This window comes from Sarcophilus harrisii, chromosome 2 (genome assembly GCF_902635505.1).
Source record: "Sarcophilus harrisii chromosome 2, mSarHar1.11, whole genome shotgun sequence".
Taxonomy (NCBI): domain Eukaryota; kingdom Metazoa; phylum Chordata; class Mammalia; order Dasyuromorphia; family Dasyuridae; genus Sarcophilus; species Sarcophilus harrisii.
In genome coordinates, this window is record NC_045427.1 from 48,664,090 (window position 1) to 48,930,651 (window position 266,562).

At 36.0% G+C, this 266,562-nt stretch overlaps 1 protein-coding gene and 1 pseudogene across 10 annotated transcripts; one reads left to right on the top strand and one right to left on the bottom strand.

The window, feature by feature from the left end:
- Nucleotides 1–7,260: 7,260 nt before the first annotated feature.
- On the bottom strand, nucleotides 7,261–239,680 carry BANP (BTG3 associated nuclear protein). Of its 10 annotated transcripts, none has more exons than XM_023495098.2 (13): nucleotides 239,273–239,676; nucleotides 210,731–210,891; nucleotides 203,064–203,158; nucleotides 199,135–199,334; nucleotides 182,225–182,347; nucleotides 180,071–180,246; nucleotides 151,297–151,536; nucleotides 129,118–129,285; nucleotides 106,642–106,772; nucleotides 103,925–103,996; nucleotides 101,542–101,583; nucleotides 18,513–18,656; nucleotides 7,261–8,020 (listed from the first exon to the last, which is right to left on the bottom strand). In XM_023495098.2, exons 2-13 carry the CDS (start codon nucleotides 210,807–210,809, stop codon nucleotides 7,949–7,951), a joined length of 1,542 nt encoding a protein of 513 aa, XP_023350866.1. In that variant the 5' UTR covers nucleotides 210,810–210,891; nucleotides 239,273–239,676; the 3' UTR covers nucleotides 7,261–7,948. The 10 variants fall into 10 exon arrangements, with proteins under 10 accessions (XP_023350866.1, XP_023350868.1, XP_012395819.1 ...); XM_023495100.2 differs by having other exon boundaries at nucleotides 103,925–103,987; nucleotides 239,273–239,674; XM_012540365.3 differs by having other exon boundaries at nucleotides 101,545–101,583; nucleotides 239,273–239,673.
- On the top strand, nucleotides 166,589–166,936 carry LOC105749115 (annotated as a pseudogene).
- Nucleotides 239,681–266,562: the final 26,882 nt, after the last annotated feature.

The window sequence follows — 266,562 nt, forward strand, 5'->3', positions numbered from 1 at the left end:
AAAGGAAAAGGGAAGGGAAAGGGAAGGAGGAAGGGCAAGGGAAGGGAACAGAAAAAGGAAAAGAAGAAAAAGAGAAGGAAGAAAGGAAGGAGGCAGCAAGAAGGAGGAAGCTAGATGGCACAGGAAACAGAGCACCAGCCCTGTAGTGAGGAGAAGATAATTAGGAATGCTATGAGGCTCAAGTGAGATAATGGAAAAATCCTAGAGCACTATATAAATGCTATTTACTGTTACTATTGTTATTGGCCTTCAGTCCCTAGGTCTCCACTCTGATGACAACACTCCCAGAGCCTTTTATAGCACCCCTACTGAGTTTAAGCAATGCATTTTATAGAGCAATAGAGATATGCTAGGATGCATATGCATATATGCTTTTAAATAGAATTTGCATTGTTAATACTTGATTAATTCTAAACAATCAAAAAACAATAAACTAAGCCCAGTTGTATAACCAGTGGCCAATTTCTGAAATATAAATACTCACACTAGAAATTTTAACCATGGCCATGAGCTGGTAAAAGCTGACTCCAGCACACCCATCTTCTATTTATGTAGAGAGCATTTTGTAAATGATAATTATTATTTTTTCCACTAATTATATCTAATACTGTTTACACTTGCTTGACACTTTCATCTTCTCATCTCTTTCTCTCTCCTTCACCCATGGCATGGTTTCCCCTATGGCTCCTTGATGCTGCTGTGATGATTCACACCTGAGTCACTCTATTCCATGAGACTAACTTTCCCATTTTGGAACTCATAACATGCTTTTACATTTTTCAGAAGCGTTTTCCATTTCCAAATCAAATAAGCATTTGTTCAGTACCTATTATATACCCAGCATTGTGTTAATCACTAGGAGTACAAATGAGAAAAAAAAAATTGGTTCCACCTTTCAAGGACACAATCACATTCTCCCCAATAGTAATCATAGCTAGCATTTATATAGCATTTTAAATTTTGCAAATTGCTTTATAAATATTATCTCATTTGAGCCTCATGAGCATAAAGGTGGGTAGCTATTGGTGTCTTCTTTATTAATCTTTTTTTTTTTTTTTTTAAGTAGGGACAATCTATGGTTTCTCCTACACTATTTCTTTTCTTTCAGTATCTTCCCCTTTCTGAGACAGTTGAATGACCACTAGCTCCCAGGGTTTTGTTATCTGAGCATAGATTCTCTGACCACATGTAGTCTCTTATCTAGCCCCACTTCATGTTTTTCAATAAGATTATCTTCTATGTAGCACAACTGAAAATGATATCTTACAGTCAAAATTTGGTAGCCCAATTGTCATTTCAGATGAAAATAGATAATTACAAAAAATACTGCAATTGTTTTCCTTCTGCCAAGATGAATGGTCTTGGGATGATAAGGCAAGGGAATGTCACATCAAACTTTCTGCAGATTTTATTTATTTTGTTTTATGAAGTGATATGGCTCATATTTCCCACCATCTTCTTTGGTACTATTTTTACATATAAGTTTGTATTCTAAAGCACACTTGCTGTTGGCTATTGTGTCTTTCCACTTGAAAAAGTCAAATATTTTCTGGCCAAGTTGGTTTCTAGGCAACCTCAGGCTCTTCACTGTAACAACTGCTTTACATCATTTCAGACCATGCTTGAAGACTTCCAATGATGGGGAACCCACCACCTCCCAAAGCAATCCACTCCACTTTCACAAAGATGTAATTGTGAAGAATTTTTTTCAAGGCTAAATTGACTGCATTGTAACTTTTATCCATTTCTCTAGAGTCAAGAATAAATTTCATTCCATTTCCACATGACAGTACCTCAAATACTTGAACACAATTATTATCCTCCCCCACCCAACACTCAGATTTTTCAACCAACAGACTCAGATTCCTACTTGCCATTCTCTGGCTCCTCTTCAGGCCAATGTCTTTGTTAAATTATGTTTCCTAGAACTGTACATACCTAATAACTATCTGGCCAGACTAGGGTCCTACAGAACTTTTACTATCTGAATGCTCAGACTCTTAAAACAGTCAGAGATCTTAGTTTCTTTGATTGCCCTAACACACTAACTCATATTGAGATTACATATCGCTAAGCCAGACCCATTTCAGGAAAATTGTTGCCTCATCATGCTCCCTTCTAGCTCCTTTTCCCACCTTTGTATTCATTTTTTTTTAACTTAAAACTAAGACCTTGACACTTATTCTTTACATTTTATCAGAATAAATCTGACCTAATGTCCTACCTTGTAAATATATCTTTGGATATTTGTCTTAGTAGGCAAGGAGGGAGTTAGCTAGATTCCCAGTCTTGTGTCATCTGAAAATATGATTTTAAAAATTGAATGAGACATGTCCAAGCATCCCTGAGGCACCCATTAGAGAGCTCTTTCCAAACTGTCATTGAACCATTAATGATTTGGCTCTAGATATTCAATTAATTCCAAATTCACTTAATCATCCTATCATCAAGCTTATAAATCTCCATTCCCCACCCCTCTAAAATAGTATGGAAGATTTAATCAAATGCTTTATTAAAATTTAGTTAACTAAATCTTCAGCATTCCCTTGATTCATGTCAAAAACCCTGTCCAAAAAGGAAGGGGGTATGACCTTTTCCTTTCCTAAAGACTTAATAATTATTTCTTTAAATAATATGTTCTGAAATTTTCCAGGAATTAAAGACCAGATCATTGGCCTAGGGTTGCCAGGCTCCATCCCCCATCCCTTTTTAAAAAATAAGCATGGTTTTTGCCCATCTGTAGTCTCATGGTACCACTTCCATTTTCTTTTGACAAGGATCAATGACAAGCTCATCACTGATCTATCAAGCTTGAGAATCAACCTTATATGAGCTATGCTTTTCCCCCTTACCCCAATTCTTTGTGGTCCAAAGATCATTTTCCTTGTCAAAAAAAGCAAAAGCAAAGTAAGTATTGAATAAATCTTTCTTCTCCCCACTCAGTAAAGCTGTCTTCTTCCTTCTGTGATCATTCTCTTTCCTCCAATTTAACTAAAAATTGAAACCATTCCATTGTCCTTAGCTTCCTTTGACAGCTTCAGCTCATCCTTAGCTTTAACCCCATTTACACCATTCTAGCAGTTTCATTGTCACTTTGCTCTCACAGAAATCTTTTTTTCCATTTCATCAGATGTAAATTGACTGGGAGAGTTCCCTATATGTCTATATCCACTTCTTGAGACAACTGCCCCTTTCCACTTCATAATAATGTCTCTGCGTCTCAAGATTTTTATTCTTGAGGTAATTTATTGATCTTCATCCAAATGCTCTTAACATGCTTCCCAAAACTTGCTTCCAAATTTTCTCAATTGTATCTTCTTAATCTAGACTGTCATCCATCCCTAATTTCCCTTTAACCTATCACCTTGTTTTGACTATCCTTCCAACTTCATAACCCTCAGGTATGGGATACATTCTATTAGGTCCTCAGTAATAATTATGATGATAAATCACCCCATCATGTAAGGATTTCTGCTCTCGTTCCTCATTTCTAATTTAGCTAAACTTTGCCATGTCCAGATATGTGTTGCCATAGATTCTATTATTGCTACTTTCTTGAATTGGTTCTCTTGAGACTTTGGGGCATCTTTACTGCTATTCATAGTTATATTTTATGGTATCCAGCATCTATATATATATATTATATATATATAATATATATATAGATAGATATAGATAGATATAGATATATATATATATATATAGTTTTCTTCTTCCTGCCTTCTTTTCAGGTTAAAGCCTTTTTCATTAGATTAGAATGTTTCCTGCAAATACATTAGCAGCTTTTGTTAGGTGAAATGAAACTGTTCTTTTAAGTGCCTGATATTCCTGTAGTCCAATTCAAGGTCCAGAAATCCAAATTCTATCCTCAATTATCTTCTTAACCATTTCTTCATTCACGGAATCTATTTTTCATCTCTGGGTCATTTGCCTCCAAGAAATAATTCTAATAAAACCCCCAAGGTTTTCAGCTTCTTAACCAAATTTTCATTATTTAGGTGCCCTCAGGAAATATCATTTATGCCTATATGAATCACCAAAAAAGAGTATTTTTATCGGCAATTCTTGGGAGGTTCCCTATCACATCTTCCATATATACCCCAAGAAGATAGGTAACTTCTCTTTTGTTATTGGGTTTGCCAAGAGCTAACAAAAGATGATCAACCACCACGGCTTTTCTCTCCATCTTCTGATCCTTCCCAGAAGATCTCCCTCTTCTCACCACCAGTGGATAGAACTGCATTAAAATTCCTTAGAAAACAAGGAATTGGTTCCTCCTCAGAATATCCTGCCTTTCAGGAAGAGGATCTGGTTTGTTTCTTAGAAACAATAGACCTTCTTATTCCCTTTTTCCTCCATGTGACATTCTTTCACTTTTCAACTTTCTGACTTAGATCAAGCATTTCCTCCACTCAAATACTTTCTCTTCTTGATTTATTATCATTGTTTTTATGGTAGGATTTACATACCAAAGCTCCACATGGTGATGAAGTACCCTTCACCATGCTATCCCATTTTTAAGCAGTTGACATCCAAATCTGTTATTCAAACCTTTTTTGAGGAGAATGACACTTCTAACTACCTTACAATTTCACTTGAATGATCTCCTGGCAATTCAACCTTACCATGTACCAAAACAAGTTTATTATAGTATCCCCTAAATCTCCTTCTTCTGGCCACTATCTTCTGTCAATAGCACCTAGATTTCCATATTGATCCGGGCAGAGATAGAGATGGAGATGAAGGTAGATGACAGAGGTAGAAAACTAGCAAAAAACAAAACAAAACAAAACAAAACAAAACAAAAAAACACATTCTCTAGAAGTTTGAATTGTTTTTCTGCCCAATTCTCATAGAATCCTTGAGTTGGAAAAGACCAAAGAAGTCATTGTTAGTCTTAATCAGCTCATGCTGGGTGAAAGGCAGTGACCTAAAATGACCACCTCAGTTTGCCAATCCATAACTTGACAAGGAGATGAAAAGTGATTCCAGGACATTCCTCCTGTCAGATAAAGCTCTTACTTTAAATCTAGCCCACATTTATTCTATATTCTCTTCCTAGTCCAAACACTGCAACGTAGTCTATCCCAAATAGGATGCTTATACGTTGAGTAGTCTTATGATTCTCAGCCAACAGATGCAGATGAGGGCTTCCAGAGGGTAATGGATGGTGACAGCCACCTTGTGGCACTTAATGGCATTACCTCCTGCTTACCTGACCTTCCTGCGTTACCTATTTTAGCTGGTAAACTTTAAAAAAAAAAAGTTGGTGATTTCTTTGTAAGTTGTAAAAAACCACATACCAAACAGAATGTGTTTTATATATTAGAGCCATCAAAAGTTTTTTTTTTTTTTTTTTACTTTGAGATTTCACTTCCCCTTTTGAGATCAAAGACATTAAGGAATTAAGAAAGTTTGGGAGATCTAATTCAACCCCATCAGTTTACAGATGAGGAAACTAAGGTTCAACCAGAGATAAAATGATTTGTCCATGATCACATGACTACATTGTAGTCCTAAGGTTGGAATCTAGGCGTTTTAACTCGAAATCTAAGACTCTTTCCTACACACACACAGACAAAATGGGTGGGTGGATGGATGGATGGATGGATAAGACAGATAGACAGAAACAGACAGACATATAGATAGAAAAGAGACAATCAGGAAATGGGCTGATGTAGCTTGAACTAGCCTAAATAATGCTAACCCAGTTGCTTGGCCGTTTTCCCTACTTGACTGGACTGGCATTAGACACTAGAATTGAGGAGGAAGGCATGTTTTTGTTTTGTTTTCTGAGGGACAAGAGAAAATAAAGTATCAATTTCCCAGCAAGCAAATATCTTGTAACATAAGTTCATCAATCACACATTTAGAGCTGGAAAAAAATGTGAAATCATCTAGCCCATCCCTGAATATTTACAGATAAGTCAGAGAGATTAATAATTTTCCCAAAGTTACACAGCTGGTAAATGTCCAATGTGGGATCTTTCTTACTCCAAGCTCAGTGCTTTATACTCATTGTACCATGCTGAGCCTAATAATTTATATTAGGTTAGTTTTATGTAATTCATAGTATAGTTGCCATGATGCTGTGCAGAGTTGGGATGAGAGGATGTAGTTTTGCAAACAGAATTTGTTCCAACATTTTGCATTCAGTTTCTTTATGGGTAACATGGGGAGGCAGGCTGGTGGAGGACCGGGTGGGGAACCAGAAACTGGGCATAAAATCTGTAGCATTTGGATAGGAAATATCCAGTTGCAAGGATGAGTCCTTTAAACCCAATACTGCCACTGAAATTGTGTGACCTGGGTTGTTACTTCATTTCAGAAACCGAGGAAAACTCTATAAATCACTATATTTCCATCTCCCAAAACTCACTCCTGAACATATTTTAAGGGCTGAAGCAGCAGACAGGGACATGGGTCAGAATTGATCTTACAGGATCTCCTGATCCTACAATGCCATTTCCAGAATAAGAATTTAGATTTTGTTTTTGTTTTTGCTGAGGCAATTGGGGTTAAGTGACTTGCCCAGGGTCACACAGCCAGGAAGTGCTAAGTGTCTGAGGCCAGATTTGAACTCAGGTCCTCCTGACTTCAGGGCTGGTGCTAAGAATTTAGATTTTGAAGGAAGCTTCCCCTTTTCCAGCCCAAATGCAGGTGTCCCTGAGGTGACTCCACAGAGTACACGGTGTGATCCAGGAGATTCACTCTGTGGTCTAACTGCTCTAGTCCCTAGAGCTCCGTGCTACTTCCTTTGCTGCTCAAGTTCTCAGAGCAACAGATAATTAAGGCTTTAGGAGATAAGCAAAAATGACCAAAAGAAATTTAGGGAAGACACCCCTGTCCCCATCACAACGTATCTTCCAGAATGGGATACAAGTGCCCTGGGACAGTATTATTTACCCATATTGAAGCGACCTTAACCTTGAACACCAGTGACAAGCAGCCAGTAGTGCTGGTCCACTTATATATGCTTCCCCAAAGCAAATGAAAGACTCAGCTTTACAGGAGTTCTTGAGAAATGCAGTTATAGAGTTGTGTCCATTTCTAGAACCAATATATGAGAAACTGTCCAAAACAGTCGTGCCATTTCCTCCAAGATGAAGCGAACAAATATTGGAGAGTATCAGCAAGAGGCACTAGAATATCATTTCCTAAGCAATGGTTGGGATTATAAGCCTATGGGCTTCAATCCAGGAGTAATGCCAAGTTTTACTGAAATCGAACTCCCCTAATGTTCAATAGCATTAAAGCTACTGTGCTCATAAATACACATTTATTTCATTAGAAATGCATAATTACAGTTCAATAGCATTTTCTCCTAGAAAAGTAGTTTAAGCAACAATTCCATCAAAATTGTTAGTAGTCTTTTTTTTCAAATACCTATTTTCATTACACTGAACAGAAAAACACTTAGCCAAAGGCCTTGGATACTTACACTCATTTTTTTTCCAATTTTTTTTCTTTTTGTTATAAACACCATAGCAAATTAAAAAAAGCCATTTAAACAATGAAAAATATTTTAGTTCTTGATTTTTCTATATGTAGTAAAGTATCTGCTCCGTGCTTGCATCCATCTTTCTCTAGACTCCCAACAGTATATGACTCAGAAGAATGGGAAGTGCTGCTGGTGGGGGGATGTTAATTTATTTTTGAACTTTTGATTTCGCAGGAGAATTTTTTTTGTCCTTGGAGGAGGATTTCACTGTCTGTAAGTGCACTCTAACAGAATATATATATATATATATATGTGTGTATATATATATTGACCTCCCATGCATTAAACCATGAGGACAACATGGTTTCAGAACAATGATCATGTACAGGGGATCGACAACCAGAAAGGCTGGTGATCATTTCCCCCTTAGGTCTCTAGATGGAAGCCACAGCCAATCAGCACAGCCAGGACAACCGGATCCACAGCACCTGGGTCCTCATTTCTGGCTCACTGGATCTGGATGGCACCATGTTCAATCTGCATTTCTGGCTGGATGGTGGATTGAAGGGCGTCCGTGCTCTAGAACAAATTTTTAGAAAGGACATCTATCAGGATACAACCACAAAAGTAACTAAAGAAATAGAACTAAATCACCCTCAGACCCCTTTGTCCCCAATACAGTAAGAACTCAAAGGGCTTGGAGACTGCAGCTTGTACAACTACTTTTATTTGTTAGGGTCTCTGACAATCTATTTATTTAGTTCTCTCTCTTTTTGCACTATGTTTTCATGCAAAGTTAACACCACTACATTAACAGAATGCTTGGGCAAGACATTGATCCTCTGTCTGCCTCAGCTTCCTCAATTGTAAAAAAGGTAGAATAATAATACTTACCTCTCAGGGCTCTTATAAATGAGATAATATTTGTAAAATACTTAGCACACTGCCTGGCAAACAGCAAGAATTAGGTAAATGCTTATTCTCTTCCATCTTTCCTGATCCTGTCCTATCTAGATGACATAATCCATTTTGTCAATTACTTTCTTAAAAATACCTCATGCCCATTTCCATCCAATATTCTTATTTACCTGACAAATACATTTAGACTTTTAAAATCAATATATGGTAACTATAGAAACACAAATATAACTTTAAAAAAACTTAAGCCTGTGGGGTGCCTTGGCAAGGGACTCCAAAGATAAAGAGAAATTCTTGAAATACACATAGTGATTTTCAAGAAATGAGACAGGTTTTCTTGAATAAAAATAAGAATAAAAGCTAACATTTAGATGGAACTTGGAAGATTTGTGAAGCATTTTGTACAGATATTATCTCATTTGAAGGACAGAGGACTATAGACTCAATGCCAGTAGAGACCCAATTCAATTCCTTCCATTTCTAGATTGGGAAGGATAGTAAGAGAGAAGGGGGGGGGGGGGGGCGAAAGAGAGAGAGAAAGAGACAGAGACAGAGAGAGAGAGAGAAGGAGAGAGAGAGATAGCCCCTGTCCTCCAGGAATCTACATTCTTAGCACAGCCAGAGGGAGAGGAGCCTACTTCCCCAACATTACAGAAGGACTGCTGAACATGATGCTCTTAATAGTGATGGAGAAGAGAGAGCACACATGCCAAAGGAGCCTGAAACCTACAGGGAAACCAGGGTGCTGCAGTGAGGAGCAAAGGGTGGGGGGAGAAACCTCCTGCTATAAGTGACCTGAACATAGGAGACAGGTCAGAAAGAGGCTGGAGCCAAGGACACACTGTCCCAAATAAGACCACCGATAGTAATGTTACCACTGCTATCATTAAAAGTAACATGTTTTATCATTGTCATAATAGCTAATGTTTACGTCATACTATAAGGTTTGTGAAATACATAATAATGTTACCTCTTTTCATCCCTACAAGGAAGCAGATACTCTTTATTATCCCTGACATGACTTGTTGAGGTCACACAGCTTGGAAGTGTCTGAGGCAAGACTAGAACTCAGGTCTTCCGTGTCTGTGGTCTACCCTCCCTAGCTTGTTCCTAGGCTTTAAAACTAGAAGGATGATCACAGCTTGTTTTTAAAAATAAGATCACCTGAGACGCACAGGAAAGAAGGGATCTGTGTCATCCATGGAAGGTAGGCTAGGAACAACCAGGATTTGAGCTGAACTCTCTGATGTCAAAGCCCTTTCCCCAGCAGACAGTCTAAAAGGGCATATTTCCCATGCTCATGTGTGAGATGGGAGCGGGGACTAGTTAAATTATAATGACCCTCAGAAGATAAGTAGGAATTTTCGGGCACCCACAGCACCCAGGACTGAACATTTATAACTAAAATAAGTTTAAAATTTCAAAATGACATAGGCTTCTTCTGACATGTTAAAAAAAAAATCCTCAAAAGAATATTTGGAATAAGAAACATTTAAAGAAGTTAAGTAAAACAATTTCAACATCTGTTTTTGAAGATGTCTGTGCTCCTCCTTGAGTGTGAGAAAAATATGCCCCCGATAACGATGATGGGCCAATGGAATTGAAGATGGCTGGCCTCCCAATGACTTCACAAGTATCAGTTTCATTTCATTTTTGTAAACAAAATAACCAAGTCATCATGCAGACTTTGGATGGAGCTATCCTATTAAGAGTACAAACTATCAAATTAAATAACTGTTTGAATGTAGAAGGGACTGTGTGAACCCTTATGTTCCTGGGTGTGAAAATCATATAGTAAAAATACAAAAAGAAAATATTTTTTCCTACTGAAATTGCAAGTTTAGCTTTTTGATCTACTAAGTGAATTGCACTAAATTGACAAAGCCTATGTAAAACCCACTGGCCATGTGAAATCATACCAAACACAGATTCTCGTAACGTATCTTAGCAGAAGGAATACTTTAATGCATGTTGTAAGGCTGAAATAAATGTCAAAGTCTGGAGTCAGAAAGACCCAAGTTCAAATCATCCCAGACACGTACTAGCATGGCTGCCTTAATAGAACCTACCTCTCGGGACTGTTGTGAGATTAAATGAAGGAATACTTGTAAAATGCTTTATAAACTTGAAAACACCATGTAAATCATTGTCACCATCACCATCATTGTCAATTTTATCTCCAAAGGAAATTGTATAATATAATTGTATAATCCCTTCCTGTTTCTTTTGTGCCCCACTGCAACGTCTCTTGTTTGCTTCAATTTCTTTGTAAAATGGGATTCATGAAAGCACCTACCTCGTAGAGGTGTTCTGAGAATCAACTGAGATGTTTACAAACTGCTTAGTACAATGCCTGGCTCATAGCAGATACTTAATAAATTCTTATTCCACTTTCATTCCTTCCCTTTCCCCTGATGCACCTCTTATGCTGTAATAGATGCACACTAAATATTTGTTGTTGTTGAGAAAAGTGTTCTAGATGTTTCAAATGAGAGCATTTTACACTCTCAATGACTGAATTAAGGCAAAGAGGATGTGCAGCTTCCTAAAAGTAAACAGAGGGAAGCTAAATGGTGCAGTATAAAGGCTGTCAGACAGGAGTCCTGAAGATTCATCTTCCTAAGTTCAAATCTAGCCTATACATATACTAGCTGTGTGATCCTAGGCAAGTCACTTAACCTCATTTGCCTCAGTTTGCTCATTTGTAAAATGAGCTAAAGAAGGAAATGGCAAGCCACTCCAGTATCTCTGCCAAGAAAATGTGGTCATAAGACAGACGACTAAAAAATGACCAAAAAGATAAAAAAAACTTTAAAATATTTATAGGAAATTTCTTCCAAATTCTGATTATCAGCAAATGATATTGATAATTACTAATTAAATACTTGCTATTTATTTATTAATTGCTAAATAATTATAAAATAGTGACTGATACTACTAAAGAGGCTATTATAAATGCCTATTCTCTTCAAATAACAACTGAGCACTGGAAAGGAAAAGCAGCTTGAAAAAATAATAAATGTACTAGCTCTGGAGTGGGGGGTAATCTGTGTTCAAATCCCACTACTCTCCGTTATCTATGTGACTCTGAGCAAATCATTTCCCTTTTTTTCCCAGTTTTTCCATCTGTAAATGAAGGAGGTGATTTAAAAGATCTCTAAGGTTCCTTCCAAGCTCTAAAGCCTATGAAATTCCACGAACATTTGTATGCAGTCCTCTATAGTCAGACACATGAATTTAATATTAAATCCTAATATGTAGTAATTAAATATAAGATTTAGAGTCAAGAGTGACTTCTCAGGGAGTTTCCCTTACCTATCTCCCTAATTAAAAAGACTATTGAATTTCAAACTTTGGTCTAAATATAAGATTGACAGAAAAAGAGCTGAGCATATTCAGGAAATTAGCAAAGTCAAAAGATCAGAAGAATCTAGATGGCAGAGATAATGGGAAGACACACTAAGTGTACTGTCCTCTGTCAATCATAATAATACTCTGGAAAGCAATTTGGAATTATGCAAAAAAAAAAAAAATTCCACTGGTAGGTATATATACCCCGTCAAGGAAGTCAATGATAAGAAGAAATTTCCCACATATGCCAAAATATGAAGAACAACCCTTTCTGTAGTAGCAAAGAACTGGATAATAAATTAGACATCCTTCAATTAGGGAATGGCAAAATAAGTGTGTTGTACAGGATGGGATGGGATTATTTAACTAAGAAATGATAAATTCAGAGAACACGAAAGGACTTGATATAAAATGGACCAAGAAATGATGACAACAATGTATATACGAAAGAAAAACTACAAAACAATCAAAAGTGAATGTTGTAAAATTAAAAAGAATAAAGATAGCCCAAAAAAAGAGATAAAAGAAGATGCTCCATCCACTCTCTCTGGGGGGAGGTATATAAGTGCATAACACCACAGATTTTCAGACTTCTTTGAAGTACTGATTGAAATAGCTGGGTTTCCCTCCTCCCCCCCCCCCCACCCTTTTCCTCTTTTTCTTTTTTTAAAAAATATCATTTGGGGGCAGCTAAGTAGCCCAGTAGATAGAGCAACAGCCCTGAAGCCAGAAGGACCCGAGTTCAAATCTGCTCTCAGACACTTAACACTTCCTAGCTGTGTGACCCTGGACAAGTCACTTAACCCCAATTGCCTCAGCAAAAAAATAAAATTAAATTAAAATTTTAAAAAATATATCATTTGTTATATTTGCTCTGTGGGAAAGGACAGGAAGAAAAGAAATTCTAGTGATGTAAAAGAGCAAATCAAAAATATTAAAGTATATATTTTAAATGTGTGTATACACACACAAATACATACATGCATATATACATATGTATATCATATATGTATGTATATATATATATATATATATATATATATATATATATCATTTGATACATATCAAAATTAAGATCCTAGATCACAGAATGTAAAACTGGAAGGATCCTTAAAGATTAGTTGTCAGGCCCTTCAATTTATAGCTGCAGAAAAATGACTTAGATAGACAAGGCACCCGGCTTGGTGTCCTACAGAAACTTTTGACCTCAGCCCTCCTTCTCTCAGTCTAGCAGTTTCTCTATTACATCAATCTACCTCTTCTCCTTGGGGGAGACGAGAGCTACTTTATAAGGACTACATGTCTTCTTTTTCATACATAGATTCCTCTCCTTAACTTTGTATTAAAGAAAAACATTTTCAGCTTTATGATGGTTTTTTTTTTCACCATTTAGTTTATTCTTCTACCATGTTTCACATTCCTTTCCAGTTTATCTTGAGTGTGGTATAAATCTTTGCGGTAAACCACACTATTAAAACTTAACACAATGCAAAGTGTCACAAGTGTCTTTAGCTATTGTTGCCAGTCATGTGGGGAACAGATGCATGTGCTTAGAAATGGGATAAATTACCCACTCTGTAGCATATGAGATAAGTAGAGGTTAAAACAAACAAACAAAACACACCCAAACCTCACTGATATCCAAAGATTCTCTTAAATTCACCACTAATATGGGGAGGAGGGGTGTTTTTTCAGAGTTCCAAGGCAAAATGAGAGTTGGCATTGAAATGAATGCTTCACTAAGACCGGGCCCATGTTTTGCTGAATATACAAGAAGTTACCAAACAAACTGTGTGTACTTAATTATTATCTAATACTCTATAAAATATTCATGAATTTGGTGGAACATTTAAAAATAAAATTCTTAAACTTTAAAACACCACAAAAATTACAAATGAATATATTGTTAAAGTGACCTAGAACAAATGTCAATAAATGTTATTTTAAATCCTCAACAATTAAAGACAGAATTTTATTTTTTGTCAATAACGTGATCCTGAATAAGTGTGTGTCACGTGTGCCAAGAAGCAAACATGTAAAAAGCTCCCATATCCAAAAAAATCAGAAAAAAAGCAGAGAGAAACATTAAATCTATAGAAAAGATGAGCAGATGAAGGGAAGTATCTGAGTTAATTAGAACAAGGAAACACACAATCCTGAAAAGAGTTCTGGGTTTTCTATCTAGGCACTACTACTTACTACTTTTGTGATTGTATCCCTGGTTCTGTTTCCTAACCTTTGACATGAAAGGGTTGGACTAGAAGATTTTTATGGTCCATTCCGGCTCCAAAAATTCTATGATTGGATCATATATCAATTTGAGGTAGTGCCTTCAATGGCAGGAGCTAGGATTGTGGGTAGCAGTGAAGGAAGGAAAGGAAGAGGGATGGAGGGATGGTGAGAGGGAGGAAAAAAGGGAAGGAAGCAGAAGGAATTAAGTGCTTAGTATCTGACAGGCACTATCAGAGCCAGGAACATGCTTAAATTAGTTTCGGGGTGGATAGGGAATTAGACTGAAGTCAACAACTCATCTGATCATGCAAAAGTACTTGGGAACTGAAGATCAGCCTTAAACAACAAAAGACAGGAAACAGGTGGGTAAAGAGAAACTACAGCATACACAAGAACTGGGGTCAGGATTGACAAAGAATCACACTAGCAAGGAAAATAAAAAGTAGAAAACAAAGTACACAATGAAAAGGAGAGTAAACAGCAGGGGAGAATAATGAAGCAAAAACAGATTTGAAGACTTGGCACCAAGGACAATTTGAGTCTAAGAAAACTTTTTATTTTATTTAGAAAGCTTCTATTGTACTTTTTTATTTTTTTGGGGGGGGGGAGGGAGAGATGGGGATGAGGAGTGGGAAAATGAAACTGGATCTCCCTGTCTTACCGAGGCTGGAAGTAGAACAGTCACTCGGGCTCAGTACCAGAGCTGAATGTCATTTAAGCTCTGACCAGCTCCACTTCTGACGCTGGCCAGTTGGGCTGTCTTCCAGGGGCTGACCCTATTGATATAGGACTGAGTGTGAACAGCCCGTGGACTCTAGTCCTACTGTCACTCAGAACTCTTGCACTCAGGTGATCTGGTAGCCTCAGCTTCCCTCCCTACCCATCTCTAGCTGGATAGAAGTGAGTACCAACATGCCCAGCTTTTTATATGTTTTTGAATAAAAAAAGGAGTTGAAATTAAGACTTGGATAGTTTAGGGGCTGCAACTGGAAGTGCAGATAAGTGGGTGTCTAGTTAGAGCAAAAATGTGGGAAAAGAAATAGCAAAATATTATTAGATTTGATGGGAATACAGGACACTGTCACAAATAAACTTGAACAAAATTGTTAAACAGTCTCTTCCAAGCTGTAATTCTGTTATGTTATGAATCATAAGGCAAAAACTAATCAATGTCTAAAATGCCTACCTATCTGCACATAGGCTGGACCTATTACCCAGAGGTGCTGAAGGTCATGGATATGGGCAAAATGTTTTAATTTTCTAAAAATGGCAAAAAAGAGTCAGGGAAGTCAAAGACTGCTGAGGGAGTTTGCCACTGATCCTCAGAAAAATCCTAGGACAGGACAGGCAAATGGGGATTAAAGTGATAAATGGCCTTTGAGGTCTCTTCCAACTTTAGGAAGAACGATCGATGACTCTATGATTAAATGGATAATTTGTGAACACTTGGGGAATCAGTGATTACTAGGAGTCATACCAAACTAACCTCATTTCCTTTTCTTTGCAAGTTTTCCAGATGACTACATTAGACAAATGCTATCGAGACATACATCTGGAATTCAGCAAGGTATCAATGAAGATTCTCCCATGATATTCCCTGCGGGCAATGTGGAGAAGTGCAGGCTTATGGTACGGACAATTGGATGAAGTAGACTCACAATGCTCAAATCAAGATAATGAGTGAATGAACAAAAACATATTTATTAAGCACTTACTATGTGACAGGCACTGTACTAAGCATTGGAAATACAAATACAAAAGGCAATAGTCCCTACCCTCAAGGAGCGTACATTCTAGAAGGGGAAGACCACACATACAAGAAAGGAACAGTGAATGGAGCCATAGAACAATCATAGGATTGACAGAAGCTTTGCAGGCATGGTAATGTGGGTTTATTTTATTACCAGAGTGAGAGATAGAAAGGGGATAGGTGTGGGGAAGGCAGCACTTGCATGGCCACAGCATGAAAGAAAAGCAGAGGGGTCTGGGTCAGGCTAGAGATGGTGATGTGCTACAATCAGAAGCCCGGCCCCCAGGGCGGAAGCTGACATGCTGGGCTGGAGGTGAAGGCTGAAGCGCAGGACCATGGTGGGAAGATGGCCGTTGAGCAGCAGCGAGGGGGTCTGAGTCGGGCTAGAGATGGTGAGGTCTCACCAACCAGAAACCCAAGGACCCGTGACAGGAGCTGAAGCACTGGGCTGAAGGTGAAGACTGGAGCATAACTGATCCTCAGAAAAATTCTAGAATGAATTATTAAATGGATAATCTGTGAGCACTCACTCAGGGAAGCAGGCATGAGTTCACTAACTCATGCCAGAATAACCTTATTTGATTTTATAACTAGATGAGTGTGTTAGGCTAATGCACCGAGACATAGGTCTGGATGACTGCAAGGTGGCCTCTGCAGGCAAGATGGGGAAATGCAGATGGGAGGGTGAGATGTCAGCCGGGATGGCCATCTCAGCGGATTGGTAAACATGTATTATGTATTAAGTACTGACTCTACCTCAGGCACTGGGCTAGGCACAGGAGGGAGGGGGCCCATAAAGCAGGAGGAAGGAGCTCCCTGTCTGATGGGAGAGGACAAATAAAACGAGATACAATATGTGTGTGTGTGTGTGTGTGTGTGTGTGAGAGAGAGAGAGAGAGAGAGAGACACCAGAGGTTAGTTTAGGGAGAATCCCCTGGGCAGCTGAATGAGGATGGAATGATTGCTGGAATCCAGGGGAGCAGCAATGTGGGCCCACAACATGTAAAAAAGTGAACAGATAACAGAGATGTTGTGAAGATCAAAACACCATGCTTTGGCAATGTCATGCAGGCAGGCAGAAGAAATGCAAGTGAGGAGCTGAGAATGACATAGGGTTATGACATGGTGGAGCACCGGAGAAGGATGGGAAAGTAGGACAGGAAGAGGAACTGAAAGAATTGGGCGGGGAGGAAGTGCAGAGAAATAATTGTGTCAGTTTTGACACGCTGAGTTTGATACATCTACAGAATATACAATCTGAGATGTCCAAACAATATCATCGACCCTGTTCTGTTCAACTTTTTTTTCAATGACTTGGACTAATGATATAAAGTATTTATCAAATTTGTGAATCACATGAAAGGGATAGCTGCCACATTAGATGATATTTCATCCTTACTAACTGGATTAGATGAAATGGTCATCCATCACTGTCAAGTCCCACACTCACATTTAAAAACATCAACTATTCCACCAATCGAGGATGGAAGAAGTAGGGTTACATAGAAGCCATGAGAAAATGAACTGGGCTTTTAGTTCATCATACGCTCAATCATTCCAGTGTGACATGACACACTAAGAAAGCCAAGTTGATCTTTGGCCATATCAGCAGAAGTAAAGCATCCAGACAAAGGGAAGCAATTGTTTTGTTCCAGTCAAATCAACAAAAATTTCCTCCACATTATATTAGCCTTTGTACTGGTGAAACCATCTTGAAATATAATGTTCCCTTCTGGAGGTCATGTTTTTAAACCAATTAGGACGTTTGTTGAAAAAGTTGTATGGGATGATACTGACAAAACAACGTCAGAGTGAATACCATGTGAAAGAACTGGAAATATTGAGCCTGAAGAAGAGAACACCTGGTAAATGGGGTAATAGTTACTGTCTTCAAATATTAGAAGTGCTGTGATGCACAAGAAAGGCTAAGGTTTATCTTGGATGGCTTAAGTAGACTGAACTTGGGCCAGTGACAGAAGCTCATCAATCTTTGGAAAAACTCAGCGACAATTAAAAGTCTCCCCCAGATGAAATGGATCTGCTCAAGAGATGGTGAGTTTACTGTCACTAAAGATATCAAGCTGAAGTTGGCTGAGTACTTGTTGGAAATGTCATAGAAAGGACTCATGCACAGGATAAAGTGGGCTAGATGAGCTCTCGGGTCACCTCCAAACTGGAAATTCTATTTATTTGGGTCAGGAGGACAACAAGAAGGTAATTTCCCACCATCTGAAGCAGTACCGTTTGACTGTTAGTCAAGTTAGAAAGTATAGTCAAGTTGAGGGGACAATCCCAGCAAAAGAGGCCTCACCCAGGGTCTCAACTGAGGCAAGAAAAAAACCAAAGTCAATGACACGAGGACTTAGCTAGTGTTGGAAGATGGAATAAAATTTTCATCAAGGGGAGACTAAAGGGAGAAAGAATCTGAGACCCAAGGTCAAAAGATATGAAATAAGGATGAGGAGACAGAATATCCTGGACTGGACCAGCGAGGACTAGTTAGAGAGGAAGACACAAGACAGTGGAACCACGTAAACCACATGTGACAGATAGACTGGAAGTTGGCTGGGACCTGCGGGGGAGCAGGCTCCTTGGAGCCAGCAGGGTCTGACAATGTTAAGGACTCAAACCAAAACAAAAATCTTAATGTGATAGATTTGATGTGATTTGCCTTTTGATTTTTGCAAAATCAGAATTTGGTTAAATACAAAGGACTTGCAGATTTCATTATGAAGTCTCTGGAAACCCATCAACCCTGCCATGATACATCCCTCCACCTCCTTTATAATGTACCCACTTCCAATAGGGGAGAAGACATACTTGATTCGTGGCTGAGTGGTCAGTCACTGGGGCCAGTTGGACATACTGGACCTGGATATCACTTCCCTGGAGAGGTGACCCATCGACTCCTGCAGTGGCCGGATCAGCAGAGGCTAGTGCTATCAACTGGGCACCTTGTAACACCTGCAAAACAACCCAGAGAACAAATTGTAAATAAATATACAAGCAACACCTGCAGGTAGAACTGAGATATGAAAGGGAAGACTATTAATGATATTAAATAATAAATATTTAGGCAAAAAGATTTCATTTTAATTCCAAATAAACACCTAGAGTCCAGTTATATTTTACTTAATGGTAGCTCAATAGAACTGAACACTCTTCAGTCATTAGGTATAGCACAAAACCTCTAAAGAAATGGTCCTATCCCTGCAATTATTCTTCTCCTCCCTGGTAGCATGCCAACCACGGTGCTCTCATCAGCCTCATTTGTCATTCGCTGTTTCTTTCTGGAATGAGGTCTGAACTCATCTGAATCGTCACTAAAAGAGTTAATATTCAGCACACCTGGAACCATTTATTTTTCTTACTGTCCCATTACACAACAGAATACTGCATTCCAAAAACAGCACTACTAAGCAAAAGAATCAAATGATCCCAAGGGATGATGCTAAATACTTCTGGGTTCAAGTGCATTTCTTAAATTATTTTTAAATGACATTTGGCTGGTACATATTTTTTAAAAAAATAAAAGACACACACACACACACACACACACACACACACACAAACTGTTCACTATATAACCTCTCCTGTACCAGACATACACACAAACTCCCATTACTGTTGAAGGTATTAAATCCACCATATTGTGCAGGAAAAGGATAAACTACATTTAAAGCTTTATGGGAAAAACACAAGGCCAGGACTTCCAAAAAAGAGGAGCAGTAAGTCAAAGAATGTTCATGGAAAGCTCACAATACAGATGATGTAGTACTGTGTGGCTATGTGCATTGTAATATAAAAGAGCCAAGCTGGTTTTATTTCCCCAAAGCCTTCAAACTACACTGTCAATGATGCATGAAACATACATGTGGTGAATTCATAACATTAAGTAAAGAATTTGTATATATTATTTTTCTTTTGAAACTTTTTCCAAATGGCAAGGTCATATTTGAAATCTTTGAGAAAGGGATAGGGGAATAAGTTTAGGTGTCTATTGAGACTTCATTAAGAGGTAGCCACTAGGGTTATTAGTGGCTTTCTGGTAAGGAAACCTGCAGCATCCTGGTGCTGACAGTCTACCCCATTATTTAGAGGGGAAAGAAAAAAAAAAAAGGAATGAAAAGAAAGTAGGTTGGATTTCAAGAAACTCACAGTCTAGTTGGTGAGGAAAGACAAAAAAATAGGGAGAGATATACGGACTAGAAGGCTAAAAGATCATTAGTGAAAATTACACTAGAAATATCATAACTAAATCAAATGACCAGTAGATGCCATGAATTCAAAGGAAGGAGGGAGCAATTCATTGCTTAAGAGCCCTTTGGAAAGGTCTGGTGAAGGAGGGGGTAGGAGGAATTGTATAATAAATAGATCTAAAATCTAGAGGAAAATGTATTACTCGCTTGGAGAAATGTGGCTAGGTGAGTACTGGGTATTATAGAAATGTGTCCTTGAACACACATAGTTTGTGCTGCTGTCCTGATTTAAATAAATGTTCAACTTTGGATCAGTAGAAATTTCATTGTTCTCAGAACTTAATGGAAAAATAGGCAAATGTCTCTACCCAGCATGGATTCCATCTGTTATAATACAAAACACTGTATGTGGAAAGTTATTCCTCCTCCAAAAGCAGGAGCTGGAAGTATCTGAATTTCCATGAGTTTTCCTCTGCTCTTTTTCTATGGCCAGTTCTTAAAAATTCTCATTAAAAAACTCCCTGGTAGACTCTACTCCAGTCACCAAAGGAATGCTTGGGTTGAAGAGTCTTTCTAGGAGCATGCAATGCCACAGGGAGGTCCTCAGGGCACGAGCAAAATACAATGATAGGGAACACAAAGCAGAGTTCTGAGATGGCTAAAGATGTTCACAGGTCGACTAATGCAGAGCAAAGGAAGACAAAACATATCACAAACAAAGCTACAAAAGAGCTGAGGTGGGTGTGCCTGAGCAAATTAGGTGAAGAAAGAGCTGGGGGGTGGGGTGGAGGAAACAGTAGGGGGAGGAGAAGGGTTTCTTGTTTGCCCTTCATTCCCAAAGAGCACCATGCCATCGGGAGGTGAGTCAATATCACACAAGTGAATTGGATTTCAGGGACAGAGGGCTGTGCAAAGTTACTGCTAGCCTCACTTTCCCCTCCAGAGCCATTTGGGTCTAGTGGCCAAATACAGATCAGAATGAATGGAGATGGCCCTGAATAAAGGAGGAGGAGGAGAAGAAGGAGGAGGGGAAGAGGAGGGAAAGAGGGAAGGAAGGAAGGGCCCACTTATCAGAGCGAGGGGTAGCCAAGAGAAAAATTCAAATTTCAATGGGTTGTAGGTGGTCAAAGAAAAAGAAGGAATTAGGAGGAGAGAGAAGGGCTGTCATCAGAGCATTTTATCTTTAAATGACATGCATAATCATATCCAAATTGGCATTAACTTAAAATTTTTTTCCTGAGTTTGGTATGTTTGGGGAGCTTTCCCCCCCCTATTCAGAAGGATTCAACTGACAGCTAATTTCACTGAAGCTTACTTGGATGAAAGAAAAAGGTGGACTACACCCAAATTATGGTCCATATGCCCCACCCATGTCCTTCAAAACAGGAATCCCAATTCACATTGGCTCATACTCACACATACTGATCTAGTACACAAGTTCACAATTATACATCCTATGCTGGCTTGTATGATTCCTGAGAAAGCTGCCACCAGAAAAAGAGGAGGAAATTTTCCAGTTTCAACTTTTTTTTTTCCCCTTCTCTCAAGTATGTGAACACTGTAACTGGTTTGGAAATTATGTGTTTCATCCTCTGCATGGCCATTTACTGTTCTGATTGCACCAACTTAAGGAGGTCAGTCAGCTGCCCTGGATGGGTTTACCATTAAAAATATATTTGAAAATCTATCTGAAAAGAAGATGAAATCCAGTGCAAGCTAACACAAGCATAAATCTCTCTACAATTACTGAAATGAGCTAAATTACAGTGGGTGCATTATTATAATCTAAGGTGTAGTCTCTGGAACCAATCTGAAAGTCCAGGGCATTTGGACTTGGATATAAATAGCCAGTCAGGATTACAAAAAATTTTGGTATAACCCAGAATTAAATTTAACCACTAGGAAAGACCAGAGAGGCCCATATCACACTAGGGCCCAACAGGACAGATTTTCAACCTCATTTCCTTAAATCAAATGAAAGAAACAGCAATCAGATAGCATCATGGGGATGGGGAAGAAAGAAAGTCTTCCCTTCATTCTCTCCTCACTCACAAATCCCTCTTGCTCTAGAACAAAGCTTCTTAAATTGTTGATTTCAACCCTATATGGGATTATATAAAATTTCTCAGGCAAAAAGGAATCACAAGAGAAAAAAGTTTAAGAAACCCTGTCGTAGAATACCCAATACTTCAAAACAAACATTTCTTACTTTATTTGAAGAATCTCTTTTAAGCCAAGTTTGGACGTAGGCCCTTTTAAAAATTATTCCTAGGTACATTTCATACACTGTCATTAAAAAGAAAATGTACATACAAATATACTTAAAAATGAACAAGCAGACAAACACTGTCAGATACTTAAATGAAAACCTTGTTTAAAATCAAATAATTTTTTGTTTTTAAAAATGCCCTTTCTTTTTGGCTATACACATTCCAACCAGTTATTTCTATGACAAAGAAGAGAAGTATTCTACAAGCAGCCTGACTGACAACAAGTGTGCTCTGCAGTCTTAACAGAAGGAACGTGGGGATATGGAATCAGAAGACTGGCCTTGGTTCCAGCTCAGATTCTTAAATGGAGAGATAGAGCATAATGTTAGTGGGCTCAGATTACTCATGTGTCAGATGGTAATAACAACCTCCACCCTACCTAACACTCATTACTTTGATGGGATTGATATATCCACAAACATTTATTAAGTGTCTAGTATATGCCTGACAATGGAGATACAAAAGACAATGCAACAATTCCTTTTCTCAAGGAGCTCAAGAGCTCTAAAAGCAGACAACTTGCAAATTTATAAGCATATGCAGAAAAAATACAGAGAATAAAGACAGCAAAAGAGTTAGTTGGGATAGGTCATACTATATTGAAAAAAACATTGTGCAAAGTTAAAAATGCTATACAAACATAATGGATTAAGTTGTACCACTGCCAGTAATTTTTTCAATAAATAAGGATCTTTTCGCGCCCTTTCTAATTATTATAAAAGGCAGAAAGATAGAAATCTCACATAAGAATAAAATGGTCTTGGTTTTCTAAATTTAAAATTCACGGAAATTTGATTGAGACATAATTAATAATAACAAATTCCTATGTGATATATGTTCCTAGTGATGACCAGTGTGTTCCACTGGTATCATCTTGTTTTGGAGAAACTGCTATGTTACCATTATTATGCTTTGAAACTACCTAATATTGAAGTTCTGAAAATTATTCTTCAACGAGGAAGATGTGGCTCAATTCCACCTTCTTGTAGATAAATGTATGGAAATCCAGCAGTAAAAGCTAGACTCTTTAAAAAGAAAAACCTGCCAAACTTTTTTTTTTTTTAACAGAAACTACCAATAACAGTTACTTTCTTCTTTAGCAAGTAATGTTGCAGAACTATATTAATTCAAGGAAATGGCTTAAATTTGGTCTTAGTCTTGTTTGATAAATAGATCTGTTTTAGAACTATGATGTCCAAGACACTTTTCAATCTACAAAAAAGATGCAAACACCAAGAAACAAATGATAATCTTTGTCCCAGAAGGCCAAAGTACATACAGGACACACACAAAGTGGGGCCTAATAGAGTAGATTCTCCTACTGGAATTCACTAATAATAACATTTATTCTTGATGCCAGCTTGGCAACCACCTGTAAGAAACATAAGATCTCCACTTGGAATGAATGTGCTTTTATAAGAAATTTGTTATAAGAATAGCAGAGGAGACAGGTTGGGTGGAAAGTGTACTCAAAATAATGGCAAATGCTCCTATTACTCAGGCATGCCTCTCACTGACCTCAACCCAAATTTTTCCATTGAGAATAGATGTGTGGTTGAAAAATCTTATCTGAAGGATTTATACCTTTTTAAATTTTTGCTCAGCACATTCATATGCTACTATTAAAAAGAAAATAGCACCCGAGGTACTTAAAATGGACAAGGAGGCAAACACTGTCAGATATTCAAATGAGTGCCTTATTAAAAACCAAATAATTGTTGGGGTTTTTTTAAACATCTACGTGGACAGTGAGTCAGTGATTGTAAAGATAAAATTTATTCAGTCACAAAGCTAGTATGTATATGTCCGAGGCAGAATTCAAACCCAATTCCTCCTTATTCTCTGAAGCCAGTTCTCTAACCAAAACTTCAAGGAGGAAAATTAAAATCTTTTTCAAGGAGAATACTCACTTTTTCATTTTCCCTTCCCCACTCTCTACCAACTGTCACTATCCCCTTTTACCAATGCACAACAACATCTCTACTTTTCAGTGTGACAAGGGATACTGAGAGGTATACAATCCAAGCAGAGGCCTTATAGCCTGTTTTAATGAAAAAGTCTTCATTAGAACCCGGGTGTCTTGATTTCCAGTTTAGTACTCTTTCCAATTCAATTTGACAAATACTGATTAAATGATGTGCTGTGTGAGAAGCACTACATCCTACATCTTCTCTGACTCAAGTCAACAAGTATTTATTAGACACCTACCATGTGCCTAGCACTATGCTAAATACTAGAGATACAAAAAAATACCAAGGAAAAAAAATCCCTATTCTCAAGGAGTTCACAGTTTAATGAGGGGAAGACAACCTACATATAATTATGTCACAGACAAGACAAATTAGAGATAATCACACAGCATAAAGAAGAGAAGGTAGGAGTTTAGCTAAGTTTTGAAGGAAGCCAGGGAAGCCAAGAGGTGAAAATGTGAAAGTTGAGAATTCCAGGCATGGGGCACAGTCAATGCAAATGCCTAGAGTCAGGAAATGGAATGTCTTGTGCCAACAACAGCAGCAGCACCATGTCCTATTTCTAGGCCTAACCATTTGCTTTGGAAACAGGTATGTCATAGTGTCTGTCTCTCAGCATATGGGAATATTGGTTATTCTCAGATAGTTTCCATTGTCCTTTCAATCCATTGTTCTCCAGTTCTTCTTCAGTGTTCTTCCTGAGATGCAATTAACTAGAAATGTCCAGTTCACAATGAAATTATGATGTTATTTCAGAAACCACAAGAAAAATGCACAGAACTTGTGTATCTAATGCTTGCTAGATTTCATTGTAGAAATATTTAGTGAAGAATCATTAAAAACTGATACAGAATTTAACGTCATGGAATACTACCACCAACGCTTTGTTATCCACAATGATGGAAGGGACAAGAGCATGAACAATTGAAGCAATGCAATGCAGTGATGGCAGGTTTTTCATTTCATTGAAAAGGACTGGCGGAGGCAGGTCCAAGGAGGCGGGTCCAGGATGGCAGGGCCAAGATGGCGGGGCCAAGGCAGGAACTCGTCTAGCTTCTTCCCCAAACTGCTCCAAATTCCTTTAAATAATGACTCTAAACAAATTTTAGCACATCAGAATATCCCAAAAGATAGTCGAACATTTTTCAGATAAAGGCAACTTAGAAGCTCAGCAGAAAGTTTGGGACAACAATCTGGGGAGTCTAGCATGCAGCCCCAGTGCAGAGCATGCTGGCGCACTCAGAGCCTGACCCAGTCCAGACCCAACCTCTGAATCAGCAGCAGTGCTAGAGGCTTCTGGACCTCTTAACTGGGGCCACTAGGGAGGACCCAGAAGGTCAGCAGAGAGCATCTGTGGCAACAGAATGCATTTGGTTGTTCAGTCCCAGTGCAGACCAACTCAGCAGAGCTCTAGCCCTGGCTCTAGCCCTGGCCAGCACACTAGATCTCAAAAATCTTAAAAAAAAAAAAAAAAAAAAAAAAAAAAAAATTGTAACTGGGGAAAAACATTAAATAAATAAAATGTAAAAATTTAGAAAAAAAAGAAAAGATCTGGGAATTAGGGTTCTCAAAATTTGAGTTAACTAGATTTTGGTTTCACTTGATTTCATTCCTTCTTCTCTTAAACTATTTCTGTAAGCCCTGTAGAATTTTTTATATAATTTATACATACACACACACACACACACACACACACACACACACACACACACAACCTAATTATATAATTTCCTACAGAAAACAGGAAATTAAAGGATGATATCTAAAAAAGAAAACTCACCAGGTAGAGGCTAACTGATCCCTCATTTTGCCCCAATCCCAACTCCCCAAAACGAAGTCCACAAAAGAAACACAAAACAAGTCCTTAAATGTCTAAAGTATTGTCCTGACTCTGAATAGGTTAACCAACTGAAGAACTGAACTGTACTAGGTACATAAGACAAGTCCATTTCTATAGCTGTCCATTTGGTAGAGGCTTGAACAACAAAGATCAATTTACTTATTGAGTTTTCTTGTAGTTCTTTGCCATATAGAAACTAAAAAACAGCAGTTGTAAATAGTGATAGGATTAGAGCTTTGATTCAGGTAAGGATTAATATCCTGCAGAGAAGGAGCATGTTTTTGCCCTTTGGAAATGATTGGGATAACACACCCACTATGGTTTGGCGATTTATTCATCCCTGTGTCCTCCAACCCAAGGGCCATTCTTAATCCCATTCCCTTCCAGGATGGTACTGTTATTCTACAGAAGCCTTGAGGGTTTTTAAGCAGTATGAACAGGTTCTACAGCAATGCACAAGATGGTAAATGAGATTTAGCTGCATCCTTAGTAATTCACCCACATCAACGAGGAAATAATGTCTTAAAAAAAGAGAAATTTAACCTGTTGAGTAAAACACATCAAATGACTTAAGAGATAAACATCTTTGACCAAATTGTTGATTGATAAGATTGAAATATCAATGAATCAATGAGCACTTATAACTTAAGCTACTTTGTGCCAAGCATGGGATCAGACACACAAATACAAAAGTGAGGCTTGAATCTTACTCCTCAAGGAGCTGACATTCTTCTGGGCAGGACAGGAGATGTTAATAAATAAGGAAATATTGGACACATACAAAATGAATATAAAAGGGAGGCTGGTAAGGGAATGGTAATAGAAACTAATAACTGAGAATGAGGTGAAAGAGGAGGCTATTTAACTGTACATAATAGGAAACTTCAAGGAATAGTTGAGGAAGAGGAACATCCAGGCATTGGGGCCCACCTAACAGATATAAGATGAAATTCCCTGCATTTATCTGGAATTTGGAATGTAAAAAGAAAAAAAAAAAAAAAGAGTAAGGTGTAAGGAGCCTGGAAAGGCAGACTAGAGCTACAGTAGCAAATATTTTGATATATCGACATTTGTATTTTATTCTAGACACAATGGGGACCTTCTTGAGCAAGGAAGAGACAGAGTCAGACTTGCATTTTAGGAATATCAATTTGGCAGCTGGGCAGTGGACAAATATGGAAAAGGAGAGACTGGGTTCAGGGTCACTAATTAGGAGGTTACTGCTGAAAGGTGACAAGAATGCTTTATAAAAGAGCACAACCAAATAATAATAAAAATTAAAGAGAATCAAACAAGACTATTGTATATACTCTTTAGGATAAGGATCCTGTCTGATTTATTTTCAAATCTCCCTCAGAACCTAATGTAATATACTGTAGAAAACAAATAATTAAAGCTAATATTATTTGGTATTTTAAAATACCAAATCATTTTTACTATAAAGCAGAAACAAGTACATTCTAAAATATATTTAAAATAGCTTTAGAATATCTTAAATTTTGTTTGTTGCTCAAACTAGAAAATAAAAAATCTACATTAATTGATAGAAACAGAAAATTCCAAGATTTTATATCTTTATTAGTAATTTTACTCAGGGTAATTTTCACTTTTGTCTCTGGTTGTTCCCAGGATTTCTGGGGCAGGGAAAGAAGGGAGACGAGGAAACCTACAGCTAGCTAATGCCATTAGAATGAATACCCTGACACATGGCACCTTACTTGAAAGGCTTCAGAAATCGGCTTTAGCTACATTAAGAAACATCAAGTTGGGCATAAGGCGATGAATTTTTAAAATTTTAAAATTTTCGTTTTATTTTTAATTCATGAAATAAACAAGGATTTTTGTAGCATAGTAGGATAATACTAAATGATGGCACATAAAATTGCAAATCTATTATGTACAATTTTAAAATATAAAATATAAATTTATGATGTACATTTTTTTTTCTATTCTTCCAATACTACCCTAGAGATGGTTACCACTCTTGAAGAATAGTCAAATTGGAGAGGGAGAGTACCCACACTGATAAAATCAGAGATCCAGTATCAAACTAAATATTTAGTTAAAAGCAAGAGTAGGAGCTCCTTGTTTTCTGGCCTTCTCAAATAAGATATTTGGGAAGTGCTTAGCATAGTGCCCGGCACATAGTAGGCATTCAATAAATGCTTATTCCCTTTCCCTCCTACAGTCCTCTTCTACTGCAGCTACTCCTCTTGCAATGCAGTAAATTAATTCAGACAGCAAACATATTTGAGGAGAATCACAAAAATAATCTTCTTTTTCTCTAGACATAAATATTACTTTTAGAGCGGTTAGGCTAACCCAAACCATACTTGTGTTTGTTCAATTATAGGTCTCAGAGAAGACATATGACATGCTGATTTTGAAAATTGCTGATAGATACATAAGATCATCATAAAAGAATTTGAGGAAGGTCTTTCATATAGTCACATGCTTAGTTTGGTTTTCTGATACTATTTGGGGTTATGCATCATAAAACTGGGCTGAAAGACAATATCCTAATTCTTAAGCCATAGACTTAAAATAATTATAATAATATTAATAATGATATAGTACTCTCTAAAGTTAGACAGCATCTTTTCTCAAAACTGCCTAAAGCATTTTTATAAATTCATGTTCATAACATCTTGGTAAATTAGAAAAGGAAATTTGGAGATTTGGAAGGAGAAATGGAAACAGAGTGAGGTTATGTGACCAGCCCATGTCACATGGTGGATTCATGGAACCTAAACCAATTCTATTAACTCTCTGTTTACTTGTCCCACGCAGAAGAAAAATGCTGTCAAGATTTTTAAGATACAGCAAATACTCTAAAGTGACCCTACATCCTGCACTGGAAAACAGACCAGTGCCATAAAGAACATAGCTCTTCAACATACAGCATCAATTAAAGCAATGTGTTCCCACTAAGATGGACTCTAATTTCCTTGCACCCTCAATATTATTTGATTCTTTTCAGACTTACTCAGTTAAGCATATACTGAATGCCTATATTTTGTTGTTGTTTTAGTTGTTCAATTGTTTCAGTCATGCTCAACCCTTCATGACCCTATTTGGGTTTTTCTTGCCAAGGGTACCGTAGTGGTTTGCCTGATCCAGTGAATTTATTTTGTCAGACTACACACCAGACCAATGCTGGAGATACAAATAAAAAAAAATTAAAATCTCTGCCCTTCAAAGAGCTTATAGTCTTGAGAGGTGAGGAATGGCACCCAGTCACCATCAAGTAAATACAGTATAAAACAACAAAAATATATTTCCTGGAATTTTCATTAGAAGAATTATTAAAGTGTTATCTTTTTAAATGGAGTAAATACATAACAAACCAACCTTTAGAAATAGTCTAAACTGGGTGGAGGGAAAGAGGGGAATTGGGAAAGTTGCATGCTACTAGAAATAATCTACCTCCTCTTCTTTTCTTATCATCCAATATAAACAGTTTGAGTCTTTAGTCCTTACTTTGCACCCATATCGTAGGACAGGTTAGGAAGCCTTAATAAAATTTCCTCTTGTATCTTCCAAAACCATTTGCGTGTACATATCCAAATTCTTCTATACTACTCACATCACATCCTTAGTTGACTTCTTCTGACCACATGAACAGAATTTTCTAGATAATATACTCATAAAAAAACAACACAAGTTCAAGGCCTTCACTACAAGAGTTGTCCATGAAAGAAGTTGCTTTCAATTTGCTTTTTGTTCAAGTCATCTGTAAAGGCCATGGTGAAATTGATACTGGATTCGTGCTATCATATCTTACTTATAAATCTGGTTTTCTTTGTTAATGTTTAATAGACTTAATATATTTTCCTACAATAAAAAAAAAAAAAAAAGCAACAACAACAACAAGAAATCTAGCTCTACCCAAGTATTCAGGTTATTGTCCTTTATGGTACAGCCACTAGTTCTTCTGTGTTCCCTAATTGTGGATTGAAGATAGTCTTCTCAACTGTTCTGAGTTTAGCTTCAGAGATTTTTGTTTTAATCTCCATTTTGTGTCTATGAGACATATTAGAAGTCTATTATGTCTAAAAGAAGTGCTGAATTGGTAATTTGGGGCCATTTGGGGCTACCTAGGTTTACCCAGTCAGGATCCCCAACAGATACATTACAAGATAGTGATACAATTAGCTTCCCAGGCTCATCTACTCCATTGGACTCCCTTAATCCTAAACCTCCTCACTGCAGACATAAACCATTGGAAAGTTTCCATTTCCCTGTTTCTAGAAGAGAGAGTCTCAGACCCAGAAGCAACTAGAAAATTACTTAAGATATTCTGACCCTGACTGTCTGGGTCTCTCTTCTCTTATCTGCCTTTCTGTTTCTTTCCTTCTCTTTCTCCCTCTCACATGCCCCTCCCCTTACTTCCTAAATAATAGTGACAAACCCCACCAACAGTGTTAGCAAAGTAACACCATTCACTATTTAGGAATAAGATGAGGAGAAGAGAATGGGAAAGATGCCCAGTGCTAGTGAAAGAAAGAAATTCCCTTATTTTAAAACTTATTTGTCTTTTTTTTTTTTTTTTAAGGCAATTTAGATCTGAAAACAAGAGAACAGCTATCGGTTCCAATGACTCAGAAAGTTCTGTTCAATCACGAGACAGATGTTTTAAGACCATCTGTCTATCAAGATGAAGGGAATATGCTTTTTTTTTTTTTTTTTTTTTTTTTTACAATAGAGGCAAAAGTATATAAACCCACTCAAAATAACATGTTTAGTTTCTTTGAAGTGAAGTAAATGGGACCAACAAATCTGTTCCCTGGAACAAGAGACTAAGATTTATTTTTCCAAATGAATGCATTACTTCTAGTCTCCTGATAGAACAATATTCAAAAGAGGAGTGAAGAAGACTGGATACAGGAAGAAAGCTTTGTTTTACAGTTCAGAGTACAGCATAATTATTAGGATGCCTATGCTACTGATTAAGAAACATCGAACACTTTGCCCAGGATTACAAACAGGAATGTTTTTAACCTAAATCTTTGGACTCCTCATTTTCCCCTATAAATATTCCCTTTTATTTACCTTCCCACCCTTTCACTCACATTGTCTGACAACCTTGGAGTCATTTTCAACTACTTATTTTTTCTTTCAAACACATCCATATCTAATCATTTGCCAAATTCTGCTGCTTCTCATGTCTGCAATGGCTCTTCTCTCCTTTGATACTGCCAGGACCCTGGTGCAAGACCATTAAACTACAATAGTCATCCAGTTACCCTCAGGTCTCTTCTCATTCTAGGATTCTCCTCCACTTGGTTATCAATACTCTTCCTAAAGGACAGGTTTGATCATGGTACCTCCCTATTCAATAAGGTCTAGCTGCTCCCCATTACCTCTGGGATCAAATATAAAATTCTCTTTCACTTTTAAAGCCCTTCCATCATAAGCCTTTCCAGTCCTTGTACATCTTCTACATACTCTGAGATCCAGTGACACAGACCTTGTTATTCACAAAACAACACATTTTCTCTGGCTGTCTTCCTCATCTCTTCCTTCAAGTCTCCACTAAAATGCCATCTTCTTCAAGACATCCTTCCTGATACCCTTTTATATTATGACTTTCTCTCTTTAGTTCTCTCTAATTGATCCTGCATCTATCTTGTCTGAACCCAATTATGTCCTCCATTAGATTGTGAGCTCCTTATTTTTCTTTGTATCCCCAGCACTTATCAAAATATCTAGAACCCAGCAAGTACTTAATAAAGACCTTTTGGTGCAATGCCTTGAAAGCTACCTCTCTATAAATTAGTAAGGAGAACAACTTACCAGAGATTGATTAGAGTTTAAGGCCAAAGGATCAACAAGAATTGGGATGCTAAAATAATGGTAACTCTTACTGATAAGTGACCACAGTTTAAAGTATATGAAATACTACATATACATTGAAATGAGACTATTAGGTCAAAGGAGAGACTGTAAACATAAAAATTTGGGATCAAGATATCAACAAAACTTATGAAACCTGGAACAGGGAAGTCAGGGTTAGAGCTAGAAAAGAAACTGGTATAAGACAGCAGTTACAGCCAGAACTGACCACTCATCCCCAGGGAAGACCCACAAGGGCAGCCAAGCAGCAGGTTTACAGGGCTTTTAGATTTATTCTACAAGCTGTCAAATAAATGCTGGCTCTCATGGGATTACTTCAGAGCTCTCTGGCTCATTCTATGTATGACTGGGAGAATGAGGATGCCAAAGGCCCCAGCACACTTCTTTAAATCAATGAAGTCAAGGCATTCGGTCTTACCTTTCCCTTCAAGAAAATGCCTATAAAGTTTGGGGTTTGTCATAGTATGTATCTACCCTATTACTGTAACTACACTAAATTCTAAATTATGATATGTCTAAAAGGGAGAAATATTTTTTTCTCTATGTAGCTATCAACTAATTCATCTTCTCAAATGAACCCCATTTGGGAAGGCTGAGGTGGCTATGCTAATGAATCTTTCATAAGAAGACTACTGATAATTAAATCTAACTTCCCTAAAGATGAGTAAATGGAGAATAAATATGGGAGTAAACATAGCTCTAATTAAATACAATTAGGGGTGAAACATAAAATCACTTTAACAACATTTCAGCAATTTTTAAAAGCAGAAGCGTGCAGTACAAATTGAGTAACACTGAAACAATCTGAAGTTGCTTTTGAATCATTTGAAAAACCTTAACATGTTTGGTGGTTTGGGTCACTCATAGAGATACCATTATTAGCTAGACTATATGATCAGCTGTAATTCTTTTTTCTGTCCTCAAGGAGCTGCCAATCAAATTGGGAAGGAATACCAAAAGAAAGACAAATTAGAATAAATTATATTATGTATTTAATGTGAATATGCAGGAATTCAAATTACATCATATTTCCCAGCAGAAGGCAGTCCCTAGTACTTCTAAAACTTCTTAGAACTATGTCAGAATTCTATTTATCTCAAGTGGCTCAGACAGCTGCGAATCCCAGAAGCTATATTACCATTCAGTTCATATTTCCCCACCTTGTCTGCAAGGATATCACAAGATAGTCTGTCTGATGCCAGGCAGAAATAAAAATGGACTGTGTCTGATAGTCTCCTGATTTAGCAGATAATAGTTTCTTCCAGACACATAGAAACCTGCACAGCAACCAGCAGAAGGGGGCAGAAGGAGGGAAGGGAAGAAGACAAATGGGTTCAGAAAACAGAATCCTGATAGAGGAAGATGCACCTAGATAGAGAAATCTGCATGGTCATTCTTACTGAACAACACCTGAGAGGAGGCTAAGGAGGGTAGGGAAAATCCCCAAAGTTGATTCAATTTAGGAAGTAACAGGAAGAGCCAGGGCAAACAGGAGGGAGGTAAGCTATGATGCAGCCCTATCACATGCAGGAGATTGATCTCAGGTAGGAAACAACTTAGGCAAACCCAGGAGGACATAGTGCTAACACTATGTTCTCTACCATGAGTGTAGAGAACATTCTTAGTGGGATCTACTAAGGACAGGGACATGTTGGGATGGGACTTGGGAAGAAGAATCTTCCCAAGCCTAGTGAAGAAGCTGCCCAGCCCTAGGCATGAATGGGCTAAAAAGACCCAGGGGTTACACAACTGGGTACTACGAGAACCCAGGCTTCCTGACATTCACCACAGTGCTCTTTTCCCTACAACATCAATGAATTTCACAACTTGACTTTTATGGAAATGTTTTGCATAACTTCATATGTGGTTTCTTAATTGTGGGTCGGGATAAGGGAAAGAACCTAGAACTCAAAAAATGTTTAAAAAAAAAAAAAACAAATGTTTAAAAAAATGCTTTGAATGTAACTGGGGGAAAATATTAAATAAACCAAATTTTAAAAAAATCAATGAATTGACCAATCATTGAAATACTGATTGATTAAGCATTCATGGACCCAGCCCTTTAAATACCACAAAGAATGAACTTATCTTTATTCCCAAGATGCTTACATTCCAAAAGCTTCCCCTTAAGATGTGTGATCTTAATTTTATCTGCCTTTACCAAATACACTGTCCAACTTGAGCTCCATCTTCAGGAGAAAATACTATTTTAAGGTCACAAGTTAGCCACCTTTGGGACTCAATTCACCAAGGCCTACTCTGTGCCTGGGCATAGTGCTAGTCTCCGGGGATATGCAGACAAAAATAGCAATGAAACTAGAGAAGCACATTAAGTTCTGGGAGAATCTGACAGACAACCTTCATTCCACATACAGGTCTCTAAACCGTTAGACCAAACTGCTTTGGAAAATCCAAACCAAATCCATTTCTCCCATGATGAAGACAAAAATGAGAAGAATGTTTTCGAAGGACATTATAATTATCTATTATTTATTTGTAGAAATAAAGGTCATGCCTATCATCTGCTTTTGCTTCCAGCACACATTTAACCTAGACATAGTCCATAATTTCTATTTTCAGGTTTCTTCAATGTTTCCAGACTATAACAAATAGAGAAACTCAGGAAATATAAACCACAGAAGTGTGGTTAATGACAGAAATCTAATGAAAAATGCCAATTTGGGGCTATTATGGTTGGCGTGGGTAGGATAAACCATGAGCTATTATTGCATTTAAACCATATGCCCCTTTATAAGAATGGCAAGATGGTGGAAAACTCCTAAAAGAAACTGAATGGGTGTACTTCTTGTGTGCTACTGATTATAACCAAAGATACTGCCCACCTTTCAATGTACTTCAAATGCTTCTGATGTTGCTTCTCCTTAACCACCACGTCTTATCACTTTTGGAGTCTCAAGGCATGCCTGGTTTACCAGCTGTGCATCATTTAAAAGAAAGTAAAGATAACAAAGATCTAGACAGGGTGCCAAACTGAAACCCAAGCTGCCAAGCAAAAAAGACAAGATCCAACTACAAGCACTCAAGATGTGTTCATGGAATCCCACTGTAGTGGTTTGCAAATGGGGAAAAGAGAGATCTGGTGTTCTGGGGGGGGGGGGGGGGGGGGGGGGGGGGGGGGGGGGGGGGGGGGGAGAGAAGAGAACAACTCTTCCTTTAATTACTTAGAAATCCTCTTAAATCATATTATCATATTCTCCCTCAAAAGAAGAGAAGCTTGCTGGAAAATTCCTGAAATGGATATTTTCCCCCTCTCAACTTCCATCTCTCCTTCCAAAACTACTGTTGCTGGCCTGCTGTATCAGGTAGACAGAAGTAGAAAGATAATTATGTGACAATTGAGAAGGCTGATGTAAGCTGATCATGTCCAAGAGAATTGAGAGTTGTTTGGCTGTGAATACACTCGACACAAATGAAACATAAACCTGTCAACTCTTCATAGCAAAAAATTATGAAATAATCTTTAGAAAATGGTATTTGTGACAATGAATACATTCACTTTTTTCATCAGAGTGCTGGATATAGTTTTTCTCTTTATCAAAGAGAAGGAAGGTACTTCAGAGATGGTCAGTGAACACTGGACCCTCATCTTATATATGAGACAAGAGAGTGGTCCTAGGCATTCTATCTAGCTCAGGACCTTTGACTCCAAATCTAGTACTGACCCACTATTTAAAGAATCTTACTTTGCCTATCTTTTGTATTTAAATCACATAAATCTCCCCCTGTTTTCTCCTCATCTCACCCAGGGGGCCATTCATATAAAGAATTTCTATGAATTCACTTTTAAGTGGAAATATAAGACAAAATAAAGACACCCCCCCAAAAAGATGCCTTTTATTAAGGAGTTGTTCAACTTTGTACATGAGAAAAGTGAACTAACAGAGCTGAGATATGGAAGTCTCAACACTTTAACAGCTTTTTAGTTATTGCCATTGGAAATACCTCACATAATAATGGGGTTAACAGGAAGCACAACCATTTTCAGTACCACATAGGTAACCTGGATAATGATAACTAGATGGTGCAATGGATAGAGCTCCAGGCCTGAAAGCAAGAAGAGTTATATTCATTGAGTTCAAATCTAGCCTTGGATACTTCCTAGATGTGTGATCCTGGGCAATTCATGTAACACTGTTTGCCTCAGTTCCTCATTTGTAAAAATGAGCAGGAGAGGGAATAGCCAAATTCTCTGGGGTCTTTGCTAAGAAAATCCCAGATGGGGTCACAGTCTTGGGTATGACTGAAACAACTGAACAATAATAAATCTTGATGCCTATTGAAACAGTCCAAACCAGTGCTGTCTATATAGAATGTGAGACCTTTTAACCCTGATACTAGAAACTTACCAAGGAAAGGGGGAAAAAAGAATCATTTCCTATACTACCAAGGTCAAAGCAAGGCTCATGGATGTTATTTCTATAAATACTTATTCAGACATTTCATTAAAATAGTAAGTGGGGTTTGGTTAAGAAAATCATGCATACAACTCTGACAATAGCAAGGGCACCCCTGGAGAGTTCATTCCCAGGAGTTCCTTTAGTGGGGCACTTCAGAAGGCTTGATTAAAGACAATGAAAATAATATCAACAGGTAAAAATCATACAGGATTCCCTCCTTCAATTCTTTGGTGGATGTGTACTCTCCACAAAGGTGTAAAATATTGCATACAGTTTTTGATTTTTTTCCAATGTATTGATCAGTCTTGCAGAATTTTTTCTTTTTTTCTTAAAATTATTATAATTTGTCATTTGGGATAATTCCCTTGGATGGGGAAGGATTGAAGAAGGGGAGATTTCAACAATATAAAAATAAGGTATCCAAAAAAGTTAAGAAGAATGATTAAATTTGCTTGATTAACAAATATACATTAATCATAAGAAAACTTCCACATAAGCCCACCAACCTGGGAATGAGCCCACCAAACTGAGAACGAGGGGAGAGAGTTACTAGTTTCTACAGGGCATATAAAATGGGAATGTAGCAGTCTGCTTACAGTAATGCAGAAAAAAAATAATTTTAAATTCTGTCTTCAAACTTAAAGGGGGGAAAAGGGCACAAATATTTAAAGGATGGAGCTAATGTGTTAAAATTAATTTCCCTGTGCTGGTCTTTGGATCCAGCTAATATTCAATGGGGGTCACACAAACACCCACCCAAACAGAAAATGTAAGTAAGGAACAGTGTAGAAAAGGATCACTTATTGCCCTTGATGTAAATCTGGGGCCACCGGCAATGATGATACCTGACCTTAACTCTGTATTGTTTGTCACCATGGCTTCCCTTTAAACTAGCCAAAGATATGCCCCATTCCAATTTAAGCAATTCAGATCTTCATTCTGTCAGGATGGGAATGGACATAGAACATGCTTTATTTACAAGGAGTAAGTTCTAACCTTTTCAAAATTTAATTTAAGACACACAAAAATCTAAACAATTTTGTTACCGTTGTCAACAACATTCAAACATTTGAAATGTGTTTTTTTTTCCCCCAAACTGATATACTCCAAAGTTGTATTGTGTAATTTATGTATCACTGACTTGAATGGGGCTGCAGTTTTAAGCTGTTATCATCTTATTACAAAGATTGTTACTTTTTTCACATTTGTATAGTATAAAATTAATTGTTGCATTTTTTAGAGGTCAAGGAATTCTAGCTCTATTGTTTTTCTTAACTTTAACCCTTCAAAAAATTGAATGATCCCCTCTTTAGCACATTCATTATGTTTGAATGTGTAAAGATGTTGATGGAATTTAAGAGCTCCTGCAATGTCCACCCAAATAGTGTGGGAATCATCTACAACCATTTATAATTGAACAATGTAATTCTATAAGGACCCACCCAAACAAACACAAGACTAAAAACAATAGATTGAAGAAGTTAATGATAAATGGTTTCTTTTTAAAAAACTTGACACTACCTATTCATGACATTTATATCTACATCTGCTAATTTTATATGAATCTACATTAATCATAAAAATGATTTTCTTGTTGCTTTCCAAAAATCATTCTTACACATGAATGTATGTGGCATCTGGTTTCATCTCTGGTCTTTTATGAGGAAAGGAGGATAAGCTGAATCATGCAAAATATCTTCTTTCCAGAGAGGAACAAAGCCTATTAGGCAAACCTAGGCAGAGGTAATATACCCTAAATAAAATATTGTTTGGCCAGAACTACACACCTTACCATAGCATAGAAAAATTCATAGTTTACATGCTGAAAATGAGCTACATAAATGCACAAGGCTACTTGGATGTTCACAGTCACTTAATATTCAGAGTTACCAGTATTTGCTCTGGGATCTTTAACTGAAATGCTTCTCACACTAGCATCTTGACATTCTTGTTCCTACCATCACCTCTGGCTAATTGGCTGATGTTGGCTGAATGAATCTCTTCTTTGTATAAAATAGATAGGTAGTTCTTCTAAATTGGAAACAATTTTAAAATATGGTCTTTTTAAAAATTGGTGACATGAGAAAATTAAGTGGCTTTTTTTGGTTGGGGGGGTGGTGGTGGTTTGCAATGGAAAAACACTGGAAACTTCTCCAATAAACAAAGAGGGTAAAGCAAGAATGCTAATGCTCCCCCTACTATTTAACATAGTTATGGAAATGCTAGGGATGCAAATAAAAGAGAAATTAATCAAAATACTAGTTAAGGAGAAAAAGCCTATTTGGAGATAACATGATTATTTACTTAGAAAATCAAATGTTACACAGAGAAATCTCCTTCAAAATAACTACAAAAATTATCTCGGAGTCAGTCTACACAGCTGAGATTTATATAATTCTAATTACATATGAAGATTCTGAGGAACATGGGAAAACTCATATGAACTGGTATCAAGTAAATCAAGCAGAACAAGAATAATATACAGAAATATCACAAAATGCAATTAAAAAATAAAATTGAATGGTAATTATAATGACCAATGTTAATGTAGTAAAGCAATAAGGAAAGCACTTTCCTCCTTTCAGTGGAGGGGTGGGGTACCACAGGTTATTTCCATCCATCTAGGTTGCATACACTGTCAGACAGCTGCTGTGACAATTGGTTTTGTTTCACTGTTTTTTTCATTTATCACAAGGAAAAGTTCACTCTGTGGGTGTCTGCTAAGTCATGACTATGATATAAACACAAAAGGCTTTTTATAATATATATATATATATATATATATATATCATGTACACATAATATATATAATAAAAAAAGGTTTTATAATAAAGACAATAATGCTCCCTTAAGCAATGAAAATCACAGAATCTCAGGGTAGGAAGGACACTCAGGCGTATCTACCCCCGCCCCCAATCAAAAATTAGCTTGTTAACAAGCGAATTTAGAGCTGGAAGGGGGCTGAGATAAGGGCCCTGGTTTGACTCTTTAATCTATTGTTTTATCTCCCACTTTAAGGATGAGAAAACTGTAGATGTGCATCAGGAACAGTCAAGTTTGAATCCTGCCTTAGATACATATTAGCTGTATCACTTAACTTCAGTTTTCTTATCTATAAATTACAGAAAAATAACAGTACTCACCTCAAAGGATTGTCATGAGGAACAAATTAGATAATATAAAGCACTGTGCAAACATTATAGTACTACATATATAAATGCTATATTTATTGATGTTTGTGGTGGTGGTGGTTATTACTTAGGGTCTACAATAAGTGGCCATTACATCTTTTCTGGAAGGCCTTCAGTGAGAGAGTAACTACTAATAACAACCTGAGGCAAGCCCATTATACAACTCTATTGAAAGTTTTTTTCTCCCTCTTGCAATCTTCATAACAGGCTTTTGTGAAGAAAAATGCAAGAAGATTGTGAAAAAGTTCTAGAGAGACAGATGTAATATGAAGCATATAGCATCCAAAAATATTTAATGGATTTTTCTGTACTTGGTGTTCTCTAGAATCTATCTCCAGGAAAAATTAATATATGTTTAATGAGGAGCATTTCTTCCTTAAAGTTTCAGGGAAGAAATATGGCCACAAAATTATACATAATTTATGTTTTAAATATTTTTATCATATCACAGAAACTTAATCTTTAGAATACAAACACAAAAATTTCTAAAGATGCCACTAACGAATTAACTATTATAAAAGCTTTCTTGACATGGCTTCAGGTGAGTGTGATTCAAGGTGCAAGCATCCCCTCAGATGAATATTCATTCTTCTAGATTGTTCTCTCCCTTTTCTTTGGCAGTCCAGGACTAGCTCAGCTGCCATCTCTCCAGAAAGATTTCCTGACCACTTCAGCCACAAGGAATCCTTTTGGTCTCTCAAACTCTCTCACACACTAGATTTGAAAGTTAGAGCAGTGAATTTGAATCTATGCTCTGTTGCTTAATAACTGGATAACCCTGGGCAGGTAGGAGATGCAGTGATCTGAATTCAAATTCACCTCAAATACTTAATATCTGCATGACTCTAGGCAAATCACTTCACCCTGTTTGCCTTTGTTTCCTCATCTGTAAAATAAGCTGGATAGGGAAACGGCCAGTTGCTCCACTATCTTTGGTAAGAGAACTCCAAATGGAGTCATGAAGAATTGGACACGACTAAACAAAAAAAGCACATGGGTAAATCAAGTTATCTTAATGGGTCTTGGTTTCTCCACTGGAAAAATGGAGGCAATAAATGCCATTTGCGAGGAAAATCTTTGGAAATCTTATGGCACCACAGAAAAATGAGTTACTATTACACCATTCATAAATCAATAAATTATGTTTTTTGTTTTGTTTTGGTGGCCACTCTTTTATTGCTATTTAATATCTCAGCTGATCAAGGTTTATTCTCAGCCAGTTCATAAGCTCTGAGAACAGACATCATACCCAGTGTTTCCTTGTGTAATATCTTGAGGGAAGAAAAAAGCTTTCAAATGAGTATTGTGTTGTTTTAGTTTGATGAATGAAGGGTGTAAGAGTGTGTTTCCAGTACTGGGTAATTCTATCTGATGTAGAGATATGGAAAATGGTTTATGGGGCACATAAGCTGGGCCTAAAGCTTTCTTTGCAGAGAGCTGCTGGCATTCAGCCATTTAGATTCCTGAATACAGAGTTTAGCTACTGCTTACTCTAGAAAAACATGTCGAAGGAAACACTTACAAACAAGGATTAGGGAAAGAAAAATCATCACTAAAAGACAGACTTACACTACTGCTCAACTGCTAGTCCATGTCAAGGAGCATTTATTAAACACCTAGCTAAGTTTACTCTGTGCTGAAAACTGGGGATACAAAGACAGACAAAAATTTGGCTTTGTGATTTAAGCTCAAGTATTGAAGGAAGCCAGAGAGGCCATAAGGCAGAGGTGAGGAAAGAGAATAAATAGATGGAAGGGAGTCAAGTCCAGGAAGCCTGGAAAGGTAGAAAAGAGCCAGGTTGGGAGAGGCTTGCCAGACTGATAAAATGGTACATTTGAATCATCTGTTCTGCGATGAATTGGAAGGAGTGATTCAAAGAGAGCTGACAGTTCTGCTCATCTTACTTTTCTTCTTCCCTAAGGGAGGGAGGATGGGAGTTCTCATTATAATTCTTTTAACTGAAGCCTAATAGCTAATCCTGGATGGAACTCAAGAATTTTTGTAGTGCTTTGAAATCTCAAATCAAAAAGCAAAGTATTATACTGCAGTTATATGTTTTCCACCTTTTTTTGTTTAAGACAATATATTAAGGGAATTTAAGGTCAAATACTGCAACTCTTTTTTTTTCCTTTTAATGAAACTTATGAAATAATGGAATTTATTCTGAGAAAGTTCTGCTTGTACTCTGTTTTTCTGGACAAAATCCATTACCCCATACAAATGGACAACTTCTTAACCTAAGATTGCTCATTTTTTCCCTCCTCAGATTGGCAATGAAGTGGTTTTCACATGATCTGTGTCACTGATTAAATCTTATGAATTACATTGTAAGAAGCATCAGAATCTGATTTTGCAGAACTACAATAGTGAACAACTTACTAACTAGACTGATAAAAGAAAATGAAAATATAAAACCTTTTTCAATTAGAAGCCTAGTGTAAAAGTAATGACTTTTTAATTTTTTCCACAGTGGCTGAGTTTAGATAAATGTTTCAGAAATAATTTAAGCATGTAAGGCTTATAAGTGGAAGAAAAATTCCTTTAGTAAAATAATCATTATTCCTATCTCTTCTTACATAGTCAAACTTTACATGCAGAAACCTTTCATACCAATCACAAAGCAAGGACTTGTAAAATATGACCCATTCAGGGGGGAAAAAAAGAGGAACTGCTCAGGGAGAAGTCAATTAGTAGTAGACTCAAGATTTTACTGAGGTTCTTAGATTACAAATCCAATACACTTTCTACCATATAACTATGTTTATATAAGGACTATTCAACAACAAAGAACGATCAAGATTCAATTCGATCGGATACTATAGTAAGTGCACAATTTACATCTTAACAGATCTTTACCAAGACAAGCTTTCATATCATCTTTAATAGTTCAAGTGTGGTCCTGGCTTCAGCTGGGATGATAGCTTTCCCAAGGGCTCCACTCCCACTGAGTCACATTTCAGAGCTGAGGGGGCCTGTGCCACATAGAGGTCAGCTAATCAAACACTCTTCCAAAAAAAAATTGTTGCAGTTCAAATTCAGCACATATAAATGGCTGGACATGACTACACACTTTGCTTTCTGAACTCGTTTAGAACACAGATTTTCTATTTATGCCACTGTGCCACAGTTCTCTTTTATCATCTTGATTCAGTTTCCATTAATTATCCTACCTCCGTTTCCCTGAGTTGTTCTGCCTCAATTGTTCTGCTCAATCCTGCAACACCATGCCTCCCTCCTAATCATGATGATACAGATAAGAAGAAAGACCTATCTTAGGCATCATCAGAATGTTGGGTGCCTCTCCCCATTCTGTAATCCCAATTATCAGATGTCCCCCATGCCTCCCCTCACACTGTCAGAAGCAAACTGTTAGTCCCGTGTTCCTGCTCTCAGCACCCTGATTTTGCACCTTCCTCGGTCTACCCCCTGTAAATGTCATTGAGAACTCTCATTGTTTGCTGGATTCTTGGAGAAGATACTCTCATTCAGCCCTGGGACCAAACTATGGATCCATTTGGTCCCAGTAAATCTCTCCCTTTCAAATAAAATATTAAATATTCTCTAATCTCTATCTTGCCTCAGTTTCTCTGGCATTACAATGCATTGTGTGACCTAGGAAAAGACACTTAGTTTCTTCACCTTAAAAAGAAGTAGAATGAATAACATTATCTCTAAAGGTCCTTTCAACTCTAAATTCTGTGATTCTGGTCTTTAGCCCTTTTCTGTCCACTATGGCAATCCTCCATGATTGGGATGGTGGGAAGTGGGGCAGCAGAAGGGATACTGGAACAGGTGTCATAAAGTAAGAACTCTAGTGTATAGAGTACCAGTCCTGGAGTCAGGTGAGACTCATATTCCTGAATTCAAATCTGGCCTCAGACACTTTCTAGCTGTGTGACTCTGGGCTAGTCATTTAACTCTGTTTGCCTCAGTTTCTCATCTGTAAAATGAACTGAAGAAACAAATGGCAAACCCCTCCAATATCTTAGCCAGGAAAACCACAATTGGGTTTCAAAGAATCAGAGATGACTGAAATTACTAAACACCAAAAACAACAGAATCATAAACTCTGTCTGGTTTCTGTGACTTTCTGCCTGAGTCACCTGGTTAGTGCTCTTTCTGAACTTCAATTTTCTCTTGTATAACCTGAAAGATAGAGGCAGTGTGGCTAGAAAGCCATTCTGAGGAACAAGAAGATCTGGATTAAAATCCTGCCCTTGATATGTGCTGGCTGTAAGGCCTAGGGCATGTTACCAAACTATCAGTGCTCTAAATGAAAAAAGATACTTGACTAGACCAGAGCCAGATTAAAATGTGGCTGGGAAATATTTAACAAAATGAATAAAAAATATAATAAGACACAGATAACATCAAGAATGTTTGTGTATTGAACAGCAGCCTCGGTTTCTATTTGTCAAGTCTGGTGACACTGCTCTAAACAATTCCCCAAGCCCAGAAGCACAGTCCCGCTGCAGCTCACTTATGACTGAGCAGAGAAGGTGACAATGACCTGAATCAATAGATGGTATTTCCTTCTCCAGAGTTCCCCTAGATCAATAATCACAGATCCAGTCAAAAAAGGAGGAGGAAAGAACAGCGCAACTAGAATAACTCCCAAAAGTTCCTTCTGGTACTAAATTCTGTGAGATTTAAGTCCAAATGAAGTCATAGTTCAGAATTTACCTCAACAAAAGGTTTAGATCACAGAGTTGAGGAAAAAGAAAAGAGAGAAGTTTCTACATTTCAAGAAAATCAAGTTGATAATTCTTGGATACTTCTTTCTTGGGGCTAAAGAAAACATGTCTTTGGTTAAACTTCAGTGTTACTTATTCATTCTTAAGAAATCATAGAAAGTCAGCTTAAACTGTGAATCATATTGTTGGAAAAAGAATTATTATAACTACCTGTAATATCTTCTTCTCCAAAACTTGGAAAAGAATGCTTCACTGAATTCTGTGTTAGCAGAACTGCGTCTTCATTTCCACTACACCTGGAGTTCTTAGCCACTTTTTTTATTTAACCACAGTTCATTTATAACCCCCAGAGTTAAGCCGCCGGACAAGGGAGTGACCCAGACTCCTTGTACTGCTCTCTGGCTGAAAGAGGTTACTCCCTGAATCATAAAGGGTGAGTCACTGCCAAAGTTGGCTGATGAGAAGGTCTCTGCTGAGGCACACCGTGACCATAAAAACACCATCACTAATACTCTCAAATCAGTTTGATTTCTTTCCATTTTTATATTTTAATTTGATGATTTCCTGCCAACCCCATAAATGAAAATATAGAGAATTATCTGGTTCAGAGGTCTCAATCTTCAGTCAAATCATTTCCTACTGTAGACATTACTAGAAGGTCTGGATTGATCCCAGAGATTTATTTATATTTTTGCTTAGAGAAACCACTGGAGACTAAACAGGTTCTATAGTTCTTAAGATTATGCTCTGTATTTCTTTAGCATACAAGACGACCTAAGGAAGAAACTGAACTAACATGAGTGCTAAAATTCTATGGCTGAAGTCCTTCATTTAAAAGGAAAAATGAATACTTGACATTTATCAGGACTCATCAATAGGATTCAGTATCCTTTTTGGGAAAACTCTATAGTTCTACAACATTAAACTGAATGTTGAATGTTCACTAAGTCATACTATTTTCAAAACTTTGGATTGATTGCATATGACTTAATTTTTTATTATCTCTGGACCATTACTTATTCATCCCTTTTTTAGATATTTCCTCATCCCATCTTTCTTCCTTCTATTCCATCCCTCAATTCACTTCAAACATAAAATACCTACCATGCTCAAAAAAAAACCCAAACCAAAACAAAGCAAAGAAAACAAAATTCTGCACTCTTTCCCTTGCACATTTCCTTCCTTCTTCTAGATCTGACTCATCATTTCTTGGATGAAGGTGTTTTAGAGAACTCAAAAAAAAAAAAAAAAAATGAAAGAAGAAGTTGGTTTCTATTGCTTTCTCATAGTAATATTGTCCTGGGCTCCAGGAAAGGAGAACCAAAACTCATCTTTCTTGCTGCTGATCCTAATGAAGGCACATGAAATCCTTCCATGGATTGAAGAAACTAGATTCTATAGCCTCTTACGAAGAAGAGGAAACATTGTGAGCGTAACTATTGAATTCTATGCTGTTTTATGCCATTATATGGCAGTATCAGGAGTTGGTTACTTTCCTAAGGTCACTTTTCTCATTAGGAAGTGCTTGACAGTGTGTGTGCTCTCTGCTCTCATATGGAAGACTTGGATTCTAATCCAGATCTGCTCATTCATTATGTTACCACAGACACAGCCTCGGGTTCTTATACAAGGAATTTGGACTAGATGATTTGAAAAGTCCCTTCTCATTCTAAACATAAAATATATGTAGAGCCAGTATTTCCCTCACAGAAAACAACAATGAGGCAGACAGAGGAATGTATTCTAATTTAAATGAAAGAAACACAGATGCTAAAAGATAGCCAATTCTAATGCATACTCTTTATGATACCTGAGAACTACAGGGAAAAAAAATTGTCTACTTTGGTCTGGGTACTTCTCTACTTGAACAGGAGTCTTCCTCCTTCTAGCACTCACACTGCCCAATGCTAAGGATGCAGAAGTAGGAATCAAATAGCCCCTCCCTTCCCTGAGAAGCTTATAGTCTACCGTGGAAGCCAGCATGTGTCTATATAAGTAGATTCAAAGCAAATACAAGGTAATTTAAGGAGGTACCAGAGGTTAGGGAAACTCAAGAAAGATCTCACATAGAATAGGAAACTTTTGATTTGGGATTATAGTTCCTGCCACAGATCCATTCTTTGAGGTAAGAATGATGGCTGTCATTTACTTGGGGTTTCACATACTGAAACAAGCCTTACTGCCACCAACAGGGCTTGAAGCAGCTACAATGAGTCTTAAATTGCACTATGAGAGGAGGTGAAATGAGAAAGTACATGAGAAGCAAAACCATTTGGTCTCTACTCCTATATGTTCTCCTTCCAGTAGGTGGATATCACCTAACCACTCTGAAGGAGGCATGGCTATGAATTCTCTGATGTTGTGCTAATGAACTTTTAACTGATTTATTTTTAAATCCCTTTTTACTGGATATTATTCATTGATGATAACTATCTATAGGTGCCCAAGAGCTTTAGAAGTTAAAAAGATTAGAAAAGTCAAACTTTCCTAAGAGCATTTGCTAGTCTCATCTTAAAACTCAAATTTTACCTTTCTCATCAGTGACAGAATCTAAAGAAAATTTCATAATGTTTTTCCTCAGGTTCCCAACCTTTCTGCTATTTTTCATATCTTTAATGATCATGAAGCTATAGGCAAACCCCAAAGTAATACAGGGAGCATGAGAGAAGATGCCCAGGAGGGCTGTCTGTGTTCCCTGCTCTGAGGGAGCCCAAGTCCATCAAGTCACCATGTGAACTTGGACAAACTCTAGAAACTTCCTCAAATTCTTCTTCTGTTAAACAAGGTATCTGAATGACAATGGCTTCCCTTCTCAATTTGTACCCATCCTCTTTCTGTGTGACTAAACTATACTTTACTCATAGGAACAACAGCACAAACAAGAACACTCTGATTTAAATGATGAAAGAAACAAGAGTACTGAAAGATAACTAACTGCAAGCATTGTTGTTCAGTCATTCAGTTGTGACCAACTCTTTGTGACCTTGTGGACACCATGGTGTGCCCATGACGTTTTCTTAGCAAAGAGTCAGGAGTGGTTTGCCATTTCCTTTTTCAGTAACTATAATGGATACTCTGTTTTAAATCTAAGAACTATAGGGAGAATAAAAGAATTCTAACTACTTGTGAAAATGAAGGGCTCTTTTTTTCTAGGTACTTCCTCTCTTTTTTTAACTTCTAATGCTCCAATGATGTGAAATAATCATTCAAATACATATAGAAAGTTTTGATATAATTTTAGCTAACCTTGACAAAAATCATAATATACAATTTCAGAATACGTTAACATTTACGAAACCTCCCATTTTTCCAACAATCTAGTGAGGAAGAAAGTACAAAATTCACTCTTCCCATTTTCCAGATCAAGAAAGTGAATTCTTTTAACTGGAACATTTCAGAGCCAAAAGTCAAACCACTATCTCTAATTCTAAGTTAAGCACTTCCTCTATTCCGCAGTTTCTGCTTTAGCTCAAGTATAACTTGAGAACACAAGATCACAAGGTGTTTGCTAAAAAGCATAATTAAAAGAAAAATTTAAAATGTTTTAAAACAAAAACTTTCCTCCCTCCCTTCCTTCCCTTCTTTTGGAAAACCAAACAGGCCTGGATCTGGAACAACTTCCAGAAGCAGAGGAGGAAGGAGACAAGATCTACTACACCACCATCATGAGCTTCTTTCACTTAAGTTGGTTATTATTTATCATTCTCATTTCCTGGATTCAGGTAAAATTCTTATATTTATCTTTTCTTTCTCTCAGAGTGAAAGTTCTTTGGAAGCTAATTTAAACTTAGATAAAAGCAAGTATCTAACAGGCTATAAAAATGATAATGCTTTTTAAAACATATAAATGTGTGTGTGTATGTGTGTGTGTGTTTTCAAGTCCCAGAGAGGTACAATTTGCTCCAGACCTCACAGTGCCATGTTGTTGTTCCAAAAACACTAAGGAGGAGAGATTTGAAGTGCCTTGAATACAACAGAACTCTAGGTCCAAAGCAATCCCAGGATATCATTGATAAATAAAATTAATTTGCTTGAAACCAGAAGTTAAGAGCAGCAAAAGTGAGCTGAAGCATGAACCTTTCAGACAGCCCCAAAGCAATTCCAAAAGAAAAGCAATCATGGAGAAACCTGACACTGCTTTTTCCTTGCAGCTGGGAAATAAGCACTGTCAGATCCAAGTGTCTTAGAGTACATTCTCTGTTATAGAATGAATGGCCAGATCTCCTGAGTTTTGGTATGGGTTATCAAAGGTTTGGGGATGTTCTAAAAAGTCATATTCTCATCTCCTCTTCTGCAATAATCTTTAAATATTATCCAAACTAACTTTTAATTTCTGAAATCTATTGGAGCAGCACAGTCAGCTCCTGGGTCCCTTCCCGAAAGTCAAGAGTATCCCCTCCTCACCCCCACCCTGTGCTTCCAGCTACAACCAGCCTGAAAATGAACTTGAACAAGGATTTCCCAAATAGCCCTGTATTGAGCTACTAGCTGAAGGAATGCACTGGCCAAAGTTCCCTTCCTTCTAAAGTGATATCCAGAGAGTGTTTGTAGGGCTCTTAAATTTTCCAATCATCATTTGGGTTTTTTAAAAATGCACTTTTGAATGAGCTTCAATTTCTTTCAGGAGAAGGGCTAATGACATAGGGTATGATTTGCAGCAGCCTTCCATGAGAATCCTGGACCTGAAAGCACGATATTTCAACTGCACACATCTGGTTTCCCCCAGTATACTGCCAATTTTGAATTTCAGTTTAAAGCCTAGCTGGGATAATGCAAAACTGGTGAAGAACCTCAAAGAAATACATGAAGCGTATAAACACAGTTCGGGGGGGAGGGAGGGGAGGAGAAGCATCAGAATGTGGGCCAGGAAACCTTTGGTCTACTCCTGCCTCAGCACTTGGGAGCAATATGACCTTGGGATAAGCACCATGATGCAACTGGAGCTTGCTGATCTCTAATCTTGCTTTCTCCTCCAATGGTTGTAACTAAATCTAAGTTTGTTTCACTTAATAAGGATATATGAGCTCCTGTATCAACAGGATGATGATGATGATGATGATGATGGCAATTATGCAGCACTTTAAAGTCTGAAAAGAGCTTTGCATGTTCTTTCATTTGATCCCCATTATAACCTAGTGAGACAGGTGTTAATCTCCATTTTACAAATAAAAAACTGAAGCTGCAAGAGATCAAAAGACTTGCCCAAGGTCATGTACAATCATGTCTCTGAGTCTAGTCACTACAACATCCAACTCTTTAAAATTGGATGTTTAAGACAATGCATCATTCATAAGGAAGAAAAGATTTGAGCTGTCTTCACATATATGGCGCTCCCCATACAGCAGAGCTAGACTTCCAGTGCCAGTACCCACAAGACCGACATGGAAGTAAAGGATGAAATTTGGGGAGAGAAATTTAGATTCAGCCTCAAGAAAGTGACTGTTCAGAAACTTGGGCTTCTTGGGAGGTTACAGTGGGAAATAGCAGCAGGGAATGGCATCCCCTTCCTTGGAGGTCTCAAAACAGAAACTATGTGGCTCCCTAGAATCTCATCAGGCGTGGATCAGACTGTATGTATCCCTTCTGGAGCTGAGAGACTGTGTTCACAAATTGACAAAACATTCATGACATTAACTCAAAAAAAAAAAAAAAAAATGAATGCTAATAGGAGCCACTAAGAACCACCTTGAACCAATCTCAACTTGAAAAGTAGCCTGCTTATACAAGCAAATAATAAGATTTTAAAGTCAGGGACCAAACTCAAGTGTTTTTTTTTCCCCCAATAAAAGAAATAACTTATCAGAGATTAAGAGCCTTGTCTATTCTAGTTCTATTCACCAAGACAGAAGGAAGCTTCCAGTGTGCCAACCTAAAATCATTTTCACATAATAGCTTTTGAAGGTCAAGAAACAAATTATCATTCTTAGGGATTCAAGGAGATGAAGTTTATGGAAAATAATGGAAAGAACTCTCCTTGAATTCTGTAAGAGGAAGCTGCAGACTCCTTTCAAAAACAAAGATTCCTATAGTTTTGTATGTGTGTGTTTGTGCGTGCATATACATATATATGTACTATATATATATATATATATATATATATATACATTTATACATACCACATATAAAAATATTTATATTTAAAATATATCTCCACATCTATATAAACTAGTATATATCTAAATCTAGATCTAGTAGAGAGATTGATCTCGTATATCTATTACACACACACATACACACACACACACACACACACACACACACACACACACACGATCGACTTTTTTGTGAAGAAATATTTCCCCAATAGAATGCAAATTCCTTCAGGATAAGGACTGTCTCTCTTTGTTTTTGTATCTCCATTGTCTGCTGCAATGCCTACTGAGTTGATAGGTCATAATAGTGAACTCCCAGGAATACAAAGTCAAGGGAGGAACTTAATTCTTGTTTTAAAAATAAGTGTGGCCTCTTGGAAGCATTTGAATTTCGAAACAACTGATAAGTTGAGACAAGCATCCCTGAAACCAGCATAGACCTGATCCTCCCTAAAACTATAGTATTAATAAACTAGATTCACAGTTCAAAGGATAACTAGGATGGTCCCAAGGCAAGCAAAATGTCAATATGCTATGAATATAAGAATCCCATATAGCAGCCAGAAATAAAAAACGGTTTTCACTTGCATGCACTGTGGCTGGTTCTTGCCTCTGGGTTTTGGAGCACAAAGGTGACTGTTGTGGGGAAGAAACAAAATAAAATAAAAATAAAACAAAACAAAAAACAAAAAACCGCTTTGGTCAAATGTGCATAACACAAATCTGGAGATACTTGGGACTCTTCTTTTTCCAAACAGGATAGCATTCCAAACAACAAATCTTCTCCATGTGTCCCAAAGCATTCCCAATGAAAATTGTTTATATCTTGCTGTAAATCATGGTCTGAATCAAATATAAGGTCTCTGCATTCTGTGCTATATATTTTATGATAATCTTGGCTTCTTTCTTTTACTATAGAGAAGACAATAAAGGAAGAAAAACAGTGCGAGAGAATATGCAAAATATTTTTGTTCTTCATTTAAATAAAACAAATGCTCATTAGATTTAAAGAAATTACTGAGAATTCAAAACTTCTCTAAAACTTCAAAGGCCCACAATTTTGTGGATAACACAATCCCTCATTCAACAAACATATGTTAAATATCTACTTCATATAAGGCATTATGCTAAGCACTTGCAATACAGATAAAAATATAATTGTCTCTGTCTCAAGAGTTTACATTCCATAAACTTTGTAGAAAGTCTTTAACAGTGTGTGTTGGCCAAAAAATATATTGCCCTATGATACATTTGGCCTGTTGCTAAATGCAGATATTATAAGTATTTGGACAATAAATATAATCTATCATTTAGACTTACACTCAATGTTAATTTTTAAAATGCAATCAACCTGGAAAATGGGGTCAAACACTTTTAGACCCTGGAATTCAGTTGCTCCATTTCACCACTTATAATGATCAGCACTAACAATGCTGTTACACATTGTGACATGCTGTCACAGCCCAGGCAGCAACAATTAATTACAATAATAGCAATAACATTCTTATGGCATTTTAAGATCTACCAAGCAATTTTAAATTGTTATCTCAGTTTATTCTGGGATAACAGACAATTCTGGGAAGAAGATGCTATTATTATCTCCATCTTACAAATGAGAAAACTAAGGGACAGGGATCAAGTCATTTGCCCAAAGTCACCCATTCAATACATGTCTGAGGTTGGATTTGAACTCGGCTCTTTTTTGATCTAGGTCTAGTTCTCTACCTGCTAAGGATTATACTTGAGAACCATAAAGACCTAGTAATTAACAGAATTTATGCAAGAAAATCTGTAACACACCATTCAAGGCTCTCAAAATTTAATGTTTACAAAATGCTTAAAGAGACATGATCAAACAACTAGCACTCTCTGCAATGGACTGAAGACATTTTCATACTACAAATACAGACCTCAAAATATCTAGAAGAACTTAACCCATGAATTATAGTGCAACCACCATCACTATCACAACCCAATGGGTTACTCATCATTATTTGAACAGAACATTAACCCATCAAAAAACACTTCAGAACAAGTTATGAATAGATGTTACCATACTAACTATTCATGTTCTCCATACCACTTGGGTTGAAAAGCTTTCAAATCAGAGACCTAATAGCAGATACCTAATTGGATAAAAATCCCCTACTTTTCTGAATGTTTCTTTACTTGAACCAAGAATTCTTTGAGTGAGTCTAAAGAGAGTCTAACACTTTTAACCAGAAAAAAGGCCGGTATTTTATCCATCTTTGCAAAAACCTGTAAAACATAAATATAAAAGAAATTCACAAGCCAACAACTATTTCTGTTTCTATCTGAATTCCACTGTAAAAGATAAGAATGAGATGAATAATAATTTAAATACACTGATATCTATCTACCAACCCATCTAATTGATGCATATGTATATGTGTGGAGATCAATGTGCAAATATACATATGTATTTCTGTGTATATACATAGATACCAATATGTAAAAGAATACAGCCACATTCAAACATGAGGCAAAAAGATAATGAAATTACTATCTCCAGGCTTCACAAATAAAGATTGTAAACTCCTTGAGAACAGGGATTGTCTTAATTCCACTTCATATTTTCAGTATTTTGTAGAGGGCTTTGCATGGCAGAAGTCCTTAATTCGTGTCTACTAAATTTTTATCAGTTTTCTAAATAGTCTATACTATAAAAAGGAACATGTTCCCATATTTGAAAACAATGACTCCAAAAGTCATTACAAGGAAGCTGAAGAGCTTCACAAACAATTAGTGCAATGGAAATGTCTGACAGTAGAGAACTAAGGAAGCAGCAATGATAGTCATAGTGTATGAGGTTGTAATGTAAATGAAAATAGGATGTCACAGATAATATGTATTTTCTATGATAGCCTACAGCTGAAATGCACCTCAGAAGATTTTACATGTCTGTGCCATGTTCTCATCAATGTTTTATTTATAACCACAAGCTCTGGCTTTACTGAAACTTAAGGCCTTCCCAGTAAAGTTGGACTCATCTTAATACTGAAAGAAAAACTATGAAGAAAAAGACATTAATCCTCTTAATGCAGGGCTAGCAGTCTCTGCAATTCAGGAACTTGAGAATGTTCTCCAGGGTACTGAGAGGTTGCCCAAGTCAGAAAGCCAGTCTATGTCAGAGAAAGGATCTGAATCCAGAAGTCCCTGGCTCCAAGGGCAGCTCTCTGTCCACTATGCAGCAAATTTTCTAATTATTTAAAAAAAATTTTTTTTTAACTACCTAGGTAGCTAGGTAGCGCAATGGATAAAACACTGGCCCTGGAGTTGGGAGGACTTGAGTTCAAATCAAGTCTCAGACATCAAATACTTCCTAGCTATGTGACCCTGGGCAAGTCACTTAACCCCAATTGCCTAAAAACAAAAACAAAACAACCCAAAATAATTAAAAGTGAATATTGGCAGGATCACAGGAAAATAGGCACACATAATACATTATTGGGGGAGAGAAGAACTAGTACAAACACACAAGAAGCAATATAGCAACTTGAGTGCAAAACAGGAAATGGAATTGGAATATTATAATATACAATCATATATTATATACTATATTACATGTCATATACTATGATTATTAAGTTCATTATATATTAGTTTTAAATAACGTTAACAAGAAAGAGTTTATAATCTGAACTATTGATAATCTTTGTTACAAGAAAGAGAGGTGTGTAATCTACTGTTTGATCAACCCAAGACTCCAAATTTTGGAATAAGAACTTACTATTTGACAAAATTCCCTGGGAAAACTGGAAAATAGTCTGGCAGAAACTAAGCATAGATCAACATCTCACCCCCTTATATCAAGATAAGATTGAAATGGATACATGATTTAGACATAAAAGATGACACCATAAGCAAATTAGGAGAACAAGGAATAATCTGTCGGATCTATGGAGAAGGGAATAATTTAGGATCAAATAAGAGAAAAATTATAAAATGGAAGTTTTTGCACCAACAAAACCAATGCAACCTAGATTAGAAGGAAAGCAGTAAGCTTGAGAAACAAATTTTACAGCCAGTGTTTCTGATGAAGGCCTCATTTCTAAAATATAAAGAGAAATGAGTCAAATTTACAAAAATACAAGTCATTCCCCAATTGATAAATGGTCAAAGAATATTTTCAGATGAAGAAATTAAAGTATCTCTAGTCATAAAAAAAATGTTCTAAATCACTATTAATTAGAGAAATGCAAATCAAAGCAACTCTAAGGTACCACTTCACTCCACAAACCATAAGATTGTCTAATATGACAAAAAAGAAAAATGATGAAAGAAGGGTGTGGGAGAGAAGCTATATTTGACCTCTTAGCAAATTCTTGATATTTTGACCTTGGGTTCAAAGTTAACAGTATTAATTTTCTATGATGTAAAATTAATTATCATGTATTCACATAAATTAGAGTAACTATCTAATGACATTTATTGGGTTATTTTCAATGACTCTAAAAACCTAGTCCATATCCAGGACAAATTTTATTTACAAAGAACTCCTTTGACTAAACTCAGAGTTTGGATTGAGTAAAACATTTCTCTAAAACCATTACAAATCTGTGGGAGTTTATTAAGCCAACGCGGAGGACAATGCTTGACATGGTTCCTTGACATTAAAAGACTGGGATCTTTAACCTCTTGAGCAAGTGAAAAAGTGAGAAAAGGAGGGGGTGCTGGGAGAACATAAAGGATCTACTCTGTGATATAACTCCCAGAGGATTTTCATGATTCAAATGAATGAACAAAAAGAAAAACAAACAAGGCTCTGGCTCCTTTTTCACCTGTACCCCAACGCAACAATATACTCATATGTCTTGCTTCCCAAATACGAAGTACTGCACTTCTGTGTACTGTTAAAACATGACGGGTTATTTTAAAGCATTTATAACATTGTCTTGGCAAAAAGTGATCATCATTTATCTTTACTGAACTGTTTGTTTTGGGAGGGTTTAATATTTTCTAAGGAGGACCTTTCTTACTTTGAGCAAAAAATAAGAAAAAGTGAAGAATTTCTTTTTTCCACTTTTTCACCAATAATGAAAATTAAATGATCAAATTTTCTATTAAAAAATTCATCCAAAGTTACTTAAAATAGTTACTTAAGATAAAGATATCCAGCCATTAAAACAATTTTGCAAGTTGTAACCAAGGATATCTTGACCAGCTTGAATGCTTTGTATGCAACAGGAACTCAAATGCTACTGATAATATTAATCAAGATAAAATGTTATTTTTTTCTCATGTAAGGATACACCTGTGACATCTTATCACACAGGGGTAACTTGTTATTTTCTGCAAGGGCACGTCTTAACACTGTAGAATGGTGAAAAGATCCTTGGTCAAGAAGTCAGAAAACAGAGGCTAGAGTATCTGCTCTGATACTTATTGAATGTGTGATCCTAGGCAATGAACTTAAAATAAGCTTTAACTTCCATATTTTATATAATAATAACAACAACAATATCTGTACTACCTACCTTGGCAAATGATTTTGAGAAAAGTGCTTATAACAATCAAGTACTGTAAAAATGTGAGGGTATTTCCTTGAATTCTCTTAATCAAAGAGGAAGTGAGATCCAAAATATTTTCATCAAAAAAGCATTTTCAATCAAACAAGCATTTTTTAAGCTGTTGCTTCAAGTATGGGCCTAGGACCTGGGATATAAATACAAAGAATGAAACAATCCTTAATCTCAGGGCAGGGCTGACACATGTAATCTTGTCCTTCACCCTCTTACAAAAGTTCTGGAATTATGAGATAAATCTCAGAGCTGGTCTCAGGGCTCAAGGCAAACCAGCTAGAAGAGCTTCATGGAAGGCAGCATTCTCATCTGTTTCCTCTCATTCCATTCCATTCATCCATGCTTTCTTGCCCACATGTCACCCTGTACCCACCACTTTCTGAACAGCAGTCCAGATTTTCAAGCAAAGTCATATGTTCATATGTTAAAAGGGGGCTTTGAGAACTGGGTGGCTACTGAGAGCTAAGGGATCCCTTAGATGGCCATTAAGACTCCCTAAATTTAAACTTCTGTGTTTCTATAACTCCTATTCCATATGTAATGATGAAGGTAAAGTTTTCATAAAATTAAAAAAAAAATAAGGGAAATCATCTAGGAAGTCATACAGAATGAAGAAAATAAAATTGAAACAGTATTTATGCACTAAAATTGAAATTAAAGGCAACAAACCCAGAAAGGATTACAAGAACCAGTGCCATGATGCGATCACTAGATTAAAAGATTCAGTACAGAGACCTTTAAAGTTAGGATCACAATCAAACTGAGCATATTTATGAGTTTGTGAGCATGTTTGGTACCTAATAATCTTTTTTGGTTTAAAAGTTCTAGCTTTTATTTTTGTTTACTTGTTGTAATCCTTATGCTTAACAAGAAAAGTTTAAAAATTTAAAATTATTGTTAATTTTAAAAAAGAAACACTGGGAAACTAAAAAGTATTAGTTTGCCTTTCTTGTTCAAATCCCAAGCATCCCATATGGTCTGCCTCACATGTTGTGAAGATCTTCCTGATCTAATTAGTGACAAGTGACCTATCTTTCTCCTGAGTGTGGATCAGAGATTAAGAGCAGGAAAGGATATTGGATATCAACTAGACCAATGCTCCTTAAATTTTTTCCACTAATGACCCCTTTTCACCTGGGATATTTTTATGCATTCCAGGGTATGTAGGTATATAAAATAGGTACATACATCAAATATTTACTGATAATAAATCATAATTTCATGACCCCCACATTCAGTTATGTAACCAGCAGTTTAATAAGATGAAATCTAAATTAACTCCCTCATTTTACAGTTAAGAAAAAAAAAAAAAACAAAAAAAAAACAGAGAAATCAGATACCTTACCAAAGGTCACACAGTAATTGGCACTCTCAGAACTGAAATGCAAGAATTCTGAGTACTAATTCAAGTTCTACCTTTTTCCACTGCAATAATGTTGCTAGTGATTAATAACCCCAACTAATCGACTAATAAAGGGTCTTATGCTTTTCTTATTGCAATTTCACACTCTGCCTTGTCTTATTCTTAGGTAAATGTTTTACCTCTTTTACTTTACACTGAGTTCAATGAAGATGGAGGTGTATAATCTCCATTGTAATGGATATGGCTATTGCATAATGGAAGGAACATTGGGCTGGGAATCAAAAGACTCAAGTCCCAAGTCTAGACTGCTACTTGGGATCTGGGAGAGTTCATTCACCTCATTGGGTTAAGTTCTTCCTCACTGAAACAGGGATCACAAGGCTCACCATGATCATCATTGCACTGTTATGATCAGATGGTTTGCTAAATCTCAAAGGGATGTTGTTATTCTAGCTTCCTTCCCAGTACCTGCTCCAGTTTTTCAAGCATATTAGTCCTTTAATATGTATTGTATCAATCATACTGAAGATTTTTTTAAATGGCAGCAAAACTCATTAATTCAAAACTAAGTTTCAGATTTTCATTTGGAGACCATTTTGATTATAGTTGAGTCATAATATCCTTTTGCCCCATGTTACTGAGCATCATGACCTGGCTGGGAATATACAATGACAGAGCTTTATCTTGAAATCATTTGGACTTAATACTCTTAACTCATGAGGATGTTCCAGGACTATAACAGTGTAGTCTGGGGTAAAGACTGATAGAAAGGATAGAAGGAGGAGAAGGGAAATTAGGGAGAAGATGTTCCTCAAGTTTCTAACTGTAAAGAGGTTCTGAGCCCAAAAGAATTTGAAAATTGCTATTATAGAATGACAGACCAGAGAGGCAAGTACGAATGACCAAAACCCAGTTTATAAAGAAGATGCCTCCCAGAAAAGCAATTTCTCACATTTGGCCAGACTTCTTGTCTTCTCTAAAGAAACAATGGAGATGATGAGTACCATTTACATAGAAGAAAACTGGTTTCTCAGAGCAGCAATGCTTTTTTTTTTTTTTTTTTTTTTTAAAGCTCAGCTCCCACTAGTTTTCTTGCACTGGCTAAAATGAAACAAAATGAAATTTATTCATGCTACATATGATGAAATCTACTGGAAAAGAAATGGGACTACTCTGGCTTCTGATTCATCAGATTGAAAACCTTGCCCAGACCACCAAAGTGCTAAATGAGAACTGTTAAATTCACACATGATTGGGTGGTGTATCCCCCCAGACTTTCTGATATTCATGTGAACTGAGGTGAATATTTCATAGTTAAATTTTAATAAACAATTACTGAAATGGTTTAACAAACTTTTTTTAAAAATTTAAACTTACTAAAAAAGACTATGGCACTTAGGGCAACCACAGACATATCTTGCCTCACATACGCTTCACATATCTGCACATAATCACAACTCTTCTCCCCTTACTTGTTCTGGATGAAATGGAAGAAGAGAATACAATGAGGCAGAATTGCCTTGACCTCTACTTAAGAATACCATTTGACAACCCAGAGCCCCTACAAAGAGGTGAAAGGGAAGAAAGAGAGGAGGGCAAGAAACCAGGGCTGTGAGGACAATGGGAGAGATACAACCCAAGCCCTAAGCATTCCAAACTTGGGAGCAGATGGCTGGCCTTTCTATATTTCCTAACAGAATTTACCACTAGTGTATTTGAGGTTCTCATCTAAGAGAAAAAGGTTGTAAAACTTGGGCCAATACCAAATCTATTGCCATTATCAGGGAAGTAGACAATTCCTCATACTTTCCTGAGCATAATTCATATATCTGGATGTCTCCTTTGCACCAAGCATAAACTACTTTTTATTCTACTTGTCAATAGATATGCAACATTTCCTCGTAGACAGTAAACTCTGAGGAAACTTAAATAATGATTGGTTTTTCATCTTTAGACTTTTGCAACTAGCATACAGGGTCACACACAAAGAAGGAAATTGATAAATGACTGCCGAGTTGGGACACACAGAAACAAAACAGAATTGGTTAAATTATCTTTTAAGGTTGATCACTGACCATGGATTCAGAACTGGAAAGAATCTCAGAGGCCACTCATCATATAGATGTATAAAATAAAGCACAGAATGTGAAATTACCTGCCCAAGGTCACGAGGGTTGTAAATATCTGAGGGAGGACTCAAACTCAAGTCTTCCTGATTCCAACTTTAGCCCTCTCTCCAATGTTCACCATCTAACTGAAAAGCTACTAAAATGGCTGTCAACAGTCTATAAAACAATGGCTGTTATTGTTGCTGATCAGTCATTTTTAGTCGTGGCTGACTCTTTGTGATCCCATTTGGGGTTTTCTTGGCAAAGATACTGCAGTGGCTTGCCATTTCCTCCTCCAATTCACTGCACAGGTGAGGAAAACAGGATGAAGTGACTTGCCCAAGGTCACAGTTACAAAGTGTCCAACACCAGGAATTTAAAAAGATTTCAAAAGATATAGTTTTCCATTTAAATCAGCTGTTTACCTGAATTCCAATAATGAGTGAAACACTGGGGGGGGGGGGGAAGGAGGGGAGAATCAAATACTTTTGGGCATTAAATGGCAAGTTTTAAACTCTAAGTGAGAATTGAGTTTCTTCAGAAGGCTTTCTTTCCCTTTAGTTTCTTGGGAAACATGAAGAGGCTAAGCAGAAAAAAATAACTGCATTTTTAAAAAATCATCCTGGTATAAGGAACAATTAGACTAGCCTGAAGTGCCAGAGTTCACAAAAAGTTCTGATGGAAACTTAGAAACAATTTGTTATGTATGCTCTTCCTGGAGACAGAAAGAGCAGACTGGCCAGGCTTGCTAGCAGTGCCTCCTTCAGATCCTATAAGGATCAAATGTTTAGCCCTTACTGGACCCCTGACTAATCCTTTTCCAAGGATTTCCAAGGATTTATAAAAAGAATAAAAACAAAACATTACCAGTGACTAATTCAGGCAATTAAATTTTTATAACCAATATTATAGAACATTGTCCTTAGGACATACATTAAAAAGCTTTTCTCTAAAGGAGATGAATAAAAAAGCAAAAATCCCAAATCAACAAGTTGATTGGTTTTTGTTGGTGGTGGTATTGTTGACTAATGTTTGGGAAATATTTTATTGGTTAAGTTTCATATAAAAGGTTTCTCCCCTCTCTTCATCATCAGAGTTATACATAGAATTGTCTGATTCTCTTAATTTAAAAGGCAGTGTAGAAAAAGCACTCATCTTCTTGGAATCAGAAAACACTGCCATTTATTGTCTGGGCAATCTTGGGAAAGAAGATACATCACTATTTCTCTCAAACACAATTCTTCTTACCATTAAATGGACATACTAATGATGGCAAGCATTTTTATACAATGTTTTAAGGTTTCCAAGGCACTTTCCATTGATCTATACAACCCTGGAAGGTCAGTGCTAGCTATCATTAGTCCCGTTTTACAGATAAGAAAAAGGAGTCAGAGAGCCTGAGTAACACAGCTGGCAAACATCAGGCAGGATGCTTTCCCAAGTCCTAGTCCAGACAATTTAATGTGGCACTTTCGCTGCCTTAGCTACTGCAATGCCAACTTCATGGGATTAATGAGAGACAAGTGCTTTGACAGACCTTTAAGTTCTAAATAAATATAAACTGCCTTTAGGAGCAGCTCTTACAAAAAGAATGAGAGGCAACATGCAACAATTACCATGTAAATGGAATAAACAACAATAAGACAAATATCAAAGCCAAAGGCGGTGAAATTGTCACGATCGAACAGAATTCCAAAAATGAGAAAAGACATTTCTTCACCCCTCTCGCTTTATTTTTAAGATCTGAGGGGCTATGAGTGTGGAAAACTAAAAATCTAAGTCCCAGAAGACTTGACTTCACATGTCTAGCACTTCCCTCAATAAACCCTTTGACCAAAGTGAAGGATTTCTCATTATCTCCCACTTCTACTCCTGACACCAGCTGCACCTGACTTCATTGTCAGTCCTTATTTCATCAGTCATGTGTATTTTATTGTTCCCTCTCACCTATTATACATAAAATCGTAACATTTTAGAGCAGGAAAGAATGTAGGAGATGACATGGTAGATTAAACCTGTAACTGTCAAGATAAGGAAATGGAGAGCAAAAAAATAAGTAACTGAACTAATATCACAAATTAGTAGGAAAATGCATAAGTATAATGCACTTACTTCAGTCCTAGAACAGAGTTCTTTCTATTAAATGGCAAATAAAACTTTCTTTAGACTTCTATGCTCGCAAGAACAAGGAAAAATCTGCTTGTATAGAGGATAACCCATTCATGCCTCTTCTCCTAGGTGATTCTTGTCCACATATCTCACTAGTTCCTCCAGAAGGGATCTGGAGTCTTCCTCTACAATTTTGCATGTTTCAGGCATTCCAATAGAACACTCAAATCTGTCTACCTGCTAGTCCCATGCTTTAGAGAAAAGAACTGATTTGATTCAGTAGAACAAAATACAAATGTCAAGTTTTGTGCAAAAACAAAGAGTCTTCTCTTTCAATTGTTAAGATGATACACTGAAAAATGCAATCATATGTTTAACCTGTATTAGATTACTTGCTGTCTTGGGGAGAGAGGTAAGGAGAAGAGAGGGAGAAAAATTTGGAATATAAGGTTTTGCAGGGCTAAGTGTTGAAAGCTATCATTGCATGTATTTTGAAAATAAGCTATTATTTTAAAATTTTTTACGAAGAAAAATGCAATTATAGAGTCAAGTTAAATCAGCTGAGCACTTATTACACACCTACTGTGCACCAGACAAGACATAAGATAGTTCCTATTCCCAAGGATTTTAGAGAAGCAAACAGGCAAAAACTGTGTCCAAACAATCTATAGATGGAACCAACTTAGGACAGTTTCAAAGAGATGACACTAAGTTTATTGAAATGGTGAAAAAGACTTCTTACAGAATATGACTCTTTCTTTGATACTTAAAGGAAGTATCCTTTCCTAGGAAAGCCAAAAGGAAAAGCACTGAGAGCAGGAGAGAGGCACGTATTGGGGAGAAAGAGGGGGAGGAGGGAAAGGGAAAGAGAAAGAAGAAGTGTGTGTGTGTGTGTCTGTGTGAGTGTCTCTGTGTGTGTGTGTGTGTCTGTCTGTGTGTGTGTGTGTGTGTGTGTATTGGGGAGGGGGATGCAAAGAGGCCAGGGTCCCATGGCAGCAGATGATATGGAGAGAGTACTGTGTGAGAAGGTTGCAAAAGTAAGAGCAGCCAAGTGATGAAGAGCTTTGAAAATGAAACAGGTACTACTGGGCTTATATCCCAAAGAGATCATAAAGAAGGGAAAGGGACCCACATGTGCAAAAATGTTTGTGGCAGCCCTCTTTGTAGTGGCTAGAAAGTGGAAACTGAGTGGATGCCCATCAGTTGGGGAATGGCTGAATAAATTGTGGTATATGAATATTATGGAATATTATTGTTCTGTAAGAAATGAGCAACAGGATGATTTCAGAAAGGCCTGGAGAGACTTACACGAACTGATGCTGAGTGAAATGAGCATGACCAGGAGATCATTATATACTTCAACAACAATACTATATGATGACCAGTTCTGATGGACCTGGACATCCTCAGCAATGAGATCAACCAAATCATTTCCAATGGAGCAGTAATGAACTGAACCAGCTACGCCCAGAGAAAGAACTCTGGGTGATGACTAAAAACCATTACATTGAATTCCCAATCCCTATATTTATGCCCATCTGCATTTTTGATTTCCTTCACAAGCTAATTGTACAATATTTCAGAGTCTGATTCTTTTTGTACAGCAAAATAACGGTTTGGTCATGTATACTTATTATGTATCTAATTTATATTTTAATATATTTAACATCTACTGGTCATCCTGCCATCTGGGGGAGGGGGTGGGGGGTAAGAGGTGAAAAATTGGAACAAGAGGTTTGGCAATTGTTAATGCTGTAAAGTTACCCATACATATAACCTGTAAATAAAAGGCTATCAAATTAAAAAAAAAAAAAAACCAAAACAAAAAAAAAAAAAAAAAAAGAAAAAAGAAAATGAAACAGGCCTTTATTACTTTGTTTTACACCTCTCTGACAATTAACAATAATTAATTTCAAGCAATGCATCTGATAGGCAGATGTATGCTCAAAAAACTATTGGGGGCAGAGAAGGAGAGCAGAATGGATTGGATTTAGTAAACTGGACAGTATTTCTTACATTCCCAAGTAAATCCAAGTTGCAAAGATCCAACTTTTCAACATAATGGTTCAATAAAAATCTAGTTGAACAGATAAATCTAAAATATTCAGGAATTTTCTATATAAACATCAATTGGTTAGAGGAAAACCCTTTTGGTGAATCAATGGTGCATCAGGATAACGTAACAAATGGAGAACAGAACGAATGGTGTTAACTGAGGGCTTGCTTACTGTATATTAAGTTACTGTAAAAGAACACTGGTTACATAGGGTCAATCTGTCGGGGACAGGAAATTCTCTAGTAAAGTGCTTTAGGGATCTGATCATGGACCATTTGTTTATACCATTTTTATGAACAACTTGGATGAAGCTATAGAAAGCATTGCTTTCTTATCAAATCTGCAAATAGCATAAAGATAAGAAAGACAGCTAATGCACCGGGTGAAGTCAGGATCCAAAAACATTTTAGCAGTTTAGAACAATTAGTTTTATTGGATAAGATGAAAGGTAATAGAAATAAAGTCCCCCCCAAAATCAACTATTTAAATAAAAGATGACTGAAGGTGAGGCAATAGATAGTCCTTAGGAACAAGATTTGGGCTATTATTTTTCAAGTGAAATGAAAACTCAAGCAAAATCTACAGAAGAGCAAACAATGTGTTCTTAAGTTTAATTCTCAGCTATTCAAAGTCCAGAATGTGGGAGTTCTAATGCCCCGATTGAAACACATCAGGTGAACTACATGCTCTCATGGGCACCTCATGTCAGAGAGGACATAAACAAACTAGAGAGTGATGTGGAGGAGAAGCAGAATGGTAGAGAGCTTCTAAACCATGTCAAAATGGATTAGTTGAAGGAAATGGGGTAGTTTAGTCTGGAAAAGATTAGACTCAAAGTGGTACATGATGGTGGTCTTCAAGTAAGTGAAAGGTTGTCATGTGGAAAAAGAGTTCAGATTTTTTTCTGATTGGCACAAGAGGGCAGGGTAAGGAAAAATGTTTACAGAATTTGCAGACAAGCAGATTTTGGTTCCTACCATTATTTTTTCTTTTAAGAACTCAAAAAGTCATTCCTAAGGCAAGGCCTGAATAACAAAAATTAACAACAAATGGAGACATTTGTTCAGGCATTAAAACATTTCCTAGGCTCCCCTGACCAAGTCCTCATGAGATTAGTACATTAATGCAGCCAATTATGCAAATTAATTCAATGTGCTTTAAATGTTCTTTTAAGGAAAATAAACCTGCTATTTTAAGATGCAATTGATTTGCCCAATATGAACTAATTTCTTTCCCTCTCTTCATGCACACAACCTCCTCACAAAACAAAAACAAAATCTACTTGATAATGTCTCCCTTGTGCACAAAAAGAATGAAGCATGAGATATGCTAACAAAGGACACAATGGTAGTTAGGAGTACAAGGATATATATTTAGCATGTGTGTATGTCTGTTTGTGTGTATGTATATATGTTTGTGTGCACATATATATGCATACACTCATACACACACATGTGAGAGATTGGGGTAATTACCATTACAATAGGATGAAACATCAAATCTTTTCTATTTCTGAGAAAGAGAAAAAGAGCCTCCACTTTGGCATGTCTTAATCTGGAAGTGCCTGGGAAACTTGGGTAACATGGGAGTATGACCAATAAGTTGTATTTCTAGGCTCTGATTCAGATTTTAGTTCATTTCATTAAGCATAAAAGTAAAATAATATTAGCCAGAATTTCTATGGCATTCTATAGTTTGTAAAGTGCTTTATATGATATCCTTTGGAAGTAAGCACCTTTATCCTTTCATTTTACATAGTAGGAAACTGAGACTGAGTAATGTCAGTAATTTAACCAGAGTCACACAACCAGTAAGTTTTGAATAGAGGACTGGAAATCAGGTATTGCTGTTGGCTAGTCACCACCAAACTGCTCCCGATATAAAAAGTGAAGACACTGGTTCTTCATATCCCTCATAACAATCAGCTTTGTGGTTTTATTCTTTGGGACCCTTATCACTGTTCATTATATGGGTAAAAAGAATAAACCCTGTGATGTGTGTTTGTGTGTATGCATACAAATATATCCTTATCTATAAATACATAAATATATACCCATATGCATGCATGCATGCATACACATACATTTACCCTCCAGAAAAGGGTAGGAGAAAGGAGCAGAGGAGGAAATCTAAGTGTTATGATAACAAAATAAATCAATAAAGTTTATTAAACTTTTAAAACCAACTTTCTCCATTCTGGCTACCACATGAGATAGCATTTTTAAGAGCACTTAGCATAGTGCCTGGCCCCTATATAGATATTAGCTGCTATTATTATTATTTGTTGTTGCTATTGTAGTTATCATTTCCAGACTACCCCACAAGAAAGTTTGGCATTAAGGCCCACTCCCTCATATCATCTTGCTCATTTCAACAGGTAATGGTAAAACATTTTAAAGTTTTTAACTACTAGTCCTGTTGAAAGAAGAGTTTATATTCTTTCAACATAAAAGATATAACAAAGACCTAAAGAAATGTCGTCCTAATCAGTTCACTCTAAAACTGACCAAAGAATTTTTTTCCTTCTCAATAAATTTTATTTCTTGACAGACTAACGGGATTGAATGTGATTTTAATTAAACTTATTCATCTACACAAAATAAGTAAGTCTGCTTAAATTTCAATCTTGATTTGATTTCAATGCAGAATCCTAGACTCACAGCCCAAACTCTCCATTGCATTGTCCACAGTTATAGAGTCGTCACTGGCCTGCCCTTCCCCCCTGTTCCAAGGCTCATAATGATCACTCACTCTCAGTGCCATCCAAATCTTTAAGACCAGTAAAAAGTACAGTTAGTGTGTAACCTATTAGTTCATTCAGTGAGTTTTCTACACTCTTCTGCAATTAGTTATTTTGTACAGAAAAGCAGTTTCTCATATAGAATCTTACAACTGGAGTTCAAGACTGTTCCAATAGGTAAACTAAGAAAAGAGTCCTCCAACTCTAACAAAATTTAGATAAATCAGATCTCCGATGGCTTTTACACCATGGTTAAGTTGGGCATCAACTCAAAGAAGAAATTAAATGTCCTAATCAGTATTTTCCATGTCTAATATTTACTGTTGTGAACAAGAAAAGTAACTGGACTTTGCTGCAGGATCCCAATGAAGTGTTACAGTTTAACTTTTTTTTTTTTAAAGCCTAACACCTGATTCAGAAATAAAGCCACACTTTCAATAATGATGATATTCTTGCATTTTCAACTGATGCTCATTGCTTTTCTAAAGATAAAATTTCTTTTAAAATGTATTTCTTAAGGATGAAAAAATCCTAGAATCATCACATTATTAACGAAAACAAACTAGCCAGAGAAATTAAATGTCAAACTAAATATAATAACATCATTGAAGAACTGATAGCTAGAAATTAATGGTGCCATTTTTACATTCACTAAAATCTTATTACTTAAACTCAAATCTCATTAATCAGAAATATACTAATAAATTTGTCATAATGAGTTCAACTGCAAAAAGTTGAAAATTGTTTTTGTCTTTTTAAAATTTTAAAATTTTATTTATGATCCAGACTCTGTGATGCCTGAAATCCAATCTATGAAAATTTATCATTCTATATTCTATATCAGTAACAAATTGCAATTAAGGACACAGGAAGCAGAAACATCCTAAATTTTCAAAATGTCTTCCCTTTCAGCATAAGGTCAATCACTAACAAATAAGACTTCCCTATTTGTGACCCGTCTTATTTTCTTTGTCCATTCTCACTTATTCCCCAAATAATTTAGAGGCTCTTATTATATGAAATTGCATAAAAAGTTTTTAAACATAACTTTGAAATGTTTTATTCAAGTTATGAGTATCCTTTTATAGCTTAGCTCATATTACACATTACTTATAAGCCCTTATACTGAATGTTTTAAGATACTTCTTAGATAATTCAATAGGTTATATTTGCCTTCATACTCCCATTACTTCAAGTGATGCTTCATTCAATATCTATGCACTAAATATCATTTAATCATTTGTATCTAGCATTAGCTATCATATGTACCATGCATTAAGAATGGAGGTGTTTTCGAGTTTTTGTTTTCTGAAGTGCAACTAAATTATATACCAATGTGGAAAATGTCAACATAACTGCAGCAGGTGTTTTCCTGTGTGTTTTTAAAAATCATTTCTAAAAATTTCAGTTTCTTTTGAGAAAGTCCCCTAAAAGATACCTAGGTATGACAGATATCATCCCAAGCAGGGATTTCAAATTTTCAATGGTCTAAAAGACTCAAATATAATTAAAAGCATTAAACCAAACCAGCTTTCCCTCTTTTTGAATGAAAAATATTATATCTTTTCTAACTGCAAAAAGATTTTCCAATGCTTTTTTCCTAAATCTTTATCTGCTTTGGAACATGAAAGAATATCCCAGAGTGTGAGAATCTCTGTGGCTAGAGTCAACTCATTTCTGAACAGGAATTCTTCTCTATAAAGTGGCCAATAAGTGGCCATTCACTCTTTGCTTGTAAAATCTGGGAAAGTGGGGAGGACTTCAGAAAGCAGATGAAAAGTCTAGAAGAATCTAGGACACCAAAAATTTCAAACTAGACAAAACAGAGGCATCTGACGCAGCAATGTGATGAATGGATAAGAGGGATGGGCTTAAGGTCAGGAAGACCCAAATTCAAATCCAGCCTCAAAAACAATGGCTGTGTAATTCTGGGCAAATCGCTTATCCTCTGACTGCCTCAGTTTTCTCATCTGCAAAATGGCAATAATAATAGCACCTAACTCCTGGAGTTGTTATGAGATCATGTTTGTAAAGTGCTTCACAAACTTTAAAACACTATATAAATGTTAGCTATATAAGGAATTCAAAATGTGAGGGTTTTTTTTTTTTTTAAAAATGCATCAATCTCTGCTAAAACTGAAGGCCAAATTCTCTATAACAAGATGAAGGGGAAAGAAGGAAGTTCTAGTATGGCATATTACAGAGTCCTAGGGAGTTCTGAACTCAACCACTGTGACACTTTTACTATATAACAAATTCTTATTAGAGTTTCAAAACAAAACAAAACAAAACAAAACAAAACAAAACAAAACAAAACAAAACAAAACCAAAAAAAAAAAAAAAAAAACAACCTGGGAAGAGTAATGATAGCCTGAAGCAGTTATGGTGGAGAAAGATTTCCTTCATATGAAACACAATGTCCATGAGACGACATTAAAAGAACCTGCTGAGAGCCTCTGTCTGGAGTGGATATTTGGATATTTCAGCGTCTAAGTCACTCAGTCATGGGCCTCTTTTGGCTCTGGTTTCCTCTGCCAGACACCAAGAGATGTTCGGTTGTTTTGGAGACTTTACCAGGATGCTTTGTGAAGCCAGTCAACACCAAACCCACTCCACTTCTGACCTTTTACAGCTTCAATGATATTTTCCACTCCTTCTGGTAGAAAAGGGTTTTCCATGAGGGATTAATTCCCTGAGCTGCCCAACTTCTCCAAGATTTCTGTTTTTGCGTTGGCATAAAAAGCAGGAACATTTTTATTAGAAGTGAAGTGACACAGTATGCTCTCTGTTGAATTAAAATTATTCTCCCTTACGTGACAAACCATTCAAAGCTGGTCTGAGGCCTCTTAGAAATCATTTGAAGGGACTATTTTTCTCCAGTAGATAAAATCCCTGACCATCCCCTCCCCAAACTTTTACATATGTGATGCTGCTGGAAACTCCTTACCTCTCTTAATATTTTCCCCATCTGGGTTTAGAAAGCTTCAATTCATGGAAAAGATTTGAAATCTACTGAAATTTACTTAACAAAAAGCACCTAAGAAAGAATACAAGGTTAAAATTAAATGATGCCAAAGGCATTTGTGCATTTGTGAAGTAGCTGTCATATGAGCTGTCTCAAGTATAAATAATAAATCTCTCTGGATATCATCTTGTTTTAGAGACTTAGGGAACTCCACTTAAAAACAGACAATCATTAATTATCAAGCATTTATCAGAAAGAAGACTGCAAGGTCTTGAAATTAAGCAACCTTAACTTAAAAGCTTGAACTAATAATAGACAAGTATATCAGGCTTTTTATCTATATTAAAGGAAGACAGCATTATTAACAAATCCATATTAAATTCTACCATCATCAAACTTGGAATCCAACTGAATTGATCTCAGGAAAGCTCAGCAATGAGGTTAAGGCTATTCTACCAAATCAAATGAAGTAATGACAAGTGAAAATGATAGAAGTCAAGTGTGTCACTCCCAGAGACCTACTGGGATGTACCACAGAGTTGTAAAAGTCACCTTGAGGTCTCAAACACTATATATGCTCATAGGACAGAATCTTTGGCATGTCCTATCCTGCCCTGTTGGAAATGTGGGTCAAGCAACAGAGAGTTTGTGAGCACACCATCTCAGGCTGACACCTGTTAAAGTATGGAAGGTCTAATTCCTAGAAGGCCAGATGCCAAATGATAAAGTCAGCCATATCACAAGATCATCTTTTTAAAGGTGGAAGGGATTGCAAAGAGCTTGAAAGATCCCACCCAGCCCCTCCTTAACTCATGTTACTCCAAGCCCTTCTGACTCTTTTCACTGGGATACTATCCATTTCTGCCACTTTCAACCCTTTCTCTTTTCAAATTCTTACCCCTGAAACTTGCTGCAAACGTGTTCTGAGCTCTGACTTCCAATCATGCCCAACTCCTATCCTAGAATCGTTTCTGACTTATAAGTTTCTACTGATCTGAATTTTAATAATAAAGGTCATATTCTCTGGCTGTGAACATGCTTTAAAATGTATAAGGTACTTGACCAATGTAAGATTAAAGAATGGTTTTCTGGGAAGAAAATATACCAGGAAAAGGCGAATTTTTTAACAGGTTCTGAAGCACTTTTTGTCACAGTAAAATAAGAGAAATATTTACCATTACCTTAGCATGGTAAATAAACATGATAAATGACTGGCTACACTAGGTAAATATGTGAATTCTATAGTGACTGCTAAAAAAAAGAATGAGTCATAAACAACGGATGAGAGAAGTAGAAGAGTGGCTTCTACAGAGCATCAGCCCCACTGAGGAAGACTTAAGTGCAAGTTCCAAGTCTGATATACACTAGCTGTGTGACCGTGGCATACAACTCTCTCAGTGCCCAGAGAAGCACCCTCCAAGATGGCAAAGCTGCAGTTTTCCTCATTTCAGTTCCCTCTAGCAACAAAAATTACAGGGGGGCAAATTGTTATTGTTTGTCTCTCCTTTCGAAGAAGATCAGTGACATCATGGGTGATGTCTTGACTCATGCATATATCGAATTTAAGTGAGGCAGAATTGCACAAAGCTGTCAGCTTCACTCTCTCTTCTGGAGTTATCAGAGTTTGGTGGTAAGACAAGTCAGGATGATTGGCAGTGGCTCAGGATGCAGTAGAAGACCTGAGCATTTCTGATGCCTGCCCAAGCTCACAGTGCTTCAGAGTGCTTGCCATCATGGTCACTGGCACAAATTGTTCTCAATCAGTCATTCTGCCAAGAAAAGACTTCACATACTTATACAGACATCCCCCAAACTCATCAAGAGGTTCAAGGCTTGTCTCAAAACTCAACCTAGGTAAGCCCTTCTATCATGATGGTTTTATCAGGGATGTGGTTACTGTGTGAACTACAGCTTCTGAGAGCCACAATGAAAGCTATCTGGAAATATAGTTTCCTATATTGAAGGAATATAGGAACTTCACCTATATTGAACTTCACCTCCCTAGGATGAGTAGCTGCCTCATGAGGATGGCACTCTCCAGTCTGAAAAACTGAAGGCTGAATGAAGACAAATTTGTACACCCATGAAGGTTATGGATAGACTCAAGGTGGACTTAACTCACCAAAATGCAATCCATGAAAACTAAGGGACATCTATACTAAAAATAGTTGAAAAAAAGTCAAGTTCTAAGAACTTATTATGGAAAATGAAATGTTTTGGTGCTGACATCAACTGCCAAACATTCTAATTCAAACCAAGTGTCTAGAAGTCATCTGTTATCCAACACACTGGCCATTCTTCTTTGTACAGCTTAGATTTAAAAAAAAAAAAAAATTAGACTCCTCATTATCTCCTCCCCTTAACCTCCTGCCTACCACAGTGCAGAATGCTCAGAGCATTCTGTTGCTCTGATTCCAACGGTTATTCTTAGGCCATTGAGTAATATTTCTAGCATCCTGTCAGGAATTGGACCTGATAGCAGTCAATATGGACTGAGGCCACTGTGGCACAAAGCCACTGGTAAATTCTTAAAATAAACATTTTCAGATTTATATATATGTATATATAAAGTGACTCCCCAATAAATCCAATTCCATTACTTCAGAATTCACAGTAGTTGAGGTCATGTAATTTACAAGCCTGAAAGCTGCAAGGATACACTACAACTTTATCCATTGAGTATTCTCTTCTTTCAAATCATGGTGATAACAAGTGCCAGAGTCATAAATGGCTAAGTGGATAAGAAGGAAATATAACTCTTCAACAACAGGGACAGGGTACTTTAGGAATGGGTATTTAGGGAGGAAAAAACCATAGCAACAACATGCATGAATGTCTCTGTCAGTGGAACTAAAATATGGCCATGGGTTGAAGATGCATTATAAGTGTTCCATTCTGACCCCTCTGAGTCTAACACTTTAGCCTGGTTCATGTACTAAAAATGTATAATTCTTCCTATAAGTGATCCAATGTACAGATAGGACTTGGCCATATGGTACAAAATCTTCCCAGTGGAAATATACATCAAACACAATCTCTTTGCAAACCAAATACCAACATCTTCTTTTATAAAGTTAAATAAGTTGAATTTCAATGTATTAATGAATACATATACAAACACACACACACACACACACACACACACACACACCCCCCACACAAAATGTAGGGTAGTTAATAAATGTCAAAATAAACTATATAATTACTCTGAAGCTAAGAACTGATTTCAATTCAAGCCAAGAAGCATTTTATACCAAAGAAAAAAAAAATTTTAATTTCTTATATTAGTTTTAGATTGGTTGTTATGGCTCAGTAGACAGAGCACTGGGCTTGGAATCAGGAAAACAGAAATTCCAGTCTGTCCTCAGGTACTTCCTAGCTGTGTGACCCTAGGCAAGTCACTTCATCCTGTTTGCCTCAGTTTTTTCACCTATAAAATGAGCTGGAAAAGGAAATGGCAAACCATTCCACTATCTCTGCCAAGAAAACTCCAGATGGGATTTTAAAGAAAGATTACATAAATAAGAACATAGTGCTCATAGTCTAGAAGGGTTTGGCATTATCTATAGTTTCCTTCCCAGTTTGAAGACAAGTTTTCATTATTTTAGTTGAAAATAACTCACATTTATAAAGACATCTCATGCTTGTACTTGTTGACAATGTGATTGGAGGTCGTACAAATATTTAACACTATTTTAAAGATAAGCAGAGACTCAGAGTGGAAAAGAGGCTCATCTGTGGTCACATAGATAAAACAAATGCCTGAGATGAGAGTTAAATATCTCTGACTAGAAAACCAGCACTCTTTCTACTTCACCTCTAATCTCTATTAATTCTTAGATGAGTTTCTAAAATTAAAATGAATAAGTCATAACAGATAAAAGGTCTAATTGTTAACAATCACACCATTAAAAAAAAATATAAGAGGTTCTCACAGCTTTAGTTAGGGAGAGAATTCTTATACAAGAAGGAGAAGCAAGGGCAATAGATAAAACAGATGGTTTCAATTACATTGAATTGAAAAGTTTTTCAGAAAAAAAATAATGAAATTATAATAAAGTTATCAGTTGAGGAAAAAAAAAAACACTTTGCATCAAATACTGCAGATAAGGGTTGATATCCAAAAAAATTGCAAATTATAACAATCTATGAAAGAATACTCAAGATCAGTAATAATGAAAACCAAAAAACCTGGTTTCCCTTCACCCCCTGCATATTAGCAAAAACAAAAGGTAAAAGACGGAGAGCCATGCCAGAGGCATTGGTGAGAAGCACACAAATATACTATTTGTGAAGCTATGTACTGGTCCAATTATCCTGAAATGGAATTTGGAACTACACCCATAAAGTGACTGAAATGTCCATATTCTCTGAATCAAAGATCCTGATGCTATGCACATGCCCCAAGAAGGTCAAAGACACAAAAAGAGCACCCACATGCATCAAAATATTTATAATAGCATTTTTTATGGTAGCAAAGAACTGAAAACAAAAATGCCCAATAACTAGGAATGGATAAACAAATTGCAGTACATAAATGTAATGGAATATTACATAGATTTGTGGGGGGAAAATGAATTTGATGAACATAGAGATATGCATGGGAAAATTTAGAGCAACCCAGAGTATACAGCAATTGCAGTGGAAAGACCAACAACAAAAGCAGTTGAAGGCTGTATAATTAAAATGACCCCCCAAGAGTTGAGAAAATGTACCTCCTTCCCTTCTTTGTAGAAGGCCTCAATAGGTGTGGAGGCCTGAATGAGTGTAGAACAGTATAGATCCTATCAGACCATGTAGTGATGATTAGTTTTACTGAATTGTTATTTCCCTTTTTCTTTCTTCATTTCTTTGTTTTATAAGGGATGGCTCTTTAATGAGGAAAACTGAACATACTGAAATATGAAGATGACACAGAAACAAAAGAGATCAAAATAAATCATCAATTTTCCTCTCCCACTATTTATCCTTAAAGACTTAAATATACACCTTGATACCCTCCTAAAACAACCTGACTTCTGTCATCAACTTGCATAGTTCCAATAATTTAGATCTTTAGTCCAAACTCTATCATACCACTCAATTTCACTATCACTGACAAAGTTTTTACTTCCATTTAACTTATTTGCCAAAGAAAAACCCTTAGTTTTTTTCCCATGTCTCCCTCTTCCTAAACTTGCTCTTTGTCCTCACCAGGACCTCTAGTCTCTCCATACCTTATTTGGCCAAAAAATCACTTCTGCTCCAGCTTCATTTTCTCCTGTTGCAGCTTGACCCTGTAGCTGACCTGTTGGGCTATGACTGTACACACACAATCTTTTGCCTTCTTGGCTTATGATTTGCTAAAATCTTGTCAAATCCCACTCTTTGGCTACCTTTACCATCTACCTTCTCCATTTTCAACCACAACTAAAAGAAGTCATTCAACCAAACTAACTGAATCCACTACAAATTTAGGTACAAATTTAGTCTGAGTCTTCAATACTACTTGACACCCCATTCCTTCTTCCTTAAGCAGCTGTTCCAAATCATCTATCGGCAAGTGCTCCATACCAAACCCTCCCTAATCATTCTCAGAAACTCTTACTTTCTAAAGAAAACAGAGGCCAAATTAATAAAATGTAGCATTATTACGCTATTGTGACCTTAAGGAATTTAGAGAAATATGGAGAAAAATGCATGAATTGATGCAGAATGAATTCATCAGAATCAGAAAAATATAAACAATGCCCTCTTTTTATTCTTGTTCAGTTGTTTCAGTCACGTCCACCTCTTTATGACCCTATTTTGAAGTTTTCTTGGCAAAGAATCACTGGAGGGGTTTGTCATTTCCTTCTCCAGCTCATCTTACAGATGAGGAACTGAGGTAAAATGGAGTGAAGTGATTTGCCCAGGTTACACAGCTAATACATGTCTACAACTGGGTTTGAACTCAGAAAGTTGAGTCTTCTTGATTTCAAGCCCAGTACTCTATTTGCTGTGCCACCTGGCTATTATCTATAAAACACAATAATTATATTCACATTAATGAAAAGAATACTAAAAGAAAGCCAAATTATGAACAATTTCAATGACCAATGTGGCTTTTTCTTTCTACATACATTCTTCCTTTCCATAAAGAGATAAGGACATACATAAGAGGAAGGGTATACCAAGAAGAATACGTATAAATGACTATGCTGTGCCAAGAAATCAATAAAATAATTTTTAAAAAGAAAATAAAGGATATCTGGAATAAGCTCTCCTTCCCTATTTCAAAATTTTAAACTTACATTTAATGATAGAAAAGTCCTACAGACATCAAAATATTTGCAATAGTACTTTTGTCCATCTAAACACTGGAAACAAAATGAGTAAGTGAAGATCGATTAGGGAATGAATGAAAAAAATCATAATATTTGCATTAATGAAATACCACAGAAATACAGCCTAAGACAGATTCTGAAAAATCTGGATAGAATTGGACATACTCTTTACACACTTAAATAAATTAAACCAGGGATGTAATATAGGAAATTAATATAGGAATATAACAAAAAACACTAAAAGGTTGCTGAAATCATATTAATTTTCATGAGTCAACTTGATCCAACAAATGGTAGCCTGCCACATGTTATATGTTATATTTCAACTCAGAATACCAGGATTCAAACCTGCCTCTGCTACTTATTCTCAATGTGAATCTGGAGAAGATATTTAACCTCTCTGGATCTCACTTTTCTCACCTATAAAATGAAGGTGCTGATCTAAATGACCTGAAAATAATCTAAATAACCAGTAAGATTCTTTTCAGTTCATTTCAGAATCTTCCCTTCACATTTCTCACTTTTTTACATAATAAATGAGTCATCCCTCATTTATTATGTAAAAAAAAAAAAATTAGGGGAGGATGATTATGGCAATCCAAATGTTCAGCAAAATCATTCAAAATATCAACTGAGAGAATACATGATATTCTGCACCTTTGGCCTCAAACTTCTGAAAAGAGAAAAAATAAGTACATTTTCTCAACTCTTCTAAATTTAATTATCATCACTTTAATGTTCAAATTCTGAAAAAGCCTAATAGACAAAGCTTTTTTCTTTGCTTAAATTCTCCTGAAAATTAAGCCGTATCTTCCCTTTGAAACACAAATGTTTTCAATCTAGGAGGAAAGTAAAATCAAAATAACTGGTATTTACTAAGCACCTACTATGTGTCAGATACTAAGTGTTAGGGATGCAGAAGACAGTCGCTGGTCTTAAAAGCTTACAGTCTAATGGGGGAGACAACTTGCAAAGTACTATGAAAGGACCAAGATTGAAGAGAGCCAAGACTTTTCAGGGAAGCTCAGAGGCAGAAGCACCTTCCTTATATAAGATCTTCAGGCATCATGGGACCAGAAAACAGCACAATCATCTTGCGGTAGCACCTGAAGGTGGTGAGCTCTACCACAGAAATGTACTGAGGAAAGAAGAACTCTCCATCTGCTCAATTATCAATCTGAGTCTCTAGTTATTGTGGAGTTGAAGAATACAAAGTTGTGTATCCCAGGATTCGAAGTATAAGCTCTAGAAATCATCAATCTGAGAGATTACAGAAGAAGGTGTCAAAGACAGTCCTATATTTTTTATAAAACACACACACACACACACACACACACACACACACACACACCAGACAAATGACAATGTCTTCCCTTTTATTTTGATTAAAACTTCTAAGGCTCTCAAATACTTTCAAATTTCCACTCAAACAGTTTTATAAAAGTTTTATAAGTCTTGAGAATGATACTTAGTAATGATTAACACAATACTGGGCAAATAGAAAGTGCTTCACAAATGCTTGTTATTAACAAAATATAGACAAGAAAGTGTGGGGCAAATAGATAGCCAAAGAAAAACCTCTTTCTATATGGCCATATTATCATTATTATAATTTCTAAGTTAATACAATCATTGTCCATGAGATAGGACAATGGTTTACCATTTATGTGACTCTGAGAGAAATGATTCCTATTCCAAGTTCTAATATTAAGACAAACTGATGATATGCCTATTCACTATATTGATTTTTCCTTTTCAAATTAATCTGTAAGCAAGAGAAATTGAAAGCCACAGCAAAAAAGAAAACCTGAATGCAATGCTTCCCACATGAACTCTGAGAACATATCTGATACTCAAGGCCACAAACTTGTCTTTGTTTATTCTCTTGCAAAATACCATTATGTTCTGATCAGGTTTGTGGTTAGGCTGAACATAATGAATAAAACCTGCTGGGCAAATAATTTGTTGAAAAAGATTCCTGTGGCATAGGGCATTAAACTTAGAAAACCATGCCCTGTAAACATATCATCAGAGTACATACTATCATACAGTGGTTGAAGACAAAAACTTTTATAAGTATCCCTAATAATCATCTGAGTTTGCTAACATTTTAATTTTGTTAATACAATGTGCTAGTGCAATAATTTTCCTGGAGGTAGAACTGAATGAAGAAATACATTTACAGGAAGTCATCTCTGAGTTTCTCCCCTATTTTCTCATCTTTCATTGACTAGTAGATTGATTTCTGAATCTCTAACTTAAGTGGGGAAATGTCATCAGCTAATTTGCAATCATTGGCAAAATGAGTGTAAGTTATTTAAAAAAAAAAAAAAACCTGATTTAGGAATTGTTAATCATTGTTAAAAAGAGGATTTTGTTTTATCTCATTTGTTTAAAAAAAAAAATATTCACAACATGACTGAAGTCAATATCTATCTGACTTATACAAAGATATTTTAAAATCTATTGTTTTCCATTCTCTTCCTCTTGTGAATAAACTAAAGGTTACAAAAATTATTGGCTTCCAAAACCACATGTACCAATCAACTGAAGTTCCGGAAACTGAAGGATGCAGAAGACATATTCATATGTGAACTTGCTAGTCAACTGTCACCTCTGGGACAAAAAATCCCCTTTGCCTGGAGAGTGACATTTGCTTACCAAGCTTGAGAAGTGGATCTCCAATAACACTGTTATTTGTGTAGAGTTGGACTGTTTGTAAACAGGTTATTTAGGAAGAGTTACAAAATGCCAAGTCATCAAATGGAAGGAGGTTTAGGAAAGAATTCTGTTGATTGGCCATGATTCTTAGTCACTTTCTCAATTTGTTGCTCAACTACTCTTCTCCTCTTGTTTCTCTTCATTGTTTAATCCACCAATTTATTTTATTGTCTAGGTCTAAATGGTGGGATTTGGTCCCAGTTGTCTGAAACCAGTTAGACAGGAGAATGACAATGGCGATAAAAAGCTTTTGAGAGGAAGAGTTCTAAAATTAAAGTAACCACTTACTGGTTTCTAGCACGTTGTTAACAGTTTCAATTTTTAAAAAGTGTCTATGGCTTCTGTCTTCAAGAGTAAAGTTAGAGCTGATTTTTAGATAAAGAATTTTGATTATTCATTTCTCATTTCTTCTCAACTGCAATAATAAGAATAGCATGCATTTAAACAGCCTTAAAGTTTGCAAATATGAGTGTGTGTGTAAAGATGTATAGATGCACATATAATAAATGTATATATGTATACACACACACACACACACACACACACACACCCCTATCATCTTTTGGTTCTCAGGGTCATAAAATTAATGTACATCTGGGACAATCTGAATTCAAGTTTTCTTTACTCCAAATTCAGTGCTCTAACCATTACACAATATGCCTCTCATTCCTTTTCAAGTTGAAGAATTGAGAATATAACCTGTTTATTATGCAGGCTTCTTTCTATACAATACCAGAGTTGTGTGATTACACCTTCAAAGAGGTAATACAAACATAATTCATAAAATATCTGTCTTAAGACATGTGTCTGCGTATTTACTTAGAAAGGAAATTGTAACAATTAACCAAATTGTTATTACTGAGATACTTAGCAGAAAAACAACGCAAATTTTATAAGCCATAAACAATGAATGCTACACTTTAGGGCAAAGCTGCATTCTCAGAATCTGAATTTACCTACCTTTTAAAGGAAGGATAAAAACTTGGTTTTCATCTGTTAGCTATGATGCCTTTTTTTCCCTGAGGCAATTGGGGTTAAGTGATTTGCCCAGGCTCATACAGCTAGGAAGTATTAAGTGTCTGAGGCCAGATCTGAACTCAGGTCCTCCTGACTTCAGGGCTAGTGCTCTATCCACTGCACCACCTACCTGCCCCCCATGATGGCTTTTTGACAGTTAAAGGTGCAAAGCAAAAACTGGGAAAACTAGAACAGAACTAGGCAACTAAAATACAGGAAAAAATATCAGAATATCCCCCCCCCCAAAAAAAAGACTAAAAGTTATAGTTGCATTATTTTAAAAACTGTGTACATAGGCAACTTCCCACACACCAAGCTGTACAACAGATTTAGAGCAGTCTTTGTAGAGGAAGAAAGCTATGTGTTCCCTTGTGGGGAGATGTCTACACTAGAATGTCACAAGTCTGAGCCCCTCTCTTTACCACCACCAGTTCTATGATACTTTAACATCTAAAACTGCTGTAGAGATAGCCGAAATGACAGTTCCTGCTCTCAAGCTAGGGCATTCTTCTAAGGCATCCTATCTACTAGTCTGGGGTCCAGCCAGAAGTCATTGTAAAATGGCAGATCACAACTCTAGATATTACCAAGGTAGTACCTAGCAGTCATCCCAGTGATAAGATCAAATGGGAAGGCTGAAGCTTATGAGAAAAAAAAAAAAATGAATACATGTAAATGATCTTAACACAGGACATCATTCTCTTCTAAGAACCAGGATTAACAAATAAGATTTCCCTATTTATTTCAAGTGTTATAATTACTGCTAAGACATTCTAACTCACCTGTGTATTGTACTTGAAAGTTGGCAGAGCTCTCCTTACAAGCAGCTCTATGGAACAGATACAGTATCTTTCCCCCCCCTTTTACAAACAAGGAAACAGAAGCTCATTGACATTAAATGATTTCTACAAGTTTACAATTCACGGAATTCTCAAAGCTAGATCTCTTCATATTACAAAACCAGAGTTCTTTCCATTATACATTCTAAAGCTGTTCAACTGCAAAGATCTGAATGACTAAAAATGGCCCGGAAGTGGCTGGAAAGAAATGTCATTTTTAATGGGCAGAGAAATCCTACTTTCACCTTCGATTCTCCTCAGCTTCTACAAGGATAACTTTATTCTTCATTTCTAGGCTACACTCTGAATGCAAAAATAAATGTGTATATAACAATGAGGTGCAAACGAAGGCTAATTTTTTAAAAAGCCTTTTTTTGCAGTGAGAGAACTTAATATGATCTCTTAAAGCCTAACTAATGTGAGACCAAGTGGGGGAGATATTAAGAGCAGCAATCAATGAGGTTAAATTATTTGAAGCTTAGTTGAGGATTAAAACAATATCTAGGGAAAGTGGAGCCATATGTACTCTGCTCTTCTATTCAAATTCTAAAGTTTCTTAATAACAAAAACAGCAGTACTTGAAATTTCCATAGCTCTATCTTGAAGGCACTGAATAAACATTAATGGTTGCCAAAAGAACGTCTGTATGAATTGTCTCCATGGGCTCCCATCCTATTCTGAGACCTTTGACATATTCTATCTGTGCCAAACATCAATCAAAGAACATAAAATCCTCAAAAGAGGCATCAAAACATTTCACGAACAACCAGTCAGCTTAATGAATGCAATTTGGTGACAAGACTAAAGTAGTTTTGTTTAACAGCTTTAAAATGTTAACAATTATAAAATGTTTGCTTTAATACCAATTAAAATAAAAATCATGTTCTTAAACAAATTGGTCACCACCACACCTCAAAAAAAAATCAATAAATGAACTAGGAATGAATAGTTATGGATCTCAATAAACAAAAATTTCTTTAAAAAACATAATAGGATGATATTCAAATTCTTTTGTTAAAGAATCTTTTTTATAAAAGCAAATCTTTTATTGTTTTTCTCATGTTTTTGCAATTAATAAAAATGAATAAAATATCTTTATTTGAACTGAAGAAAATTTCAAAATGCATTTATTCCTCTGAGAGGAAAATTATTTGGGAAGCTAATGCTTTCAAAAATTAAACCATAGCCATATTCTTTGGGAAATGAAACCACTTGTGAGATCTTCTAACTACTCTTCTGGCAAAATATTTAAAAAAATTCTTAAGTCTCTGAAACAAAATATTTGTGTTCCACCAAAGCTTGCATGTTATAGAAGAAAGTGCACTGCCCTAAGACTAAGACTATACTGTCAAACAAAATAAACAAGTGTAAGTTTCGGGGAGTTTGCTTTCATTGGGTCCTCAATAAAGATATAATCTGGTTGAATTTTTCACTGAGTTTGTAAGTGATAGCTTACAAATTAAATTAGTAGACAAAATGACAGCATTTTATTGTATGTATGTGAGAGGAAATAACCCAAAGCAGTTATGGAAGTTTAAAAAAAAAATGCTCTGGGAGAAAATATTTCATCATCAAAGTGCTCACAAAATCCAAATAGTTGATTTTTTATTGGTACACTGCTTAGCCATGCTGAGAGATATTCCCCAAAATTTTTGCTTTGCACAACAGTATTAGAGATTTTGCAAAAATATTAACTGAACATAATTTAATGCTCTCCTATTTAAAACATCCAACAAAAGCAATCAAATTAAGAACATGTATATTTTATCTATTCCCCACAAGAAAGCAGACTGATTATAACCAATGAACCTAAGGAAGTCTACAGCCTTGCTATGCACCTTGCCTCTCTAACCTTAGGATTTCAGGGCCTTTCCATGCACCGTGCAGTCTTTTCCCCATCTGAAATTTTCTTGGCTGAGATACTAGAGTAGTTTTGCCATTTTCTTTCCAAGTTCATCATACAGATGAGGAACTGAGACAAACAGAGCTAAGTGACTTGCCTAGGGTCACATAATAAATATTCAAGGTCAGATTTGAATTCAGCAGTTTTCCTGATTCCAGGTCTGTCATTCTATCCGTTGTACCCCTATGACCAATTGGGGTTCATACCAGAAATGCTGAGCTGGTTCAATATAAGGAAAACAATAATCATAATTGACCCATATAAATAACAAAAACAACAAAAATCATAGGATTATCTCAATAGATGCAGACAAAAGCTTTTGTCAAAAACAACATCCATTACTATCAAAAAATACTAGAAAACACAGGAATCAAAGAAGCCTTTTTCAAAACTATAAATTGCTATGTTTGGCAGTACCCAGCCTTCTTGATAAAGATCCTAGAGTGGTTTGCCAATTCCTTCTTCTGTGTGCACTCATTTTACAGATGAAGAACTAAGGCAAATAGAGGTTAAATAATTTGCCCAGGACCACATAGCTAGTAAGTGTCTGAGATTTGAACTTAGATCTTCCTGACTCCAAACCTGATGCCTTATCCGCTATCCCACTTAGCTCTCTTCCCACCCTCAAATGATAACCAAGAGCAAGCATTATTTGTACTGGAGATAAACTAGAAGCCTTTTAAGATCAAGCAAAGATGTCCATTATCACCACCACTATTCAACATTGTATTAGAAATGCTAGTTATGGCTTTAAGACAAGAAAAAGAAATCAAAGGAATAAAAAAATTCAATGAGGAAACAAAACTATCATTCTTTGCAGATAATATAATGGTATATCTAAAGAACCCTAGACAATCAACTAAAAAATTAGTTTAAATAATTAACAAGTCTAGTAAAGACCATGGAAAAAATTAATTGCCAGATCTATGATAAAGGGAGTTTATGACCAAACAAAAGATAAAAGAGGGTGAATTTTACTTCTCTTTATTTATGGAAATTAAAAAGAATAATTTTTATTAAATAAAATTAAAAGAAAGGAGGGAAAAAATTTCAAAGCTATGTCTCTGACAAAGATCTCATTATCAAATATATTGGGAATTGACTCAAATTTATAAAAAGTCATTCCCCAGTTGATAATCTATCAAAGGTTATGAACAGAAAGTTTTCAGAAGAAATCAAAGCTATCAATAGTCACTGAAGAAAATGCTCTAAATTATTATTGATTAGAGACATGAAAATTTCTCCAACTTTGAAGCATCACCTCACAACTACCAGACTGGATAATATGAAAAGAAAAGGAAAATGATAAATGCTGGAGGGAATGTAAAAAAATGAGGATACTAATGCATTGTTGATGGAGTTGTGAATTGTTCCAATCATTCTGGAGAATGATTTGAGACTATGCCCAAAGGGCTAGAAAATTGTGCCTTTCCTTTAAGCCAATAATATTAATACTAGTTCTGTATACCAAAGAGATCAAATAAAAGGAAAAAACCTGTGTATACAAAAATATACATTTTTTTGATGGCGGAAACTGAAAATTAAAGGAAAATCCACCAACTGGGGAATGATTACATAAACTGCGACTGTGATGGAATACTATTGTGCTAGATGAGTGGGATAGTTGCAGAAAATTATCTAGGAAGATATGTAAACTGATGCAAACTGAACTGAGCAGATCCAGGAAAACATTGTCAACAACGTTTGTAATGTTGTAAAACAACAGCAATATTATAACAAAGATCAACTGTGAGATTTAGCTACTTTGAACAAGCCTATGATCCAAGACAGTTCTAAAGAACTCATGGTGAAAAATGCTATTCACCTCCAGAGAGAAAACCAATAATTTGACTTTCTTTATTTTTCTAGCCTTTTTTTTTTTTTTTTTTGGCAATATGGCTACTATGGAAATAAGGTTTGTATAACTTCACATTAGTATAGTTGATATCATACTGCTTGTGTTCTTAATGGGTGAAGGACAAGGGAGAAAATTTGGAACTCAAAAAAATTTTAAATTAATGAAGAAATAAGTAAATAAAAGTTTGTAAAACATCAACTTCAACAAATAAACTAGGCATTGTACTAGCAAAAGGCATTTGCTTTGTGTTCTATGGTTTGTAAGAGGATACAAGTAAATTTCTCTCAGTAATTCAAGGCATATATACGAAGAGAAGGCAGCTAAAATTGCTACTGTAATTCACCAATATATTAATGTCCTTTAAAGCTAAACCTCCAAGAAATTACACAAGCTGACATATTTGAGTCTAAAAGTCAAGAGGGAATGATCTAGGCAACAGAGTTGGACGTAATCTCAGAGAAAACACTGACCTGACAAATTCAACTATGATTGAAGTCAGGAAATGTTAAGAAACAAAGATAACATTAGATAATGAAATATAAGGGATAAGTTCCTGGATATAGAGATGGTTATTAGCTAGCTAAGTTTGCAGTTGTCATGTCTTTTTAGTGCTTATTCTTTGAGAAAGGGTTATTGTGAGTACTGGAGATGAGAAATGGAGGACACAAAATTGTGAAGACAAATATTGTGAAGATTTCCTTACATCTATATAGCTTAACATTAATTGAATTGGTCTTTGTAACTATACTGCTAGGCCAACCAACAAATTATGTGCTGAATAGTCTAGATTCTCAAAGGGGGCATTCAGCACATTTTCAGACTAAAACTCATCTTCCTTGTTTCTCTTTTGGTCTCATTGTTTCAAGCATGTAAATATCAAGGATACATTCTCAGTAATAACACAACAACCACTGAGCTTTCAATGAGTTTTCAACCACAAAAACCCAACCATGAAACTCAGAAGCCAGGAGCCAAGAATCAAAATGGGTTTATATATACCATTATTAAAAAAAAAACAAAAAAAAAAAACTTTAAAGTTGCCATCCTCCAAAAACAAATAAACAAACAAACAAAAGTGGAAAAAAAAAAAAAGATCTTTCTATGATAGTAATTGAGGTGACAATCTCAATCTGAGAGCTACAATTTTTTGCAAGACTCAAATTCAATTAAAATCAATTTCACAAACATTTTGTTACTTGCCTACTATATACATAGCATGATGCTAGGTTCTAAGGATCCAAATATTAAAAAGCAAACAAAATAAAATACACTCCCAATATTCAAGAAACATATTCAAAAGATATTTCTGAAGTCTATATACATATAGGCATATTTGTGGGAGGGTGAAAGGGGGGAATCTATATTTTCCCTTTTTTCTGTTTCTTTCTTGATTTTCTTCTCAAAAGCCAGCACTAATTTTTCTGCACAAAATGACCCCAACAAATTGCACTTGACTAGTCTGTTACATTCAAATTTTAAATTCCTATCAACTCTTGTTCTTACAACTAGTCAAGTTCACTATTAATTAGCAAACTAATTAGAAAATGTCAAAGTTCACAATAAATTCACCACTTCATTAAAAAAGAAGCAAATCTATTTTGAATTTTTATGAAATTTGCCATATAATCCAAGAAAATTTTCATCTCTTCATCTCTTACTTCAAATACTAAGTATTAATTATTTGCAGAATGATACAAAAATATATTAATAAAGCCTTAATAAAGCACAAACAATCTCCAATATAATGAGGGTGATGTTTATATAACACATGCACACATTACAAACTAGAATAAGTATATAATGTAGAGGGCTGAAACTACTGAGTTGATGCACTGAGGTCAGGACTGCCGAGCACTTGAGGCTAACTACTGATTGGATAACACTCTATAGGCATATGCTTGGAAAATGGTCCTTTCCAGTATCCTGTGCTGGCTCAATGATTGATTGGTGTATACAGAAGATTGTAGGAGGGAGTAGGGGGTGGAGTAAGAGTAGCTAGAGTCACACTTTGGCCATAGACGAGGGAGAAGACAAGTTGCAGAGATTCTGCTTCCATCCTGTTCAATATTGCGTCTAAGATCAAGAATAAAGACTAAGGACTTTTGCTTATCCTGACTCCGGCTGACTCTGAAGTATCTGGGGTGTTGGCGTGGTCGTCACATATAAAATATTTACAAAGTAGTTTAAAACTTCACAGGAAATAAAGAGTCCCTTTAGTTAGTATCAATCAAGGAAGAAATAGAGAGAGAGAGAGAGAAATTAAGAAAATAGAAGATCTAATTCCAGACATATAAAAGAATAGAAATAAAGGCATGGGGATGGGAATATGAGGGATATGTTTCAGGAATAAAGACCAGTCTTATTTGGCTGAAAGTTAAGGCATGAGAAAGACAGTAATTTAAAAGAATACTCTAGGAGTAGCTGGACTTAGTGGACATTGATAGAACCAAAAAGAAACTAGGACAACCTTAACTGTTCTCCCACACCAATAGCAAAAAAACTTAGAATCCCAAAAATAAGTGAAACTTTTTAAAACTAATTTATTTCAACAATTGTCATATACTACTGTGCCCTCACTAACTAACAAATCAGTAATACTCATTTATTCATTCATTGAGCAAGAATTGATAAGCACCAGAGATGGAAGTGAATCATCCTGACTGGAATGCAGCATGTGTAAGGCAGACATAGTAGGGTCAGACTGTGCAAACTTCACATGTCATAAAGCAGACTGCATTTTATCCTTGGGGCAACAGGTGGGCACTCTTCTGGAAGGGAGTGACATGGTCTAAGGGAGGTTACAACGATCCCAAGGAGAGAAGTTGGGGCTGAAGGAGGGTGATCCTGGTGTGAGTGGAAATAAGGGGATGAAGGCAAGCAATGTTCTGGGAGTTGGAAACAGCAAAACTTGACAAAAGAATGAATATGTTAAGTATGAGAGAAGATGGCATGGAGACTTCAAACCTGATTAACTAGAAGGAGTGTCCAAGACTTCAAACCTGAGTAACAGAAAGGACCAATTGTTAGTGACCCCAGCACTGGAGTAAATGTTGGAGTAAAGTTAGGAAAAGGGGATGTTAGAGGCAAAAATAGTAATTCTCTATAGGCAATGAGACATCCAGTTGGAAATCTTAGAAACAGCTGTAAAAATCTTTGCTTCCATGGGTATTTCTTAAATTCTTCCTAAACTGATGTACTTAGACATATGAAAGAGAACTAGACAATATTTCCTGTCTTCACAAATATCAGAAAATATTCATTGTAAAATACAAACAATATGATTGTTGGAGGGGATGCGGGAAAACTGGGACATTGATGCATTGTTGGTGGAGTTGTGAACGAATCCAACCATTTTGGAGAGTAGTTTGGAACTATGCTCAAAAAGTTATCAAACTGTGCATACCCTTTGATCCAGCAGTGTTACTACTGGGATTATATCCCAAAGAGATTATAAAGAAGGGAAAGGGACCTGTATGTGCACGAATGTTTGTGGCAGCCCTTTTTGTAGTGGCTAAAAACTGGAAATTGAATGGATGTCCATCAGTTGGAGAATGGCTGAATAAATTGTGGTATATGAATATTATGGAATATTACTGTTCTGTAAGAAATGACCAACAACAGGATGATTTCAGAAAGGCCTGGAGAGACTTACACGAACTGATGGTGAGTGAAATGAGCAGGACCAGGAGATCGTTATATACTTCAACAACAATACTATATGATGACCAGTTCTGATGGACCAGGCCATCCTCAGCAACGAGATCAACCAAATCATTTCCAATGGAGCAGTAATGAACGGAACCAGCTATGCCCAGAAAAAGAACTCTGGGAGATGACTAAAAACCATTACATTGAATTCACAATCGCTATATTTATGCACACCTGCATTTTTGATTTCCTTCACAAGCTAACTGTACAATATTTCAGAGTCTTGATTCTTTTCGTACAGCAAAATAATGTTTTGGTCATGTATACTTATTGTGTATCTAATTTATATTTTAATATATTTAACATCTACTGGTCATCCTACCATCTAGGGGAGGAGGTGGGGGGGTAAGAGGTGAAAAATTGGAACAAGAGGTTTGGCAATTGTTAATGCTGTAAAGTTACCCATGCATATATCCTGTAAATAAAAGGCTATTAAATAAAAAAAAAAATATATTCTCAATACTTGGCACATAGTTGGTGCTTAATAAATACTTAATGACTTGAAAAAAAATACAAACAATATAAACATTAATATTATAATATAAATTATATGCAATGTAAACTTCAATACTGCAATCAGAGGCGATACAATCTGTACAACTGTTCTCTAGTCTCCTCATGGATTTCCAAAATTTGGAACTCTACCATCCTCTGATCCATCCTCTGCTTTGTGGTCAAAGTCACATTCATAAAGCACAGGTCTTATTACACCACCCCTTGCTGAGTAAGCCACTGTGGCTAGAAAAAGTAAAAATCCACCGCTTAGCATTTAAGGCTATTCATAATCTGACTCCAGCGCAACATTCCCAGTTTGTCTCAAATTCCTCCCATTCATGCACTCCAGATAGGTTCCAGCCAAAGTTCTTGCCATTCTTCCCATTATTGGTTATTTCCCATCTCCATGCCTTTGCACTAGAAGTTCCTGCTGCTTAGAAGGCATTCATTCCCAACCTCTGCCCATCAGGATTCCAAGCTTCCTCCAAAACTCAGTTCAAGAGCCAGCTCCTAGATAAAAAGCTTCTCTTATTCCAAGCTTAACTGTGTCTTCTCCAACCCCAACTCTATGCAATTTGCTTGCATACGCCTGGGAGATATGTATATTGATTACCCCAAAAAGGTAAATTGATTGAAAGTAAGTACTATGTCATTTTTGGCCCTGCCTTTCTAGAGCCTTAATAATATCCTTGTGGACTAATTGAATGAACATCATTAACAACTGTTATATTTCTCCATAAAAGACTTAAATCTCTTGGATTTGACCTAAAATATGAGGATCACAAATGGAACTGAATCAGGTAAATAAGTAAAACAATGTGAATCAAATAAAATGTTAACATCCATTTTGGGAAAAATACCGAATAAGAACAAACAAGCAAATTCTTTCCTATAAATAAATAAATAAAGTTCTTAACTTGTAAAAATATTACACTATTTTAATTACATACACACACACACACACACACACACACACACACACACTCTCCTAAGCTTTATATAATCTAAACTATATAAAAAAATTATCTTTAGGAAAAAACATACAAAAAAGAACACATTTATCTTTTAATACACTCAGCTCAGTTATAGAAGATAATCTGGTTTTGATATGAAGCCATCTGGCTGAAAGCTTAATGTCACAAATTCTCACCAATCATATAACTTATGTAACCTATTCTTTAAACTGTGGTACATCAGGGATGGAACTGATCATATACTATGACTGAGTTCATAAAAACCACCATATGGCTTATGTGAGGTTATGAGACATTATTAAAGTTTTAAAACAACTCCTCAAAAGAGCAACATATATTTAAATTTTAATAAGCAAATCATACAGTATACTTCTATTGTGCAATTTTCTTTACAGAAGTCTGAGATTGCAAAAATATCCTAAGAATAACTTTTCCTTTTTTTTTTTGATGCCCCTTCCCTGTTAATGTGATGATTTATGATGTCAAATACAGAATTGTGATGAAATCATCTAAAAGAAATTATCTCATTTGCATGTTTCCCTTGATTGGTTCAAACAAAGTATGCCCAATTATCAACAGTTGCCCTGGTTCTCAATCATACAATTCTAAACCTACATGGGCCAAATCCTAATGCATAAGTAGAAAATGTTCTTGTGTTCATATTTTTGATGCTTATGTCTGAATAGGTGGGGATTTAATTGTAGGTGTACTTTTTATTGTCACTGAGGTAGGAAGAATGTTTCTTTTCCATTATTTACATTTCTGTACTTTTGATGGGGTACAAAACATTTTTTGAATTTTTTACTGATACTCCTCTCTGGGGTAGGATGTTTAGAGCATAGAGAGATAACCATCTCTACTTTTTTTAAACATCTCTCACTCCTAAAACACTAACTCTCCTGGCAAGTTAAAGGCAATGGGAATAATATTCCAATACAAACTTTTCCTTCGTAGTCTTACATCAAGCTTATGGAACAATGTCACTTTTAGCATCTAATTAAAAAGTTCAATATACACAGCTCTCATCTGACCTATGGAAGACAGAGCATGAGCAGCAACTTTTCCCCTGCCCTTTCACTCCTGACATTTTTTATAACACAGTCTTTATTGTGCCGTGTGTCTCCTAATTGTGGCAAAGCATCAGTTAGGAAATTATAGCCTCATGGACACAAGTCATAACACTCTCAGTTTTTCCTAAAGAACTGCTTGCTTACTTAGAAGAAAAAAAAGTTAATAGAAAGATAAATCCTAAAGCCATTGCTTCAAAGCCATGAAAACTTGTAACCATTTTCTTGATTAGAATTTAATAGAAACTTGGTGAAAAGTACTTTTCTATTTACTAATAGAAAATTGTGGATGACTCCAAATAGACAGGCCGAGATACAGGGATCAGTTTAGAAATCCTGAGTTGCTTATGTTAAATTTACCTCACTATTATTCTTTTCCAGAAACTGCCTTGAAGATTCTTGCTCATTACCCTTTCAGCTACCTCAGGATCCAAAGAACATGTCTAGATGAGTAAGCCTTTCCATTTCCTAAGATATTTGTAAATGAGGGCTGGAGAGAGTTAATGAAACAAGTGTGGAAAAATAAACATGACTTCCATGCTTTAGGAAGCAAGCATTCCCACTCAAAACTGAAGGCATCTCCTCGTTCCCCACACTAAACAGCTGGTTTCAAATAATAAAAAGCAAGAATATTTTTTCTTAAGTTATTATAGCTCATTAACAAAATTGGGATGCTATTAGAAATGAAAAGGATTCTGAATGGTAGATATAAGTACTTATATGACATAATGTCTAAAATTTATGGGTTAGGTTAGAAGTATATTTGAGTTAAAATACAGATGCCATACTATGGAAGAGCAGCCAACTATCCCTTGGAATTTACGATTTGTTCCCAAAACAAATCTTTACCTGCGTCATTCTTAAATGAAGCATGAAAAGAGGGCCAAATTCTAATCCTGTATTATTAATTTGAAACTATTTCTTAAATATGACTTGCCAAGATTTTTTTAGATGGCTAAATAACTCCAAAAACATTTTCTAGGTATAAAGGAACAGTGTGAAAAGCACTTAATTTGCCTGATTTGAACTTCGTGTCTTTGACATTCAAGGAACACACAAATATTTTGAGGTCTGAGTTCTATTTATGCTTGACAAAATTCAACTTCTTGGTTCAAAGGTGGGGAAAGCTTATTAAAATGTATCAAAAAGTTCTGTGAGCCAGAAGCTTCATTCAAAACCGAATGCTGATGAACAAAAAGTATAAACAAATTAAAAATATAGCTTAATTGAATTTTCCTGCAAATTAAATTTGAAAATTAAAAGGGAAAATGTTCAACAAAATCAGATTTGAACTTGGCTAAACTAGAATATTTCTTTAAAAATATTTTGAAATGCTTGTCAAGTCCAAAATACTACTTATCCATATAAACATATAACCCTAAGTATATCTCAACATTCTTAATTTTAAATTTGATTTGTAAAAATAAATATTTTCATTTAAAATTATGTAACTGATAACATAATATAGTATTTGATATCTTATGATGCAAAGGAATTTTAATATATTTAAACTATAAATTAAATTAAAATATTGTAATCTTAATACAGCATACTATTTATTCAAAGTGAACAAATTACAATATGCACAGAGAAGAAAAAATATTACATGTTAAAAATATAGAATTTTAGACTTGGAACAGATCTTGTCGCCTAATATAAACTACTTATCAACGTGGAATGATTGTCCACATTATGAATTACTTTGGCCAAGGGCATCAGATAGGGCAAAGTACTTTATGCCTAAAACTCTGTTGAGTTAGGTATATATCGCCATTTCTTTGATGCTGAAATTGAGGAACAAGGACAAAAAAATTTTACCCAGAATCACAAAGATAAGAAGTACATGAGTTGAATTTTTAATGTCAGTCTTTGTGTATAAGTCTAGCATTCTCTCATTTTACTAAGCAATAAATTCATACTTAATTACTGGCTCTATAAAATAATCTTTCACAGAAATCCAATCCTATGTAGCCACACATCTTTAGAGCCTAATTTCCCAATCTGCAAGTCTCCATGTAACTGCAAGGATTGCACAAATACTCATGCAAACAATTAAAACAACAAACATCCCTTCTATGGAAGAAATAAAATATGCCTGAACCATATATGAAATACAAATTCTTCTCCATCATTACTGTAGGGTTTTGTCTGGTGGGTTTTAGTTTGGGTTTTTTTTTTTTTTTGTTGTGTTTTTTTTTTTTTTTTTGGTGGGGGGTTGCCATTATGTGTTTTTCAATCAGTGAATATTAACAGTTCAGCTATTACTGTTGAGTCCATGGCGCTTTTTAGTGTTACTGTTAAAAGAAGGGCTTTTTACTCTCAAAAAGGCTGAAAACATCATTTAGAGTGTCTTACTATCAACCCAATATATAATTAGCCATACATGTAGACAACCAAAATATGCCAAATGGACAAAGAGCACTGCGCATTGCCAGGGTGGGAGCAGGGGTAGAATTGCTCATAGAAACACACGAATTTAATGAAGCCATATAGTCCTATAGAATGCTGGGAAGCTTATGATTAGATCTGGGATTTAAGAGACAAAATTCTACTATAGACTCCTGTCACAAGAAACTTAGATTTATCAGACAGATGATCTAAAGGTAGATTGAGCAAATAAATACATAAAAATGCTCAATTATGTGGTAAGGGCAACATCATGAGCTGCTACTTACATAGTATGTGAAATAACTTCAGAAAGGAATGAAAAGGAAACAAAGAAGATATGAATGGTTAGTCAATAAGTATTTATTAAGTGCTAACTAACATGCTAGACACAGTGCTAGGTGCTGGGAATGCCAAGAAAGGCATGTAGGGTCCTTGCCCCAAGGATCCCAATATAATGGAAAGACTATATGCAAACAACTGTGATACCAAAGAGGTATACACAGAGTGATTGGAGGATAATCTCAGACGGAAGGCAAAGGAGGTGAGCTGGTGGACTTCAGAAAGGCTCCTTGCAAAGTCTCAAAGAAAATAGAGGGGAGAAGGGAATGGGAAATGTTGAGCTGTACATAGTCTTCTCCTATGAGCTCTGGGGACTGGTTCTGCCTGGTGCCAGATACACAATAGGCACTTAATAAATGTTTACTGACTGATTGGCAGACTAAAGATTTAAATGTACATGTGGAGTTATTGTGTCTAGATATTTCACATCAAAAGGTGAAAGTTCAACAATTTTCCAGCACAATTAAATGTCACGTTAATTTTATACTGAAAATGCCAATTGCCTATAATCCCAAAGCAATGTTTCCATTAATTCCACTACTTGCCTAGATAATTCTTTTAACTTCAACAATATGGGCTTATTTTGCTGAGATTCAAATAATTCAAAAAGAATACTTTCCAGTTTAAACAATCACATTTCTGGCATTATAAGCGATTCTTCCTTTTATAAAGACTTAATAACTGAGCTTCTCTCTACCTCAGGCTTCTTCCCTGGTTTCCTCCCAGACTTTGCAAAAGGCCATTCTAAATTTCATCCACCCACCTTCTTTGCCTTCTCTCTGAGATTATCCTCCTTTCACTCTATGCTTTTGTGCTTTCCTACTAAGTTTATGCTCTGAAAAGGAAAACAATCCTTAAAAGTTTTAGGAGATTCATGTCAAAATAGAAGAAATAAACCCTGTAGCCAGTGGCATATGCAAAATGAGCATTTGTAACATGAATCTCTATGCTACAGTACCCCAGCTAGCAAAAAGCTTTAGTCTTTCCCTGATAGTACTGCTATCCCCAACTTCAAAATCAAAATATGGCAGAGGAAACAATATAATGAATTTAGCAGCATTGCCCTCTACTGTTAACAGTGACACAATAAATGAAAAGAAATACATTAGTAGCAATGTAACTGAATCAGCCATGTGAAAATGCTTGCATGCTCAGGAAGTATTCAGGGAAACCATCGGAGTCTCCCACAAAAAGATAAATATAATGTCTTCAAAAAGAAATTTTCTACTCAGAATTCCTTTTGCAACAATTTAAAAGATATAGGGAATTTAAAAAAAATAAGTAATTCTCAAATTCTCCCAAGATATCCAAGAGGACTTTTACTATGGTCATATATCAGAGATATTATTCCTATTAAACATTTTCCAACAAGTGTAGCATTTTTTAAATGTCTTAAATTGCCTCTTCAAGGAACAATACAATTTCACACAACTGCCAACTTAGTGAGACCTTTATGTGAGCTATTAGATGTAGCAATAGATTCAGAGAGAAAAAATTCCAGCTATATAAATATATCAAACGTAAGGCCCTAAGTGAAACTGCTCTCCCTTAAAGAAATCTGGAAAATAAGACTGAAGATAATTCAACAACAAGAAACTATGCTGTGTTTAACATATATTGGATTACTTGCCATTTAGGGGAAAGGGTGGGAGGAAGAGAGGGAAAAATTTAAAACACAAGATTTTGTAATTATAAATGTTGAAAATTATCCATATATATATTTTGAAAATAAAAAAGCTTTAATAAAAAACAAAAGAAACTATGGTGATATCAATCACTGGGTATTACCTTCATTAATGCAAACTGCAAAGAAAAGGGGGAAGGGATCACTATCTATGGAGTCAGAGGACTTCCTTACAATGCTGACCATTACCTGGCTTATGTGATCTAGGAACTTCCCTAGGGGGAAGACTGAGTACTCTCCCCATCTGTAAAAAGAAGAGGCTACACTAGATCATTATTGAAGTCTCTTCCAGCCCCAGATCTATGATCCAGTGGTCTTTGCATGTTACCATGATGATCTTCAAGAGATTGGACACCCATGAAATCCCTGTATGGCCAATGTGATGAGTAAGCCTGGTCCATTTATTATTAACATTGATAATAATTGAAAATATAGCACATAGCACTACAATCAAGGGTGCTCCTTTCCTATTAGCTGTCAATGCTGAGGTTTCTGAGCCATGAGAAACTCTTAGGTCTATAAGGTAGAGGTGATTCTCACAACTATGAACAGCCTCCCTTGCTCCAAATACCCGATCAGTTATCAAATCTTGCCATATCTGCCTCCACACCATTTCTCAAATCTAACTCTTCTCTACTCTCACAGACACCACTTTGGTTTTACCCTTCATTATTAGATTATTAATAGATTATTTTTTTAAAAAAATTTCCTCTTATATTATTACAATGGCTCTAATTAACCTACCTGCTTCAAGTCTCTTCCTCATCCAGTTATCTTCCAAACTGCTGCCAAAACGGTATTTTCTGATGAACTGTTTGGGGAATTCCCTCCCCAATACATCCCCAAGCCTCAAACTGTCTCAGACCACACTTGCTTCCAGCCTTACTATACATTTTCCCCACACATTGAAATCCACCCAAATTGTTCTTTCCTTCCTCACACAGGACACCTCATTTCTGCTCTTGATGGTCATCCTTCATAACTAGAATATATTCCTTTTTCAAAAATATCTCCGAGTATACCCTTTATCCCCTACCCCCTTCAAAACACAACTTTTCCTGCTCCTCTCACCTACTAGTGCCTGCCCTCCTAAATTATGTTGGATTGCTTCTCTTTATATTTATTTGGTATATTATTATTTAGAAACTTGTGGCCTCTTATTGAAATTTAAGCCCTGTGGGAACAGATTGTTTCATTCATCTTATTTGGGTCTCCAGAGCCTAGCACAGTACCTTAATAAATACTTAATGACTGACTGACACTGAAGACAGATCATGACTGGACTAAGAATGTCACACAATAAAAGGAGAAAACTGAACTGCAACTGGGAAACTGCACAACTCTCAAGTATTTAGAGCAGTTTGCTGTTGCTCCCTCTTTAAGAGAAGGACATTCTCTTGAAAAATCAGTATTCGTCCAGTGATGCTTTATGGCTGTGAATTATAGAACACCAGGATCACAAAAAGAATCAAAACTACAGATGACCCAAAGGGCAAGGGAAGATGCAGAGTAAGTATAAGTAGGTTCTGTTAGAATCTTCAAAAGTTTGAAATACTAAAGAGGCCCAAAAATATGGAAAAGTGATAGAGAAAAACTTGGAATAAAAAGCAGGTGGGGGGTAGAGGGGAATCCAACTGATACTGTAAAGTACTTAAAACACAAGTACAGAAGCCTAATTATTCCTGTAATTTGGTATTTTTATTAAACATGCCCTTCAATACAAAACCCAGGGTAACAGAATCCACATTTGGGATAAGGAGCTCTTTTGGCATGATTCAGTTTGTTCCATAGCCCATCATGCCAGAAAACAAGATCTAAATAAAACCCAACAGAGCTACTAGGATTGAAAATTCAAAGCAAAAAGAAAAATCTGGCAAGTCAAGGTTACCAGCCCATACAAGGCTTAATATGACTATCAGTTTGAAAACACTTCAAATGAATTTCCTAAAGAAAGTGTATATGCTGAATAAAATCATTTTCAATTGTAGTTTACAGAGAATTACCATAGTTCTATGTCAAATGCTGCTGTGATTTTATATGCTGTAAGGACAAACTCAAAATGTATGTCTAACTATAAGACTAGGAATCCTACACTGAACTCTATCAAGATGTAATAATAATGACAATAATGCTAATAATTTTTTTAAATGGTAGAGAGCTTTCTATGTGCCAGCATTGTGCTAGGTACTATACAATAATTATCTTATTTTATCTTCATATAGGAACCATAGGAAATAGATGCCAATATAATCTCCATTTTGCATATGATGAAAATGAGGCAGATAGCAGTTAAATGACGTGCCCGGGGTAACACAGTTAGTCTGAGGAAACTTTTGAACTCAGATCATTCTGACTCCAAGCTTGGTGTTTTGTGTACTATGGCAACTGATAGCATTAGAAATTTATAGCAATAGACTAGGATTATTATCTGAATTTTAGAATAGCATTAGAAATTTATAGCAATAGACTAGGATTATTATCTGAATTTTAGAATAGAAATCAGTCTCATTACCAAAGAGCCTGAAGTCAAACTGGGTGCCTAGCATATTTGAAAACACAATTTGAATTTGGAACTGCCTTGGTAAATAGAAGAACCAAGAAGATGTAAATAAGATGTTTAATAGAATTAAACACAAGACAAATAATCTTCACTAATAGAAGCTGGGGCAATGACTTCCTCTGCACATGCAGCACTAAGAGCTCTGTTCCATGAATTCTGAGTCATTCTTCTAACAGATAGCTCATAGAAAGGAAAGCACTCACAATCAGAGAGAAGGAATTGAGGCTCTTAAAATAAAGGCAGTGAGAATATCTTACAAAGAGAGGCTAGAAAATAATCTTGAGGTGATTTTTTTTAAGGAAAAAGAAAAAGGAAACTCTTCCTGAGGAGAAATTAAGGACAATGTTTCCAAGAAAGCAGGCGGATGAATAGCTCATGAAGTTCCTCATGTAACCAAATGAAGTTCCTTTTAGTCCAGTGAGTCTTACTATGGAATAACTGCCACATATTTGGTCAAAGGTTCAGATTAAAAAACTGAATATCTGAAGGTATATTGCTATTCTCCAGGGGATTATGACACAGGCTTCTAAAATGATCTGAAGCATTTATAATTATCAGAAAATTAAAAGATAAAAATAGTTAAATCATATAATATTTAAAGCTCTGGCCTTTACAAAGCAGTCATTTAAATAAGCACAATCCCTTACCAATCAAAAGACTTAGGTGCATACAAATAATTAAAAATAAATATTATGATTCATATAAATTGTATTAAAAATTAAAACTGTCAGGCCAAAATATTCTTGCCAACAATGCACACTTCTACCAAAGATAGTTCGGAGACCAGTGAAAAAGGAAAAACTGGTAGGTAATTCACCCTCTTCTTTCAAGAAGAGTAAGCAAAATGATGTCCATTTATTGCAAGAGCTTTTAATATCTAAATTTGCTTTTTTTCCTTGAAGCTTCTCAGGAACTTTTTTTGTTTTGGTACATCTGTTCAGAAGGCAAGAGGGCTAAGAAGTCCCTTCCACTTTTTTATTATTATTTAAGAATCAATTATGTAAAGTTTACAGGACAAAACTGTGCAATGTATGTGCTCTAAAGTTTCATCTTGTAAATTTTACATAATGGATTCTTATAGACAGACAATCAGACAGACAGACACACACCCCACCCCCCCATTTAAATGATGTTTTGAAATGTATGATGTGTAGCATAAATGCCTGTATTTATGTGTGTATGTGTGTATGTATATAATGTGTGTGTTTGTCACCTTTTAAATGCAGCTCTTCAAAAAAACAAACAAACAAAACAAAACAAAAAAAGCAAAAAAACAAGATGAAACAGTAAGGATGAAGCAGATTCCCTTTTGAATTTGAGTTCAAATCCAGCTTTGCCACTTACTACTTATATGATATTGAAAAGAGATAGCATGTACACTGAAATGTGTAACTGCTTTAAATTAACATCCAAAGACAATCAGTATTCACGCAACAAATCAAATGCCAATTTATTCAAATGTTATGATCCCAGTTTCCTCTTCTATCTATATAAGTTCCCTCACTGAGTGTATGATTCAATGCATCCAAAAGTAGAAAAAGCTATAAAACTTGGAACAGAAAATGGGGGAAACCCAAAAGAAGACATTTTGTGAGATTGCTTGGATTTAAGCCCTAATTTGCTCTTAGTAAGTTGCTACCTATTTAATTGTTTTTTCATTAATAAAATAAATTCCCTTTTGTTCAGAGTGATTTGAAAAACTGAGTACTTTGAATTACTTTTACAACTAACTGTAATTACAAAATACCAATCATCTAAGTATTCAAATATGATCAAATATAATTGATGCTAAATTACACAGAGTGCAATGTAATTTGTTCTGCAGGATTGAGAAGATGCCTCAGAATCATAGAGTAACTCAGGGTCATCCCTGTGAACATTAAGAGTCACTTACAGTACTGCCAATGAAAGTGAATGAGATAAGCTGATGTCATCATCCTCCCAAATTCAAGCACAAACACACATTTATTAAGTGGCTGCTTACCAGGGAAGCACTTTGCTAGGCACTAGCAGTACAAAATTGAATAGTCCTGGGACTCTTGAGAACCATGGTCTACTACCCATCAAGTTCCTGAAGGATAGGGTAAGTGTCCTTACTTGTTTTATTGCACCAAATGTCTAGCACAGTGCTCCAAACAGCATGTTTAATAAATAAATTCAGTAAACAGAACAGAATTCATGCTATAATGTCTGTTACAAACTATAGCAAACGATATGGCTTTGTTTTTTAAAGATAAAATCACTGTGTGTGATGAGTTTTCTAGCTCCAAAAATAATACAATCTTACTATTTCTTGGCTCTTCAAAAAAATGCTACAAGAATCAATATACTTGTGTCTGAAAATGGACTATAATCATTCTTCTACACTTACTCCATATTTGATGTGTCTTTTAGATATAAGTTGGGACTTTTATTTTTACATAACTATGGGGAAGAGTTTTCTGCGATCTTTTATAACTCATCCTCATAGTAAGTAGAATTAAAATAGTACATTAAAAATTCAAACTGTGAAAAAAGAGTGTATTTTTATTTACAAAATAAATTTTAAAATTACATAATGCTTTAAGACTGGAAAAGGAAGAAGAATTTTTAAGTAAAACAATGTCTTTTTATGAGTCTGTCAGAGCTCTGGTTATTGTATTTTACTGAAATATCATTAGCAGTGAAAAAAGGAAACAAAATAATTTATGAAAGATCACAATCAAAATACCAATTTTAAACCTGGAACTACACCCCCCAAAATGAAACAATTCTTAACTGAGCACACTTAAGATCAAGAGAAATGTTTATCAGAATTTACTGATATTAGTCTTGACAACTTATCCTGCCTTTCAATTTAAGCACCAACTTTTAGAATATGCAATCACTGAACTTTTTTTAAAAATTGATATTTATTTAATTATCTAATCATTTAAACACACAACTACATGCCAAATGTTAATATAACTTCAAAATCAAACAAACCCTATCTCTAACTAAAACCTCATTTTTAAAAAGTGGGGGAGGGAAAAGGGATTCCAGAATTTTTAGAATCTCCCACTTGCCTCCCCAAGATAGCTCAACTTAATTACATTATTTAAAATACATGGCCCAAAGCACCTACCAGACCTGCAGCTAACAAATACAAGTGGTTTACTCTTCGTTAGAATGCCTGGAATCCTTATAGCGAGAATGGCATTTTCAAGAAAATCTGTCCAAAGATTGGCAGTTATTTCTGTGATTTTGTTTTTTAACTTCTGACAAATGAAAGTCTTTGGTCTAGCCTCCAAAAGACCAAAAGGGGTATTAACCTAATATTGGATTAATTTGTTCCATACAGAATCTATCTATGTTACATGCTTAATGTAATGTAATATATATATATATATATATATATATATATATATAAAATGTAAAATAAACACATGTATATTATTATTGAAAACTTCAGCATAATAACCTTCTAAGCACAAGGTGTGTGTTTATGTATGTGCGCACACAAATACATGCAGGCATAGATAGTGTGTATACAAAGATAATCTGGTATAATAATGTCCTTATTTACTTAAGGATACACACATAAATAAAATTAGCACAATTGTATGTACATGCATAACATGTAATGTTTATATAAATGCAAGGTATAAGATGGATCTGGGCCAAGACATGTACAAATGATCTCTTTATGTAGGTTGTGTATTTATATGATAGATATACTGTGGACATTATACACATAAAACATTAATAATTTTAAAATGTTTACATATGCAAATGAAAGTAAGATATTTCAAATGTGAAAATATTAACATTAGATATACTTTGATATTTTAATAAATATTGGTTAATTGATGTAATAAGCATGTTTATACATTATCTATACACTCACTGTTTGTAAAATTGATTTTGATTGATATTTCCATATCATATTGTTAATTCTGAAAGATGAGCAATTTCTGAAATAATCTTTCTCTCACAGAATGTGACCATCCCCATAGATTTAGCATCATTCATGCAGACTTAATTTGGGCTTGTAAGGCAAATCACTTGTGATTATTTTGTATTTTGACTGTTTTCACTTTTTGCAGCTGATTCTCATCACAAGGTTTCTACTCAAGGGCGTTGTTTTCCACAGATGAGAAAGAATTTAAGTTGTCTCAGTTTTATAAGCCATAATAATAAAACTATCTTACTAAAATTTACTGCATTCTCTAGGGACTTGTGAACATGAAACAATATTTACATAATTCTTACAGATGTTCTTCAATCAACCTAATTCTGGATCTGGCAAACCAGAAAATCATGACAAAGGTATAGAAAGTCTGCATGAAATAAAAAAACTTATTCTTAATCTACAATGAAGAAGAAATTGAACCACTATTATTTCAACTATAAAGGGAAAAAATCTATCTGAATATTAAATTACTTGTAAATAGTACAAAGGAGAAATGTTTCACTTCCAATATTATGCTCTATACACTTTACATCATATAAGATTCTTCACAGAATGAGAACATGCCACCTGGGAAAGGTAAAGTCAGATGTTCTGGCAAACAATGTAATTCACCAACATCTGACAAGCAATCAGAATAGATAGTTATTACCTGCCCATCTTGTCCAACGTGATGAATCTGGAGATTGCCCTGTAAAAAACAAATAAATAAAAATCACAAAGTGAAGGATCAGGCAAGAGAATACTGATTCCAAATGACACTTACAATGTTTGTTATTTAATACTTCACTTGTTTACTTAAACAATACATTAATTTCAGGACTTGTTCTTAGGATCTGACCTTTTTGGCCACTAATACTTAACTATATGGACCAGAGCTTTACAACTTAAACAAAACAAACAAACCAAAAAAAAAAAAAAAAAAAAGAAAGAAAAAAACTTCCCCCAATAAAGAAAAAAAGAAATGTAATTTACTAAGAGATAATTAAATTTAAAGTTTGATCATGTAGCTTTCATGAGGTACAGAAAAAAGAATTTTATTCTTTTCGAATTGTTGCATTTGTACCAAATACACACAGACCCAGTGTAAAAAACGCTTATTGCAGTTTTTGGTTTCTTATGAATATAAAATGAAACTATAATAATAAAAAAAAATACTGAACATTACATTGTGTGTGTGTGTTTGTGTGTGTACATATGTGTTTCAAAAGCTCTCTCTTTTCATGTATTAAATATATACAAATATACTTTTTGAGCACAAAGATTAAAAGTGGTAACAGATAGAGGGTTTTTATAATGAGGAAAAGCTAACAATTTTGCTATGATTTTTTTTCTAAAAATGTGCACCAGTATTCCTTTAATTCAAATTACTTAATGAAAATGCCTTTTCCTGGGGCAGCTGGTGCATTCAATAAAGTACCAGTTCTAAAGTCAGGAGGACCCGAGTTCAAATCCAGCCTCAGACATTTAACAGTTTAACTGTGTGACCCTAGGCAAGTCACTTAACCCCAACTTCCTGGCCAAACAAAACAAATTAACAAAAAATCTTTCCTTATAAGCACTGAAAGACATTAATTGATATCTCCTGAATTCTCAATTCAGGCTTCAGTTTTTGTTATGCCCTTATGAGAGTATTCAGGAGTAATTTTTTCACCACATAAATATAAAAACATTACATTAATAACCCCACTTAACAAAAAGAAGTCTACGGTAAAATCATCAATACTTTTAAAAAATATTTCTCTTAACTTCAAGATAATTCTGAGCAACATAAATATTTCAAAGAACTCCAACAAACAGCCACTAATTATATAACTAATCTGGTCAAGCCCAGGAACTTTCCTTGCAATCCAGCATCTTTTCCAGGGTCTGCTGGATTTGCATCTGATAAAGACATTCAGCAACTGAAGAGATCTAAAATATTTTTTATTAACACACTAAAGTGCAAACAAAGAAAACACAAAGTTAGTTCTATCTTCACTGCCTAAAAACAAGCAAACCCTTCAATCCCTGAAGTATATTAATTCTTTTACTGAGAACATCAATTATAAACAATGTTTGACTAACAGACCATACATGTAATCTTTTGGCTTCTAAGAAAAAGTATTCAACATTTGCGACCCAAGGGAATAATTCTATGCGGTCAATTCTATTCCACTATGAGCCTTTACCTTAACTGAAAAATAGTTCTCTTAAATTTAAGTTTCAAATATATCAAGGTTTGGCTCTAATTTTACCTCATCTGTGGGTCTTTCCTTGACAACTCCAGCCTCACCCTTCTCTAAACTCTGATGGTGCACAGAGTTTACACCATACACACTCAAACTGAACAATTCCCATCAAGGTCCCTTCTGTTAGTCTAACACCATATAATCTCTTCTATGACATTGCAGCAATGGCTTCACCTTTCTAATTAAATTGGAAACTGTTGAGAACAAGATTCTCTCTGTCTTTGCTATAGCCCTTAATATAAAATTAAGGGCACACAAGTTACTTACGCAACACCCAAAAATCTGTCATAAAAGTGATTTCTATCCTTTGGTTCCAGGATTTCCTTTTTTAATTGTATTTTCCCTAATCCTCCATTAAATCCATCCTGAAATGTCTCATCATGTCCTAGATTAATTCCTGGGATATCAAAGAATACTATAGGCAGGCATAAGCACTGACCCAAACTCAAAATACTTGGCACTGAAGTCCAATGGCAGGCTACATAGGTTTGTCATCCAAGGACAAACTATAGGATCAGTTCAGAGGGCTAATGAATGGAATTACCCAGTTTGGACAGATTTTTCAGCTATGGCAATTTCCAAGGATCATCTACTAAGTTATAAGACCATGAGCTACATCAGTGCAAGGAAGATCCAAGTTGAATAAATTCCAGGTCTTTGAAGTACTGATGGAGAAAGTATTTTCCTAATACAAGTTTGATTTTCAAGTGTGAAGTGTAAATAAGGCCACTGCCAAAAATGAAGGAAGGAATACAGGGTAGAGTTGGATGGCTCTTGAGTTTAGAAGCCATGGTCACTTACCTCACTGTCTTGTGTTATCTGGACTTGATCCCCTTGGGGCACTTGAGCTATGTGGAGATGTCCCTGTGGAATCCACAGCAAAATAAAACATCAAGAAGCATCAGAAGAAAATCAATACCAGGAGAAAAATAAATAGCTATGAAAGTCCTAATTACATGATTATAGTTCAATAAATGACCTCCCCCAAAAGATCAAACCCAGAATGAATATTTAAGTCCTGAATAATATATTGTACTTCACATAGAGTTAATAAGAGTGTAGGTTTTTTTTTTTTAAATTAGTATCAAAAAATAATAAATAAATCTATTTAACAATGATTGCAAAGGGATTATATTATGGTATCTCTGACACTGAAAAACACTGATATAAAAATTTTAATGAAGAAATGAGTCCCAAATATTAGGTAAAAGTCTCACATTGCAATAAAGAAGCTTTTCTTCCATCCTGGGGAGAGAGTTAATTGAAAGGGGGAAGAATTATGGATAGAGCACCAGCCCTGAAGTCAGGAGGACCTGACTTCAAATCTGATCTCAGACACTTAACACTTGCTAGCTGTGTGACCCTGGGCAAATCACTTAACCCCAATTGAGGGAGGGAGGGAAGGAGGGAAGGAGTGAAGGAGAGAGGAGAGATAGGGAAGGAGGGAAGAAGAGAGAGAGGGAGGGAAGAAGGAAGACAGGGAGGGAGGAACGAAAAAAGGAAGGAAGGAAGGAAGAAGGAAGGAAGGAAGGAAGGAAGGAAGGAAGGAAGGAAGGAAGGAAGGAAGGAAGGAAGAAAGGAAAGAATGATTATTTCCTTATGAAAAATTTTCTATATAATTGAAACAAAAGTATTAATTGAAATCAAATTTTGGGAAAATCTCCACTTTTCTACGAAGATACCTAAAAGTCTAGTTCTCAGTACACAGAGTCTTAGAATAAGATCTTCTTAAAATTCTTTCCAAAATACATATCCAGTACCAGGAAAGTAGGGCAAGCATAGATTTACAATGTTCTATGTGGAGTCTTGTGAGCAATGTTACTTTCATTGTTGAAGTATTAAAATTAGCCATTATGATACATTTTATTAAAATAGCATGATACTAAAAACCCAAACAATAAACAGATTCATAATTGTTACAAATATAACAAATACTGTAAAGAAAAAAAATCTAAACTAATTTTAGTTTATAATTATATATTTATAATTTAGTTATAGATTTATACTGTTTGTTGGGGGGACAAATAAGGCCTCAAATAACAAAATAGTCAATATGACTTTTTATATCGATTTGGAAGAAAAAAATCATTTCATGTCAATTAATCAAATGAAATTAAACTCTATTATTAAAATATTTTTGACAAAAATTTATTAGAGCAAAACCAGATTCTTAAGCAGCCTCTTTTAAATTTTATATAGTTTACTCATAATTTAATATACTTATATAAAACTGTGGATAACAATATCTACTTAGACGTCCATGACAAGATTGTTTTAAAGAAAATTCTCTATTTCAAATTAGTTCCTTTCCTACAGAAGTAGGAAAAAACTAATTAAAATATTTAACTAATAGTGGCATGGTGCAATACTATGGAAGGGATCTCAATTTTCATTAAAATCAGTACTGCTCTTCTTTCTTAACATATATGGTTTCATGACCTTGTAAATTAAGTAGACATGAAAAGGATAATCGCATTGTTACATGCATATGATGATAAAAAACATCTCAAAAATGTAAGCCAATAAACATTAAATTCTCAGTCCCCTAACAAAATTTTCAGGACTCCCATCTATAAAAGAAAGAAATGCCACTTTTATTTTGTACAGAAGATGTGTTAAATATTGGCAAAGCATTTTCACATCTGCCTTGATCTTATGGCCCTCTCCACATTCTGCTTACCTTGGGTTATTAATCTTTCATAAGGAAGAGAGAGTAACTATTTTTCATTAGTAAGAGTACTAGGGAAGATTTTTCCTCTATCACCACAACACAAATAGTTTGATAATTTTTTTTTTAATATTAAATGATTTGAACTTCTTGGAGTATGATTCCTAGGTCATGAAAATTTTAGAGAAATTGTCAAAATAACTGGTTTTCAATTCAACAAAATAAACTTAAATTGTTGGATTATTCATATAAATAAATTTTCTTCTTGTCTCAAAGTAAAAGCAGGGTCAGCATTATTTAAATTCAAAGACTTGGGAGTCATTTCTCCAGGACCAAAGGGATTGAAGAATGCATGACAAAAAACCTAGACAGAGTTTCTTTAAATTTACTACAAGGTGCCCATATTCACAAGACAAAAGAGAAATGGCTAAAAATGGACTTTGAGCCTACTAACTTTTGAGCCTTTCTGTCGAAAGGTCCTTAGCATTATCTTAGAGGTATAGAAGACTTGCTGGTAAAACAACTTAGCTGTGTGATCTACACAGTCATTTCATATCTATGGGCATCTGTTCCCATATGGGAAAATTGAAAGCAAGTGGTTGATGGAGCAAGAGAGTTCACAGCCTTTCGAGTCCAATGGCCACCACCCAAATTCCGCTCACTTTAAGGTAATGTACTTTCTTTTGTCTCCCAAAGACACAGATGTCTGTTTATGCATACTGCTTATTAAATATCACATAGCTTAGCTAAATATTAAATCATCCTTCAGGGTTAATGCCATCCCGCCCCAAACCTATCTTCCCTGGATTTCTGTACCCCTTAGGAAGAACAACTAATAAAGAGTACATACTACTTGTACTTGCCCATCTTCGCCAATTTGGTGGATCTGGACCTGCTGGGCATTGGCAAGTGTGTAATGCAATGCCTGAGGCTGTGGTTGCTGAATCTCATTAGAAGCAGATGCTGTGCTCTGAACACTCTCTGAAAAAAGAGACAAAAGTTGACCATTATACCCCAATGGTGCACATTAATGCTTTCAATAGCAAATTACCACTCAATCTCAATCTCAAATCTCTCTCTCTCTCTCTCTCTCTCTCTCTCTCTCTCTCTCTCTCTCTCTCTCACACACACACACACACACACACACACACACACACACCTGGGAGGGAAAGGAGGGTTGCGTGGGTATATAGAAAGCTAGAAAGAGTCTATGATAATGAATACTACATATATGAAATACTTAAATGGAGATTATGGTAAAATATTTTATAATGACAATGAAAATATAAACCATCTACTGAATGCAGCCAAATGTTTTGCCTTAAGCATCCTGTTCTATGATATGATATAAAGGAATAGAATGCTATAGCTTTTGTGTGTCATTAGGGTCCTTTTAAATTTTCAAAGACAGTAACAACATTAAAGATATGAAAGTCTTTTCAAGTGGCAGCTGTGACAGATGAATTTGAAACATATTTTTACTGATGCCTCTAATTTTTACATCACAGCCAATAATGACTATACACCTCACTTCGAATACCTCCCTTAATCAGAAAAGTAATCCTTTTTTATAACAAAGAAAAACAGTTTAAAAAAAATCAGTAAAGCCATTATATCTGCAAATGTATCTAGTGCTCTCCCAAGTCTCTATAGTGAGAAATACAGGTTTGTTTTGGATTTTTTCAATTGCTCTAGCAATTGTTGTGATTTAACTATTTATTACAGCATGTTTTTAAATAACTCTCTATATATACATATATGTAATATGTATATATATGTGTGTGTATGTGTACATACATATATACATACATATATTCTTTTAGTGTTTTCTTCATTTGTATTTTATAATTGTTTTACATATTGTTCCTGTTTCTTCTTATTTCATTCTTTTTTTTTTTTTGGCTGAGGCAATTGGGGTTAAGTGACTTGCCCAGGGTCACACAGCTAGGAAGCATTAAGTGTCTGAGGTCATATTTGAACTCAGATCCTTCTGACTTCAGGGTTGGTGCTCTATCCACTGTGCCACCTAACTGCTCCCTATTTCATTCTTTATTAGTTCATAAAGAATTTCTGAATTTCTCATGTTTTCTATTTCTCACTGCAAATATATTCATCTACCATTGCATTTATTTGTCACAATTTATTCAGTCAGCCTTCACTCAATGGGCTTTTCAATTCTGATACCATCCTTTGCTACCACAAAAGGCATCACTATGAATTTTATGGGACATATAGAACCTTTATGTGCAACTCTGATTTCCTCAGAGTATAAACTCCCTTAGTAGAATTGCAGGGTCAAACGTGTATGAACAGTTTAGTCCCTAATCTCTAATCCTAAACTACTTGATAGAATAGTTGAACCAAGTGAGAACTTTGACACTTGTGCATTTACGTATCTGTGTTCTTATGAAGCCTCCTAAATTCTGTTTTTTTTGTTTGTTTGTTTGTTTGTTTTTGGGGGGAAGGAGTTAAGGAGGAAGTTTCAACTTTACCAGTGTGATATATGTGAAGAGAAACCTCAAAGTTATTTTAATTTACATACTCATTAATAGTGATAATAGTGCCAATCACTATTAATAAGTGATTGGCAGTTTACTTTCACATGGTCCTTGATTATTACAATTCTATTTTTCAACTGTACATGACTTTTAACTAGGAAATCATTCTTGAGCTTACAAATTTGTGATATTTGTGATACAAATTTTTATATATCTTGAATATCACACACTTAACAATGATACTTGATGTAAAGATTTTTGTTTCCTATTGAGTTTTTTTTATTTTGTTGCATTAATTTTGTCTGTGAAAAAGCTCATTTTTATTTACTTCAAATTGTCTGATTTATCTTTTGGAATTACTCACATCCCTTATTTAGAACATATTATGATATATAGTATAGAGTGTAAGACCAAAACAAATTTATTGCCAAACTACTTTCCTGTTTGATAAGCAATACTTTGCCACAATTTAAGTGCTTGATTTTATCAAATATCAAGTCAACAGTTGAGGATTATTTTTTAAATTCTTACTGATTTTCCTTATCTAGAATATTTCACTGATCTGCTTTTCTTATTTTCAACCAGAAATTAAGAGTTTTGATGATCATTGCTTCATGAGAGAGTTTGAGAGATGGTGATATTTTGCCCTACCCTCCTTTTTATTTTTCATTATTTCCCTTCCCTAGAATTTTTTTTCATCACATTGATTTTGTTATTATTTTTGAGTTCTATAGAATATCATTTTTTCATTTCTATGATTCAATCACTAAAGTGACCAGTAATTTCCAGACTAAAAATCAGTAAGACCATATCATAATTAGGAAAAACCTTATGATAGTTGAATAGATTATTATTATGAATAAAGTCTATGATTGCATAATTAGTGTCTATGATTGAATAATTAATACACAAGACAAATTAGGACTCCTTTATTCTCTTTCAGGTTTTATCCCTACCTTACAGATTCTAAGGTAGCACATCAAACAATGAACAGAGTACTGAATTGCCAGGCAGAAGAACTGGATTTCAAGCCATTCTCCAAGCTGTATGATCATGAGCAAATTATTCAAACTCTAAAAGATTTCCTCACTAATAAAATGAGGGGAATAATATTTGTATTACTTACTTCACCTAATTGTGGTAAGGAAATTATTTAATAATCTTGAAGTAAATCCCAGTTTCTACAGGACACATTTCTCAATCAGTCTTATAATTCTAGTGTCTTCTTTCTGTTAATTATTTCCATTTTATCCTGTATTTAGTTTTTTGATTCCTTGAGAGCAAGGATTGTTTTGGGCCTTTCGTTCTATCTGCAGCCTGGAGCATAGCTGAACAGATATTTATTAAGTATTTAGCATAGTATTTGAGCCATAGTAAACAACAAATGTTTTTCATTCACTCATATATTTAAATTTTATAAAAAGGCATAAATATAACTATTATAAAGAATAGAATTAAATACTTGTATCCTCCATATAAAATTCTGGCATATAAAATAGAAATAAAAAGTAGCAAAAGTTCTGTAAATTAATATCCATGATTTTAAATTTTATCTAGTCTTGTGATTCAAATAATAGTTTTCCATCTAGTATTGAGAAACTTATCACAACAATGTTAAAATTTCCAGTTTGGGTAAGGAACAAAAATAATCAGTGGAAATAAGCCAAAGAAGTCTTTTCATGCAGAAAAAAAGTTAAAAAAGAATAACCCCCAGTGTCATCAGATGAGATATTCATAAATCCAGAATTCCCTTCTGAAATCAACATAAAAACTAAATAACAAAAGATCAAGTCACGCTTACAGATAATGATAAATGATACTTAAGAGAACATTGCTCTCAGTGAACTGACTGCTGTAAAAGTTACTGAAAGTGAATTTTAGACAACATTTTAAAGGGCCCTAGATATCTGCCTTGTGACAGCGGCAGAATTACCTATACAGTGATCTGACAACCAGAAACTGAAAACCACTTAATTAAATGGGAGAACCATTGATTGAGCTTTGCTAATTTGTTCTAGTTGGAACAGGATGAAACTAACATTTGTGAGAGAAAATAGATCTTTTAAAAAAATTATTAGGATAAAAAAGATTTTGATTGATGGTTATCCTAATGTTTCTAGTTCTAAGAGAATGCTTCTTTAAGCAATGTAGCCTAAGGAAACAAATTTCAGATAAAAGTCTAAGAAAAAGAAAATGGACTGCAACAAATATCTGCTAGTGAGAACAATTATTTAATATGCTCTTCTTAATTTAAATACTCCACCAAATTTAATCTAAATATAAAAACATTAGCCAAACCTGACTTCCAGTACAAACAAATATATCAGTATGTTTAATGCTTCCTTTAAGTTCTTACTCAATTTCTACTACTGCAAGACACCATCCATTAAAATGCAATATTTCTACCTCTAACAAAAGATTAAGGAAAAAATCATGGTCTCAGTGTATTAGTAGGAGCATAGAACTGGATAAACTTTAAAACTCATTTCTATTCTATCGTAGACAAAAACAACTAAACTGCCAAAGGAATACAATTATGCTAAACTTCTCACATTTAAAAAAACAAAACAAAGACAAAAACCTCTAATTTATCTCTAGACTTATGCAGACATGATTTTTACTCATTCTCTATCAAAACCTTTGGATCACAGAATCACAGAAAACTAAGACCAAGTGCTCCATTGAAATTTTCATTCAGAATGACAATCTTCATCTTTGGATAGATGGAAAACAGCTGACTAAACAGTGCAATATAAAACATTCATCCTCCTTAGATACAGAGGGATGGGGGGTGGGGGAGAGAACTGACTAATTGTACAAATGAAGAAAGGTGTATCTGAACACTATTTTGTTGTGAGTTATCATTTATATCAATTATTACATATGTTATACATTTATATAATATTACATATATTATATCTTTATAAATCTTTTATTCATTGTCAGGTAGCTGACAATTAATCCAAAGGGTAACATAAGAATGCCACATATTTATATATTAAAAACTATAAAAATATAAAATATAAAATATAAAAAACTATTAAAATTTAGCCTAAAAGTAAATGCAAGTCTATTCTACTTCTCAGAAAACTCGCCAACATGTTCATTATTAGGATATTTCCTGTTCCCAAATAATATGTAATATAAAAACCAACTATGATTAAGTAAAACCTGAAACACTTTAAATAAATGCAAATAAGAGACTAAATGCTTACATTTCCTCTGAAAGTGTAAAAACAAAAAATTCATCTTCACTTTTATCCAGAGACTGACTGACCTAATGGACCTAAGTCAAGAAGTGATGGGTCCAAGACCAATCTATGTCAATTCTATAACCTTGGACCCTGCATTTAACATCTCATGCATTAAAAAAAAAAAAAAATGAATGAATGAACAAATAAGTGAATAAATAAGCAAGCAAGCAAACAAACAAATAAATAAGCCTAAACTATTTCTTTAGGAGCATGAAGCTTCATAAAAACAAGCAGCAGATAGTAACACTACTCATAAACTAATACCCACTGATAAAAATAACTGCTAGGGGTAAAAGAATTTATTAAATTATCATTGTCTTCATCTTTAAACCCATTAAGATTCTGCCTAACCATACTGGACTTCCATTTCTCTTAAGAAGAATTAAGCTGGGTGGGCTTTCAAATTTAAGAGACTAAAACATCTTATTAATCACTTGATGCACATGGGTGACATCAAGTAAAATGGCTCCACCCAAAAAACACATTAAATACAGCATCTGTTTTATGGAATCTTTCTTCAATGATTAAAATTCATTTGCACTTAAAAAGTACAACATTCTTAACACATGTCAAAGAAAAAGGGAGGTTACAAGCTTTGAGCTTGAATCCAGAGGTCACGGTGAACTAATGAATGAAAGCAATTCTTACAAATAACTCTTGGTAATGGTCACAACCATAAGGAAAACAAAATAGACAAGATTGAGCAAAGTCTAAAAACAAAACATCCTTCAAGTATAATTGGTTTTCTCTAACTCCCCCCTCCTAATTCTCTGACCACAAACAAATAACATTTAAGTATTTTCAAATATCCACCTTAAAAATAACAAGACTCATTACCTATACGAATGGACAAGTCTTTTTTCCTCTTTGTGCTTTAATTTTTTTATCTATAAAAATAGCCATTGGATTATATTTAAAGTCCCTTCCAGCTCTAATCCTCAGGATTTTAATATGCCACATTTTTAGTCACCATCATGTAAACAAACTGCCTTTAGATTTACAATTTTGATACATTAATGAATGTTTAGTTGACTATAGTTCTGAGGAAACAAAACAATTGATACGGTGAAAATATATGTTGTATTGGGAAAATTGCAATGATTTAGTGTTTCTATTCTATTAATAGCATATTAAATTATCATTGTTATATTGCTGTCACCACCATCATAATCATCATTACCATTATCATTTCCACCACCATCACTACCATTGCCACCATCATTATATCACATTATCAATATCATCATCATCCTTCAAGTTGATACAAGCACTATTCCCTTTAGACATGACTATGCTAAATCAGAGGTACTCATGAAATTAGCATAATAAATATTGTTGTCTAAGTTCACAGTAATGTCACTCATGGAAAACATTTTGATTTCCTTCTTGGACCTTAGCCTTTTCATAATTTCAATATGGAGATAAACTACTTTTAGTTTCCAAAATTATTTCTGTAAGTCTCTTTTGTTTATCAAGTGGTCTAAGAACACCAAAGAGCAATCCTTTGAGTGTGAATCCCCTACCCTGCTCTATGACCTCCACTTGGTCTTCATGAATTATTATTGCCAAAAAAAAATTTGTCACTCTGAAGCAGTACTAGTGATGAGCCTTTTGAACAAAACTAGGTGGGCCCACTTCTATACAACAACACATCACTGGGCACATGTTCCAGATGTTTCTAGTGTGGTAGGACCTACCAAGGATCACGATCCTTAGGAATAACAAGTATTACAAAATTACAAAATGAAAAAAAAATTATTAAATTACAAATAGAACATGAAATGGAGTAAGTCGTGCTATCTTTATAAAAAGGCACTGAAAATAACTGAAGACCAGGTACAATGCTCATCTGTTACTTCAAACCAAAGGCTTAAATGACAACTACCTCATGTGACTACTTTTTCTGATAAACCATCTTACCTCCTGGAAAGGGAAAATCTTAAAAACAGAAATAAAATTGGACACTAGACCATTACCTAATACTAATTCACTCAGTCCTGATTGTCTCTATTAGGAATGTGGATTTGGCTGTAAAGTCAATTTCGAGGAGATTTTATTGTGAGATATAGTGCTGATCAGTAGCAATTAAATCTAATACCTGTTGGGAATACTAAAGTCCTGGGCTCTTTGATTAAATGTTTGGACAATGTAAAAAGTGTAATAAAAGCTAAAAGTAAACTTCAAAGACATCTGGGGGAAAAGACTATTCTTAGTCAATCACATGGTGATTTTGGAACATGGTAATATTATGCCTCTCTCTCCCCCAAAAGAAAAAAATCCATATAAACAATTGTGCTAACATACATAAAGTCAAAAGGGAAGACATGAAAGGATGAAAACTGTCAAAAATTCTAAAGACTTGATCATTTTGAGAGTCAGTGTTGGCAAAGTGGACAAAAATTGGTCTCTAAGTCAGGAAACTCTGGGTTAAAGTCTTGCCTCTAACACTTACTGAATGAGTAGCCAACCCTGGGCTTAAGAACTGTGTTTAGGCAATTTTCAAAGATTCTAAGTCCCAAAGCAAGTACCAACATACATTGGAAAAGAGAGTTCCCTATATTAAGTCAGTGAAACCAAAATTAAGACAAAGAGAAAACCTTACTATAACATGAGTGTTCTGGACAGGAAGTACAATATAGCAAAGTGTTAAATAGATACACTTCATGATTCTAAACTTATCACTATCAGTATCCCCTTTAGACATTACCAAACTGAATCAAAGTGCCCCTAGAACCCAAACCTAACACAAAAGGAACTGCTGAACGCTGGGTAATAAGCTAGTGCCATTTGTAAATTTGGCTCAAGCTAGTAATACCAGCCAGTGGCAAATATTGCCATGGGTAAAACTGTGATGAGCAAAAAAAAAAATGTTTAAAACAACATATTTCTTTTGCTTTTTTCCTATCGTTATCCATGCTAATCATAACTGTACTTTTCTGTGACTGGTATTCAGTAAATACAATTAATAACCAAAAGCAAGTTTTTGGTCATGAAGGAAAAGCTTCTTTTCTGTAAATATTGAGTAAGAACATTTAATTGAAGACGATCCGAATATTTTATTTTCTTCTATCTGTACCACAAACTGTCTACTATCTTTCCTTTACCCTATAGAATTCATAAAAGCTAGAAGCCTTTTCCTAAATTTCCATGCCTCTCCACTGTTTAGAGAGCTAGCCACCAGGACTCAGTGAGCAACCAAAAGTCACAGACTACCTAAAGCTGCTCTGTAGGTGTGCTGAGAACTTTGCTATCCAGGCTTTGCGCCACAATCCCACTTGCATTCTGCCTCCCTCTTCTGATGCACAAAGATTACTTCCCTTAAAAACAACTAAAGACACCAAAAAGGCAAGGGAAACTTCCAGCTGGAGCCATGATTTGATTATTCTCATTACTGAGTCCCTAAGAGTCAAGGGATTCCAATAGAGAAGATCTCAGGTTCCACAACAGGAAGCACACAAGCTACTTGTGTGGCCCAGTATACTATTTCCCTATCTAGAACAATCTTTGGCAACTGTTAATACTTAGGTCTGATAACTACCAAAACAATTAGATATGAAAAACCAAAGTAAAAAACAACATTGAAAAGAACTGAGACCATTCAAGTTTTATCTCATACCATTTGTAATACAGCACACACATATTTTTCCCCAACAGTGAGTGCTCCAAGAGATGGATCATAAGTTAAAGTGGATGTAAATTTTCAAATTTCCAAAGGTTTGGAACAAAGTGTGCAAAATTAAACCTGTAAAAGTGGTTAAAGTTACCTAAAAGAGAGTCATTCACAACTTTCCTCATCAATTCTGAATGTCATTACATACTACTGATTGCTCTAAATTAAATCATTTTAGAGAGCTGCTTATACTATCCCAGCATGCTGCTTTCATGAGAAGTAGTCACTCTTTCTTTCACTCCAGAAATCCAGTTCATGAAACCAGAGCCTCCTACTTAGACCTATAACCAGAGCTAGAAAAAACCTCAGGGGCTATCTAAGCCAATTTGATCATTTTAAAGATGAGAAAATCTGGGCTCAAGGCAGTTAAAGGACTCTTCCTTCAGTGTCTTCTTACCTGAGAGTCCTTGCTCTAGCTTTTGTGATGAAATGACTACCATAAGCTTGATTTTCTTCCAAAATGTAGATGAAGACTATTTAGGTCTTTAGTCTACTGAAAGCAACCAATGTTGACAATCTATAGATAATTTTGTTAACTATATATCTCTCTGGAAATATCTACCACTTTCTACCCTAAAAATAAATCCATCCTGATACCCACACCCTACCAGCTCCCCAGATCAACTCCTTCTCTATATTTCTCAACTTTCTTGAAGCACTTTTGCCTTCTATGGTAGGTCCCTCTCCAACTTGGCTTTGTGTGGTATCTTCCCACCATTAGAACACAAGCTCCATGAGGGTAAGGATTGCCTTCTTTAATTAAATATCTTTTTCATCAGCATTTAGAGAACACAGTGCCCTGGCATACAGTAAGAGCTTAATAAATTATCTATCATTCTATCTATGTCTTTCTGTAAAGTGGGAAAAAGTAATAAAGGAAGATGGAAAAGTGATCCATAAAGTGAGAGGAAAGTATTGCCGAAAATAAATATAAAATAATCCCAAGGAGTGGAACTTCCTTTTATAGGATCATAGATTAAGACTAGGGGGACCTAGTCCAACCACCTCACATCACAGAAAAAGAAAGTGAGAGCCAAAGAAGTTGCAGGATTTGCTCCTTAGTTCATCAAAATAGTAAGGATGAAAGAAGAGCCAAATTTCAGGTCCTCTGACTTCAAGTCAAGCACTCACCACCATATTGGGATGCTTTTGATGAAAAAGGAGACAAAAATTGTCTTTTCTTAAATGAATCATTAAGTAGAAGAGGCAAGTACTATATTTTTGCTGATGATCCTTTCCAACTTTTAAAATGACAAATCCTGAATAATTATTTTATGCTGTAATTTAATTTTAATAAGTTCATATCATCTCCCCAATTATACTGTGAGTTCCTTAAATATAAGGACTATATATATATATATATATATATATATATATATATATATACAGCTATGTGTAACCTTACCAGTATGCTTTTTGCATCTAGTAGGCAATCAATTTTGGTTAATTAACAGGTTAAAGCCTACCTGAAGAATTAAAACTATAATAGAAATAACTATTTAGAGCAGCATGCCTGAAGCCCAAGTCCCCAGACAAAGGAATGGAACTATATGAGTCACAGCCTCCAACACCAGACACCAAGACCAAAGTGAGAAAGACTAAGATCCAAAGCAAAACCAAGTGGTTCTAGTTTCTCATGGTCTTAGAGAATTCAATAAGAAATTAGGAACTTCAAAGTATTCTTGATAAAAAGACCAGAGCTACAGAGAGACTCTTAAGTATAAACAAGAGTTAAGACAAACATTTTTAATAGCTTTTTATTTTTCCAAATACATGAAAAAGACAGTTTTCAACATTCACCTTTGCAAAACCTTGTGTTCCTACTCCATAACCCCTCCCATAGACAAAAAACAATCCAATATAGATTAAACATGTACAATTCTTCTAAATATATTTCCATATGTCATGGTACACACAAAAAAAATCAGATCAAAAGTTGAAAGAACAAAAACAAGCAAAAAGCAACAAGCATAACAATAACAACTACTAAATATAAAATACTAGACTTTGATCTATATTGAGTCTCCATACTTCTTTCTGGATGTGGATGTCTCTTTTCATCACAAATCTATTGGAATTGTTCCAGACAAACATTAAAAGGCAAACATATATGGAGACTGATAAGGAAGGAAACAAGAATAAACTTGAAGGAGATGATATTTATACCCTGTGAGCCCTATAAGCATCTGAAATCAGAGAGGAAATCTAATTAGACAGAAGGCCTGGATGTATGGTTCTGTTATATTTAGATGATCTTAAAAAGAAAAATAGAAAGGAAGAAAAAGAAGACTAAACGGGGAGGAAAGGAAGGTTATAGAAATTTATCTCATCTAATCAGATAATGCAAGTACAAGTACACAATCAACAAAGAAGATGGAACAGGTTAAGAAAGATTTCTCCTTTGAAATGTTGACCATTTCATGGTCATAAATATTTTTATCTTTAGATAAAGATAGATAAATAAGATAGATAAAAATATCTTTAAGGAGGTAAGAATATACACTTATAAACACACATCTGGGGACAGAAATGCATTTCATTTGACAGGAAAATAGCAGGGTCAAAAGGGACAAAGGGATGGGAAATAAGGTATGGGATTATTTCTAAACAAAACAAATTTTAGTTAAAGATTCATAAAAATATAGGTCTTTATGCAGTAGCAAAGAATTGGAAGCTGAGGTGGTACACTTAAACTGGGGAATGGCTGAACAAGTATGTAATAGAATAATATTGTACTGTAGAAATAAGAAGGATATGGCTTTTGAGAAAATATATGGCATTAGACAACAAAGTGATACAATGAATAGAGCACTGGGCCTGGAGTAAAGAAAAATTTAATTTAAATTTAGGCTCAGATACTTAATAGCTGTGTAACCCTGTGAAACTCATTTAACTTCTATTTGCCTCAGTTTCCTCATCTATAAAATGGAATAATAATAGCATCTACTTCTCAGGGTTGTTGTGGGAATCAAATGAGATAATAATTTTAAGGTACTTAGCATAGAACCAGGCACATAATAGGCATTATATTAGCTAACATTAAGCCTGGGAAACTTTAGCTGAACTTCACTGTGCATCTGTTCATTTAAGTCTTCCTAAGTTTTTCTGAAACTCATAGTCATCATTTCTTACAGTATAATAATACCCAAATGCAATGATATACTAAAAGTGATTCATCCATGGCATCTGAAAGAAGTGACAGTTCTTTTTCCTTGTTACCTATGTTTATTCATTTAATTTTTTTTCCTTGTCTTATATCTAGCATTTCTAGTTCAATGTTGAATAGTACCGGTGATAATGGCTATCTAAACTTCACCAATACTTCTTCTTTGTTTTAGATAGTTAATACTTATGTTGAGGAAAGTTCCATTTATTCCTGTGCTTTCTAATATTTTTAACAGCAATGAGTGCTTTGTCATGTGATTTCTTGTTTTTGCTATTGATATGGTTGATGATGTTTCTATTTTTCCTAATACTGAACTATCACTGCATTCCTAATGTAAATTCAGCCTAGTCATATATCTTTGTGATTTATTACTGTAATCTCCCTGCTAGTATTTATTTAAAATTTTTGCATCAATATTTCACTAGGGAAATTGGTCTATACTTTTTTTTTCTCTGTCTTTACTATTCTTGGTTTACATAAAGACCATATTTGTGTCACAAAATGGATTTGGTACAGCTCCTTTACCTAATTTTTTCCAATTTGTAAGTTATTAGAATTTTTTGCTCTTTAAATGTTTCATAGAAGTCATATAAAAACTCATCAAGTCTTGAAGTTTAAGTTCTTGCCCCCATTAGGGAGCTTGCTTATGTCTTGTTCAATTTATTTCTGTCAACTAAGATAAGGTTACTTAAGCACTCTATTTCTCTTTCTATTAATATGGGCAATTTTTGTAGGGCAGCTAGATGATACAGTGGATATAGCATTGACCTGGAATCAGGAAGACTCATCTCCCTGAGTTCAAATTTGGCCTCAGACACTTACTAGTTGTGTGAGGTTAAACAAGTCACTTAACTCTATTTACATCAGTTTCCTCATCTGTAAAATGAGCTAAAGAAGGAAATGGTCAACCATTCTAGTTTCTTTACTAAGAAAACCCAAACGGGATTACAAAGAATTGGATATGAGTAAAACAAGTCAACAACAATAAATATCCATCCATTTCATTTAGATTGTCAGTTTTATTAGCATAGAGTTGAGCAAAATAAATGCTAATAATCACTGTTATTTCTTCTTTATTGGTTGTAATGAATAATTGTTGTTTTTAAAGGGGCTTCATCTAGTTTGGACCAAGAATATATCTTAAAGTTCTCATTAAATCACTTAGAATGGGATAATCATAGTTTAGAATGCTGCACATCTCCCAACAAATTAAATACCAAAGAAGGAATCAAAAATTAAATAACTTGTAAATTGGCCATAGCTATGTTTCTTTCTTTTTGAAATGGTAATGTTGAGTTCTTACATTTCCATTTCTTAAACTATTCTAGAAATTGATATCCCAGACAACTCAAACTTGACATATGCAAAACATAATTCATCTTTTCCCCAAAACCTCTTTCTTCCCAATTTCCTTGTTATTTCAGTAACACCACCATCCTCAATGTCATGCACAGCTCCTCAGTTATACTCCCTCACATATCCAATTTGTTATTAGATCTCATCCTTTCTACCTTCACACCATTTCTCCTGCAAGACCCTTTCACAGTCACCACTGTGCAAGAGGCTCTCATCACCTCTGACAGAAGTTATTACAATATCCTTCTAATTAGTCTACCTGGCTGAAACTTTTCCCCCTTCCAATCTGTCTTCTGCTGTCTAACAAAATTATTTTCTCAAAGCCCATCTTTGATCCAGACATATCACTTAGAGCTCCACATTCAATAAACTAAGGGGTTCCCCAATATCACCAGATCAAATAAAAAATCATTTCCTTGGCTTTTAAAACCCTTAACAACCTAATCCCTTCTCACTTCTTCCCTCTTCTTATACTTGTGTCCCCTCTACAATCCAACTACCCTAGCTTACTTGCCTTTCCTATTAGACGATAACATTCTCTCCAGACTTCAGGCATTTTAGTTGGCTATCCCCCAAGACTGAAATGTTTTCCCTTCTCATCTCTGACTTCCTGCAAAACATAGCTCAAGTAAAAGATACCAGAGGACAGAAAGAATTACAGATAAGCAAGACAGTTTTGAAAGCTACAGACTAAATTTATTATACATTTATAGAGAAAAGGCAAGTTGTACATAATAGCGATTTGCAGATTTAAATACTTTATTTTTTCTGTTGTACTATATAAAAGGCTACTTTTATTTGGTGTTTGTTCAATCAAAATACAAATAAATTCATTTATTAAAAAGTTCACATCCTATTTTCTGTAGGAAGTTTTCTCAGCTCCCCTCTCCCACCTCACACCAAGTCTTCCCTCTGAAATTAACTTACACATACACTATATATTTCTTATAGGCACAAAGTTATTTGCATGTTATCTCCCTCATAAAAATGAGCATCTTGATGGCATGGTAGGGACTGTGTTTCTGTCTTTTTTTTTTTTTTATGATCTTAGCACATAGGAAGCGCTTAATTAATTCATGCTTAGTGACAATAAAATAGGTGTCATAGTAAAAGTAAAGGTACATAATGATCAACTATCACAGGACTTTGCCTGGCCTGATTTATGAAAGTCATTTAATCCTGTTACAAGGAAGAGATTTCAGGGAAAAGTGATCAATAATACTAATCTAACTTAAAAGTATATTGCTAGCAAAGTCAATAGTTAGAGGTGTTGTAAACACTACATAAACTACTACATTTTAAAAGTTTGGATAACACCCCAATCTCATGGAACTACCAAAACACCCTACTTCTGTTCACTTTCCTAATCCAAACCTTATCATATCTGTTCACAAAGAAATATTTCATTTTGAGAAAGAATTTTAATATAGATGGACAAATAAGATAAAACTACCAAATCACGCAGAACCTAAATTTCTTCAAATGAAAATGCAATCACTAAAAACAAATCATGTTGTTTTAAATTAACTAATAATTAAAGCAACTAGTTTGTTGTTTTAAGATTTTTGAAAGCAACATGCAGTTTGAGAATTAAGCTTTTCCAATATAAAAGCATTGTTCTTGGTATTGCCTAAGATTAGTATTAAACAGCAACTCAAAATTTTATATCCCTGCTTTTTCTTCCAGCTCATATCTAAGAGTGGTAGCATTCAAATGCCCCAGGATGATACAATTCATTAAGAGTCAAAACATTGTCTATATTTTCCTAGATCATATTTCTTATTCATCATTATTATATAAATAAATATGGAAGCATAAATTTGCTTACTGGGATTTATCATAATAGAACAGAAAGACTAATTTTTTTTTTTCATAATTTAGCTCAGGAGTTTTTAGCCATTTTTGCATGATGGAGCCCAGTGGCAGTCTGACGATATATTCTAAATCTTCCCAAGAATGTTTTTAAATGCACAAAGTAAAATATAGTATTGTAAAAGAAATTAATTATATTGAAACACAGTTACCCAAAGTTAAGAACCTTGACTTGCTTATTCCCATATTGTGACAGACATTGTAGTAAAAGAATCTAGTATGTGGGAGTAATCCCACAACTTGGGTTGAAATCTTAGCTTTACCATTTATTGTAGCTTTTGCGACATTAGGAGAATCTTTAACCTGTTCTTTAGCTTCATGAGCTGCTTGTACCAGCTTAATTATCATCTTTATACAGATAATTCATAGTTCTATATAGCCAACCCCATTCAATTTCCTGATCTTCAGCCTTACATTACCAACCATATATTTACTATTACCAACTGAAAGTTGTTGATACATCTCAATCTTACCAAGAGCAAAATAGAATCCACCATCTTTTCCCCCAAACTCGCCCCTTCCATATTTCACTGTCCTTGCTACTTCATTCTTCACACACTCTTATGAGTCATACAAACTGGATCCCTCTCTGCCTTTCATGTAGCTTTCCATCTCCACTCTTCATGCCTCCCTCTGATCATCCCCAGGCCAACAATATAACCCTTCTCTTCTTTGTTTAAATCCCTGTTCAAGGATCATTTTCCAAAAGAAGCCATTCTCTGATTCCAACTGTTAGTGATCTACTTTCCCTACCTCCCAAAAAGAAATATGCCTTCCTTTCATTTGTATTTAGATGAAAGATACATCTAATCTTTACTTGTTTTTTTCCCACTTCAGAATGAATGTAAATTCCCTGAAAAGTTGGGGCTGTTGCATTCTTTGGGTTTGTGACTCTAGTACCGAGGATAGCACCCAGCACTTTATTGCTGGTTGATTATGATTTTATCCACATTCAAAACTAGAAGGGGAGGATGGAGCAAGGAAAGGGAGGTATATGGGGCTTCTGGGAAATAAATTGGTTTCCTGAATTCAAAGACATGAGAATTAATAAAGAACAACATCAATGGAGACGTGACCTGTGTAAAGGGTAGTCACAGGGAGAGGAAAAGCAGAGCCAGAAAACCAGAGAATGTGTTCATCTTCATATCAGCCATCACTTTTTGGATGGCCATTCTAAATTAAAATTATATGCAGCAGAAGAAAGCTGAGTTCATAGGAAGAAGTGAAATAAAGGTATTCTGTGTCAGGGAGAATTTAATCAACTAATTAAAGTCTATTGAATGCCACAAGACCAATACACATTTTCCTACCTTCCAGCAGTTTACAATCTAGAAAGATGGCATTCAAAAGACAGCATCCTACCCCATAAGGAAGAGGACTTGGCTTCACTTCCCACTACTGATATTTACTGATTGTGTGATCTTACACAAGTGATTCCAACCCCATGGGCCTGTTTCAAAATGAGAAAGGTGGGCTGAATAGCTTCTCAAATCCCTTCTAGTTCTCAAGTCTATGAGTTCCTATTCTGACCTAATATAAATCGAAGTTATTTCACATTCCTTGTGTCTTTTTAAAAACACAACTCTTAGGATTAGATGTTAAAGTATTTTGAGATGCCCTAGATGAAAGATAAATTTATGACTAGATTATAATTAATTTCTAAAAGCCTGTCCTAAAGCTTGTGAGCACATTGTCTTAGCTAATGATCGGGTCTAAATAGAATTTTCATTTTGCAGAGAACAGGATCAGCAGATGGAGAAGCCCCACTCATTGTATGAAGTTCCAGGCATTCTACAAACAAAACCTGCCAACCATATGCCTTGGGAGCTGAACAACAGGAAGAAAAATGTAGGGAGAGCATCCATATGGTTTACTCTACATCCTAAGCTTTCTTGGTACTCACCAAACTCAGTGAGTCCAGAATTCAACATACTGAGCCTAGAACAGACACAGCTAAGCGCTTCAGAGACACTAGTGGCCAACAGGTTCATTTTGGTTTGAAGCTGAAGAAGCTGATTAATGGAGCTTTAGAGCATCTTTGACTCAATGAAACCTACAGTGTATCTCCTTCACCCCTCTCTCCCACTGAAAGATGCAATCTCAGAATTATAGATGATTCAAGCCTGATAGGAAGCATTTTCAAGCCCCTGTCAACAAAGCAGAGCTGACTCAAAACAAAATTCAAATCCAAAGGCTTTAGCAACTGACCTAAACTCAAATTGGAGCCCTCCTAGTCAATTTTTCCAGAAAGGTATTCCCTTTCCCTTTTAATTATAAAATAAATTCATTTCCAATAAAGAGAATGACTCTATCCCCTGCAACACAATGATTCATTTGATCAGCATTTATACCTGTGAGTTCAGCCAAAGACCAGAGCAATTTGGAGTCAATAATTGTTCCACTCTTTGAGGTTTTCTGATGATTACACACACCATGATCATTCCTGATCTGTAAAACTAACTTTGACACTTTCAGTCTGGGGTATACACACACACACACACACACACACACACACACACACACACCCCACACATGTTTGAGTGGAAGCCCAGGGTCTTCTATATAGCTGACATTCTCCTTTCTACTCTTTCTCTTGTTGTTCTTTTACATTCTACCAAACTTCTCACAAATCTTTACATTCTGCAAAGCACTTGCCATGTATTATAACTGAGCCTCAAAAACTCTCTAAGATATGTCTTATAACAATCCCCATTTTATACAGATAAGCCTTTTTTCTGAGGCTGAAAAAGATTCAATGGCTTGTCCAGGTTTAATCATCTCATAAATGTCTAAGGAAGGACTTGAAATCAAATCTTTTTGGTTCCACATCTAGGACTCTACATCCCCTAGCTGGCATTAACTAAATTCAATCAGTCCTTATAGCTTCCTTTGCAAACCACAACAGAAGAGAATACAAAAAAATTGTTTCTTAAAAAGGCCATAGCAAGAAATATTGCCTATCAAAATATTTTCATTATTTAGGGAATAAAAAAGGGTGGGATAGGAGTTCCTGGTTTGGCTATTATTATATTTTCATGATTGCTAATGTGACAAAATATCATTGTTTCATCTCTATTGCCCATTTCAACACTGAGTCAAATTAGTAGAAACCTTAGTGATAGGAATACTTGGTTATGTGTCTGAACTAAAAGGAAAATTTTAACTTATTTGTATAAAGTAATTATCAAATGTCTATTGAGAAATGTCAATTTCCAGTTGCACTGGAAACTGCTTTTAGAAATAAATTGCATAACCAATGACTGTGCAAACTTACAGAAATGCAGTGTTCAAAACACTTTCATTTTTAAAGGAAAAATGAAATCCTATTACAATCTTAATACATTCCTGCACATGAATTAAAGAGGGGTTCACGATAGAGGGTAGGGTAAGGAAGCCCTTTAGAAAATATTTAGTCCTACCTTTTTTATATAATTATAACAAAAGCATCCCTAGGTTTAGAAATCAGTACCTATAAGTTCCTCAAGCTCATTCCAAACATCACTGAAACATTTAGTCTAAACTCTAAACATACGAGGCTCCAACAGATAGTCAACATGAGAAAAAGTCTATTTTCCCCCTTATTCTTAAATATATGAATCTACACATTTATTTACTTGAAATCAAATTCTATTTGATAAGGATGATATTTATAGGAATTTCCTTAAAGCCACACCATATATGTCCCATTAAGGTCTGTTCTTGCTTTTTAAACATCTTTAATTTTTTTGATTATATAAGCAGAAAAGGATCTTGCCCCCCAAAAGCACAGTTTCTATAAAAATTAAAAGGAAAGAAGTAAATTAGGAGAAATGTCAGTAAATGCATACATCAAACAAAGATCTGGCAATACCCAGAATCTAAGAAATTAATTTATTACTCAACTTGACAATGAAGAATCAACATGAAGCTGCTGGTAACCACATAGAAACCTTTTCAAATCTAATAGTCACAGGGCAATAGGTTTAGAAATGGAAGAAGTTTTAGCATTTATCCAAGCTAGCCCCTTCATTGTTTAAGGTCTCAGGAAGGAGGGACTGTCCTGTGCTTCCTCAATGATTTAAAGAATGGTAAAGTTCTATATTGCCCGGATCTCCAATGAATCATGTGCAAGACTATAAATCAATGTAGGCATTTTGGAGAGCAACAGAGAGTGCACCTTTTGACTCAGTGACTCTATTGCTAAGAGTCTAGCCCCAAAATGTCATAAAAAAAAATTAAGCCTTTTCACATGAACAGACAATTTTCAGATAAAGAAATTAAAGCCATCTACAATCATAAATCACTATTGACTAGAGAAATGCAAATTAAGAAAACTCTGAGGTACCACAACATAACTCTCTGATTGGCTAGGATGACAGGAAAAGATAATGATAAATTTTGGAGGAGTGTGGGAAAACTGGGACACATGCATTGCTGGTAGAGTTACGAACTGATCCAATCCTTCTGTAGAACAATTTGGGGTTATGCCCAAAGGACTGTCAAATTGAGCATACCTTTTGATCTAGCAGTGTCATTACTGGCATTGTATCCCAAAGAGATCATAAAAGAGGGAAAGGGACCTACATGTGAAAAAAGGTTTGCAGCAGCCTTTTTTATGGTGGTAAGGAACTGGAAACTGAGTGGATGTCCCTCAGTTGGAGAATGGCTGAATAAGCTGTGGTATATGAACGTTATGGAATATTATTGTTCTATAGGAAATGATCGGCAGGATGATTTCAGAAAGGCCTGGAGATATTTACATAGATTGATACTAAGTGAATTGAGCAGAATCAAGAGAACATTGTACACAGCAACGACAAGATTATGTGATCAGCTATGATGGTTTTTTCAAGAATGTGGTAATTTCAAGGCAGTTCCAATAGACCTGGGATGTGTCATTCATATTCAGAGACAGAATTATGAAGACTAAAAATAAATTGAAGCATAGTATTTCCACCTTTTGTTTATCTGTTTTTTCTTTCTTTTGTTTTTTTTTTCCCCTTTAGGTCTGATTTTTTGTACATGACAAATATGGAAATATATTTAAAAGAATTACACATATTTAACCTATTTCAGATTATTTACTATATAAGGGAGGGGAGAGGTAAGGGAAAGAGAAAGGGAGAAAAACTTGGAACACAAAATCTTACAAAAAAATGAATGTTAAAAACTTTACATGTATTTGGAAAAATAAAATATTATTGAAAAAAAAAAATTAAACTAAGCCTTCTCTCTACAAATAAATTTGTGAATAATTGTGTTTTTGTGCAATTATATCCTTAGTTGCTATATCCAATTTTTAAAATGAAAAAAAAAAAAAACCTAGAAAGAACAAACCAAGGTTTCTTAAGCCATCTTCTAACATACATGGTATTGAGCATGGAATACTCAAAGAATGGAAGGCAAGGATCATCCAAAAGAAAAGGGAAAGTCACATGATGGATTTGAACAAGATATAACACTTGAAAAAAAAATCACACAGAAACAGTATAAAAGATGTCTCAAAGTGAAGCAAAACATATTTATAGGCTCCATCGGTATTCTTTTAATTCAAGAATATATAAAGAAGTTCCTCAGAATGTTGGGTATACCCTTTGAGAAGACATGAATGTAAATCACACAAGCTGGGCAGGCAAGAATTGACTGTGCATCTCTGTCACTGGAGGGAACACTCACAAATCCATTGCAGTGCTCAAGTACATAAATGTGGAGAGGCAGAGGTCTGAGAACAGAGTCTGGAAGATCTGGCCTCCAATTGTCACTGGCACATACTAGCTGGGTGACCCTTAGCAATGCACAGAATTGCTCGGTGACCCAAGGAAAGAGAGAGGGAGAAAGGGAGAGTACTGGAAGGGAGAGGAGAATGGAACAAGGAGAAGGAGGGAAAGGAGGAAGGGAGGGAAAGAGGGAAAGTGGGAAGAAAAAGAGGGAAGGGAGGAGAGAAGGAAGGAGGGAGAGAAGAAAGGAAGGAAGGGAGGAGAGGGAGGGAAGAAGAGAGGAAGAGAGGAAAAGAAGAAGGAAAGAAGGGAAGGAGGAAGGAAAGAGGAAGGAAGGAAAGAAGGAAGGAAGAAGGGAGAGAGCAAGGGAGGAAAGCTGGGAAGAAGGAGGGAGGAAGGAGGGAAAGAAAGAAGAGAAAGAAGAGAGAAGGAGAGAAAAGAAAGAGCTTATTAAGTTTTTACTATATTCAAAACACTGAGCTAAAAGCTGGGGACAAAAAGAAAAAGAAAATACAGCCCCCACTGTCAAGGAACTCAAATTCAAATGCAGTAGAGAAAACATATAAAAGATTTCAACTCTAAGGCAGGTGGAAAGAACCCATGGTCAATAGGATACATGAAGGAATAGCAAACATGGAAATAAAGGGATTGCAAAGCAGAATCAGCAGAGTCAGAAATGACTACATACTGACCAAAATTTAAAGAGAAAATGAAGAAAAAAAGGAACCTATCAAAAGTAGTAGAACTTTGGGCAGTCTTAGGAGGGTGACATTGAACAAAATCCTTTTATTTGCTTGCCTGTTTGCAAATTCATATGCTTGTATCTTATAAAGGAGGAAAAAATTTGTCCTTACTTTGTAATTTTTGTTGATGGCTTATTTTAAATTTTTTTATAATTTAAATGAAGTATGTCCTGTGTGATTACCTAGTAAATTAGAACTTTTGACTTTACATATTTTGAAGAAATAGGTATTAACATTTCATTGACAGTTTGAAAAAAATATCTTAAGAAATAAACAAAATGAGGGATGACTCTAAGATCTAAAATGAGAATTTGGGGGCTTTATTACTGGCTAGTTGTATAAGTTACTTAACCTTGGTTGCATCAGCTGGAAAATGAGGAAAATAAAACTTAAACCGCTGACAAAGAAAAGTGATCTGTAAACTATAAAGCATTATATATCTATGAATGGTTACCATAAGGCTGATTAAATAGGTAGAACCAGTCACAAATTAATTTGAAAACATAATAAAATCATAAACATAAAAAACTTGTTTGCATTTTGTTTTCTTTCTCATTTTCTCCCTTTTTGATCTGATTTTCCTTGTGCAGCATGATAATTGTGGAAATATGTATAGAACAATTGCACATTTTTTTAAAAATATATATTGAATTACTTACCATCTAGGGGAGAGGATGAGAAGGAAGGAGGGAAGGAGGGAGGGAGGGAGGGAGGAAGGAGGGAGGAAGGAAGGAAGAGAGGGGGAGGGAGGAAGGAAGGAAGGAAGGAAAGAAGGAAGGGAGGGAGGGAGAAAAGAAGGAAAGAAGAAAGGAAGGGAGGAAGGGAGGGAAGAAGGAAAGAAGGAAGGATGGAAGGAAGGAAGGTAAGGAGGGAGGGAGAGAAGGAGGGAGGGAGAGAGGGAGGGAGGAAGGAAGGAAGGGAGGGAAGGAGGGAGGGAGGGAGGGAGAGAAGGAGGGAGGAAGGAAGGAGGGAAGGAGGGAAAGTTCAGGGCTTTGTCTCCTGGGCCAATTCAGTCTTTATTTAAAAATATAAAAAAACTTAACAAAAGATACCATTTCTGACAGCAGTTACCTGAGCCACTATAAGATGATGAAGAAGGTGTCCGCCTGGAGAAGCTTTTGACTGCAAGACTCTGACCTCTTTGTTTTCGCCGCCAGGCTGTCCTACACTTGGAGTCAATACTCTGCTTGATTCGATACCAGTCAGATTCTGTGATTCCAAATTTATAAAAAAGGTGACCTGCAAAACACATCCCAAAAAAGCCCTGTATGAGATAAATGCCTTCTATGGGTATACAAATATGCTGATCAAAGCATCCACCCAAAGAGCACTGTGAAGGTAATGAACAAATTCAGAAGACATTTCTCAGACTACTAAGTTCATGATCTGAAAAAAATCCTTTTATAAGAAAATCCTGAGGGGACAGCTAGGTGGAGTGCAGTAGATAGAGCACCAGCCTTAAAGTCAGAAAAACCTTAGTTCAAATCTGGCCTCAGACAGTTAACACTTCCTGGCTGTGTGACCCTGGGCAAGTTACTTAACCTCAATTGACTCAGCAAAAACAAACCAACAAACAAACAAAAAAACCACAATCAACAGGTTACCCCTGAAAACAAGATCAAAATATTTAAAAAATAAGGATTTTAAAATATATTTAATTTTAGACCAACTTAACCTATGCTCAACTGTGTTGATTCCAATGAAAGAAATTGTGTCACCGAATGAAAAATCATGTATGGATTCAAATAAGAAGCCTATTTGCCATGAGAGTTAGAACAAGTCACTTTATAATTCAGAGCTTAATTTCTCAATCTATAAAACAATGGGTATCAAGTGAATTCTGTACTCCCTCCCACAAAGGATCTAACATGAATCTAATGTCTAATGTAACATCTAATTTCATGTATTTAATTACATGGGTTTTTTTTTTGTTTTGTTTTGTTTTTTATCCAATCTAGAACTGATGGATGCTTTGTTTCTATTTCTTTTCTATCTATGGATATTTTCATTGCTAGCAATCAGGTGGCATAATGAATAATGCTGGCCTTGGAGTCAAGAAGAATTGAATTTAAATCAAACTTCAGACATTTATTAGCCATTAAATCCTGGCCAAATCATGTAACCTCTCTTAGTCTTAGCTTCCTCATCTATTAAATGGAAAAATAACACCATCCTAATTCAAGTGGTTGTTGTGAAATTAAAATGAGAATACACATGGAAAGTACTTTATAAAATTAAAAGAACTATAAAATGTTGCTTATTTTTATTATCACTGTATTTTTGTATATACTGGATACTTTCTGTCTTTGACTTCCCTCATAAGTTCACTGGATCAAATGATATATAGTCACTTTCCTGCATACTGAAATCCAGAATGCCTCGACCAATTCACAGCTGCAAACTCTTAAGTTTGGATATGTTGTTCCATTATGATTAGTGCAATTAATATAACAATTTATCATTTCTATGATTTGTTTAGTGACCTGCCCATTCAGAATGCTATTTCTTAGATCAATACTACTAGAGTGATCATTCTCTAAACGTCATTTGCTTTACCTGCAAAATGGGAAGCAAATTAGACCTTAAACTTTTTCCATTCACAATGATACCAGATATATAAGTACATAAAATAGATATACAAATCAAACATTTATTCATAATAAATCATAATTTTGCAATCCCCACATTCAGTTATGAGATCCCAGTTTAAGAAATTGAAAACTAGATGACTTCTAATATATAATCCCATGATCTTATGATTCTAATCTCCTATTTTCTAGGTCGATATAATTTTTTGTAAGTATCTTACACATTTATAAGATAAGTGACTATCTTACAATGTCACTTTTAATAAAAAAATGCCACTGAATCCTGAGATACATGAATTCTACAATGTTCCCATCCAAAAACACCACAGGTCCTTAGAAGGTAATATTTCTCACAATACTTAGCTCTATATTTTCCTTCTCATTGCCCTTCCTGTTATATCTTCTTAGATGTGAGATCATCAGTCTCTTTAATATTATTATGCTAATATTGATCTTTTTAGAATTCACCAAGTTTTTCTTTTAAGAACTTCAACCCTATTTCATTTGGTTCACTTATACTTGTGGTTTGTTTCCCATTTTCGTTGATCCCTTTCAGCACAATATGGTTTCATACTTTGTCTTTTTAATATCATACTTCATCTTTTTTTTAACTTTATCAATAATTATTGTTAAAATATAGTATGCCCAAATCCTTCCTGCTCTCAATTTCACTTATTCTTTTATTTTCAATAACATTAAGAGAATTTGATTTTATCTCTCTCCCTCCACCTCCCATTCTTACACTATTCCCCCTCCAAGGTTTTAAAGCTCTTAATTCTCTGCTAAGGGAGAAGGTCATCCTGTAACCTTAGTCTGGGGATTCCTCATTTATTAGTTTTTCCATCTTAAATGTACAATTGTGATGTCATGCCATTTTCCCTTTGAATTTATGGACTCCCAATTCAATCTCCACAAAGCTGACTCCATACCCACTCCCCAAACACAAACTTCTATCTCAAAGAGGAATTTTTCTCCTGAAGGGCTCAGACATGCATGTGTGATTTTCCCACAGTTTTCTTGCTGCAAATGTAACCTATTGAGCCTTCCTTTCTATAGCTTCTTTGCCAGGGCCTTATCTGGGCTAGGCTGTCTTTCTGTTTCCTACAGTTTCTCAAAGGTTCAGCTAGGGTTCTCAAGGATTCAGTAAGACTGTCCAGCTAAATACTGTGGCAGAAAGACTCAGAAACTAATGTCATTAGATCCATTCTTCACTTTTTCCAAGCTTATTCTTCTGAGCTTTACCATCCCCTTGGTCACTAGCTTTTTCCAACTCCTAGAAGGAAACCAAAAGGCTAATGCTGAAAAATTAAAGAATGATCCCCTTAGACTCAGCTGGGGAAAACTCTTTTGATCTGCTCCCTCTCGATCTCCTGACTATCTTCTTCCTCCTGTACAGCATTAAACCTTTATAACTAGGTCTGTGCTTCTGGTCTCCTGACTCCTCCAAGTTTTTCTCCCCAGGGCTTCAAAATCTGCTCTAAACCCTCTAATCTTCTTATAGAGTCTCAGACTTGGTTTGATTCAAAGGATTTCATTTGCCTTGGCAAAAGGGCCCCTCCTTGGGAACCTACCAAAAACTTAACTCCTAAGGTTAATTCCTAAAATTTCAGCCAACAAACTTAGATTAGCCAACTCTCAGACTATAGATCAGGAGGGTCTCAGTACTGTGGGAGGTCCAGGCACAACAATGGGCTGATTCGTTGACACTGGTATTTATTTTTTCTAGAAAACTGAAAGGGTCGAGTTCTTTCAATGTTCTTGTTCTTATTATTAGTCCATTTACAGGTATTTTTCATAAGCATTGGATGTGTGGTGGCAGAAAACCATATGCTAGGCTATCTCTCCTTCTATCACCTTCCCAAAATCCTTGTTTTGTTTTGTTTTTTAATATTTCTTATAAGGATCTCCCAGAGTGCCTTAAATACAGGAAGATTAAATAAATATTTAATTGGCTTTTATCTAATTTCATTTACAACTTAAATTTGGGCTTATGTCCAATTCCACATTCTATATAATAGCTAGTATTCCTTTAACACTTACTAAAGGAGTAAATATGAATGTAGAATAAGTTCTCTCAAAAAAAAAATTCTCAACCTTCTTAATGATTTTAAAGTTCAAATCACAAGAACTATGTATCTCAGAACACTGTGACCTTAACTAGAAGGCCCATGAAATTTCACTGATTAACATAAAAAAATATGGTTGAAGTTCAGCTATTTAGTAATAAGCTTAAGCTGGAAAACTTTTTTGTTTTGACTACAAAGACAATGAAGCTGGACTATTTACTGAGAGTTAAAATGTATTTTTACAGTATCTTCCAAGCAGGACCAAAATACTTTTAGTAATCAAAATAAAGGAAATGTTTGGGTTGTGTGTTTTGCTTTTTTTTTTTTTTTTTTAAGCAATAGAGTTAAGATCAAGAGTTTCCTTTGTTTTAAAATATTATTTGGTGAAGGCATTTCTAATAGCACACATTCAAGCCTTTTGACTTCAAATGGAAATAAAGAACTTCAGAATCAGATGTAGGCAAAAAGAGAGAGAGAGAGAGAGAGAGAGAGAGAGAGAGAGAGAGAGAGAGAGAGAGAGAAAGAGAAGGGGGAAATAATTTAAAGCATGACACAATAGTGATTTTATAGAAGCTACAATGGACACTTCAAAATTCTTGAAAACAAAGGGATATCTTAAATAATGAAGTGACTCCTACTTCATTCCCTGAGATTGAAGCTAAATCTAAAATAATCAATAATCTACCTTCTTGCTATGGAAAAGAAGAATGTGTATGTGTATGTATATGTATATATATATATATGATTTGTGAGCCAGATGCAATTAATAAATCTTTTAAGTGAAAGATGTTGTACAAGCTATAAACTAACAAAAGTATTCCTGAAATGTATTGGCACATTTAATCCAAAGGCCATTAAACTAGAGAGGGAGAAAAAAAAATATTTTTTAAATCAGCTACCTCAGAGGAGAGCTACAAAGAAGGAAGAACAATTTAAATACCTACACCTTCAAAAGAAACAAAATCCAAGAAAGAAATCCCTCAATGTTTATAAAGAAATGTCCAAAGTAACAAATGAAGAATTGGAAATCTTAACAACAAGGTAAATTTAACTCCATAGGGGGCATCACTAAAACAAGGTGGCTAATAACAGCTAGCATTTATATAGGATTTGATGGTTTGCAAGCAGCACACAATAAAAATGTAAAAAAGCACTTTTCATATATGTTATTTCAGGTGATCCTAGCAACAATCCAGGGAGGTATTTTCTTTTAGTTGGAATGAAATTTAGAATCATCTGGATCAATTCATTATATACAGATAAGGCAACTGAGACCCAGAAAGTCAAGATCACTTGGCTTAAGGTCACACACAGAGGAAATGGAATTCCAAGTTTGAAACTCTAACCTACACTATGCAAAGTCTCTCAAGAATAAATTGCCCCTCTGACCCTGAGACTATTGTTAAGCATATACCCCAAAGAGGTTAAACATACGGAGAAAAGCACCAAACTGAGCAAAATATTTATACTAGCACAACAACTGGCAAAGTAGATGGCCATTAAATGAAGAATGGCTAGCCAAACAACATTACATGAATTTTTTTAAAGGATGAATACAAAGAATTCAGGGAAGCATGATGGGACATTAATATTAACAGAAAGGTATAGACTGATTATTAACACTGAATATATTTCTAAATCATCTGTCAGTGCACAAGCAGGCCATAACTTTAACAACAAAGATAAAAATCAACCTCAAATTAGAAGAATAAATGTGAGAAGATACAGTATACCTAAAACATCTCCAATCTGCAATTTGCAAGCTAGATATTGATGCAAAAGAACTAGATTTGAAAATTGGATTTGCCATTATCTGCTTGGTAATTGTGAGCAAATTCCATGATCTTAAGTTTTAACAACCTCATAAGCAAAAGAGAGATACCTGGTATTAAAATGGACTAAATAAGTTCTAAAGGTCTTGAGAATTAAAAATCTGTGATCTATCATCCTTAGTGTCAACCAAGGTTGCCAATACGCTCTTAAAATTCATTTGTAAAATTGTGAAGAAGAAGACAACTGTTCATTCAATAACAAAAAGCATTCTAAGGAAAACTAAGTTCATAGACTACTTGGCAATACCAAATGATTCTAAGAGCACTGAAAAATAAAACTAGAAAACATAACACAAATGGAAAAGATTTGTTGTCAAAATTTCTGCAACAATTTTTTACCTTAAATGACAATAGGCTTATCATAACTGGGCACTAATATTGAAATCCTTGTTGAATGGAAATGAATGAAAAACAAAATGGGTAAAGTATACTAAAAACCTTACTCTTTTGTTTTCACTAGTTGTGTGCGCATGCGCGTGCATGCACACACACACACACACACACACACACACATACATACACGTCTTCCAGCTCTGTAAACTGGCAAAAATATACACAAAGAAATATAAAAGTATGCTTTTGAATATTTAATCATTTAGCACAAGAAAATAAATTCTACTAAAATGAATTCTTAAGATTCACCATCCCTTTATCACTAAAAAAAAAAAATTATATATATGCAGGGAGTTTAATAGAATCTGCCAAGTGTTTTTACATTTTAGTGAAAAAGATAAATTTTATGTATTGTAGTAAAAATAAAAGTTTTAATTTGTGTTAATCTGACAACTCAAGACCTAGATTCTAGCAAATGAAAAAAGTGTCATTATCTCTTTAAAGGAAAAAAAATTGTATTGATATTTATAAATGACAAAAATTTCTAAGACATCATGTTACATAAGCCTTTTCAACAGCAACACAGAATTCCATCTGGATGGCAAATGCCATCACAAAGGCTGCCAAGAAAAACTAGCTTATGAATCAACAACGAAAATTTCTACCCTTCTGAAGGAGCTTGTGGGTTTAGAAATGACGGGTGTGATAGAAACCCAACTAGTGCACAAATGTATTTACATTTTACCAACAGCAGCACTATCATAAGACCTCAGTTCTGACTGAACCCTTAACTTTTAACAACAAAAAACATACCCCAAAGTTTGGATCAGTTCCAGTATGGCATTAAGGAAAAGAAATGATCTCTCTGGAACTATATTTGAACTGAATAAAATCACAATTTTTCTTTGATTTTCATAATGATTTTTACATATGAACTTTGGCAAGGCAGCACAAAATACATGCTTTTGAAACAAATCAATATTTCTCTCTAACAAGACACTAAGAACATTCTGTACTTGTATATTGCCCTTTTTTTAACTACTCAAAGAACTTTCTCATCTAATATTCCATTTGTTTCATAATCTGTGAAAAGCAAATAGGAGATATATAGTTATTCCTATTTTACATCAGAGTATCCAGACAAAAGAGAATTAGATGATCAAAGATCTTTGTTCAAGATCAAAAAATTAGTTGCGAAGTGTATGGCCTAATATCCACTACTACTACCCCAATTTTGCATTTCAAGGCTTTCTGACTTAGTTCTGTTCCAAGCTCTATATGTCACTAACTACTTGACCCTTAGGATGCTTGGATTCTTGATACCTATCTACCAGCCCTTTTATCCAAACACTCCACCCGCATATTTCTATATTCCCTTATTTCCAAAACTGTTTGAATTGGGGCTCCATCAACCTTCTCCAAGAGGCTGGAGAACCTGCAATAAAATTTGTTGCATCGGTACTGACTAAGACCAAATGTAGAATCCTATCTTAGAAAGGAATCATTAATTTTATATTTAAAAAAGGCAAAATGTTTTAAGGAACAGAGATTGAAAATAATTCATCTATTGTGTGCAGTACATGCACACTAAAGGACAAAAAGGAGGGGGTATGAAAGAATTGGGAAAAGAATAGAGAAAGAGCTTTGGATTAATAGGGGCTGGGAGGAATGGAGGAGGGAAGAAGAAAAAATCACCTTTCCATAACCCTTGAGATACCAGGTATCAACTGCCATACAATCTCAGTCACGAAATCATGGGGTTTTTTCTTGCCTGTATTTTGACTCTTGGTTGTTCTGATCCAATTTTCCTAATATGTGGAATTTTGATAACGTTATATCCTGACTAGAAATTATGTGTGTCTTCCTCATAATCTGCCAAAATGTCTAAAGTCCCTTCACAGTGTTGGTCCAAACTACTATCTGGGTTTTTTGCACCTTCCTTCTTTCCCGGAACCCTACACCTAATCTAACCCAGACTAGTTGACTTTCAATCTGAATGTCTTTTCATGATGCTCCTGTACCTGGAAAGCCTCTCCCAATCTTAGCTCTAACACTGCCATTTGGACTACTTATTCCCATCATTTAAGGCCTATATCAAATGCTATATCCAAAAGGAAACTCTTCCTAATTCTCCCATATATAAGAGGTCATCTCTCCTCTGAACTCTCACAGGCACTGTTTTGTATATCTCCTGAACTTATCATATTCTAATATTTTCTTGGGTATGTCATCATTATCTTTTTATCTCCCTCAGGACTGAGAATAATAACTTTCATATAATTTGCTTAATGAATACTAAAACAAAATGTATACGATTTTTATATGTTTCATAATATAATACAAATAGAAGTTGAAAATAATTTTGGTCTTATCTAAGTTAACCTGGCTTGACCAAAAGCTAAGAAAAACAGAATAAAACTACAAATTTTTCCTTGTAATACAAAGTCATTGCTATATTCCAGCATATCTAACTCATGTGGGGTGTTCAAGGAGGATCAGCATTCAGGAAATGGGCTAGACCAGGTTGAGGATAAGTAACAGAAGTAACAGACCTCAAACCTGTCAGTGAATTAAAGGTAAGTCTAGATAAGCATGTGAAGACTTTCCCCAGCAAAATGGGAAAATGAAAGCAATTTGTTCCAATGGCTGAAGCAGGCACTCTGAAAGGCTTCAAAGGTGCCAAGGTCATCCACTGAATCATGGCCCACTGCCAGTCATCTTGGTTTTTATCTTACCACTGGACTTTGATGATCCAGAAAGAGAAAGTGATACTGATGGCTTTGTGCAACTCTGCCAATACAAAATACATTCCCAACTCCTTTCAATTTAGCAATATCCTACAGATCCTTTAAGGGATTGCTCAAATCCGGTCACCAATTACTGCAATAGAAAGGGATATATTCACATATGTATGCATGCATATGTGCGTGTGTGTGTGTGTGTGTGTATATCTACATATACATATACACACACGTGTGTTGTTTCCAAAATAGCAAAAACAACAATAATATCACTATGAATAACAGCAGCTAGTATGAGTTAGTTCTCCTACCCATCATTTTCCTTACTGATCTGAGTATTTCCTAAGAACCTCTGATACAAAAATATTGTACCAGGTGCTATCGAGGATACAGGAGATGCATACAGGACATGAGTCTCTTCCTCATTTTGTTCTCTAAATTGTATTCATCCTATTTTGCCAATATACTGGCACCCTCATTCAGCCAGTGTTTTTATTATGTATTAACATCATGTACTGGGCACAATTCATAATTTTGGACTAAACAAAAGGTAAAGGTGAAATCTACCTGAGCTAAGACTCCAAACACATAAGAATAAGGCCTTTCTTCCTATTCATGCAGCAATGATAGCCAACAAACTTGGTCCATTTTAATTCTACGGATTAATTTCCCTTTTATTAGTTCCAAGAGACATTAAAGATTCCAAGTGCCCCCTTTCAGCTCTGGAATCTTGTGAACTGCTCTTCTGTTCCTTCTTACTCCTTTGGCAAGTCTTTAGACAAGAGCTGGAAATGATTGTCTTTCACATTCTTTGCCATCGCAACATTTTCTATAAGCACGGTTCAACTCCCAGTAACTTGTAATATTGCAAAATTCAGATAGTTTCTCAAATTATACCACTTGTAACAAAGCCTGTTATTGGGTTGAGATATAGGGAGAAGAATCACACAGTTTGTTTTTCATAAAGAAATTAAAAACAAATTCACTACTACTGTCATCTTAAATTCAAGGGGGAAGAGAAACATGAAACCCACTGCCAAGACACTTTAGTGTCTTGATATGTCACTAGTCCAGGAAAGAAAATGAAATAAACAGGAGAATACTGCCTAGAATAAATTACAATATTTTATATCCAAAAAAACATAGAAGCAAAAACCCAGTGCTACTCAACTAATATTCCATGTGACAATTACCCATATCCATATTTTCCCAGCCTCAAAGCCAAGTTAGTCACTTTTCTCCAGTGGTAATTCATTTATTCGAGAGAAAAATAAATACTCAGCTCTACCTATTCCAAAATTGTAAAAGGAAAGCCACTTTATCCTCTCTTTCCCTTTTTTTTTCCACTTCTCCTAAGCAAAAAATAAGAATAATATTCCTTTATCTTATGACAATAACCTCTTTCCTTCCTCCTTGCTTGGAGCCTATCTGTCTAGTTTCAAGTAAGAGAAGATACAAAGGCTGGTTTGCTCAGCCTTTTAAAGCACATGGCTAATAAGGCCAAAGACAATATCATTTCAACTTTGTTCTGTGTCCACACACCTCATTGCAAAAAGGAGAACATCAGTATCTGGGATGCAAATGATTGTGTCTGTTTTCATTTAGGAAACCAGCTCAAAGCATGGGCTTCAATATAAGTGTGTCACTTTCCTTCAGGAGTCAATGTCTGTGTATGTTACGAGAGCTGATGAGATCCCCAAATGAAATTATACACAGAGAGGAGAAGAGAACTTAGGATGTTACCCTAAATGGCATGATCTGGGGAAGGATCCAGCCAAGAAAACAGAGAATAGACAACCAGATAAGTAGGAAAAAAGTCAGGTGAAAATAGTGTTCCCAAAATCTAGAGAGATTATTTAATTTTTTTAAAATGCCCAAGCTACTCCCCAAGTCATGCTTTTTATTTTCCTACCTCTGTAGAATTGTTCATTCTGTAGACTCTTTCCTTGGAATATTTTCCCCTATACCCATGTTCCTCTGCCTTTTCAAATCTTCCTCATCCTTCAAAAGTCAACTCAGATCCTTTTCCCTCCTTCCTGACATCTTCCTCCTCTGAACCCTCCTTTGAACCTAAAACCTGTGAATCACTCATTCACAAATGAATCATGTTACTTCATATTGCTATTAAACTTTCCATATTTGCATACCTTATGATTCCAAGTAAAACTATAGACTGCTGGAGGGCAACATCTTATGTGCTGTGCTTCTTGGACTAACTCAAGGCACTGAACTCAACTGTAGCTAGAGTTAAACAGGTTTGAGTAGAATGAACTACTCTCCATATTTTATTGCATTTTTAAAAATCATGACTTAAAAAATTCTGGAAGCACACAATTGTATAATTAGCACTGCCCGTAAGCCAGGAACCATTATCGTTTTGTTATTATTTGTTGCATTTTATTGTGCTTCTCTTATTTTTTTTCTTGTGTGGCATGATAATTATATATGTATGCATATACTGGATTTAACATATTTATCTATCATGTTTAACATGTAATGGACTAGTTGCCATCTAAGGGAGAGTGTGGGGGAAGGAGGCGAAAATTGGAACACAGGATTTTGCAAGGCATAATGTTGAAGAATTGTCCATGCATATGTTTTGAAAAATAAAAAGCAGAGGTGGCCCTCAGGTCACTGACACCACGAAACCATGGATGTGAGTAAACAGGGATGTGTAAACTAAGCACAGGAAGATTAATCAGTTTGACCCCAGTTTCTGCACTGAGCAAAGCCACCCCGATCTTAAAAATTCCAAACCAGTCCCCCATCTACAAATTCAACAATGAAATCTGCTTCAATAAATTAGAAAGGAAAAAGAAGTCCCACAGATAGAAGATGATGGCAGCAAGTGATAACGAATAAATTCAGGAGCTCTGAGGGATGAGGTTCCCAAGGTTAAGGATTAGCCAAGACAAATACTGACATGAGAAGAAAATACAGATGTTATCACTAGCTGCTTTTGCATTGTAGTGAAGAAAGAGGTCAAACTTAGGCCAGGTTACTCGGCAAAACTCAGAAATGGGCCCAAAACAGATTAAAGTATACCTGGGAAATGTTTAACAAAAATAAATACAAATACAATACAATAAAGATAATATTAATTTGAGGTTTTCGAAGTCAGTGTGGCACAGAGGGATCTGTTTCTATTTGAGTTTGACACCAGTGACATACACTGTTTTGCTATCTATCACTATGGATTAAAAAAAAAAGTCCTAGGGACTATAGGAGAAATGTCTGAACAATACACAGTGAAAAAAATTTATCTGTTTAACTGTTTTGAAAATTAAACTAATTCCCCAAATTGGCAAGTGGCTGAAATGGCATTTTTCTTTGAAATGAATCTACTTTCTCCATGGTATATTGTAAATTTTTTTTTAAACCTAGTTACTTATTTTACAACACATTTTCATTATATTTCTAACAGGCTTACATGTGTCATTATAAAAAAAGTTAGAAGAGTAAAGTCAGTATCTTCAATTATATAAGCAAAAGAACCATCCTGGTAAAGTTTTCAGATCATGTTTCCCTGTGGAAATTAAAATTTTCTTTTAAAAAAAATTCTAGATTATTTAAGACATAGACTAACCTTAAATGCTCTTGGTTAGTTGCTCCAATTGTGCTGCTTCCGCAAGTAACCAATATAAAAGCTGATCTCTCAAAAGACAAATTCTGTCTTTTATGGTATAGTTTGTTCAATATAGCAAATGGTTTCTTTTTGTGCATATGTGCTCCTGCTTTTTTTAAACTAATATTGTTTCATTTGGAAATTTGATACAAATTCTGTCTGCTGTTATGTTCCAAAATAGTTTCAACTAAATGCACATTATGTTGGGTATTTTTTTTCCAGAAAAGGAAGAGGAGGAAAAAAACTTTGCTGAACCCAAAACATCTTCATAATGCAATAAGTAAGCTCTAGCTATCTGTATCATACACTATTTGAGTAACTCTAATTTCTCACTTCCATAGGTTTTTAAGCTATATAAACAACTGAGGAGATCCTAGCCAACAGAGTCAAGATTCATTACTTGACAAAAACTACTAGAAAAACTAGATAATTTTTTAGAAAGATTTAAGCTTTGACTAATATTTGATATACTGTAAGATAAGCTCTAAATGGATATAAGGTCATCTCATAAACAAATTATGGGGACAAAAAGAAAATTCTATTTTCAGATCTACGGAGTTCATGATCAAACAGGAGTCAAAATGAACAATGTAATTATATACAAAACTTAAATTTTTTGTACAAGTAAATCTAATGCAGGTAAATTAAAAAGAGAAACCATTATTTGGGGAGCAGATTGGAAGAAGATCTTTGCGTCAAATTTCTCTGATAATGGTATCATTTCTAAGTCACAAATTTAAAAGAAGAGAATCATTTAAGAACTCATAAAAAGTCAAAGAATATGAACAGGCACCATTCAAGGGAAGAATTCCAGGCTGTCTATAGCCATAAGAGAAAAAAAAAATGTTCTAAATAATTAATAAGAAAAGAAATTCAAATTGTAGTAACTAAGAGGTTTATTTAGCAAAGATGATACAAAAGGAGAATGATAAATGATGGAGGAGCTGCATAAAAACAGGCACATCCATCAGTGTATTACTCAAGGAGGTCTGAATTGGTAAAGCCATTTTGAAAAGCAATTGAAAAATGTTCCCCCAAAATACTAAACTGTGTATACCCTCTATATTATCACTACAAGGATTTAGACACCCTCCAAAAATTAGATCATGAAAGAGCAAAAGGTCTTAATTATACAAAAAAAAAATATTTATAGCAGCTCTTTTTGTAGTGGTAAAGAAGTAAAAATTAAGAGGATCCCCATTAGTTGAGAGCAGCTGAACAAATAAATTATGGTAGACAAATGTAATACAACACTACTATGACATAAGAAGTGAAGAAATAAGACATTTTCAGAGAAACCTGGAAAAAGCTGATATGTGATACAGAGTAAAAATAACCAGAACAATTTATACTATAATATCAACATGATAAAAAAAAGAACTGATGACAAAGAATACTGCCACCTCTTGAAAGAAAAGTGAATGACTACTCACCTTCAGATAAAGACATTTTGTTTGGACTGACCACACCTATTTGTTACAAAGGTTTTTGTTCTTCCTTGAGGGTCAGGGTAGGTAAGAGGATGAAAAAGTCTTGTCAATCAAAAAACATAAATTTAATTTAAACTGAATGAATGGTGGTGACTGAGACAATTGTCAACTATTTTAACAAATAGAGGAAATATCTACCTAAATCTGTTTGACATGGCAGAATTTCTAAAATATTATAATCAAATGAAGGAGAACATGGTCTATAAGTAGGCATAGGAAACAGCAATGTTTATAACAAGTTGTTAAAATACTTAAAATATACAAAATGTCTAAGCATTCAAAAAGATTGCATAGACCTTCCTAAGACTAGAGAGAGAGAGATTGTAGACTAGGAACTGACAGGAAAAAATGACTTTCTTCATATTCTGGTCACCCACTTCATCTCAACAGAAAAGAGAAAGAGAAAGAACTCTTATATGAGCCAATTTCATGAGGTGTTCAAGGATCACAGCAAAGTCAATGGTAGAGCTTAACTTTTTGTAGTGGCAAGGAACTGAACATTGAGTGGATGCCCATAGTTGGGGAATTACTGGATTAGTTATGGTATATGCAGGTAATGGAATATTATTGTTTTATTAGAAATGATGAGCAGCTGATTTCAGAAAAGCCTGGAAAGACTTAAATGAACTAATGCTGAGTGAAGTAAGCAGAACCAAGAGAATATTGTACACGGTAACAAGATTATGTGATGATCAACTGTGATGGACTTGGCTCTTCTCAGTAATTATTTGCATTTCCTTTCTCATGGTTTTGTCCCTTTTGGTCTAATTCTTCTTGTACAACATGACAAATATGAAAATATATTTTAAAAGATTGCACATAGTTAGACTTTTTCATATTGTTTGCTGTCTTGGGGGGAGGTAAGGGAATGATAAAGAAAAATTTGGAACACAAAGCCTTACAAAAAAACGAATGTTGCTGTGATGGACTTGGTTCTTTTCAATGAGGTAATTCAAGGCAATTCCAATAGACTTATGATGAAAAGAGTTATCTGCATCCAGAAAGAACTATGGAGACAAAATTTGGATCAAAGCATAGTAATGCTCAGCTTTTTTTTTTTTTGTTGTTTTGTTGTTTGTTTGCTTAGTTTTTTTTTTCCGTTCACCTTTTGATCTGATTTTTCTTCCACAGCCATGACAAATATGGAAACATCTATAGAAAAACTGCACATATTTAACCTATATTAGATTGCTTATAATCTATGAGACAGCGTGGGAAGAAGGAGAGAGAAAGATTTGGAACATAAGGCTTTACAAAGGTGAATACTGAAAACTACCTTTGCATGTATTTTAAAAAGAAAAGGCTATTATCAAAATTAAAAAAACAAAAACAAAATAAAAGTAAAAAACAAAAATGAATATTGAAAATTTTACACTTGGAAAAATAAAATATTATTAAGGAAAAAAATAGTAGAAGTGGTAAGTGAAAGGATAATTTTCATTCTGCAGGTGGAAGCAGAGTTTATGAGATAAAAGAACTGTCACTGAGTCTTTAGGTTTGAGGGGTTTTGGGTTTGGAGGCTTTTTTGCTCCTTAGTAAAGCTATCTATACAATTTTATTCTTTCCATAGCATTTGATCAGTCTGAAAGCAATATAAGATAAAAACCCCAAATGAGGAAGTACAAGAAGAACAGGCTTGCTCATGTCACAGTGACCAGCAATAACCTTTTCATGCCAAAAGAACTGGCTCAGTAACATGAATGGGAATGTTGATATGAGGGAGGCACTCAAGAATACCAACAAAAAGATATGTTTTTGAAAGAGGACTATGAAAACCAACGTAAAGATGTTATTTGCCTGTCACATTCAAAATATCATTAAAATTATGCAAAAATGATTTTATACTTATTTTGCCTCTTGACTTATTCTTTATTCACTCTTTTCTAACTTCAACCCAAAATGAAATAATGAAAGCTGTACTTTTCATGAGATTCAGAGACAGATAAGAGCTTAGAGGGAGTTCTCATGGAGAAACAACTAAGATACTGCAAACCAAGGTTCTCTACATGCAAAGTCAGTACTTACATGCAAAGTCAGTACTCTTTCCACTCAAATTCTTTTTCTCCTTCCTCTATTCTCCTCTCTCCCATTCCCTCCGTTCTCTCCCATTACTCCCCACCACTCAGAGACAAAAGATTTGGGTTCAATGATCCATGGGCAAGTCCCAAGATGAGACATACTGATTCATTTGTGAAATGTGAATAACATCATATTACTACCTACTAACTTCTCAAAAGCTATGGTGAATGTAATACTATGGAAGCCTTCCCATTACTATATAAAGGTAAAGCTATTCCTGTTTTATTATCTGTTTGAAACTGTGTTCCATATGACTAAAATACTACTATTTCAACCAAATAAAAGCAGATTATTCACCACTAAAGACATTAAAAGCAGTTGGGTGCCATAATTCTAAATAGAGTATTTTTTCAAAGTCTCAATGGGAACTCTGATTTTGGTTACACCATGTGCCTAAGCAGACATGGCATGCTTTCATGTGAAGCAGTGTATCTTTTCTAGTACTAAAAAATTTCAAGAATGTACAACCCAGTGAATTCACCAAAAATCTGTTATTCTCCTTAAAATTTGGACTTGTCTGAAAAACAGATAAATACTGCCAAGCAGAAGAACAGTCATTCTTTGTATTATTATTTCTTCTGTAAAAACTAGTAAACATACAAACTGGGCAAACATGGGATTTATTTTATGTGCTACAAGGAGCCACAATTTAATTATAGAAGATCATGCTGTTCTAAGTCGCAAATAAGCCAAATTTAACTTCTTGCTCTGAACTTCTCTGGCTTGAGTAACCAATGGCCAACCATTAAGAGTTCTTTTACTTTTTCTTTTTAAACTATAAAAATTGGATAATTTGCTGGGGTTTGGGGTTTTTTTTTGTTTTGTTTTTTAAGCATGAATTGAAAGTATTCCTAAGACTATTCCATGTTTATCAGCATAACTATTAGATGTCTGATATTTTTTCAAAAAAAATGATGTACTTCTTCATTCTTCATTATGCATATGTTAATTATGCATATGTTAAACAGCAAATTGACATGGCTTGAGTCAAGAATTCATCTATTGAGAAAATTTCATATGCCTTCTCTATTTGAGGTTCTGAAAGGATTTTGATTGCTTCTTTCAAATGGCTATTATAGGTTTCATGCCAAGACGCCTCATACACTCCTTACCAACACTCTTTACTCCTTCATATGGCAAAGTCACATTCACTTGTAAGCTATCCACACTAAGGAACACTACAATCACATGCAGCAATTTCTCCTTTTTCAAAAGAAAGTATGCCACTTTACTACTTGGTTTAGTAATAACGTTTACATCACTTTGTTTGGGACTTTGAAAAATTATTCAGCATACAAAAACTGTATTGTTCATAATAAAATAATGTGATTTATCAACTACCACAAAAACATGAGCTCTTGAGCTATTTTCTAAAAGTACAGAGAGTCAGAAACACTCATTCAGTGGCCCTTCTTCAAACCAAATAAAGTGCACACCTTGTCAGCACAGCTAGGTGGTGATTGGATACATTTTGGGACCCAACAATTTCTCTTTTGGGTATAATGACTGGACCAACACCAGCATCCCTTTAAGACCCTTTTTTTTTTAACCACACTATTAATGTTCTAATCAATCCACAATAAACACTGAGTAGCAGTAAGCACATTATTATATAAGTAATATTTAGAAATTTAATGATGTAACTTAATTAGTCAGTACATTGTGGCTCTTGCAAAAAAAAAAATGTAGGGGTTTCAGGCATCATATAATATATAACAATGCTGGCCTTCCTAGCAAAAAAAAATAATGTATAAATTAATTATTTGTGTGCAAAGACTGAAGTAAGATTAAGGAAAAGGGCAGAAAGAAAGATCAAAAGACATCTCCATTGTGCTCACCAAAAAGCTGTTATGGTACTAACCAACTACAAGCAAATGACAACCAGTAAATGAGGGTAGCTGAACTTGATGCCCCAGGATAGATCTTATGTTAAATAGCAAACTTCTTTACCATTCACAGCTTCAGTTACAGCATTTTATTCTGTCCTTGTATTCCCCAATGCCTGTCTTCTACACAATGAGTAAATAGCTTGTCAACTGAATGGAATGAAAGAACAGCAGTTACTCTGCGTTTAACATAGACTCATTAGAGAATTGCAATTAAGTCTGAGACAAACTCCATTCACACAAAAAAGTTCTGACTGCACTGAGTCCTCATTCTTTGTGTATCTCCAGTTAATATACAGGGAGATGATCTAATAAGACACCTAGTGAAGGAGCATGGAGAGAAATCTGTTCTTGTGCTCCTCTCCTGGCTCCATGTCCTACTTATAAATACACTCTAAGGCAAGATGCTCAACCCTACTGAATTTTACCTTCTCAATTAGGTTGAGGTTTTTTTTAGGAATATTATTATTTGCCCTTTTATCAACCAAGATTGATATACAGATCAACTGTGATGAGGAAGTGCATAGAAATGCAGTCGCTGTTATTAGAGTATATCATCTTTGCTATGTAGTCTCTCCTCTACAAACTACCAGCCTCCACAATAACCACATAAAAACTTTCCCCCTCCTATAGCAACAATGATAAGTCAACTAAGGCCTGACCTAGTTGAGTTCTATGAATGACACGTGAATGGCTGGCCTATGCCAACCAATACACTATAAATTATGATGCTATCTGAATTAATTCATGTACTTAGTGACATAAAAAAATACCAACAATTAGGACAATTTTGTTCAGTCGTTTTTCAGTCATGTCTGACTCTTTACGATTCCACTGGGTGTTTTCTTGGCACACTAGAGTAGTTTAATATTTCCTTCTCCAGCTCATGTTACAGATAAGGAAACTGAGCCAAGTCCATGATAACCTAACAAATAAGTGATTTGAATTCACAAAAAGGAATCTTTCTTATTCCGGCCCAGCACGCTATCCACTGTGCTACCTAACTGCCCCATAAAACAATCAGTAAGTAAATATTTAATAAGGACCTACTATATGCCAGGCACTGGGCTAAGTATTGAGGATTACAAAGAAGGATAAAAGGCAGTATCTGCTTTTATCAAGTTTACAATCTATGGCTTTTTTCAATGCCATGAAGTGATTCAAGGCAATTCCAACAGACTTGTGATGGAAAGTTCTCTCCAGAGAGAGAACTATGGAGACTCAATGTGGATCAAAGCATAGTATTTTCACTTTTTTTGTTTGTTTTGGTTGGTTGGTTGCTTGTAAGCATGTGTTTTTCTCATGTGTTTTCCTTTATGATCTGATTTTTCTTGCACAATATGATGAATATATATGGAAATATGTTTAGAAGAATTGCACATGTTTAATCTGTATCATATTGACTGCTATCTCAGGGAGGGAAGAAAGAGAGAGGGAGAGAGAAAAAATTGGAACACAAGCTTTTGCAGAAATGAATGGCTGATAACTGTTTTTGCATGTATTTGGAAAAATAAAATACTACTTAAAAATACTTTTAAAAAAATTTTAAAAGAAGAACCTTATAGTCTAATGGAGAAGACAACAAATAAGCAAGCTATCTATATGATAAATGTAATATAAGTGGTGGCCACTAACAGGAAAATGGTTGAATTGTGATATACAATTGTGATGGTCCATCATCAAGTTGTAAGACTGATAATGAACTAATGAATTTACATAAATTAATTGCAATTAAGCATCCTGGACCTAAAGGACATATACTTTGTTCTGTTTATGCTTTCACATCTTCATTTTATTGGTTGGTTTTGCTAAACTGTTTTTTCTTATTACATAGGAGGGTTCCAGGACGGAATGATATACAGGGTATTCTGAGCAGTAACTGCCATGTTTTGTTTTGTTTTAAAGGAAAAGAGAAAAATCAATAAAACTATCTTTAATGGAATATAGACTTATCTACACCACTACCTCCTTTTTTTTGTAAAAAGAATGGGGTCAGAAGATCAAATAAATGGAATTAGGAGTTAGATCTTTAAACTATATGTATATGGGGAGAAAGTCAACAATCATTGATTTTCTTACATTTAACAAATAAAAACACTCTTGCAAATCAAGAAAAATTTTCTCCCTAGTTTATTCCCAAGAAAAAAAATTAAATTAAGAATTTTTTTTCTATTTATATCTCTTCCTTGCTAATGCACTAAGTCTTTGTGAGTGGATGCATAAGACTTAATGGTATAAGATGGTAGTAAAACATACAAACCAAAATAATTAGTCATTCCTGCATTTAAAAATATTATGAAATGACAATTCTTTTAAACTTGTGACCTTCTGTGTGGACATATGTCTAAATTTCTTCACATTCCAGTGTGTCTAAGAACAATGAGTAAATGCAATAGTTTTGGAGTCATATTTTCTTTAAGTTGACCCAGCCTCTAGCACTGAGACAAATGATGGTGTGAGAAAGTTGAACTTACGGCATGTGTTACATTCAGTGTGATAGTACTAAAACAGGGAAATCAATCAGCTAAAGTTCTTGGGAGAAAAAGAGACCTATAATTCTTTACTGCCTGTATAAATATGTTCAGTAGTCTAAGTACACACTTGGATAATATGTGGTTGATGTAGAACAAATGCCATTCAATGATGAAAATTTCTACATGATCTAATGAAACTGGCTCTCCTTTTTAAAAAAAATTTTCAATTAATAAGCATTCGTTTTTCTCCCTCATATATCTCCCCACTGAAAAAGTAAAAAATAAATTCTTGTGACAAATATGCATAGTCAAGCAAAACAAATTCCTGCACTGTCTACGTCCAAAAACCTATGTCTCTTTCTGTCTTATGAATCCATCAAGTTCTATAAAGAGGTGGGTTAAGCGGTTTTTTTCCTGATGAGATCATTGATATCTCGCTGAACTACTGAAATGCTGAAGGTGGCGCTAAAAGAGTCCAAACTCTGTCAAACCCTAGACCAAGATGAGAAAATTTTGAAGAAAGCTCAGGTATGTGTTTATTGTGAAAACAATAGCTTGGGTAGGATGCCAGCCACCATATGATGAATATCTTAAAATATTGTCTCAACATAGAGAGAAGCTACATCCGCATGAGTAACAGGAGCACCCAAATTGATCATTACATGAATTCTTTGCAGCATATTATGCCTGATTAACATGTAGCTAATCTTACACAAGACACTATGAAAAATCCAAAAGACATAGAGAAACAACAAGAAAAGGACTTAAAATCTTGTAGGGAAGGAAAGAAATAAAGGGGAGAATAAGGTGTAACTCAAGTTAGAATATGAGCAAGTACATTGGAGAAATCCCACAGACTGACAAGAGAGCCTCTAAGAGAGTGTCATTTTTACTCTAAGATTTCCAGATAGACAAATAGATAGACACAGATCAATAGACAGACAGACAGGCAGATAAACATGAATATGTCTTCTCTGCCTATTATTATTATACGGAATGCCCTGAGGAGCAACAAAGAGATGATAATAATAAGTTTTCTTGGTAATTCATGCTTATTAATCAGATTTCTATTTGCTTTACTGATGAAGGTTAAATTTTTCATATATCAGTTCAGGTACATGACTTTCAAGGAATATTGTTTCTGGGGAATGGCATGTTTAGAAATTTGACAACAGCTAGAATTTATATTGTACTTTATAAATATTACATCACTGGATGCTCATAATAACCCTGAGTGATAATTCTTTAAAATTAGGAGTAATCTTTGACGATCATCTAATCCTAACTGCTCACTTTTCCTTTGAGGAAACCGAGGCCTCAAGAGAGAGAAATAAGACAGAAAGTGAAATAGGCGAAAAGGAGGAAGGAAGCAGAGAGGAAAAAGAAAAGAGAGAGGGACAGAGGATAATGAAAGAGAAATAGGCCCACAACAAATAATGTCAGTGGAAAAATGAATAAATGAAAAATCCAAATAAAACATCAGATTTTTATAATGAACCCATGGGTCAATCCACTTTCATCTTGTTTTTTCCTAAAGTCCCAACTCTCACGATTTTTTGTAATAATATGCCATTTTTGTGTCATTTACACAGGTCTATTTGAATAGAAATGTGAACAATGCTTACTACTACATCATTCTTGGATGAAAGAAGCTTGAAACCTGTGATGAAGTAAAGAAAAGCAGAGCTGTTCCCATATATAGCGTCAGTAACAATTTAGAGCTGTCTTTCTGCTTTTCTTCATTTCTAGATGTGGAAATTGTACTTTTGGTAGAACAGGAGGAAGAAGACTTGCTTGTAATTCTATTCTTATTTATCCCCAAGCATCTCTGTCAACCATCCAGAGGTAGAACTTTCAATTGTCTGTGAGTCATCTTTAACTTAAACAATCCATATTAATATATTAAGCACCTATGGTCAAAGCATGGCATTAGCCATATATTTCATTAGGAAAAAAAAGTTCACCTAACCTAATAACTGCACCTATAATGTCAAAACACTATCCACTAAAATGCTACTTCTAAAAATGAACACCGTGGGGAACCAGTCTCTGAGAACAAGTAAATGCATACAAATATGAAGCAAATCTACAAACCCTATAAGTGCTCCAGAAATACAAAGCATGAAACATACTTACAACGAATTCCATAGATGGTGAGGGGATCAAGCTGCTTTTTCCCATGTTTTCCCTGCCCAGAAAGGTTGGAGACAGCCTGAACTTCCCGATGGAAAAGATAATCAAGTAACGTTAGCGCCATCTTCTCTGCTGTTCTACAATTTGTGCTAATGTGCAGCATGTCAGCAGGAATGATTGCGCATCGAACCCTCATCTCAGGATTATTCTCATCACCAAGCCAAGTGCCGTTAGGGTAGTCCTCTAAAAAAAAAAAAAAAAAAAAAAAAATATATATATATATATATATATATATATATACAGAAAAAATGTTTTTAAATGGCCAAAAGTTAAAAGGAAAGATTGCATACACACAAGCAAATAAAATTAGAAATGATGAGGTAACTAATATAATTGTCAATTTTTTTTTTTTAAAGGACTAGGTCTCCTAGCTCACTGAGCCTGGAAATGCAGGGGTCTCCCATTGGTCAATCTCATTCTGAATGGCATGGAAGCTTTAACAAGCTCTATTTCCAAACTGGGCCATTTTAACCCTTCCTTAATTATTTAGTGGATTTCCATCTGATGGAGAAGGAGCTTAAAATATTAAAACTGGATTTAAGAGTAAACAAGAGTAAACAACCTATCAGTTTAGCTCAGACTTATAAAAGAGGCAGATAAAAGAGTAGCTTATAGTTATGGGGAATAATCTGTTAAACACACAAGAAGAATAGGGATAGAATATCTCTTTGTTGAGAACCAAAATATAAGAAATTAAGGAAGTAGCACATTGGCATTGATATGATAGTGGTAGCTAGTTGTTCACTTGAGTTGATGTGGTTACATTTGTTTGCTCTAGTTAACAAACATTCCTACCTTTGATATCAAAGTAGGAATAATTTAGCTTTGTCAGTCATCCTGATGAAGAAAACACTTTTAGGAACTTTGACACAAAACAAATAAAGCTATTGAAGTTGTTCATGTCACTGTATATGATAAATGATGGAATCGGACTCAATTTTATTTGTTTACATTTTCTATGTTTAGATGATTTGTTTAAATAATGCAAATATTATATATTGCTGAATAAATATTGTTTATTATATGCAATAAGTCAACATAAAGTCAAACTATATGCAATGTTGAAAAATGTTTGTGAACTTTGGCTTACATTAATGTACACTATTTACATAAATCCTAAGTAAACTTACTCTGAACCTAACTTTTTATTATGAGAATCTGTATCCTCTCCAGTTGCATGCCAACAATTCCTTCCATCTACCCCCTAACTTCTCAATTTCCAAATTGCTTACTATGATATAAGGCTAAGACATTGATCAGGTCAACAGTTGTAACTACAAGGAATTCATTGGTTATAGCCTGAGATCTAAAACTGGTCAAGTCTATGATTGCAAATCTTCTTCATCACAACTGTCCACTGTTGCCTACATCATCGAATTAAAGCTTTTCCTTCACCAGGTTTTAAAGAAGTCTTCCATATTCTGACACCCAGTTCACTATGCAGTCATATTTCACATCACTCCTTCTTATGCACTGAATATCTAACCAAACTGTTCTCTGCCCTCATTTCAGAGTCTACTCTCTTGCCTTTAAGCATTTGCACAGGCTAGATGATGTGCCTGGAAGGCACACCTTTCTATCAGGGTTTATTAAAAATCTCTCTCTCCCTCCAAGACCCAATTCCAGTTCTACCTACTACATGAGAATGCAAGCTTCTCAAGGTTTGTTTGGTTAGTTTCATCACTTTCCAGATAAGGGCAGTTAATATGATTCAATTCAATAAACATTTATTAAGCACCTATTTTCTGTAAAGAAATGTGGCAGGAGGAGGGAAGAGAGGGCGGAAGGAAGAAGGGACAAAAGGAGGAAAGGAGATGGAAAAAGGGATGGAGGGAAGGAGGGTGAAGGAAGAAAAGAAGAGAGGAAAAGAGGGAGAGACAGAGAAAAACAAACAGAGACAGAAAAACAGCACTGGTAGGGGAGAATATAGACAAAGAGAGGATGCTTCAGTATAGATTCACTGTACCATCAAGGAATATTTGTCCAAGTGTTCCCTTCATTATGTCCCATAGTGTATAAAGTTATTTATAGACAACAATGGTTAAGAACGCATCATGAATCAGTTTGTCTTAATGTGGAGACAAAACTCATAAAAATACAGCCAGTGAGTAAAAATATAAGGAGAAGAGGCATTTTTCAAGTACCTATGATGTTCTAGGCTAAGCACTGGGGACCCAAAGAAAAAAGCAAAGGCAAATTCTGTCCCTAATAGGCTCAAAATCTAATGGGGGAATTGTTGTTCAGTCATTTTAGTCATGTCTAGCTCTCCATGACCCCATGTAGGGTTTTCTTGGCAAAAATACAAGAATGGTTGACTATTTCCTTCTCCAGATCATGTGACAGATGAGGAAACTGAGGCAAACAGGATAATGTGACTTGCCCAGAGTCACACAGATAGTAATTGTCTGAGGTTGGATTTGAACGCAGGTTCTCTTGACTTCAGACCAATGCTCAGTGCACTATGGTACCCTCCAGATGACCCTAATCAGGGAGACAATAAGCAAATTAAATATGTACAAAAAAAGCTATGTACAGAAATAACAGAGAGAAGACAGAAGAATAAAGAGGGATGGAAATGGATTCCTGTAGAAGGTGGAATTTTAGCTGAAACTTGGAAGCAAAAATAAGTGACAACATTGAAGAAAAAGAAAGGATGAGGGGGTAAACTGTAAGAGGCCTAGAAAGGTGAGGAGGGAGGATTGCCCAGGCAATGAAAGGCCTTGGGCTCCAAATAGAGATTTTCATGTTTGATTCTAGAGGTGATAAGCTGCCACTGGAGGTTACTGGGTATACATGATGTCAATTGACCAAGCAGGGATGAAGCAGGACGGAGAAGAGATTCAGCAGATCCCAGTGCAGCACCTAGTTCTGTGCAGGGAAATCATTCAGTCCTTGATGAGATCTGTAGTGAGCCAGAGAAGGCTACAACTGCCCAATATGGCATTCAGTTCAGGGAAGGCAGGGCCCTTTCGCTGGCTGCTAGCCTGACACATCCACATCCTAGGGCTTCAAATGTCCTGCCTGCCAGATCCTTCTGAAAGGCTATCCTTCTTTTCTGAGAATTAATCAGACTGTTTCACAGTAGTAGTTTGTCCATTCTTGGCATTATGCTTTTGTTTTTGTTTTGTTTTTGCTTGAGAAGGAGAGGAAGTTTGCTTTCAATAACACTTTTCTTTGTATTTTGGTAGAAATGATCTTTTTTTTTTCAAATGTGGGCTTGAATGGCCTAATACTTGACCTTCCCCACACTTACTGGTGCAGCAATATTTCTAACAGTCTCTAAAGTATACTCTTTGACAGATATGACTTTTGCATATTTATAGAGTAATATCCATTCTTACAAACCAGAGAATTAAAAAACACAATAAAATCAAACAATGAAATATGTCTATGACAGAAAAGCTAGCACTAGGTTGACAAAACTCTCGAAAGATGAGGTAATCAGCTAATTTCAGTATCATTCAATGAAGATCAGACTTCTGAACAAGCCTGGTATTATACAGAAGCACATATGGATGACCACTACTGTCACAAAGTGGAACCAAATCAAAATTATTGCATGCCCCAAGTATTTCACACACCTCTATAAACATGTGATAAACACATATATTCTCTTTCTCTCTCCCTCTTGGTCTCTTTCTGTCTCTCCCTCTCCTCTCTCTTCCTTCTCTCCTCCCCTACCCCCTCTCTCTCTCACTCATTCTCTCACTCTCTCATATACACAGGATCTAGAAAGGTCTAGGAAATGGTTGAACTCTAAAGGGAAACAGGTAGAGGTGAGGGAGGAGAGAGTGCATTCCAAGCACTGAGGATAGATCAAAGGGAAAAGAGATAATCTTTATGCAAAGTTATGAGGAGGCCATTTTGACAGGACTACAGAATGCAAGAAGGAGAGTAATGTATCCTAAAAACACAAAAGGTAGATTGGAGCCAGGTAATCAGGGGCTTTAAATGCTAATCAGAGTCATCTGTGTTCAATCCTAGTAATCCAGAGCCCCCAAAGGTCAGTTAGCAGGAAGTAATTTGGTCAGATTTGTGCTTTTGGTAATATCATTTTGACAGTTGTGTGAAGGATGAAGCTTGTGTGAAGGAAGGAACCTAAATAAATGCTTATGGAAATTGCATTGAGCAGAAGTAGGGGCCCTAACTGTCTTTAAAGTATCTAAAGGAAGGACTTCTTTTACTTGGACTCAGAAGATAGGATTTGGAAATTAATGGAGCTTAGAAAGGAATATATGTATTTCTGCTCAATATAGGGGGAAATCTGTTAAAATATTAACCTTTTCCAAAGTATGGGCTGTCCCTGGAAATTATGCATTTCATGTCCCAAGAACTTTTCCAGAAAATGCTACTCACTGGTCAGGCGGGCTGGAAAGGGAATTTTTCATCCACATGAGTGGATTAGATGGATGGCTTCTGATCTTTGATCTCATGCAATTAAAAACTTCAGGAGTCAAATTCAAAAAAAAAAAAAAAAATCTAATGGACAATACCATGATCTCCCTATGTGGATGTGTTCTACAATAATGCAGACCGTCATCCACTGAAGGTCTTCCCTTCCTTCTTTGACTCTTATATCTGTCCTCCTCAATGACTGCTTGACATGATGAAGATCTTCTTTACTTAATCCTGACATCATTCTTTGCTCTCAACTTTGTTTTTTGTTTGTTTGTTTTTAAGAAAATTATCATGGACTTCTTGATGACAACTTTTACTCCCCTTCTTCTAGGAAGCTCTTTGCTGCAACCTATCCCAAACCACTGTACCTCTTCAATTACCTCCATATGTTTTTATTTATAGGAAACTCTGTATGTCAATGATTATAAACCAAGTAATAACATAAGATAAGTACACAGGCAAGTGCAAATAGATCATTATTGCATTACTAAAAGTTACTGATTCAAAAATCAATACAAACTCTGAAGGAAGTTTAAGGAGGTGTAGGGACCGTATTTCAGAAATATTTAAAATTAGCTTAAAGAAAAGATAAGAGTGAATTAGAAAGAAGAAAAATTTGTCAATACTGTATTGTCCTTAATTGTCTTACTTTAAAAAGAAAAAGGTTGTCCCATATGACATACAGATTTAATCCATTCTTTCAGTCCCATTTTTCAAAATGAAAACTACCTGAAGATACACCATATATAATTTTGGTTAATGTCTAATTTTTCTTTCAAAAGATCAAAACATAGCAAGTTCTAAGATAACTTTCAGCTTTAGAACTATGGAGTCTTTGTATCCAAGGAAAAGGATTTCTGGATGATTTCTTTCCATATAAATAGTAGCTATTTAAGCTGCTTATAATCTGTGTGCCAAAATCTCTACTAATTTTCCAGAAAGGCAGAAAGAAGAAAATAAAAGGAAAATTAGTTGCAACATTTTTTTTGCTTCCCCCCCTAAAATATCAAGCCAGTTAAAACCCCCACATCTTTCATCACCTACAACAGTTTGCTTCTATTTCCAGATGTCTCTATTTGAGAGGAAGGATTTCATTTCAAAGCCAATATTATAATAAAGAGCAATACTGTGGTATGACACACACAAACTGTCTTTGAACTGAATTAAGGAATAGTTAAAAACAGTTCACAGAAAACAACCATCAAGATAAAAATCATATAATAGGGCCTAACCTTCCTGGAAATTAAGCAAATAAAGTCACTGAACTGTCCATACTCATGGATTCCACTATCCTACTTCCAAGTTGGTCAAAGACAGAAAGACTCATCTACACCAAAATATTTATGACAGCACTTTTTGGAATAACAAGAGACAAGGCAGGTGCCCATCAACTCAGAGGAATGCTTCTACAAATTGTGATATATGCAATGAAATGCACTCTAAGAATCAAAGAATATGAGAATTTCTGAGGAACACAGGGAATTTCTTATAAATTGATATAGAATATAAACAGAACCAAGAAAATAATATGCACAATAATATCTTATTGCTGTCAGTCATGCCAAACTCTTCATAACCACATGGGCCATACAGTCCAGGGGTTTTCTTGGCAAAGATATTACTTCCCCCAAAAATATTACTCTCTGACTTCAAATTTGCCACCCCACAATGTCTCCTTTAGACCATAATTATCATCAGTTACTTATTGTTTTCTCTCTCTCCTTCATCTGTGTGTTTAATCCACTTTTTTATTACTAGAGTCTAGCAGAGAGCCCTAAACATAAGAGCATTTCAAATTTGTTGTATGAAATTAATTACTACTAATTTGACTGGTTATACACAATGACTAAACTGAACCTTCTATTGGAAACATTCTTATTCAGTTTGAGTTCGGGCTGACCCTTCAGAAAAAGGAAAATGTAAGAGAGTATGAGTTTTTCATTCATTTTTACTGAATTGTTTTGAAAATATCAGCATATTATGAAAGTAGCTTTTGTTTGTATACCTTTAGCTCTGTTATTCCTCCAATTGTGAAGTCCAACCTCAGTCTTAAAAATAGACATTATCCTTTATTCTAATCATTCTTGCTTCAGTTTTGTTCACCTTATACAATCTACATACAACCAAAGAGATATTTACAGTGGTACACTTACGTTAACCTAGGATTGTAGAAAGGCTGAAAGGAGCCTTAGTCATCTTGTCAGATCCTAATTTAGAAATGTTCTTAAGGAAGATAAATTACTAATTAAAACGCTATCTACAACATTAGTATCTCTATTAAAACAGAAATAAATGGATTAAAAAAAAAAAAAAAGAAAGAGCAGCAATTTTTATTATGAGGGCCACATGGAACAACTTCTATAGTATGTGGTTTATCTCCCTGGCTGAGACTATCTCACATACTACTTTGTACATAAAACAACATTAATCACAAAGAATAAACCAAACATCTTTGCTCTCAGTCAGAATCACAGGATTTACAGTTGTCAGGGGCCTTAGAGACCATCTGTTCCAAACTCCTCATTTTAAAAATAAGAAAAGACATATTTTAATCACGGTCACACAGATAGCATGAGGCCCAGCTGAGATCCCAGTCCAAATCTTCTGGCTCCAGCATTCTATGAAGCACTGTCTGACAGTGTTTTGGGGGATGGCTTCTTTTTTTCCAGGACAAAATGAATTAGACAATACAACCCCCACATTTTTCAACCTACATTAAGCTACAAGTCTAAACATATAAAGGCTATTTAACATTTTTTCCTATCTGTCATTCAAACAGTCCAAAATCTGTTTATCTCCAAAATCAATTTTTGAGTTTCAGGCATACACATGATAAATGTGTCATGAATTGTGTTGTCATCCCTCAAATCAGGAAGACCAGGGGAAAAACTAAATAAAAGCCACAGTCCACCGATAGCCTATGAAAGTTTGAAGGAGGAGGTATATTCCTAATATGGTCAATCCACTAATTCAGTTCAACAAACACTTACTAAACACCTATTTGTGCAAGACACTATATCAGAACAGGGAGAATAAAGAGTCAAAAATGAAACATCCTGGTTCTCAAACAGCGTACAATATATTGTTCATTACAGAGACTAGCAGGAGGCAGTAGTAGAGCTGAGGATCTAGAGAGACTTCACATAGGAAGCAGAACATGAACTGTATTTTTTAGTAATTAATGAGAAGCATGGAAGATGCATTGGAAACTAAAAAGGGCTTCCTAGATGACTACATTATAAAATCACTTATAAGACATACACTTTCCATCCAAAGCAATTATTTGACTTTAACCACTCATTCCTAATAGTCACCCCACCAAAATGCCCCAGCCTGAACCTATGTTTGATGATTATGTGATGATGAGATTGGGCTCCAATTTCTTAGGAGCTTCTATGAATCATCGTTTTAAGATGGAAAGTAAGCTGTAACACCTGCCCACATAAATATTTGAGAAATTAGCTTGTTCTACCATTCAGAAAGACATATTTACTTTGAATAAAATAACTGGAGATGACCCTGGCACTGAAATCAATGAAAAGATTTTAGGAGCTGCATTATACAATTACAAATTTTTATGTTATAAAAAAAAAAAAAGTAAATAAGCACTGACTCAAATAATTTAATCTCCGGGACTATTCAATTATATTTTAGAGGATCTGTTAAAAAAAACCTACATCAATAAGTTTGAGTTTTTATCACTAGAACATGCCTACTGTAAAGTATTTCCTTGAGAATTCAAACACTAATTTTCAATTTGAGTACAGTTTAAACCAGATTTCATGTTTAACAGAGATCAAAATTAAGTGCAAAGTAGTCCCTTCAAAAATATATAGCATCTAAGGAAAGACATTTCAAAGATGCTTTTACACTTGTAACTTTGGCACAGGTCCTACTCATACCTACTGGTGTCACAGGAATAAATATCACTGGCCTTTAAAAACTTAAGATAGTAATACAAATCCCAGTCTGGACCAACCTTTTTCCTACTAAACAGAAATCGGAGATTGGCTTATAATATTCAACAGTAAAAATACCTGACTTTCATTTAGTGCTTTAAGATTTAAATATGTATAGATGCATGTGTGTATATATGTATAAGTATATGCATATGTATATGAGACAACTTGAGAAAAAGGTGCTATTAATATTATTATTCCCATATTACAGATGATAAAACAGAAATTTAGGGAGGGTAAGTCATTTTGCCCATGTTCATACATTTAGTAAAGAGGATGCTACCCCACAGGTTTCTATTTGGTATGGCATCCCATAACAGGAGAGAACCACTAAATAAAGCATCATGGCATGATAGAAAGTTTACTATACTTTAAGTCAGAAAAATCAAGATTCAGATCTTGGTTCTACTACTATCTCAGTGATCCAAAATAACTTAACCTTTCTAGAACTCAGTTTTCTCAGCTATAAAATAAGGGGAACAGGTAATTTCTACAGACAAGTCTAAATTCTAAGACTTTTATGGTCATCTGGAGTTGGTTCAGTTAAACAACTTGATGTTTTTCATTGAAAAGTGTTTTTCTGACAAGTATTTTGGACCGAAGAAAAACTCAAGTTGAATTTTTAAAAACACTTATTAAATGTTCAGAACTATGATCAGAATACTGTGCTATGCACTAGAGAATCAAAAACAATAATGAAACAGTCTGACTATAAAAAGCTTACCACAAAGTATATATAAAGTAATAGTCATTTCAAGAAGGAGATAACACTAAACAAACAGAGCATCTGGCAAAGGTCTTCTGCAGAAGGATATATCTGAAACACCATCAGCAAAAAGAACTAGGCATCCCATGAGGTGGGGGTTAGACATAACTATATTCTATAATGGCAGAACATAAAAGAGAGCAGGTAGCAATCTGGTTTGATTGCCACAGAGGATTAAGAGGACTAATATTAAAATAAGAAAGGAATGCTAGGTTGAAGCAGAACCAGAGAGGATTTTAAATGGAAGACTGAAGGTTTCTATTTTATCCTAGAGGAAAAAAAAAAGTCACTGGAGACCTTTGGGTGACAAAGTCAGATTACTGATTAAGGAATATCAATTTGGTAGCTGTGTGAAGGAATACATTAGAGAAGATGGAGAGCAGAAGCAGAGAGATCAATTAGAAAGCTATTATTGTGGACCAGACCAGAGGTAATGAAGACCTGGAGCTGAATAAGCAGGAAGATGGTGATCAACAAGACAGCCAAATAATTATTAAACACAGAGTTCTATGAATAAAATGGCTGCTAAGACAAACGGTAAAGAGCGAGTAGCTGTACAGATCTGAGATGTGTAACTGAATTAGAGATATTCTCAGGGTCTGCAATACTTCCTCTAGAAAAATGTAAAATTTAACATTATTTGTAAAAATCATAGTAAACACAACCAGATCAAATCAAACACTTTTAAAAAGATACAATTTAGAATACTAAGTAGATATTATAGATTTTAATAATTTTATAAATGTCCCTCCTTTGTACTTTGATATTGTTTCTATATCTCAATAGGGAGTCAGATAAAGGATATTGCAGCACAAGAGCAATGGTCACTCAGATCCAAGACACCAAATATATCTATGGAAAAAACCTAATGTAACCTAAGGGAAAGGAAAATTGTATGGAAATGTATAACATTGTATACAAGCAAAAGAGTTTTTAAAATGTTACAATAAACTTTTATATATATAGAAAAAAATAAGCGATTAAGGCATAATTCTAAGCTAAACTACAGGGAAGCAACAGGTGAAATAAGAGACCAAAGAGAAAAACTATATCCATAAATCATATCATTTTATGAGACACTGTTAGTACTGTTATTGTTTGAAAACTAAGAAACAAGGCTAACAAAACAAAACAACAGAAGATTCTCAATAGAGAAGTGAAGATAACAGAAACAGAAGGTGGAATTCACAGCCAAATATGTTCACTGTGTTCACTGACTTGTTTATATATTACTTCAAGAAAGAATTCTCTGTGTTAGCAATGGATGGGCGGGAAGGGATGTATAGAAAAGGGTAGGTAAGGAAGGGTAGGAAAATAATAACAACAATAATTGTGGGGGGGGGAGGGGACAGGGGGTTACTATGTGCCAGATAACTGTGCTAAGCACTTTACGATTACTATGTCATTCAATTCTTACTATTATTACACCCATTTTACAGATGGGAAAACTGAAACAAATAGGGGCTAAGTGATTTATTCAGCTAGTAAATGTCTGAGGATGAGTTTGAATTAAGGTCTTCTGGTCTAGCACTTTGCAACCACTTAGCTGCCAAAATGACTACAGTCCTAAAACAAAAGGCAACAATAAAGTTGTTTTGGTTTGTTTTTTAAGGAAAGGAAAAATGACTTCCCCACTTCTCTGCAGTGATAACATGGTACTTCTTAGTTGGTAAAAAGTACTCACCATCTCCGCTACCTCATCACCCATCTCACTACATTCTCTGCAGGCCATTGACAGTAAAGCAGCCCACATACTAAAGAGAGTTCTCTTTGTCTCACTGATTTAATCAACAACTATTCAGGTAGTAGCTTATCTAAGCTCTCATAACTACTTCATCCTAACCATTATGCTGCTTTTTGTCCCCTTCATAGAGGATAAAGACAGATAAAATACAAAAGGAAATTCAAAATAATTTTATTTTGCTTATTGTCAGAAGTTCTCATGAAACATCAGATTAAAAAACAGGCTAAAACTAGTATCTAACATGAGTGTGTAAATTATAGATGAGGCTCAATTATCCAATTTACTGTTTGACCTTACATATTTTCTGTTCATTGTTATTGAAATTACACTCTATATTTCAAACCCAATTAAGTGAAATGATTTAGCAAAGAACCTCTAGGGAAGGGACATGAGCAAAGAATGACTTTTTAGTTTCTATGATTAATCCAAAGAACAAATCAAAAAAGGAAGCTTTTAGATTCCTGGTCTGCATACTGACCTTTACAAAAGCTATTAAAAAATCGGTGCACATCATGTCTGACAACTCTTGAAGCCCAACTCTCATGACATTTCTATGAAAGTCATTCTAGGTTCACAAGAGTCACTGCCAGGAGAGAATACCAAATGATTGCTTTCCTGAATTATCCTTGAGAACTGCTAAAATCAATGATTGCCCTGGTGTGATACTCCCTCCACCTGTGCAGATCATGGCAACCAAGCTAGTGAGGAACCTCTCCCAATTCAACTAGATCAATCCCTGCACAGTGGTCAGCTATCCCTTTCTCCAAGTTTGCTTACAACATATTGCACTCTGTATACTGTACATCTGTGAAATTGCTAGTGTCTTTTAAATAAAAATTTTGGTTTTCATTTTTTATATAAAAATTTATTAAAATGAAGGAAATATAGAGCAAGAAGAGAAATACTTGAGTTTTCATTGATTTGGTAATCAAACATTTAGAAAGCACTTTGGCACACAACTTGGGAGAAAGGAAACACTACATAAATTTTAGTTCTTGTTGCTGCTGCTGCTGCTGCTGCCATATAGACGTTACCCTTGGCTATAATCATTGCCTTTGACAACCCAGAGTCATCATTATGCCACAATGAGACATAAAAGTAAGAAATTTAGGAGGAGTTTCCAATTTATAACAAAAAATTAACTCCCCTTTTTTAATTTGTAAAAAAAAAAAAAAAATTCAACTGTTCAGTGAATATTAAACCACCTTGTATAAAAAGTAGGAAAAGTAACTCTAAAATTACATTAAAATCCAATGGGAGGCTATAAATGAGACATTTCCTTTTAAAAAAAATTTATAGAAGGGAAAACCAAAAAGTCAATTACACTGGGTAATACATGAAACAGTTTGTCACTGAATATTTATAATTCAAAATGTTTCCCAAAGCCAAGAGATAAATATAAATACAAGTGCTAAAATTCATTTCTCCTACCATCTTTACATTGCAGAAATTTTTCAAAAATATGTTATATGTGAAACAACTACTTAAAATCATATGTTCCATAAATAAGATAGTACAATAGTATCATTTAAGGACCCTGAGCATCAGGAATTTATGTTTAAAAATAGAATTTGTCATAACTTACTGAAGCAGCCTACATGCTTAAGCTTCCTAAATGGTAAAAGTGATAGATCCTAGCACAAGCTGTCAGAGAAAGACATGAGACTCCATTCTTCCCAAGCACACAATAGGAACTTTATCAATTATATGTGGATAAAAATGAAATATGAAAGTTCACCAACTGTCATGAAGAACTTAAAAAACAGTTATGCCAAAGGAAAAGGTTAAACTAGATGATCTTCCTCAAGGTACATTATAATTAAAAGAGTCCCATACTTAAGTTTATAGAGTTCTACCAAAACCAAGAAAAATATTTCTTTTTAGACATTTATGGAATTACTGGTATAAGTTATTTAAAACAAAATTCTTGGCACTAATTTTTAATGTAAAGATTTAATAAAATGAAAGAATTATAGGACAAATAGTTGGGTTTTTGTTGATTTGACAATCAAATGAGATAATATTTGTAAAGTGCTTAGCACAGTGCCTAGAGCAATGTAAGCAACTATATAAATGTTAGCTGCTATCATCATCATCATCATCATCATCATCATCATAGTTAATCTCTCCTGAGTTTGAGAACCAGAGAATCACCCCAAATAAACTAAGGATGCCCAACATCTATCCTCACCCTCCCTATTTCAGTCACTATTCATGTTACTTCAATTACTTGCCTTCTAGAATATCTCTGTCAGTGTCCCACTTCACCAAGAGAGATCTGGAACTTTTATTTCATATGTGTGCACATGTTATGTATGTGGGTATGTAGGTATGCTCTATATTATATGTGTATATATGTATATATACACACATATGCATATCATTGCACACATACACTCATATCTATATATAAATATATTAATTTACATAACATATAATTATATTGTGACATGCTGAATTGCATTATTAATTTATATATTAATATAATAAATATGTTTTATTTAAATGTATTTATTTTATATGTAACACTTATATTTTCATGTATAATTTGTATGTATATAATTTATATATACATAATCAAAGAATTTCACTTAAAAGGATTATATATTCTATACTAATAATACATTATGATTATCATATTGCCACATATCTAAAACTTAAGATTTTAAAGGTACATTTACTCACACTTTATTCTCATTACTATCCATTCTTCCCTACTCCTGGATTTACCCACTGGATTTCTGTCCCAATGTCTTGAAAATGTTCATTTTTTATCATTCTCCCCTTTCCTAAATACAATGCCAAAGTTATGATTGCATTTCAATTACAGCAGCTTTCCATTTTTCTGAATTACTCTATCTGGTGGAAGAACTTGGAAACATAGAAACAGTCAAATCTTGAGACTTTCTTCCACTTTCTGGCACCATTTTTTTGTTTGTTTGTTTCTAAAGCACTTAACCCTGCAATGGCATAAGAAGCATCCCCATTTCACAAATAAAAAAATTGAGATTCTAAGAAGGTGAATGGCTTGGGGGAGAAATTGGGTGTTCTAAATCCAACTCAAGGGCTCTCTCCATCACATAATGTTCCTTCACTAACAAGATGATCTCAGCATTACCAAGACTACTCAATAAAACTGACAAGGATGATTTATCAGTTCTCTAAGTCATACCTCAACAAATGAATTACTAAGAGACAGCAATATATTATTTGCAAGGGTAGATCAAAATGCTACCATCACAGAACATCTAAAAAGGGGAGAAAGCCTCTAACAAAAGTGTACTTTCTAACCCAAGTTCCCAAAGGATAATTTTTTTAAATCAAGTATAAATTTTAAAGAGAAATAACAGTAAGATAGGGGAGGGGGGGAAGGGGAGAAATACAGCAAAATAATAAGCATAATCCTTGTTTACTGTTGAATTCAAACACCAGAAAATATTAATTTCACTCCCCAATAATTTCAGGAAATTAACCTATGTGGGAATTGAAAGTGGGAAGGGAGGCTTTTCTTTTTTTAAAAAATGACTTAATAAAGAGCTCCCCCTGCAGTATAAAATAGTTTTTAAATTTAAGCAGATGCCACAAATAGGAAATGTTTTATTTAAAAGTTTCTTTTTCAATCAGCAGTCTACACACCCTTGGAACCCAGAACATGTTTCATCAAAAAGTTGGATAAACATTTTAGTAAAGGTCAGAGACCATTCTGTTGAACATAATCACATCATATAAATTAACTAGCATTATCATAGGAAGGAAGGCAACCTAACAAGGTAGATACCTTGAAATCAGAAGATGAGAGTTCAAATCACCTCACAAACTAACTAGCTCTGTAACTCTGGGCATAAATCATTTTACCACTCTAAGCCTCAGTTTCTTTATCTGTAAAAGAAAGTTCAAACTCAATATGGTACTAAGGTTCTTTTCTAGCACTAACTTTGTGATCCTGTTGTCCGTGAATTTTAGGACTGAAATGTACCCTTAAAAAAAAGTATCTAGTCCCATAATTCTACAGATAAGAAAACTGGAACAGGGAATCTCACATAGAAAAAATAATGCTGAATTTAAAGAACATAGTTCAAATCCTGCATCTGCTTATTCCAATTGTGAATTTATCAGTACCCTGCTTTGGGTATATTTTCTCAACTAGGAAATAAAAAACTGTAGTAGGAAACCATTAAGGTCCCTCCTTACTCTAAATCTAAAATGCTATTAAGTCCAAAGAGTCGACTTGACATCCCCAAGATCATATGCCTTATGCTGACAGAAATGGAGGATTACAGGGGTTTTTCACACTACCTTGTCTTCCCTAAAGTAGAATCTGTGCAGTAAATGTCTCATGCTTCTACTATTTGCACTGAATATTATTCAATTCTTTAGGCTAAATCTATAGAGTAGACAATTTTTGAATAATACTCATTATATATACTAACCATAAACTTTGGTAGTTTACTAAAAGCAAATTGGGAGGTGGGGGTGGGGACGTCGAAGAGGAAAGAACAGATGCCACCAAATCAGGCCAGAGCCACTGCCATCACCATGATCTATGGTAACCAGCATGAGCTTGCCTACCAGAAGAACATAAAAAAGCAAAGCAACTCGGGCAAAAGGAAAACACTGGGATGGAGACTCTCTGCAGCTGCCTGAAAGCAAAGGGACTCGAAGATCATACAACAGAAGCAGAAAAAAGCCACTGAGAAGAAGGAAAAGTCCAAGTAACTCTATGGCTCATGCCCACCTATCTTGCCTGTCAACTGCGTGCCTGGAACCAGTCCTGTCACACTCTTGCCTCCTCCTGAAGTGCTCATGGGTCCCATAATTGATGGCATTCCCTTCGCCCTGTGTCTGTAGTAGATTCTCTCTGTTCATTCTTCACTCCCAGGCAACCTTGCTCTCCTCCAGGGCATTCCCAGGGGTGAGGGGGCTACCCTCTTTTAGTGTTTTTTTATTCCTATGGGGCTTATACCAGAGTATTAAAAGTAGCTTTGTAATTCCCAAAAAAAGAAAAAGAAAAGGTAAATTGGTGATCTCTTTTTGAGAAAAAAAAAAAAAGCAGTTTTTACTTTTTTAAAAGTTCCAATAAATTATGTAAATATGCCTCTTTCAATGGTATTGCTGCACTATGCTACAAAGTCTGAAAGTACTTAATTTTTAACAAATATTTCTTCACCAGAAGAACTATCACTGGATACTTTGAGGGCTACAAATCGTTACAGAACATAATCCCTGTTTTGTCAAACATCACTTTTTTTTTTTTTGCATTCCTATAAGTGTTTGTTGAAATGTAACTATATTCATCATTTAAAGCCCTAAAAACTTACACAGTTTTATTTTCAACCAATAAATTATTTATACATTCTCATAGTGATGGCACACAGCTGTGAATCATGGAACACCATGAGTTGAAATGATAAGTATCCCAAGTCAAGTCAATAAGCATTTATTCATTAAGTGTCCCCTTTGGACCCATCACTGTATAAATGTGAGCAAGTGAAAGGTGCATGTGAAATAGAAGTTGGGTGACTATATTATCAGCAATGGTTCATACCTGAAAAATTCCATAAAAGATATCACTGAGAACGAGCTATGACTAGAAAGGACAATAAGTCAGGCAGAGAGAATGAGAAATAACAAAGACGCAAGGCACTACAGCGCTGCCACTGAGGCAAGCAGCAAGAAAACATGACAGAGATGAACCCAGCCCACGGTGCAGATCCTCCAAAAAGGACTTAGCTTAAAAAAAAAAAAAAGGCATTTCAAGACAACCTAAATATTTCTGCATCTGATTTCATCATTGTATGTAAATATATCCCAATCATGCAAACTAAAACCTAGTCATCTCATTGTGTGAAATCCTCTGCTATGTACTCCCAAGGATTAGCTAAATGAGACGGTAAATGTAGAGCCACACTGAAGTCAGGAAGACTGAGTTCAAATTTGGCCTCAGACACATTAATTGTGTGATCCTAGGCAAGTCACTTAACCCAATTCACCTCTGTTTTCTCATCAGTAAATGAACCGAAGAAATAAATGGCAAATTGCTCCAGTATCTTTGATCAAAAAAAACCCAAATTAAGTCATGACATGTCAGACACAGCAACAAATATACTTACAAACCTTAGTCATAAAAGATCTACCAGAGCCAAAATAGTAGAGTAGCAGTTAGTACAGCAGAACTCTACCATACAACTCCAAATAGGTCTAGAAAATGCAGTAGACTGAGTACTGAGTGGGAAATGCAAGAAGAAAAAAAAATTATACTAAATAATTTTTTCAACCCAAGACAGCACAAGGAGACAGAGGTCTTCAAATAATGGAAAAGAGGTCTACCCAGGAATCAGCTTGGCAGAACATATCAGTTCAGAGATATCAGAGAAAGAAGAGGTCCCAAATTTTGCCAAGAGAGGTCTAATTATTATGTCACATTCCCATTAAGTTATAAGGTCCTTAAGGGCAGGGACTATTTCCTTTTTTTGTATCCTTGGTGTTTAGAACAGTGTCTGCCATAGCTTAGGCACTTAATAAATGCTTTTTGAGTAGACTAGATCAGGCTTGTGCAAATTGAATTATATAATTTTAGATGTAAATATAGTCAAAGCAGAAATTTATTTTGATTTGACCATACAACTTTGTATAACACAGATTTTGTTGGGGAAAGGGAGTAGAGAAAGCTGACTGATGTTGATTGAAACAAATACATTTTAAATACATTTAAATATATTCAAACAAAAGTTAAATAATTTTAAGTATGGCAGAAACCAAGTGTTGATCAATACATAATAACTTATACTAAGATAACGTCAAAATGGGTTCATGATTTAGACAAAAATGGTGGTACTATAAAGTAATACGACTAGGAAAATAAAGGATAATCTATTTCTCAGATCTATGGAAAAGGAAGGAATTTATGAACAAAGAAGAACTAGAGAACATTATGAAATGCAAAGTGGATAATTTTTGATTATATCAAATTAAAAGTTTTGTAGAAAGAAAACCAATGCAGACAAGATTAGAAAGGAAGCAGAAAAATGGGAGGAAAATTTTCCATCCAATATTTACTGATAAAGGTCTCATTTCTAAAATGCATAGAGAACTGACTAAAGTTTATATGAATACAAGCAATTCCCCAATTAATAAATGGTCAAATGATATGAACAGACAATTTTCAGATGAAGAAATTAAAGTCACTTATAGTAATATGAAAAAAATGCTCTTGAATCACTATTACAGAAATGCAAATTAAGACAATTCTGAGGTATCACTTCACATCTCTAAAACTGGCTACATGACAGGAAAAGATAATGATAAATGTTGGAGGGGTTATAGGGAAACTAGATCACTAATAAATACATAATTAGCCGAGTTGTGAAATGACCCAACCATTCTGGAAAGCAATATGGAACTATGTTCAAGGGGTTGTAAAACTGTGTATATCCTTTGATTCAGAAGTGTCTCTGCTGGGTCTGTATCCCAAAGAGATCATAAAAAAGAGAAAAGAACCCACATGTGCAAAAATGTTTGTAGCAGCCCTTTGTGTAATGGCAAGAAACTGGAAATTGAGTGATTGCCCATCAGATGGGAATGGCTAAATAAGTTATGGTATATATGTAATGGAATATTATTGTTCTATAAGAAATAATGAGCAAGCTGATTTCAGAAAAACCTGGAAAGATTTACATGAACCGATGCTAAGTGAACTAACTAGAACCAAGAGAACACTGTACACAGCAACAATAAAATTATGTGATGATAAACTGTGATGAACTTGGCTCATCTCTATAATGAGGTGATTCAAGGCAATTCTAATAGATTTGTGATGAAAAGAGCCATCTGCATGCAAAGAGAGGCCTATGGGGGCTGAATGTGTTTCACAACATAGTATATTCACCTTTGTTGTTCTTGTTTATTTATATTTCTTTTTCATTTTTGTCTCTTTTGATCTGATTTTTCTTGTGCAGCATGATAAATGTGGAAATATGTTTAAAACTGCACATGTTTAATCTACCTTGGATTGTTTACATCTGGGGGGGAAGGAGGGAGAAAAATTTGGAACAGAAGGTTTTTCAAGGGTAAGTGTTGAAAACTATCTTTGCATATATTTAAAAATAAAAAATTATTTTTTTAAAATGTCATCCTCATCCAGAGAGAGAACTATGTGAATCAAAACATATTATTTTCATCAAAAAACAAAAGATCTTTTTTAAAAGATCTACCCAATAGACCCACACTTAACACCATACACCAAGATAAAATCAAAATGGGTCCATGATTTAGGCATAAAGAAGGAGATCATAAATAAATTAGAGGAACATAGGATAGTTTACCTCTCAGACTTGTGGAGGAGGAAGGGATTTGTGACCAAAGAAGAACTAGAGGTCATTATTGATCACAAAATAGAAAATTTTGATTATATCAAATTAAAAAGCCTTTGTACAAACAAAACTAATGCAAACAAGATTAGAAGGGAAGCAACAAACTGGGAAAACATTTTTACAGTTAAAGGTTCTAATAAAAGCCTCATTTCCAATATAGAGAGAATTGGCTCTAATTTATAAGAAATCAAACCATTATCCAATTGATAAATGGTCAAAGAATATGAACAGACAATTTTCAGATGATGAAACTGAACTATTTCTACTCATATGAAAGGGTGTTCCAAATCACTATTGATCAGAGAAATGCAAATTAAGACAACTCTGAGATATCACTACACACCTGTCAAATTAGCTAAGATGACAAGAAAAAATAATGATGAATGTTGGAGGGGATGCGGGAAAACTGGGACACTGATGCATTGTTGGTGGAGTTGTGAACGAATCCAACCATTCTGAAGAGCAATTTGAAATTATGCTCAAAAAGTTATCAAACTGTGCATACCCTTTGATCTAGCAGTGTTACTACTGGGCTTATACCCCAAAGAGATACTAAAGAAGGGAAAGGGACCTGTATGTGCCAAAATGTTTGTGGCAGGTCTCTTTGTAGTAGCCAGAAATTGGAAAATGAATGGATGCCCATCAATTGGAGAATGGTTGGGTAAATTGTGGTAAATGAATGTTATGGAATATTATTGTTCTGTAAGAAATGACCAGCAGGATGAATACAGAGAGGCTTGGAGAGACTTACATGAACTGATGCCGAGTGAAATGAGCAGGACCAGGAGATCATTATACCCTTCAACTACAATACCGTATGAGGATGTATTCTGATGGAAGTGGATTTCTTCGACAAAGATCTAACTCAGTTCCAATTGATCAATGATGGACAGAATCAGCTACACTCAGAGAAGGAACACTGGGAAATGAATGTGGACTACTTGCATTTTTGTTTTTCTTCCCAGGTTATTTTTACCTTCTGAATCCAATTCTTCTTGTGCAACAAGAGAACTGTTCAGTTCTGCACACAATATTGTATCTAGGATATACTTTAACATGTATAAGACTGCCTACCATCTGGGGGAGGGAGTGGAGGAAGGGAAGGGAAAAGTCGGAACAGAAGTGCAAGGGATAATGTTGTAAAAATTACCTATTATTCTGTCAATAAAAAGTTATTAAAAAAAATAATCTACCCAATACATACTCCAAGACTTGCATTGTAATACACTCCAGTCTCTCACTGTAATATTCATTTTCTCATTAATTGTTAACCAATCAGAATTGATTGCCACCCTCAGGAACACCTACTCTTTGAAAACCATATAAACTGTGAGCCTACTGCCATGAGAGGTCTTTGGTCTAAGAGAGACAGACAAATAACCATAGTTTCATTAATAAACATGTTGATCTTATTAATAAAACAATTAAATTACCCAGTAAAAAACTCTACTCAATAAGGTTAAAGTTTTCATTTGTATATTTTTGGTGTAGTCCTTAGGCTAGTACATGGAGTTCACCTGTTATCTGATTTCTTTTTACACAACTAATCCTTTTCCAGACCTACTTCTCCTAAATAGTTTTTAACTCATGTCTCCAGTGTAAGATGCTAATGGCAATATATGGCAGCTTCCTTATGTTCACATAAGTCATAATTTTAATTCTTTGGAGACTACTGTTCAAAACTGCAAGAAATATAAGTTTTAAGAATGGCCAAAGAATTTTATAAATATTTTAGCATAACCGTGAGAGAGAGGTGACATTATTCTCCCCATTTTACAAATGAGGAACTTGAAGCTGACCATGATTAATTGATTTGCACAGCTAGTAAAATACTTGAGGCTGGATTGGAGCTCAGCTCTTGAGAAGACCAAGTTCAATGCTCTGTCCATTGAGCCATTTATCTCTCTGTTTCCAAAACGGAAAAGTTCCTCTACTTAGGGGGCCACTAACTATTCCAGTAAGTCTTCAATCAAAAAAGTTCAGACAGAAGACAGTTACAGAGACAGCAAAACTGAGAAAGCAAGACAGAGAAAAAGAAGAAACAAAGGAGTTTGGAGGGAAGAAAGAAGGACATGGGAAAGGAAGGAGGGAGGAAAAGAGAGAGATCCTTTCCTACTAAGCTTTGGCTTACAGATGCTGTGAGGTCAGTATATATTCAACTCTCAAATCTAATCTCTTATCCTTGCTTCATGTCTACTTCAGAACAATCATGATTCATGTTCCTAAGCAAGACCTCAGGGATACTGCTAATATTATTGGCATATATCATTAGGTTATCTCTATTGTCCTCTATTCAATTAAATGGGTGTTAGTCCATTTTATATAAGAACTAAAAAAGAAAGAAGAGGGAATTGTTTTAACCCTTTGTTAAGAAAATTAGCTAAACCAGAACTTATAATTTTCCAAGAAGCCCAATTAAAAAGCAACCCTATGGGGTATAACTTGATAGAATTTTTGCTACATGACAGAAGTCAGTACCACATCACACAATGAAGCATCAAGCCGCAGGACCTCCTAGATATCACAGAATCAATTCCAAATCTTCATTAAAGACTACACAGCAATTAGTACAGACCATTTGAACTTGGTAGAGAATGGCCACTTTGAGATCTGGTTTATTCCAAAGTCAACTTTAGGCAAGTTTTTTCTTAAAAGAAGATAAGAGCAAGCTGCTTAGTTGCAACTTTTGGCTCTTATCAAGAAATAAAATGACTAAATCAAGTGGACAAGTCTATCATTCTTTAGGAGTTTTATGTTAATCATGCAATTTTTCTGGAACCAACTAGCCTACTTAACATTCCCTACAGCTGAGCGAAGCTGTTTCCAGTCATGGGGGGGGGGGGTGATGAGGACACTAATCCAATTCCCATCACATAAATCTCACTGAAAAAATTTTAATGGATGATTCTACAAAAGGTCCAAAGTAAATCTGATCCAAAGGACATTAATGGATTAGCTTTTTTTTCACCATTTACATATACAACAATCATGTTTAAAAAAAAAAAAAATCACATCTGTCTGAATACAATCTATGCCAAGCAATCATATCTAAAAGGAAAAACTCTAGCAAATGTTTTCAGAGCATTAAAAATTTTCCTGGGACAAATATATGTCCTCAAGGACATAGCTGTATGAATCATAACATATAAACTCTTAGGAGGGCTATAATAAAATAATTCCAAAATACAATTCCTGTCTAAGTATAAGATCAAATATAAATCAGAGCCATTATTAGTGAAAGCCCCTTGCAAAAATAATTTACCTTCCTACAAGGTAACTTTCTTCCCAGACTAAATTTTTTAATACAAGAATCCAGAATTGAAACTCATATACCACTTTGACACAGATAACACCACCCTGAATTAATCTTTTATCGATAGTGACAGACAAGTGGATGAAACTTAAAAATACAAAAATGCAATTTTTTTCTAATAACATGACACATTAGAAACATTTTTCATCCATGTTTTCTAAATAAGATATATATTATCATGTATCATGTTCTTCTTAAAATGTAAATGATACAGGTCATTTTAAGAGAAAATAAGGGAGAGGGTATCAATTTTTTTCCCCTAATTTATATGAGACTTCCTGTAGTAGGAGTTATACGTATGTTAGACAGCCTAAACTAAGCTGATTTCCCTTTAGGAAACAAGGAAACCATTCTTGGGGTAATCAGTAGTTTGGCTTCTTGTGTGTGTCATATGTGTACATAAGCTAAGTTAGGCCTGGTCTAGAAGATTTTCATTTCCTAAAATTATACTTTGTCCCAGAAATACATAAAATCACAACAAAAGAAGTGTACCCAAAATCAACGTACACATCCTCTAACCACTATCCATATGAAACAGGCAAAGAATTACACTTGCCCAATCATTTCCCAACACTGCGAATACCAGTGGGATTTCACCAACAGCTAGCCATGTGAGCAAAACAGTTGGAAAACTCCTATTTTCCCTTCAAAACTTCAGAGTAATTTACTAAGACTGTTATCTCTTGCTCCCATCACCAATTCTGCCTGCTCACTCTGTACATCCACATAGCCATGTCTGATAGGAAAAACAACTAAAAATATTCAAATGTGCTGACAAGCACTTGCAAATTCCATGTTTGTCCTGGAGCACCCTGACCTCTGAATCAGTTCTGAATGCAATACTGCCATTTAGGAAACTTTGGTAAAGTCATTTATATGTCAACAACTTCAACTATGAAGGGGCTCGTGCCATGTCCTGGGATCCCACTCCTTGAAAATGTTATAAAGATAAAATAAGGGAGAAAAGGCTTTGAGAGTTTCCAATGACTGACAAAAAACTAAGTCTGGCGCTTCAGAGGAATCATTTCAAGCAAAATAACCATTCCAGTTAGCAAAATAGTAAGACTCAATTACATAAAGATAGACAAATAAGTACATGTAATTAAAAATCGATGTCTGACAAACTAGAAAATTTAAATAAAGATGTAAGAAACTGTATTTAAATCATCACAGTTTTTCTTTAAACTATCATGTATAGCTTGGGGGGTGGGGGTGGAGACTATCTTTTCTGAAGCTTCTTGTCTTTAAAATGTTTTTTATTACCCTTATCTCCCCCCTAGCTCTGGAAGCCAATTTTGGTCACAAAAGCATACCAGGGTTCAAAGTGTCAAGAAGCTAAGTAGTAGACAAAACAAACAGAAGGCTCAGTGGAGGACGGCATTCGATCGCTTCCAGATAGGAAATGCACAACTACAATTTGGATGAGAGAATACAAGCAATTCTCAACAATAAATACAACCCTCCCTTCAGCACAGACACCAGAACTCCCTTTTCTTTGCCCATTTCCATTTCTACCTTCATAGCCTATTGTGAGAACCACACTCTCGACTCTTCTTTCCTTCCTCTTATTACTCTATTTAATTTCATTATTGATTTAATACTATTTAATAATTGTGATTGTCTTGTGTTTATAATTCATAATTACTCTGCACATATTTATAGACCTTCATTTCATGTTTCTGTAAGATAAGAAGGTAAAGATACACTCTCTGAGGACAGGAGTTTGTCATTGTATCCCAAAGCCTAGAACAGTGTCAGATACACAGTAGGTGCCTAATAAATGCTTGTTGACTGACAGATTCTGAACTTGCACGTGGAAAATGGGGAAGAGATGGTTCATGCAAAATTAATAAGAAGGTGAGAAGGAACAGGAGATTATATACCTAAGGCCACTTTTGATACTGACCACTCCATTCTTAGTGCTGACTCCATCAGTTGCACCCCCCCAATCCCACCCCATCTTCACAACTAAACCTAGAGGCTTCTCCAACCAAGGCTCCACCCTGCTTTTCACTCTCCACCCTGCTCCTGATGGTATGATGAATGATTGGGTTAGCCCCTTTGAAAAGTACATTAACCTTAATTCTTGAATGCATCTTTCTAGTGTATCCAAACACCAATCATTATTAACACTTGTGGTCAGCTCTAAGGGGAAAATAAAAATGAGGAAATTGGAAGCAATTTCTTTTATATTCCCCTTCATTTTCTACTGCTGCTGTCAATAAAAATCATTTGAAAAAATTAAAAAGGCTTGATGCAAAGTTTGAGGAAGAGAATAGGCAAGCAGGTCAAGAAGAAGAGAAACTCTGACCTGAGGCGACATGGTAGAAATCAAAGGACTAGGAGGTGGCCCCAAGCCCAAGTCTCTTAGGACAAAGAGTTTAGAGTACAAGGTCACTACAGGGCCTTCCCCCATGCCAGTGCCCCTACTCCAACTCCAGCAGCAACTTATACTAGGCTTCTCACATCTATCCTATATCACACAAAGCCCCACACAATCCTCAAACTATCTCACAATCTACAGGAAAACACAGTCTTGGAATCCCAAACTGGATTTCAAAAGGTCTTTCTCCATAGAAACAATATATACTCACTGAGTTCTAGAATAGTAATCATAACTTTAGTTATTAGTAGTAATAATAATGCTTTTTAATTATTATTATTATTATTTTTTTTTACAGAGGCAATTGGGATTAAGTGACTTGTCCAGGGTCAAACAGCTAGGAGGAGTTAAGTGTCTGAGACTATATTTGAACTCAGGTCTTCCTGACTTCAGGGCCAACAATCTATCCACTGTGCCATCTAGCTGCCCCTGCTTTATTATTTATAAAGCACTTTCTCAACAACCCTATCTTCCATAGGATGACAATAAGCTTCCACAGTCCAGGCCAAGAAGCTAACCATCATGCAGAAAAATGTGTTCTAAATTCCAAAAAAATGACTTAAAAAGGAACTTTCAGGAAAATGAAGCATCATAAGCTGGGATCAGTGTGTGACGTGTCATCTGGTTCTAGAGATAACACACCTGAAAACTAAGAAATGAACTGAAAAAATGTGAAGTCACATCATACTCCTTATGTGTTCACAGGCTGTCTTTTGCAAACCTCTCAAAAGAATATATTATGGAAGTTTACATAATATACTTACTTCCTAAATAATGTAATCTCTAAAAATGCAGAAATAGGGTTGCAATGATTAAAGGAACGCAGTTTATACCAGTAGAGTAATACCAGTAGAAGTCACTAATGAGTTCAACAGTATCACTGGCCATGAAGCATTAAGAAACAGGGGGTGTGGTCTCATTTGTCCATGTTTACAGTTTCATTACTGGAGGGAACTTCCATGAGAACTCCCATGAGAAAATTCATCTATCAGTGAAGACCTGCAATTTCTATATAAGATCATGGACAGAATGCTAGATTTGGAATCAGGAGGAGCTGAACTCAAATTCTGTCTAAAGATTTAGTAGTTCTGTGACACCAGGCAAACAACAATTTCCTTTACCTCCAGTTTCTACATCTACAAAATAAAGATCATAATAGGTATTTCATCTGCTTGTTGTAAGGATCCCTTAAGATCTTAAAATGGCTGTTATAATCTGAAAGGAATGTCTGGAAGATATTCATTATACAGTACTATAAACTATGTTTTTATCTCTCATGCTTTTATTATGTTGTCTATGTGTATTATTAACCTTAATAAGATGATATTTAATACAGTTTCTTCTGGAAAAATATGAACTCTTTAGAGACCACAATAGTCTCATTTTTGGCTCTGTACTCCAGGACCTAGCACGAGATCTTCCAAAAAGTAGGAGCTTAATAAGAGCACATAGTATTGAAACGAAAACCTGCAGATTTTGATAAGAGTATAAGCTCAGGAGGATGATGGCCCAAGAAGATGGCCCACCAAAAAAACCATTATGACATAAAGCAACAATAAGAAAACCCAGTAGGCATCGAGGTAAAAATGACCAGGTGACCCCGGACTTCAAGTATGAGTTAAACCAGATGACCTGGGGGGCCTTTTCCAACTCTGAAATTCTGGAATTTCAATGTCTAAATCAAATAACTCTGATTCTTTCATGCTTATTTCTGTTTACCATTTTCTTATTTAATGACATTCAATAAGCTATATTAATGCCACATACACTAAAGCACAGAAATGCAGAAATTAAATGTTCAAGATTCAACTCTCTTATATGAGCTATTAATTGAAATTTTTAGACATTCTGTGCCAAAATAAAAATTTCTATACATCCCCAAAATTACTGACAAGACAAATGAAGACCTATTCCTCTTGAGAATCTTACATAAGGAAACCATATTTAGAGTTAATATACTGTTTATTTTTCTAAAAAATTCCATATCCATGAAATAGCTTAATAAATTACAGCAACCAACATATTAAACATTTTTCTCCTCCTCTTCAAAGGCAATGTTATTCAAAGATTTGTAAATTCAGAAGGACTGAAAGAACCCTTCAATTCTACAAGCAATTATTAAGCACACACCATGCATCAGGCACTGTGCTACAGATACAAGGGAAAAACAGTAACAAGCACCCATCCTCAAGGAGTTTATATTCAGAGGTGACAGGGAGGGTAGAGGAAGCAGGTACACAAACAAGAAAGTACAAAATATAAACTTAGCAAATCATAAACAATGTTGTTAGGGAACTTGGATTAACAACTGGGAGAGAGAGTAGTATTTGGAATGGAGGAAGAAAAGCTGGGGTGGGGAGATCACAAAAGGTAGGAGATAATATTGAAACAGAGTCTTGAAGAAAGCCAGAAATTCTACAACCTTACAAAGATTGATTTAATATTAACTTTAATATGTCTAACTTTGAAGTTCAACACTTCGATTAAAAAAAAAATCAACTAAGCATGTATAAAATAAGGGAGGTCTTGAGATATTTAGTTGCTTTATGCAAAAAATTAAAAAAAAAAATCTGGATATCACAATACACTGCAAGCCAAAGAGAAATACATAGTGTGGAAAGCACCTTCCATTTCCGGCTACACAAAAAGAAAGTATAATGCCTGAGGCTAGGAGAAAGATAGTCCCACTGTTCCTTGCTTGGGTCAGACTATATTTGAAATAGTCTACTGAGAAATGGTCACTCCATTTTAGGAGAAATACTGATAAACTGAAGATAAAGCCTAGTTTCAAAAGACAACCAAGATTGTGACAGGCCTTGAGTTCAAGCCATTGAAAGATATGTTGAAGAAATTGAAAACAGGAAGGAAAAAGCACCTAGTAACTGTTTTCTAGTATTTGAAGAACCATAGCATTGAAAGACTAGAGCAATAAAATCATCATGACCAAGCTTGGCCCCAAAGAAACCACATGAGAAGATATTTCCCTTCCTACCCAAAACACTTCATAGAACACTTCATAAAAATCAGACTTTTTTTTCACATTAGTTAAGAACTTTTTTGTCTTTCTTTCTTTCTTAACTATTTATTATAAAGCCTGGCTCCTTGGGAAGGAGTAAGAAATTTTATAAAGACATATTGATTTTTTTATATCTTTAAAGTGGTTAGACTAGTTCTGCTTGGCTCCCAAGGAAAGAATTAGAAACAGTAAATATTAGCAGCAAAGAGAAAAACTGAGGCTTGATGGACATTAAAAAAAAATCCTCCTAATTAAAGCTGTACCCAAGTAGAATGGGTTTCTTTAGTAGATGTTAGCTCTTGATAATAAAGGGACCTCTGCAAGAAAAGACCAGATGACCACTATATTATGGAGGGAATTCTTGTCCAAGTCCAAGGTGGAATAGATATAGTCTGTAAGTACCTTCTGAACTTAGAATTTATGATTCTAAAATTCTATCTCTGTTCTGAGCGATAAACACAATGTTGAGTTTTCCATTTTCAAAATCTTATTTCTACTAAATAAAATATAATTTTAAAAAGATAATTCCACAAATGCCTGTGAAATGATGTAAAAACTACCAAGACCCGATTTGAGTTATATTTACCATAGTATCCTAAATAAAAATTCTATTTTAGTGCCATAGGAAACTGGGCAACAGTTATCCTAAAAATCATCCCACAAAGGAATTAAAGGAAATAGAATTCATTAAAATAGTAAAGTCTTAACTCAACACGACGATTTTCATTTGCTTTCTTCACCCCTTTAACACCCACTAGATACGACATACCTTCCGAATTCAACGTAATCAAAGTAACATTGTTTCCAATGTTCTGGCTTCCTGACTGTCCACTATTGGAAACAGAGTCACTGGCCTCTGATCCACTCTCCCCGTCTTCATTGTGACTATCTTCATGGCCTGGAACCTTCACCACTATGGTGTTTTGCCTACGTGCAGGAACGGCACTGAAACAGAAACAAAGCAGACCCACATCTTGTCAATTTAAGGAATAAATGAAAAAGGAAGAATCTGACATTGAATCACTGGGACTTTTTTTTCTTTAAAAAATAGATTTTATATATCATACAGATCAAAGCATTCTCCTAGATGGCACCACATGTCATATTATGATCAATAACAAGAAGGGGCAAATAACAAGATAGAAAGCTGAAACATTCAAAAGCAATTCCACAATACTAACATCAGAATCAAGCAAAACCATCCATCTGAAAATCTAAGGATGTCAATCATATTTTGAAGATAAAAAAAAGTAAAGCCTGCACTCTCTGTGACTTATTTTAAGTTCTAGTTTCATCACCAAATAATAAGACAGGTAAATTTATTCTATGACAAAACATAGAACATGGCTTCTGAACCCCTAGGGCAGCCTGTAAAGAATTAACAAGTGAAAGAGCTCAATGTTATTTTTTACCCTCTCTCTTTCTAAAATGCCAGGTTGGGGGGAAGGGAGAGGAAGGAGGTTGGTGTTTTTAGAGAATTCTTCTATGTCAATTCGGTGCAAGATGTCAACTACTCTAACAGCTGCTATAGCATTTGAAATCCTGATGATCCCAACACAATCAAAGAGAGCAGAAAGGAGATAATCAAACAGCAGATAATCCACTAGAAGGAGGTTTTACTGAGCACTTCAACCATCTTAGTGTCAAAGAGAGAGAAGACATTTAGAGAGACAAGAAACTAGAAGAAACCAGATGACAGCTGAGAAAGGATTCTGATATCTTCTTCACCTTCTATTAATACCAAACTTCTAGACTGACTCATTCCTAATCCCTTAACTGGCATTGGTGAATAGCAATGAGATTTTGGAGAAGAAAACAATATTTTGTGTCACTTTGCATGCTATATAAAGGAGGGGACTGGAATAATGGGGCAATGCTGACCATCCAATTTGGGGCTCTTTTAGAGGCAGGGCAGCAGATATCCTAGCTCAATGATACTCAGACAAATCAATCCTTCCATTTCAAGTTATTAATAAAGCAGGTTGAGAGGAAAGCTCAGGGAAATTGTCGCTTTCTTTCCTATCCTGACCATTCTCAGTTCTCCACAGACCCAATTGGTTTCCCACAGTATTAGGCCAAGACAATAAGATACACTAAAAGTGGGAGAAGAAGCAGTTTGCTACTAGAGAAAGTTTGGTAGAAAAAAGCAACCCAAGATGTCATAAGGCTGTAGACGGGAAACAAGTGGCAGAAAAGTTATCTCTGGAATGGAGGTGGAAGAAGTAAGTTTGTCACAGTTGGGATGACTAAAAGTAAATTACTGGAACATAATAATTATACCTGTATTCTTTTCCCTATGCTTAAGTATTCTTAAATTCATATTTAATCTAAAAAAAAAGTTATTTGAAAAAAATCATCAAATACTTATGCTCACAGAATTCACTGAAAAGAAAATTAAATGGTATAAACATCTTAATATTGCTACTATTGATTCAGAAAATAGTTAGCATTTAAGTATCTTGGATGCTGGTTAATTTTCTCAACAAACCAGCAGGGGGAAAATATTCCTATGAATAAGATGAGTAATCTCATTCTACTATCAAGAACATGTTCAAGCAATTCCCTGAAAATTTTGTAAGAACTTAATATCTGAGCTAAACTCAGAACTTAAAAGTTCCAAAATTCAAAAAACATCAACCTATACCACCTCTCCCACTTTATGGCATGAGTCACTCAGGACAATGGCACTCAATAATTTAAGTTCTAATTTCACAAGTAGTCACACAAAAAGTCTATGTGGTTTCTTTTTTTAGACAGTTTCAATGCCTATAGCAATGCAAATACATTCTGATTTTTTCCTTAGCAATAACAAAAATAGAAAAAAATAGAATCTTGAGTTTGGTCTTTTGAATGTCATGGGTAAGAGACGGGTAAGAGTGTCAAATGGAAACAGAGAAGTGGGATTGGTGCTGTGGCTACTGACTTGCTAAGGATATTTTCCAGGGAATCCGTTGCCCTGCTCAAAGGTTCTTCTTGCCCAACCATCTTGGCTACAATGGAGTTCTGTCGATCATTGTTCAGTATTACTGTAGTCTGGGGGACGACGCTATGAAACAAAAATCACAAAGAAAAAATAACTTAAAGAAACAACATGTTAATTGTACATTAGATTAATCCAATAAGGTCAACTCTCTATTATTTGTATTAATTGCATTGAATTATAGGAATAGGAATAGGAAATTCAAATTTTTCACTAATTTTAAAGAAAAAGACCTCTCCCCACCTCCACCCCCAAAGAATCCCACAAGCAGTATACTGAGTAACAAAAAAAATGATACTCCAGGACTGAAAGTATTCTCCATATCTGTGATTAACATAAACAAGACTTGACACTACCTTCATTCAATAAGATCTTTGAAATAGCTTTAAAATTTTACTGTAATCTTTATCCATTCTAACAACTACCTCATAATCCAAAGCCTAAAGTTTTCATTTTTTTTAATCTACCCATTCCAAGAATTACCAATTTTTTTTGCAATCATATCTAATTTTATTAGAATTATACAAGTTGGTGGGTGACCATTGACAGAATAACATTGGTATTTTAAAATGATAAATTCTATAGAAAAGTCTCTCTAAACCATAAAGCCAAAGAAACTTCAATTTTTTTCTCTGAAGGGAAGCAATATATGTAGATAGCAGATAAAATGGTTTACATTATGGTACTTCCATTTATACTAAAAAACATTTTTAAAACTAGACATAAATTTAAGTTTGAGGAATGATCACTTAACTGCTCTTGGGAACAAAAGAGTTAAGTAAAAATAATCTCAAATAATTAATCTAAATTGGGCATTTGGAGACACTGCCATTTAAAACACAACAGAGTAAAATTCATTTTAAATAACAAGTTTACTATTTCAATAAATCAACATTAGCCTTCAATAAACCCTACCTCGCTTATGATGTGTAGATGGTGATGCTAGGTTCATAAAGTCTATATGCCACTGGAAGGCAAACTCCTAAGTTTATACTCAAATTGGAAAGGCTTTAGGACAAGGGCTTTGTAAGCCATTCTTTACTACTAGCCTTTTAAAGTCTGGAAAGACTCCTTACCAAAAGATTGGCATGCAGGTGGAATCTTAGCCACAACTTCTCTCAATGACTACCTATACTAGAAGATTTGCCATTTACATTGAAAGAAGGAATATTCCCACTAATTAAATCACTGAGCTTGGAAATAGTAAGCTTTTAATAAATGCTTGTTCCCTTCGAAGAACTGGAAGTTGCCACCAAATGGAACTCCTTATCCACTACTCTGAATTGACACTCTATCTTCCCATTCAGTGCATCTATATCAGCTACTGTCTCTTATGCCTGAAATATTCTCCCTTTTCACAGTGCCCAGGACATAGTAGGTGGTTAATAAATGCTTTGTTGACATCTTTCTATTTCTTCAAGATTCATCTCAGATGCCATCTCTTCCAGGAAGCCTTTAGTCAGGATCCAAAAGTAAAGGCTCTCCTTCCTCCCCAAATTATCTTCTATTTACCTATCTATGTGTATTTGTGATTGTTCAATCATTTTTCAATTGTGTGACTCTGTGACCCCATTTGGGGTTGTCTTGACAGAGATACCGGAGTGGTTTGTCATTGCCTTGTCCAGCTCATAGGACAGATCTGGAATGGAGGCAGAGTCAAGTGACTTGCCTGGGGTCACACAACTAGTAAGTGTTTGACCCCAGATATGAACTCAGGAAGATAAGTCTTCCTGACTCCAAGTAGAAACTGAGGGAAGGAACAGGTGTCGTTCTCTTCCCATCGTTCAGCACAAATTTTTTGCACATAAAGACTATTATATAAATTCTGTATAATTGAGCACAAGGAATTGGTAGGCTAACACTTGTTGACTGATAGTCCAAAGAGTATTTTATTTTGTTTAGTTTTTTAATGTTTGATTTTTTCCTCCAATTACATATAAAAACAATTTTTAACATATGTGAAGCCCAAAGAGTATGCTGATAGCATAACACCCTGAATTTCCTACAATTTACAATCAAAACTTTAGAAATAAATATGCATTAGTATTAATAAAGTAGAATTTATCTCTATACACTAGGCTGATGAGTCAAAGGGGAGAGAAAACTTCATAGTAACAAATAACAATAGTCACAGCTACTGAAGATCCAGAAAACTTTTGCTCCCAAAGTTTAGCACTGTTAAATAGTTCAAGATCAGAAACAGTTACAATGTTATTGGTGTGGAAATAATATTAGAAACAATGCATTACCATATCTTTTCATGCTACACCCTAAGGCCCAGAGGAGGTTTCCATTTTCATGGAGGGGGAGAAGAGGAAAGTAGGAAAAAAAAAAAGGCAAACAGTAATCATTTCCCAGAGAGGGCAGAGGAAAAAATCCTTCTTTCTAAAATCACTAATTGACTTACGTTTCAACAATCCTTCCGACTATCCAACCATCTTTCTAAAATACTAATGATAGCAAACAATAGGAAGCTCCCTGGCCTGACATGTACTTGAGAAGTCAGTTATGGAGAGGACACAGTGATGCTTTTAGGTCATCAGCTATGAAGAAAGAATACAGCTTAGATAAGTAACTATGGAGAGAGCACAGTGATGCTATTAGGATACATGAGTGCAGTGCAACAGCAGACACTGCTAAATCCTCAGACTTCTTGTTACTGGATCCATCACCCCTTATTAGTAAAGGAATCTGAGTAGTGCTTTCTAACTGGAACATGGGATCTCTGAAATAGAACAACATTCCCAAATCTCCCACTCCCCAAGTGTAGTTAAGGAGCTACTTGTTCAAAGAAGTGCTCAGACCTTAGTATAGCATGCTAAGTACCCAGGCCATATACTAAATACTAACAATAACAGCTCAAGTCTATGTCTTGAGCTTCTCTCACAACAGCCCTAGCAAGTGATAGAGAAAGTCCTATTATCCTCATTTGACAAATAAGGAAACTAAAGTTTAAATGACTCCTGAAAATCAGTCAACTAGAAGGCACATAAGACAGAATTCTGAAAAGGGTCTCCTACATTCGAGTCTAGCATTCTTTCCCCTCCACTAGGATCAATGAATCCATCAATAAATGAGAAAGTAGGTAATAAAGTTAAAAACAGAAAAAAAATAAGGAAGAATCTGCAAATTTGCCTTATCAACTCTTTATGAACTAGACAGATAGCACTGACTTCTGAAGTAGTAGGCAACAGCCTAAATATACAAGTTTCTAAAATACATCTAGAGAGTCAGCAGAGACAGTCTCATATATCATTTTACTAATGACTGCCTAGATTTTTGTGTTAGAACTAAAGACACTATGCTCACCTAAAAATGACTGTCAAAATTGTTTGTATGGATATTGAAGTGTCATTTCATTTTCAATGTAGTGCATGTAATTATAATGTAATCACCTTTAATACACTGTTAGCTACATTCATATAAAACAACATCTATCATGACTTTTATAAATAATCTCTATTAAGTATGTAATAACAGCATATAAACCAAATGTTTTACTTTACCATGGAACACGAGAACTTCAAATTCAACAGAAATACCATGCAAATTTAATCTTTACCCTAAAAAAGAGTAAGTTTGCTCTAAAAATATATTACTGATATGGTAGAAAACATGGTAAGAAATAGAGAAATACAAGCTTGCAATTATACAAATATTTGTCACCATAGGTTTATGCTAACAATACACGTATTACTCATTCATTCAATAAATAAATAAATCCATTAAGCACCTACAGAGTACACTCCAAATAGTATCAGTGAGGTAAAAATTTTAAATGAGACACAATCCCTGCTTTGGGAGAATTACAATACAAGTCTAGCATTAGGATGACATTAAGAAAGTTCACTATGATATAAAACAATTCAGCAGTTCAAAGAACTAGGTGTTAAATGAAAACTATTGGGGAAAAAAACATTATCAATAGGGGCTTCAGGGATGGTTTTGGCTAAAAGGTCCCATTTAACTATAGCATTAAGGAACAATCCTCCAGCCCACAAGGCTACCTACTTATTTTCCATTCCTTCAAAATTCAGGATTCACGTAAATATGTGAATATCATAAGGATATAAAACCCCAGTTAAACTCAATTAATAAATAATAATCATCTGGAGCATCAGATAATTTAATTTTTCAAATGTTTTATCCAAATCAAAGAAAACTATTTGGCCTAAAAGTATATAGGAGATAACAACATAGCATTTGTCACGTTTTCTGTTGACGTTGGCTTGCATTTTGTTGGCTTGCATTTTGTTTTCCTTTTTAGGTTATTTTTCTTTCTAGATCCAATTTTTCTTGTGCAGCAAGATAATTGTATAAATATGTATACATATATTGGATTTAACATATATTTTAACATATTTAACATGTATTGGGGGAAGGAGGGAAAAATCTGAACAGAAAGTTTTGCAAGGGTTATTGTTGAAAAATCACCCATGCATGTTTTGCATAATAAAAAGCTTTAATTAAAAAAAAAAAAAAAAAAAAAGAGTATATGGGAGATATCAATGGTGATATTCTCAAGTTGTTTTTCCTGATGAGTAGAATGCTCTCAAAAAAACCTTGAAAGTCCTACATGAACTCAAGAAAAGTGAAATGTACTGTGTACAAAGTAATAGCAATATAGGATGATCAGCTGTGTGATCCAGGAATAATCTGAAAGACTTACGATGAAAAATGCTATCCATGCCCAGAGAAAGAATTGATTGTGCCTGAATGCAGATTGAAGCATACTTTTTTTTTTTAACTTTATTTTTCTTGAGAGTTTTTTGTTTTGTTTTGTTTTGTTTTGTTTTTTGGTGGGGGAATATATGTTTTCTTTTTCAACATGATTTTTATGGAACTTCACATGTGCCTTCTTAATGGGTAGGCATTTAGGAAGAGAAGAAGGAAGAGATTCTGGAACTTAAAAGTTTTAAAAATAAATGTTTAAAAAACAGTTTTACATGTGACTGGGAAAATAAAATACGTAAAAATGGAAAAAAGAGTATATGGGAGAAATACGACTGATTAGGTCAATCTTTTTTATTAAAAATCAGTGTTTTAGCAGCCTAAGAGAATATCTTGTTTTGTAGAAAAGAAAACCGGGGTATTAAATGGCTTGCCAACAATGGCCAGCTAATTTCCCAATGGGTCAATGACAGAAATTCCAATCTCTTGGCTCCAACATCAACATTCTCTTCCATTTTCTTTACTTTCTGAAACTTGTGATTTGAGGCAAAAGTCCAATCAATTTGAAACTGTAGTTAAGGGTTGGCAACTAACATGGAGAAGCTGACAATTGAAGCATCCTTTCCCTGGGCTAACTCAATTTCTAGAAACATCCTGATAGAACTCCGTGTTCTTTGTACTTGCTCTTAAGAATCTGGGAGTTGGAAATTTAAAAACCCAACATGGAAATCTTCAAAGCCCACCAACAATGACAAATTACATGAATGCTACAGGGCAGCCAAGTCTAAATAGGAGCAGCTCAAAAAGACCCAAATCCAAATCAGCAAGATGTCACACCCTCTAAATTAAGCAGGGATAGGCCAGGAACAGTATACTCATGAACAAGTCTTTTGCCACCTCAACTTTGTTTTTTTTTCTTTTTCATCTCTTCATGGAAATCTTCACTCAGAAGAAAAATAGCCTGAGAATCTTTAAAAAAAAAAAAAGAAAAATTTAAAGGGCAAAAGGTTATAGCCTCTTTTTTTTCCCCTATAGGTCACCAACAGATTAATACATCAGATCGCCTAAATATGCAAAAGTCAAATCAAAGAATTATGTAACCATCTGTACTAATTTCTTCCAGGTGACACATAAAGATGGAAATGTCAAAGTTACTGACTAGGCTTCTAATCATTTATTTATCAGAACATGACTTTCTTGGGCTTCCTAAACTCTACTTCTGAAAATACAGGTGCATTAAAATACAACTGAATAATGGGAGAAATCTCTTTGCACAAGGGGATACAGAGAGGGAGCACAGGATGAAGATATAGGACAGAGAACCCACAGCTAGCCCTTGACAGGAGGTAGAGTTCCCAAAAGGCAAAACTGAGAAGACCGAGCCTTCTACGTATAAGAAATGCATTACCTGTGAGAAGTGGAAGGTGGAAAATGGAAGATCATGCATGGGGAATGTTAATTGGTTTGCAGAGTGTGTAAAGAGAAGTAATGTGCAATCAGAAATAATACTAGCTAACAAGTAGCCTAGAATCAGATTTTGAAGGACTTTAAATGACATACAAAAAAGGTTGTAGGTTATTTGAGAGGCAAAAGAATGTCACTGTAACTTCTAGAATAAGGCATGGAGTCAGGCTTGTCTTTTGGGAATTTCAATTTGATAACCATGTGGAAAATGGATCATAAAAAAGAAAAGGCAAATTCAGAGAATCCAATTAGAAAGTTTTTTAACTAGTCCAAATGAAATGTGAGGAAAGCTTGAACTACGATGATTAAGATAGAATTGCAGAGAAGTAAACAGATATAAGAAAAGCACCTGAGGAGGTAAAATTTTTAAGCTATGACAACTGACAGGAATGGTTTGTCATCAAGAGCAACAATTCAAAATATTCAAAGAGTGACAGATTTGAAGATTTGACAGGATGAAAAGGAGGCTACAATCGGGTCTGGTGACAAACTAGTACACTGGGACAAATCTAGTAAGTATTTCTATTAAATTTGAAGTCAAATATAAGGAGCTAGAGGAAATTTTAAAATTTTTAAATTAAAGTCACAAGTAAATGAATGAATGAAAGAGAAGGGGAAAAAATTGGTTTAACCAACAGAAGATCAAGTAAATGTTGTTACACAATCATTCCTCTGGCCGAGGTATTGCAGTTTCCAGGGGAGGAACCTGGCCAAGATAGAGCAAAATATAAAATAATAAAGATGAAAAAATCAGGCTGATAAGATTAGGAGATAAATACTTCTTTATAGGCATATGTACTGGATGTTAATGTAGGTCTAGAAATCTTACGCAAGAGAAGTTCCTGAAAATTAAAAATCAAATATCAGGGTTTAAACTGTTCCTTTTACTACCACAGCCAAGACCCAAAATCCTTGATTGTATGTATCCAATAAACACAATGAAAGACCAAGTATACATACACATATGATCCTAGTGGATATATAGCCAATAGTGATTGGAAATCCCAATCTATACAGTGATCTAAAGATACACCTAGGCTAGAAAGTGGTCCACAAAATCATTATCCATTAAATTTCCAAAAGAGAATAAATACTAGAAAAGGTCACATAATTTCAAGACTTTTTAATAGAACAAAAGCTGCATTTATTAAAAACAAAATTCTAGAATCATAATTCCCCAATCTCATCCCAAAAAAATTCTAATAATCGGAGTTATAATTCTCAGCCTGCAAATACAGAAACCCTGAATACTGCTAATATTGGGGAGGAGGGGGGTGTTAAATTTGCTACTTCTAGGTAAATTTCTCAACCAATAAAACAAGTTGTTCAAACAAAATTACACCAGGAAATTTTGAAACAAAGTAACATAGTAGAGTGATTGTCTATAATATACAAAGGTTCCACTACAATGATCACCCACTATAGATAACATTTCCTCTACTAAAACATACATATACAGGAAACCTCCCCAATCTATTAATTTTATTGTCAGTAAGCTAAATGTGAAATTCTTATCTGACAACCAAGGCACCAAAATATCATGGACCTTCTCACTATGAACAAAAAGCAAAAGCTATAAATAAGCTGAAATCAAATGAAAGGATGATTCCCAGATTCCTTAAGAGTAGACAAAGAAACAAGGCAGAGTTGGCTTCATCACCAGTTTAAAGGCAACAAGAAGCATCATTTTCTTGCTTACCACTGCTCGTGAAGGATAAAAAAAATTTAAAAAAAAAAAAAAAAGGTAAAGATGACTGGCTTACAAAAATGCATTTTTTTTTCCTTTCAGATTATTTTTAGAAATTTTTAAAGAGGTTTTTAAGTCTCTATGCTTCAAATACATCATCTATAAGCTATCTTTGGGGTCATGTCAAAAGTTTCTGTAACTACAAATTTTTTAAATCCTACCTACACAAATATTAAACTTTGGCCTTGCTTACCTTTCTATCTATATCCTTCCACCAAAAACCAGGATATAGACACAGAAGTCATTAACTTTAAGTTATTAACATTAAGTATATGTAAAAATCTAAACAAAAACCAGAAGAAAAGGGAAAAAATATTATCTAGATTTATAGTTGATCTAAGTAGGTTAACTATTTCTCCTTAGATACTGTAAATGCATAAGATAAAAGGTAACACAACCCAGTTACCTAATTTATAACACAGGTTAATGTTCCAACTTAATGAATTAAAAATGATTCATGAGGTGTTAATTGTTACTACCAGAAATAATAAATGAAAAACCTAGCAGTAATTATATTTAAGAGAATAAAAATTGATATCACCTAGACCAAGTAACATGATATTTCAGGATTCTGGATATATGATTTATAGACTTGTGTTCAGAACAGTTTTTTGTGTCTAAAATTTACCTGAAGATAAGAATATTTATATATGTATTTTTGTTTTTTTAATTTCTGACCAAACCTGTGATTGCATCTGCATGATACACAAATTTAAAGCAACAAACCCCTATAATATATTCTGCTCCCGTGCTGACTAATCATGATACTAAAATAAAAATAAGTCTCTGTCCTCAAGGGGTTTACAAACTATGATTTGAAAGTAACATGTAAATAAAAAAGAATTCAAAGAAATTTGATGAAAATTCAAAGAAACTATAAAGTAATTGCAGAAGAATGAAAAAGAGTAGAGTCTCTCCACAAACACAAACTAGTACCTTCAGTGATAGTCTTTTAATGTCTGGCAGTACTTTAGTGGTGACATGACTTGCCCCAGAGTCACCAAACCATTGTGTGTCACAAGCAGGACTCGATCAGCTCTGCCATGTTGTCTCTCTCTATCATCTTATCAGCATTCATAGGCAAACCCTATGTGCTTTTAAAACATTTAATAACAATTAATCATAATGATTATTGTACATGTGTCTCACACCCTTTCTTCTTTCTCAAGAAGTGGTAAACAAAAGATGACTTTTGGATGTCCACGAATTTTAAAGATATTCATTTTCAATATTTTACTTACATATTTACAATAATCTCATTTTAGACATGGAGACTGTCAACCTTAGATAGCACATGTATATGAAGCACAATTTTGACACTAGTTATATAAAACAACATTCAACTTGGCCCAAGTTATGCCATCAACTAGAGACATAATTTTTTTCTCAATGAACAGTCAGGACTTTCAAACAACATCCATTTATTGAACTAACAAAATTCATCTTAAAATGAAGTAAAATAGGAGACAAAAAAACCTCCTTTGTTTAAACAGATCCTACTCCAAAAATCAAAATAATGGGGAAAAAAAAATCCACATTTGTTCAAGACTAATCACAACACAATGAAAAATAGACCTCTTCTTAAATTTCCAAATACCCACAGTGAGCAAAGTCTCTGGAGTGGTGAAACCTTCATTTCTCAACATTCAAGGCTCCAGCTGACCTGCCTATGAAGTTCATTGGAATTGCCAATTTAGATACAAGTACATGTATCATTTAGATACAAGAAATGTAGCAAACAATCATTTTCTTTAAGACACTAATATTTTCACCAATGTAACCAAAAAAAAAAAAAAAAAAAAACACCATCATAACTACTTTAACTTTATGATGGTTTGGAACATCAAAAGAGGTCTCACCATTCCCAACCCCTAAATATGCTCATGAATGTCAATGATAAAAGTCCAAAGAAATTTTGGCAAAAACTGCCTGAATTCACTGTCTCATCCACGAGACCCCCCAAGGTGACCAAGATCAAGGCATGCACAATATAAAGAAATAATGGCATTTGGAGAAAATGAGGATGACAGATTAGGCAACTGATCATAGTTATGTAGCTAGTGAGTGTCAGTCTTTCAAATCCAGATATTTCAATTCTGAATAATTTCCACTGTAGAAAAACCCCATTTTCAAACTCTGAATAACAAAGACGATGTAAGCTGCTCAACACAAAAGTAGCATAGGACTTCAGATGCAGCTAGCTTTTAATTAAAATCAATTATGACAAACAAACACCGAAAGTCCAAGAGCCCTGGGGATGAAAGAGTCTCCCAGATCACTGGATCTGTTTCCAACACCATCATAAAGGAAAGCAATCCACAGAGAAAGGGCTCCCTCAATTCCACCCCATCAATTCTGACTGCCAATCAAGTGCCACAGAGGGGCAGGTAAGGCCAAGAACTCCAGGATCAGCAAATGCCCTCCATCCACCATTCCCTGTCACCAGCTGAGTCCTGCAGCCATCACTCAGGGGATGCATGTGGCCACTGCCTCTGGGAAACTTCTCAACCACAACAGCTACTGACTACACAGAAAAGTCCATTTTCACCAGTCATAGGCATTGTCAGATGCAGCAACATCAGAAACACATACAATCTAGTCAACATTTATGAAATGCCTACTTATGTGAATACTCGGAATACAGATGCTTATTGACTGACTCTGCTGACTGAATGTTTAAAATTGGTCCTGGAGTCAAGAGAATCTGAGTTCAAGCCTGGTCTCAAATACTTAACACTTCCTGGGGAAGTCATTTAACTCCCAATTGTCTCAACCAAGTATCTTTCTGTGCATTTTTTGGCAAAAATTAATATAACACCATAACTTAGCTAAATTTGTCTATACCACTCCTGACACACTTTCTCAGATGGCAATGTCCTATTCATTGAGCAATCTGCAATGATTCAGTTCATGCTAATGTCAAGAATGTTAACAGACTGCTAATCAGGGCTGTTGCCCCTCTATTATTACAGTCAAAGATGTAAAATGCTTTTTGGCAAGTTTCCAAATACAGCAAAGACCATCCAGGAAACTTCAGTCTCTTTCATATGACACACTTGGTCTATGGGAAAAGCCCCACACGGGTATCCCTTCAAAGCTCGAGCTAATGTGAAAACTATATCATAAAGGGAAGGTATTTCTTGGCTAATGCTTGTCCTGGTTTCTAGGCTTTTGTAGAGAAATCCATATTCTAAAGAATACTGAAAAGGTGATTAAGCAACTAAAACTACCAGCTGGAAACATGAGCAAGAAAATGTATGTGTTAAAAAAAAAAAAAAAAAAGTATGTATTACAGTCAACCACTGCAGAAATGTATTTAAATGACTTCCAAAGTCTGTTTCAAATGTATGTCATTTTTTTAAAGTATAGTTCTTTACATACAAGCTCAGATTTTTTTTGTTATTTATATTTCATTTAATTCTAAAGTTCAAAAAAATAACTCTGGATTTTGTTGTTTGCAAGGTTTATTTTTAGTCTGTTCCTAATATCAAGATTGATTTTGTTTTTTTAAAGGACAGAATGCCAATAACTTCAGAATGATCTCCAGTCTTCTTGATGAAAGAGAGGGGCCAGGGCATACCAGGGATAAACAAGATTGAAACTAGAGCAAAAAGACATTAATTCTTAATATACCTTGCTAAAGAATAACAGTGTGACCAGACCTGTGGTTTCATTGGTACAGGGAATCCTCTTCCCCATACATGGCATTCTCATAATTTTTAGTCTCAGATACTGGTGTACTGAGAGTTTAATGTCCAGGGTCACATGGCCTGGCTGGGTCAGAGGCAGCATTTGAACTCAAGACCTTTGTGGTTTGGGGGCTAGCTTTTTATCTACCATACATGGCTACCTTTGTTAGCCATAAAATAAATGCTAGTAAAGATCATGAACACAAATTAAAAGTCAAAAAGAAACTATATTTGCCTACTAGTTGTGAAGTCACAGATTCTATTGCCTAGTTTTCTTAATAAACTGAAAAAGAATTAGGTATCATAGGGCAATGGACAGAACACTAGATTAGATAAGTCAGGCACCACAGATCCAGTGGGCTCTTATCCTGGGTCAACCAATGACCAGCAGACCCAGAACTCCTTGGTCAAAGGACTCATCTGGTACACAGCCATAAAATTGGAAATGGCAAGTCACCTAAATCAATCCACAAGTGAAAAAGAAACCTTACAACAAGAGCACTGGGTAGCCCAACTTGAAGACCTAGGGTGAGAGGGAGAAGGGAAGAGTCCACCCCTCTCTTCCCTGTCTTCCCCTCCTCATCATTCAATTCCACTTTTACAATATTCTAATCATTAAAATGTTCTAATTCATTAAAAACGTTCTCATTCATCAATCTTCATTTTGCCACCATACAAACTCATAACATACTACTTGTTGCCTTAGAATACAGATTCCCTTTTCTGATAGCAGAATTCAGCTTACCAGTGAGTGCTAATTGTAAGCTGTAACATCACACTAGCTGGAATAAATTCAGAAAACATTTCATGAACATCTAATATGCAGTAAGAACCTGAAGACGTTATGATAGGCATGATTAAAGTGCCACATCAAGGAAATATTATTGTTCACTTTCCTGTATGTATTTTATATACAGAAATAGACATACAGATGTAGAAACAGAGATGAAGAAAGAGGGGGTAAAAAAACAAGGATTTTCCCATATGAGAAAGGACACTGTTTATTTCCCTGAACCTAATAAAGACAACTTTCAAAATTTCAAAAGAGGAGGGAAGGAGAACCACTATGTTGCTATGCTGCTAGATTATGACAGTGGTCTAAACCTTGTCTACTTTATATAAAACCTGATTGATAATGAGCAAATTTTTTTATTGTTGTATGCTGTTAAATAATTTTATTTAGTATTTTCATATCGGTGGTCATTAAGAATGTAGGCCAGATAGGCAGCACAGTGAATAAAGTAGCAGACCTGGAGTCAAGAAAATTCATGTTTCAGAGTTCAAATCTGACATCAGACCTTTAATTAGCTGTGTGACTAGGCAAGTCTTAACTCTGTTTGCCTCAGTTTCTTCATCTACAAAGTGATCTGGAGAAGGACATGAAAACCCCTTCAGTACCTTTGCCAAGAAAACACCAATTGTAATCATGAAGAATTGGAAATAATTCAAAAATACTCATCAGGAAAAGTGGCAGACAACTTCACAAATGGCACCATTCCTTGATGAAATAATAGAGGAGGTGCTCAAATTATTAACTTGAAATTTTATTATTTCCTATGATTTTCCAGGATTTAGACCTGAAACGGATTTTAGAGATCATATAAGTCAATCCATTCATTTTATGTATGAAGACACTAAGGTCCATGGTCACATAGCTAAAAAACAGCAGCTCCAGGATTCAAGCACAGCTGCTGATTCCAAGCTCAGTGATCTTTATGCTAAGCTATACTGTCCTTGTGTTTTTAGAATTTGTCTAACAAATTAATTTGGTAAAAATTTATAATTTCATAAGCTAAGCTGCTGCATCTCATAAGATCTCTGTATTATGTTTTATTGACTTTTTAAATTTTAGGTTTGTCATGTACTTTAGAGGTCAATAAATAACTTGTGTGTAATTTATGAACAGAATATGAATTAGAATGATTTGTTTATGTTGAGCATAATCTGCTAATGAATAAGCATTTTCAGAGCTCTGAATGTAGGGGATGAACAAAAAGACCATTTTCTTCTCTAGCTCAATTTACAGATAAGGAAACTGAGGTAAATAGGATGAAGTGACTTGTGCAGGGTCACAGCTCGTACTTCAGATCTCTTTTTCAGTTGTGTCTGACTTGACCTGATTTGGGGTTTACTTGGCAAAGATACTGGAGTAGTCTGCCACTTTCTTCTCCAACTCACTTTGTAGATGAGAAACTGAAGTGACTTGCCTAGGGTCACACAGCTACGGAGTATCTGAGGACTGATTTGAACTCAAAGACAGGAGTGTTCCTGATGTGGCACTGTATCCACTGTTTACATCAACATACAAAACACACACACACAGTAAGAGAGGCACAAGAACTGGTGCTACAGAGTTCCAAGCAGCCTGCTGGAGGGTACAGTTAAGAGTTTCCTGGAATTTCGAGGGCCTGCTCTTATCTACATGTTCCAGCCTGAGACACTGGTGTTGGTACAGGCAGACTCTCTGTACTTCCTTGGCTTTGGGGGCTCAAAGCTTTTCCTGTCTTGAAGTGTTCCTAAGCCTGGAAGAAAATGAATATTACTCCCTATATGACCATCAGCAAATCACTTAACCACCTCAGTTTTATCATCTGTAAAATGGAGATAATGATAATGCTTACCTCCCTGGGTTGCTGTGAAGATCAAATGAAAAACTTATTATACAGCACTTAGCTTGGTACCTGGAACACAGTAGGTTCTATATAAACGTTAGCTATTAGTACCTGCATGTACACACACATATACATATATACATAGCTACACACCTGTTTTACACATGTATATATAGAAGACAGATTATGTTGATTAGTTTTGTTGAACTGTTTTCTTTTTTAATTTATTATTATAAGGGATAGATAAATGTGTACAGGAAAGGGTAAGGATATATTTGGAAATAAAAGTGATAAAGAAACAAAAGTTATAATTTTTTAACCATGTAAGATCCTTTAGAGACCTTGGCATTAGGTCCTTACACCAACACCCAAGTTCAAGTCTCATCTCTGACCCATGGTGGCTGTGATCCTAGCCAAGTCACATAACTGCTCTAGCACCTGTCCTTCTAATCCCTACCACCTGCAGAGAAGGTGCTGACATATGCCACTTGAGGGAGTTCCCTGCATCATGGAAATCCCAGGTCCAATCTGTACCTTAGACACAAAGCACAAATGTTCATCAGAAACATGTCATCTGAGTAAAGGGCACTTGGGATGACTGAGGGTTCCTTTACAGTAGAGCTGAGTATATAATCCTTACATATCTTACAAAATCCAAGTTATCTTCACTAAATTATAGCCAAAAAAAAAAAGGGGGGGCCATAAATTCAAGTTTTTTTTTAAAGATATAGATATTTCATCAATATATATCATTATATATATTATCATTTCATTAATAAAGATTATAAAGCAACTTATGGAGGATTTAAATCCTCAGAAAAATAGATCTCATCTCCCCTACTTAACTTTAAATTATACAATAGCAAAAATTACGTCTCATTCTTTGCCTGCTGCTAACCTCATACAAATATCAAAACCTCACCCAATTGAGTAGCTACTCAATCAAATATTGGAGGGATGAATCAATCACTCAATCAAAACTAGTCAGAGACCTCTTGGTAACAAGTACTACTGTGCTGTCACTGTATCTACCTCAATAAATGAATTAGTTACTTATAATTAGGAGGTTTTCTCTATAATGATACAATTGCAGAGTCAAGAATATGTAACCAATTTTCAGAAGGTACAAAGTTTCCTTTATATCACCAATTAGTTTTATGAATTTTTTTTAACCACAAATAACACATACAGAAATACACTTTCACCAGAAACAGCTTAACTGATCACAAATTAGACTGGCTGGAGTCTGAATTGATATTTATTGTATTATTGTATTAACATCTCACCCAGGAAGAAAGAATTATCCTATTTCAAACAATGTTTTATGGTCTAGACCAGTGATTTCAAACATATAATAAAAGCCTACATTTACAACATTTTAGAAACCATACTGGCAGTATCTATAAGGCTTTCAAGCTACCCACAGGCCCAGGAAAACACAGGGGATGTGCTCTAATGCAAGATGAGAGGTCCACACCATTGAACTCTATTATAGAGACTTCTGAGATGACCATTGCAGCCCGGGTCTCTCCCCTCAAACCCTGATCCACTTCTCCCAGGTAGGCACTCAAGCTACACTGTCCTTCCCTACACAGCTGCTGCCATCACCCCCAAAGTACGAGGACTATGGGATGTTGATGGCGGATGTTTCCCTGTTCCCTCTGGGGTTAGGATGTGGCTGCTGAGGCCAAGGGAGAGTGGATACACCACACCACTGCTGCCGACCAAAGCCCCAGACACAAGGAGGACAAAAGTCCTGGACATAGAGGCAGCCCTTGGCAGACCTGGTAAGGGAGTTCTCATGCTGAATCATGCTGAAAGTTCAGGTCAAGAAGACAAGAGAAGAAAAGATACCTTCCCTTCTTTATGGGTAGCTGAGGAGAAAGCAGAAGAGGGGCAAAATAGGTTGAGTGAGAAAGGGCCACCTCCATCTGAGAAAGGAAAACCCAAGTCTCTGAGTTTCCCTGATAAAGGTCTATCAGACAGTGTCATATATTCTTAGGGCTTTTACTAGGTCAAAGACTTTACATGGAACCTTTTCAATTTGCATGGTTATAAAGCTGTTGGCAAAGTTAAGGGTTTAATTTATACACAAACCAAACCATCCCTTCCACCTGTCATCATTCTTTATTCCCTGATTAAATCAGCTCCATATTTCCCTTTTTTTAAAACAGATATGAAAATAAGAGGCTCTGAAAAATTGGAAACTTCATTGCAATTTTGATAAAATGAGATGAAAAAGATGCAATCGATGTGGGGGGGAAAAAAATACATAAGGACAAAGTTAGCTGTATTCTCACTGAAAAAAAACAAGGGAAAGAACAAACACCCATCTCGTAGGTTTGGCACGTTTTCCTAAGCCAAGATTTATCAAGTTTGGTTTAGGTCAAAAGGAAATGTGGATGAGAATGCCCTCAAGCTGTGTGCACATATGGGTAACCCAGGATCATAAATATGGGCTCTCTTTTTATAATTCACATCAGTACCACAAAGCTGGAGAGGCCAGAACCTTCAAGTTCAATCTACAGGGGACCAGAGAGCTGATATTATGAAAGGTATTAGAAATATCCCAAAGAGAGAGAGGGAGAGAGAGAAAGCTTTTCCAGGAGAATAAAAAAAAAGGACATAGAAAATGCCTTTAGAAGCCGCAGCTTCTCCGAGGTTCCTTACCATCGCACTTTATTGCACGTCTGTGTGGCGCCAAGAGGAGAACCAGCCACCATTGGCACCTGGATGGGACTATGCTGTTTGTTCATGACCAGGTCCAGTTTTTCTTCTAACGACTTGCACGTGGCTTCCAAGGCTTGCAGTTTGGCCTCAATGCTATCCAATCGTAGGCATATTGTTTGATTAATGGAATACAGGAATGACTGAAAATGAGGGGGAAAAAAAAACAACATAAAAGGTTTTTTAAATGGTGAATTAATCTTGAAGGAAAATGTACACACTCACAAAATAAATGTGTATTAAGTGTCTGTTCATGCAAGGCAAAGCTACCACAAACAATTATAAAGGGCACTTTGCTAACCTTCATAGAATCCATCATTCTCAGATATCCAAAAATACAATGAATCCACACAGAACAACAGTCTTGTTCTTGACATATAATCCAAAAGCACCTAAGCACATCTATTCAAGTCCTTATTAAATAAGATTTAGCACAACTTGTCAATATTGGTTTTAAATGTCTATGAAATTAGACTTTTAAATGATGACCTCAGCACATTCTTACTTTTCTAAATACAAACAAAAGAAAATACCTAAGAACTCAAATATATTAATACATTAATCAATATAATCTTATTTCCACTGAATTCCTACTGACTGTCACTTTCAGCATGTGCTCCAGACAGCTAACTCAAAGGTAACTAAAAATGAACAAGGACATTTCAGAAAAGGTACACGGAACTACACATCTGATCACTGAAAACTGCACCTGCCCTGATTTTCTGGGGATGGAAATCTTGGTATTTTTTTAATGGCAAGTCTGCCATCTAGTGGGCTTACTTTCCAAATTTGGCTTTTGCCTTGAGTATCAATTACTCTACTCTCAGAAACCAGAACTAATAGAACAAGTAAATATAAGGTCAACTATGATATTGAATCAAATTTCCACTTAAAGTATTACTTAGTTTTACCAAATTAGCAAGTGTACTAATGAGTACAAATAGTACTTACAATTTAATAAAACATAATTGCCATTAGCCAATCCCTAAAAAGTATTATAGTGTTATACATTTTGGGAACTCATACTGATAACTGGATAAGTATCTTCAGATGGAAAAACTACACAAACCAGAGTCCTTTCCAAATATCATGGGCTAGGCCCAGAAAGTCACAAGGAGAATGACTCATTTCCTGTCTATTATTTAAAATAGGCTTTGCAAAATAAATACTCAATAAAGTTCTCAGTTATCAGGGATGCTAGGTGGCAGAGTGGATGATACACTAGACCTGGAGTAACAAAGATTCATCTTCCCGAGTTCAAATTGGCCCTCATATTATTAGCTGTGTAGTCTGAGTGCGTCACTTCATTCTGTCTGCCTCAGTTCCCTCATCAGTAAAGTGAGCTAGAGAAGGAAATGGCAAACCTCTCCAGTATCTCTGCCAAGAAAACCCCAAATAGGGTCACACAAAGAGTTAGAAATGAATGAACAAAAAAGTGTAGCTAATTAGCTACTATGAGATTGGATTATCTGAATTTCTTGTCTTATTCTCTCAATTCAACTTCTTTTGGCAATTGTTCTACTTGTTAGGAAAGAGTCAAGGAAGATAAACATAAATCTATCATTTTTACACATAGATTCGTTTATCAAGTATCTATCCCACCACTAAACCAAATTGTTTAGATTGTTTCCTAAGTGACCACTTGCCAGGGATGGTCTTATAGAAATGTCATCATCTCTCCTTTACATGATGTCTTTTATAGATACCTATAAGCAAGCCATTATTTAAAATATGGGGCAGTCTATTTCCTCGTCTCCCTCTTGCCTTCTGGGTAACCTAGAGAAAATAGACGATAGAGAGGATGCTGGCTCTGGAGTCAAGGAGACATGAGTTCAAACATGGCTTCAGACATTTACTAGCTGTGTGACCTGAGCAAGCCACTTAACTTCTCACTTAAATCTCAATGTCTAGATCTGTAAAATGGAGCTAACAAAAGCATCTATGTCAAGGGAAGATAAAGTGAGATCATATTTGAAAAGTATTTTTAAAACCTTAAAGAGCTCTAATGATGCTAGATTGTAACAATTATTATTATTACTTGAAATTTTGATTTTTTACAAGTTCCATGATTCACAACCTTATAGCACAAACAAGGGTTTTTCTTTTACTTTTTTTTTTTTTTCAGGGAGAACCTTGAGGTAGTGGAAACTGCTGTGCAATCCAGACTGTCAGCTTTCTCCTATTCAATTCTGTGCCCAGTTCAGTGTCTGCTTTCAATATTTATCCAAAATACATGCTGCTGCAGCACCAGCCCAACGGACTGTCTAGCCAGCTGTGTACCAATGTGGACAATATATAGTCTCCATGCACCTGGTTCTTTTCCTGGGAGGGCTGTTGGACTAAGCTTTACTGCACCGTGATGGCTCTCATACAGGAGGCTCTGTAATGTCCAGCTAAAGTGCAATGTTACCCAAACCCAGGAGCACCTGTGGCCCCTTGCCATCTATAATCTAGCTTCTTAATCTGTGGTATATAATCCCATATGGTGTTCTCATAACTGAATGTGGGAGCTGTGAAAGTATGACTTATTACTAGTAAATGTTTGATTTGTATACTCATTTTACATACCTATATACCTGGAGTAACATAAAAATTTCTTGAGCAAAAAGAGGTCACAAGTAGGAAAAGTTTAAGAAGATGTTGCATCTTCTATCTGGACTATAAAAATATGTGACAGCAAGATCTAGTCATCTCCCCCCTTCAAAAGATCCTCTACATTACATCAGGAAGCAATCTTATCTAATCCAAACCAAAGGCACAAATAGACAAAAAATATAAATATGATCCCAAATGTAAACCTTACTCTAAAAAGTCAGGTACTGTAACCTGAATATTCTAAGCTAGTTTAATTTTTCAATTAACTTATGTGTTCTCCCCCTTCAACTGCCAGGGAAACCTTGTATAGACCATAAGATTTAAACCTGGAAGGGACTACTGAAATAATTTCAACCAACCATCTTTTTTCAAGATTGGGAAATTAAAGTGTAGGAAGGAGAATCACTTCATTCACAACCATTAAGGCAGCAAGCAAGCAGCAGAGTATGAATCCAGGTTTCCTACCTAGTCACTGCTATTTCTTGCTTATGGTTAATAATATGAAATATACAAATAACAACCATTTCAAATATTACACAACATGTTTTTTGGTTTTTTTTAAAACCACGAGAACAATAGAAATCTAAGTGAATTCAGGACTACTTTAAGTAACAGAAATTAAAGTGATCCTTGCATGACTGGCCACTAACATTCGGGAAAGCTGCCTATATCACTGTACCCATCAGACTACTTATGTAAAAGCATGACCACTTGGGGGTGACCTCTGTTTGCCGCTTAAGGATGGTTTGCTACTCCCCGGATATTGTGTTTATCTTATTTAACTTCCCATGTCTTTTCTACTTTCTATACTCAGAGCTATACACACACACACACACACACACACACACACACACACACACACTGTGCTAAACAAAACATCTAGAGCACACACGTAAAACATGAAGTAAAGTCTTGTTTTGCAGGTGAAGGGACTGTATCCGACTCCACAAGCCAGAGAGTTAAATAAGTAGCTTCAAAGATCCAGACATGAATCAGTAACAATAACAGGAAAAGTTAAGAGACCTGAATGAGTTGAGTAAACCTTTCAGCAAGGGGATACATGCTTTACTTTGTCTTCACCATAACTCAACCAAATGATAAGTCAACTTATTCTGCCCATCATCATAAGCAAACTAGAAGGGAGGGGTGAGGTGGAAGGTAAGCCAGCAATTTGGACAGAATAAAAGTCGTTGATTTAGAGTTTTTTTCATTCATTTCCCAAAAGAAATGTTTTCTGTACAACTAAATTGAGATTGAACACAATTATACAAGTTTACCTTTATTGAGGGATCCTGGCAGTTGATTTCTATTCGCTGGCGTTTCAAAGGAGGCTCTACTTCTTCATCTGTGACTTCATGATTCTCTAACACAACTGCAAATCAAAAAAGACAAGAGGAACAAATTGATTCTCTTTCATCCTGGAGGATATGTGTGTGTGTGTGTGAGAGACAAATTTGTATTACATATATAAATACACATGCACAAGGAGATAGGTAGATGTAGAGATATTTCAGGAAACAAAGTCCTGTTATGCAAGAAATTGAGACACAGTGAAAGAACAGAGAGAAGAGGGAACGAAAGAAAAAGAATAAGAAGGGGGAAGAGAGAGAAGCAGAGAGACAGAAAGAAAGAGAGAGAGAGGGAGAGAGAGAGAAAGAGAGAAAGAAAAGAGAGAGAGAGAGGGAGAGGGAGGGAGAAAGAGAGAGAGAGGGAGGGAGAAAGAGAGAGAGCGCGTGTATGTATGTGTGTGCTAGCTGAATCCTTATATTTATTCTTAAAATGTCCCTAGGATATATTTTTAATTTACATACTAGATAAATGATTTGTCAAGGGTGGTAATGACTAAATCACAGAACACAGACCTAAATTTCTATAATCCTGACCCTCAGTTCATCATCCTAGCTATTAAATTACTCTACTGATCAAACTGCAAAACTTCCAAGCTGAATTGACAATATTATTGTCTTTCACTGTAGAATCACCTCTTTCTATTATTAAAAAAAGAAATCTAAAGGCTATTTGGCCACGTAGCTTGAACACCATCCTGGAATGCACCTCAGACACACACTAGCTGACTTTGATCCTGAGCAAGAGACCTACCACTAGGTGCCCCAAGAAGTTGTAGATGGTACAGAGCAGGTGGAGATCTGAGCTGATTGAGGGTGTTTTCTTACAGAGATCTCTTGATGAATTTTTTTTCCATTATTAAATTTTCTTAGCAACTATTGTTGTGTGTTCTACTACCGAGATGTCTATAGTGGGATCTGATGTGTACAGAAATGCTTATTTCCAAATTAAATTGATCTCTAACTTGGAGTTCATGGAATTATGTTATACAATAGAGAATATTCTCTATTTCAATGGATAGATCAATCAGTCAAAAAATAACGTATTCAGAAAACAAAAGCAATAACCTAAAAGTTAAAATGGGACAAGCACTAGAGATTTGCATTCACTGCTTCTGACACTATAAGTATGACAGTAGGAAAGTCATTCAAGCATTGTGAGATTCAGCTTCCTCCCCTACTAAAAGGAATTGTCACAAAGACTTCAGGCTTTGGTCTGAAAATTTTCATTTCAAAACAAATGACAAAACCTTAGCAAATTTCAAAGTACTAGATATTGCAAGTCATCAGTAACTACATCATTTTCAGACAAGGTTTGTCATATAAAAAAACAAACCATTAGTCCCCAAGATTTTTGGCCAGCCCAGTTCCAATCTGAGCCAGTTTTACAGCTTGGCCTCTGGCATTTCATGTGCCCTGTGCATGCCACACTAAGTGAGGATGAAACATAAGCACCATCACCACATCCACTTTTTTAAAACATTAACAATATTAAACACAGTACGGTCACTGAAGTTCACATATTTCCCCTAGGACACTACAACTACAGTAAGAATTGGAAAGCAGTCCAACAAGGCCTCCATTTTTAGCATTGTACTCCTCATCTGTTACATGGGGATGGCTATCTTGAGACGCAGAGGAGTCAGTGGGGAAGAGCCAGTAGTGGTTCAAAGAAAAGAGCAATAGACTATGGATCCATCATCTCAACAACTCTAAAGCTCTCTCTAAAATAGCAAATCAGCCCCTTGTCAAAACTGCCCATGCTGAGTGACCCCAGCCCACACCACCAGTTCACCCAACATCCTCAGCAGGCTGACCATGTTCTCGTCACCCCTCCCTCTCATTATATGACCAGCCCATCTCCTCATCCTCAAGTTCTTACTGATTACATGTTATGGCCTCCTCACAAATTTATCCTTTCAGATTTTTTTTGATTCTTGTCATTTGAAAGTTCCTTTTCCTTTCTGAGACTTTTCATCAGAAATGCATGAAAGTGTCCCAGTCTCTTCACTCAAGGTTTGGGGGACACTGCTCTCTCATGAGTCTCCTCCTCTCTGCTTCTTCTCAGATCCTCATCCAGGCTCACAGCCTAAGATTCACCCTCCTCTTCCCTGACACTACCTCCATGCTACTTAACCTGGATTACTGCCAGAGGTTGCCCTCCCTGTCTCAGGTCTCCTTCCATTCCAGTCTACCCTCCACTCAGCTGTCAAATGATCTTCCTCAAGATCAAGTCTGACCACATCAATAAATCACCATATCACTTCAATATGCCCCAGGGTCTTCCCAGAAATCAAGAATAAGCTACATGTTGAAGGAATAAAGGGACCCTGTGAAGCAGGCAAGAAGAGAGAGCATGTGCCTGGGCAGGGGACGGAGCCAGGGCAAAGGCACGGAAAGAAGAGATGGAATAACATATGTGAGAAAGAGAGAAGGCCAGTTTGGCTAGATTACATGGCACAGGAGGGAGAATAATACATAATGAAGTTAGAAACATAGGTTGGGATTAGGTACTAAAGGGCTTTAAAAGGAAGGAAGAAAGGAAAGGATGTAGAGAGAGGGAAGGAGAGAAGGAGGCAGGGAGGGAGGGAGAGAAAGGAAGAAAAAAGAGAAAGAAGCATTTATATAGCACCTACTATGACCTAGGCACTGGGCCAAACAATTTATAAATATTATCTCATTTCAGACTCTGGGAGGTAGATACAAACAAAGGTTAAGTTTACTGCACAGGGTCACACAGCTACTATGTTTCTGAGGCTAGATTTAAACTCAGTTCTTCCTAACTCCAGGCCCACTCTATTCACTGTAGTTAAACAGAAGAGTTTACCCTAAAAGCAACAGGAAATCACTGGAGTTAGTTTAATAACAAAGAGGAATGAATCTAGGGATCTAGACTTGAGGAAAATTCCTTTGGCAGCTGTGCAGGGACAGACAGGAGGGAAGACAGACTAAGTAAGAGAAATCAATTAAGAGGTTGTGGCATTGATTCTAGATGAAAGGTGATGAGGGCTAAAGGGTGGCTGTGGATAGGTAGAAAGGGTTCAATGCAAGAGATGTAGAAGCAAAAACAGCAAGATTTAGCAAATGAAAAGAATGTAGGATGAGTTAGACTAACACCCAGATTACAAACCTGGGAGACTGTGTGTGTGTGTGTGTGTGTGTGTGTGTGTGTGTGTGTGTGAATAAGGGTAAGGGGATATTCAGTAATATGCCCAAAGTCACCCAGGTAGGAAGTGTCAGAGATGGGATTCCCATCCAGGCCCACTGATCCCAGGATCTGTTCTCTTTTCACTGTCCTCGGCAAAGCAGTTATTCCATCTTCCTCCCTGCAATCACCTTCTCCAGGTTCCTTCAACTAATCCACTTATGCCATGTTTCTGAGTCATCATGCAGCCAGTTCCCCCTTGTCAATGACTGTTCTAAAAGGCACTGCTCAGAAATGAACACAGCACGCCAAAAGTAGTCAGGATCATGGCCTTCTTCACTCTGAACACGTGGACCAACTAGAAGCCAATACCCTTAGGCTTTAGCATGAGTAGTACAAACTCCATTGCTTTCTTTCACTTAGTGGTGACAGGCCTATCTCTATTTTAAATTGTCTGCTGGGGAAAACAACCACCAACTCTGAATGAAACACAAAAATAAAATAATAAATCAACTCTCCTAAATTAAGCCTTTAAGAAATGTTGCAAGAGTGTTATTAAATCAACAAATACTTACTAAGTGCCTTCTATAGGCAAGACACCAAAGGAGGCAGCATGCAGGACAAAGTGAGAGGCCTGGGCCCTCCTCTGGAGGGGCCGAAAAACTATCCCCATAGACAAGACAAACAAACACACAATAGGAGATTTCCTTGTCTACACAGGACCAAGGTATGAGTGGCCAAAGTGTCAAATGGCTACCTGGCAAATGAATTGTACAGAAAATCATTTCTACAGGAGGTCACAGGAGGAAGAGATTGAACAAAATAAGCCCTGGCCCTGGAGCCAAAGGCCTGGGATTCAAATTCTGCTCTAAATGTATGATTCAAAGATCACTGCTATTTTTTGTTTCTATTGCTGTTAAAATATATCTTTTTCTCATTACAAGGTTAAATTTTCTTTCTGAATCTCTACCCAAGTGAATTTTCAGAACTTGTGGTCTAACTGTTTCAATTTCAAGTACACATCAAAAATTAAAAAAACAAAAACAAAAAAACTACCTCTGGGAAACTCAATGTTAATCTTAATCAAAGAGTTTTTGTACCCAGATACTTAGTTTCAAAGCAACACAAAAAGGCATCTGCAAAGGAAGAGTTAAGAAAGACTTAGTGAACACAAATGGTTCCCCTACTCAACCAACTCCAATGCTTCCTGTCCTCTCTAGTATGATCTACAAACTCCTCTATTTAGCTTTGAAAGCCTGACCCAATCAGGCTCCAACCTATTCTTAAAGTCTCAAGAGGCACAAGCCCTTTTAACATGCTCTATCATCAACCTTCTCTCTATTACACAAGACACACCAGTCCTGTCTATGTGACTTTTCCACTATTGCTAGAAGACATTTCAGAAAGTATTTCTCTTCCTTTAAGACACTGTTCAGTCACCATCTTCTTCATGAAGATTCCTCCCAAGTATTAGTACCCTCCCCATTCCGCATACCATTATATTTACCTATTTTGAATATATTAGCATTTATTAACTTTACATTTATGCTGTATGTGTTTTTATATGTGTATCTGTCATTGGAAGATAAGGTCATTGCAAGCCTGAATTGCTTTATTCTTTGTATTTGTATCTCCAACACTTGGCAGATAGCAAGTGTTCAATAAGTGCCTATTGATGGATTATGGATACAAACAATAAAATAAAATAAATAGCTTGCTCAGAGTCCAGATCAATGCACCACAGAATTTACAGTTTAAATTCTATTTGAAACATAACTCTAGTCCATCCATCTGGGACTATCAAGGAAATGACAACATTGGAAAAATTGAGGCTGCAAATTAATGTTGAAAAGCATTATTAGGGGCAGCTAGGTGACACAGTGCATACAGCACCAACCCTGAAGTCAAAAAGATCTGAGTTCAGATGTGGTCTCAGACACTTAACCCCAATTGCCTCAGGAGGGAGGGAGGGAGAGAGGAAGGGAAGAAGGAAAGGGAAAGGGAAAGGGAAGAAGGAAAGGGAAAGGGAAAGGGAAAGGGAAAGGGAAAGGGAAGAAGGAAAGGGAAAGGGAAAGGGAAGAAGGAAAGGGAAAGGGAAAGGGAAAGGGAAAGGGAAAGGGAAAAGAAAAGAAAAGAAAAGAAAAGAAAAGAAAAGAAAAGAAAAGAAAAGAAAAGAAAAGAAAAGAAAAGAAAAGAAAAGAAAAGAAAAGAAAAGAAAAGAAAAGAAAAGAAAAGAAAAGAAAAGAAAAGAAAAGAAAAGAAAAGAAAAGAAAAAAGAAAAACATTAATAGCTACTGTGGCTGGCAGATAAAATCATTTAGATGAACATATTGTTAGAATTTAGATAATTATATAAATCCTCATAATTTAAAACTAGAACATTTTTCTCAGGTAGTATTTCATATTGAATGCTTTTGTAACAAAGTTATTATTAACCTAAAACTTTTAAAATTTCAAATATTTAATCAATAATCAATTAATAAATACTTTAAGAGGATTTTTTTTTTCATTTTTTCCTATAAAAAGCTATCTGAAACAAAACAAGAAAGATACAATAAGGAATATAATTTGGGTAATGACTCAATACATTTCCTTGTGATTGCTTATGTCTTCTCTCATTTGATTCCAAAATTATTTGTGCTATTATATTTAAATACTATTGTCCCAATAAAAATTTTCTACTAGTATAAGAGAGTCAATTCAAAAAACACATTATACTGTGTGGGAATGGAGCTCTAAAAAACCCTACCTTATATATACCTTATATATTTTAAAAAAGAAACTTTTTTTTAAAATTTAAAACCCCAAGTTTCCCAAATTTAATTGATTTAATTTCAAATGAAAACACTGAAGGGTGCTGGGGGGGGGGGGGGGGAGACAGGATGGAATAGCAAGGACCAAGAAAGAAAAGCAGAAGTAAGAAAGAGTCAATTTTTTTCAAATGATCATTTTAAACATATATTTTAAACATATATTAAGGCTACAGAGGGATAAACAACTGTCATATTCATAGCACCTAGAATATGGCATTTTATTCTATGGCTTTTACTTAGAAGAACCAGTTAATCAAATGCTCAGAACAAATTGTATCATTGAGTATCACACCCACTATAGTCCTATTCTGGTGCTTCACCTGAAAAGTACAAGCTCTGGAGAAAATTTATCAAATTAAAAAGATTGTAAATGTTCATTGTTAACCCTGAATTTTATGCAGACATATGATTGGCAGAGTCCCCTGCATCTTAGACCACTGAATTCTAAAGCTCGGACATTCTCATTATGGAATATTACTGTTCTGTAAGAAATGACCAACAGGATAATTTCAGAAAGGCCTGGAGAGACTTACACGAACTGATGCTGAGTGAAATGAGCAGGACCAGGAGATCATTATATACTTCAACAACAATACTATATGATGACCAGTTCTGATGGACCAGGCCATCCTCAGCAACGAGATCAACCAAATCATTTCCAATGGAGCAGTAATGAACTGAACCAGCTATGCCCAGAGAAAGAACTCTGGGAGATGACGAAAAACCATTACATTGAATTCCCAATCCCTATATTTATGCCCACCTGCATTTTTGATTTCCTTCACAAGCTAATTGTACAATATTTCAGAGTCTGATTCTTTTTGTACAGCAAAATAACGTTTTGGTCATGTATACTTATTGTGTATCTAATTTATATTTTAATGTATTTAACATCTACTGGTCATCCTGCCATCTGGGGGAGGGGGTGGGGGGTAATGCTGTAAAGTTACCCATGCATATAACCTGTAAATAAAAGGCTATTAAATTAAAAAATAAATCAATCAATCAAAAAAAAAAAAAAAAAAAGATCGGACATTCTCAGCTTCTCTAGTAGGTAGGACAAATTACAGTTGTGCCAATAACAAATTCTAGAAGACCATCCATGAACTCTTTTCAGGAAAGCAAAGAACCAGAATCTGAGGGGAAATTTGTAAATTAGGACATGAATGAACAAGTTATGCTAATGAAAGTGATGGAAGGCTAACCTTTTATCAGAATACTGACCAACCATAATTCTGGAGGACTAATGATAAAGATGCTACCCACTTCTTGATAGAAAAGTGATGAGTTAGAACTTGACCATGATCAATGTAGAAATTTTTTATTAACTTTTCATGTTGTAATGAGTTTTTTGGAGTATTCTCAATGAGGGGACTACAAGGCAGATTTGGGATGCAAAACAAATTTTTTTAAAGACTGTCAATTAAGTCATGGAGAGATTGTGATCCATGTTGCTGGAGAGATTATAAACTGCAATGAAATCATAGATCACTAAAGAATTGAATTTCATGTTACTAGGAAAATCATTAGCATGTATGTGGTCACTGGAGTGGAGGGAGAGGGATTTGGAAGAAAAGGAAGGACAAGTACAAGTCTTCTTTACACTGAATTTTTTAACATTTCATATTCTGTTCCCATACCTACTGTACCTGGGTGATCAGGGTTCAAGTCTTCCACGGCAATCTGGACCACATCGGCCAAGTCCTGTTCTGACATCATCCAGAATCATGCAGTAAGGTTCAATTCTCACAGCAGCCAAGTATAAATTCCACCTGGGAAGGGCTGATCAGCTTTTAATAACCTATCAAAATATACACAAAGGGAAAATTTTTAATTTGGTCACACAAAAGTATCTAGTCTATACACAAAAACCACTTTACAATTATGTTAATGTTAATAATTATATCTTTTGGTATTTCTTTTCCTGCCCTGTCTAAATTATGCCAACAGGGTAAGACAACAGAAAGTACATTACTTGCTTGTGTCATAATTCAAATAATTAAGAGGTCTGGATAACAAAATCCCGGAACTTCCAGGCCTTTGCCTAAGTCCACTGACTTCTTGTTGCTGTTGTCGCAGATCTGGTTGTTGCTGAGTTGCTTCAGCCACGTCCAACTCTGTGACCCCATTTGGGACTTTTTTGGCAGAGACGCCGGAATGACTGGCCACTACCTTCTCCAGCTCATTTTACAGATGAGAAAACTGAGGCAAACAGGGTGAAGTGACTTGCCCAGAGTCATACAGCGAGTGAGTCCAGCTTTGAACTGAGGAAGATGAGCCTTCCTGATTCCAGGCCAGGAACTCTATGGCACCACCCAGCTGTCCCTCTAATATACACAGGGATTTTTATATGTATTAAATCAGGTTTAAAAGTTTCTCAAAAACTAAAGATGAGAAATAGCTTTTTCTCTCCCTCCTTGGCAACAATTTAACTACCCTGGACTTCCATACTTCAACTGTAAATTTCAATGGGTTGTACTAGAAGACCTCCCCCTAATTCTGACTCTATGCTCTTCCCTCCCCAGTAGCTTCTATAAACTTAATTTATAATGAACTTCCCAGAATTCCTAAAGAAAATTTACCTAAGACATGTTTTATTGACCTATCCTGGGAACCTGTTTGCCTTTACCTGGTTCCTGGAGTCCTGTATTAGCCCTACATTTGTTAGTCTTAATGAGATTACTTAATCTTTAAGTCATTCTGGAAAATAATAGAGGGGTGCCATATTGTCACCTGAACTTAGGAGACCTTCAGATCTCCTCACTGCACTGGAATCTGTCTCAGATTCCCTTGTTTCCCTCAAAGCTCAGGGCAAATGTTCCCTTCTAAGGGAGCATGTCCCAATCCCCAATCCCAATCCCAATCCTCAAAAACAAACAAACAAACAAACAAACAAAAAAAACTGTATTTAATGTGTACAAATTTACCTATATTGTTGTTTCATCAGAAAGATATCATGAGGATAAGGTTCTTTCTTCCTTTTCTGCCTTTGTATTATCCAGAATTTAGCACCGTATCTGGCACATAGCAGCAACTTAATAACGGCTTACTGGTTTATTAATCAGGCCTACCAAACTACAATGAAATTATAAAAGTTTTAAAAAAAAAAAAAAAAGGTTTTCTGAAGGTTATCCTTCAGATCTGAAAGACTGTCTATTTTCAAATCAAAAATAGCATACATATATAAACTCAGAACTTGCTTTTCCAAAAAGGATACCTGAAGCAAAGATTACTGGCTGTCTACACTGAAGTTTCCCAACGTGAGCATTATCACTCAATATAAACATTAAAACCAACTCAAGATGGTTAAGTGAAGTCATTTTTCCTACCTCGTTTTACTATCTAAAGAGAAAATAAATTAGTGACAGGTGGAAAACAATTGAAAATGCACAATACAATGTTTTGTATGGTTACTAATGGCTTCGAGCTTGGCCTAAGAAGACTAGTGTACTTCATAAAAGCCTGAATCATGTAATCTCTTCCAAACCAGAACACCACACAATATCCAAGTTGTTTACACAAAATGATTCTTTTGCCAACATAAAGAGTCATTTAAAATTCTGCTCATGGTGAAACTTTTCGGATAGCAAAGACTTTGGCAACCAGCCCAAGAAAACTGGCAATGGATTTACACATGTGGTTGCCATTTTGGCAAATCGAATTTGCCATTTCTCAGAAGTCCTGGGGACTATCCAGTCTTAACATAATAAAACATCTGTGCTAGGATTAATGTTTCATAATGTCACTATCTACAATTACTATTTAGAACCCTGCCCTGTCCTTGAAGAGGTGCATCTTCTCATTTGTACACAGAAGAGAGTTAAATGTAGCAAAATATTATTAAATCTGAAAAGTCTTCTATGATTTTATGGTGATACCCCAGTGGTGCTGTGAGTATATCTATGTTTTGGGGGCGGTGGTGGGGAGAAACACTGTTCTAGAGACTGAGATCTTTTTCCAAAAGTAAGTTCGTTCTGTACCTATGTCTTGAACTATAGAATGATAGAAGGGACTTTTGGGTAAGTTACTGTCAAACAGACCCTTTAAATGTAGCACAAATCCCCATAGCAGCCCTAACAAATGGTCACCCAACTTATACTTAAACATCCCCAGTGATGAGTAACTCACTCCCTATTAAGACAACCCATTTTATTTCTGGACCACTCTATTCATTAGTTAGTTTTTCCTTGTACTGAACCAAAACCAACCTCGCTTTAAACTTCCTCTACACTTTGGTTCTAGTTCCACACACTAGGGCCAAGCAGAATTGATGTATTCTTTCTTCCACATGACAGTAAAATATCTGAAGAGAGCTCTCATGAGAAGAGATAAATAATATTCTTTTTTCCAGGAGAAGTACGCCTTTGGGAAATTGAAAAATGATTAAAATAGACAAGTAACATGAGGGGAAATTATATGAAAACACAAATCTTCCCAATAATACAAGTTTCCCAACTAGGTAAGAAGTAATGACATGGTGTGTTATCAGATTAATACTAATAGTGCAAATAGATGAAAATCAATCATCAGTTTTTAAAATCAAAATATAAGAGATGTATAAAAGCCAATAATTCCTAATCTATATTTTACTGTTGTTTTCAATTAACAGAAGTAAATTTTGAAAATATTCCCCTTTTCATTGAAAAGTACAAAATCTAGTTAATAGTCCAACGAGTCAGTATATGAAAAGAAAAAGTATCCAAGGGTTATTATACTCAATATTCATGTCCTCAAATTAATCACCTGTTTAACTGATAGTTGTGACATTCTTTAGAAACTGTCTAGCCAAATAAAAGACTGAAAATAAACAAACAGCAACATGGAAACAAATATCTATAAAGCAAGTTATAAGGAGGTTAAGTAGTAAATAACTAACAGAGGAAAGACACTAACTAGAGTAAAAAAGAATTAGGGAAGGCTTCCAGTAAAGGAAGGCATTTTAGTTGGAATTTAAAGAAGCCAGAAGGCAGAGATGAAATGAGAAGATGAGGAGTGAGAACACTGCAGGTAAGCAGGAAAGTCAAGGAAAATGCCCAAAGCCAAACCAGGAAGCTGTTGTCCCTGGATTAGAGTACCTGTAGGAGAGGAAGGTGTAAAAAGACTAGAAAAGTTGCAATGGGGGAGGCATGAAGGGCTTTGAATGCCAAGCAGAGCATTCTGTATATGCTCCTAAGGCTTGGGGAGCAACTTAAGTTTACTATGATTAAACCTACATTTTAGGAAAATCACATTAGCAATTGAATGGAGGGTGCAAGGAGTGCTTGAGGCTGGAAGTCCAAACCATGAGGATGTTCTACCTTTTATGTTCTACCTCCTGACCTCTCTAGTTTCCCAAACTAAATCCCACCCCTCTTTTACTAGAAGGTTCCCCTTCCCCCACTACATTCTGGTACATTCCCTCTATTATTCATCATTTCCTATCTATCCTATATAAAGTTTACTTTGTATATTTTTATTTGCATGCTGCCTCCTCCATTAGAATGTTAAGTTCCTTGAAGATCCTTATGCCTCATTTTGTCTCCCCAGTACTAATATGAAACCTGCCAGGTGCTTAATAAATATTGATTGGTTACTGGATATTTTTAAATTCATTTCAGAAAAAGTTAAGTAAGGTTAAGAGTATATTTTCCTCCTTCCTAGTATTGCTTTTTTTTAGGCATTTATTTGTTCCTATTCTTTTTAAAGTCAATACTGTGCCCCTACAATTAGTTTTGTTTTCTTTACTTTGATGCAATCTTATCCTTTTACAGTCCCACCCTGATCTTGTTTCAAAAGTGACATAATAGATTAAAAAAAAAAAAAAAACACATTCTGTTGCTTATGAGAAAGCACCTAAAAAGCAAAGCCATACATAGAATCAAAATGAGAGAGTAAAACAGAATTCCCTATGCATCAAGGGAAGTCAAAAGCATTCAATGTTCCCAATGTAAAATTGACAGAGCTTGTCAACAAAGTGGCTCAGAGGGAGGCTGCCTAGGCCGTGAACGTAATTGTCTGAGAGTCCGCTGGGGGCCTCCACAGAAAGCAGGGACGCTGGGGCAAGGGAAGGAAGGCACCAAGTCCCCTTCAGACCCGGGACCTACGGTCTGAAACGTCCCATCAGCTCAGTCACTTTTCACGCATGTCCGACTCGTGGTGGCCACGTGTGGGTTTTCTTGGCAAAGACATTGGAGTCGCTTTGCCTTCCCTTCCCCAGCTCCTTTTGCAGATGGGGAAGCTGAGGCACACAGAGCGCAGTGACTTGTCCTGGTCACGCAGCTAGTGAGTGTCTGAGGCTCCGTGCACTATGGCGCCCCCAGCAGGCCTAAAATGCCCCGCTGGCAGCTGGAAGCGTGAGCCTGGAGGTGGGGAGAGAAGTTAGGGCTGCGGGAGCTCATGGGACCACTACCCAGACCAGTACGGAGGGGGCCTCTTCACAGAACCCTAACACTAGGATCCCCGGGCCGCCAGGAAAGACAAACTCTAACAAGCTCTGCCCAAGCCCAAAGGTTCCCAAGGCAGGCCAACAATAATAACAGCTCTAAGGCAGCACCCTTTATGTGTGCTGAACACGGCAGGGAGGCAGGTGCTATTGTTATGCCCATTTTACAGAGGTCAGAGGTCAAGTGCCTTGCCCAGTGTCACAAAGCTTATGTGTTGGGGTTGAGTTTTGAACACAGGTCTTCCTACTTCCTTTAATAATCAGCCTAGAGACTCTATAGCTTTTATGAAATTGCCAAAGGGAAAAGCAAAAAACAGCACTTGCAAAGCACTTCCAAAAAAACAAAACCGGAGCAACTTTCCTACAAATTGACAGAATCTTTAGGTGAGTGGGCAGACATTTAAAGCACGATGGTAAGGAAGATATATGGCCAAAGCAGCTCACAACTGTGCCAGGCAAGGCTCAATGGCCTCTCTTTTTCTAGGGAATCCTCAGGAAGTGCAAGGTGGGGAGATGGAGGGCAGAGATGGATGACTGTTCCCAGCTGGCCAGTTCAAGGTGCTACAGGAATGGGTTGAGCAGATCTCAGCTGTTGAGCCGGCTGCTCACTGGGCTTGGCTGCTGCTCAGCCTGGGCTGAGCAGATCACCCCACTCCCCGAGATGCTCACAGGCCATGTCGCCTTGGCTCCACAGATGGACTCTGATGAGCTACTGATGTCTTCACAATCTCTAGCATCTGGCTGGAGTGAAAAAAGTCCTCACTTCAGCAAGGGTCTTTTTGGAATGACAGAAATCCTGAACTCTCAGAGCCATGGACCTGAGGCTTGCTAAGTCCGGGCCAGATTTAGCAAAGAGTCTAGAGTCTCCAGTTTGCCTCATATTGGGGTCTCCAGTAAGGGATTTCCCCCTTTCCTTTAAGATGATGCATTCCCCTCACCACACACACACACACACACACACACACACTCACTTTCAGAGTCTTTTTTTAGAATCACAGCAGCTGAATAGCTCTGGACAAAAGTATGAAAGCAAATCCTAATCCTGGAAAGTCTATTTCTGAGCAAGTGAAAACTATTCCAGCCTCATACCTTTTCTAAAGTGTGTGGGGGTTCTTTTTCACACTCAATATTTCCATCTTTTAAACTTCAATATCTCTTTTTGAGCCTACTAACTTTAGCTTTGTTTAACTCAGAAATATAATTTAAGTTTGTAAGCATAATTAAACTTTGGGATTTGATTTACTATTCTTGAGCTGATCAAGGAGAAAAGGAGTGTTAAATAGTTTTTTTTCAATGCATTCAGAAAATCAGTGGTTCAGAAAAAACCACTAATAAAATCTATTTCACAACCTAACCACTAAATGACTTGGTCTAACAGGTTTTTTTTCCCCCAAAAAAAACCACACAGACTCCAGTATTACTTATCTGGGAAAATCCAATACCATGTACAATTTCACAAATAGTGTCAGATTTTCTGAAATTCTAAAGCACTGATTTCCCATGAAGAACAAATTACAGTCAATCACGGCAGCAAACTATTTAATAAATCAGGCCTTAATTGTGTACACAAGTTCTTCCCATATTGATTTCTTTCCATACTATAATATATCACAAGAACAGGAAAGAGGTAGAGTGAGAAAAGAAGTGGGAGATCCATTCTAGATCATGTTCAAGTTTATTCTAATCACCCCTTTGCAACATCTTTGCAAAGATCTGTTGGTCCCAGAGTTGAAGGGGAGCTCATATTTTGGAGGTTAGTCTACCCATCAGCCAGGATAGAAGCTCACAGATTTAGAGCTTATTGGCCATTTAGCCTAACCCCTCAGAAAAGGAAACAGAAGCCCAGAGAGAATAACATGTCCAAGATCATACAGGTAGCAAATGGCAAGGCCAGGAGATGGGCCAAGGTTCTCTTCTACACTTAGGTGCATGTTCTAAATTCTAATCCTGCAAATGCTAAAGAAACTTGCTAAATTTTATAGGCTAATTCCAAGGAAAGGGAGACAAGGAGGGACCAAGCCCAAAAGGCAACTGGGCAGAGTTCATAATTGAGCCCCAGGTTACAATACACCAAGAGGCAGGACCTGTCTGCACACACTTTCACAGAGCACCTACACCTACAATTTCATCCTCATATATCTATACATCTGAGTACACAGAAGAAAACAAACAAAAAAAAAAAAAAAAAAAAAAAAGCACCTAAGCAGCCAAAAAATAATGGCAGACTCTTTGGGAGTGAAGGGAGACATGAGGAAGAAAATGTCCAGAGCTATGACTGGGCATAGGGAGCTCCCTGCACTCCTACTAAATAAACAACCTATCTTTAAATGTTCATCTTAGATCAGAGGCTTATCATGGACCCCTTTGGCAGGATAGGTCCCTTCCCAGAAGAACATATAGAAAGGTGTTTTGTTTTCCTTTAACTCATAAATGAAAGAAATCATAAACTTCAGTTAGAACTTAAAAACAGAGATGTCATTTTCCCCCCATCCAACTTCATGGATTCCCTTGTATCGATCCATGGTCTACAGAACCCTAATCCCAGCATTCCCATGTGTCACCAACACACTGAGTTCAGGGATTCCTGGCCTTTAACTGCTGTGTAAAAAACTGACTGACTCTCTATGGAAACTGGTCCCACCCCAGGAAACAACAGCCTTTCAATAGCTCTCTACATGAGCTTCAACACAGTGTAGTAGAGCCAGTGAAGTGGAGACAGCAGCAATGGCGGTGGTGGCGGCAGTAACTGGTTGCTGGTGCATTCTCTCTACTTACGTCACATCCAGCCTGTTTTGGGCCCTCAGCAACTGCCTTCTAAAGTGGACTCTGTGCCTCCAATCTCAATCTACTCAAATCAGTCTTTCAAACATGAGAAAGTGAGCTTCCTGAAGACCAGGAGGTACCAAGTTACTCCTTTACTCAATCAATTCCAGGAGCTCCCTATCACCTTGAGAATCAACCATAAACCCCCTTGCTGAGCATTCCAAGTTCTGCACAACTTCTCCCCTGCACCCTCCCAGCTCCCTTTCTTGACATACATGGCTCGTCTCCATATGCTTTATAATCCAGCCCGACTGACCTCATTCCTGCTCCTCATATATGATCACCCAGCTGCTCCCTCTACTCTTCGACCTCCACACCCAGAATGCATTCCTTCTTCATCTCTCCCTCTAGAATTCCTAGCTCCTATAAAGCTCTTGGCTCAGTGATATATCCTATATGAGGACTCTCCTGAACCCTTTCCTCCCACCCCACTATAGCTAGCACCTACTGCAGGCATATTTTTTATTTATTTCCATGCATACATGTTATTTCCCCCAGTAGAATCTAAGCTTGCAAGGAAAGCCTCTTCTGTTTTCATCTCTCTTTCCATAGTAAGCAGCATCATGGTTTAGCAGCCCCAGGGTCAATACGGCCCAACTTCAAGTTCTGTCTTTGATCCACCCTGGCTGGTGACTCTGAACAGATCCCTAACCCTCTTGGTGCTCCAAGCAAGTTGTTAAGTAGCAGGGCAGCTGTGGATCAGCATTCGTCCTGGGATCTTCTTAACTGGAAGCCTCCTCCCCTCAATAAAATCACCATTCCAGACTTTTTTAAAATCTCCATAGTAAGTACTTACTAAATATTTGCTCAGTCATCAGATGACTGATCCATCCCCATTTTGTAGATAGGGTATCACCAAAACTCAGTTTATGTGACTTTTCCATGACCAAGAGATTAAGTGGCCACCCATGTATCAGCTATCACAGGTAGGATTCCCACCCAGGCCTTGGTAACAATTTCAAGTTCAATAGTCAATCTATTTCATCAAGCTGTCTTCAAGGTCCAACATCCACCCACTGAAGCTTAGGCACTTCACTCAAAAACTAGCCCTCTTCTCAGCCTCTCACTTTAAGTCCATAGTCTTATTCTGAATATGATTATAATAAGTTTGGGGGTTTAATTTCCTATCCCACAGAAGTTTAGAAATCAGAAAATAGAAATGGAAGAAGAGCTGAACAGTTTAATCTTCACCAGGAAAGGGCACCAAACAATGATTTTTAAAAATACTTAAGAGCCCAAAAATAAAGGAACACCCATGAAGAAGGAAACAGCCCTAAGGCAAATCAGAAAGTTGTGAAGAATCATTGTTACAACACAACACAATAATGTCCACCGTGAAAATTCCATCAAGAAAATATGAATGAGGGGCAGTTAGGTGGCTCAGTGGATAGAGCACTAGCCCTGAAGTCAGGAGGACCTGAGCTCAAATCTGGCCTCAGACACTTAACTCTTCCTAGCTGTTTGAGCCTGGATAAGTCACTTAACCCCAATTGCCTCAGTAAAAAAAAATAAATAAATAAATAAATTGGATAGAAATAGAAAAGGCATGAGAGAATAAAAGCTGAAGCAGAAAGAAGAAAGGAAAAGAAAAGTTCATTTGGAAGGAAAGAATGTCACCACAAATGGGCCACACACCACTCATCCTTCACTTGGACCACTGGATAAGTGGACTTTACTTGAGAGGAACTCGATTGGAATCCAATTTTCTGCTACCTACTACAATAATCCAGCTCGCTGCTACCTACTACAATAGCAGGGTCACCTTGATAAGCCTAGTGCAGGATTTCCTTTCTTCACACCTAGGCTATTGTAACAAATCAGCTGCTAGTTGGTCTGCAGGCCCCAAATCTCTCTCCACTCCAGTCTATCTTCCATTCAGCTATTGCTGATCTTCCTAAAGCAAACATAGGACCATATTGTATCATCCATCCCATGCCCCACTCAATAAATTCTAGAAGCTCCCTACCACTCACCTTCAGGATCAAATATGAAATCCCCTTATTAGATGTTCAGGGCCCTACTTAACTTCTCCTATCTTTTCAGTCTTCTTATACTTTTTACCCCATCACATATTCTGGAGTTTGGTGACAATGGCCTCCCTGATAGAACTCTCTCTCCCAAATGTGGACATTTTCACTGGCGACCTCCATGCTCTCCTCATTTCTGCCTCCTAGTTTTTCTGGCCGCCTTCCAAATCCCAGCTAAAAGTCTACCTTCCACAGAGGGCCTTTCCCAAGCCATCTTAATTCTACTGGCTTCTTTCTGTTGATTGTTTCCAATTTATCCTGTCTATAGCTTTGTCAACAAAATTTTGGAATGCAGTCCAGATTAGACCAGCCTCTAATGTGGGAAGGGCCTGAGTAGGCCAGAGACAGGTATGTCAGAACACAAACTAGTGGTATAATTTACTTCAGAATGACTTACATGTAAGGAACCCCCCCCCCCCCCCAAGAAAGAGACTTTTAACATGCTGGGATAAGACAGTGCTTACATACATTAAGTGGGCTGGACTATGACATAATCATCCTTAGGTCTTGAGACAGTTCTCATGGTTAGCATTTCTTGGGACAATACAGGCCTTCTTGAGTCCCATGTGAACAGTCACTGTCTTAAGTCTTAGGGGTCATGATTACTCTGCAGGACATGGAACCAGAGTTCTGTGATGGGAACAGGAATGCAACAGCTGGGGATTACAAGAACAGGGATTGTGAACATGTGATGGATGGCCCTGGGAAACAGGAGGAGTTAAACCCCTCCTTGAATACCTGGGGCTGTTCCAAACAATATATTTTACCAGAATGTGAGGTCATTCAGGGCAAAAAGGATTATTGTTATGCCAAGCTCAGGGCACAGCTTGCTTGCTGGGTCTTAGCTCTGGAAAACAGTATTCACAAAATATTTTGATAGCTTGTATATGATGATTTGCATGTGTCTTCCTCCATTAGACTGCGAGTTCCTTCACAGCAGGAACTGTCCTTTACTTTTCCTTATATCCCCAGAGCTTACTTAGCACAATGCCTTGCACAAAGTAGGCACTTAATAAATGTTTACTATCACAAAATCAGGCTAAGCATTTAGCTAAGTATGGTGATGTGCAGATGAAAAAAGTAAAACTGAGGGCACTGTATGTGACAGTCAGAAGGCAGTGGCCAAGGAGTGATTAGAATCCAGGTCTGTCCTCTTGCCTCTAGGTCCATCTCTAAATCCACTACATCTTGCTTCAGAGATTACAGAATATTTGACCTTTAAGAAACTATCTAGGGAGAATGAAATTGAGGCCAGCCAAGGTCATACAACTGGGTAATGGGAGACACAGAATCAGAATAAGGGTATGTTGCTTCCCAGCCAAGAGTTCCTTCCTCCATAATATACTCAACAGCAAACAAGTCAATCAAATAAATTCCATTTTGAATTGTCAAATTCCTGGCCTTTTTTTAAAGTCTTACATCCCAGAAAGACTGGTCATTGACAACCCATAAGTGCCAATCCTGATGGATAATGGGAGTGGGCCAATAACTACTTGGCTAGATCCAAAGAGTTCAGGAAGCCACTGCCAGGTGGCATTTTTCCCTTTAGTTAGTTCTCTTGGGATTAAGCTCTAATTAGCCAAAGCTAATTGTAGAAGGCAGCATGGTGTAGCAGAAAGTATATCAGCTCTGGAGTAAAAGGACCAAGTTTAAATCCTACCTTTGATGTTTACAACTTGTTTGACCTTGAACAACTCACTTTAGTTTAATTTAAGTGCAGGAACTGTATGTGTGTAGACTCTGCAGCCCCTTCCAGTTTTATTCATTTTAAATAAGAAAATTTTGTTTTGGTTTTTAAATGACTTTAAAGAAAAAGACAAACAGCAAAGACAATGTACAACGCAATAATGTTTTTGATCACATGCTTCATTTTGTGGGGGGAGGGAAGTAATCCACATTTACTAATAACTGACATTTATAAAGTGTTTTAAGGTTTTGCAAAGTCCTTTATTGATATTATCTACCTTGAGCCTCACAGCAAACCTAGGAAGGAGGTAAGGTAGCAGTTATTAGCCTAATCTTATATACAGGTGAGGAAATGGGCATGGAAAGATTCCATGACTTGTCACAAAGTGAATACCATAGGCAGGATACAAATTCTGGGTTCTCCTTCATTCTATAACTCTGTTGGGGGAGGGGAGGAGTTGGCAGAGATACTGGAGTGTTTTGCCTTTCCCTTCTCCTGCTCATTTGACAGATGAGGAAACTGAGGCAAACAAGATGGAGTGACTTATTCAGGGTCACACTAAGTGTCTAAGGCCAGATTTAAATACGTGAAGATGAATTTTCCTAATTCTAAAGCCCGGTGCTCTACTACTACACCACCAAAACACTCTTTGGCACATAGAAGGCACTTAATAAATATTTACTGAATGACTAAAGGGAGGAAAAATATATATAGTTGTGTTTCAAGAATGAAAATAGTGGTTTCTAACCTCTCTGTTATGGCCCCTTAAAGAATCAAGAGATCAGCAAGGTGTTCCACAAATTCAACTGCACATCAAGTATTTAACTCCAGTAAAAATATATGACATGGCTCATAGTAATAAACAAGCAAACAATCTTTCTACAATGAACAGATACATGTCTCACACATCTGTGTATTACTATTTTTTAAATACATTAGAAAATAAACCTAGGCTCCCAATACCTACTCATTTCAATGCTAAAGGAAGTTTCTCATTTCCTAATTACTTTGACTTGATTTTCTAAAGGAATATTATTAGTACAACTACTTTCTTCTGAAAGGAATTCTCAATGTTTCAGAAAGGCCTGGAGTTTACATGAACTGATGATGCTAAATGAAGTGAGTAAAACCAAGAGAATATAGTACACAGCAACAACAAGATTATGTAATCATCAACTCTGATGGACATGGCTTTTTTCCACAATGAGGTGATTCAGGCCAATTCCAATAGACTGGTGAGAGAGAAAAAGAGAGAGAGGATTATGGGGACTGAATGTGGATTGTAACAGCATTGTTGTTTGCTTGCTTTTTTTTCCCTCTTTCATTTTTTTTTCCTTTTTGATCTGATTTTTCTTGTGCAGCATGATAAATGTGAAAATATGTAAAGAACAATTGCACATATTTAATATAAAATGGATTGCTTGCTATCAGGGGAAGAGGTGGGAGACGGGATGGAGAAAATTTTGGAATACAAGGTTGGATGCTGAGAACTATCTTTGCATATATTTTGAAAAAAGGCTATTATTATTAAAAAAAAAAAAAAAAAAAAAACCTCAAAGAGTTTTCAAATTCAAAGAGAATGACCACTACTGAACAAGAGAAAAGACCATGGGTAGATCTTACATGAAATAATAATAGAAGAACATGAACAAGAATAACAGAACACGAGAAGGAATGGTACATTCTATTTCGATCTCTAACCATAGAAGAAATATCCCTAAATAGACTTCACAGAACTTTAAATCAAATGTATGTATTTATAATTACTGGTCTTAACATGACCATTTCCCAAGTTGAACACAATGCACTATCAGTCAAGAATTAAATAAAAACAATAAAATAAAATTAACAAGGAAAAATAAACAAGCAAAAAGTATTAAATCTGTGATGAGTTTTGAAATATTTTCTGAAGCAATAGCTATGAAAACTATATTATTTCTGAAAAATAACTCAGTTAAACAGAATAGAGCAACCTTGTACTTAAAAGATTATTCTTCTGTATATCCAAGATTAGGGAACAGAAGAGAAAACTGAATAGCTGCATGGCAAAAAGAAAAAAAAAATCAGGTTTACATCTCATACAAGGAATTATAATTACAATTAAATCAATCACCTAAACATTTTTTAAAAAACACTTTGTGATTTTTTTTAAAAAAGAAAATACTTAAGAAGCAAAAGTGAACAAATTATAACATATAAAAATCAACATTTTTCATAACAAAAAACAATGGATCCAAAATAAAAACAAAATATAAAGGTACTGCCAGACACATTACAACTGTAATTGACTAGTTATAACTACAATATAAATGCTACAGAAGGGTAACAAAACCATAGCGTGGGCAGGAGGAAAAAAGAGATAGAATTGTGATAATTTGACTCTAGACCTCAGGGAAAATGAAAAGAACAGAAAAAGGGGGCAATCTCAAGGTAGCATTCCTATCCATAAGGATAATCAGAATTTCTGAAAATCCAGAATAGTAGGAAAAGCAAGGATTGTGTTATGTATGGCAGAAAAGTCTGTCAATATATATGCTAATATTGCTAATATTAGGATAGAATTCATGTGAATAAATAAAAAGCAAAAATTTATTTCAGCTAAGTGGTGCAGCAAATTGGAAAGATCTAGGTTCAAATTATCCTTCAAACACAAAGTAGCTATGTGACCCTGGTAGGCCACTTAATCTTGTCTGACTCAATTTTCCCAACTGTAAAATGAGAATTGTCATTAAGTAGTTCAGTTGTAATTAGAAAGTTCAAGTTTTATGATTTTATTTGGAATTTATTCCTTAGTTTATCTACAATTATTTATTTTATCTACAATTATTTATTTTTTTCTATTTTAAATAAAACAAACTTTTGGGTCTATAACCAAAAATTTCAGGAAGGGACCCTACTCTTACTATTTTGTGTAATGTAATTAATTGCACATTAAGTAAATGGCTGCAGCCAATGCAATGAATTCTTGTTATGTTCTATTTGGTCATATCTGACTCTACAACCCCATGTGGGGTTTTCTTCGCAAAGACTCCAGAGCGATTTGCTATTTTCTTCTCTAGCTCATTTTATACATGAGGAAACTGAGGTAAACAGGGTTCAATGATGTGCCCAGGTTCATAAAGATAGTAAGTTTCTCAAGCTGAATCTGAACTCAGATGTGTCATCAGGAAGTAGTTCCAGACCAGTGTTATATGCACTATGGCACCACTTAGCTGCATCATAACTGACACTGTAGAAGCAAAATAACTGATCTTTAATAAATGATTATTTCCTCTAAATTGAACATTTAAGTAGAAGGCAAAATATTTCATTTAGAAGAGTATCTTAAAAATTTCAACGGCTCCTTCTTCTATTTCTTCATATTCTTCATATTCTATTACATTCGAAGTGCTTCTTAGGATGGTGGCTACACCTATATTTCAAACATAATTAAACCTAAATAAGTCTTGATTTAGGAAACAAATACAAGTCAAGCTTCCCAATCCTGTGGGCTTGTTTTCCTTAATGTGGAATTTTTAACCTCAATTGTAAAACTTAATTCGTGTCTAACATAGCATCAACTAAAATCTGTTTTTTCTCTTTACAACTTCCCTGAATGATAGGAGATAAGTAGGCATTTCCACTGAAAAGACCACTGTGCATATATAGATAAGTAAATGTAATAATTCAATAAATCTGTGACTTTGTAACTTATTGGGCCTATCTGCACAACTCCAAATTGAAAACAAGATACTTTTTCCATATGAAATAAAAGAATTGAGGGATTTCCTATTTTTAAAACTGGAAATAATCCCAAAAATCTCTTGGATCTACATTAATAGTGCTTACTATCCCACACTTCCCATGACTGTAGTGGCTGCCTTGGGACACTGAATGGTTGGATCAGTTCACAGCTTGGCCAACAGTCCATTAGCGTCTTCCAGTTCAGGTGTCATGAAGAATGGTGAAGCCCAATTTTCCCACATAAACCACAGCAAAAACTAAAAAAAGCTCCTAAGAAGAATCAATGAGAAAGCAAATGGAAAAGAAGCAGTCTCATCCATCAAGCCTAGAAGTGCAGAAAAAAGCCAACAAAGTGAGGAGGTGCTACAGAGAAATCAGAATAACTGACCATATAAAACTGAGTATAACCCTATAAGGAGAAAGTAGACCTTCCAGAGAGCAGAAGACTTTCCAGAACTTCTAATGAAAAGATGAGAATGAAGCAGAAATTATTAAATGCTATTAACTTATTAACATTTAATACATTAAATTATTAAACTAAACTGGAAAAAAAAATCCAGAAAGACATTTAAGGGGATCCTTAAGGACACCTCTCTGGTCCACAAGAACAATATGAGAACAATAAGGTGAAAGGAGGCATGGACACAGAAGTACAGGATGTGGAGGTGATCTCTTCTGAGGATGCAATGGACAGCTGGGCTTCCAAGTCACTGAGAATAAGATACAACAAGACTTGGACAAAACCTGGTTCTATGCCAGACTACTTGGCAGAGCAGAATGACCAAGCCCACGTTACTAAGACTACTTTGATCTATCTCATCCATGATCCTGTGGGACAGAGACTTACTGCAACACAAAGAGAACATGACAGATTATCATCAAAAATGGATGAAAGATCAAGCTTAAGGCCTGACAACACAATGGCTGTTATACAAAGAAAAAATTCGGAGGAGCTGTGATCTCACCTCCTCACCCAGGGATGATGGCAGTACTCCATATGACTGTTCTATAATTCCAGTAATGAGAATTGCTCACCCTTTAGTAGCTATGGCATCAGCATGGAATATGGAGTCTGCTGGCTGTGCTCTGCATTTATTACCATACCCTGTTCCATTCCAATGGTCTTCATCAATGTTCATGTAACATCCACTGGCCACCCAATTAGCACTCCACTACTGAAAAAAACATGATATTGCAGCATTCCAAAGTGTATGGGGGGTTTGGGAATTCTCCAGAGATCACTACAGGCTACAATTCACATTTTCATCATGAATGCCTCTCCAAATAAACAATCTTGATTTTTTTTAACTATATAAAATGTATGTGTATATAAAATATACATAAAAAAATATGTATACATACACACATATATAATTATATAATTACAGACACACACACACACACAGTTCTCATACTACAGAGTGAACCATGAAGACATTGGATATGTTTCCAATATTATGTAATAATATACATTAGTGGATGATGGAGCAGAGTATGCATATGATAGGCCAGTGAATTCCATTCTGTATTCCAAAGTTATTTGCTAATTTGTGAAGACAACCTTGTACATTAGCATTTTAAGAAAGGTCCAAGTAACAGCCCCTAAGGGAAAGAAGAGCTTTGGAATAAACCCTCCTCTGCTGAGCCTGAATAACTGTTGAGTTCGGATTTCACTCATTCCGCGGACCCAGCAAGCAAAATTCCTGTGGGGTTATTTGGCAAAATGTTTAGTGTGCCATGATTTAAGTTAATATAAGTCAGCTTGTCAGAGTGAAAGGCAATTAATTCTGTCTGGTATGCCTACCCATTATTTCTCTAGGATTAAAAATAAATCTCTAACTATATATGACAAACTAGGTCTAACATGATAAATATGTAAAAAAAGGTTTGCTGATTCATTGACTGAGGTAAAAAACAGGAAAAGCAATTGGGAAGGTTGGAGTAGGTGTGAGAGAGAGAAAGGGAAGAAGAGCCAGATGTTGCTTTGACTATAATTTAATCGAGCCATACTTTTTCTTTGTTCTAAATTAAATTCCATTGTGGTCTGAAAATATTCTGCAAGAAATTGATTTACCATCAGCTCTTAATTGCTGTTCATGTACACAAACATATTCATCCCTTCTCCCTGATCAAAGGAAAAGAGGCAGCAAAATGGTCCTGAGACTTAGTGATGAAGGAACTCTGTCAAGGGAGCTTCCCATAGTAGGTAGTTTAATAGAGGAAAACCAAACCAAACCACTCCTCTGCAGTTACAAGGCATAACTTTCTGTGATTTGCACCACAAAAAAGATAATCAACAGTCATGAGAAAATAGTTATTAATAACTAAAGCCCAAAGCAGCCAGAGTTATGATAAGGTAATGACATGACAACTTCTTGCCATCGAAATTTGATCTAACTGTTAATAAGTTCAAGAAAATCAAGTTTTCAAAGAATAATTAGGTTCAGTATAACATTTCCATTCAAACAAAGGATGCCTCATGTTTTCCAGAATGGCTGTTTAAATGCCTGGAACAATCTGCATAGCAATCAAAAAATCTGTTATGGCAAATCACTTTTACTCTGTATTTTCCACTGTTTCCACATGTGGAACTTCTTGTGAACTTTTTCTCTTTCTTTGAACATAATTATTCTACTGTTTTGTCCAATAATGGTAACTACTTTAAAATCTTAAGGGGAAAAAAAGCATTTTCAACAAAATCTCAGTTTTCAGAAACATTGTTTTTACTTTCATGAACTTCTAATAAACCATTAACAACCTAGCCTAAAAGGAGTTAAAATGTGGCTTATTGGTTTTTCTTCAAACCACATTACTGTGACATCATCAAAACTTCTCTACAATACCATCCTGAGGCTTAAGCTATTACTGTAGGCATCCTCCTTTCTCCATCTCTCACAAGACAAATACACACTTCTCTCCTTTCTAGAAAAAATTGAGTTCATCTAGTGTGAGCTCCCACTGGCACCTTCTCCTTCAGCTCCACAATATCTTACATTTATCCCATCATCTTTCCTTTGACTATCAAAGAAAACAAATACCTCCTTTGTACAGTGAGCCCTTCTACCTCTATCCTAGATCCCATTTCTTTGTGCCTCCCCTGAGGCCTTTCTATCTCAAAGATCACTTTCCTCCAGAGCAGCTTAAATATTTCACACTTGTCAGTTCCTTCCTTATAGACTTCAGACAGGGACCAGTTTTCCTATTTAAAAAAAAAAAAAAAAAAAAAAAAAAACCTAAACCTAGACAAGATTAAATGGCCCCATTTGATATCTTCTCTCCTGAATCTTTGGACTTCAAAGCCCTAGGATGTGGGATTCCTATCTCCCACTTTTATCTAGTATATGGGAGTTGTAGAATGTTAGATCTGAGAGGGACCTCAAAGATCATTTGCTCCAAGAGTTTTTTGGATCCTTTTAGTAATCTAGTGAAATATATGACCCCCTTTTCAGAATGTTTTATTTTATGAGATTACAAACATTGGAGTTCAATTATATTGAAGTACAGTCATCAAAGATTTTTTAAAAATTAAGTCCTTGGACCCCAGATTAAGAACCCTTCCATTTTAGAGATAAAGAAATTGAGACCCAGAGACTGAATGATTTACCTACATTGCCCATTAGCAGAAAGAAAGAAAGAAAAAAAAAAACTAAACCAGTGTCATAAATATGCAGTCAAGCAAAGCAGGGGATAAATATAGGAAATCTAGGCCCCTCCTCCCCCCTGTATCTGGCAAGTCACCAGATGTAATACATTCTCTTAGAAGCGTCTGTTTCTCTTGAGAAATCAGTGACATGCATGACAAACTATGACCAGTGCTGAGGACCAGTCCCCACCTCTTCCTGTAAGAGTGGATACAATCAAAATGCAGAGGGAGATATTTTTGGACACCAGCAATGTGGGGATTTGCTTTACTTGACTATGCATATATGACAAAGACTTAGTTTTTCTTTCTTTCATTTTTTTTTTTAATTTTCAGTTGGAATTAGTGTAGGTGAGAGAGACAGAATAAATGCTAGTTAACAAAAAACACAAAATTAAAAAAACAAACGATCAAGGAAATTACTGTTCTTCTCTAGTATCATTATGTTGCTTTAAATTTTTATCACCTGCTACCATGATAGTCTTCTAACCTTCTTCTTGCTGATTGTCTTTTTAGTAATTAAATTCTATATACCAATGCCACAAGCACATATTTACAGTTGCATAATCGAACTGTATACAGTTCCACCGTGCTTGTTGATTAACAATTTTTTAAAAATGTGATAAGAATGAAACAAAATATGACCCTAAGGACTCTTGCAACAATCATTTGAGTCCTTGTTGACTGATTTTCTCAGAATCCAAAAGAAGAGCTGCAAAGGTATCTCAGAGGTCATCTGGAAGAACAATACTCTCCATCTTTCTGGATCCTTTTTGATTCCGGGATCCCTTTAGTCACTATTACTATTGAGTAAGCTGCAAATCTGATAAGAGACATCTTCATGGAAATTTAAAATGTTCAAGAACACAGAAGCAAGGAGGAATCCTGTGGACTTCAGTAGAGATGTCTATTCACAATGACATCTCACTAATTAATGACCAATCAATTAATTACTTTCTTCCATATTTCCACATTATCTAACTAAGGCCTACTCTTTGTGTACAACCAATTGTATCTTATGGATGCAACTATCATCTAATGAATTAGCAATTCGCCCATGTGTTTTGTATGATTTGCAAATGACAAGCAAGTCATCTGTGCCTCTTTTTAAGTCACTGGTGAAGAAGCAAAGCAAAATCCCTGACATCCAGAATGGAAACTTCTTCCTGTGTGATGAGAACCAATAAAGCTCCCCAGCATCCAATCATTTGAATCTACAATAATGATTGCCTGATTTCCACAATTCTTCATTTTAGCCACAAAAGTAATCTCAAGATACTTGATCAACTACAAATGGCATACTTATAAAATGTGGAGATTACACAGAGTTGTAGTAGGTTAATTAACAGGAGGGCAGGATAGCAGGTCAAAGTAAAGCAGAGGGGCAAAAAGTCCTTTGCAATCCCTTTGCACTGGGTAAATCAATAAACATTTATTATCAACTACTTTTTTTGCTTTTGATACAATATTTGAAACTCCCTTACGACAGGGATTCTTAACCTAGAGTTAATCTAGACAGACAGCTAATGCAACAGCTATGCACAAACAAGCCATAGCCAAAATAAGAACTCAGCAGAACAAAGGCACTAGGGTTAAAGAGGCCTTAGAAGGGTGAAATGTGGACTTTTAGCTGAGACTTTAAAGCTGTGACATCACTACAGTTTATCTGTTCCTCCCTTCTCTCCCAAGTTGCTAAAAAGGTTCTTTTTCTCTATAATCTACATCACTAACCCTACCAGTATCCTAATTTCCTTTCCCTCCCTTTGACAAAAATCAAATAGAACAGATTTAAAATACCAAATGGCTATTGCTAAATTTGTAAATGAGACTTTTAACAGCTAACCAAGTCAGGTAGCAAATTTAGCCCTCAAACTTGAAGAAACTGTCAATAAAAACAAGCAATACTTGTCCCCATCCCCTCCCTGCTTTCCCTTAGATGCATTTATTTTCTGTCTACAACAGTGGTCTCTCAAACTGAAACTCATTTTCCCTTCTTGCTTCAAATTCTGGCACTAATTTATACCCCAAGTATTCTTAATGTTACTCATCCAGAGCTTTTCAGTTTCCTGTGCCTCTTGACAAGGGTAGAGCCTTAAATAAGATTTTGGGGCAAGAAATAATCCCTGGGGATATTTATTTATTCAACAACTTTTTTTTCCTTTCAAAATATATCAGTCAACTGTGTTCAAGATCCCGTGAGTGCTTAGGCAGACTCATATCTGCTTCTCTCAGCTTGGACTCAGTAACTATGTTATTCCAAGTACTGGAAGATTCAAAGTAGCCACCATGTCTGGGCCATGGAATAAGTCTGACAAACTGCTGAGTGTTGGTATCCTCCAAAGACCTTCAAAACTGTCTAAGTCTGACAGTCATTGATGAATTACATGCTATGTGCTAAGTAGTGGGAATACAAAGACAGGCAAAAACCAATCCCTGATCTCAAAAAGTTCAGCCCAACAGAAAGACAATACACAAATAGGTATACACGAGATATATATGGAGTAAATTGGGGAAAGGGAGGAAATAAGCATTTATATAACTCCTACATGGTGCTAAGTGTTTTATAAATATGATCATTTTAATCCTCACCATAACACTGGGGAGTAGAGGCCATTATTATTCCTATTTTATAGATAAGGAAACTGAGGCAAACATTGCAGAGTCACACAGCTAGAAAGTATCCGAGGTCAGATCTGAAATGAGGTCTTACTGAGTTCAAATCAGAAGTCATCTCAGAGAGAAGGCACTAGCATTGAGGGGTTCAAGAACATGGAATCTATTTTATGACACTAATAGGATCCTTTTAATCTTGTTTCTACCAATAAAATATTAGCTTCTTAAGGGGGAGGGGGAGGTATTATTTTGTATCCTTAGCAGCTAGTATAGTTCCTGGGTACATGGCATGTGCTTAATAAATGCTTATTGATTGAATTATAAATTTTAAAAGTAACATGTAAGTACCCACCTTTACACCATTTTGCTATTCTACTTAATTCTACAAATGGAAGTATAAATTGCTTCTTACAACCATTAGGAAATTATCATTTTCACACTGATTATTAGTTTTTTTGTTTGTTTTAAGGACACAGACACCATTCTAGGTACTGGAAATATGGAGGTGGAAAAAAAAAAAAAAAAAGACAAGCTTGTAACATATGGGGAGGATGTGTCAAAGATGAAAATCATTTATAAAGGCAAAAATGTGATGAGTAAAGGAAATAACAGTGTGTATTATTGCACCTCTCCATGTCAGGACTTAATCCTTCATTAAGCAGTTGTATTTGTAATTTCCTTACCTGCACAAGGTTCACCCTGCACCTAGGAGTTTAACACTTTTGTTGTAGTCTAAGTAGCAAGACTGGGAGTCAAAAGTTAACTCTCTAGCTACAATAAGTTCAATGTCAAACTTTCATACACTGAATAGTCTTATCAAAGGAAATACCAATAGCATTCTCAAGCCTCAAATAAACAATTCTAGTTGGAAAAAATGTTTGATAATGTTCAATCTTAACATATATGATACCATGATAGATTATAAAGTATTTTGAATAAAACAAAATTATTTTACAAGAAAAAAAGCTCATTGTCTTTCACAAATTTACTTCCGGGTTTAATTTGGGAGCCTAGTCTCATCTTTCTATATATTGCCTTCTATGATTTTTTTGTTGTGCCTTTTATTAAAAACCTACATATTTCTAGATGACTTGATTTCTCACACACAAGAAACAGTGGGAGAAAAAAAATCAAATCATTTCTGTATGTCTGTAGAACACATTGTGGACTTTACCATTCTATTAATAGATGTGGATGAATTAACGTTTACTAAATTCCAGGTTATCTAATCCTTTAACATATAGTGCCGTGCAAATGTCAATATATTCTGTCAAATTCATTAGTTCAATTCAATCATCATGCTATTATTTAGTACAACTGATCATAGGTTCCATACCTAACTGGTCCACTTCTTTCTGCTACTAGAATTTATAGCGTGTGACTTGTAAATCCATCTTGTCTCTTTATTGGGGGAGAGGAAAGATGATATATTCTAAGCAGTAACAGCCCAGTAGAAATACTAATAGCTAGAAAAACTCAAAAACTACAATATTGATGGTAGTTCATCATCATGATTGTGTAGAGACAAAATAAAAGTAATCTTTTGGAAAATACTGTTTGAACCTCTAGTACCATCACTACTACCCCACTTTCCTATCCTAGCCCTGTCACATAAACACAACAAAGCAATTTTCTGCTTAAAAAGTGGTGAAAGAATAAAAAGTGGAATGGTGAAGAGTCAATAGAGGGATCTATTTACAAATGGGATGAGGCTCCTTATTTTAATCTAGTCTTCAAAACTCCTAAAAGGTCAACACTAATATTCAGATTTAAGATTTTAAAACATCTTTGGAAGACTTCGAAATAAACCATCAAAACAATACCTTGAACAATGACTGCCAGAAGCTTTTGATTTTAAAACTTCTCACCCATTGCCAGATGTTCTAGTATACAGACCAGTTTGTTTTCTACTCTAGGCTGTGGTCAAATTGAACCACATAAATGTGAAGCACACTTCTGCTCTTGTTTTTCCTAGAATCCAAACTTTTTTCCTAATAAAATCACATTTTAAGGATTAAGTTCACATTGAATTACATTTTATTCTTCCTTGTGTGATCTTATGTGAACACTACACATTTGAAACAGAAATCCAAAAACAGACCTTTATTTACTACATATGCATCACATTCAAGTTTTTAAAAATTGTGCTAAGATTACAGTACACAAATGTGTTAATTCTTTAATACTGTCATGCTCTGAATTCTAACATACTTATAAAAATATAAAGGGAGGAGAGAAGTGATTTTATAAAGAAAAAAAATTTGACCGTTTAAAACCTGGTTAGTAAAAAGATTTTAAAAACCCTGTTTTTTATTTAAACAGTAATTTCAAGGGGGTCATAGTCATAATAAGCAGTGTATTCAGTTCCAATTCTTATCTTGTATTTTCAGATTAATTTAAAGACACAATTAAATACATATATTTATTAAACACCTACTATGTGTAAGGTACTGTAGTAGGCACTAGGGATACAAAGACCAAAAAAAAAAAAAAAAGGAACAGTCCTTGCCCTCAAGGAGCTTACATTCTATTGGGAAATAGGCAGAATCACGTAGACAGGAGAGATCAGAGAGCTTGTAAAAGGCAGTAGGTTTCTGAATCTGCTTGATAGATGTAATCATCCCTGTAATCAGAATCTGTAATAGCAGCTCCCATTTCTTGCCAGTTTACACATAGCCAACATTTAAGCCATTCATCCCTACACAACAACCACAAACACACAACAGCCAGTCTTAAAATGAGGCAACATTCCCACATATATTATAATGTAATTACAGATTATAAAAATTAACTAGGCATGTGTGATTTAGTGACTAGTTTTAAATTGTCAGCAAAACTCCAATAACACACTGGTTGACTTGAGAGTTATTTCAAATCTTTTAAGAATAATCTGTCAGGGGCAGCTAGGTGGCGCAATGGATAGTACACCAGCCTTTTAGTCAGGAGGATCTGAATTCTAAACTGGCCTCAGACTTACATAACTCTTCCTAGCTGTGTGACCCTGGGCAAGTCACTTAACCCCAATCGCCTCAGCAAAAAAGAAAATCATCTATGTCTAATAATCTACTAGAGGTTTTTAATGAAGTACTGACTATGTGGTAATGGTCTATACTCTTCCTCCCTTAGGAACCATGTTTGACAAACACCTAATATATGGGCACCTAAGATAAATGCTTCATGTGGCAACTTCAGTATAATTGTAGGTCTTTCTCAACGTTTGTCTCAGTAAACTAATAAAAAGCTAAGAACCAAATATGTGCCTGAAAATTCTATTTTGAAACATTTTGTTGCCTGTTAATCATTTGGTAAAATTTTAAACCTTAAATTAGAGCAGAAGGAGTGGTAGTTTCTGCCCAGCACAGTATCCTACAATTATTCATGATTCAGTCCGCCTGGACATCAGGCCTCCTACTGGCCGACACAGAGATTTAATAGGAAGTTCATTCATTGAAGGCCCACCACAGTTCCAAGAATTCCATCAACTTTCCTTTATATTGGAAGAAATGAGACAGGAGCTTGGAATCTACTTGACAACTATCCAGGTGTACTTCATCTGAAGTTCTTTTACGCACTATAAATTCTGATCAAACTAGACTCCTAGTAGCTCCCCAAATACCTGACATCTCCCACCTTGTACACCATCACTGATTGTCCTATGTTCTGGTCTATGTTCTCAATGGCCAAACTAGACTCACTCATCTGTAAGCCTGCCAAAATTCTTTTCTGTCTGCCAGATTCTTTCAAGGTTGAAATTCAGGTTTCTGCTCTTTCATGAAGTTCTCTCTGTACGACCCACCTTCCCCCACCCGAAGATGCTCCCTTCCTTATCAAATTTTCCTGACACTTTGGATCTCCTTTGCAACTTCATTCTGTTTTCTAATCAGAGTTATCCGTGTATATTCACAGCCCTACTCCCCCATCCCCATAAAGGTTAAGCTCACCCAGGGCAGAAAGTTACCTGTCACATTTGTATCTCTACCATCAAACTCAGTGCCTTCCTCATAGTAAGAATGTAATACAACTTGACTGAATTGAATCTCACTTTAAAAAGTGGGTTTTGTTGGAATGCATTTATTGCAAATAGCTATCATCACGGATAACATATACTTTTATCTACATCTTCACTACATCTTCACTATTCAAATAAAATAAACACTTAAAATACAAATTATGCCACAATGCAAATTAAGTTATTCAATCTTTATTACATGTGGCAAATCATGCAAAACTCTGAAGTGAGAGTCAAGTGAAAGGCAACATTTCTTTTTTTTACTTTACTCCCCTTTTACTTTTACTCCCTCCCTACCAAGCCATTCCAAAGCAAAATCCTCTTTCCTTCAATTAAGTCCAAGTTAAGCTTGCATGTCCCAGCTATATGTTCATCCTAAACCCTTCTACTTCACTATCTTTGGGACCACTTGTTTGATTCCTTCTAGTGATTCCCAAGGCAGTTGGCTTGGGCAAAGTCAAAGTTCAGTCATAGTGAGTTATAACTAAAACAAAGTCATTCAGAACACCACACCTAGAAAAAAATTTTCACAGCCATGGACTGCAAACCTAATTCACCCAACATCGCACAAATATCACTATTATTTCTAAAGAAAAATTCAGTATTTTGGAAATGTAACTATCCTTAAAAACCTAATCTAAGCCCTGCACATTTTCAGAGGATACTAAAAATGAAAGCCTAAATCACGGAAGCCCTTTCATCAAAACAAATTAAACTGCTGGAGTCCCACCTCCAGATCCTTCCTGTCAGGGCTTTTTCACTGGGCAGAACCTTCTCACATCTCACACCAGTTTAGCAAATCCAAAAGAGATGGTATTTGTAAAATATCCAACACACAATAGGCACTTAATAAATGCTCTTTCATCTCCCTGCCTACCACCACCTTCCCCTCTTTTTCAGGCTTATTTTTCTCCCCTCCCCCCTGAAAATGTTATCATCTTCTTCACAAGCTAAGGACATATCCACCTAGGAACCAGCTGACATTCTCAAAGTTTGGATATGGCCAGCAGCTCTCATTCCCCTCCAGAGAGCTAGCCAGAGTGCTATCAAGATGGATCCAGTGAGAAGATGGTTTGTTTTTGTCACAGTGCAAAACAAAGTAGGAAAAAACCACATCACACTGGCAGTTCCGATTCATTTTTTAGCAACTACAACTGAAAACTAAGAGAGAAATTGCAACCCACATTTATGGAGTACCAAAACAAAGAAATTATGCTCATGTTGTGATTGTATATTTGTCTGAATTTTGCCCCAACTTAGCAAAAATGTAAAATTAAAACTAACCAAAGCAAAAACCAAGGGCTAAGTAAGATTCAAGAGCCAAATCAGTATCACCAAAAATAACATGAAGTGAGGCAAAACCCAGCTATATTCAGTCACTTTAGAAAATGAACTAAAAATGCTCTCTACATATCCTTTCACCTCTAAAATTCTACGTTTTCCTAAAATTCAAAGCAAGTCAAATCCTGATTTCTTTTTTTTAAATACATCAACTATATACAAGTAATTCAAAGATCTATGTGGATAGCTACGGAACAATGACAAGTTTAACAAGTTTTGTACTTTGGATTAATATTGTTCCAATTCTTTAAAATCCCACCAACTTACTTGTGGTATACTCTGGATACAATCACAGAATTTAACCCTCTTATGAGCTAAGACTTTACAATACACCATTCTAAGAAGTGAAAACTAAGCATGACAGGAAAAATGGAGCAATCTGGCATTCACCTTTTAACATAATGTTGAATTAGTCTTGTTAGTAATATTATGGTAAGCTAAGTGCCTAGGTTCAACACACACATTAAATATCCCCCAATCTCACCAAAATAACTGGTTTGAATTGCCACAGAAACCGAAATTCACCAAAAAAAAATAAAATAAAAAGTATTATCTGACAAGATATTGACCAACTGCAAGAACATAGTAGAGAAGCTCAATAATCACAGAATCAACAGTAATTTCACTTTCAAGAATTTAATTTCCCAAATCCTGAAGCTCTTATAATTTACCAAAATTCCTTTTCTAATACAAAGTCTACAAAGCCAATGAAAGAAAAAAGGAGGGGCCACAAGCTAGCTATATATATATATATATAAATATATATATAATATATAATTATATATATATATATAAATAATATATAAATGTAAATATAATAAATATATAATATAAATATATATATATATATAATATATAAATATATATATATATATATATATTATATATATTTTTTAAGCATAAAGGTTTGTTTGCAAAGCCCAAAGAAAGAAATTTAGGGCTTCCGAAATTCACAAAGGTGGGTCGCAGGCACGTGGGCTGTTTACGATACGAATTGCACCAGGTGAGCTGCAAGAGAAAATCAATTATCTTTGTTTGGGGAAGAATAGGAGCGGGGAGACTGGGGAGAGTCGTGAATAATGCCCTAAATGATCTTCTCCAACCGTTTCACGGGGCAGGGGGTGCGAATACTCAGTCATTCCTTAAAAACAAATTTTAAAAAAAAAAAAGTCTAAGCGCCCAGGTCCGACTCTCCGCTAAGACCCACTATTTTCCGGCTCTCCGGCTTCAGGCTACTTCGCTCTCACCCCTCTACGCCTCATCTGTAAAGTTAGGCAAGGGCCCTTTTTCCACTCCCAAACGTGAAGAAGCCTAGAAGGCGGCCATGCGGGAGAAAGGACTCCCTGCCCGGGCCTCAGTTTCCTCGCCTGTAAAAGTGAAAACTATTGCTCCCCCTTTCGGTTCTAAGTGCCCAGAACCCGGAGGGGCCTCGTCAGGCGGCCTCCGCGGCCGGGCCTCAGTTTCCTCATCTGTCAAGGAGGGGGGTGGGGCGGGCCGGTCTCCGGGGCCGCCGCCGAGCCCGGAGCCCGCGATGACCGCCCAGGAAGCGGCCGCTGCCTCCTCCCCCACCCCCGCCCCGGGATCCGCGACCCCCGGGCAGCGGGCGGCCCGAGCGAGGCCGCCGTTGGCGGCGGGGCCTGGCGGGCCTGGCCGGGCCTGCGCTCCTGCTCCCGCTGCCGGCGGCGGCTCCGGTCCGGGGGGGCGCGGCGAGGCCCGGGCCCGGCCGCCCCGGGGCTGAGGCGGACGCCGGGCCGGGCGGAGGGAGCTGGAGTTGGGCCCGGCCAGGCCGGGAGAGGAGAGCAGGGGAGAGGCGGGGGAGGGGGAGATCTCGCTCTCGCTCTCGCCCCGCGGGAAGGGGGGGAGGTGGAGACGCGACCGGCTGCGGGAGCTGCAATTACCGTGTGGGCTGCGGAATTCTCGTGGTGTTTGTCGGGGAGATGCGATAATGGCGTCCGTCCTCGCGAGAGGAGCTGCTGCAGTGCGCAGGCGCCGCGATTCCCTTCCCCCGCGGCGGTCGTCTTCCCAAACCTGCGCAGACGCATTACCCCCACCCGCCCGGAGAGGGAATAGGAAACGACGCGCGAGCGCCGGCCTCGTCCCTTATCTTCGTGCGCGCGCTTTTACCTTAACCTGATCCTACTCCTTTGGTCACTTCTTCAGTCAGAGCGCATGCGCGCCGCCTCCCAAGTTCATCCCGTTTACATTTTCCAGGACACGAGCAAGCGTATACTCTCAGCCTCTTTAGCTGACTGCGGGAAACAGAAAGTCATTTATATGGCTCGCTAAAACATTTGATTTATTGATTTTTGGGTTTGCTTATTGTTGTCGTTTCCCGCTCCCCACCCCCACCCCCACCCCCACGAAATAGCAGCGAATACTACAAATCCCAAGATGCCCTGCTCTCCCCGCAAGGAGCATTCGGGGAATTGTAGTCCATCCTGTGCTGTAATATTACAGGGCATGCTGGGACTTGTAGTCTGCCCAGTCGGTTTCCATCCCGGCGCGTTCCCCTGCCGCACGGAATGCTGGGACTTGTAGTTAAGTTAATTTAGTTATTAAATCCCTCGGAGGTTATTTTCATTATTTCCTTCTGTTCTTTTCTACTACATATTTGAAGATCTTGTCGGTGATCAGATGACTTGGGTCCCATGATGGAGATTTCTCTAATTGATTAATTTATTTTCAAGGCTTTTCCTCCCTGGAATTGATAACCCCCCCAGGAATGTCCCCATTTAGAGCCAGAAAGGTCCTTAAAAATCAGAGTCCAACCTCCTAATTTGACAGAGGAGGAAACTGAGGCACAGAGGTTTTAAAGGAGATTCCTACAGTATATAGACTGGATGATCTCGCATTATATTTTTTTGTTTGTTTGTTTTATTGTAAAAACATACTTGCACACTCTATATTTTTCAAATGCATTGTTACAAAATCACTTTTTCCCCTCAGTAGTCTTCTCTGTAACAGTCGGTCTTTATGATGAGTTTTTAACGTTTTGGGGTTTTTTGGTTGTTTTTTTTTTTTTTTTTTTTTTTTTTTCCCCAGATTCTGTTATTCTGTCCCGACTGGCTTTACGGTGTGGAAGCTTAATTTGCATATAATTTGTATATCACCTCCCTTATTAGATTGTAAACTGTTGGAGGGCAAGGCTTGTTTTTTGCCTCTTTCTTTGTCCTTGGTATGAGAAACAAACGGATGGATATTTGTTTTCCACAATTAGGATAATCAAGTTGGAGAAATGAAACGAATCAGAAGACAAATCTACAAGGACATCAAGGAATGATCAAGAAGAGAATTTATCTTCCCCCAAAAGAATCTGCTTGGGGGCAGGGTCTGACTTGTAATCCGGAGTGGGGGCCTGAGCTTGGAAAAGAGTCCTTTAACCCTCCTCTGTTACCCTTCCCCCTTGCAGAATGTAAGCTCCCTGGGACCGTGTGATGAGGGAATCAGGGGAGGGGGCTTGTACTTGCGCATAGGAAATAAAAAGCTGCCTTTGGAGACCCAAAGGTGTGTCTGTTCACCTAGGACCCGTTCTTGCAAGAATATAAAATAAATCTTTCCTGAATTCATCAATGAGTTAGTGGCGTTCTCGATCAAATACTTTGTTTCTTATACTGGCACTTAGCACAGTGCCTGGTGCAAAGTAGGTGTTTAATAAGGATTGGCTGATTAGTGTTTAATTTTACAGTGTCTGTGAAAACCAACATATTATCTCTGCCATCTTTTTCAAGTATTTGAAGGGCTGTCATTGCACACGAGGGAACAAAATGTTCGGACTGCCCTTCAGTAGCCAGAAATCGGGTCAATGGGTAGAAATTTCACAGCTGAAATCATCAGCTTTTCTTCCCTGCCGTGCCCCTTTATACAGAAGGCCCCACTGAGTCCCACCAATTGTTAGTGCCCTTTCCAGAATGATGACAAAGATTTCTGTCTTTGCAGCCATCGCACCGAGCACAAAGATTTTACACATAATATGCATTTCATAGGTAAATGCTTGTTCAATGAAATTGCAGAGGAGATGGGTTTTTCCTTCTAATTTCTGCTGATCCACAAAATGCACTATGAGCCACACATTTTCAGACACTGGCTAATATGGGAATTTGTCTTGCTGGGCTAGGCACATTATTACAAGGGCTTTATTTTTTTTTTTTTTTTAATTCCAGGGTGAAGGGAGAAATGAAAGAATAGAAATAGCTAAACACAAAAGAAGAAGTAGGAAAAGAAGGAAAAGAAGAAGAAGGAGAAGGAGAAGGAGAAGAAAAATGAGGAGGAGAAGGAAGAGAAGAAGGAGGAGGAAGAAGAGAAAAGAAGAGGAGGACAGGAAGGAAATAAGTCAGGGTGCTTTTTGTTAAATAATTGAAAGAAAAGAACATAAGCCATGCAAGCAGGATAAGCGTTAAAAGTTACAAGTTGATTTTATTATCGACTTTAAAAGAAAAGAAATCTATATCTGATAGAGTCCAGCAATTTTGTGTACAATCTTTTTTTCTGTTCTATAACATGAAAGATATCTTAAAGGTATCCACTTTAAACTGAAGTAAGATTTTTGAGACACCTTGTATATACAAATGTTCATTATATTTAATGTTTATTAAAGCAGAATAAAAATAAGAAATCTTTTTTTTTTACATTTGGTGACATCCTAGATGCCCACTCCTCTACCCTTGATTTATGTGATAACATTGGATCTTAATCCTGGTGTACAGACTTGACACCTTAATCAAATGCTGACCAATCGCTTACTCTAACCCTCCTGTGCATAGCTAACACTTAAGCCTTGCAAGTCCCTTGAGGAACCAGGAACCCCAAAAATTTATCTTAGAAATCATAGTCAAGAGAAATTTTGTCTCATTCAATATATTTCCTATATCTTTATAGAGATTACTGAAGCTTTTCTCTTTCTCTCATTAGATTATAAGATCTTTAAGAAGAGGAAATATAATTTTTCTTTTTTTTAATTTTAAAATTCCAAACCACCAAGCATAGTATTTTATGCAAAATCGGAATTTAATGAACATTTCCTTTTAATTAAGTTATTTCCTGGGTAATATTTACTTAGTTAATTTTCTTTACTGGTCTTCCTTTTCTCCGACAATAAAATGAAATATTTGTTTCAACCACTTATTACAAACTGCCTATGGATCATTTCCAAATGGGTTTCCCATAGGCATCTCAAACTCAATGTGTTCATAAGAAAACTCATTATCTTTCCTCCCATATTCAACCCTTTTCCAAAGCTCCCTCATCCTTCCAGCCACCCAGAAGCAAATGACACAAAAAACAAAAAACACTCCAGTATCTTTGCCAAGAAAACCCCAAATGGGCTCATGAAGAAACAGACAGATCTGAAATGAATGAACAACAAAAGTCCATGTCCCTACTGTACTCAAGAAACTCTGATAGCTCCCTTGTAGAGGGTGGGAACTCTGGAGTATACTTGAAACAAGGTGAGGGGCAGCTAGGTGGCTCAGTGGATAGAGCACCAGCCCTGAAGCCAGGGGGACCCGAGTTCAAATCTCAGACACTTAACCCTTCCTAACTGTGTGACCCTGGGCAAGTCACTTAACTCCAACTGCCTTAGCAAAATAAAAAAAGAAAAAGAAAAAGAAACAAGGTGCTAACTCAATGGAACTGATGAGATGATGGCTCTCTAGTATACATATACTTAGTACTTAGCATGGTGATGTAATGTTTCTCTAGTTCACACATATTCAGCACACTGTAATGATGTAACTGTAATAGGGTATTTAAGGGCTGAGAAGGACTGGAAATGAGACATTCCATCTTTGACCAGTAGCTCTCCTGCCTTCATCACTTCTCCACTAAGACCAAGGACTCTGCCTGATCCCAAGATCCTCCAGAGAGGACCCTCCCTTTCGCCTCTAGGAACAAATATGACCTCCTGAGGCATTTAAACTCCTCACAACATGGCCACCTCTTTGCCTCCACTAATCACTCTCCAATAAACCAGAAGAGTGAGCCAGTTTCCTTGCATCCTCAGGGAATAACAGTTTCCGGCACACAGCTGTCATTCTAGAAGAGGACCACGACATCAGGGAGGTAAATCCGTGACAAGCAGGTGAGGTGGATTGAAGTGACAGAGGTTTGTACAAAGTCACCTGCCTTATTCTCCCGCAGAACCATCTGGGTCCTTGGCAAGATATAGATCAGGGGATGGCCCCGACTACAATGTCCCATTCAATGATTAAGGTTAGGTAAGAAGTGAAACAAAGAATGTCCTATTTTTTTTAACCTAATGAAATCACAATGAAAAGGACAGTAACCCTTTTTTTTTTAAAAGGTAAAGGAGCCTTAACAAGGTATGCTAACTATGCTAATTGCGTATGCCAGTAAATCAAGTGGGGGTTGTGGCCATCCTGTTGTTCAAGATTGCCTCAGGAGCTGACCTTTATAGCTTAATCTCCTCGGTGTATAAAGGTAACAGTCAGTACAGGATGTCACTGTCTGTATATGGTAATGTCAGTATAAGATATGGGTCAGCTTGATCCTCACTGGGGATATTCAAATACTAAGGTACAACCAGGGGCATAGCATTTTGCTGGAGTCCATTCACCCCATCAAAAAAACGAGTCAAAAAACAAAAAAGAGTCCTGACCGGAGAAAGCTGGTATGGTGACAAGGAAGTTCAGAACGCTAACTCAGAAGAGGACAGCAATAGCAAAATGTCTATATAGAAGCCTTAAGGGAATATGAATTGATTTTAAACTCAAAAGTTCTCTTGGATCAACACAAAAAGAATTTTAACAATCAAGTAAGAGTGGAGCAGGCTGGTGGCGCAGTGGAGAGAGCACCAGCCCTGAAGTCAGGAGGACCTGAGTTCAAATATGATCTCAGACAATGAACACTTCCAAGCTGTGTGATTCTGGGCAAGTCACTTAACCCCAGTTGCCTCAGGGGGAAAAAATCAAGTCAGAGAGGTAGAAGAAAAATTCAGGAAAGATGTGAGATTTATGCAGGAGAATTATGAAAAAAGAATCAACTGCTTGGTAAAGGAAGCACAAAAAAATGACTGTAGAAAATAACTCTTTAAAAATAGAATTGGCCAAATTGGAGGAAAAACCCACACAGGAGAAAATAACTCCTTTAAAAGAGAATTAACCAAATGGAAAAGGAGGTTAAAAAAAAAAAAAGCTAACTGAAGAAAATGATGCGTTAATAACTAGAATTGGACATGTGGAAGCTAATGATTCTAAGACATAAGAAGACAGCAGATATTAGGGAATTCTGGGAAAAGTAAAATACTTACAACAAGGTGTTAACTCAGTGTGATTAACGAGATGATTGTCTAGTTCACATATACGCAGTATGCTGTAATGATGTAATTGTACTAAGGTATATAAGGGCTGAAAGAACTGGAAATAAGACACTCCATCTTTGATCAATACTCCTCCACTAAGAAGATCAAGACTGGGTCAGACTATGACAGACACAACTGTGAAGGAGACAATAAAGACTGTCCATCCTCGTGGTGACTATCCTGCTGGATCCTTGCAGGAGGTCTGGAAGACCTCCAGAAAGCTAGCCCAGACATTACATTCTGGCACCTAAACAAGGAGCCCTAGAAACACAGGGCCTTGCAAAGTAGGGAATAAATCGAATGATGCAATCAACTGTCATTACAAAAGGTCACCACGAGGATGGACAGGAATAGAGGCTAAAGTCTTTATTTTCTCCTTCACAGTCTGTGTCTGTCATAGTCTGACCCAGTCTTGATCTTCTTAGTGGAGGAGTATTGATCAAAGATGGAGTGTCTTATTTCCAGTTCTCTCAGCCCTTATATACCTTACATGTACAATTACATCATTACAGCATACTAAATATGTGATCTTCTTAAATATTGATCTTCTTAGTATTGATCAAAGATAGAGTGTCTCATCTCTAATCCTCTCAGCCCTTAAATACACTATTACAATTACATCATTACAGCATACTAAATATGTGTGAAGTACTAAGTATATATATACACACTAAAGAACTATCACCTCATTCATTCCACTGAGTGTTAACACCTTGTTGTAAGTATCCTTGTTTCAAGTATACTTCTTCAGAATTCCAGCCCTCTACAAGGTCCTGCATGCTATGATTCTATAAACTGTCAAATAGTACAGTTATGTACAATAACAGTTCAGCTAAACTCTCTAAATTATAAGATTTTTGTTAACGAAAGTTTAACCAGTCAACTTCTTGAGGAATTATTGAGCAGAATGATATGATACATCCATTAGGAATGATCTGAACTCTAGTCTAATTGTTATCAAACTTGCACACAATCCGAGGCCACATTTCTGGGACTATTTTCTTAAGTTTGCTCAACTCAAAATATCCTACACATATAGGACCCTTCTTTCCCTTGAGCAGGCACACTAAAGGTATTCTTGCCCTATAGGTAATCTTTGTAATAATAAGTACCCTTATTATTCCATATTTGCATAGCCCACTTCTGGGGTCCCATCATTTAGTGTGACATAGACATAATATGAATGTATGTTCATTCTCTACAGGGACCCTCCCTAACTCTTTCCTAACTCTCTAGGCCCCACCCTTCTCTCTCTTCCCTCTAACCTTTAAATAGCATCCCTTCACTCACAGCCCATTATTAGATCAATTTGATCAGCCCATTTTTATGATGATAAAGGGATTCTTTCTGGCTACAAGAGAAACCTTTGTGAGTTTTTCACATTCCAAACCACTCTCCCACTAGAACCTGGTGCTTCATCAATAGTCTCTTGTCTCCAACATTTTCATGGGAAAATTTTAATTAATGTTAACATTGTTTAATAATAATTAAATGAATGAATTAAAAATAATTTAAAAAAATAAAATGGAGGATAAGTCCTGTGCTAAGGACTGCAGATATAAATATAAAAGCTTATAATGGGTGAAAAAGCATAGCAGAGTGGTGACAAGGGCAGGGCACATTGATGTTATTAGAATGGTGAATAGGGACCATAGGGAAGATTGACTCATGCCATCCAGGAACAGGGTAGTGACTGGAAAACTGGAAGAAGGAAAAGAAGTCTAGGTAAGAAAGTTGTGGTTGAGGTGTTTAAAGAGAAAGGAATTGAGCAAGCCTGACTGGGGCTTTCCAAAAGTTGTAATCCCATAAAAACAGCAGACCAGCAGGAATCCAGAGTGCAAGTCCTTCTGGAGCAAGACCACCATATCATATAGAACAGTGAAATCCAATTCAATTAGAAATGGATCCTTGTGGGAAAGTAGCATAGTGACTTGGAAAAACATAAATTAACATCATCTATATTTTATTGTCTTTTTTATCAATCTTGTTAAACAGATCCCAATTATATTTTAATCTAATATGGTGCCCCCTAGGACTTGTGCAAACTGCAGCTGGTCAAGAATCAGTCTGGGAGGGGAAAACTCTTCTTGGTCAGAATAGAAACAATTGCCTTTTACACTCTGAGCCATCAAACAATGAGCAAGTGAGGCTTGGCCTGGGACCTCTTACTGGACAATCAGTGGGAGCCAGAGTGATTTGAACTCAAAGGCATAATCAAGTAGCTCCATTTGAATCCCAAGGGGCTTTATCAAAGCCTGGTTTTTCAGAGCAATATTTCAAGAAATTGTAAATGAAAAGATTTAGTTGTTCCAGTTTTTAAAAAACAAAACACAAAACCTGATAGAATAAACAAGCAGTGAAGAAAAATATCTAGCCCCCAACCCCAAGATACTTTGTAAAGTATAAGCAATCAAAATCTATATTCCTTTGGACAGAGCATCACATGTAAAATATGACTCTGCATGGACAAAGAGAGAAGAAAAGGGGAAGGAGAAGGGAAAAATGGCAGCATTGCCCAACTGGAAATGGCCATTGGGTCCCCAGTGGCTGCCATTATTACTCACATACTGTTTTTCAGCCTTTGTTCTTAAAGAGAACTAATGACATCAGGAAGGTAATGTCTTGACTTGTAAATAAATTGGAGTTAAGTGAGGTAAGACTGCAAAATCAGCAGCAGCATTCTCTTCCCCAGAGTCACAGGAATCCAGTGACATAGAACGACATAGAACAAGACCATTGGCCATGACCCAGAAAGCAGTGGGAGACTTTAGCCTTTTTAAGATAAAGTCTTTCTCAGATCTCATTGTGTCTAGGAGGGGAAGTGCCTCAGAGTTTCTCAGAAGTTGGATTAGATATAATCTAAGGTTCCTTCCCGCCCTAGACCTATACATCTCCAAAATGAAGCACTTCTTATGTGAATAATCCCTCCACTAAAACTAGTTTTCCTGTATTGGCTTATCACTCATTCATTCATTAATTAAATTAATTTAATCTAATCAAATTAATTAATTTAAATTTATTAAACAACTACTAAGTGCCAGGTACTGAGTATAAAAAGGAAAAACAAAATAAAACAAAACAGTTTCTGTCTTTAAAGAGTTTACATCTCATTGAGAAAAACACACATACATGTAAAATTGAACATAAAATTTTTCCAACCCAGTAATGGTGGGGGCAGTCATGTGGATGACTTGGGAAAGTAATTATATAGTTGGTAGCTTCTGACATGAACTCTGAAGGAAGCAGAAGTTCTCTACAATAAGAAGAATCTCATTCCAGGCATGGGGACATTCACTCCAAGCAGAAGCCAAAAGTGTTGTAAATGGAATGCTGACCCGAGAATGAAAAAGCAAATAAGCCATTTTGGCTGAAATATAACTGAATTGAATTGAATCACCACAATCTTGCTCTGCTATTTATCCCCAATGTTCCTACTGGTCTTCTGATGTGCAGATTTTTAAGTAGGGTGCAGCAGCCAAAGCTTTCCAGGGCAACCAAAATTTAGAGATCATACCAGCTTAAAAGACAGCACTTTTAAACAATTCCCTCTCCAGTTGAGCTAAATTTGTCTCAATTACTTTTTCCATTATCTTGTTGTCCTGCAGATGGGCCTGTAAGGTCACTGCAGTCACTATCTGATGCATCCCTGCTGGAAGAAGATTTAGGCCTCCCTAACTAATCCCTCAGGAGATGTGTTTTTTTGCTTTATTCAACATCACCAGAACCATGTTACAAGCATTCATGAAAATACCACTTGATACCACTTCGAGCTCATGTCATTATGATATTTTTCAAAACTTTAAGAAACAATCGAGTGATATTATTGAAAGAAAAATTCTTCACTTGGGATTTCACCCAGATGAATGAAACTCAGGTCAAAGAGAAATAAAAGGAATTTAATAGAAGTACATTAAGATAACAAGATATTGATTGAGAGGTTGATCATGGAGATCAGAACTGACTTCAAGGTGGGTCAGATTTTATTGATAACATTCATAATGATATAAAAACAAATCAGCAAAAGAGTTTGGGACCTTGCCTCTCAGTTCCTCCTCAAGGTAGCAAATTTGTGATGACTCCCACAAATACATAAATAAGGGGTAACTTGATTACATGACAATATCATGGGACTTTGCTTTCAGACAGAGACAGAAGCAAAAAGACTTTAAGTTCATGTGCTATATGACTTCCGTCTTCACCAAATCTTAGTCCTTGTTAAATCACTTGAATACAGCCAAGCAGGAATGAAGACTGGATCACTCTTTATCAAGTTAGTAGCTCTTCATTGAACTCCATTTTAGACTAAGCAACCAATCAACAGTCTGTCTTTGCATCATGGAAGCCGATTGGGATCACTTATAGAATGCCTTTGCTTGATCCAAAGTGGAAAAGTGGAATTACATAATATGTCATTATGTATTTTCCTCATGGAGATTCCTTCCTGCTAAATAGTTAAATAATGTGGCTGTGGAAAGAGCAACAAAAAGCCTATGTTCAACTTTTTATTCTTCCACTTATCAGTAGGACCTTGGGAAATAGAGAAATGATAAATTCTTCCTTTTTCCTAATGACTCAGCATTGGGAAGAGCTGGTATTACTTTTAATATCAACCCTGAATAATGTGAAAATCCTGGTCCCACTGCCTTCAATCTTGGAGGAAGTATTCCATTGTCAAATTATGAGGCATTGATAGGAGATGCCATCCAAAAACTGAAGAAGAGAAGAAGCAAATGGTACCGACGTATCATAAACGTATGTTGAGTTTTAAAACAAAAAATTTACTTGTGTGTTGAAAAATCTTTAATTGGCGCCCTCTCCAGAGCTATGGGGACCATATGCAAAAAGATTTCAGAATAGCATAAGAATAAAAAAAGCAAATTTAAAACATATAATGACTGCTACTTCTGAAATAAAGTCTAAGAGGTAATAAAACTTGGGTAAAATAGGATGCTGCTACCATTCTGCTAGGGCAGCTGGGTGGCACACTGGATACAGTGCCATACCTGGATTCAGGAATACCTGAGTTCAAATCTGACCCAAGACTCTTACTAGCCATGTGACCCTGGGTAAATAATTTAAGATTCTGTTTGCCTCGGTTCCTCTTCTGTAAAATGAATTAGAAAAAGAAATGATAAACCACTTCAGTATCTTTGCCAAGAAAACTATAAAAAGGGATAATGAAAAGTCAAATACAACCTAACAATTGAACAACCACTCTACTAAAGAACACATTGTCCCTTTCATTAATATTAATCACACTACAAAAGTGGAAAGTGAAGTCTACCATTAGTCATAATCACATTATTAGGCTGCTGTTGTGTAACTGTTGAGGGATGATTTATTTTATAAGACAATTTGCCTTCATGGTCAAAAATAGCCAAAATTTATCAATAAAATAAAGTAAAATGAGATAATCCTTGAGATTTATTTTATATGGTTCTGGTTAAAGAGATGTTCCCGTGGGAAAGAGAACAAATGCTATCTTCTGAAGGAGAAGTGAAATATGGAAAGCAGGAGAAAGTAGGTGAGGGATAAACTGGCAGAGATGTGCCAAGAAAGCTAAGGGGAAAATGAGAAATGAGTGGGTGATCAGCACCCTATGCAAGAAGAGAGCTTGTCTACACAAAGCAAAACTAAGGAAGAGGTGAGGGGGGAGCAGAGTCAGTGCTTGAGGAGAGAAAGATCATTAATTGGGAATAAAGAGCTAAAGTATGTAATTGGGAAAGGTCAGCTGGACAGAGTCTAAGAAGGGAATAGAAACTAGAAATATCAGTCAGGAGTATAGGAGAGTTGTAGGAAGCAAAGAAAATGATGTAGACAAGAGATAGCACCCTTCTGGGGAAGACCAAGACCCAAACATGAAACTTTACCTACATCAGTGCTATAATCCACAGATTTTATAGGTTTTTAGGAAGTAGGCTATTGATACTTTCTATGAGCTCAGATTCTGGTTTTATCTGTTTCTACTAACTAATAAATATAAACTGTTTATATTTTAAGTGTAATGAACTTATTTGCTTATAAAGAGAGCTGGTGACTACCCTTAAGGAATGGCAGATAAAATACTAGTGATTATAAAATCGTGTGAATGAGAATAATGAGCCAGAGGAAGGAGACACCCTCAAGATATATTCAAAGCTTTGACATGAGTCATATATAAAATGAATGGAACTAAATTTAATGATCCCAGTTCTTAACTGCTGTGGAAAGTTCCAAAGACAGCAAACCCACTGTAGAGCACCAGCCCTGAATTCAAGAGGACCTGAGATCAAATCTAGCCTCAGACACTTAACACTCCCTGGCTGTGGGACCCTGGGCAAATCACTTAATCCCAATTGCCTCAGGGGAAAAAAAAAAAAAGAAGGTAGATTATTCATATGAAGAGAGAAAAGGTAAGGAGTGATAATACAGACTTTGTGATACATCTAGAATTGTTTGTCTTTTTTTTCTTAAATTCAAGGACATCACTGGCGATGTCTAAACTTTCAAATAAATTGGACTTAAAGGAGCAGAGCTGCACAGAGTTTTCAGCATTATTTTCTCTTTGGGAATCATGGAAGTCCAGTGGCAAGATGAGAATCATCACTTCTGCCAGTAGCCTGGGATGCAGTGGATGACTTTGGTGGCTCTGATGATTGAGCAGGATCTAAGGACTTCATAGCACCTTCCTCAGTTGCCTCGTGGCCGCTGGAACAAACTGCACTTATCCGCCCATTCTTACAGGTAAGTCTTCACATGCTTGGGATAGACCTCTCCCTAATTCACCTACTTTGAAGCCCGTAAATTATCCTCAACCTGTTTTAACCTGGCTGCTGTCCGGGTTACGATTTCTGAGAGCCACAGGGGAGCCATTCCGAATAATCAATTTCCCTTTTTTCCAGAAGAGCTTTTTATTCTGACTGTGAGAATAAAATGGCTTCCTTTTGTAGTTTTTGTTTGGGGACCATCAAAATTATGTGTATTTCAATGCAGTCTCTGTTGTTAATCACAAGAATCAAAAGACAGGTCCCTGGTTGAGATATGACTGTGCACAGAGGAAAACTCAGCCGGGATTGACAGATGACCGTCTTCCCTCAGGCATTTGGGAAGTTCCTGAGCTATAGACAAGGAGCTAGTAGATGGTTGCAAGTTTACAGCTGTTCAGAGGAAAATCTGCACTCCTTCATCATGCCCCCAAAAAACTCATCACGGGGAAACTCCCATTATCCTAGAGGGGGTAACATTTCAGGAACCACACCTTACAGTTCCTTTGAGGGGTCTCTGTCCCTCTGATTAGAGGGCTGGAGGGAGAAGCAAAAAGCTTTAGGGTGGGTACACAACTCAGACATTTCCCACCAGCTGCGTTCCTTGGAATCCGTTCTACTCATCATGCCCCATCCCCACTCTTTTCAGCTTCCTTTTGTGCAATGTCTTCCTTCATTAGATCGTAAGCTCTATAAGGCAAGGGCAATTTTTTTCTTATTTGCATCCCCAGCACTTAGCACAATGCCTGACACACAGTAGGCACTTAATATTTATTGAAATTTATCTTTTCCATCAGCAGGATGATTTTAGAAGGTCTGGAGAGACTGATATGAACTGATGCTGAGTGAAATGAGCAGAACCAGATCACTGTACGTGGCAACAACAATGATCAATTCTGATGAACTTGGCTCTTTCCAACAATGAGATGATTCAGACCAGTTCCAATGGTCTTGTGATGAAGAGAGAGTCATTTACACCCAGTGAGAGGACTGAGTATGGACCACAACATAGCATTTTCACTCTCTCGGTTGTTATTTGCTTGCATTTTGTTTTCTTTCTCAGTTTTTTTTCTTTTTGATCTGATTTTTTTTTTAATTATAGCTTTTTATTGACAGAATAATGGGTAATTTTTACATTATCCCTTGCACTCACTTCTGTTCCAGCTTTTCACTTTCCTCCCTCCACCCCCTTCCCTAAATGGCAGGCAGTCTCATACATGTTAAACATGTTAAAGTATATCCTAGATACAATATATGTGTGCAGAACCGAACAGTTCTCTTGTTGCACAAGAAAAGTTGGATTAAGAAGGTAAAAATAATCTGGGGAGAAAAACAAACATGCAAGTAGTCCACATTCATTTCCCAGTGTTCCTTCTCTGGGTGTAGCTGATTCTGTCCATCATTGTTGATCTGATTTTTCTTGTGCAGCAAGATAACTGGATAAATATGTATACACATATTGGACTTAACATGTATTTTATCATGTTTAACATGTATTGGTCTACCTGCCAGCTTAGGGGAAGGAGTGGAGAGGAGAGGAAAATGTGGAATAGAAGGTTTTGCAAGGGTCAATGCTGAAAAATTACCCATGCATATATCTTGTAAATAAAAAGATCTAATTTTAAAAAAAAGAAATTATATACATATGTGTGTATATAATATATGAGTGTCTGTGTATATAATGTATATATGTATATGTGTATGTGTGTATATTAGCAAACTGGAACCAGGTACACAATATGTATGCATCTTCCAATGTCTCTCCAAGGCACTATCATTATAGGTTATATGATTCTTCAAAAAACAGTCTCTTCAGCTATTCCAACATGAGCAAGTTGTATCAGCAAAGAATAGTGATAAATATACCAACCAATTTCCCAATACATGGGCAGACACATACAGATATATACACATTAGTAAAAAGTGGGATCTGTCGCTCCTTCTCACTTTCCCCCCTTCCCAAGCCCCCCACCATGGAACTACACATGCCCACTGCCCTTAACTATATTCTAAAAACATAGTGGAGAAATTGCTAATTTGAAGTTTGATTTTAGCCACATAGGGCATGGGGGAAGCAGAAACTTTGAGCTAAACACATCTAAAGGATATCCATTTTCAAATCTTTCTTTTGATTGATTCTCTCTTCTACCGCCTCTGTCTCACTTCCCCCATTTTGTGTCCCTCCCCCCAAAAAAAACCCTCAGAGAAGATTTTTCAAACAAGGTCAAGTCCCCAGTTCCAACAAATGGGCATTTCTTGGCATCCCTCCTTCTGCAGTGTAGTGAGCCTGGAAGCCGCTTTTTGACCCAGTAGATGAGATCTACAGGTATATCATCAGAACATTAAAGGGACAGGAGGTTTTCTTTCCTTAGCTGTCCCCTCAGAGGTGGTGAAATCTTCTGCCAAGAACCACGACTGTACTTGAAGTGCTTCCTTCTTGGTGCTAGCAGTACCGAACATCCTTTCCCTTCTGTTGCCTGGAGAGCCTTGGAACACAAATCAATCCCATTCTATTATTATTTTTTTAAATGAGGCGAAAAGTGACTTGCCCAGGTCACACAGCTAGTGAGTGTTAAGTGTCTGAGGCAGGTCTTTCTGACTCCAGGTCTGATGTCCTGATCAATCCCATTTAGCTACCCTTCAGTTCTCCCCAATCTCCCCTACCCTATTCCTTTTGTTATTCAATCAGTTCGGATTCTTCATGACCCCACTTGAAGTTTTCTTGGCAAAGACAAGTGGAGTGATTTGTCATTTCCTTCTCCAGCTCATTTTACAGAGGAGGAAACTGAGGCAAATAGGATTAAGTGCTTTGCTCAGACTCACTCGATTAGTATCAAGCTAGATTTGAACTCAGCAAAAGGAGACTTGCTGACTTCAGGTTCAGCACTCTATCCACTGCACCACCTTACCACTACCCAATTAAGCCAGCCCATTAGGATTTTTCTTAAAAAAATAAATATCTTTTCACAGCTTGCTGATTTGCTATTCACTCATTTCTTTTATTGATCTGTGAACCTATCTCCCCTTTCTTTAGAGCAGCCTTAGGGAACAGTTGCAAATGAAAACTTAAAATTCGTAAACTCATGAAAACAGCTGCAGGCCAATCATTATTTGATCACCTGAGAGGGTTGTGCCATTGTAATAACTGGGCTCTTCCCTAATTCCCAAATCTTAGCAAATTAAAAGCAATGAATCAAGGGCAGGTGGACAGCTCTGGAAAAAGGATCCCTCTCCTCTCCCTCCTGCTACTCCCTGAAAATATCCTGGCTCTGCTTTTTTTTCCCCCTAAGTATAAATCAGTGAGCTGTTAGGGAAAGGAACCAGGTATTCCAGCCAAACTGGCTGATTGGCTGTTTATCCACTGTTCCATACTAGAATCCTCCCTGAGGTCAAAGATCATGCTTTTGCTTTTCTTTTTCATTCCCAGTGATTAGCACAGAGTTTGGCATAGTAAACAATTAATAAATGTTTATTGACTCGATTCTATGCATTCACAAAAGTTATAAGCCATGCCTGGAAATAGAGTAGTCAGTAAACATTTGTTAAAAACCTACTATGCGTCATGCACTGTGCTAAATGCTGGAATCATCACTATCTTTCAAAATCCTTAGGTTCCCTCAAGTCTCCACTCAAGAGCTATGTGCTTAATGACAGTTTTTTCTGAGCTTTCCCTGACTCCTCTCACTGTGTTCTCCCATTTCTAATTTGCTGTTCAGTTAGGGGCCACTCTTTGTGACCCCATTTGAGGTTTTCTTGGCAAATAAAATAGTTTGCCATTTCCTTATTCGGCTCATTTTACAGATGGGGGAACTGAGGCAAACAGGGTTAACTGACTTACCCAGTTACACAGCTAGTGACAGTCTTGAAGCCGGAGGAGAATTAAGGTTTTCCTGATTTCAAATCTAGACTCCAGCCACTGCTTACAACTCTCTTTTCTTGGTAGCACTAAATCTAATCCTCCTGCCATTGATTTGGATCTCACACCCGAATTCCTCCCAAGAGGTTGTTAACTCCTTAAGGGCGACAAAAAAAATCACTTTCTTTATTTTAATCTTGTGGCCACCATATTCACCTGTCTAGCACATTGCAAGACTTTTTAGAAAATGTTTGGTGAATTATTCATTAATAATTAATTAAAGTTTTTTCTACCCCATTTTAAATCCAAAGAGCAGGATGCTGAGGAAGAAGCCAGAAAACTATAACTGAGAGAGCCTTCCAGTTACCGGAGTAGTCCACATCCAAACAATGAAATGGACCCCAAAAGGGAACAAACCTTTGAGAAACTAATCTTGGTCTACAGAACAAAATGAGGAATGGGGCAGCGAGGTGGTTCAATGGATAGAGCACAAGGCTTCTCTTCAGGAAAACCCGAATTCACATATAGCCTCAGATAGCAGATGTGTGATCCTGGGCAAGTCACTTAACTCTATTTGCCTCCATTTCTTCATCTGTGAAATGAACTGGAAAAGGAAATCACTTCAGTATCTTTGCCAAAAAAATATCCCAAATGGGTTCCTAAAGAGTCAGGCACAATTGAACAACAGCAAACAAATTAAGAAAGAAGGCCTTTGCTAATCTCTCTGGGGGTTGGGGGAAAAGGGGGTGGAACTATGAGTCCAGAATATTGCATAAACTGCTGGGAGAGGGGAGAAGTCACTGGGACAAAATATTCTGCTTAACTGTTTTTCATTTTTCAATGTATGATTTGAGAGTAGGGAGGGTCAAATCTGGAAGTAACTATGATGTACATTCTGCCTTATTTTTTTTGAATTAAAGCTTTTTATTTACAAAACATTTGCATGGGGTAATTTTTCAACATTGACTCTTGCAAAACCTTCTGTTCCAAATTATCTCCTCCTTCCCCTCACTCCCTTCCCTAGATGGCAGGTAGTCCAATACATGTTAAATATGTTAAAATATATGTTAAATCCAATATATGTATATATATTTATACAGTTATATGATATACATTCAAAAGGCATCAATAAAACTTATTTTTAAAAATGTATAAATAAAAATAAATAAAAATGTGTACATGAATTCAAAGGACAAGGAGACAAATAATTTGGTGGAACCATAGATTCGCTGTCTTATTTTGAAAAGTTTGGGAAAGGAGATTGGATAAGCAGAGAAGGAGAACTGTCCTCTGTTGATAAAAGATTGGAAAATACAATAAATTATATTTTACTACTAAAATCTTATCATGAAAATCTGAAAGCTTAATTATTGGGGGGGGGTGGAATTAAGAAGATGAAGCCTTCCTTCTTAGTACCATAAACGATTATGATCTTTCCTATACACAGAGAGGTACTGGAAACATTTCTTTTCTGTCTTTGTTAAATTGTCATGTTGTATAATAAGGATCCTTAAATTATGTAATACAAAAAGGAGAGTGTTTTTGCACCAGAGGTTTTTCTTCTTTTCCATGGGTTTGGTTAGTATTTGGTTTGATTCCTGGGCGATGGTGTGCTTCCAAAAGCCAGAAGACTGAGGTCAGTTATGCTTTGCTTCATTTCAGAAGGAAAAGCCCAGATTAAAAGAGACAAAAGAATACAGTTGTAGCATAGTTAGTCTTATTACCTCTCCAACTCAGTAGGGTTAGTTGAAAAATCCCCAAATGACTCAAAAATGGAAGGGAGAAAGAAACAAAGAGAGAATAGTCATCATGGGGTAAGAAAAAATCTCATAGCTAGACTTTGTTGACTTAAGCTTAACTTGCAATTAGCCTGATTTTTGCAGTGGCCAGACCACTGAAGAAGACAATTTCCAAATGACCCCCATTTTAAAACTCATTTTTGGGAGCCTCATTATTAATAGAATCAGACTATAGGGTGAATTCCAAAATAGAGTTTAGAGGAAGATATTCCAGGAAAGCACCCATTCCTCTTTATATTCAAAATCAAAGAACATGAATAATTTACAAAAGAAGAAATGTAAATTTAATATATTTTTTTAAAAATTCTATATGCTTTTATTAATCTACTCCTCCCTGTCAGGCTCTGAGAGTTCAAATTACTTCAGCAGGATTTCACAACTCATTAACCTGAAGGAGAATTCGAACCAAGGTTTTGACCCAGTTAAATGGCTCAATGTCTAGAATACCAAAAGTGGATAGAATACGTGAAGTCAAGAAGAACTTAATTCAAATCCAGCCTCAGATACTAACTGTGTGAACCGGTCACTTAACCCTGTTTACCTCAGGGGGGAAAAACCAAAGCCATTTATTAACAACCACCTTGTTCAGTTGTGTCCAATTTTCCCATGATTCTATTTAGACTTTTCTAGGCAGAGATGCTGGAGGGCTTTTCCAATTCCTTTTCCAACTTTCTTTTACATAATAAAACTGAGAAAAAAAGGGTTAAGTGTCATGCACAGGGTCACGCAGCTAATAAGCGTCTGAAGCCAGTGTTGAATTCAGGAAGAGGAATTTTTCTGACTGCAGAACCAGCGCTCTATCCATGTGCCACTAATAAGCTATTACATACTGAATAGATTTTGTTGTTCTTTGTCCTTCCTTTTAGAAAAGGACGGTGACATTGGGAAGTGTTGCCACAACATGCAAATGAATTTGATTTAAGCAAAGAAAGGTTGTGCAAAGTCACCTTATTCCCTTTCCTCTCCACACTCATCTGGTCCAGTGGCCAATATAGATCAGGAAGACTGGAGATGGCTCTGGATGCAGTAGGAAACCTTGGCCTTTTAAACTAAGGTGTCCGTTTGTGGTACAACCATGGAAATGATTACTTTCTTTGCCTTTGCCCATAAGAAGTTTATCATCTAATGGGGAATGCACAATGATATATATGAAGCAGAATAGTAAAGAGTCAAAGGACAGCACAAAACCTCTAGGAAAATTTGAGGAGAAAGAGATAATACTTTTAGGCAGGGAAATACAGGAAGTCTTCATGTAAGTGGCACCAAATTGGGCTTTAAAAAGAAGCTAAACATGAGATACTACATTTCAGGCATGTAGGACAGCTTGCAGAGATTCAAGGAGATGGGAAATGGCAATAGAAATTTTTAGGAAGCAGGTAATAATCCAACATAGATAAAATGCAGAGTATGAGATATGGCTGAAAAGGTAGAGTGAAGACAGATTGTGGGGGGGCCTTGAATGCCAGGTTAAGGGATTTGACTTTTTTTTTTTAGACAATAGGGAGATGAAAAATTCAGGAAAGGGCAATGTCATGTCATGTCAGACTCATACCTGTGGGGAGCCGGCATTAATCTACAGGGGCCACATTCCAAAGACTTCCCTAACCTTGAATAGGAATCTCCTAATCACATCGTGGAGGAATCACATCCTACATGACCAAGGACTGCCCTAGCCTTGAATAGGCAGATATCTAGGCATCCCTCATCCTTGGGCGGGAAACCAACCCTTTGTCTAGGACCCCCACCCTGTACTGAGTTTGCACAACCCTGCTTCCTTTCCTATTGCTATATATACCTGTACTATTGCACTAATTAAATGAGGCTTGATCAGATGGTTTTGTCTTGCCTCCATTTTTTGCTGTCCCCTCTCTCTTGCCCTTATCTCTTTTCTTCCAGGGTCCACACACTCTGCCTTGCGGGTCAAGGCAATACCTTAGCAAGATTATTTTTGCAGCTGCCTGAAGGAAGAGTAGTTTTGAAATGGAAGAGTGGAAAAAAGAGTTATGTCTCCAACATTTATAGTACTGCATTTGCAAAGCACAAAAAAATAATTTCGATCAATCAACAAGTATTTATTAGACACTTTTATTGCAAGTTCTGTTGGTTCCTGCATGGGATCATAGGTTAGAATTGGAAAAAACCTTAAAGGCCATTAATCTAGACCCCCCCTCACTTTTTCCTCAAATGAGGAAACTGAGGCATAGAGAGATTGTGATTTGCCCAAGGTCATACAATTAGTATAGGAGGGAAAATTTGAATCCTGGTTTTTCTAATTCCATGGTCAGAATTCTCTTTGCTAATTGACTTTGCCTCTGTAATGTCAAGAGACCCAAAGGAAGGGATGAGTAGCTCTGTCCTTCTCCTCTAACCTCATGGGAAATTTACTAGAGAACAAGGACAAGAGTTATACCTGATGAGCAGGTATGACTGGGTTATTATATGCACTGTTGGAAGAAGTACTCACATGGGTACTGAATTCATCACCTTTGCCCTTAAACCCTTCCCTCTCCTGCCTTCCTTATTCTTGTAGAGAACACTACCAACTTCTTGGTCCTTCAAACTCACAACCCAAGAGCTATCCTGGATCATCACTCTCTCACCTCCCACATCTAAGTTATTGCCAAGGTATATTGATCTCACCTTTGTAGCATCTCTCAAATTAGCTCCCTCTTCTTCTGACACTGCCATTCCCCTGGTGCAGATAGTCCCACCTGAGTTATTGCAATAGTTGTGCTTGGATCCATCTGCATCAAATCTCTCTTCCTTCCATTCCATCCTTCATTAATTCACCCAAGTGATTTTCCTAAAATGAAGATCTGATCATGTCACTTCAGTAAACTCTAGTGGCTTCCTCCAATAACAAATACAAAATCTTCTGCTTGACATTCAAAGTCCTTTATAACCTAGTCTTCACCTACCTTTCCAGTCTTTTTACATATTATTCCTCATCACATGCTCTTTGATCCAAAGACACTGTTCTCTTCTTGTCCCATGAGCAAGATACTCCATTCATTAGTACTAAACATTTTCTCCAGCTGTTCCCCATATCTGAGATGTTCTCCCTCCTCATTTCTGCTGACTGGCTGCCCTTCCTTACTTCCTCTCATCATCCATGAGAAGCCTTTCCCAACTCCTCATAATTCTAATGCTTTCCCTCTTTTAATTATTCTCTATTTTGCATTCAGCTTACTTTGTATATATTTGCTAGCATATTGTGCCCCCCCCATGCCCCAGATTGTAAGCTCCCTGAAGGCAGGAGCATCTTTTGTTTCTTTTTATATCCCCAACTCTTAGAACACAGTTAAATCACCTATTGGTAGACACTGGGTTTATTTCTAGGTTTTGGGGACACTCTCTTTTGGCTTTCCTTCTTCCTCTCTGACCATTCTTTTTCAGTCTTCTTTGCTGGATTTTCAAGTCTTATAATAGACATTCCTCAGGGGTCTACTGCCCTGGACCTCTCTTCTCATCTTTCTCCATATTGCTACACTTGGTGGTCTCAGCAGCTCCCACGACTTAAATCACCATCTCAATGCTGATGATATACCGTTTTTGGTCAATCTTGCATCTCCAAATACTTTTAAGACGTCTTGAATCCAATGTCCAACAGACATCTTAAACTCAATATGTCCAAAAAGAAAACTCATTATCTTTTCCCTTTAAATTCCTTGCCTCCTATCTATCAAGTCTCAACTAAAAAGAAGAAGGAAGGGAGGAAGGAAGAAAAAAAGAAAGGAAGAAAAGGAGAAAGGAAAGAAAGGAGAGAGGAAAGAAGGAAGGAAGGGAGGGAGGAAGGAAGGAAGGAAGGAAGGAAGGAAGGAAGGAAGGAAGGAAGGAAGGAAGGAAAGAAAGAAGGAAGGAAGGGAAAAGAACAAAAGAAAGATAATATGTTTCAGTCTATATTGAGATTTCATTGGACCAACTAGATGGCTCAGTGGGTGGAGTACTGGCCCTGGGAAGTCAGGAGGATCTGAATTCAAATCTGGCCTCAGATACTTAACACTTACTTTCCTACTATCTATTGAGAGAGTAATATGATTTTATGGATTTTATTATTGAGATGGTCAATTATGTTGATCGTTTTCATAATTTTGAATCAGTTCTATATTATTGATATCAATCCCACTTGAGGTCATGGTGTATTATGTTTGTGATATACTGCTTTAATCTCTTTGCTAGTATTCTATTTTTTAAAAAATTGCATCAATTGCAAATTGGTTTATAGGGAAATTGATTTATAGTTTTTCCTCCTTTATTTTTACTTTTCTTGGTTTAAATATCAATATGTGAATTGATCTGGCCTTGGGAACTTTTTCTTATATTTTCCTTTCCTGTTTACCTTTTTATGCTTCTATTCAGTGTTGTATTTGAAGATCAATTTCTTTATTCAATTCTGGTCTTTTAATTAAAAATTCTTGAAAGTCTCCAACCATTTTGGAGAGTAGTTTGGAACTATGCTCAAAAAGTTATCAAATTGTGCATACCCTTTGATCCAGCAGTGTTACTACTGGGATTATATCCCAAAGAGATTATAAAGAAGAAAGGGACCTGTATGTGCACGAATGTTTGTGGCAGCCCTTTTTGTAGTGGCTAAAAACTGGAAACTGAATGGATGTCCATCAGTTGGAGAATGGCTGAATAAATTGTGGTATATGAATATTATGGAATATTACTGTTCTGTAAGAAATGACCAATAGGATGATTTCAGAAAGGCCTGGAGAGACTTACACGAACTGATGCTGAGTGAAATGAGCAGGACCAGGAGATCATTATATACTTCAACAACAATACTATATGATGACCAGTTCTGATGGACCAGGCCATCCTCAGCAACGAGATCAACCAAATCATTTCTAATGGAGCAGTAATGAACTGAACCAGCTATGCCCAGAAAAATAACTCTGGGAGATGACTAAAAACCATTACATTGAATTCCCAATCCCTATATTTATGCAAACCTGCATTTTTGATTTCCTTCACAAGCTAATTGTACAATATTTCAGAGTCTGATTCTTTTTGTACAGCAAAATAACAGTTTGGTCATGTATACTTATTGTATATCTGATTTATATTTTAATATATTTAACATCTACTGGTCATCCTGCCATCTAGGGGAGGAGGTGAGGGTGTAAGAGGTAAAAAATTGGAACAAGAGGTTTGGCAATTGTTAATGCTGTAAAGTTACCCATGCATATATCCTGTTAATAAAAGGCTATTAAATAAAAATAAAAAATAAAAAATAAAAATAAAAATAAATTCTTGAAAGTCTTCTATTTCATTAAATTTCTGCTCTTCCTCCCTCCCCCAAGGATTATACTCAGTTTTTCTGGGTAGATTATTCTTGGTTGTAATCCTGGCTCTTTTGCCTTCTGGAATACCATTTTCTAAGCCCTTTCCTCCTTTAATATGGAAGTTGCTAAATCTTAACTATAGCTTCACATTATTTATATTGTTTTTTTTTTCAGACTGTTTGCAATATTTTCTTCTTGGTATAGCTGCTCTGGAATTTGACTAGAATATTCCTGGAAGTTTTCATTTTGAGATCTCTTTCAGAAGATGATTGGTGGATTCTTCCAATTTTTAATTTGCCCTCTGGATCTCCTTAGGGAAGTTTTCCTTTATCCAACTTTAAAATTTGATGTTTAGGTGCTTTTTTTTTTTTTTAATGTTATCATTATAGTTGTCAGGTAGTCCAATGATTCTTAAATTATCTTCCTGGATCTATTTTACAAGTCAGTTGTTTTTCCAATGAAATATTTTATATTTTCTTCTATTTTTTTCATTCTTTTGACTTTGCTTGTTTCTTGATATCTTAAGATTCAAGAAGCCATTAGCTTTCATTTGTCCAGTTGTAATTTTTAAGGAATTAGTTGTGTTTTTTTCCCCAGGGAGTTTTTGTACCTCTTTTTCCATTTGACCAATTCTTCCCTTAAGGAATTCTTTTTTTCTTTTCTTTTTTTTTTAACCCTTTCTTGGAATGGAAATTCATTGTTATATATTTTGAATCTTTTTTATGTTAAAGTATATATTAAATACAATATATGAATACATATCCATACAGTTATTTTGTTGCACAAGAAGAATTGGACTTTGAAATAATGTATGATTAACCTGTGAAAGAAATAAAAAATGCAAGCGGACAAAAACAGCATTTCCCAGAGTTCTTTTGCTGGGTGTAGCTGGTTCTATTCATTATTCAACAAATGGAACTGATTTGGTTCATCTCATTTTTGAAGAGTCACAGCCATCAGAATTGAACATCATATAATATTGTTGTTGAAGTATATGTGATCTCCTGGTCCTGCTTTTTTCACTCAACATCAGTTCATATAAGTCTCTCTAAGCCTTTCTGAAATCATTCTGTTGGTCATTTCTTACAGAACAATAATAAGGAATTCTTTTTTTCAGGGAATTTTTGCGTCTCTTTTTTTTCATTAGGCTAATTCTGTTTTTAAGGTGTTATTTTCTTCAGTACTTTTTGTGTCTCTTTTACCAAACTGTTAATTTTCCTTTCATAATTTTCTTGCATAACTCTCTTTCTCCAATATTTCCTCTAATACTTTTAATCTCTTTCTTTAATTCTTTCAGAAATTCTTATTGGGCTTGGATTTACTTAGTATTTTCCTTTGAGGCTTTGCTTGTAGATATTTTATGTGGTTGTTTTCTTCTGAATTTATGTCCCGGTCTTCCCAACTACCCTATTATTTTCATGGCCGATTTCCTTTTTTGTTGTTTGCTCATTTTCTAGCCATTTGCTAATTTTGTGTTAAGGTTTGTCTTTGCTCACCTGGAGGTGGAAGGCACTGTCCCAAGCTTCTAAATTTTTCTTGCTACTGCTTTCAGAGCTAGTTCTGTGTTCTATAGATTTACAAGATGATGTAATCTGGGAAGATCTGTGATTACTGCTTTTCTGGTTTGTCCTCTGGTCTTTACCCAGAAGAGCCCTTGCTTCTCTGCAGTTGCAAGTGCTAGTAATCCTCTGGACCCTGGAACTGTGACTACTTACCCTGCTCTCCTGCAAACACAAGTTTGAGCCTTCCTTGCTTCCTTGGAACTGTGAGCAAGGTCCCTACTCACTCAAGAGACTCAAGAGAAGCACAAAAAGGTAAACAGAAAAAAAATATGTAAGAACTTCAATAAGGTTAAGCTGTTTACATTCCTACATGGCAATATAACACTTGTAACTATTAAGAACTTTATCACAGTTAGGATAGAAGGAATATACATAGGCAAAAAATGAGAGTGAGACAGAACTACTTATGGACAATAGAGCTGTCAATCAGCACTAGCTACACTCAGTATCAGCTGAGGTCCCCTATGATCTCTTACTGATAAGTTGTTTGACCCCATTATTGTCCCTAGGCTGAGAGCAACCAGTGTTGCTGCTGCTATTGTTGTCAGGGCCAGCGCCAAAGTCCACCCCCACTGCTACATTCCAGGGAGAGCCCCACGCCAGTGTCACAGATTTCTCCTCCGGACCGCCTAACTTGTCTGAGGCTGGAAAAATATCTCACTCTGACATTTTGTTGGCTCTGCTGCACCAAAATTTGATAAGAGGAGTTTAAATTTAAAATTGTTTGGAAGAAAATGTTGGGAGAATTCATCTGAGTTGCTGCCTGTACTTCATCATCTATTATGGTTTATTTTTAAAAGTTCTATTGATACCTGTCATTTTTACATCACAGTAATTATCAAACAGGGCTTTTCTCTCCAGCCTATTCCTCCCCACACACACACCAAGTAAGCATTCCCTTGTAAGAAAGAAAAACAGCTGAGAAAAAAAATAACCAATTGATAACAGCATATTAGTTTGACTATCTATGCACATTCGACACCCACAGTCCCCTTTCATTATCCAATGAATGGAGGAGGTGAATTTTGTCATATCTTAACTGAAGTCAAGAACCTTTACTTTCAAGAAGAAAGTAGGACAGGAGGATTGGGAAAGAAATGCCCAGATAGAAGGTAGATATAGACAAAGACTTTAAAAGAACCATAAGGTTAATCTATCTGTCTACAACTTTCATTCCCAATACTATTTGGATCCAGATTTTTTGAAACACAAAAATAACAGGGATTGGGAAGGAAAATAAGTCTAACCAAAACACTATTAGTTTAGAAGTCTAAATGGTTTTTTCCCTCTTTCCTTCCTTCCTTCCTTCTTTCCTTCCTTCCCTCCCTCCTTCTTTCCCTCCTTCCTTCCTTCCTTCCTTCCTTCCTTCCTTTCTTTATTTTTTCCTTCCTGCCCTCCTTCTTTCTTTCCTTCCTTCTTTCCTTCTTTCTTCCCTTCTTTCCTTTTTCTTTCCCTCTCTCCTTCCTTCCTTCTTTCCTTCCTGCATTCCTTCTTTTTTCCCTCCCTTCCTCATCCCTTCCTTCCTCTCTCCCTCCCTCCCTTCCTTCCTTCCTTCCTTCCTTCCTTCCTTCCTTCCTTCCTTCCTTCCTTCCTTCCTTCCTTCCTTCCTCATTTCATGGAGTCAGGAATTATTAAAACAATAAGAATTACAGCACAAAAGGAAACATAGTATGGTCCTATTCACATAAATTACACATCTCTGCATTGTTGTTTGTGTATTTTAATGACCTAAGTGTTCAGGCTTTGCAGTAAGGGACAGAATGGAATCATAATATTTTTGATTGAGAGCTTGAAGAGGCCTTGAAAGGGATATAGAGAGAACAGAGGGGTCAAAAAAACAATCTATAGGCCACATGGGACTCATAACACTCCTGACTCATGGATGGACCAAATTAAAATGTAGGTCCCATCTGATTTTATTGTGCTGATAAAGTAATAACAAAAGAAATATGTAACAATGTGTGATTTTCTAAATGAATATGCAATTCTTATATATAGTTTAGAGACCCCTATTTCTATTTGAGTTTGACAGCACTGATCTAGACTACTTACTCCTATTTTACAGATGAGGAAACTGAAGCCCAGAAAGGTTAAGTAACCTCATATTTTGGGACTTGGAGTTCGGGGCTAATGCTTTTAATATCTATCTTTAAATTCTACTTTTTAATATTTACCTAATATCTAAGAACTACCTTTAGGATGGATCAGTCCTGACAATTTAATGTCCTTCATTTTTCCAGGCATACAGATTACTGAAAGTCAATGCATTTCATGAGTCTTTTTAAAACAAATGTCATTTGTTTAAATATTTGCTAGATGTGTATTTTACTTAATCTGAATTTCAGATAAAATGGCTCAAATGGTCTAGCTGTGTAATTTTCAAGCAGAGTGTTCCTTTCATTTGTTCATTCATTCAATCATGAGTTCATACTATGCATAAGCTATTGCCATAGGCTCATAGATATTGAGCCAAAAGGGAAACTGAGGCAGGCAGTGGTTAAGGGATTTGTCCAATGTCACATAACCAATGAGTATCTGAAGCAGAATTTGAATTAAGGTCTTCCTGACACCAAGTCCAAAATCTCTTAAGATCATAATTTAAATGAGCAGTTCTTGGAAGTA

Bases quoted from the DNA above. Each gene is read 5' to 3' on its own strand.
- BANP (XM_023495098.2), bottom strand. From the start codon at position 210,809: ATGATGTCAGAACAGGACTTGGCCGATGTGGTCCAGATTGCCGTGGAA. The intron at 199,335-203,063 runs GTAAACTTGTAT...CCTCATTTTCAG, and splicing joins GCCAGGATCCCTCAATAAAG to TCATTCCTGTATTCCATTAA. The intron at 182,348-199,134 runs GTAAGGAACCTC...TTTGTTTCATAG, and splicing joins ACGTGCAATAAAGTGCGATG to CGTCGTCCCCCAGACTACAG.